We start from the raw sequence: 247,083 nt of genomic DNA, 5'->3' as shown, positions 1-247,083 counted from the left end.
TGTAATGCCACCGGATTATCATTGAAACTGTTTCCTTTATAGCCCATTTTTACATTATATTTTCATGAATGAGGGAGCATATGGATTTATTGTACTTTTTTATACAGGCAGGTTTTTTTTAATGAAAACCCTGCACAATTGTACATGGACATACCTCATAATATTGTTTAATACTGACAGCAATAAAGATGTCATTTCAAAAAAGAAAAAGGTGTCAATTGTGCATCGGACAGCTTTAGCAAAATGGAAGAAGAAAATTCTGTCTCCTAGAGTTCAAAATTTAACAATGTAATAATTTCATATCTAAAGCAGTACAACATTTTGGTAAAAAGTTCCTTTTCCAGCTCACAAAAATGGCAGTAAACTCATTGAGTTATTCCATGAAATCGAATCATACATGAGCTGATAGCTGATGAGGTGCGTAGCACCGAGTTGGCTATAAGTCGTGTATGACGAGATTGAGTGGAATAACTGTTTTATTCTAAACACAATCGCTGGATTTTGAGAATGGAACATTTTTATTTTTTGCAAATTTGATAAATAAAATCTTTATGCAAAACGTCCGACAAAATAATTTCCACTTAGAATGTAAACAAACCGGTGAAATGACAGGAGCAATTTGTGAAAAATGCAATAATAGCAATGCTTGAAGAATAAAATAAAACAGATATGTTCTTACAATCAAATACTTTTATTCCATATTTCTATACGCTCTGCCATTTTGTTTTTCTCTACTCACGGTATACAACCTAATAACCTAGTAGTAGAGTAGCCAATCAGAGTGCACGATTGCTCATATCCAGTGAATGTGGATAGAATAATTACAGTTGTCTAACAACCTTATAACTGCTTTTTTACAGTTCAGACAGAGGCCCTGCTTGGAATAATAATAATCATCATCATCATCATCATCATCATCTACAGTATGAAAACAGATCTGAAGGTACTGTACATTCCCAATGAGGAAAAAGAATTTACAAATTGAATTGATTAATCAAAAATGTCATTACCAACAAAATTAAGAGGCAAAACTTAAAGCTCAAGTTCTATACCTATTTCAAATTTTTCAAGAAAATTTTTTTCTCTCAATTCAAAATGAGAATGAAACCTGTTTGTATTATTTCTAGTCGTCATGCTGGAGCTATGATGCATGAAACATCTTGAAATATGAAATATAAAGCTGATTGAACCATCACTAACATTAACAGTACTGATACCCTTCAGTTCTGATCTTGCGATCATCTTAGGAACACATGAACATGACTTTGGTTCGGATCTCATAAAGAGTATGGGCTCGTGGCTTTTATCGAAACCCAGGTCTCCCCCCGAGTTCATAGCTCCTCCACCAGGCTGTTCTGTAATCAAAAAAGGCACACTGGATTGGTTTGTAATTCTAGTTACTCCCATAACAACATTTACTCTGTAATGTTATTTCTTTCCAAAACTGAACCAGCCACTTTATTAGGAACACCCATCCACAGGCATTTAGCAGACGCTCTTATCAACAAGGGGGTACATGACACACTACTCCTAGAGCAGAGAGAGGGTTAAAAATCTTGCTCAAGGACCCAACAGTGAAAGCTTGTCAGTGCTGGGGCTTGAACCCATGACCTTCAGATCAGTAACCCAGACCCTTAACCATCAAGGCATCAGTGCATGTTTGGTAGGATCAAATGAGAGGACAAACTCTTAACATTCCTACGCTGCCAAGAATAAAGCTGCAAAGAAAATTCAGATAGTTAGCCAGGCTACTCACTAAAGCTAGGAACGTCTGACTTCTGATGATGGAAAAAAACAAAGAAAATATCCCCTCAAATTTGGAATTCCGACTTGGAAATTTAGGAATGTCTCCCCAGCCCTAATTCGACGTGTCAACATGACCAACAGTAAATAAATAAATAAATAAATATCACTTCACTACGGTCAATGAATTTATAGCAGTATTTATATTTAATGTACAGGTCACCATTTTAGGGTGGCATGGTGGTGTAGTGGTTAGCGCTGTCGCCTCACAGCAAGAAGGTCTGGGTTCAAGCCCCGTGGCTGGCGAGGACCTTTCTCTGCGGAGTTTGCATGTTCTCCACATGGGTTTCCTCCGGGTGCTCTGGTTTCCCCCACAGTCCAAAGATGTGCAGGTTAGGTTAACTGGTGACTCTAAATTGACCGTAGGTGTGAGTGTGAATGGTTGTCTGTGTCTATGTGTCAGCCCTATGATGACCTGGTGACTTGTCCAGGGTGTACCCTGCCTTTCGCCCGTAGTCAGCTGGGATAGGCTCCAGCTTGCCTGCGACCCTGTAGAACAGAATAAAGTGGCTAGATATAATGAGATGAGGTCACCATTTTGTTTTGAGAAAGTAAATGCATCAAACTCACGATTAAAATTTTTTCTTTCAAATTTGTAGCTCTGGGCGGCACGGTGGTGTAGTGGTTAACACTGTCGCCTCACAGCAAGAAGGTCCGGGTTTGAGCCCCGTGGCCGGTGAGGGCCTTTCTGTGCGGAGTTTACATGTTCTCCCCGTGTCCGCGTGGGTTTCCTCTGGGTGCTCCGGTTTCCCCCACAGTCCAAAAACATGCAGGTTAGGTTAACTGGTGACTCTAAATTGACCGTAGGTGTGAATGTGAGTGTGAATGGTTGTCTGTGTCTATGTGTCAGCCCTGTGATGACCTGGCGACTTGTCCAGGGTGTACCCCGCCTTTTGCCCGTAGTCAGCTGGGATAGGCTCCAGCTTGCCTGCGACCCTGTAGAACAGGATAAAGCGGCTAGAGATAATGAGATGAGATGAGAAATTTGTAGCTCTCAGAAATGATTCAACGCCGAGTTCAGACTTTCCACTGCCGAGTTAAGTCAAAAACAGCATAATGCAAGAGCCTACATGGTTAGAAATAGTGGTACAGTGGGAGTCCATTTCTGTCCCCCATGGTACAATCTATACTAATATACCCCCCTTAGGGCTCATTATTGGACCTCAAAGTAAACATGTGTACCTTTTTAGGGCTAAAAAGGTACATACAGGTATATGTTCCCAAGCAGTATATAAAGTGTCCAAATAAGTACCTTAGACCAGGGGTTCTCAACCTTTTCTGCTTTGAGGCCCACCTATTCATACTTATCCTGAGTCGAGGCCCATTAAAAAGATCCTGTCATAGTCCGGTCCAGTCCATCCATGCCTTAGATTGTGGGACTTCCACGCCAGCTCCAGGAAACACTACCTGTTTTCTGAGTCTGCTCTTGGGTCCTCACTTCACCTCAGCTCGCCACTCCTAACAGATCCCCAATTATTTTGGCTCATCTATTCTATTAGAATCTAATAATCTATTGTAAAGTGGATTAATGGGATGCGACATCATTCCATGTTACAGATGGGAGCCTAGGAATTAAATACAATAAAAACAAACTTTTTAATTGTAGGTATTGCATTTAAAACTGTATGGATGTGCCAGAAGCCAACATAAAACCATGCATGCAGGTCATTCTCAGTCCAAAGGGATTAATGATCCAAAAGTGGAGTCTGGTCTATTAACACAAGAACTTATTGCCATGTTTGTGTCCAGCAAACAAACAAGTTATTAAAACCAAGAAGTACACTCAAAAGAAGTGGGTATAGAAACCACTCAATGGGATTAGATCCTTACATGCTAACAAAGAAGGATTTTTCCTATGAGTTAGAAAATGATCCATCCGTTGAGTTCCCCAACATCTCAGTATTAAGACGTATGTCATTTATAACTTTAATCAGCGCTGTTTCAGTGCTATGATTGGCACGAAATCCTGACTGAAAGTTAGACAGCTGTTTTGATAACTTTCAGTCAGGATTTCGTGCCAATCATAGCACTGAAACAGCGCTGATTAAAGTTATAAATTACATATGTCTTAATACTGACGCAGGCAAAACATCGGTCCTGGTGTTACTGGACCTCAGTGCAGCTTTTGATACTGTTGATCACAACATACTGCTATATCGACTTGAACACTGGGTTGGGTTGACTGGTAAAGTTATCAATTGGTTAAAATCATACTTAAAAGATAGAAGCTTCTTTGTTACCATGGGAAATTGTACCTCAACATCAATGTCCTTGACCTGTGGTGTCCCCCAGGGGTCGATCCTTGGACCATTACTATTCAACCTTTATATGCTCCCACTTGGACAAATTATCAAGAACTCAATTTTGTATCACTGCTATGCAGATGACACCCAAATTTATTTTGCTCTATCACCTAATGATTATGCCCCCCTTGAATGTCTCTACCAGTGTATCGACCAAATCAACAACTGGATGTCACAAAATTTTCTCCAGCTGAACACAGATAAAACAGAAGTAATTCTATTTGGGAAAAAAGATGAAAGACTCAGGATTACCACTATTCTTGACATAAAGGGGATTAAAACAAAAGATATGGTTAAAAATCTTGGTGTTTTCATTGACAGCGAGCTAAACTTTGACAGTCACATGAAAGCAATCACTAAATCGTCATTTTATCACCTAAAAAACATTTCCAAACTAAGAGGACTTATGTCAAAAAATGATCTGGAAAAACTTATACATGCCTTCATCTCTAGTAGGGTTGATTACTGCAATGGCCTTTTCACAGGCCTGCCAAAAAAGACCATCAAACGACTTCAACTGGTTCAAAATGCAGCGGCTAGGGTTCTCACACGAACACAAAGAACAGAGCACATTACTCCAATTCTAAGGTCCCTTCACTGGCTTCCAGTAAGCTACAGAATTGACTTTAAAGCATTGCTGCTGGTGTATAAATCTCTAAATGGTACAGGGCCCAATTACCTCTCTGATATGTTGCAGCGGCCTAACCCAATCAGATCTACCAGATCGCAGCAGCAAAATTTACTGGTAAAACCTGTTGTTAAAGTGTGGTGAAGCAGCTTTTAGCTACTATGCAGTACAGCTATGGAACCAACTCCCAGAGGACATCAAAAATGCTCCTGCTGTTGGCAACTTCAAATCTAGACTAAAGACCAAGCTGTTCTCAGATGCTTTCTGCTAACTGATAAATGTCATCATCTTTACATGTTTTAAACTTTACTTAACTTTTACAGTCTTTGCATGTCTTAAACTTTACTTAACTTTTATTCCATTTTATTCTGCTGTTTTTACTGAACTTTCTATCTTCTTCCCCCTTTATTTTCTCATCTCATCTCATTATCTCTAGCCGCTTTATCCTTCTACAGGGTCGCAGGCAAGCTGGAGCCTATCCCAGCTGACTACGGGCGAAAGGCGGGGTACACCCTGGACAAGTCGCCAGGTCATCACAGGGCTGACACATAGACACAGACAACCATTCACACTCACATTCACACCTACGGTCAATTTAGAGTCACCAGTTAACCTGACCTGCATGTCTTTGGACTGTGGGGGAAACCGGAGCACCCGGAGGAAACCCACGCGGACACGGGGAGAACATGGAAACTCCACACAGAAAGGCCCTCGCCGGCCCCGGGGCTCGAACCCAGGACCTTCTTGCTGTGAGGCGACAGCGCTAACCACTACACCACCGTGCCGCCCCCCCTTTATTTTATGTAATTTTATTTTCTATTGTTTACTGTTTTGCTTTTACCTCTGTAAAGCACATTGAACTGCCACTGTGTATGAAATGCGCTATATAAATAAACTTGCCTTGCCTCAAACTACCTGGTGCTGCAGACATCATTCTACACGGACACACAGATGAAACCTGGAAGAGCATGGAGGAGAATAACTTTTTATATGTGGCTGGCAGTGGCGGCTCCTGAATTTTTTTTCAAGGGGGGCAATTTTCCCCCGTTATGTCTACACGGACCGTAAATGTCCACAGGACTGAAGTAAATTGACCTAGGTAGCAAATCAATTGGCCGAACTTGTTTTTGCCTGGTAAATTCAGATATCAATATAGACAATATCTCTTCTCTCCACTAGGTGGCAACACTAAACAAGTTAAAGGTGGCAAACTGAGGTACCCTAGTAAACTAGACCCACCCGCCTAGCGGCCAAAAATATTTTTGCCTACAAGTGGCAAATATTCACATTTAGTCTGGCTTGCCAGGCTAAAACTGAGGAAGATTCATTGTGAAGCCTTCAAAGCAAAACATTTGGCATCACAATCAATTAATATTACATTACTCATTTATTTTCTCATATTATTCCAGTATTCTATAATAAGTAGACACAAATTCTTAATTATAAACATATTCTAATTTCTTCAATTCTAAAGAATGCAATTAAAGTGGCAGGATATAAATTCAAAGCAAGTGTTTATTTAAGTTTTGAAAAAGATGAAGAAAAGCATAACCATCAAACAAACATGTGCAGCTTAATTATGTGTTTTTTTTTATATGGAATTGCACCATTTTAACAACAAATAATTCTAAATAAATTCTGCAGTTTTTTTCCCCAAGAATTCCTCCAGAAAGCCATGCCTTAAAAGGAAATTTAAAAGTATTACAAGCATGTCAATGAACACAAAAGGCTTTAGTTATTTAGCTATATACACACAAGGTTACACAAGGTTTTGTAGTCAGTGCAACTTGGCTTAACAAGTTGGAAAAAAGGTAAGGTGCTGCTGGCTCCAATGAACACATATACTGTACAATATATAAAAACTGAAAATATGCTTAATTTACACCAAGTCAGAGAGAACTTGAGGCTACTGAAATATTCCAAGCATGGCAATGTTAAACTGCCATTGGTAAAACACACACACACACACACACACACAAACAACTTTTGCCTAGTAAATTCAAATATCAGATATCACTGTACCATCTGCTGTGCTACTTCCAGGGTGGAAGAGAACGCAAGGGTAGCAAAAAAGAGCATTGACTACATCACAGCCAGCTAGCCAAGTTTTCCGGTGGTACCAGTTCTTGTTAAAACCTCTAGAGTAGGTCTTCTCCCCCTTCGTAGACACTTGCTTGATGTTTAAGTTCGGTCTAGGAGGTCCTAGCTGTTTGATTGCCGTTTTCTCCTCATTGGTACGACGACTAAAGGGAAATTCTTTCAGAGAGGCTATCGTATTGTTGCACTCAACACTCGCCGCCATCTTCATAGAATGTTCACACATTTCCCGCGCAAGTTGCGTTTTCCAGCCCAAAATTATGTTCAAAACCCGCCAAAATGCACTTAAAACCAATCTGGCAACACTTGCGCGGCGCAACAGGCGTATGACGTAAGCACGCTGCTTGTGCGAGCACATAAAACCTAATAGAAAATGCATTGGGAGCATGATTTTCAAAAAAAACGTACGTACCATTAGTGTCAATGGGAGATTTTGGGGCAAATCTGAACCTGACACAAATTGCCCCAAAAGGGCGTGACTACACCAGGCGCAACCTTAGCCTGATTGGACAATGACATTACTATTGGTAGTAGGAGTAGATAAAAAAAAATCTCCCTCCCTGTTTGGGAGTGCGTCGCCCAAATCGCCCCTATTAACGAGTCGCCAGTGGTGGCTGGGTTAAAGATCTGGGGATAAGGACACTACAAGACAGACAGCGGTAGACAGATCTAAGTGCAGGAAAGTGTTTATTAGCAGGCATGGTATTTACAAAACAGAAAACAGAATAATTAAACAGCGTTATAAACATGGCTAGAAACAAACGTGACACTGATAATGATAATGCTTCACAAAGCCTCTGTAAAAACAGTGTCTGCATCTGTGTGTGCTGATTGCACTCAAATCGGTATCAGGGGTTTCCAATAACGACTAGGTCCCAAACACGTGCACAATGCGCTCCGGGAGCGTGCACAGCCGCTCAAGCTGCGCCAGGCTCAAGTGTGCAAAGGCGTGACAGTCAAGTGTTCACCTACTGTGTGACCACAACTTTTAGCTCACATGTACAGTATATCGCCATCAAAATGTCTCATTTTCATTGATAACCCAGCATCGCGAACTGTAGTGTGACCGTAGTTTAATGTGGCGGATGTGACGTCAGATGCAACCCAGCAATTGTACCCAACTCTGAGTAAAAAATTAACTTCAACTTGGAAAAAAGGGTGGCACAGTGGTGTAGTGGTTAGCACTGTCGCCTCACAGCAAGAAGGTTCTGGGTTCGAGCCCAGCGACTGATGGGGGCCTTTCTGTGTTTGCATGTTCTGTCTGTGTGGGTTTCCTCCGGTTTCCCCCACAGTCCAAAGACATGTGGTCAGGTTAATATGAGGCAGCCTTGGGCTGAAGTGCCCTTGAGCAAGGCACCTAACCCCCAACTGCTCCCCGGGCGCTGTAGCATGGCATGTAGTATGTGTGTGTGCTCATTGCTCACTTGTGTGTGTGCATGTGTTCACTGCTTCAGATGGGTTAAATGCAGAGGATGAATTTCACTGTGCTTGAGCATGTAATTAATACAACAATGTACTATACTAATAATGTCCTCAAACATTATAGAGCCGCCTCATTCATTTTGAACATCTACACTTGCCATTTTCTACAGTGCTGGACCACACTTCTCTATATTACTAAGGACTTTGTGTCTGCACTTGAGTACATTTTGAGCAAAGCATCTCCAAGGCTGACTAATGCATAACTTGTGGGTTTAACACACACACACACACACACACACACACACACACACACACACACACACACACACACACATACATATCTCGTGGCTAATCTCAGTGACTGAGTTTAAATATTGATAATAGACATCACAACTGATATAAAGACATTATTCCAAGGGAAATGGTATCCCCTTCCAGCCTGACTTAAACAAATCAGACCCATTATGGAGCTTAATGCAAGATCTGGTCCCTCGGACTGTCTGGTCTCGAGTCTGATTTATATGATCTGTCCAGAGTCAAAGTTACATTTTGAGAATACAAGCAGTTATTTAAAAAAAAAATGTGACAGAGAAAAATTTGGTATATTTACACACCTACAATGATACCGCAACACTCCTCTGCTGAGAAGGATCGGGCGTCAGTTACTCAATCATCAATTCAAGTTTAACATCACACTTTGGATTATTTTTCCACAGTTTGGAACTGTTATATAATTCTAATGGTGGTTACATTAAGCAAACAAACAAACAAACAAACAAACAAACAAACAAACAAACAAACAAAAAAGCAAACAAACAAACCCAAAAGGGCTTAAATAGTTAACATCATGTCTGGCAAAGGCACATTTTTGCCATCAGCCTTTTGTTTGGCTTATTGTAGTATTGCTTTTTATTTTCATTTTCCTAGAGAGGGTCTGACCCTTGAGCCAGAAAACAAGGTAGTATTTCTGCCCTCCCTGGATCTCAAAATATTTGTGAAGAAAGGTAACATTTTGGCATGGGATTGATTGCATTGTGCTCATCTGAGGAGGCCCGTGAGAATCTCGTTTAATGTGATCCCACCAGCGAGGATTAGCATCATCAGGAAAACAGTCAGTCCTCGGCGAACAACCAGCTGCTTGGTGGTCAGAATGTCACCCACAATGACCGTTACTCCAACCTTCGCAGCACTTTCTTCATCATTTTCTCCTTTAGCCTCTACATCAGTCTGGTTTCTTTCACTGGGTTGGGCTTCCTGTTGTATATCTGTGTCTGTAGGTATTGAAATGGTTATAAAAATAAAAAATTTCATCTGAGAATTTTATCAACACACATTTGAGACAAAGGTACATTACATTACCTTGATCAGCACACTTATTTTCTAAAACGTAGGATTCATTTTTGGCCTCGGCTGCCTGTACGCCTGCTCTTTTCTGGGCCTGAAAACCACCACACCACATGTAAGGAATATATAGTGTGTCGCGAGAAAATTTTTCTCTAAAGGAGAAAATGTGTCGCGCCATGGGATTTTTGTGCCAGATGCTCTGTTTACAGAAGGCGTAGAAATGGCGTTGAAAAGCGTACGATATTTTGCACCGTTTTCGCTGGCTGGTTCAGTAACCATCAACAAATTCTTTGTTTGCACGTGACATCATAGGCTTTGAAACAGAAGTGGGCCATGTTGGAGAATATACACAAACTCACGTGGCACATATTTACTAGAGAACATATGCCTGAGAGGTTGTTACGCTCAAGAATTCCTTTTGTTTCTTCACTATGCCGACCCTTTGTGCTGTAACTGGATGCGGGCACAACTCTATTCGAGACAAGAGGTCTTAAGTTCTTTAGAATTCCAGCAATTATAAATAATCAAGGAGAAAACACAAGAGTGTTGTCCACGGACCAGAGATGTCAACGGCTGTCCAACATAAACTGGGCTGATCTGAGCGATGAGAAAGCAAAAACCACACGAGTCTGCAGTGAACATTTTTATCAATGGTTAGTGCTACGAACTAGTAATTAAAGGCCCTGTCACACTTATTCAGAAGTAGCAGGAATCAAGCAGAACCAGCCGGAATGAAAAATTTTTCAAAATTTGTGCCACATTCAGGCGGGAATTTCAAACTGACCAATATTCTTACAGCTTCGTAAGAATGCTGTTTGAATACTTAGAATGTACTTCAAATATCCCGGAATATAAGAATAATTTTCATTCTGATGGCATTCCGGCTCATTCAAGGCACATTCGGGACATTCTGGCATTTGAAGTGGCTTGCAATTTTGATTTTTCCCTCAAACGCGATCAGAATGTTTCAAATGCTGTTGGAATGCCGTAAGAATATTTAGAATGCAGTCAGAATGCAGTTAGAATAGACTTCGAATGCCATTCGATATTTCTCCTCTTCGAATGCACCTCAAATGTTTTGAGTATGAGCAAAACATTCAGGCCAGCCACAAGAATGGGCCCAAATGTTTGGAATGCACTCAGAATGCAGTCAGAATTTTTAGAATGCACTTAGAATATCCCAGAATATACAAAGAATTTTCATTCCGACGGCATTCTGGCTCATTCCGCCTCTAGTGTGATTACCCTATAATGAAAAATCACAATATATAAGAAATATTGAATCGTTTAATAGCCTGGTCATGCAGAAACTTGCTGTGATCATCGAGTGTGTGAGCCGACAATCAAAGGCTTCTATGATTATTTCATTTTAAAAAGAGCTGTATATAATTTTTGATGATGCTGTTTTTATTTAGCTTTTTCTTTCCATTCAGGAAACCAGCTGATCTCTACAATTTTACAGATCCAGACTGGGCTCCGACACAAAATACGGGCCATGACAAAATCAAAGATGGTACTAAAGCAGTAGCTAGAAATGCGAGACTTACAGAGCGCAGAAAGAAACGCAAAATTATTGAAGAATCTTCCCAAACGATCACAAAGTCAATCGAATAAGACTCATGTCAATCCACTACATCGAATACTGCAGCCTCCTCGCCCGCTGAGGGTTCTTTTAGAACTATATACCGTATGTTCTATAGTGTGTTAGATCCCTCTCTTTTGAAGCAGTCAGAATGATTGTTTTTAAAATAGATTTGAGAAACGACTACAATCTTCTAAATGTAACTCTCTTAACGCTGTTTATAGACGCCATATTGTTTGATTGTATATCTTCCAACATGGCGGCGGTCAATAACGCAAGCAGTTTTGGTCATGTGGTTGCAAACAAAGTATACATGTAGATCTTCCTTGTGCCATAAAAAAAACCCCCGAATGACCTTTTGATTTGTCGTGAAAATGCATCGATCATGCAAGCGCAGTTTTCGAGCAATATTCTCTTGGCGGCGCTAATAGTTCACTACGTGTTTTCTTGACCTACCGAGCAGCATTTTGTACCTTGTTGCTCAACAAATCTGAGAAATTCACCAATAATCTACAGTCGAGATTGTCTCCAGATGGATTCACAAGGTTCTGTATCATCTGGAGTTAGTGCCTGGAAAATGGACCATTTTAGGTTGTGTGCACATGATGTGATGTCAGATTTACAGTAACTTCCCTCAGTCCAGTTTCACTTTGGGTTGTATTTCCTGCATATGGGGGCGTGGTAGTGTAATGCAGCAGGTAGAACTCAAAATCCATAATCTGAGCATCTGGTATGAAAATCTGGTGGACTGACACAGACAGACAAGGCATCAGAACTTACCTCTTCAGTTGTATGTTTCCAGTCAAGTTTGAAGATCAGAATGAGGAAGAAAAGAGACTGCAAGAAGATACATACAAAGAACCCACACCACAGACCTGGCCAAAGAGTTTGATGTAAACAGAAATAATTACAACATACAGTAATGACTTGCTGATTATAAAGAGGTTTAGTTTTTGAATATTATTAGTCTCTTGAACATGATGTCATGGTTAATGCATCATTCCACTTCCTGCTTACCAACTATTCCCATGTTGAGTGCAAACATGAGCGACACTCCGATCGGGAAACCCACAAAATAGTAGCCCACTAGAATACACCCAGCACCAAGCAGCTGCTTTCCTGCACCTCGGACAATCCCGCCCGTAATACCCTACAGGCAGAAGAAGAAACATCACCAATGATTCCTTTTTTTTTATCAGCAATGAGAAACCCAAAGATACAACAAGCTGGCATTTGCATTCATTTGAAAAAAAAAAAATAGATGCTTTCATATGTTCATTAATTCACACTATATAGGCAATTCTTCAGCAGAGAGGCCAAAATTATGAAATTATTAACATTGCTTTAAATTGTCAGCTCAGTGATATTGCTAAAGTATGGAATCCAAGACAAAATGTATGAAAAACCAGATTTAACAAGAGTGCTCTGAGAGCACAATATCCTCCGCTGGCAACTATGCCATAACTCTGGTAAAATGTGACTGAACTGAACAAAATTGCAATATGCGTACTACCGACATATAACAAAGAATCCTGTCAAGTTTTGTGAAATTCCTCCAAAAAACTGAGAGAGGAGTTGATTTCAGAAGCTCCGAAAGAAGTTCCGAAAGCACACCTTCATCAAGCACACCTTGATGAAATTGCCAAAGTACAAGTTTGTTAATAATCAAGGGCATAACTCTGGTAAAATTTGCCCAAATTAAATGAAATTTCAATATGTGTATAACTGTCATATAACAAAGCCTTCTGCCAAGTTTGGTGAAATTCCTCCACAAATTGTGAGAGGAGTTGATTTCAGAAGAACGTACACCCTCATGAAATTGTCAGAGTACAAACTATTTAATCAAGGGTCAAAACCCTGGTAAAATTTTCACAAACGAAATTAAATCGCAATATGCGTATTAACGTCATATACCAAGGCCTTTTGCCAAGCTTCAAGAAATTCGTCCAAAAATTGAAAGAGGAGTTGATGTCAGAAGGCGAGCACACCTTCATGAAATTGTGAAAGTACAAGGTTGTTAATCTACTCTGGAACTCTAGTAAAATGCGACCGAATTGAACAAAATAACAATATGCATATTACCGACATATACGTAACAATGCCTTTTGCCAAATTTCATGAAATTCCTCCAGAAATATGTGAGAGGAGTTGATTTCAGAAGGAAAACACACTCATGAAATTGTCAAAATATAATTTTGTTAATCAAGGGCTGTAACTCTGGTAAAATGCGACTGAATTGAACAAAATTACAATATATGTATTAGCGACATATAACAAAGAATCCTGCCAAGTTTCATGAAATTGCTCCAAAAATTGTGTTTCAGAAGGTGAGCACCCTTCCCGGGATGGATGGACGGACAGACATCGCCACGACATAATCCCCCTTCAGGCCTTTCAGCCAGCGGGGGATAAAAATCATCACCACCCCAATTATAGCAATGTCGCTTCAGAGAAATCTTGGTTTGAATTTTAAGAAATGAAAGTTCATTTTTTTCTGATGTAATTCCATTACTGACTTTTCTGAAATATTTTGTGTACAGAGTTAAACATGGCTAATTTTTCGATGCTTTTTTTTTTAGGGTCAGAAGATACCCCATACAGTGTGAAATTTTTATTTAATTCCATTATCTTGTGTACTGCAATTAAAAACAAAAAAAAAAGTTATCACATTTTGCTGTGAATGTAATACTGTTCCTGAAGATTAGATTAGATTCACTTTATTCATCCCACATCGGGGAAATTTACGTGTTACAGTAGCAAGAAAAAGTCAAACAGATAAATAAAACCTGAAATAAAAATTAGACAAACAAAGGATTAAATACAGAGGGCTATTTGCATTATCTACCGTCCCACATCTTAAAAAACAACTAACACTCCGCAGTATTAAAATGACCTCCTTTACTGAATATTAACATTCAGCAAAATAAAACTGATTGATATTTAAGAATTATAAATAAATAAATAAATAAATAAATAAATGGTATGTAAAACTTACTGCAATGGCATCAAGCACATGGAAAATGCCAGACAAAACCATGATTTGTGAAACTTTTTGGACAATTTCTCTGCAAGGAAAAACAACAAAACATAGTAGAGGAGTAAATGGAACCATGATACAAGGTTCTGATTCAGTCTAAATAGCTTTAAAAAAAAAAAAAAGCCATTCTTTTTATGTCCAAACCGTTATCCATGATAATTTCTTATCTCAGGTTTAAGTGCAACAAGAAGAAACCACCATCAACTAGTCAGCTCGAATACGCTTAAAAATATATTTCAACCAGGATGAATGCCATTTCAGATACAGTGGTATGCAAAAGTTTGGGCACCTCTGGTCAAAATTGCTGTTACTGTGAACAGTTAAGAAAGTTGAAGATGAAATGATCTCCAAAAGGCATAAAGTCAAAGATCACTCATTCTCTTTATATTTTAAGCAAAAACAAATTTTTATTTTCATCTTTTACATTTTCAAAATGACAAAAAAGGAAAAGGGCTCAAAGCAAAAGTTTGGGCACCCTGCATGGTCAGTACTTAGTAACACCCCCTTTGGCAAGCATCACAGCTTGTAAACACTTTTTGTAGCCAGCTAATAATCTTTCAGTTCTTACCTGGGGGATTTTCACACATTCGTCCTTGCAAAAGGCTTCCAGTTCTACAAGTTTCTTAGGCTGTCTTGCATGCGCTGCTCTTTTGAGATCTATCCACAGATTTTCAATGATGTTTAGGTCAGGGGACTGTGAAGGCCAGGGCAAAACCTTTAGCTTGTGCCTCTTGAGGTATTCCATTGTAGATTTTGAGGTGTGTTTTGGATCATCGTCTTATTGTAGGACCCATCCTCTTTTTAACTTCGACTTTTTTACAGATGGTGTGATGTTTGCTTCCGGAATTTGCTGGTATTTATTCGAATCCATGCTTCCCTCGACCAATGAAATGTGCCCTGTGCCACTGGCTGCAACACAACCCCAAAGCATGATCGATCCACACCCATGCTTCAGAGTTGGAGAGGTGTTCTTTTCCTGGAATTTGCCACCCTTTTTTCTCCAAACATACCTTTGAACATTGTGGCCAAAAAGTTCTATTTTGATTTCATCAGTCCACAGGACTTGTTTCCAAAATGCATCAGGCTTATTTAGATGTTCATTTGCAAACTTCAGATGCTGAATTTTGTGGCTAGGACGCAGGAAAGGTTTTCTTCTGATGACTCTTCCATGAAGGTCATATTTGTTCAGGTGTCGCTGCATAGTAGAACAGTGCACCACCACTCCAGGGTCTGCTAAATCTTTCTGAAGGTCTTTTGCAGTCAAACAGGGGTTTTTATTTGCCTTTCTAGCAATCTAATGAGCAGTTCTTTCAGAAAGTTTTCTTCATCTTCCAGACCTCACCTTGATCTCCACTGTTTCTGTTAACTGCCATTTCTTAATAACATTACGATCTGAGGAAACGGCGACCTGAAAACACTTTGCTACATTCTTGTAGCCTTCTCCTGCTGTGTGAGCATCAATTATTTTATTATTCAGAATGCAAGGGAGTTGCTTAGAGAAGCCCATGGCTGTTGATTTTAGGGACAAGTTTGAGAAGTCAGAGCTTTGAAATCTGCATCATCTGACCTTTCCTAACAAAGAATTTGAACAAGCCACAGCTCAATAAGCTCATTAAGGTCTGGAACCTTGGTAAAAGTTACCTGAGAACTCAAATGTATTGGGGTGCCCAAACGTTCGCATGGTGTTCCTTTTCTTTTTTCACTCTCCAATTGTACAAAACAAAAATAATACACAAATCTTGCAGAAAACGCTGAAAAGAAATGTCTCGCCTTTACCTTTATGCCTTTTGGTGATCAGTTCATCTTCTGCTTACTTTTTTTTTTCCAAGGTTTCTTTATTGATTTTCCCAAGAGTAAATACAAAGGTATAGGATATGTCCAAAGCACAATAAGTGATGCAATTTGTGGAGCTGACATTAGGAATGATACCACACCTTGATTATAAAGCAGCAGATCAACGATAAAAGAACAAACCCTACCTTCCCCCCCCCCCCCCACCAACCATATATGGTACACAGTTTAACACAAAATAACCAAAACATGACATGAATAAATTAATAATAATAATAAATCTATAATAAAACCTAGATAAAATAAATAATAAAAAAACAAAACAAAACAAACAAAAAAAAACAGCAATAACAAGTACATACACAAAGCCTGCAACCTTGAAAATATATTACCACAGTAGTCTATTGTCTGTAAAGTGTACTCACAGTTCTAGTCTGTCACAGAGGGGAGGTTCAACTCGTCAGTGTAGTCAGACAAATATCCCCACGTTTTAGTGAACTTGCGGGTAGAGCCCTTCATGCTCCATCTTATTTTTTCTATTTTCATAAAATAAAGGATATCTTTAATCAGGGAACTGAATGAAGGGGTGTTAGGAGACTTCCACCTCAGCAGAATTAGACGCCTTGCTACTAGAGTGATAAATGCAACAAAATCAGCTTTATATGAGGATAAGGAGATTGTAGAGGGAAGAACACCAAACAACGCAGTAAATGGAGAAGGAGGAATTGTTTGTTCGAATACGTATGACAGGATATTAAATACCTTGGACCAGTATTCAAATAGTTTGGGACAGAACCAGAGTGTATGTGCCAGTGTCGCAGGTGCTGAGTGACACCGCTCACATGTGGGGTCAACGTCAGGAAAAAAACGGTTCAATTTAACCCTAGTCCAGTGAACCCGGTGGACAATCTTACATTGAATGACGCCATGTTTAGCACATATTGATGATGAATGTACTCGTTGCAAGATTAATTCCCATTCGACATCTGGGATCTCCTCTCCAAGATCCTCCTCCCACTGAGTCTTAATTGGATTGAGAGTGACAGGTCGTAAGGCATACATTCTATTATAAATAGAGGATATCATTCCCCTCACATTAGGAAGAGGTATTACAAGGGAGTCAATGGGGTTAGCAGATGGCACATTAGGGAAATTGGGATATAAGGATTTCACAAAGCTGCGTATCTGTAAATATCTAAAGAAATGTGATGCAAGTAAGGAATATTTTTCAGACAATTGTTGAAATGATGCAAATACCCCATCTATATACAGATCCTTTAAAGATTTGATACTTAACCTAGACCATAAGGACCATGCTCCATCAATCAGTGAAGGTGGAAAAACTAAATTTGAAGTGAGAGGAGAGAGGATGGAAATATCACACAGATTGAAATGCTTTCTGAACTGGTTCCAAATTCTCATTGAGGTTTTAACACAAATATTTTTAGTGTATGGAGGCAGAGAAAATCTGAGAGGGGAGTACAATAAGGCCTTCAAAGAAGTGGGTTTACGTGATAAAGCTTCCATCTGAAGCCAAGTAGGCTGTGGACTGAGAGTGTCTAAATGCAACCAGAAGTGCAAGGTTCTAATATTGGCAGCCCAATAATAGTACTGTAAATTAGGCAATGCCATGCCTCCAAGTCTCTTAGGCCTTTGGAGGAGCGCTTTACGAATTCTGGGTGTTTTTCCGTTCCAGATAAATTCTGTTATTACGTTCTCAATCTTACGAAAAAATGTTTGCGGGAGGAATATGGGGATGGTCTGGAAAAGATAGGAGAACTTAGGTAGGGTGTTCATTTTAACAGAATTAATTCTAGCTGGCAGTGATAGGGGTAAAATTGACCACCTTTCAAAGTCATTTTGTACACGGGATAGCAAACTTGCAAAATTAAACTTAAACAAGTCCTGAAACTTTTCTGTGACCTGCACTCCCAGATAAGTAAATCTGTGATTTGCTATCTTAAATGGAAAAGTGTGAGTAGGATATGCTCGAGCTGCAGCATTTATAGGGAAAAACTCACTCTTACTAAGATTTAATTTGTAGCCTGATATAGAGCCAAATGCTGTGAGGGACTGAAGTGCAGCAGGTATGGATGTGGAGGTGTTTGACACATAAAGCAGAAGATCGTCAGCATAAAGTGACACCTTGTGTTCTATACCTGATCTAGACACGCCCACAATATCTTGGTTGGATCTAAGGAGGATAGCCAGAGGTTCAATTGCTATAGCGAACAAAATTGGGCTTAAAGGGCATCCTTGTCGAGTGGAACGGTGTAGGCGGAAGTATTCAGAGAAGTTATTATTAGTCCTGACAGAGGCCTTTGGAGCAGAGTATAACAACTGAACCCAGGTGGTAAATTTTTGTCCAAGACCAAATTGTTGCAAAGTGTGAAACAGGTACGGCCAGCCCACTCTGTCGAATGCTTTCAGAGCATCAAGAGAAATCAGGGCTTCGGTGGTGGTGGATGAGGGTTGACTATAAATAATATTATAAAGGCGCCTTAGATTGTAAAATGAATGCCTATGTCTAATGAACCCTGTCTGATCTGGGGATATGATGGTCGGCAGTATAGGGTCTAAGCGAAGTGCTAACAGTTTAGAAAGTAGCTTTAGGTCCACATTCAACAAGCTGATGGGCCGATATGAGGCACAGTCCAGTGGGTCTTTGTTTTTTTTAAGAATCAAAAATATAGTGGCATGATTGAGAGTGGGTGGGAGAGTATGGTTTTCAAAAGATTCATTGTACATATCGACAAGCAAAGGGGCCAATAATGGAAAAAATGCTCTATAAAATTCTACTGGGTAGCCGTCAGGCCCTGGACATTTACCGCCCTGCATTGAAGCCATTGCAATCTTAAGTTCTTCCACAGATAGAGGTTGGTCTAAACTACTAACCGCCTCCTCATCCACCTTTGGAATGTCCAAGGAATCAAAAAAGAGATCAAATTCAGAAGAATCTGGTGTGTGCTCTGGAGTGTATAGCAAGCTGTAGTAATCCTTAAAGCAATCATTAATTTCTTTTGGGTCCGTTGTTGGCCCTGTAGGGGTCCTAATTTGGAGTATTTGGTGGGAAGATGCTTCTTTTTTGAGTTGGTGCGCAAGCAGCCGTCCCGCCTTATCACCCTGTTCATAATACTTACATTTAGACCTAAATAGCATTTCTTCCTCCCTCTGTGTAGAACAAATGTCAAAGTTTGCTTGTAAGGTAAGGCGTTCTTTATATAAATCAGGGGAAGGGTTGGCTGCATATAGCCTGTCAGTTTCCCCAATTTTCGCTATCAGCTTAGACAGTTCGTCCTCTCTTGATCTCCTCTCAAATGCAGTATATGAAATAATATTCCCTCTGAGATATGCTTTCAATGTCTCCCAAAGAGTGGAAGCAGAGATATCAGGAGTTTTATTAATTTCTACAAACATTTCAATCTGTGCAGATATAAACTGGAGAAATTTTTCACTAGATAACAAGCGTGTGTTTAATCGCCAAGGAGGACGAGTAGAGTTAAGTCCCTGAAAGGCTATTGTTAAAGAAATTGGTGCATGGTCTGATATTACTATGGGATTGTAGGTTACAGATTTGACAGAGGGCAGTAAATTATTTTGTATTAAAAAGTAGTCAATACGTGTAAATGTCCGGTGGACAGGAGAGAAAAATGAATATTGTTTACTATTTGGATACAGAAAGCGCCATGGATCAGATATGTGAAGTTCCTCCATAATGGATTTAATTAATTGTGCAGATCTGGATGAAGAGTGTGTTTTGGTTGAGGATCTATCAAGGGCTGGGTTGATCCAGCAGTTAAAGTCCCCTCCAAGAATGAGAGAATGTGTTGCAACATCTGTGAGCTTAGAGAAAAAAGTTTTGAAAAAATTATGATCGTCCCAGTTAGGCCCATAAATATTTGCACGGATAAGTGGAGTATTATGTATTTTGCCAGTGACAACAACATACCTCCCATTTGGATCTGCTAGAACATTAGAACAGATAAAAGGGACTGACTTGTGTATGAGAATAGCTGTACCCCTCACCTTGGCCTGAAATTTTGAGTGATATATTTGACCTATCCATTTTTTTCTCAATCTAATATGGTCCACCACTTTTAGATGTGTCTCTTGTAAATAAACTATATGTGCCCCTAATTTACGAAGATGACCCAGAACTTTGTTACGTTTCATTGGTGCATTTAGACCCCTGCAATTCCAGCTGACAAAATTAAGCTCATTCCTATTGAACTGTTGCATATGACATGTTTGATAAGGCATTGAAAAGTAGGCTACTGCAGGTTGTCAACACAAGTGAAAAAATATTTAAGCAGGCATAAAGAAAAACAAAAACACACAAGATTAAAGAATAAAGGAAAACACAAACAAAAAATGTTAAAATACACCCCTCCCTTGCTAAAGCGTCAACTGAACATGACGCGCGCTTACCCCCCCTTAAACTCGACGAACACACTGAAGTAGCACAATTGCTCATGCTCATTCCAGGGCCGCCTACGCGCCGTAGAGGCCAGTGACTTCACTTAAATGGGTAATTCAAACAAGTGGCAAATAAGAACCATAACAGCATTTCAGTATATAGACTGAGTTATGACATAAATCAGATAACTTAAATAAGTTAACCTGTCACATATTTTGGAAGAAGAAAATAGTTCACTCGGTTATTTCCTCACCATCAGCAGTATTATCTGTGTCGGGTAGTCCAAGGGGTTTAATGGACTTGATAAACTCCTCCGCTGTTAGGACTAGGACTGTTTTGGCCTCTAGAGGCCGCTGTTATTTCCTTTTCATGTCGTGTTTATTTTGGCCTCTAGAGGCCGCCACTGTTCCTGTGTTTTGTGTTTGTGTTAATTGCCTAATTATCTTCACCTGTGTCCTTAATTAGTTTGTCTATTTATACCCCTGAGTTCAGTCCTCTTGTCACGGAGTCTTTGTGCTGTTATGTTTATCTCCAGTTTCCTTTGTACTGTGTTTTTTGATCTTCTTAGCTTTTGAATTTTTGCACTTTGCTTTTCTTTTGGATTATACTCTTTGGTTTTTTTTTTTTGTCTTTTGTTTTGCCCTGTATATAGTGTATATAGTTTAAATAAACCTTTTGATTCTTTTTCTACTTCTGCCTCACACCTCTGTATTTGAGTCATCCCCCTGGTGGCCTAGTGGGGGTTTGCTGGATTATCACACCAACAAACCAGGTTCGAATCCCAGCAAAACCCTAACAGAAAGACTCCGTCACGGCACCCATTCTGGTTCTCCCGGACACCTCCCAACCATTCATCGTGGAGGTGGACGCCTCGGACAGTGGTGTCGGCGCGGTGCTCTCTCAACGTTCGGAAGGAAAGCTGCACCCCTGCGCTTACTTCTCCCACCGCCTGAGTCCTGCTGAGTCCCGGTACGATGTGGGGGATCGAGAACTGCTAGCGGTCAAACTGGCCCTTGAGGAGTGGAGGCACTGGCTGGAGGGAGCACAACATCCATTCCTGGTTTGGACTGACCACAAGAACCTGGAGTACCTCCAGCAAGCCAAGAGACTGAACCCTCGACAGGCTAGGTGGGCCCTGTTTTTCAGTCGGTTTGACTTCACCCTCTCATACCGCCCCGGCTCCAAGAACACCAAACCTGACGCACTGTCCAGACTGTTCTCTGCCACTAACAGGGAGAATGAAGTCGGGCCTATTATCCCTGTGTCCCGGATTGTGGCCCCTGTCCGCTGGGGTATTGAGGAGGCTGTCCGACGAGCCCAACGCCAGGACCCCGGTCCTGGGACGGGGCCACCAGGCCTCTTGTACGTCCCACATCAAGCCCGGGCCAAGGTTCTCCAGTGGGGTCACTCTTCCCCTCTCACCGCCCACCCGGGAGCTCGGAGGACCCTGGACTTCCTGAAAAGACGCTTCTGGTGGCCTAACATGGAGAAGGAAGTAAGGTCATTTGTCCTGTCCTGTGAGGTTTGCACCAGAACCAAGAACCCACGACAGCGTCCCCAGGGTCTCCTGCATCCTCTGACCATTCCCCGGCGTCCCTGGTCCCACGTGGCAGTCGACTTTATCACGGGTCTCCCTGAGTCACAAGGTAACACGGTCATTTTGGTCTTAGTTGACAGATTCTCCAAGGCCTGCCGCTTCATACCTCTGTGCAAACTCCCCTCTGCTCTTGAAACTGCGAAACTTTTGTTTAATCATGTCTTCCGAGTCTTTGGTCTTCCACAGGACATCGTCTCAGACCGAGGGCCCCAGTTCTCCTCCCGAGTGTGGCACGGGTTCTGCAAGGTCATCGGAGCCACTGCCAGCCTCTCCTCTGGGTTTCACCCACAGTCCAATGGTCAGACGGAGAGGCTCAACCAGGACCTGGAAACCACCCTGCGAGGCCTGGCTATGGATAACCCGACATCGTGGAGCACCTGGCTGCCATGGGCGGAGTACGCCCACAACACCCTGCAGTCATCGGCCACCAAGCTGTCGCCATTCCAGTGCCAATTCGGGTTCCAGCCACCTCTGTTCCCGGACCAGGAGGAGGACGCGGGGGTGCCCTCGGTCAACCAATATGTGAGACGGTGTCGCAAGACCTGGAGCAAGGTCAGGAAGACCCTCATACAGACCTCCAGAACCAACCAGACTCAGGCCAACCGCCATAGAAGACCTGCACACGCTTTCCGCCCTGGGCAGCGTGTTTGGCTGTCCACTAAGGACCTTCCACTGCGGGTGGAGAACCGCAAGCTTGCTCCTCGCTACATTGGCCCCTTCAAGGTGGTGCGCAGGGTGAACCCTGTCTCCTACCGGCTCCAGTTGCCCCGGACTCTGAGGATCAACCCCACTTTCCATGTTTCCCTGTTACGGCCCGTACTGACGTCTACGTATGCCCCTGCCCCTAGGAACCCCCCACCCCCCCGCATCTTCCAGGGGCAGACTGTGTTCACTGTGAATCGCCTGCTTGACTCCCGCCGGGTCCGCGGCGGGTTGCAATATCTGGTGGACTGGGAGGGCTATGGTCCTGAGGAGCGCTGCTGGGTTCCTACTCGGGATGTCCTTGATAAAGAACTATGTCGGGACTTCCATTCGGCCCATCCGGATCGCCCTGGGAACGTCAGGAGACGCTCCTAGAGGGGGGGGTCCTGTTAGGACTAGGACTGTTTTGGCCTCTAGAGGCCGCTGTTATTTCCTTTTCATGTCGTGTTTATTTTGGCCTCTAGAGGCCGCCACTGTTCCTGTGTTTTGTGTTTGTGTTAATTGCCTAATTATCTTCACCTGTGTCCTTAATTAGTTTGTCTATTTATACCCCTGAGTTCAGTCCTCTTGTCACGGAGTCTTTGTGCTGTTATGTTTATCTCCAGTTTCCTTTGTACTGTGTTTTTTTGATCTTCTTAGCTTTTGAATTTTTGCACTTTGCTTTTCTTTTGGATTATACTCTTTGTTTTTTTTTTTGTCTTTTGTTTTGCCCTGTATATAGTGTATATAGTTTAAATAAACCTTTTGATTCTTTTTCTACTTCTGCCTCACGCCTCTGTATTTGAGTCATCCCCCTGGTGGCCTAGTGGGGGTTTGCTGGATTATCACACCAACGAACCAGGTTCGAATCCCAGCAAAACCCTAACATCCGCGGCCGAGGGGTCGTCGAATTTGTGCAAAGTTCCATCAGGCAACGTTATTTTCAGCAGGGCTGGAAACACCAGCCTGAATTTCACCTCCTTGATGGAACGAAGCAGGCGTTTTGCCTCCCTGAACTCTCCGTGTTTGTTGGCCACAGCAGCTGTGTAGTCAGGGAAAAGCAACACTCTCCTGTCTTGGTAGACGACTGGGGAAAGCTCTATGGCCCTGCGTAGAATCCGGTCCCGATCTTGATAGTAGTGTAGGCGAATGATGAACGGTCTGGGAGGATCATCTTTCTTGGGCTTCTGGCGTAAACTGCGGTGCGCTCTGTCCACGATAGGTTTATGGTCGAGTTTGAAAATATCCTGCAACAGTCCAGAGACAAATTCGGTCGGGTTTGGGCCCTCCACATTCTCCGGTATTCCAACCAGTCTAACATTATTTCTTCTCGAACGCCCCTCCAGATCCTCGCATTTAGCAGTCAGCTGCGACACTTGCGTTTTCAGAGTTTGCACGACATTCTCCAACTCGCTTAAGCGATCACCCTGGTCTGAAGCAGCATGTTCCAACTCCCTGATAGTGCCCTCGTGTGTGTCCACTTTTTGTTGCAATGGTGTTATCGCACTTCTCAGTTCGGTTCTTACTGTTGCAATCTCCGATCTCAGTTCAGTGGACAGCGAGTCGATTTTACCACATATGTCGTCCCTGATCGCATTCATCATCTCCTGTAGCGAGCTAGCATCCGCCTCGCCGACTTGTGAAGGGCTCTTTTTGGATTTCCCCGAATCTTTCTGTCGTGAAGTAGCCATAACTCAGTCGAATGATCTCTAAACTTGTTAATAATACGATAGAAATAGCTGTACAGTCGAATATTCCGCCGAAATAAGTTACAAATAGGTCACATAGCCTCAGAGCACTGAAGCACACGTCCTACATGTTCTGTGTCCACGTGCGCCCCCCCCCCCCCCCCCATCTTCTGCTTACTTAACTATTCACAGTCACAGACATTTTCAGTAAAGGTGCCCAAACTTTTGCATGCCACTGTATTTGACCTTGACGATGTTTGGATCAACTCCTAAATCTAAAATCAGTTGATCTGTTATTCACAATGATAATTCCATCTAAAGCCTAAAAACGTTGATCCACTCGTTCTTAAGATACAAAGGATATTGTGCGAAGATATGAAGTTATTCTCTGAGTGGTGAATGTATATCTCTCTCACGAGTGATATATTTTTCAACATGAGAAGATAAACTTCATATCTTCATACCACCATGTCATGTTCTTTATATTATATGGACACATCCACAAAAAAAAGTAAGTTAATCAATAGAATTTTGAACCGGTTCGCCATTTTGACAATGCATGTCTAGTCAGTGGAAAAACACTGGGAGTGACATCATTGGAGTGAAATATCGGGAAATATTCTCTCCAAATTCACTGGATATAAGCAATTGCACGCTCTGATTGGCTCCTCTACTACTAGGATATCAGCTCATATACCGTGGGTAGAGAAAAACAAAATGACGGAGTGTGTTGCTGAACCAACCAAGGACGAAATAAAAACTCTACTCGAAAACAGAACCCCAAAAAATAAAAAAAGGCAACAAAATATGGGATAAAAGTACTTGATAGTACGGTAGTAACGTATCTTTTTTATTTTTCAAGAATTATTATCATCATCATTGCATTTTTCACAAATTGCTCCTGTCATTTCACCGGTTTGTTTACATTCTAAGCAGAAATGATTTTGTCGGATGGTTTGTATAAAGTTTTTATTTATCAAATATGCAAAACATAAAAATAAAAATGCTCCGTTTCTCAAAATCCAGTGAATGTGGATAGAATAAAACAGTTATTCCACTTAATCTCGTTGAATATGGATTATAGCCGACTTGGTGCTACGCGCCTCGTCGGCCATCAGCTATCAGCTCACGTACGACTCGATTTCGTGGAATAACTGTTAAATATGTCACTCAGATCCGTGATGAATTTCGTCTGAAAAATGCAAGTTTTTCAACATGAGAAGATAAACTTCATATCTTCAAGCCAACGTGATTTTCTTTTTATTATATCGACACATTCACAGACAAAAGGTACCCAAATTTATCAAAACAAAATTTATCGTTGATTTCCTCATGAGTGACATCTACAGATTTGTGTCATGGTTTGGGTTCTCCATGTCCCGGATGGAGCTTGTATGAAAAATACGAGTGGTGTATTTCCCACTAAAACACTCATGTCTGTGTAATATATCATGCTATGGAATCTCAGACAGACAGACAACTTGAAAACAAAGGCATGAACATCTACAAGCTTGTCAAAGCCAATAATACAATGTGTGTACTCATGGTCATTGTTTAAAAAACAAAACAAAACCCAGAGCAGCAGATACTTCAGTCTCCTTACAGTTCAGTGGTAAAGATGTAAGCAATGACGTCCTTGCTTCCAGTTAGTACAGCAGCAAGCAGAAGAGAGACCGAGACTACAAAACAAACCAACAAAAAAAGAGACATGGGTCCATACATGCATGACATGCAACCGCTGTGTGACGATATGACATCACACGGACTGGCCATTTTATTAGGAACCCCTGTACACCTGAGGCATTTGAGGGGACAGTGAGCACCAAAACTGGACCACGAGACATTTTTCCAAACTTCAACTGCCCAGGTTCCGCCTCAGATTCATGTTCTTGACTGACAAAATGAGAACATCAAGGTTCAACTCATTGTGTGTTCTGGTTCTGAGATGCTTTTCTTCTTATCATACTGGTAAAGAATGGTGATTTTAGTTACTGTATCCTTCATGTCAGCTTAAATCAGTCCAGCCTTTCTCCTCGGACCTCTCTCAATCACTGTAGATGTGCTGCTCGCTGAATGTTTGATTTTTTTTTTTCAAAATTCTCTGTAAACACTAGATCTGTAGGCTCATCAGATTTATTGAGAAGTAGTAGTAGTAACGGTGAGGGATTAAGGCTGTAAAAGCCTACGTCCTGCTTTAGAGAGATCCGTAGCTGCTAACTCATGGAGTACCTGCCGTGTCCACTTACTTCCACAGAACAGAGAGACTCTGGAGGAAAGTTTTGCTTGTTGTGTGTTTCCTGCTCCGAGAGCATTTCCAACTCTCACGGTGGCTGCCACGCCAAAGCCGAAAGGAACCTAACAAGGAATCAAAAGAAAGAGTTAGAATAACTGAGACATGCATAGAAAATTACAGTGGCGCTTGAAAGTTTGTGCACCCTTTAAAATTTTCTATATTTCTGCATAAATATGACCTAAAACATCATCAGATTTTCACACAAGTCCTAAAAGTAGATAAAGAGAACCCAGTTAAACAAATAAGACAAAAATATTATACTTGGTCATTTATTTATTGAGGAAAATGATCCAATGTTACATATCTGTGATTGGCAAAAGTATGTGAACCTCGAGGATTAGCAGTTAATTTGAAGGTGAAATTAGAGTCAGGTGTTTTCAATCAATGGGATGACAATCAGGTGTGAGTGGGACCCCTGTTTTATTTAAAGAACAGGGATCTATCAAAGTCTGATCTTCACAACACATGTTTGTGGAAGTGTATCATGGCACAAACAAAGGAGATTTCTGAGGACCTCAGAAAAAGCATTGTTGATGCTCATCAGGCTGGAAAAGGTTACAAAACCATCTCTAAAGAGTTTGGACTCCACCAATCCACAGTCAGACAGATTGTGTACAAATGGAGGAAATTCAAGACCATTTTTACCCTCCCCAGGAGTGGTTGACCAACAAAGATCACTCCAAGAGCAAGGCGTGTAATAGTTGGCGAGGTCACAAAGGACCCCAGGGTAACTTCTGAGCAACTGAAGGCCTCTCTCAAATTGGCTAATGTTAATGTTCATGAGTCCACCATCAGGAGAACACTGAACAACAATGGTGTGCATGGCAGGGTTGCAAGGAGAAAGCCACTGCTCTCCAAAAAGAACATTGCTGCTTGTCTGAAGCTTACTAAAGATTACGTGGATGAGCCAGAAGGCTATTGGAAAAATGTTTTTGTCATGCTCTGCCCCAGACTTCCACTCCGGGGATTTATTATCTCCCAGTTCAGCGCTAATCCGGATCCGGGACGGGACTTTCATCTTGCTGGCATTCACATCCTGGTTTGCTCTGCTGTGTATGAAAAGGCCGTTCTCAGAAGGGGACTATGCCAGAACATCTCGTTGGTTTCTTCACATTGTCTCTGTGCCCTTACTGCTTCTTGGATTTTTGCTTTCTGTTTTGCCTGTTCCTTGTCACAGTTTTTGCACTATGTTTTTTTGTCTTTTCTCATGTTTGTTGTGCTATGTTTTTGTCTGAAGTTTTTTGCTATTTTTTATGCTAGCGTTTTTTGTCCTTGCCTGCCTCGTTTTTTGTCCCTAGTTTTTTTCTGGATTATTTTTGGTTTATTTTTACTCCTATTCAATCTTTTTTATTATTGGATTTACTGGTCTGTATTCTGCTCTTGGTTCCTACTCACCACATCTCACCTCCCATAACAGTTTTGTGGACAGATGAGACCAAAATAGAACTTTTTGGTTTAAATGAAAAGTGTTATGCTTGGAGAAAGGAAAACACTGCATTCCAGCATAAGAACCTTATCCCATCTGTGAAACATGGTGGTGGTAGTATCATGGTTTGGGCCTGTTTTGCTGCATCTGGGCCAGGACGGCTTGCCATCATTGATGGAACAATGAATTCTGAATTATACCAGTGAATCCTAAAGGAAAATGTCAGGACATCTGTCCATGAACTGAATTTCAAGAGAAGGTGGCTCATGCAGCAAGACAATGACCCTAAGCACACAAGTCGTTCTACCAAAGAATGGTTAAAGAAGAATAACGTTAACGTTTTGGAATGGCCAAGTCAAAGTCCTGACCTTAATCCAATCAAAATGTTGTGGAAGGACCTGAAGCGAGCAGTTCATGTGAGGAAACCCACCAACATCCCAGAGTTGAAGCTGTTCTGTATGGAGGAATGGGCTAAAATTCCTCCAAGCCGGTGTGCAGGACTGATCAACAGTTACCGGAAACGTTTAGTTGCAGTTATTGCTGCACAAGGGGGTCACACCAGATACTGAAAGCAAAGGTTCACATACTTTTGCCACTCACAGATATGTAATATTGGATCATTTTCCTCAATAAATAAATGACCAAGTATAATATTTTTGTCTCGTTTGTTTAACTGGGTTCTCTTTATCTACTTTTAGGACTTGTGTGAAAATCTGATGTGTTAGGTCATATTTATGCAGAAATATAGAAAATTCTAAAGAGTTCACAAACTTTCAAGCACCACTGTACATCACGGATCTGAGTGACACATTTAAATAACATACCACTTTCTCTTTCTCTTTCAAAATTCTCTTAAAATCTTCCGTATTTAACAAAGCAAACCTGGCGGCCATGTTTGTTTACAAATTGTCCCAGTCGCTTGCTAGCGTGGAAGTTTTATGTCTCCTACATGTGACATCATGTTGTCTTGACAACCATGCAATATCGTAAACCATATTCAACACTCATTCTCCACTGGGTAGAGTGACGTAATACACGTAGGATAAGTGATATGCTAACAATACTGCATGCTATCGAACCAAATGAATGAAACCTGCTAGAAGGGAATAGAACACATGCTTTTATTCCATCGAAAAAGTGTCCTCAGGGGTGATAGCGTTCCGGCGCTGCGCCGGATTTCCGGCGTACCGTGGCTGGGGAAAAAAAAAAAAAAAATCTAGTTCGCCCATTGTCCTGTGTCATTCTGAGATGCGCAGATAGACAGTAAAGGGAATTCGCAGGCCAGAGAGCAGCTTTAACGCCCAACGACTCCTAGCCGATAAGCCAATCAGAAGTAGGGTAGGGGCGGGCCTTGTGTCTTTGCCAAATAGAGTGATACAAGCATAGACAGTGGATACAAGTCAAGTTATCGGTCCGCGTGCGAATGTGTTTTGAGTTCCCATGCTGTGCTAATTTGTTTCCCATGCTAGCAAACGCAAACCGTAAGTAATGGCTATGTTTATGAAGCCAGGGGAAGATATTAAAGATATCGATAAAGGCATAAAGAATAAATGGCGCTGGGCTTGGATTGAGGATGTGGGTATTGACGGAAAGCCCTATGGAAGCTGGTGTCAAAAGCTCCGGCAACCAGGAGCATGCTACTGCACTGTGTGTGCAAGGAAACCGATGTATGGAAGTAGTGGAAAAAAAGTGCTGCCTGAGGACCAAAAACAATGTTCAACAAAAAAGAAGAAGTAAAGGGTGGGAGAATTTTTTGGTTTACAGTATATTTATTTATTGTGGTTTTTCAGTTCAATGCTGCATATTTTGCACCATGTTCTTATTTTGGACAAAAATATGTTCAGAAAAGAAGCAGTAAAGGGTGGGTGAAATGTTTTTGTTAATCCCATACTGTCTTTTACAGTATATTTATTTATTATGGTTTTCAGTTCAATGCTGCATATTTTGCATATTTTGCACCATTTGCCTATTTTGGACAAAAATATGTTCAGAAAAGAAGCAGTAAAGGGTGGGTGAAATGTTTTTTGTAAGTCCTATACTTTCTTTTACAGTGTATTTATTTATTATGGTTCTCAGTTCAATGCTGCATATTTTGTACCATTTGCATATTTTGGACAAAAAACTATGTTCAGAAAAGAAGCAGTAAAGGGTGGGTGAAATGTTTTTGTTCATCCCATACTGTGTTGTACATCATATTTATTATTGTGACTTTTCAGTTCAGTGGTGCATATTTTGCAATTAAATTTGTTAAAGAAAAATGAACATCTGTCCTTTTCATGTCCTTTAGTTAATGGCTACCAATCAATTCCTAGTGTATAATTCCCTTTGATGTAGTATTATAGCCACTTACTGACCTATCTTGGTATTGCTGTAGAATCTGTATAGCATTTACCTCCAGAGATTGTGCTAAGATGGACTAATGTCAATCTAAACGCTGAACACATTGAAACGAAAATGGTACATGTTTTCTTGAATAGTACTGGGGTCATAATGCATACCATATGAAAATATCTAAAAAGAGCCACTTGGCAATAATGATGGATAAGGATTATACACAGGCTGTTTATATACCTGGGCCAACAAGTTAAGTGTTTAAAGTGTGTCGCGCATATAGGACCCCCACCCCTATTCACCTCTGGGGCAAGGAAAAAAGTTCAGGCTCAGGAATTTTTTCCACTATCAACCCTGTGTCCTGTATGGATAATAATTCCTGATGTTTCACTCTGATGACGTCACTCCCAGTGTTTTCCCACTGACTGAACGTGCGTTGTCAAAATGGCGAACTGGTTCAAAATGAAAATTTTTTTTGATCAACTTGCGTATATTCTTTTGTGGATGTGTCCATGTAATATAAAGAACATTACCCGGTGGTGTGAAGATATGAAGTTTATCTTCTTGTATTGAAAAATATATCACTCATTCACCACTCGAAGATAAACTTCATATCTTCACGCAACCGTGTAATATCCTCTATATACGATAAAATATGAAACAATACAATATGATAAAGACACAGTATAGTAGGATACGATGTGATGCAATACTATTTCATTTAAAGTAGATTATTTAAAGTATTTGAGTTATGGGTAAAATCGATTAACAATTATATAACGATTCATTTCAGTCATTGCCTTTTAAACTGACATCATTCCAAAATCATTTGATTGTTAAAACCCTAATTATTGCCAGTTGGGAAGTCGTTATGACTACTATAAATTATATATAATAAATAATATACAAATATACAGTCATTATTTCCATACAACAAAACTGGATGCTTTAGTGTTGTAAATTAAATAGGCTCTCTTTTTTATTTAATGAATTCTTTTCCACGAGAAAATCTTGACTAATCTTAAATCATGAAATAGAGTGGATGCTGTACACATCAGTGTGTCAAACTTTGTTTTTCTTAAGTAACAGGATCGTCTTATTTGTCGTAACATTGCTTAACTAAACAGAAAAATGATTTCATGGGTGGTGAAGGAAAAACAATAACGCTGCACCTTTGTGTAATGTCAAAGAAAAAAAAGTACTGTATTATATTTCTATTTTTGTGTTTTTACAAAACATGCTCTATGTAATATTTAACCCTTTGACTGGTGGATAGTTCGCACAGGAAGTACAGTCCAACTCGATCACAGAGAGGTGCAAGATCATAATTAACGCAAATAATCCTCAGTTTAATTTTATAGAGTATGCATAGATGAAGTATAGATTAGTATATCATCTATAAGCAAGCTTTTCAAAGTCGCTTGCTCTTTAGCCTCAAGTTTCTTACCATGTACACAACAGTGGCCAGCTCATGCAAAACAGACTGGGCCCCTAACTCAGCTTCGCTGATCAGACCTGTAATGGAAGGCATCAAATGACTCGAAAGCAGATTACAGGGATTTGATTGAGGCGAAAAGAAAGACAATGCTTTCAGACCTGCCAGGAATCCTCCAATCTCACAAGTCCACCACTCCACACACTGCATTAGCATGCTAGGTAAGGCCAAGCGAAAGAAAGGACCCCACTCCTGCAGGCAGTCACAAGACCAGCCTGGTAGAACGACAGTGTGCGAGGAAGAAAGTTTAAAAGAGAGGCAGGACTTGAGAAGGAAGCAAGATCAACTGCTCACTTACATATCCCCTGCTCCCGCTTATATCAGAATGCAAGCAATCAAAGGAATAGGACACTTATTATGAATGTTGACTTCAACAATTAATGAACCCTGAAACAAGTAAATGAAGAGCAGTGTCTCTCCCCAGGGATTTCAAATAGCATCCTGGTAAACTGTCATTTTGAAATCGCATTTTGCTTCTTGAAATAGCATCAAAATCCACGGTACATGTTTCATAAATACATTCAGTTGGTAAACAGGAAGTTGATGTGGGACAGACCTGAAAACGGTAGACATGGTATAGAACCCCAAGCTGAAGCTTGGTTCCAAATATCAAGCAGTTGTGATTTGTAGTTGCTGAGAAAAATGTTACGAAAATTTTGTAAATCCACGCTATATGTTTCGTAAAAACATTCAGCTGGTAAACAGGAAGTTGATGTGCGACAGACCTGAAAATGGTATACACGGTATAGAACCCCAAGCTGAAGTTTGGTACCAAGAACCAAGTGACTATGGTTTGTAATTGCTTAGAAAAAGTGTGTTTCAGACGTACAGAGATACGGATGGACAGAGGTAAAAAAAAAAAAACAGTATCTTTCGGAGCGGGGGTATAATGAGCTTTAGGTTACTGTCAGACACTGGAATTGTTTCATTCATTACTTCAAAGCAACATACAAGTCATAGAAATATTGCCTAACCAGGTGAGGCTTAAATAATGCCATTATATCTTAGTCATGATAAGTCTTGCACAAGCCAAATGAACTCTTCTCTATATTGTGTTAAAAAGTTACAAAATGGATCAACCTGAGGTAAATCTTAAAACTGGACATGTCTAACTGTCTGCCAGAAGAGCGTATCATTACGGATTTGCAGTGTCTTGAAAAAATATTCATACCCCTTGAACTTTTTCACATTTTTCCACCTTACAACCACGAACTTAAAAGTTTTTTATTGAGATTTTATGTGATAGACCAACACAGAGTAGCACATAATTGTGAAGTGAGACGAAAATGATAAATGGTCTTCAAAATTTTAAACAAATAAAAATCTGAAAAATGTGGTGTGCATTAGTATTCAGCCCCCTGTACTCTGATACCTCTAAATACAATCCAGTGCAATCAATTGCCTTCAGAAGTCATCTAATTAGTTAATAGAGTCCTACTGTGTGTAATTTACTCTCAGCATAAATACACTTGTTCTGTGAAGGCCTCAGTGGTTTGTTAGAGAACACTGAAGAACAAACAGCATCATGAAGACCACAGAACTCACCAGACAGGTCAGGGATAAAGTTCTGGAGAAGTTTAAAGCAGGGTTAGGTTATAAAAAAATATCCCAAGCTCTGAACATCTCAAAAAGCACTGTTCAATCCATCATTCAAAAATGGAAAAAGTATGGCACAACTGCAAACCTACCAAGACATGGCCGTCCACCTAAACTGACAGAGCGAGCAAGGAGAGCACTGGTCAGAGAAGCAGCCAAGAGGCCCATGATCACTCTGGAGGAGCTGCAGAAATCCACAGCTCAGGTGGGAGAATCTGTGCACAGGACAACTATAAGTCGTACACTCCACAAATCTGGCCTTTTTGGAAGAGTGGCAAGAAGGAAGCCATTGTTGAAAGACAGGCATAAGAAGCCATGTAGGGGACACAGCAAACATGTGGAAGAAGGTGCTTTGGTCAGATGAGACCAAAGTTGAACTTTTTGGCCTAAATGCAAAGCGCTATGTGTGGCGGAAAACTAACACTGCTCATCACCCTGCACACACCATCCCCACTGTGAAACATGGTGGTGGCAGCATCATGCTATGGGGATGTTTTTCTTCAGCAGGGACAGGGAAGCTGGTCAGAGTTGATGGGAAGGTGGATGGAGCTAAATACAGGGCAATCCTGGAAGAAAACCTGTTGGAGGCTGCAAAAGACTTGAGACTGGGAAGGAGATTCACCTTCCAGCAAGACAATGACCCTAAACATACAGCCAGAGCTACAATGGAATGGTTTAGATCAAAGAATATTTATGTGTTAGAATGACCCAGTCAAAGTCCAGACTAAAATCCCATTGAGCATCTGTGGCAAGACTTGAAAATTGCTGTTCACAGACGCTTTCCATCCAATCTGGCTGAGCTTGAGCTATTTTGCAAAGAAGAATGGGCAAAAATTTCAGTGTCTAGATGTGCAAAGCTGGTAGAGACATACCACAAAAGACTTGCAGCTGTAATTGCAGCAAAAGGTGGCTCTACAAAGTATTGACGCAGGGGGGCTGAATACTAATGCACATCACATTTTTCAGATTTTTATTTGTTTAAAATTTTGAAGACCATTTATCATTTTCATTTCACTTCACAATTATGTGCTACTCTGTGTTGGTCTATCACATAAAATCTCAATAAAAAACTTTTAAGTTCGTGGTTGTAAGGTGGAAAAATGTGAAAAAGTTCAAGGGGTGTGAATACTTTTGCAAGGCACTGTATATAAAGTATTGCAGCATGGTGTTAGAGAGTGATCTTAAGCAAAACATGATCAAACTACTAAACCTAGTAAAGTGGTTGAAGCCAGTCTAACACACTGGTGCAAGGTCTTTAAAGATGGCCTCCACATTGTGATTTATAATTTGCAGCTATGTCCAAGAAGAGAAGGGCGTACGATTTTCCTGACTCACCGTCCCACGTGGCCTTGTGCAGACCTTTCCAACAAATGTAGACATAAAGAAACACGGCCAAGGAGTACTGAGAAATGCAGTTTGCCATCGCAGAACCACTGTACACAAAGTGATGATAACATCACAGAAAGTATAATATCAAAAATTATTATAAATATACTTTGTACTGTTTTATATATATATATATATATATATATATATATATATATATATATATATATATATATATATATTTGTTACTTCCATAACAAAATAAATATAGCATATGTTTCAAATATGCCATCTACAATAGAATACCATAGTTATTAGGATGCATTATGACTTTTTTTAATAAAACCAAACATGGAAATAAGATCAGGAAAATGACTTACGCTACGCCCAGATGAAGCAAATGAAGAAAGATGTAGTTTATTAAAGCGTTCAGGATGTTCCCAGCAGCCCCTGTGATCACCTGAGGCCATATTATACCCTAAAAGAGAACGTCTTTATTATTATCATCCCAAGAACAAAGAGTATTTAACAGTTATTCCACAAAATCGAGTCGTACATGAGCTGAGAGCCGACGAGGCACGTTGCACCGAGTCATTTATCAACTCATGTATGACGAGATTAAGTGGAATAGCTTTTTTATTCTAGTCACATTCACTGGATTTTGAGAAATGGACCATTTTTATCTTTATTTTTTGCAAATTCGATAAACAAAAACTTTATATAAAACGTCCGACAAAATAACTTCTACTTTGAACGTAAACAAGCCAATGAAACGACAGGAGCAATTTGTGAAAAATGCGATAATTCTTCTTGAATTTTTATTTTTTTAAAAAGATATGTTATTACCATTAAATACTTTAATTTCATATTTTGTTGCCTTTTTTTTGTATTTTGGGGGGTTTGTTTTCAAGTACAGTTTTTATTTCGTCCTCGGTTGGTTCAGCAACACGCTCTGCCATTTTGTTTTTCTCTACTCACGGTATATAAGCTGATAGCCTCCTAATAGTACAGTAGCCAGTCAGAGCGCAGGATTGCTCATATCCAGGGAATGTGGATAGAATATCATCTGATATATTTTCTCCAATCTCAAATCTTGTGACTTTTTATTGCATATTCTGTCCAGCTTGGTCATTGAAATCCATTGCACATACTCTTTTAAATATGTTCATTTCTTCTTTAACTGTATATTTTAGATTTCATCATATTGTTATTCTATTTATATTTCTACTTTTGTCTCTTTACTTTTTTTTATCTTAACTGTTCATGCACCAAACACCACAGCAAATTTCTTGTATGTGAGAACATACTTGGGCGGGGGGACGGGACAGGGGGGACTGATTCTGATATAAAAATGAAGTCCTCTCTGAGCCCACTTTAATAGGAACACCTGCCCTCTTGCTCATTCCTGCAATTATCCAATCAGATATGGAAATTTTATTCCTAGCTTTAATTAAGAGTGTGGTCTTACAATTTGAGAGCATCATTTATTCATTTCATGTTCTGATTTTGCAATGTTACCGCCTCCCCCAGTTCTCTCTCAAACAGCCCTTGCTCCTTGCTCGCATGCAAATTTGCTTTGCTGTGTTCTTGTTCAACAAAAGCTGCTTGTGTGTAATTTTGCTCTGTTCACACTTGCACTGCTTTGGTCACTCCTTACGTTCTATTAGTTGGTGAATTTTGATAGGGTCGTATCGCCAAAATCAGAGAAAGAGAGGCCAGAAGTCTCTGAGTAGAAGATTTGCGAGGGCACAGAAGCAGTCCGAGTGAGAGCAGGGGCTATTTGAGAGAGAGAGAGAGAGAGAGAGAGAGAATGGTGGTGGGGGAGATCTCTATGACTTGCCATGGTTGTTGGTGTCAAACGGGCTGGTTTAATAATTTAAAAAAACAGCTGATCACCTGATTTTCATGCACAGTCTCTACAGTTTATGCAGAATCGTGTGGTTGCAGTTTCTGAAATACTTTAAACCGGGCCATCTGGCACAGCACCCATGTCACGGACAAAGTCAATGAGATCACATTTTTTCCCCCATTCTGATATGTGATGTAAACATTGACTGAAACTCTTGCCCTGTTGTCTGCATGATTTTACACATTATGCTCCTGCTACATGATTGGCTGACTGGATAACTGTATGAACGTACAGGGGTTCCTAATAAAGTGGCCAGTCAATGCATAAAATTAAAACCACTGATAGGTGAAGAAGTGAACAGCATTGATTATCTCATTACAGTGGCACCTGTCACGGGGTGGGATATATTAGGCAGCAAGAAAGAGAAAAGTCAGTTCTTGAAGTTGATGTGTTGGAAGCAGGAAAAATGGGCAAGCGCAAGGAGCGACTTTGACAAAGGTCAAATTGTGATGGTGAGATGACTGGGTCTGAGCATCTCCAAAATGGCACATCTTGTGGAGTGTTCCCGGTATGCAGTGGTTAGTACTGAACAAAAGTGGTCCAAGGATCCAAAGGACAACCGGTGAACCGGCGACAGGGTCATGGTGTCAAAGGCTCGTTGACTCACATGAGGCACGAAGGCTAGAACATATGAAACAATCCTACAGAAGAGCTAAAACAAAAAGGTGTCAAGATTAACTTTTTCAGCAGTTTGTGCTACAGTCGCTCTTCTGTTCTTCTGGATTGGACCACATGTTCTAGCTTTCGTGCCCCATGCAAATCAATGAGCCTTCGACACCCATGACCCTATCGCCGGTTCACTGGTTGTCCTTTGGATCCTTGGACCACTTTTGTTCGGTACTAACCACTGCATACCATAAACACCCCACAAGATGTGCCATTTTGGAGATGCTCAGACCTAGTCATCTCACTATCACAGTTTGGCCCTTGTCAAAGTCATTCCTTATGCTTACCCATTTTTCCTGTTTCCAACACATCAACTTTAAGAACTGACTGTTCTCTTTCTTACTGTCTAATATATCCCACCCCATGACAGGTGCCATTGTAATGAGATAATCAATGTTATTCACTTCTTCACCTGTCAGTGGTTTTAATTTTATGGCTGATTGGTGTGAACCAAAATCTTAATAGAATTTTTTTTTTTTACCTGATTCTGCAAATATTTTGATTGCAACTGGTACATAAAAGCAGCCTGAATGAAAGAAGGAAAAAAATCAGGAACATAACATTTAAGAACATTAAAAAAAAAAACAAAGCTCAACCTCATGGGAAAAACACGGAAGTGCACAGATGGGAAAAACTCACAGGCAGAGCAGGCATGTATATCTTTACATACAGCTGTGAGAGACTGCAGAGAAAAAGAAAGTGGTGTATCATCGCATTTGAAAACTACACATCATGTCTTTTAAGTGAAGTTACAGAATCTTAGAGTTTCACTGATTGTTCATATGAACATCAGGTCAAACAGACTGGACATACCTGGCTACTCTGGGGCTTTGTCGAACAGCCAGCAGGATGGACTCGGTGTTGATCAGGATGGCCCAGCAGGGGAAGCAGGCCAGCAGAAGGATGAGGATGCCCCTCTGCAGGATCACTCCAACACGCTTCAGGTTATTGCTCCCAAACGTCTGCAGAGAAAGGTGACAAAGTTAAATTATCATCCCCAAGATTTTCAGTTAATCAGGATGTTCAGTTCTTGAACTTTTTAATAGCGACATGTTACGGGTAAGATGACCAATGTCTACACTGTCAGAAAAAGGGGTACAGTAGGAGTTCATTTCTGTCCCCCAAGGTACAGTCTGCAATAATGTATTCCCTAGGGCTCATTACTGGACCTCAAGGTAACTGTGTACCTTTTTAGGGCCAAAAAGGTACTTATGTTCCCAAGTAGTATATGAAGAGTCTGGTTCTAAAACACTATATATCCAATTCCATTGTTTCAAGAAAAATCACTTTTTCTGGTTACAGGAAGTGATACAAGGAAAACCACTTTATCCTGTTTTAAAATGTATTAACTAACTCCTTAATGATAATAAACTTCAAAAATTAAATCCAGAACTAATTAACAGCTTTTAACTGAACCAAGTAATTATTTTTTTGTCAAGTCGCTACATATCCACGCCATCGCATTTTCCCCCAAAATGCTACATATCCCTTTCTATTTAAAGTGCATTTAACCATGTTCTTTCATGACAGATTATTTTATTTTATAGATTATTTTTTATATTATTTTATCAAAATTATTCATAATTCAGCGTGAAACTGTCCAATAAATGCGAGAAGTGATGAAGTAATTTCCTATTTCATGGGCACAGCCATCTTCGAAGACTTCACGCCAATGGTGGCCTTGTATTGGCCAAATGGATATGTCTGGTTTTGAGAAAAATTGGTGATGGCGCTTGTTGCGTTTTGGAATGAAAGGCTGTAATGCAGTGTGTAAATCAATGGCAGATATCGCATTTTGGTGAAAACTGAATATGGTACGAGTAAGATATGATAATTGCTGATGGTTTGGTGGCGGGAATTTCAGTTTTTCAAATTTGGCGTTTATCGCGTTTTGGAACCAAACTCTTCATATAAAGAGTACATATAAGTACCTTAGAGGGAACTGTCCCAGTGACAAGCCGCTGTACCGCTAAAGATACAATAACATACTTTATTTTCTGAGAGTGTGTACCCATTCGTGTTGACACCTATGTATAACATGACGAAGCAAGACAGCAACTGAGCTCAGGATCAAACCAGGGACCCTGGCGCTATGAGATGGAAGTGTTACCTGCTACACCAGCATGCCACACTTTCTTATTTTACCCTGAGCAAAATTCACCAACTTGGCAACCCTGTTTACTGTGCGTATACACTACTGTACATCATGACCACTGTGACGACAATTTCTTCACATCTGTCCATGACATTTAACATATTATCCCAGACTTTAGTAACACTGGCTGTTGACCAAATGTTATACAAGCCAAGAACAAAAAAAATGGATGACAGATTAACTACATGCTTTTGTATGAAAGAGCAAGTGAATGCTGTGCAGCTTTTATTATTAAACCATATTAGTAATCAAATTGTTGTGGCATAGCGGGTCACACTGCTGCCTTACAGCTCCAGGGTCCTTAGTTTGATCCTGAAATCAGGATCCTTTTGTACAGTATATTCTCTGTGTCCTCGTGTTCTCTGGTTTCCTTCCACTGTCCAAAAAATGTCAGTAGGTAGCCAGTAGGCTATGAGGAATTGCCCCATGGGTGAAAATGTGCGCATTGTACCCTGCACAATAGATAGGCGTTCTATCCAGAGAGTATTCCTGTCTCACACCCAGTGTTCCTGGGATAGGCCCCGGATTCACCGATCAGGAAAAGCATTTACTGAAAGTGAGAAATCTGAGCAAGTATAAATTCATATCAGCTGCATCAGTGGCGAACTGTTACTATTAAACCTGGGACTTGAGCTCAGCCAAAACTTAGCCAGACATCAAAAAAGCAACAGGGCAAAAGATTTTCCAAGGGATTAGTGGCAGGCTGCCAGGTCGCTCCATTGTGTGTAGCCGTCAATGTTGGTTTTAAAAGTAACTAAGTAAATTACTCAGGGAAATGAATACTTAAATCTGAGTGAAAAATACTGTAGTGAGCATGCAGCATGGAAGAAGAGTCTGGAGACAGAAATCTTAGTTTCTCAGTCATTAGTCTGTGCTACTTGCTCTTGATAGATAGCACTGGCTTGACTGCTTTATTAGCATTTGCTAACACTACTGATGAATGCTACACTGGCTGGAAGGTGACTTCACTGCTGCACTGACTCACGATTAAGCTCAGATTGGCCTTTGAGAAGGCCGAGGGTGATAAATTTTTGGTCCCGCCCACTATAAATCAAAATCTGATTGGTTAAATCATCTGTCACTTCCTACATAAACATATACTGCCATGGCCTTCTGTCCCAGCAATGAAGTCCTAACCAATGAGTGAGCAGCTCTAAACTCTTCTTAGCCTAGATACAACAAACAAAAAAAAATCTCACTAGAAAACTCAATTTTAATGTTTTCAGGACAGTAAATGCTCTTTCATTTCTGAAGCACATTTGATAGAAAACAAGGCCAAATTAGAATTAGAAGAGAATAATTACAATGAAATTATGAAAGAAATTAAATATAACATTTGAAACGCTGATATGTTTGGGCTTTCTCTGAAGACCTAGAAGGCCCTGACGGTTCCTCTCCAAGCTGCATTCAATCCCATCATATATTTACTTGCCTTATGTTTCATGCAGAGAGTCAATAGCTTTGCATGATGAACTACAGCTTTGGAAAAACTGAATGTTAATTTCAGACGCCACCAGATGTGTGTACATCTGGCTCTGAGCAGCTTGATAATTAAACTTGGTTGGTTATTATGTTATTCCAGACACCTGAAAGAGTTGTGGGCTCGTTTATGATTTATAGTTGTCTAAGCTGTGAGTTTTACTTATATTCTCTCTCTCTCTCTCTCTCTCTCTCTCTCATTGTGCGCATGCGTGAGTGAGTGGGTGGAGCTGCGGAGCATGTGTGAGTGAATGGTTTGGGTGCTTCGCACCCTTTCTCTCTATTTTCTAACTTTTTCTTGGTATTTTTTCTTTTCTTATGGTTGTTTTTTTGTAGATTGTGGCTAGTATAGTGTAGAGTTTGTTTTTTGAGTTTAGTTTTTCCTCCCAAGCTTGAGCGTCTGCTCCCCTGTGTCGGAAGCATGATGGCTTCAGGCGTGGAGAAGTTTGAAACTTTAACGCGGCAACACGGAATTAGGATCATTTCCTCTGATAGTGTAGAGGATTGCAGTTTGGCAATTGGGAAAATCATTGGGCATGAAAATATAGTGTCTGCCGCACGTATGAATAAAGCAGTTGTTGTGTTCCTTGCAAAGACTGAATTTGTAAACATTTTGGTTGAAAGAGGCATTGGAGTAAATGGTGAATTTATTCCTGTAACTCCGTTGGCAACACCTTCGAAGAAGGTTATTATTTCCAATGTTCCGCCTTTTATAAAAGACGAAGTGTTGCTTGAATCATTATCTAGGCATGGCAAAGTTGTTTCATCAGTAAAAAAGACTGGAATAGCTAGCAAATCGCCACTTTTAAAACATGTCGTGTCCTTTCGGCGCTTTGTTTTTATGATTGTTGAGGGGAACCGTGACTTGGATTTGGCCATCAATATCAAGGTGGATGGTGTCAATTATGGTGTATATGCAACTACCCATATTATGAGATGTTTTGGCTGTGGGGAAACTGGACATGTGGTACGTTCTTGTCCTAAAAAGCGACCAGAAAGTAACAATGATGCTGGACAGGCGTCTCAGAGTGACTTGCAAACCGAAGGAGGTGGTGAGGGGGCAGAAAATCCACCCTTGCCACAAGTGCAAACTGAAGCTGAAACAGCTGATGTCGCACCCACTGATCCGGTAGTTTCAGCTGAATCAGTGAGTGAGCAAGTCAACATTGATGCAGAAATGAGTGAGGTTAATTCGCAAGAGAGTGAAGTTCTTACCCCAGTTGTGGCAGAAGATGGGTCGCTCACCTTTAACGATGAGGAGTTTAAAGTTCCCAATAAAAGGAAGGGGAAGGCGCGTCCCCGACATCAGGCAAAGAAGAATAGTTTAATTGAACTACATTCCAGTACTACTGATGTTGAAAGTGAGGGCGAGGTGTCTGACTGTAGTGTGCACTGCACCTTACGCCAAAGTGGTTATCCAAGTCGTTCCTATGATTTAAATGAAATCAAAATGTTTCTTGCGAAGACGAAGTTTATACGACATGTCCAAATCGATGAGTTTTTCCCTGACGTTGAGCAATTTATGCAGAAAGTGAAAACCTACATGGCAGATGGAGTTTTTGAAAACACTGAGGTCTATCGTTTAAAGAAAATTCTAACTAAGCTTAGAGCTTTGTTAGATCTCAATGATTAAAAACAGTCAAAAATTGCCTCAGCTAACTTACATAATGTTTAAGTTTTTCTTATTTTTCCAATTCATGAGTGAGTTGCATATTGCCTCACTAAATTTAAATGGTGCAAGGGACCGTGCTAAAAGAGCACGTTTTTTTGAATTGTTCAAACAAAAGAAGATTGATGTTGGTTTTGCACAAGAAACCCACACTGATATAGGGAACAGTCTAGACTGGGAAAGAGAGTTTGAAGGTTTTCCCATTTTAAGTCACAATAACTCCACTAGTGGAGGTGTTGCTATTCTTTTTTCAAAAAATTTTATGCCTACCACTTATCAGGTTGAGGAAGTAGTCTGTGGAAGACTTCTAAAAGTAAAAGCTCAGGTAGAGAAAAAATGTTTTGTTTTTATGTGTTTATGCTCCAACCAGGGCCATAGATAGAATGATTTTTTTGCAGACTCTAGAAGGCACCCTTAGAAATTGCGATTCTAATGATATTTTAGTGTTGGGTGGGGATTTTAATTGCACTGCAAGTGGCCTGGACAGAAATCATGTTGAACCTCATATGCCATCTCAAAAAAGACTTGCAGAGCTAATAAGCTCGCATGATTTAGTTGACATATGGCATAATTTCCATCATATGCAAAAACAGTATACATGGGTACATACTTATGGCAACAGAATATCTTTGGGAAGATTAGACAGATTTTATGGTTTTAAACATCAACTGAGCTTTTATAGAGGTTGTTTTATTTTTCCAGTTGGGTTTTCAGATCATTGTATGGTTCCTAGCAAATTATTTATTAATAACATTAAGCCTAAGAGTGCGTACTGGCATTTTAATTCTAGCCTTTTAAATGATGCCCATTTTAGAGAGGTTTTTACATTTTTTTGGAATGATTTTAGTCCTCTGAAGTCTTCTTTTCAATCTGTTCAGCAGTGGTGGGATATGGCCAAAACCAAAATAAAACAACTATGTCAACAGTATACTTCCAATGTGACCAGAGACATAGCTCAAAATATTAAACTCTTGGAAAAGGATATAATGAAGCTCCAAGATTTAGTAGGCCAGTCAAGCGACCAGGATATTATAACAAAGTTGAATTTGAAAAAAAAATAATAATGGCGGACTTACTAGATATCCCTGCTCAAGGTGCTTTGGTCAGATCACGGTTTCAAAATGCTGAACAGATGGATGCCTCGTCTAAGTTCTTTTTCAGTCTAGAGCGGAAGAATGGCCAAAAAAGGCTGCTGCATTCCTTAAAATCAGAGGACGGAGCACTCTTGACTGATAAAAGAGAAATTCGAAAGAGAGCGGTCAATTTTTATAAAGAACTTTTTAGGAGTGAACTACCCAGTGAGCAGGTTTTTAATCATGACTTTCTTGAGAATTTCCCAAAAGTGTCTAGTGAAGCCAATGTGAACCTCTGTAAGGCTTTGACCTTAGAGGAACTGCAGGAGGCTCTCCAAAGCATGGAGAGTGGCAAGACACCAGGCATACTGCCCTGTCACACTACGACGTTCTCACCAGCGTTCGAGTAATGTGTTGCGAAACACAGAGGAACGTCGAGAATGTTAGAAAAAAGTTACAAGAAAGTTAGACGAGCGTCGGCAAACGTTGGGGAACGTCGAGGGACGTCGGCGAACGCTGAGGGTGAAAAATAGTTTTGGGTGTGCACAAAAATTCAGGACGTTCTATCAAAACGCTACTTACACGTTAGAGGAACGTTACACGAAAGTTTGCAGGCGTTACTCGAACGTTACTCGAAAGTCAGGACGTTTCCTGGACGCTAGGCGGACGCCGGCCCATCAGGGTTGAGTGTCCAGCGCGTGCCTAGCGCTTGGGTAACGCTTGCGTAACGCCTGTGTAACATCCATCGAACATCTGTCCAGCATGTCGCCAACGTTTTTCAGCGTTCGTCAGCGTTCGCCGAGCGTTCTTAACGCTCATGTAACGCTCTTTCAACGTCTTTCTAACGTCTGTCAGTGTTCTGAATTATTCCAGCGTCTGTGTAACGTCCATGTAGTGTCCTTGTAACGCGCCTGTAACCTACCGGTAGCGTTCAGGAGCATTTGGCAGGCACTTGCCATATATTAAAGGGGCTTGCAGAGGCCACCGACAGTCCTGTTGGAACTTTCACAGAGTGAAGACTTCAGAATAATGACAGACCAAGAGAAACACCAGTATGCTGTTGCTGCTCTCATGCATCACAACAACCTCCTGCAGTTGGCATTGCACCAGGTTAAGATGTCCAAGGCAGAGTCAAAGAAGAAAAGGAAGAGGAGAGGGAGAAAGAGCTGGGTGAGACCCTGGATAGGAAGGCGACCACAGTTTGGTGTTTATGACAAGCTGATGGCTGAACTCAGAGCTGAAGACCAAGCCTCCTTCCACAACTTCCTGCGCATGCCAGCAGTGATGTTTGATGAGCTGAGACAGAGAGTTGGTCCCAGGATCACCAAGAAGGACACTCGCTTTAGACCGGCCCTCGACCCTGGTATGAAGCTGGCCCTGACTTTGCGACACCTTGCCTCTGGTGACAGCTATGCTTCGCAGAAGTTTGGCTGGAGAGTACCTCACAACACACAGTCACTGGTGGTCAGAGCACTAGATGTCACTGTCCTGGGAGCACTAGATGGCAAGCATGTGGCCATTAGGTGTCCTGCAGAGAGTGGTTCCTTGTACTACAACTACAAGGGGTTCTATTCCATCGTGTTGCTGGCCCTTGTGGATTCTGACTGCAAGTTCCTGTGGGCAGATCTTGGAGGCCTGGGATCAGCATCCGATGCCCAGATCTACAACTCCAGTGAGCTGAAACATGGAGCTGAAGAAGACCTGCTTGGGTTTCCACAGCCTATACCTCTCCCACAAGACACTACAGATGTTCCATACTTCTTCATTGGAGATGACGCCTTTGCCCTGAGAGCTTACATGATGAAGCCCTACAGTCTCCATGGTCTATCACAGGAGGAGCGCATTTTCAACTACAGACTGTCGAGAGCCAGGAGGGTCGTGGAGAACGCCTTTGCCAACAGGTTCCAGGTGATTCTTGGCACTATGCAGCACAAGCCAGAGACTGTGAAGCTGATAGTGAAGACCTGCTTGGTCCTTCACAACTTGATGAGGGTCAGATATCCAACGCTGCAGCACCAACAGCTGGACCAGCCAGAAGGTCCAGAAGAAGACTTTGTGCCTGGTGCCTGGAGAGATGGCTTCAATATGGAAGACACACAGGTTGTTGCAGGCCCCAACACTGCGACCAAGGAAGCCAAGAAGCAGAGGAACCTCATCAAGCACTGGGTCAACTCCTCAGCTGGGGCACTGGACTGGCAGGACAGGATGGTGTAGACCTGGACCCTAGTGTTGCAATGCAGAATGGACTTAATATAGACTATACTTTTTGGTAGACACAACTTTTAGAAACTGAAATATTGTATGTGTAACTTACTTACAATGACTTATTTGTAGATAACAGTAATAATAAAAGTAATTGTGTGTGTCATTTCGAAGTAATTATTTTTACTGATCACCCTACTTTTTCCCCTCCTTGAACTGCCACCTTATTGTGGTGGAGGGGTTTGTGTGCTTGAATGATCCTAGGAGCTATGTTGTCGGGGGCATTATGCCCCTGTCAGGGTTTCCCAAGGCAGACAGGTCCTAGGTGACAGGCCAGACTAAGAGCAGTTCACCAAAACCCCTATGGAGAAAAATCCGAGGACCGTGACGTCGCCCGGGATGACGCAGCCGGGGCCCCACCCTGGAGCCAGGCCCGGGGTTGGGGCTCGTATGCGAGCGCTTGGTGGCCGGGCCTTTGCCCATGGGGCCCGGCCGGGCTCAGCCCGAAGAGCTGACGTGGGCCCGACCTCCTGTGGGTTCACCACCCACAGAGGTAGCAGTAGGGGACTGGTGCAATGTGGATTGGGTGGCAGTCGAAGGCAGGGGCCTCGACGACCTGATCCCCGGACACAGCGGCTGGCTGTTGGGACATGGAATGTCACTTCGCTGGGGGGGAAAGAGCCTGAGCTTGTGCGGGAGGTTGAGAGGTACCGGCTAGAGATAGTCGGGCTCACCTCCACGCACAGCTTGGGCTCTGGAACCCAGCTCCTCGAGAGGGGCTGGACTCTCCACTTCTCTGGAGTCGCCCGTGGTGAGCGGCGGCGGGCTGGTGTGGGCTTGCTTATAGCTCCCCAGCTCAGCCGCCATGTGTTGGAGTTTACCCCAGTGAACGAGAGGGTCGCCTCGCTGCGCCTTCGGATTGGGGAGAGGGCTCTTGCTGTTGTTTGTGCCTATGGCCCAAATAGCAGTATAGAGTATCCGGCCTTCTTGGAGTCCCTGGGAGAGGTACTGAGGAGTGCTCAGACTGGGGACTCCATTGTGTTACTGGGGGACTTCAATGCTCACGTGGGAGATGACAGTGACACCTGGAGGGGCGTGGTTGGGAGGAACGGCCTCCCCGATCTGAACCCGAGTGGTGTTTTGTTATTGGACTTCTGTGCTAGTCACGGTTTGTCCATAACGAACACCATGTTCGAGCATAGGGGTGTCCATAAGTGCACGTGGCACCAGGACACCTTAGGTCGGAGGTCAATGATAGACTTTGTAGTCGTTTCATCTGATCTCCGGCCCTATGTCTTGGACACTCGGGTGAAGAGAGGGGCTGAGCTGTCAACTGATCACCACCTGGTGGTGAGTTGGATCCGCTGGCGGAGGAGGAAGCTGGACAGACCTGGCAGGCCCAAACGTATGGTGAGGGTCTGCTGGGAACGTCTGGCCGAGCACTCTGTCGGGGAGGTCTTTAACTCCCACCTCCGGGAGAGCTTTTCCCAGCTTCCGAGGGAGGCGGGGGACATTGAGTCTGAGTGGACCATGTTCTCTACCTCCATTGTGGACGCAGCTGTTCAGAGCTGTGGCCGCAAGGTCTCCGGTGCCTGTCGTGGCGGCAATCCCCGAACCCGGTGGTGGACACCGGAAGTAAGGGATGCCGTCAAGCTGAAGAAGGAGTCCTATCGGGCCATGTTAACCTCCAGGACTCCCGAGGCAGCTGACGGGTATCGGCAGGCCAGGCGTGCTGCAGCTCGGGCAGTTGCGGAGGCAAAAACTCGGAACTGGGAGGAGTTCGGGGAGGCCATGGAGAAGGACTATCGGTCGGCCTCGAAGAAATTCTGGCAAACCGTCCGGCGCCTCAGGAGGGGGAAGCAGTACTCTGCCAACACTGTTTACAGTGCGGGTGGGGAGCTGTTGACCTCGACTGGGGACATTGTCGGGCGGTGGAAGGAATACTTTGAGGATCTCCTCAATCCCACCGTCATGTCTTCCACTGAGGAGACTGAGGCTGATGACTCAGAGGTGGACTCGTCCATTACCCAAGCCGAAGTCACTGAGGTGGTTTGCAAGCTCCTCGGTGGCAAGGCACCGGGGGTGGATGAGATCCGCCCTGAGTATCTCAAGTCTCTGGATGTTGTGGGGCTGTCTTGGTTGACACGCCTCTGCAACATCGCGTGGCAGTCAGGGACAGTGCCTCTGGAGTGGCAGACTGGGGTGGTGGTCCCTCTTTTTAAGAAAGGGGACCGGAGAGTGTGCCCCAATTATAGGGGAATCACACTTCTCAGCCTCCCAGGGAAGGTTTACTCCAGGGTACTGGAGAGGAGAATTCGACCAAAAGTCGAACCTTGGATCCAGGAGGAACAATGCGGTTTTCGTCCTGGTCGCGGAACACTGGACCAGCTCTATACCCTTCATAGGGTGCTCGAGGGTTCATGGGAGTTTGCCCAACCAGTCCACATGTGCTTTGTGGATCTGGAGAAGGCATTCGACCGTGTCCCCCGTAGTATTCTGTGGGGGGTGCTTCGGGAGTATGGGGTTCGGGGCTCTTTGCTAAGGGCTGTCCGGTCCCTGTACGAACGGAGCAGGAGTCTGGTTCGCATTGCCGGCAGTAAGTCAGACCTGTTCCCAGTGCATGTTGGACTCCGGCAGGGCTGCCCTTTGTCACCGGTTCTGTTCATAATTTTTATGGACAGAATTTCTAGGCGCAGCCAGGGGCCAGAAGGAATCCTGTTTGGGAACCACAGGATTTCATCTCTGCTTTTTGCGGATGATGTTGTCCTGTTGGCTTCTTCAAACCAGGACCTTCAGCATGCACTGGGGCGGTTTGCAGTCGAGTGTGAAGCGGCTGGGATGAGAATCAGCACCTCCAAGTCCGAGGCCATGGTTCTCGACCGGAAAAGGGTGGCTTGCCCTCTCCAGGTTGGTGGAGAAGTTCTGCCTCAAGTGGAGGAGTTTAAGTATCTCGGGATCTTGTTCACGAGTGAGGGAAGGATGGAGCGTGAGATCGACAGGCGGATCGGTGCAGCCTCCGCAGTGATGCGGTCGCTTTACCGGTCCGTTGTGGTGAAGAAGGAGCTGAGCCAAAAGGCGAAGCTCTCAATTTACCGGTCGATCTACGTTCCGACTCTCACCTATGGTCATGAGCTTTGGGTAATGACCGAAAGGACAAGATCGCGGATACAAGCGGCCGAAATGAGTTTCCTTCGCAGGGTGGCTGGGCGCTCCCTTAGAGATAGGGTGAGAAGCACAGTCACTCGGGAGGAGCTCGGAGTAGAGCCGCTGCTGCTCCACATCGAGAGGAATCAGCTGAGGTGGCTCGGGCATCTTTTTCGGATGCCTCCTGGACGCCTCCCTGGGGAGGTGTTCCAGGCATGTCCCCCCGGGAGGAGGCCCCGGGGAAGACCCAGGACACGCTGGAGGGACTATGTCTCTCGGCTGGCCTGGGAACGCCTCGGTGTTCTTCCCGAGGAGCTGGCCGAGGTGTCTGGGGAAAGGGAAGTTTGGGCTTCCCTGCTTAGACTGCTGCCTCCGCGACCCGGTCCCGGATAAAGCGGAAGAAGACGAGACGAGACCCTACTTTTTTAGCCAATCTGTTCTAGGCACAATCTCTTTTTCAATTATTTATTTTACTGAGTTCCCGGTCGACCCCTTTTCACGTAACCAAACGTATAAAACAGTATTAATAAATGTCATAGTTTTATTTGTTTTGTTTTTTTTCATTTTTTTATCTTTATTTTTTTATTTTGTTTTTTTTATTTTATTTTTTATTTTATTTTTTATTTTGTATTTTGTATTTTTATTTTTTTTCATTATTTTTTTGGGGGGGTACAATATTAAAAACAAGAAATGGATCGTTTCATGCAAGTAGCAAGCAAAGTTCAAAATATGTACAACATTTATTTACAGATTCCTAACAAAAAGTTCTAAGAGTCAGTCTCTGGGTCCACTGGTGGCTGTGGAGTGTTCAGCGTGTCATTCAGAGAGGTAGCCATGGACGGGGTGGCAACTGGAACTGGACTGTCCAGGGTGCTGAACAAGTCGCTGACACTGGCTGCTGTAGACACTCCGGTGGGGAACACGGTAACGTCCATGGTGGCACAAGTGACAACCAGGGCTGGAGAGCTGCTGCCTTGGTTGCTCTGGTCCATGGCGTGTCTTGCAGAGCTGATGGCCGTAGAGACGGAGGCATGGGTGGTGGCTGGTGCTGTCAGCATGTGGAAGATGGGAGAGTTCCTACTCTGTTGCTGGAAGAACCTTTGCGGCTGGTAGTAGGAGTGTGGCTGCTGGAAGGACGAGTGAGGCTGCTGGAAGGATGAGTGAGGCTGCTGCTGGTGGTATCTGGCCATCCACTCCCTGTTCTGTGACTGCCAAGGAGTGCCAGTGGGCGGGTTTGTCATGCCACTGGCTAGGGTCCGGCTGAAACATGTCGCTCTGGGCTTGCCTGGTGGTTGTGATGCCAGGAGGGGGGGGCGGACCGACATCTAGCTGAGAAGGTAGGCAGGTCCTCCTCTTCCTCTTTAGTGTCTTCATCCATCAGCTGCGTGAGGATCATGTTGATGCTGGCCCTGGCCTTCTTGAACTTCCGGCTCGACATTGTGAGAAGGCTGTCCCTCACGTAGTTGGCAAAGGTCGACTCAGGGGTCACTGCTGGAGGCTGGAACAAACCCTTAAGTATAGCCTCTGACTCCTTGACCTTCTCCTGCAGGGTACCCAACACGTCATCCTCGGTGGTGGTATCCTCATCCTGTCCAGATCTTCTGGGCCTCTTGGAACTGCTGCTGCTGGAGGCTGCTGTGGCAGGTGTGGCAGGTCTGGAAGGTATGGCAGTAGACTCCGTGATAGAAGGTCCAGATACTGGTAAATCCTCCTCCTGGACAGTTGCTGCAGCTGAGGCTCTGCTGGATAGGATGGGCTTGGCTGGCTCCGGTCTGTGTCGCACTACCTCCTGCAGGAATCTGAAGTTGCTGAGCACCCACTCATCCCTCTCTGTTCTTCTTGGGGCACCGTCACCGCTCTTGTGCTTCATGAGTCTGGCATTCTTATCCCGCAGTGACCGGAACCAGCCCTTCAAGTGCTTCACTGTCTTATGCATCTTCTCTGCCTGGGCCTCCCACAACTTCTCCTTGTTGGTAATCTTGTGGTAAGCCTGGAGCTTAGAGTCCCACAATGTCCTGTTCTCTTGTAACCACTCGACCATGATGGCCTCATCAGATTCAGAGAGGCTGTAGTTTATCCTGTCGCTCTTCTTCCTCTTGCCTCTGTCCTGTGAGGAGGCTGCTGACAAGCTTCTGGAGGAGGAGGAGCTAGACACTGGAGACCCTGGAGAGGCTGGAGATGGTGACTGGGACCTGGAGGGGGTGATTGTTGCCCTCTTGTTCTTCGGCTGCTTCTGCTGCTGGCTGCCTGCTGGCTGGCTGTCAGCCTCGCTTTCAACAGGAGGGGGATGGACCTCTGCAGTGATGGAAACAATCTCCTGGCTGGGAGATGATGCTGCTCATTGGCCCCTGCTGTTGCCCCGACCTCTGCTGCTGGCCCTCTTGCTCTTGGGAGGCATACTTCTGCGATGTTGACTGCGCGGTGGTTGAAATGGAAGTGATGCACTCTGGCCAAAAGCCCCCCTTTTATACTGTGTGTCCAGCCGCAGGTTGGCGAAACGTAACAGGAACGTTACACAAACGCTCCACGCGTTACTCGAACGCTACAGGAATGCTAGGCAGACGCTGTGGAAACGTCGAGAACGTCAGCTAGACGCTGGACAAACATCGAGAACGTTACCTGGACGCAAGGCAGACGCTACCCAAACGCTATGAGAACGCTATCAAAGCGCTGTGGATGCTATGAGAACGCTAGGTTTTGCTGCTATTTTCGACCACAAACGTTGCCTGACGCTGAGGGAACGTTGGCTGAGCGTTACCCAAGCGTTACAAGAACGTTACAACATCGTTGACCTAGAAACTTAATTTGAAGAACGTCGACGTTCCCCGGCGTTTCTCAAATTTTTAAAAACGCAACCAAACGTCGAACAAAACGCTATAGTGTGACAGGGCCCATAGATGGGTTGCCCATTGAATTCTACAAGTGTTTCTGGCCAGTCATTGGTGCAGATTTGCTGCTTGTATTGAATGATAGCTTGACTAGGGGAAAGTTGCCTCTAAGCTGTCGACGGGCAGTGATTACCCTGTTGCCAAAGAAAGGGGATCTCAGCGATATAAGATCATGGAGACCTGTCTCAGTCCTCTGTGCAGAGTATCGTCTGCTATCTAAATTGTTGGCCGGTAGACTGTCTAAGGTTTTGGGGGAGGTAATTCATCCTGACCAAACCTACTGTGTGCTAGGGAGGGTGATACATGACAATATTGCTTTTATAAGAGATATTTTAGAAATTGGGAATAACCAAAAGTTGGATTTTGGCCTTATATTAGTTGACCAAGAAAAGGCCTTTGATTGCATTGAGCATGATTATTTAATTTGTGTTTTAGAAGCCTTTGGTTTTAGCCCTGGTTTTATTCACAAAATTAGAGCTTTGTACAGTGACATTGAAAGTATACTGAAAATAAATGGTGACTTGTGCGTTCCTTTTAAAGTAGGTAGGGGTATTGGACAAGGTTGTCCCTTGTCAGGTATGCTTTACTCCTTGGCCATTGAACCGCTTCTGATTAAATTAAGGAGTAGTATCAATGGGCTTAAGTTTCCTAATTATGACTACAGTTTTAAGTTATCTGCTTATGCAGATGATGTGGCCATACTTATAAGTAGCCAGGGGGAAGTTGATACCATGTTGCAAATTTTTAATAATTTTCAAGTATGTTCCTCTGCTAAGGTCAACTGGGGAAAAAGTGTAGCTCTGCAAATTGGCAAGTGGCCTAATGGTGCACCATTTCTTCCTGGCGGGTTATTATGGACAAAAGATGGTTTTAAGTACCTGGGTGTGTATTTGGGGAATGGATCTTTTGTGTAAAAAATATTTGATGGAATTGTTGAAAAGGTTTAAAGGCCGCCTTGAAAAATGGAATTTTTTGGTGAAAAATATGTCCTACAGAGGGCGTGTACTTGTTATCAATAACCTGGTAGCTTCCTCCCTCTGGCATCGCCTTGCGTGTATTGACCCTCCTGTCCAGGTTTTATCAAAGATCCAGTCCATCTTATTAAATTTTTTTTGGGATAAGCTACATTGGGTTCCACAAAGTGTTATATACCTTCCAAAGGAGGAAGGGGGACATGGTCTGATACATCTACCGAGTCGGATGGCAGCCTTTCGCCTATGCTTTTTGCAGAGGTTTTTAAATGGGACGGTAAATACCAGCTGGAAAGCAGCAGCATCCATCATCCTTCAGTCTTTTGAGGGGCTGGGATTGGATAAGACTTTGTTCTGGATGAATCCTAAGTTAATGAACCTAAAAAACTTGCCTGTGTTTTATCGGAAACTTTTTAAGGTGTGGTCCTTATTTACAGTGATCAAGGATCAAAGCAACTGCTCTCTACACTGGACACTTCTGGAACCTTTGGTATATGGGTCTAGGATGGAGCTGTCTTCAGAAGGATGTCCCATCCGTAGGGAGATGCTCCTCAAGGCCAAGGTGACCACTCTTGGGGATTTAATCAGAGTTGCTGGACCCACTCTTTCCAATGCTGGGATGCTAGCTGCGCATTTAGGGGTGAAATCAGTTCGTCTCACTAACCAAGCTCTGGTGAAATGGAAATATTTGCTGTCTGAGAATATAACAGAAATGTTGGCTGATTACAGTATGGGGGTTGTGGTTCCAAGTAATGATGACCAATTCCCAAATTGTTGTATTTCTGTAAATGGGTATGAATGTCCAGATGTGTTATATAAACCTGTGCTTTTTTGGGGGACAAGGTTACCTTCTTCCAAGATGATGTACAGGCTGTGTGTTTTAGCTTTGAATGTAAAGTCTCTTCAAACGAGGGTCGACACACCTTGGCGCAGTGTTCTTCAGGTTGAAGACAAGGTCAAACCAAATTGGAGGGCATTATACAAGTCACCATTAATTAAAAAGTGTGGGGATTTGCAGTGGCGTATATTGCATGGTGCAATAGCAGTCAATGCTTTTATTTCAATTTTAAACCCCAATGTCAGTCATGATTGTCCATTCTGTGCAATGAGGGAAACTGTTTTTCATGCATTCATGCAGTGTGGGAGGCTGGGTGTTTTATTCTCAGTCTTAAAGACTTTGTTTGCTGCTTTTAATGAAGATTTTTCAATGACTACTTTTATTTTTGGTTTTAAATATTTTAAGAAGCATCGTCAGAAGTGTCAAGTACTGAATTTTCTAATTGGGCAGGCTAAGTTAGCCATATATGTCAGCAGAAAGAACAAGGTGGAATTGAGTCTGGATGATAATTTGGTATTGAGATTTGCAATTCTTGTGAAGTCCAGGATTTTAATTGATTTTCATTTTTATAGGGAGATTGAGATTTGCAATTCTCGTGAAGTCCAGGATTTTAATTGATTTTCATTTTTATAGGGAGATGAAAGATCTTGTTTCCTTTGAAAATGTATGGTGTCAGAACAGTGCCTTGTGTAAAATCAATGGGCAAGTTCTTTTATTTAGTGATATTTTTGAGGGACCAGTACGTCCCACTTGAGCGTTACTACCTCATCTGATTAAGTTATTTTAATTTGTTTAAAAAGTGGGGGTGTAAAGACATCTGTTTTTGATTAAGAGATTTTGTAATAAAAAGCTTTTTAAAAGTCAAGTCTCTCTCTCTCTCTCTCTCTCTCTCTCTCTCTCTCTCTGATTTTGACAAGGATGATTGGTATAGATTTTATTTATTGGTATAGAATTTTTTTTTTTAGATTTTTTGGATTATTTGCTTTATTACATTATTTCAGGATTAGGGATAGTTTTAGGATATTTCAGATTTTTAGGATTGTTCATTTGCACTAGCAGTGGTAGCGCAAATTGTTACTCTCACTCATGACCTTTCTACTTTATTATTATTATTATTATTATTATTATTATTATTATTATTATTATTATTATTATCGTAATGCTTTTTAGGATGCTATTTCTCCCTCAGTTTTCAACCAATAATCACCACATTTCACATGAAGAATACCTCTGGGCTGAATTATGTTGCTATGACTTTTGGTGCTGATCTGGATCACTGAACTGCAATGAACCATGAAAAATGAGCTTTTTATCCCTCATTAAGCATCATTCTCTATCTCTTACCGTTCCAGATCTATAGGGTACAGTGACCAGACGTCCCGGTTTGTAAGAGCTAGTGCAAACCACCATGATTTTAGTCACAGTGTCTGTCTAGTTTTATTTGGATTTTGAACTATTATTTGAATTAGGATTAGTATATTAGTATTATTTGATTATCAGGAGTATCATGAGATTATTATTGGAACAGGTTTATTATGTTAATGCAATTTTTCTCTTGTAAACAGTTGTTTGTTTTTTACTGCATTGTAAATTGGCATTGAAAGTCCCTTTTGGGAAATACTAATAAAGTTGTACTGATAAAAAAAAAAAAAGACAGACTTCCAATGGCAAAAGAAAATCATTTAGGTTTTTTTCTTTTTATAATTCAAATGACTCTTATTTTAAACAAACAAACAAACAAACAAACAAACAAACAAACAAACAAACAAACAAACAAACAAACAGTAAAACGTTCTGTCTCCATGACAGAATTCAGACAGAAAATGACAGAAAGCTCACCTGAGAGATAAGTGTGTCACATGCCGATGCCAAACCTATCCCAACACACAGGCCTGTGACATTAATAACCTGACAAAAGAAACACACACACACACACACACATCATTAACTGAACAGTTTCAATACGACATACAGAACATTCTGTACGACACCTTGGTGGATTTCATGTGCATTCACTTACAGCTGTAGCCAGACCAACACTGGCTAACTCGGTTTTCCCCAGGTGTCCACAAAACATGGTGCTGATGAAACTGATCATGAAGATCATCAACTGTGAAACAAACTGTGCATGGAGAGAAACACGGATATCACGGTCCCTAATGATACAATTTTGGGGTTTATCAGTAGCAAACAACTTGATACAAACTTATGTTCTGTGTCCATGACAGAATTCAGACAGAAAATGACAGAAAGCTCACCTCTATCTCTTACATTATCTTGAAGTACAGTGGCATGCAAAAGTTTGGGCACCCTTGCTGAAAATGTCTGTTACTGTGAATAGTTAAGTAAGCAGAAGATGAACTCATCACCAAAAGGCATAAAGGTAAAGATGACACATTTCTTTAATATTTTCCTCAATATTACATTTTTATTTCCATCATTTACAGGCGTAAAATACCAAAAAATGAAAAGGACCTGAAGCAAAAGTTTGGGCACCTGACATGGTCAGTACTTAGTAACACCCCCTTTGGCAAGTATCACAGCTTGTAAACACTTTTTGTAGCCAGCTAATAAGCTTTCAGTTCTTACCTGGGGGATTTTCATGCATTTGACCTTGCAAAAGGCTTCCAGTTCTACAAGTTTCCTGGGCTGTCTTGCATGCACTGCTCTTTTGAGATCTATCCACAGATTTTTAATGATGTTTAGGTCAGGGGACTGTGAGGGCCAGGGCAAAACCTTCAGCTTATGCCTCTTAAGGTATTCCATTGTAGATATTGAGGTGTGTTTTGAATCATCGTTTTATTGTAGGACCCATCCTCTTTTTAACTTCAACTTTTTTACAGATGGTGTGATGTTTGTGTCCAGAGTTTGCTGGCATTTATTCGAATCCATGCTTCCCTCGACCAATGAAATGTGCCCTGTGCCACTGGCTGCAACACAACCCCAAAGCATAATCAATCCACACCCATGCTTCAGAGTTGGAGAGGTGTTCTTTTCCTGGAATTTGGCACCCTTTTTGCCTTTCTAGCAATCCAACAAGCAGTTCTTTCAGAAAGTTTTCTTCATCTTCCAGACCTCACCTTGATTTCCACTGTTTCTGTTAACTGCCATTTCTTAATAACATTACAATCTGAGGAAGCAGCTACCTGAAAACACTTTGCTATGTTCTTGTAGCCTTGATGCTTTGTGAGCATCAATTATTTTATTTTCAGAATACTGGGGAGTTGCTTAGAGGAGCCCATGGCTGTTGATTTTAGGGACAAGTTTGAGGAGTCAGAGAATTTATACAGCTTTGAAATCTGCATCATCTGACCTTTCTGAACGAAGAATTTGAACAAGCCACAGCTCAATAAGCTCATTAAGGTCTGGAACCTTGGTAAAAGTTACCTGAGAACTCAAATGTTTTGGGGTGCCCAAACTTTTGCATGATGTTCCTTTTCTTTTTTCACTCTCCAATTGTACAAAACAAAAATAATACACAAATCTTACATAAAACGCTGAAAAGAAATGTGTCGTCTTTACCTTTATGCCTTTTGGTGATCAGTTCATCTTCTGCTCACTTAACTATTCACAGTAACAGACATTTTCAGCAAGGGTGCCCAAACTTTTGCATGCCACTGTAGGTCTGGAAGTAATGTGCAAGATGTCTCAAAAAATCTCCATACACAGGACACAATTTCATACTGTACTTTTTTCAAGCAACTTTTAAAAATGCCTGAGAAAAGAACGTCATACTGATATCATCTCATGGCTACAGCAGAAATATCAGTGGATTTTAAAGGAATGCATTATAAAGGAAGTGCGACTGCATGCACAACACAAGACGTGTTAACACCAATATGGAGACGACTCCGTGTGTGTGTGTTTGTAAAGAAATGTGAAGTTACATTTTGCTTAAAAAAAAGTGTTAATTTCCTCTATGTATGCACCGTCAGAAATAGGGGTACAGTAGGAGTCCATTTCTGTCCCAGGCTACACTAATGTACCTCCTAGAGCTCATTATTGGACCTCAAAGTAACCATGTGGACCTTTTAAGGGCCAAAAAGGTGCATACATGTTCCCTAGCAGTATTTAAAGGGTACAAATAAGTACCTTAGAAGGTCCTGCATCAGTGACAAACCACTGTAGCAGTAAAGGTACAATAATGTAATAGACTTTATTTTCTGAGAGTGTAGAGAGTTTTGGGACATCCTGTATATACGGTATGTAGGAACATGCAATAATTTTGATTGTTATTGATATAGAAATAAGAGTTAATATATGAATGTATATAGATAGATAGATAGATAGATAGATAGATAGATAGATAGATAGATAGATAGATAGATAGATAGATAGATAGATAGAATTTATTCAGGTAAAAATCCCATGCAAATCAGAAATAGAGTAAACAAATACAATACAACTGATAAACATGAAACTAAGGATGACAAAATAAAGGGTAAAAACACTTATTTTCATTGTGGTCCCAATTAAATGAATTGGGAAACAACAACAAGGATAATAATGATAAAACTACTACTACTACTACTACTAACAATAATAATAATAATATTCATGCTTTGACTTAACCCTAGGTTACTCATGGTGAAACAGAACAGGTGGCAAAGCAGAGCCAAAAAAAAAACTAAGCTATAATTATTAACCCTACTTACATGCAAATTATCAAATACAAAATACAGAAAAACTATAAGCTCTTTATTCCCAGTTGCCGTCTTTATAACAACACAGCAAACTCTCCAATGTTAAATTAACCCTTTCAGTGTCCATATGCACATCCAGTTGGAGACAAAAACACTGTAGGTCTTAATTTAACACTGTTTGGTTTTGCTGTGAAGGGAAACTTATTCATGAATTCATTTATTATGAGCAATTTATACATTTATGTTAATAATAAAGCATGCATTTATATCATATGCTGTACATCTCTGACTAAATTCATCACTGCAGCCATTCGACTGGAATCTCAGTAGTTACTGTCAGTAGTTCACTGAACATGGCATGTAGTGGTCTTTGCTTGCTCTTACCACAGGTCCAGCTAATTTCAGTATCTCTATGATCTCCGTTTTGAAGTTGCCAGGGATGCAGCTCCTCATTTTTCTCCCAAATCCTCCACACACAGAGCTGGAGTCTGATGGAGCATCTGATGTTTCACAAGTTGGACCTCCATTCAGCTGTGAGTTACCTTCTCTATTCATTGTCCAAGCTAATAATAATAATAATAATAATAATAATAATAATAATACTCTGTGACAGTGCACTTGGTTGAGCTCGGAAATGATCAGTGCACAGAAACTTACCTTCCAGCCTCAATTCAGATCCACAGAACTGATCCAGTGGAAGGGGGAAACCTTCAGGTGGAGGAAAAAAATGAAACAGGAGAAGAGAAACAGCTATAAATAAAACCCCACCGCTCAGACACGCTCTCTGATCAGTGGCCAAACTCTGAAAAGTTCAACTTGACTTAATAAGCTGCTCTTTCTCCTGGTGGACCTGAGTTCTGCCCCAGAGCACCAGGATCCGACAGTCCACACACAGCTTTTCTACAAGAAACAGTTGCATGTGACACGATTAGATCAGGTTACATTAACCCTTTGATGCAAAACATGGGTCAAAAGTGACCCGGCTGAGTTTTTATCTTCTATATCTTTGCAATAAATTAATTCCATCATTCAGTATTCAAGGTATTCCTCAATTAACTTGTTTTTGATCATCATACATCCTTATTTTATTTTTTCCTTTCTTACTTTTTGAATAAAAACCCTTTTTGTATCACTACCCTTCTAATGCACAACATGGGTCAAAAACGACCTGCATTCATTTTCCAGGTTATTTCATGTATGGCTGAGTGTTTCCATGATATACTTTTGAAATAAATTCATTTTGTCATTTACTTTTCCAAATATGCAGTAAATATCTTGTTTTTGTTTAACACAAATCATCATTTTTATTTTTCCTTTCTTAAGTTATGAACAAGCACAGCTTTTGTAATTCTACATCAAGTTTAAACACATGGGTCAGAACCGACCCGCATGCATTTACTCCAGCGTTTGGTGGGAACTGTGAATTGTGCTTGTGTCAGACATTTCACAGCTCAGCACAGCACCCTTTGCCCATCTAATACATGTAAGTAATGTTTTTCAATTGTTCTAATATTACCTTAGAAAAAAATTGATTATGTTTAGGTTACCTTGAGAGTGAGTAGATTACTTGTCAGAAAGTTACAAAACCAGTCTCCCGTACCAAGTACTCCACACTACGGGGGATGGTGTCATTGGAAGCATGGCTCACAGCAAGCTGCAGAGAGTGACATACACAGCGAATAAGAACCAGATCTTTAAGGCCATACTCCTCCTTCAGCACTTTATGAACCCCATTGTTAATCCCCGTCATAACGGAGGCATTGTCAGTCCCTATCCCCAGGAGTTTCTCTTTTTTAAGACAAGACTTCTCCAGGAAAGCCACAACAGCTCAGGCTATAGATCTGACATCTCCTCCCTCCAACTCAACTAGCCCCAGAAATGTTGAGACAATTGTGTGTTTGGTGTCACTGAAGTACCTTATCACAACCCCCAAGTACTTAGAAACACTTACATCCGTGGACTCATCGAGGAGGAGGCTGAAACGCTAGTCACCCACATCTGCAATCAACTTTTTTAGAAAGTATGGTGCTAGAACACCATTAATCATTTCTGTGCACTTTGTCCTGTGCATTTTGAAGTAAGCAGCAGCAGTGGAGTCTGAGAAAGCAGCTTTACATGCTTCCCCAATGTGATCACATGCCAGCAGGGAAAAGTGTTCAGCAAGAGCTAATGCCATGGTGGCTTCAGCCTTTTTTGCAGAGTCAATTTTTTTACACATTAATGGCAGCTTGCTTTGGGTGGAACTGTTATAAGGCTTTGCCTTTTGAGTATGTTTTTGAGTTGCCATGTGTTTTTTTTATGTCACAAAGTTTGGCGTAGAAATCAGCCTTACAATACAGGCAGTGTGCCTGTGTATCATCCCCAATAAACTGTTTCAACCAGCCTTTGAATTCAGGGTTTGATTCTCACTCCTTTCTGTATTTCTGAGTGTACAGTTTAGACTGAGACATGATGAGCTAGCTAGCTAGATGTTTAGCTTATGTCAGAGGCACACACACAGTGGACGAGGTAAGTGACTGAGACTGTGTGAGTAAAATGCAGTGATTTATTTTAGTGTGACAGTGAAGAAACATTTACATTTACATCCTGCTCTGTAAGCCAGGGCAGGAATAGCGGCGGCTTTGCACATGATGCGCGATTCATTAGAAGTTTGGAGCGGAGAGGAGTGCCCCCACCACTCCTCTCTGCTCTGACTGCAGCTGGGACTGCTGCGCGGGGCCGCTGTGACACTGACTGCCTGTGAGTGCTGTGGGACGGCAAAGGGGCTCACGGCAGCACCTGCTGCTTGTTGAGGACAGTACCTGCAGAAATATACGTGCCTTCACGTCAGAGTCTCCAAAACACCAGAAAAGTCGCTAGATTTGTCACTAGTCACTTTTGACAAAGAAAGTCGCCAAGAGGCTTTGTAAAGTCGCCAGATTTAGCGAGAAAGTCGCCAAGTTGGCAACACTGGTGCTGCGTGAACGATGAATGCATGTAATTAGCCCATGTAACGTGGTGCAATTCTGTTATTTTGTTTGCGCAGATGCTGTACATTCAATGTACACCGGAGCCTGAAGGCTTATTTGTTTTATTTTTCTAAAGGTATGCTGCTCCAGTCAAAATGTGAATGTATATAGTATGTGAATGTGTAAAATTAATAAGTTTTGGTATTGCAGTTACAATGCATTCCTTATGGAAACAATATTTTCATTCTTTTATATGAATATAGTTTTGTTATTATGAAAAAGAGAGGAAAAGCTTTGCACTGCATCAGATGCTGCACGTTCAATGTACACCAGAGCCTGAAGGCTTATTTGTTTTATTTTTCTAAAGGGAAATAAATGTACAAAAAAACCCAGTCCATCTCGTGTCCCCTGACTGCCTGACCTCCGTTACACTTGCTTGAAGATTCTTGAAGACGTTTCACCTCTCATCCGAAAGGCTTCTTCAGTTCTGTCTGACTAATAGGGAGTATCAGGTATTTATCCTCTCATGGATGAAAAGCAAACCTAAGGTGTCATTGAGTCATCCTGTTTGTGTGGGTCACTGGGGGCTGGGTGTTAACGGCCAAGAGAGTCATTGGGGTGATCAATGGATTGTTGGTTCTCTCTGTCCTCCTGTGAGTCACTGAAAACAGCTGGGTTTTGGTGTGCATTCAGTTGTCTGGGAAGTGCGCCAAGGACTGCATTGTAGGTGGCTGATAAATGATGTCTTAGACCACCACCTCTGTTCAGTGATGGCCATTCCAGGTTGACAAAAATGGCTTCTTTAACTCCTCGCTCATACCAACGATCCTCTCTGGCTAAAATGCGTACGTTGCAATCCTAAAATGAGTGTCCTTTGTTGTTAAGATGAAGATAGACAGCAGAGTCCTGGCCTGAGGAACTGGCTCTCCTGTGTTGAGCCAAGCACCTGTGAAGCGGTTGTTTTGTTTTCCCAATATATGAGTCCGTGCATTCCTCACTGCACTGAATTGCATACACTACGTTGTCCTGTTTGTGTCTGGCTATTCTGTCCTTAGGGTGGACCAGTTTCTGCTTCAGGGTGTTACTGGGTCTGAAATGTACCGGAATGTTGTGTTTATAGAAGATCCTCCTGGGTTTCTCAGATAGACCAGAAATGCAGGGAATGACAATGTTCTTGCATTTGTTCCTGTTATCCTCCTTGTCCATTATGTTGCTTTTTCTGTTCTTGAAGAAAGCCCAGTTGGGATACCCGCAGTTCTGAAGTGCTTTCTTGATGTGATTCTGCTCCTTTTTTCCCTCTACCACTGTAGGAATGTTCTGAGCCCTGTGTTGCAAGGTCCTAATGACCCCCAATTTGTGTTCTAGTGGGTGGTATGAGTCGAAGAGTAGGTACTGGTCTGTGTGTGTGGGTTTCCAGTAGACCTCGATGCTAAGGCTTCTGTCTTGTCTAATGTGTACATCACAATCCAAGAAGGCTAGATTATTCCCACTGATGTCCTCCCAGGTGAAATTGATGAGATCCACTGCATTGATGTACTTAGAGAAGCAGTCCTAACACGCATGCCCAATATTTTCGATTTATGGACCATTTTTCGGAGCTAGCAAAAAAATGTTTCCCAATTCAAAGACTGCACAGGTAAGCATTTGTGGGTTTTTTAAATTTATTTTTTATTTTTAAAAAGTTTTACTGTTTGCATGTAGGAAAGATTCCTCCATTATCATGATAATTTAGGGAGGCGATACTGGTAGGCACCATTTATACAACGGCAACTGTAGTTACCCGGCGATTTCGCTTCCCTAAACATTTTAATTGCTGATAGATATTTTATCCTCCTGAGAACCAACCCATAGACTTGCGTCCTCTGTAGTTGACATTTGTTTTACGTGCACACCCTCTTACTCTTTCTTTCAAGCTGTTCACTTGAATCCTGGTACATGGGCGTTGCCACCATTGAATGTGATGGGGACGTGTTCTTCGTTTGGACCCCCCCCCCCACAGTTAACATAAAATATTAGTTCACCCAGCGCTGTTTCTATTGTTTCGTGAAAGAATCCATTCCACTTGATTGACAAGGGAATACACATACCACTGAAAATCCACTCCGGGTTTTCCGGGCATTACCTACAACCATGGATGTCACCACCATTGAATGTGAAGGGGATGTGTCCCCTTCACATTTCATAATTCTTCATTTGGACCCCCCCACATTTAACATAAAATATTAGTTCACCCAGTGCCATTTCTATTGCTTCGTGAAAGAATCCATTCCACTTGATCGATAAGAGAATACACATACCACTGAAAATCCACTCCGGGTTTTCTGGGCGTTACCTGCAACAACTCACTGCACGCAAGCGAAGTGAAAGTGCAAGCAGAGAAATTTTGGTGCAAGGTGCAGGCTGCTCGAAAGTGGAGGAGGTGATGTCAGCTCCATTCCCACCTCACAATGTCTAGCTTTTGCTAAAACCTTATTCTTTTGTTATATGCCCTCAAAATTAACCCTAGGCCACATTAAATTAATGTTCAACTAAACAATGAAACAAGCTTAGCCTAATGGGGTATTCTTGGTTGATGATGAATTGTTTGCAATATTTGCTCCCTCCCCAGACACAATGAATGTATGAGCCATAATTCATTGAGTGTCATGAAATGTAACTGTTTGTCATGTCCTGTAATTTTGCTCCATGCCACCAGGGGGTTGTCTATTTGTTTTGTGTATACCGGGTCATTGCAGTCCACGCTAGGCCTTTATTATGAAGGGAAAAATTGAATGCAGGTGTTGCTGACTGGGGAAGCAAACAGTTTTTCGACTGTGCCTGTGTGTGCCTTAAGTATGTTGTAAGTGAATTGTTTGTTTTGTTATTTTGATACATTTATTATGAGTTAATGTTTGTCACTGCAACTGGTAAGAAAATAAATGTGCAAGAAGATCATTTTAACTGATGCTTCCGTTTGGTATCTTTGAGCGCACGTCTTAACTAGGCTATCTTCCATCGGCAACCAGTGCTAGACTATGTAAAGGGACTTAGTCTGCACATTTACGTCGAAAAACTGCTTCCATTGGATTGTACGGTTCAGCAAGAAGACGCCGACTTGTTCGTTTGTGGATCCGGATGTGAGGAGGGCAAATGTTTGGCATTGCCGAAGACAGTTTCTAATTGGATCCGCACCGGAGCTCGCTACAGGAGACGCGGCATTACCAGAGTCATCACACAACGGCACCACTCATCAAAGCTGGCCAACACACGATTGGGGGTATGTTTTGAATGGCCATGGTAATTTTGTGTGCACACATTCTCTCGTAAATCCAATGCATTGGTAATTGACTGTCTCGTAATCGTCTGAAAGGAACTTTGCTCGCCGTAGCACAAACTTTTTACAAACTCGCGTCTAAAAATAACTTTGCTCGTAGCTTCGAGTTGTCGCGCGTCATAAACCTTTGCAGACTTGATTAATAAGCCAACTCGTTCGTGGTCATTATGGCCAAAGAGGGAAAAGGCCCACTTGGCACAGAGACTGAACTTTGTGTGGGTGCACAGGTAAATTCTGTTACTGAAAAACGTGTGGTTAAATTAACACCTAAAGCTTTATTAGACAAAATAAGCATGTTAGAAAAGCAAAGAATCTGAATTTGGGAAACTAACTAAAGTAAGAGAATTCATTGCTAAACTGATGTGACAAAAAACACAAATGAGGTTGAGAATGAATTTTACAAGTTTCATGGTTTGTGTGAAAATGTACATCATGTGCAAACGTCTTTATTGGGTTTACTGCCTGCTGATGAGGCAAGCAAACATGAAATTTGGTATCAAGCAAAAATGTTGAGTGTCAATGAATTCACTGCCTGTGTAAATCAATGGTTGTTTGATGCAAAAACAAGTTTGGCTGTGAAAGTGAGCGGTGGTTATGATCATGATGATGATGATTTGCTGGGTCAAATTGGAACTCAAGCTGAGCAAATTCAAACTGCTGTTTTCAATGATGAAACTGGAAAGGAGGCTCATGTAAGCAATGGAACTGGAGCTGCTGGTGGAAAGGATGAGGAAGAGGAAAATGAGATCCGACCTGAAGACAGCATTTCAAATGTGCAGTCAAGGCACCATGGCTCAAGTAGTAGCTCAAGTAGCAGATCCTCAACTTCTTCAGCCAGACGTAAGGCAGAGGCGGAACAGGCCGCGCTCATGGCTCAAGCTGCTGCGTTAAAGGACAAACACGCACTGGAGGATATGGAGCTCACTGTGAAGAGGAAAAAGGAGCAACTTGAGCTTGACATGGAGATGGCGGAAATTGCAGCTAAGCTAGTAGTGCTACAGGCCGATAGCAGCATCCACTCAAGGAAATCTAATGGGAAGGCTTCATACATCAGGAAGGGGACTAAACCTAAGCTCACCTCTCTCAATCCACAGGCCCCAACATATGTGCCTCCATCATCACAGCAGCATGTATCTTTACCACAGCAAAATGTGACATCATTTGCAAGGCCACTAGGGGGGCCACCACCCACTCGTCTTGCAGCACAGCCAAAGCCAATTATCAATCAGGGCTCTCAACAGCCCCAGTTACAGTCTAACCTCAACTTCAGTCAAGACTTTCAACCTGCTCTGGGTCAGCAAGCGTTTCAACCCCTGCAAGGCCAAAATCAAACAGCTGATCTCTATAATCTGCTGCAACAACAGAATGACATAACAGCTCTTCTGGTTCAAATGCAAACTTCGCAACAGCTGCCACGCAGAGAAATTCCAATTTATGATGGAGATCCTCTGCAGTTCAACACATTTATGAAGGCGTTCGAGCACTGTGTGGAAGTAAAGACAACCTCTAAAGGAGACTGTTTGTACAATCTCGAACAATTCACTAGAGGGCAGCCAAGGGAAATTGTACGCAGCTGCCTTCATATGATTGCCGACACTGGATTTGCTGTTGCCAAGACATTGCTGAAAGAGCACTTTGGGAATGAGTTTAAGATAACTGCTGCCTATATGGAGAAAGTCATAGGATGGACAAGTATCAAAGCTGAGGACACCAAAGCGCTCAAGGCTTATGGGCTTTTCCTCTGCGAGTGTTGCAATGCTATGGTTGATCTTCAGTACTTGGAGGAACTGAACATGCCAGCAAATATCAAGATACTGAGTCAGAAGCTTCCATACAAACTCAGACAAGTGGAGAACAAAGGCATGTGAGATACTGGAGAAAACCAAATGAAGAGCACAGTTTTTAGACATTGTGACGTTTATTGAGCAACAGGTCAGAATCACTTCAGATCCAGTCTTCGGTGACATACAAGACACCGCACCTGCTAGCAAAGGAGCTACCAAGACAACTAAGTCACACATGAAACTACACCTGAGAGGAAACAGCTTTGCTATACAGGTGGCCATTGAGGATGGCTCTAGCACACAAGATGGTGATGAGAAGAAGGCACAGAACAAAGTGACATCTACCAAGAACAATTCAATCTCCTGGCAGTATTGCAATATTAGTGGTCATAAATTGCAACAGTGTTTTAAGCTGGGAAGAAAGGCACGCAGGGAGAAACTGGACTTTCTAAAGGAGAAAGGCCTGTGTTTCAGTTGCTTATGCACAGGACACTTGAGCAAGAACTGTGACAGGCGCATCACTTGCAAAAAGTGTAACTGAATGCATTCCAGCATATTGGAGAGAAGGAAAGAGTCACTCAAAAGGATCAGAAGGATGGTGAGCAGATGGATACAGAGCAGTCGAAGACCTCTGACAGCTGTTCAACATCCTCAGCTTTTGGCCTTACAGGGGCTGGCCACTGCAATGGAATTCTTCCCATCTTGCCTGTTAAGGTGAAGTGCTCAAAAGGAAACAAGATTATTGAAACCCATGCTTTCCTAGACCCAGGAAGTACAGGAACTTTCTGCACCAGGAAGCTCATTGAAAAATTGAATGTGGAGGGATGCAAATTCAAGCTTCACATCCACACCTTGGGCCATGATAATGTGGTTGAAAGCTCTGTTGTCAACAGCCTGGAGATTTCAGGACTTTCTGAGAAGTGCTTCTCTCCACTTCCCAAAGTGTGCACACAGGAAGAAATGCCCGTCTCCACAGCCAACATAATCAGTGAAAGGGGGCTGAGAAAATGGCTGTATTTAGAGAATGTGAAAATCCCCCACATAAATGCTGGTGTTGACTTGTTAATCGGCACAAAATGCCTCCAGGTTGATGGAGCCATGGGAGGTGATTAACAGTCGTGAAGATGGACCCTACGCGATCAGAACCCTATTGGGGTGGGTAATAAATGGTCCGTTACAGGGCAGTAGCAATTGTGAAAGTGACCACCCTTCAGTTAATGCCAACAGAATTGCCATTGACAGAATTGAAGAACTGTTAACAAGTCAGTACAACTATAACTTCAATGAGCGAGCTTCTGTAGAACAGGAAGAAATGTCAAGGGAAGATAAGAAGTTTGTGGAGATAATGGAAAACTCTGCCCAGCTTCAGAATGGACACTACTCCTTCCAACTGCCTTTCAAAGGGAAAGATGTTTTGATGCCGAACAACCTCAGTGTTGCTATGCAATGTGTTCGTGGTCTGAAAAGGAGACTGCAGAAAGATGCAAGCTTTCATGAGGAGTACAAGAACTTTCTTTCTGACGTCATAAGCAATGGCTATGCTGAAGAAGTGCCTCAACATCAGTGTAAAACGCCAACAGGGAAGGTGTGGTACATCCCGCACCATGGCGTGTACCATCCGCGCAAAGGAAAGCTGCGGGTGGTGTTTGACTGTGGTGCAGAATTCAAAGGAGTCTCGCTAAACAGTCAACTGTTGCAAGGACCGAACCTCACCAGCTCATTGGTCGGAGTTCTAATGAGGTTCAGACAGGAACAGGTAGCCATCATGGCAGACATAAAAGCTATGTTCCACCAGGTGAAGGTGGCAGAAGAGCACCGGGACTACTTACGATTCTTGTGGTGGCCTCAAGATAACCTGGAACAAGATCTTGTGGAGCATCGCATGACTGTCCATTTATTTGGAGCAGTTTCATCTCCCAGTGTTGCCTGCCTTGCTCTTAGAAAGATTGCAGAAGACAACCAGGCTAACTTTCCAATAGAAGTGATTGAAACGGTCAACCGCAACTTCTATATGGATGATCTGTTGAAGAGTCTGCCATCTGAGGAGGAAGCAGTCACCATGGTTAAGAACCTTACAGCCATTTGCAGCAAAGGAGGTTTCACCCTCACTCAATGGATCAGTAACAGCCAAAAAGTGTTTCAAAGCCTCCCAGAGAATCTCAAGTCCAAGAACCTGCATGAGCTTGATCTGGATAGGGATAAGCTGCCATTAGATAGAGCTTTGGGCTTGCAGTGGAGACAGATACTTTCAAATTCAAGCTGAAAGTCAAGGAGAAGCCGCCAACCAAGCGAGGCATGTTATCCATTACCAGTTCCATCTACGATCCACTAGGATTCCTGGCACCTCTAGTATTACCCACCAAGCTGCTGTTGCAGGAGTTATGCAGGATGAAATGTGATTGGGACGCTCCAATACCTCCAGCTTTTCAGCAGAAGTGGAATAAATGGTTGACAGATCTTGAGAAGGTGGCACATTTCAAGATCCACAGATGTTTGAAGCCTGAAGGTTTTGGGAGGATGGTCAGTGCCCAATTACATCACTTTTCTGATGCAAGCCAGAATGGATATGGCATGGCTACTTACCTGAGGATGCAAAACATGGAAGAGAGGGTTCATGTTGCTTTCCTATTTGGCAAAGCCAGAGTGGCTCCCTTGAAGCCTGTTAGCATTCCCCATTTGGAGCTCACTGCTGCCATTGTTGCAGTATGAGTGGACAAGGTGTTTAAATCAGAGCTCGAGTTGCCGCTGAAAGACCTGCTTTTGGACTGACAGCACATCAGTTCTCAAGTATATAAAGAATGAGGACCGCAGATTTCAAACATTTGTTGCCAACAGGGTAACCACCATCAGGGACAACTCGGAAATTGAGCAGTGGTGGTACATTCCCATGTCCTTGAATCCTGCTGAAGATGCTTCACATGGGTTTAGTGCAGAAGATCTTGTGAAGAGTAGATGGATGAAAGGCACAGAATTTCTATGGGAACCTGAAGACATGTGGCCGACATTTCCTGTGGATACAAGTGTCACTGTCTGACCCAGAAGTAAAGAAAAGTCTGTCGGTCAATGCAATAGTTGTTGACACCAATGCCACATCGCAACTGATAACTTACTTCTCTGATTGGCAAAGATTGAAGGTTGCTGTTGCATGGCTCATGAAATTGAAAGGAACTCTGCTCAAACTGAGTAAGAAAATAAAAGAGATTGAACTTGCAAACAACAGTGCTATTGGAGCAGCAAAGCTGGATATGCAAAAGGAAATGCAAACATTCTCATCACTTGGGAATCAGAAACTGACTTTGGAAGATCTCTTGGAAGCTGAGACCTCCATAATTGCTTTTTACCAGCAAGAGAGATTCCCAACTGAATTCGCTGCACTGACCCAGGGCAAACCACAAGTGCCGAGAAGTTGCAGCATCTTCAAATTGAATCCAGTTTTAGACAAAGGACTTCTATGAGTCGGGGGATGGCTGAATAAGGCAGCAATTCCTGATGACATTAAAAATCCCTTCATCTTGTCAAAGGATCAGCACATCTCTGACCTTATCCTCCGTCACCTCCATCTACAGTTTGGACATGGAGGCAGAAATCATGTTCTTTCCTTGGCAAGGAGAAAATACTGGATCACAAATGGATCTACTGCAGTGAGGAAGATCATATCCAGATGCTTCACCTGTAAACTCCATGGTGCAAAACCTGGTCAACAAAAAATGGCAGACCTGCCGGAAGAGAGAGTGGTTCCAGATCTACCGCCATTCACCAACGTGGGCATAGATTATTTTGGGCCTGTTGACATGAAAAGAGGGTGCAGCATTGTGAAGAGATATGGCGTAGTGTTCACTTGTATGACAAGCAGGGCTGTGCACCTGGAAGTGGCCTACTCCCTTGACACAGACTCATGCATCAATGCACTGCGAAGGTTCATCTGTTGTAGAGGACAAGTAGTGCATTTGAGATCAGACAATGGCACTAACTTTTTGTGGGTGCGGAAAGAGAGCTGCGAGAGGCCTTATCTGCCTTGAATCATGATCGCATTGAAAGAGCCTTGTCCGAGAAAGAGCCGTCTACGTCATCTCCGCGTCAGGGTGAGGAGCCGCCAGCTCCTCCTCTCTCTATTGGGGAATCCCTCATGGATCTCCCATTAGAGCAGTCGTGAGACGAGACTCTGCGGCATGCGTTTGACCAAGTGAGAGTAATCGATGGTCAAACACTCCAGCCATACGCCACCCCATCCTTCCCCTACTTCGCAATTATGAAGGATAGATTATACCGAGTGATGCAGGACACTCAGACTAAGGAGCGAGTCACGCAGCTTTTGATTCCGAAGAGCCGCCGGGAATTGGTATTCCAGGCGGCTCACTTTAATCCCATGGCTGGACACTTAGGGCAGGATAAAACACTAGCCCGAATAATGGCCCAATTCTATTGGCCAGGGATTCGCGGCGATGTCCGTAGGTGGTGTAGGGTGTGCCGCGAATGCCAGTTAGTAAATCCAGCGGCCATCCCAAAAGTGCCTTTGCATCCTCTCCCATTAATCGAGACCCCGTTTGAAAGAATTGGGATGGATCTCGTCGGGCCATTAGATCGGTCAACACAAGGGTACCGCTTTATATTATTTCTAGTGGACTATGCAACACGATACCTGGAAGCAGTGCCTCTTCGCAATATCTCAGCACGCAGTATTGCGGAAGCGCTCTTCCGCGTCATCTCCGAAGTTGGAATCCCGAAAGAGATTCTGACTGATCAAGGCACCTTGTTTATGTCACGAACACCAAACGAACTTTATGGGTTATAAGGTATTAAGCTGATCCGCACCAGCGTTTATCACCCACAAATGGACGGTTTAGTCGAACGATTCAATCGCACCCTCAGAAATATAATTAAGAAATTTGTAAGCGAGGATGCAAGTAATTGGGGATAAATGGCTTGAACCCTTGTTGTTTTCAGTGCGAGAGGTCCCCCAAGCCTCCACGGGGTTCTCCCCATTTGAATTGTTATATGGGCGTAAGCCGCGCAGCATCCTAGATATGCTGCAGGAAAATTGGGAGGAGGGACCTTCACCAAGTAAAAATGAAATCCAATACATTATTGACCTGCGCGCAAAACTCCACACACTCACCCACCTAACCCAGGAGAATTTGCGGCAGGCCCAAGAATGACAAACCCGCCTGTACGACAAGGGTACACGCCTTAGAGAGTTCGCACTGGGAGATAAAGTACTCGTACTGTTGCCCACATCGAGCTCCAAATTAGTCGCCAAGTGGCAAGGACCCTTTGAGGTCACACGGCGCGTCAGGGATGTCGACTATGAGGTGAGGCGAACGGACAGAGGTGGGGCGCTACAGATTTACCACCTCAATCTGCTCAAACTCTGGAACGAGGAGGTCCCCGTGGCATTGGTTCCGACATGGTGGTTCCGGAGAAGGCAGAGCTGGGGCTGGAGGTTCAAAAAGGAATATTGGCATCACGTACCTCTCTGGTCCCCTGTGGAGACCACCTCTCCCCAACCCAATTCGCGGAGGTTGCCCAGTTGCAGACTGAGTTTTCGGACGTGTTCTCGCCCCTGCCCGGCCGCACTAACCTCATAGAGCACCACATTGAGATGCCCCCGGGGGTGGTAGTGCATAGTCACCCTTACAGGTTACCCGAACACAAGAAAAAAGTGGTTCGGGACGAACTCGAGGCCATGCTCGAAATGGGCATCATCGAGGAGTCCCACAGTCACTGGAGCAGCCCAGTGGTCTTGGTACCCAAGGCTGATGGGTTGGTCCGGTTCTGTGTAGACTATAGAAAAGTCAACGTGGTGTCTAAATTCAATGCGTACCCAATGCCCCGTGTTGATGAGTTGCTCGATCGACTAGGCACGGCTTGCTTTTACTTGACACTGGATTTAACAAAGGGGTATTGGCAGATCCTCTTGACTCTATTATCCCGGGAAAAAACAGCTTTTTCCACACCGTTCAGCTTACACCAATTTGTCACACTTCCTTTTGGGCTGTTTGGGGCGCCCGCTACGTTTCAGCGGCTGATGGATAGGGTCCTCCGCCTCCACGCCACCTATGCGGCCGCCTACATCTGCGGGCCGTCCTTAGGTCTCTGAGGTGAGCAGGTCTCACAGCCAACCCGAAGAAGTGTGCGATTGGGCGGGTGGAAGTACGGTATCTGGGCTTCCACTTGGGCAACGGGCAGGTGCGTCCCCAAATTAACAAGACAGCAGCAATTGCGGCCTGCCCAAGGCCCAAGACCAAAAAGGGGTTGAAACAGTTCCTGGGGCTGGCTGGCTATTATCGTAGGTTTATACCTAATTATTCGGACGTCACCAGCCCGCTGACTGATCTGACTAAAAAGGGGGCACCAGATCCGGTCCAGTGGACGGAGCAAAGCCAGCGGGCTTTTTCTGAGGTAAAGGCTGCACTGTGTGGGGGGCCACTTTTACACTCCCCTGACTTTTCTCTCCCCTTTATGTTACAGACGGATGCGTCGGACAGAGGGCTGTTCTGTCCCAGGAGGTGGAGGGGGAGGACCGCCCAGTGTTGTACATCAGCAGAAAGCTGTCGGTGCATGAGGGGCGCTACAGCACCATTGAAAAAGAGTGCTTAGCAATTAAGTGGGTGGTCCTCACCCTCCGTTACTACCTGCTGGGATGCCCTTTCACCCTCTGTTCAGACCACGTGCCCCTCCAGTGGCTCCACCGCATGAAGGATGCCAACGCATGGATCACCCGTTGGTATCTGGCACTCCAACCCTTTAACTTCAAGGTGAGCCACAGGCCGGGGGCGCAGATGGTTGTGGCGGACTTCCTCTCCCATCAAGGGGGGGGGGAGTCGGCTGCAGGCCGGATGGCCGCCCGGCCTGAGTCAGTTGGTGGGGGTATATGGCAGCGGGGGCATGGTCAAGCATCAGTCTGTGACCGGAGGGTGGAGTCAAGGAAGGTAAGTGGCAGAATCACTGCACCTGATGTCAGTTAACCTGTGTTTGTGTGTCTCCCCCAGTGACCGCGCCCTATTTAAGGAGAGAGAGCGAGAGCAGAGGGAGCGCTCTCCTGCACCAGATGACTTGTGTGTGTGTATATGTGTGGCTGGGAGAGTGTATTAGTACTGGAAAGTGCAAATAAAAAGAGTTTTTTGGAACTCAGTTCTGGCCTGCAGTCCTTCTGTGCTCCACCCACCCATACAAACTGTCACAGTGTAGTAATACGGTATGTATAATATTATAAATACCTTTGTAATTTTTATAATTACAAAATGAGCACTAATGCGTAATGCATATTTTCAGTGAAAATGACATCCCCTGGGCCAACATGGTTGGGTTTGCAAGTGACAATTGCAACACCATGATTGGCAGGAAAGATTCTGTTTTGACCAGGCTCCAAGCAAAAAGTCCCAAGATTTTTAGGCATGTTTCATGTGTCATAAGTTGATATATAATGTGTATATATAATAATATGCACCAAAATTTTATCAGAATAGTACTCCCATACTATACTTATTCTACTGTTATTTCAGTTTCAGCATTGGCTGCATTTGTCACTTGGCAAATCTTTGTGTGAAGGCCGGTGTGAAGGCGCTGCCATTTAAAGTAAATGACCTTCTGGTGGATGTGTTCTACTTTTTCCACCACAGCTCAAAGCACATTCAGGACTTCAAAGAATTTCAGCAGTTTACAGAGGTTAGCTAACAGACCTATCGTATCACTAAAACATAAGGAGTCTTTGAGATTCTCTTCTGGTAGTCTTCCAGCTTTTCCTCAAATAATTGTTCTACATTAAATTCTAGGTAGAGGAGCAGCAGATCTTGAAGCACTGTCCTACCCACTGGCTGTCCCTAGAGAAATTCTGCAACTGCCTGCTGAACCAACTGCCGGCCTTGCGAAACTACTTTGTCAGTCATAAAGATGTTGAGAAACCGGGCAAAGTCAAGTTGATAAATGACAGGCTACAGGAACCCCTGACTGAGCTGATACTGTTGTTCCTGCAGTACATTATGCCAATGCTCAATCAGTTTAACATCCTTTTTCAAGGGAAGGATTGCATGGTTGGCAGTCTCCTCCCCGAGATGGACAGGCTCCTACGGAAGTTTGCTGTGAAGTTCTTGGAGCTGAAGCATGTCAAGTCCTGCAGGAACCTTAGGGAATTTGATGTGGGCAACCAGGAGCTGCAGCAGTCCGATGACAAGCTTGCAGTGGGGCCTGCAGTCAGATCTTACCTGGTGGAGCTAGAGGAAGACCTGGATGCAAAAACTGTCCAGGTCGTCTTCTCCTCTGTCAGAGGATTTTATGAGGCTGCTGCCAGGAAGATCTCATCTCATCTCATTATCTCTAGCCGCTTTATCCTTCTACAGGGTCGCAGGCAAGCTGGAGCCTATCCCAGCTGACTACGGGCGAAAGGCGGGGTACACCCTGGACAAGTCGCCAGGTCATCACAGGGCTGACACATAGACACAGACAACCATTCACACTCACATTCACACCTACGCTCAATTTAGAGTCACCAGTTAACCTAACCTGCATGTCTTTGGACTGTGGGGGAAACTGGAGCACCCGGAGGAAACCCACGCGGACACGGGGAGAACATGTAAACTCCACACAGAAAGGCCCTCGCCGGCCCCGGGGCTCGAACCCAGGACCTTCTTGCTGTGAGGTGACAGCGCTAACCACTACACCACCGTGCCGCCCTGCCAGGAAGATGATGGATAAATTTCCATTTGACAATGAAGTGTTGGTCAATCTTGCAGTGTTAGATCCATCTGAAAAGGATGACCTGGACTATAGTGGTGTTGTCAATTTAACTTCCTCATTTGGCTTTTACCTGGCCCTGGAGCAGTTGAAGGAGGAGTGGGAGGACTTTCAGCTTATGCCAGATGATGTTATGCCATGCAGGGCAAATAATGGCAAAAAAGTACAGGTAGTCGTCGACTTATGACTGCGTTTGGTTACGACTGACCGGTCGTAAACCCATCTGGTCATAAGTCGGCCTATGTTAAATGAATGTAAGTATATTGTGATGTGTAATGATATTGTAATAATCTTAAAGTCTTGTTTTATCAACATTTTCTTATTTCATTACCTTGGCTCATTATTTGATTTAAGTCAAACACTGCATACTACACTGCGTACAGTACAATTCATTTAATATGTACAAAACAAAAAATATGAAATACAGGTGTGAAAAATAGAAAACACTTTAGTTTGAAACATACCAAAATACAAATGTAAAACATAGCAAAATACAAAACTTGGTGACCGCTGGCATCACTGGTGCTTGGCTGTGGGTCGTCTACATCATCATCAGCTGTTGCAGCGCTCAGGCTGGCGGGAGGATTTGCTCGTTTCATAAACCAGGAGCTGGGGCGGAAACTGTATGACGGAGTTATTTTTTTCTACAAATAGTTTTCCAGTATCCTCGTTATTTTTAAATTGTACTTTCACTTTCCTTTTTGTACTTTCCACTTTTTTGCTTTCCTTTTCCATTTTTTTCCTCCCTTTTTGTCAGAAGAATGCCAAGACTGGAAGGTTTCTTTTTTCTCCTCCTGCGTAAAGACCACAAGCAGAGGCCATCCACATTGGATCTGCTTTAATATCAACAGATCTTTGATTAAGGTACGTAAATCTTTTCATCATGGCACACCTTCAGCCTGTTCAGTGTGCTGAGTGCAGGATGTTTAGTCATTCTTCCTCCGTCGCTAGTGATGGCTTTATTTATGATAAGTGCAGATTAGTTAGCTCTCTGATGGAGAAGACTGCAGTTCTAGAAGTGTGTATCCAGGCTTTAGAGAAGGCCAGTGAGAATGAGAACAGTGTAGTTTCTGTAGGGGAAAGTCTGGATGCCCTAGGTGGAGTTAGTAATCCAACTCCGGCATTAGAGTCCTTACTATGGGTGACAACTCGGCGTGCTAAGCGTAGAGCCAAAGCTACCGCTGAGGCTCACCCATGGGAGCACTACTCCTCTCTGCGTCACGTGTCGAACAGGTTTGCCCTCCTTAGTGATGCACCGGCTGAGAAACCTGAAAGAGCTCTGGTTATAGGGGACTCTATCATATGGCATGTGAAATTAGCTCAGCCTTTAGGGGCAGCAGCAGCTTTGGTCAGGTGTATACCGGGAGCCAGGGTGCCATACATAACAGGTAATCTTAGGTTCTTAGAAAAGCACAGGTTCTCAAAGATAGTTATCCATGCAGGAGCTAATGATATACGCCTTTGTCAGTCTGAGGTTACTAAGAGTAACTTTGTAGAGGTGTTTAAATTAACGAAGGTGATGTCCGATGCTGTAGTATGCTCTGGCTCCATCCCAATGCAGCATGGCGATGTAGCTTACAGCAGGTTATGGTCGCTGATCTGCTGGTTGTCCAGGTGGTGCTCTGAAAACAGTGTGGGTTTTATAGATAATTGGGCTAATTTTGAGGGCATTGCTGGCCTGTTAGGGCGGGACGGTATCCATCCCACTGGGGAAGGTGCTGCTCTCATTTCCTGCAGCATAAGCCATAGTCTCAGAACAGGCCTAGTTAATTTCTGACAATCCAGAGCCAAGGCCAGGGAGCAGACGAACAGGCTAAACCGACTGTCTGCTAGCTGCACAGAGTCGTCACTCAGGGTCCACTACATCGAGACTGTGTCTGTTCCCCGAGCTAAACAAAAAAGTAAAAATACTCAGAGTTTGTTCCAGTAACCTAATCAATATAAAATTAGATCATACTGACTGTACAGCCACTGCCAGCACCTTTGATCTAAAGGTGGGGCTATTAAATATTAGATCTATTACATCTAAAGTGCTAATGGTTAATGAACTTATTACTGATCAGGAGTTTAATGTATTGTGTTTAACAGAAACATGGATTAAATCAAATGAATATATAGCATTAAATGAAGCTAGTCCTCCTGGATACAGTTACATACACCAGCCTCATCTAACTGGCAGAGGAGGAGGCATCGCGGTTATTTATAATAATTATCTAGGTGTAACACAAACCTGGTTATAAGTCAAGTCAACTTTATTGTCAAATATGCCATACATGCTCGACATACAGCACAGATGAAATTTCAGTACTCTCGACAAAACATTCACGTGTGTGTGTGTGTGTATATATATATATATATATATCTATATATATATATATATATATATATAAAAATTGGAGCAAAAGGACATAAATAAACAGTCAAGGGCACTTGAGGTATAGACCCCTTTCACATGACATCACCGCGCCGCGAGATTTTGTTAGGCGCCATATTGGAAGACCAAGTACATGCACTCACAATATAAAACAAAGCACGAGCGAGAGTAAAGTGACACGATGGATGATAATTCGGATTATGTGAGTACATTACCAGTTGCAGAAAGGCACGGTATGTGGAGAAACTGGCTGTGATTGATGGGTTTGACCCATATGATAAGACTCAGAAAAAATTATGTGAATCCAAGCACACAGTTTAACGCAAAAGTTCGTTTATATCCCAACCTTGTCAGCTGTCAGATTTATGTTAATGGACCCGGTAAGCTGGTAAATAATATATTTTTTTTCTTTACCAAATTCTAACAGAAAACGAGAGCGCCCGAAAGGGAAAACTGAGCCGAGCCGCCTCATGGCTGTAATGCAAATTGCTTTCCTCCAAAGTTATACAGTATTATGAGCTTTAAATTGCATAAATAAAACCATTTGGTGAAACTTTGAAGAAGAGATTGTACTGGTTTAAAGTTTTTACCTAACGTTTTCATGTCGACTCCAATTAATACACTAGTAGAATCGATGACTAGTTTAGTAGGCCAAAACTTTTTTCAATTTTTGACTGTACCAGCCTGAAAAAAACTTGCGACAGTCAAATGGGAAAAAAGCAAGCTGGTCATGTTGTACTGGACTAATCTATGACTGAGTATAGTAAGTGATACTAGTACTGATACAATAAAACAGACGACTGTAATCTGGTAGGCAGCACGGTTTATATTATTTCTCCGTGTCAGATACATAAGGAGGACCGGACACCAATTCTGCCATCTGTTTGCTACCCAGACATTGTAAACTATTTGTTGTTTACACCCAGTGCCTACACTGCTGATGACTTGAAAGCCTACAAAGGGCTACAGGCTTACAATTATGTTGTTAGTGGCTTGGTTCGTGATATTACAGCTGTTATTAAGAATAACCTACACATAGTTATTATTATTAAATTGTAGAAGTCTGGGAGGCTTGCTCCTCATACAGTTATCAACTTGAGGCCAATTTAGCATGTTTTAAATCTGAATTTCTTGCATTTGCTTACCTCAAAGTGTCCGCCGATCATGCACAGACTTATCCATTATATCCACAGTTTTTTGCCAAGTCTCACACAGGTTTCTTTCAAGTCTACTGTTGGGCCAATAAATCATAAATAAAACAGCTCAGATTTGTTTGTTTAAGTCGTTTGCCACTCCACTTTATTCTCGTGGGTTCACATACCGCTGCCGTTATCACGAGTTTGTTGGTCTTCCAAAATGGCGCAGGGTCTGTTTACTTCCGGTTTCGGGTGACATCAGTGAAAGGGGTCTATAGCAGGTAAACATGAAACAAGCAGTATAAACAAGAAACTAATAGCTGTTAAGGCAGGGGTGAGCAATTATTTTTTTCATGGGGCCACATTCACCCCAAAACACAATAAAGACATCACAATATTGTCTTTCTACTCCAGATATCAAGCACCAAGTCCACCAAGCACTCTTTCACAAATTCCCCCTCTGAGAATGGCTTACTGTTTTTAGCTATTTTGTGGGAAAGCACAAAGCTGGTCTTGGTTGCTGCATCCCTGGATGTGTGACACTTGGTAAAAAAGCCTTGCTGCTTTTCTAGCTTAGCCAGCAAAGCTTCCAATGTCCGCGCTATTTCAGCATCAGTCAAGTTTTGGTATTTCTCAGCGTGCTTCGTCTGGTAATGCCGACTCAAATTGTAGTCTTTGAACACGGCAATCTGCTCTCCGCAAACTAAACACGTGGCTTTATCTCTGACTTCAGTAAATAAATACTTAGCAGTCCATGTTTTGTTGAAAGCCCTGCATTCGGCATCTACCTTTCTTCTTTTTGCGGACATTTTGGGGGCTAAAGTCTTCTTGTGATCTGCTCCCAACAACGTCGATTTGGTGTAGGTATCAGATCTACAGATCGGCTCGGGCTCCGGCGCCTGCTGGTGATGTCACACTATGTGATTGGCTGGACCGTTTGAAGGATGACGTACGGTACAAGTTTGTGGTTGGTCTGGACAAATTACGGAAGTAGTTATCGCGGGATTAGGTTTCGTGGGATTTCATGTCATATTCATGTCACGCGCATTGTGTTTTTGTTGAACACAACTTCAAAATAAAAGCAATGCACATTCAGTCCATGCATGAGGTAAAATTAGAAAATACGTTTATTTTGTAATTTCTAATTAACCTTATGCAGGCCGGTCAGAATGAACCAAAGGGCCACATGTGGCCCGCGGGCCGTAAAATGCCCAGGTCTGTGTTAAGGTGAGGTAGTGCGGAATAGTGCAAATGAGCGAGGTAAAGTGAAATGTGCAGTCCCTGAGTTCAGTGTGCGAATGAATGTTGAGAGTATGTGTGTGTGTGTGTGTGTGTGTGTGTGTGTGTGTGTGTGTGTGTGTGTGTGTGTGTTGGGGGGGTACTGCGAGGGTGGCATGATGTCAGATGCTGAAGGGGGGGCAGGGGGGTGTATGGGCAGAATCTGTGGCAGGGCGCAGAGGGGGGAGGAGGGGCAGAACAGGGAGAAAGTTGAGCCTCCTGACCACCTGGTGAAAGAAACTGTCCTTGAGACTGCTGGTTTTGGCCCGGAGACTCCGCAGTCTCTGCCCCAACGGCAGCAGGCTGAAGAGGCTGTGAGATGGGTGGGTGGGGTCACCTGCAATCCTGATGGCTTTGCGGGTGAGGCGGGAGTTATAGATATCCATAAGAGAAGGGAGACACCAGTGATCCTCTCAGCTGCTCTCATGATGCGCTGCATAGTCTTGCAGCAGGACACGGTGCAGGCGCCGTACCACACGGTGATGCAGCTGGTCAGGATGTTCTTGATGGTGCCCCTGTAGAATATGTGGATGATGGAGGCCGGGGCTCTTGCTCTCCTCAGTTTGCGGAGGAAGTACAGATGCTGTTGGGCTTTTTTGGCCAGTGATGCGGTGCTGTTGCTCCAGGACAGGTCTTCAGAGATGTGCACACCCAGAAACTTGGTGCTGCTCACCCTCTCCACTGCAGCACTGTCAATAGTTAGTGGAGCATGCTGGGTGTGTGCTCTTCTGAAGTCCACAACAATCTCCTTCGTCTTCTCCACATTCAGGCGGAGATTGTTGTCCTTGCATCACATGGCCAAGTGGCTTACCTCACTCCTGTAGATTGTCTCATCGCCATTGTTGATGAGACCCACCACAGTTGTGTTGTCCGCAAACTTAATGAAGAGATTGGAGCTGGATGTTGGTGTGCAGTCATGGGTCAGCAGAGTGAAGAGGAGGGGCCTCAGCACACATCCTTGGGGAGCCCCCGTGTTCAATGTGATGGTGCTGGAGGAGTTGCTGCCGACCCGTACAGCCTGTGGTCTCCCCATCAGGAAGTCCAGCAGCCAGTTGCACAGGGAGGTGTTGAGTCCCAGCTGGTCCAGTTTTACTAACTGGCATTCGTGGCACGCCGTACACCACTTACGGACGTCGCCGCGAATCCCCGGCCAATAGAATCGGGCCATTATCCGGGCGAGTGTCTTATCCTGCCCGAGGTGTCCAGCCATGGGATTAAAGTGAGCCGCCTGGAATACCAATACCCGGCGGCTCTTTGGAATTAACAATTGGGTGACTCCCTCTTTCGTCTGAGTGTCCTGCGTCACTCGGTATAACCTATCCTTCAAAATGGAAAAATAGGGGAAGGACGGGGTGGCGTTCGGCTGGAGCGTTTGACCATCGATTACTCTCACTTGGTCAAACGCTTGTCGCAGAGTCTCGTCTCGCGATTGTTCCAGTGGAAAATCCACGAGAGATTCCCCAATAGAAAGAGGAGGGGCCGGCGGCTCCTCACTCTGTCGCGGAGATGACGTAGACGGCTCTGCGACCGCAGCTCCAGCCAAAGCGACACCGGGACCTTCCCCTGTCAACCGGCAGGACCCACTCTTTACTAGGCGTGCCATTAAACCCCGAAATCCCGGCCAATCAGTCCCCAAGATCAAAGAGTGGGTAAGGCGAGGATTAACCGCCGCCTTCACTATCGATTTTTCCCCTCTGAAATGTATGTGGACCGACACCAATGGGTAGCTGTGAATATCCCCGTGCACACACAACACCTTCACCCTTTGTGCTTCCCCCAATACCTTGTCTTGAATCAGGCTTTGGCGAATTGAGGTCTGATTGCAACCTGAATCCACCAACGCCTGATATGTAGCCCCTTGTACACTCCGGCCCGATCGAGGGCAGCTTCTGGCGCGTCGGGGATCCGCACCACCGCCCCCACCTCCATCGCTGCACACTGTTGCTGCAGGTGGCCCGGTTCCCTGCAGCGCCAGCAAACCGGCCCGGGCCTTCCCTCTGCAGCTGTGTTCTGGGGCTCACTCACCTGAGGGGGGGGAGAGACAGACACAGAAGGGAGAAACGGGAGGGCACCACGGGTGCGGCAGGCCGGCTGGGGTGGAGCCGGCCCCCGCCTCCGTGGTGGGGGAATGGGGCGAGGACGGGACACGGGAGGAGGGGGGGAGAAAGAGAGAGAGAAGAGGAGAGAGATGATGTTGTCCGCTGTCCTGCTGCCAGAACAGCCGCCAGATGATCCTCCGCCAGTCCTACGGCCTGATCCAGCGACGCCGGGCGGTGGCACTGGACCCACTCCGCGGTTCCGTCTGGTAAGCGGGCGATGAACTGTTCCAGCGCCACCTGGTCGATGATTCCCTCGGCGTCGCGATCTTCAGCCCTCAGCCACCGCCAGCAGGCATCCCGGAGCTGCTGGCCGAACGCGAACGGGCTGCCGACTTCCTCCATCCGCAGCACGCGGAAGCACTGGCGCTGCTGCTCCGGCATGCGCCCCACGCGCTGGAGGACGGCCCGGCGAAGGTCGGCGTAGGCCAGCCGGCGGTCGGCGGGGAGCTGTAGTGCGGCCAGCTGCGCCTCTCCCGTCAGGAGGGGGAGGAGGCGCGCCGTATGCTGCTCCATCGGCCAACCCGAGGCTTCGGCGACCTGCTCGAACAAGGTGATGAAAGCCTCGGGGTCGTCCTGCGGGCCCATCTTGGTCAAGGTGAGGGGAGACGGGCCTGCGGCCGGGGCGCTGGTGGACCCCGCCGACGCGATGAGACGCCGGAACGCCTCTCGATCTTCCTGCTGGGCCAGCACCAGGGCTTCGAAGCGGCGCTCCTGCTCCTTTCGGAGCGTGACGAGTGCCTGGTGCTGGCTCTGCTGAGCCGTGGCGAGGGCATGGACCAAGTCCGCGAATGGGGAGGATTCCACAGGGCTGCAGGACTGGTGCTCCACCTTCCCGGGTTCCGGCACCACTGTAGCGCCGATAATGTGTGGGTGGAGCACAGAGGATGGCAGGACAACGTTTGCAGGTAGAGAAGGCTTATTTATTTTTCCAACTTTTCAGTCGAAGCAGCGTAAGCACACGCACACCCATACACACACACTCTGCCTCCAATCCCAGGTCGCGCTCCTTCTGCTCTCTCTCAGCCTCCTTAAATAGGGAGCGGTTTACTGGGAAAACACACACAAAACACAGGTTAATTACCGTCAGGTGTAGCGATTCTGCCACTCACCTTCCCTGGCTCCACCCTCCTGTCACAGACCGGCGCTTGACCACGCCCCCGCTGCCACAGTCACCTACCCTTTTAATTTCCGCATGGTAGTGAAACGTGATGTCATCGGCAGGTTCCCCTTCTTGTGTACCACGTGTCGGTCTATTTTTAGACCAGGAAACTCCCAAAGTGAGAGTCATTTCTCCTCGTATATGGGGGCCAAAAAAATTGCGAAAAATTGAGTTAATCTTTCAGTTAGCTAGATTTATTGGTGTTAGCTAGATTTATTGGTATTATTTTTATCGCGTTCTATCCGCCATTGCTGATATGTGCCACGTCACACGTCACGTGGTACACAAGAAGGGGAACCTGCTGATGACATCACGCGCGGAAATTAAAAGGGTAGGTGACTTTGGTCGCAAAATTAATATCCTTGTCGTTGTCAAAAAATTATGTTTGATCTATCATTTTGAAGCTAAAAGATTTCTCTATCTAGTGATACCATTTATATATGTTGTCAAAATATATTGTATTTTATGCCAAAGAATACATCCAATGGTGGAATGGCACTTTAAGGCAATCTTAATCATTTCATAATTTTTGGCCTCTCTGCTGAAGAGTTGCCCTTTTCTCCGCACACAATAACCGAAAGTGGAATTATTCATCGCTAAAGAAGGTTAACAGGGAAGAAATTTGATTCCAGATCCAATAAAAAACTCTCGATTTGAACAGATTTGCTGCTGTGGTATCTGAATTTGTCTCAGTTATGGCTCGCCAGGTGATGCAGAGGAGGTTTCAAAGCAGAACGTCCAATCTGTCAAACCAACGCTGCTCTGGACAAGACCGTGATACAGAGGTGGAACTGCAAATAAATAAATACAATTGTATTTATATATATATATATATATATATATATATATATATATATATATATATATATAGTGTGTGTGTGTGTGTATATATATATACACACAATTTCAAGGCCATTTTATGAAAGGCAGCACTCTGTGCCAGACGTAGTTCTCTGCTGTGGGTTTTTTTTGGGGTCTTTTTTTTTTTAATTGAAATTAAGTTAAAGATGATTTGTTTATTATTATTGTAATGGTGTGCTGTGATAATGCCGAGATCCTCGTTTGTGCTCCACAGTGTCCGCATATAGTCATAGTAAGTTAAGCCAGCAGTTCTAGTCATTTATTTATGATGCAGTTGTTATAAATTACCCTTGGTGCTTTATTAAAGCATGCAGAGTCAACAAACACTGGACACATGAGCGGCTTCATCGAACACAGCACACCTATAAATGCTGAATTATATGCAGTCAGGAATATAAGTGCTGAATCGTAGCAGGAAGCGTAAATGTTTAATCCCAGCGAACGCTGACTCCTTTCCAGGTTGCTGATCTACGGTCAGTACTGCAGTCACATGGAGCACGCTCAGAAGACGCTGGATGACCTGATTGTGACGTGGGAGGAGGTGAAGTGTAAAGTAGAGGTAAATTCGCTCACCTTGCCGTGTCCTCTTTCTACACCGATCGAACTCATTAGCGTTATCAGCTCACCGAGGCGACACACAAAGATCTTACCTGTAAATCAGTGGTGCTGATCAAGTGCACAAGCAGCATGTTGATGTCATCTTGTCCTCATCAGCTTCAGAGACGTGTTATTATAACATTAGAGTGATGAGTCTGATCGCTGGAACTGATCCAGGTTCATGTGCTGTCTGAATTTTTTTTTTTTTGCCTCATTATTCTCAGGATTAACTGATGAAGGTAAACATGGTAGCTAATGAGAGATACTCACTCACCGCCCGAATCTGGAGTCATTCAGGACGTGATGTGATTTGAAAATGAAATTGCACACAGTCTCCTCCACGTCTACTTTTAAGAACGAATCCAGATGCTTTTTGCAGCACCTCCAAGTTCTTTGTTTGCAGTCACGTGACATTTTGCCTCCTGGTTCACTTTGGGTTTCCAATCAAAGATGGTGTCCAAAACAAGTACACATCCGTCGTCGTCTTGGGGAAAACATTCTACGTCTGATTAGATATAGGAAAGGAATCATGACACTGCTTCACTTTTGTATTTTTCTGAACTTGCCTTGTAGTGGAGAAAGTTCTGGAAAACGAGTGTGTTTCAGTTACGTATTCAAAAGGTTGTCTCTAAAAACAGAATGCAGTGACTTGTTAAAAGCGCTTTACCCAGCTGAAACACACTTACATTTCTTGATTTAACCTCCTAGGGCTTAGCGGTCACATGCGTGGACAGCACTTTATGGAAATTCGGAACAAGAATCCACATATGTGGACATACTTTTTCTCTAAAAGTACATCTTATCAAAAGATGATGCTTAGTTTTTATTCTAATCAGGTTCTAATAAGCCCAAATAGCAAAGAGAAATAAAAAATGCATGTAAAAAAACAGCTTGGGCCTTAGGAGGTTAAAGCTAGACTGCCTTTCAGATTTTTCAACTGTACGGTAGGTCATAAAAAGAATTTTCCCCGACACCCAGTTGTTTTTGTTTAGTGGACCGAAAGCTACTGAATTTGAATCACAGACTTTCAATTTTATTATTATTTTTTAAATAGAACCATTAATGAATTTATCTCCACGTGGCCCTAAATTCTCCACTATTTTTTCCTGCTTCACCATGACCCAATACAAGATACGACGTCATGCATCACATCACGTGGTGGGCTTTCCCCGTTCGCGCAAGGCATTGTGGGATACAAATTTGAAACCGGAGAGAAAAATGGAGGACGCGAGTGTGCAAATGAAACGTGAAAGACCGACTATAGTAACAGAAAGAAAGCGAGAAGAAAAGGCGTTATGTTATATATGAAAGAAAGGAAACGCAGGACCAAATTAATAAATATCGGCGCTCAGTGAGCACCTCGGTGTGATCAGCTGTTCGTTTAGCGACAGAATGATGGAACTGTCAGTGCACGCTCAAAGGTAAACCTGTAGATGGCAGAAACGCGACACTGGATGCCAGCTGCCGTAAAACGCACACACACACACGGACTTCTTCTGTCTGCTTGACTACACGAAGCAAGCGATTTCATGCACATTATTTGTTTTAATCCCCTCAAATTAAATAACTTCCCAGCCACAGAACAGAATGGCCTGATATTTTGTAAGATATTACAGAAATAAACATACATCACAATGGCCAAATTTCAGACAGAACTAAATTTCACCGATTTTGTGAAATCGAAAGGCCGCCTAGCTTTAATGAGTCGGTCACTGAAAGAAATTGTTGTCTAAAGGGTTATAAGGTTTATGACGTTAATCTAAGGTGCTGGACTGTACGATCCTGAGCCTCCACACAACACGACACCACTCCCTTTTAGTGCTGCTAACTAGTTTCCTTCATTCAGGAAACACGGACTAGATTACTGCGGAGTGTTTCATAGATGCATCCCGAGATAAAGGCCGGATCAGAGGATATGAAGTGGCCATTAGGTCTGGGCAGCATTACAGGTGGCTCGTGTAGAGGAAATGAAACTGTTGATGTATGTGTATACAGTAGTTAACAAATACAGAGAGAGGGTTTGGTAATTGAGCAGATGTTTACGCTGCTGTAAAGAGTCAGTTCAGTGAGATGTTAATCGTTAGGCAAAAATCCTTACTGCCATAGCTGCAAAATTATATAACTCCTTCATGCTAAATCGTATACAACATGAAATAGAAAAAAATATTACACAAAAACCAAAATGGCTTGAGGAAAAGCAGATCAACCGTTGGCCAGATTTTCACTGTCAGAAGAATCATAGAAGGTTTTAGAGCAAAAAATCTTCCGGCTGTATTAGTTTTTGTAGATTTCACCAAAGCCTTCGACTCCATCCATTGAGGCAAAATGGAGAAAATACTAAGAGCATATGGTATTCCATTTGAAACTGTTGCAGCCATCATAATACTCTATAAGAATACAAAATCACTTGTAAGATTACCAGATGGGGATACCGATTTCTTCAACATACAAGCTGGCATACTACAAGGAGACATCTTAGCTCCTTTCCTTTTCATCATCATCTTAGATTATGTATTAAGAACATCTTTAGACAAACACAATAGCTTGAACACTCACTAGAAGACAATCACGCAGATTTCCAGCAAAAACACTTACTGATGTAGATTATGCTGACGATTTAGCCCTCATGGCAGGTGTCATGGCCAATGCTACCATGCTCTTACACCAACTAGAAACCGCCACCCAAGATGTTGGTCTATACAGTTAGGTCCATATATATTTGGACACTGACACAAATTTTCTTTTTTTACCTGTTTACTGAAACATATTCAAGTTATAGTTATATAATGGACATGGACATAAAGTCCAGACTTTCACCTTTCATTTGAGGGTATCCACATTAAAATTGGATGAAGGGTTTAGGAGTTTCAGCTCCTTAACATGTGCCACCCTGTTTTTAAAGGGACCAAAAGTAATTGGACAATTGACTCAAAGGCTATTTCATGGGCAGGTGTGGGCAATTCCTTCGTTATGTCATTCTCAATTAAGCAGATAAAAGGCCTGGAGTTGATTTGAGGTGTGGTGCTTGCATTTGAAAGATTTTGCTGTGAAGAAAACATGCGGTCAAAGGAGCTCTCCATGCAGGTGAAACAAGCCATCCTTAAGCTGCGAAAACAGAAAAAACCCATCCGAGAAATTGCTACAATACTAGGAGTGGCAAAATCTACAGTTTGGTACATCCTGAGAAAGAAAGAGAACACTGGTGAACTCATCAATGCAAAAAGACCTGGATGCCCAGAGAAGACAACAGTGGTGGATGATCGCAGAATAATTTCCATGGTGAAGAGAAACCCCTTCACAACAGCCAACCAAGTGAACAACACTCTCCAGGAAGTAGGTGTATCAATATCCAAATCTACCATAAAGAGAAGACTGCATGAAAGTAAATACAGAGGGTTCACTGCACGGTGCAAGCCACTCATAAGCCTCAAGAATAAAAAGGCTAGATTGGACTTTGCTAAAAAACATCTAAAAAAGCCAGCACAGTTCTGGAAGAACATTCTTTGGACAGATGAAACCAAGCTCAACCTCTACCAGAATGATGGAAAGAAAAAAGTATGGCAAAGGCGTGGTACAGCTCATGATCCAAAGCATACCACATCATCTGTAAAACATGGCGGAGGCAGTGTGATGGCTTGGGCATGCATGGCTGCCAGTGGCACTGGGTCACTAGTGTTTATTGATGTGACACAGGACAGAAGCAGCCGGATGAATTCTGAGGTATTCAGAGACATACTGTGCGCTCAAATCCAGCCAAATGCAGCCAAACTGATTGGTCGGCATTTCATAATACAGATGGGCAGTGACCCAAAACATAAAGCCAAAGCAACCCAGGAGTTTATTAAAGCAAAGAAGTGGAATATTCTTGAATGGCCAAGTCAGTCACCTGATCTCAACCCAATTGAGCATGCATTTCACTTGTTAAAGACTAAACTTCAGACAGAAAGGCCCACAAACAAACAGCAACTGAAAACCGCTGCAGTAAAGGCGTGGCAGAGTATTAAAAAGGAGGAAACACAGCGTCTGGTGATGTCCATGAGTTCAAGACTTCAGGCAGTCATTACCAACAAAGGGTTTTCAACCAAGTATTAGAAATGAACATTTTATTTACAATTATTTAATTTGTCCAATTACTTTTGAGCCCCTGAAATGAAGGGATTGTGTTTAAAAAATGCTTTAGTTCCTCACATTTTTATGCAATCATTTTGTTCAACCCACTGAATTAAAGCTGAAAGTCTGAACTTCAACTACCGTATTTTTCAGACTATAAGTCGCACTTTTTTTCATGGTTCGGCTGGCCATGCGACTTATACTCCGGTGCGACGTATATATGTTTGTTTTTTTTTCACCGCGGAATAACTGGAGCTGATGCTGAGTCTGACGACAGCCACGCAGAAGAAGAGGAAACGGCGCTTCATCTGCCGCTGGAGGCAGAGTTGTTCAGAAGTGACACCGAGGATGAGGAATTCAATGGATTTGCTGATTTGGAGTGAAATCATCAGCTTGATAAACTTGATTGACCTGTGTTTTATTATTAATGACAGGCCTATAGTTATTTAAATAAGTTATGTAGTGATTTTAGGCAGTGCTTAATTTGTGAAGTGGGAGGTCCCGGAACGCAGGAGGTGGGTGGGTCCGGCGACTCAAAAAAAAAAAGGCGGGGGATGGTTTACTATAACTTTACGCACATGCGCTTATTGTGTGTGTAAAATAATAATAATAATAATAATAATAATAATAATAATATCAGACATTATGATCTTAGAAAACGCTTTACTGACAAACAGTTACAGACAGTAATATGTCGTGATATTATATTATAAAATATTAATTTTTATTAGTCTATATATTAAATTATATATTACATTTATCTTCTAAAATAACAGACTGTACTCATCACAACCGGTTTATTTCACCATTGGAGATCAGATCACACAAGACATGAGTTAAATGACTCATTTTAAGGATTTAAGTAGGGGATTTAAAAGCGTTTTTTTTTTTTTTTTTTTTCACTAGACGGTTGTTTTTACTACCGTACCTGTCTTTGGAGATGATATACCTATAGCCTACTTGACCTCTGATTTGATGAAATAAAATTCGACAAAAATGAAGAATGACACTCCTCGATGATGACTACAGCTTTAATAACACAGATGAAAGAGCCATGGGGCGATAATAAGCCCTACCGGTAAAAATATTCTAAAAGCAAACTGATTAATGCATCAGTAATAGGCTACTAATATTAGTTATAATAATAATAATAATAATAATAATATAGGCTAATAGTAATAACGATAGTGATAGTATTAAAGATAGTAGTAGATATTTAAAATAATCAGACTAGGCTACTTACAGGGCAAAGGGCGCGTTATCACTGCTCAGCTGTTCGTTTATTAAATAAACAATGCAGTCGCGCAATAACCACGCGCCGCTTATCAGATACAATCACAGATTCTATGGATAGAATAACCCTTCAAAAAAGTGCGACTTATAGTCCGGTGCGACGTATATATGTTTTTTTCGTCTTCATAATGCATTTTTTGGCTGATGCGACTTAAACTCCGGAGCGACGTATAGTCCGGAAAATACGGTACATCTGAATTGTTTTGTTCAAAATTCATCGTGGTAATGTACAGAACCAAAATTAGAAAAATGTTCTCTCTGTCCAAATATTTATGGACCTAACTGTATGTCAAGTCAAGCCAAGTTTATTTTTATAGCGCTTTTAAAAATAGACATTGTTGCAAAGCATCTTTACAGAATTTTAATGACTTTAACATGAGCTAATTTTATCCCTAATCTATCCCCAATGAGCAAGCCTGTGGCGATGGTGGCAAGGAAAAACTCCCTCAGACGACATGAGGAAGAAACCTTGAGAGGAACCAGACTCAAAAGGGAACCCATCCTCATTTGGGTGATAACAGACAACGTGATTATAACAGTTTTAACATGAAATCTGTTTTGTTGAAGTTATAACTCTTCATTGATGGAGACTTGAGTGCAAAACTGTTCATGACAAATGCAGTCCTCAAGTTAGCAAGTCAACTGTAGTCCTCAGGCATAAAAGCATTACTGTAAGTGTCCAGAGCGTCTTCCAAGTGTGACTTTCAACTGTCCATATGGGGCCGTCCTCTACAGGAGTGATGAGATGAAACTCCAACCAGACATAGGGCGTCAGGATGGATCAGGCAGGTCCGAGGAGCAGAAGAGGTCAGCATCTCGATCTTAGGATTGACATGTAACTCAGAGGCACAGGTTGTTAGGTATGCCCAGTGTCACCGGATGAGTAGGAACAGTATACATTTTGCGATGAGTGCAAGCAGGGACTCCAGCAAAACTAACTATGACAGTGTAACTAAAAGGGGAGAGCCAGAAGGTAACACAGGCATGAGGGAGCCCCGGGACATAAAGCAGCAGCCACTACACCATCAACAAACTCGAGTGAGCAAGTGAGTGGAGGACTGACAGCATCCATACATCCCTGTTTACCAAAACACTCTCTGCCTGAGGACCCTCCAGATCTACTCTTTTACCTCATAAACACTATTAACAAAAGGCTTGACTAAACAGATATGTTTTCAGCCTAGACTTAAACCCTGAGACTGTCAATGCCTCAAAAATGAAATACATGTGTTTCAATCAACAAGGCTTAATGCAAACGCTAGCAGGTGAATCCATTGAACACGTCAAATCTTTCTTTTACCTTGGCAGTGAAACAGAATCCAGTAAAAAAGATCTCAGCATTTGTATGGCTAAAGCCTGGACTGCCATCAACAAAATGAATACTGTGTGGAAATCCAATCTTCTTCTAAAACATAGCTTCTTCAGAGCAACCGTTGAATCTGTATTGATGTACGGCGCCACAACCTGGACTCTAAGAAAATCACTTGAGTCAAAGCTCGATGGTACATACAGTACATACGCATGCTGCGAGCCATATTAAACTTCTCATGGCATGACCACCCCACCAAAGCGCAGCTATATGGAGATTTACCCCCAATATCAGAGACTCTGAGAGAGCGCAGATTGCGGTTCACTGGGCATTGCTTCAGAGCTAAACAAGAACTTGTGAGTGAATTGCTTCTTTGGACCCCCCAACATGGCCATTTTCATGTGGGTTGTCCCGCGACAAGGTATATTGATCGACTCTGTTCAGACACTGGGTGCCAACCAACCCACCAATCTCCCAGCAATGATGATGGATCGTAATGAACTGGTTAAGTTTATCTGAGTTCGCTCAACCAATGATGATGATGAGGCAAAAATCTGATGGAAAAATCCAGGCTGTAACTGAACTTCCAAGGAGTGTGATTCATGGTTAATTAAACAGTAGAGGAATGCATCGGTTAGATACAGTAAATTATTTTCGATATAATAGTAAAAAAAACCAGGATGTTTTAGACAGAAATCCTTTATTCAGCTGTTTATTTGGCAACTGATGTGCTTCATGCAAATGATTAACACCCAGGTGCAAAGTGACAGGTTTATACATCACTGCAGAAGGTTGTAATTTCTCCTGCAAGAGATTCATCAAGTGTGAAAACAAGAGACAACTGACTGGTCATTTTGTTCAGTAATGTAACGTCAAAATGGAGGATTTCTCACAGGAAAATTACATCACATTAATGTCTAACAGTGAGCAAAGCTAGTGGCTGCTCGGGCAGGAAACAACAAAAAAAAACAAAAACAAAACTTGTCAATGCTTTCAGATCCTGTTCCTCTGGTATCTTCATGTTCAATGTGGCATCTTTATAACATCTAAATGTTACTCCCTGGATAGTTACTCACTCTCTCTCTCTCTCTCTCTCTCTCTCTCTCTCTCTCTTCATTCTCTCTTCCTCAGAATTGCACAGTTGTATTTGACTGCATTCCTGCCTGCAGTTCCTGTAAGTCATCTCATTTATCATTAATTCTGAATTATTTCTCATCTCATCTTGTCTCATTATCTCTAGCCGCTTTATCCTGTTCTACAGGGTCGCAGGCAAGCTGGAGCCTATCCCAGCTGACTACGGGCGAAAGGCGGGGTACACTCTGGACAAGTCGCCAGTTCATCACAGTCTGAATTATTTATATTTCACAAATAATTAAACAACCAAACAGCAAAAATTTAGCTACATAAATGTAAGAAATTGTATGAAATTTACATATACACTCCGAGGCGCCATTTTGAATCCTCATTCAAGGCTGTAATGCAAATTGCTCCCTCTTCAGTATACAAGTGCACTTCCATGGCAGGGAAAAACACTACATTTCGCCGCCTATGTATACAATCATCGGCCACTTTAATAGGAACTTGTTCTTGATTCTAAGACTCCTGTTCTTTGCAGGAGTGGAACCCAATATGTTCTTCTGTTTTCTTTTGCATGCTGAGATGCTTTTCTGCTCACCATGGTTGTAAAGAGTGATTATATGAGTTACTATATCCTTCTTGGCAAAAAAGCTCGAACCACCTCAAATCTGTCTATTTTCCCCGAGGTCTCTTATCAACAAGGCTTTTGTTTCCACCCACAGAACTGACGCCCACTCAGTGTTTTTTGTTTTTTTGCACCATTCTGTGTAACAGTCTAGAGACTGTTGTGTGTGAAAACAGAAAGAAAGAAAGTGAATAGTGTATTATGCAAGTGTTGTAAAACAAACAATGAAAAGAGAAAAGAGTGGAATATAAAAACAAAGTTGTTGCAATATAACAGAAAGAAAGAAAGAAAGAAAGAAAGAAAAAGAAAGAAAGAAAGAAAGAAAGAAATGACAAGGAAAGAAGGAGGAAGTAATGACAAAGAAAGAAAGAAATCAGTTTATTATGCAAGTGTTGTAAAACCAACAATGAAAAGAAAAGAAGAAAAAAGTGGAATATAAAAACAATGTTGTTGCAATATAACAAATAAAGCTAAAAGAAAGAAAGAAAGAAAGTAATCAGTTTATTATATCAAGTGTTTTAAAACAACCAATGAAAAGAAAAGAAAAGTGGAATATAAAATAGAAAGTTGTTGCAGTGTAACAAACAAACCTAAAGAAAGAAAGAAAGAAAGAAAGAAAGAAAGAAAGAAAGAAAGAAAGATCAACTCTACTCTTGAATTCGACCAATCAGAACCATTCTGTGTAAACTCTAGAGACTGTTGTGTGTGAAAACCCCAGGAAGGAGATCAGCAGTTTCTGAAACTATATCCTTCCTGGCAAAACAGTTCTAACCACCTCAAATCTGTCCATTTTCCTCTGATCTCTCTTATCAACTAGGTGTTTGTTTTCATCCACAGAACCGTCGCTCACTCAACTCAAAGTTTTTTGTTATTTTCTATCTTTTACCGTTCCGGATCTATAGGGTACGGTAACCAGACGTCCTGGTTTGTAAGAGCTAGTGCAAATCACTGTGACTGTAATCACAGTCTCTATCTAGTTATTTTTATTTTTTGCAAATTCGATAAATAAAAACTTTATACCAAATGTCAGACAAAAACATTTCCGCTTAGAACGTAAACAAACCAGCGAAATAATAATAATAATAATAATAATAATAATAATAATAATTCTTCAAAAATAAAAAAAGATATGTTCTTACCATCAAATACTTTTATTCCATATTTTGTTGCTTTTTTGTACTTTTTAGGGCTTTGTTTTCAAGTAGAGTTTTTATTTCATCCTCAGTTAGTTCAGCAACACGCTTCGCCATTTTGTTTTTTTCTACTCTTGGTATATAAGCTGATATCCTAGTAGTAGAGTAGCCAATAAGAGCACGTGATTGCTCATATCCAGTGAATGTGGATAGAATAATGCTGATTATTCACTTCAATGATTTGAGAATGTAAAACATCATCAAATATGATCATGAATGCTAGGTGGTTAGTTTGTTAAGAACAAAACATGCTTTCTTGGAGGCGTCCAAGATTTTTTCGCCATTTTGTAGCTTGAAGTTCAGACGTCTCACATCCAAGCGATGAATTCAGTTTTATAGCAGCTGCTTCTGATGACAGCAGACTAACACATGCGTATCCTGAGTATCTACGTTCAAATGATTTTCTTTCCAATGCAATGGCGATTGATGATTACAGATTGTTAGGAATGTATTATTGCTTGTGAGCAGAATCATTTCTTATCCCTCTCTCACTCTTTTTCATTTCCTCAGGCCTTTTTCCTGCACCAACTACAGGTTACTTATCTTCAGAACCAGGTACAGAGCCTCCTTTAGCTTTGTGTGTGTGTGTGTATGAATGAATGATAATCAGTCCGTCATGTTGTTGTATTTCAGGGGATTATTTTGCCTCAGATGTACACAGCAGTTGTATCCAATGTATTAAACTTAGCCTTCAACTACATCCTCATTTCCTGGATGGGTCTCGGAGTGATGTAAGTGTATCTTGAACTAAACTGCTCATTCTCTGCCTCTGTGACGTACAGTCCTGTGCAAAAGTCTTATGCACATGTAAAGAAATGCTGTTGACCAAAAAATGACTTAAAAATAATGAAATGAAATTTTTCAATATTAAAAAAATACTATAAACAGTAAGCAGTAAGCTATAATAAATGAAACAAAGTCAATATTTGGTGTGAGAACAATTTTGCTTTGCTTTAAAAAAAAAATAGTAGTCTGAGGTCCAGTGAGTGCAGTTTTATAAAGAAATGAGCTGTAGGTTTTACTGAGCATCTTGCAGAACCAGCCACAGTTCTTCTGGACACTTTGACTGTCACACTCGCGTCTTCATTTTGCACCAAAACCCAGTAGCCTTCATTATGTTTTCTTTTTTAATCTGAAAAGTGCTCTCTTATGGAATATACTGCTCAGAAATATTACAACCCTTTTTTCTGTAACATTTAATTTTGTGCTGGAAAAAAATACGAACGTTTGGAACTCTAAAATGTTTTTGTACTGACTCGATAATCTATAGCAAAGTTTGTATGGAAAAAAATAGGGGGGCTATGACTTTTGCACAGTACTGTATATTATGGTAAAACTCTGCGTAGTCGTAATTTACTGTATGTGACATCTTTGTTTCTTTGTGCCTAATATGTCGTACATCTTGTGTTCTCGAATTAAGGAGTTTTAGCACTATTACAGGGGATTGTCCTCGGTTCTACAAAATCAGTCTTGGGCTTCATCTTTACCAGTGATAAGTAAGTCTGATTTGTCATTTAAGAAACACAACAGCATTGGACGATTCTCATACACTCTCATTCTCACAATGCTGTTCTCCTGCTTTTGTTCTCCAGAGCCATTGCTAAGATTGTGTCCGAAAATTTGACCGTCTATACTTTCTTACAGTTTGTCGATGGCCTTGTGGTGAGTTTTCATTTGCATGTGTAACTTCAAAATGAACAAGATCAACAGTGAGCTACTGCTCACTTACGTATCCCCTGCACTCACTTATATCAGAATGCAAGCAATCGAAGGAACAGGACACTTATTATGAATGTTGACGTCAACAAATAATTAACCTTGAGACGAGTCAGTAAAGAGCAGTGTCTCTCCCCAGGGATTTCAAACAGCATCCTGGTCAACTGTCATTTTGAAATAGCATTTTGCTTCTTGAAACAGCGTCAAAATCCACGCTATGTTTCGTAAATACATTCAGTTGGTAAACAGGAAAATGGTATACACGGTATAGAACCCCAAGCTGAAGCTCGGTATCAAATATCAAGCAGTTGTGATTTGTAGTTGCTGAGAAAAGTGTCATGAAAATTTTGTAAATCCACGTGTGGCAGCGGGGGCGTGGTCAAGTGCCGGTCTGTGACAGGAGGGTGGAGCCAGGGAAGGTGAGTGGCAGAATCGCTACACCTGACTGTAATTAACGTGTTTGTGTGTGTTCCCAGTAACCGCTCCCTATTTAAGGAGGCAGAGAGAGAGGAGAGGGAGCGCAACCCGGGACCAGACGAAGAGTGTGTGTGTGTGTATATGGGATTACGTCGACTGAAAAGTTGTGAAAATAAAAGAGCCTTATCTGCCTCAAAGCATTGTCCTGCCGTCCTCTGTGCTCCACCCACACTCGATACGCACTACAGTGGTGCTGAAACCCGGGATTAAGGTGGAGCACCAACGCAGCAGCCCCATGGAATCCTCCCCGTTCGCGGACTCGGTCCACGCCCTCGCCACGGCTCAGCAGAGCCAGCACCAGGCACTTGTCACGCTCCAAAAGGAGCAGGAGCGCCGCTTCGAAGCCCTGGTGCTGGCCCAGCAGGAAGATCGAGAAGCGTTCCGGCGTCTCCTCGCGTCGGCGGGGTCCACCAGCGCCCCGGCCGCGGGCCCGTCTCCCCTCACCTTGACCAAGATGGGCCCGCAGGACGACCCCGAGGCTTTCATCACATTGTTCGAGCAGGTCGCCGAAGCCTCGGGGTGGCCGATGGAGCAGCGCGCGGCGTGCCTCCTCCCCCTCCTGACGGGAGAGGAGCAGCTGGCCGCACTACAGCTCCCCGCCGACCGCAGGCTGGCCTACGCCGACCTTCGCCGGGCTGTCCTCCAGCGCGTGGGGCGCACGCCAGAGCAGCAGCGCCAGCGCTTCCGCGCGCTGCGGATGGAGGAAGTCGGCAGCCTGTTCGCGTTTGGCCAGCAGCTCCGGGACGCCTGCTGGCGGTGGCTGAGGGCCGAAGATCGTGACGCCGAGGGAATCATCGACCAGGTGGCGCTGTAACAGTTCATCACCCGCTTACCAGCTGGAACCCTGGAGTGGGCCCAGTGCCACTGCCCGGCGTCACTGGATCAGGCCGTGGGACTGGCGGAGGATCATCTGGCGGCAGGACAGCGGACGACATCATCTTCTCTCTCCTCTTCTCTCTCTCTTTCTCCCCCCTCCTACCGTGTCCCGTCCTCGCCCCATTCCCCCACCGCGGAGGAGGGGGCCGGCTCCACCCCAGCCAGCCTGCCGCACCCGTGGTGCCCTCCCATTTCTCCCTTCTGTGTCTGTCTCTCCCCCCCCTCAGGTGAGTGAGCCCCAGAACACAGCTGCAGAGGGAAGGCCCAGGCCGGTTTGCTGGCGCTGCGGGGAACCGGGCCACCTGCAGCAACAGTGTGCAGCGATGGAGGTGGGGGCGGTGGTGCGGATCCCCGACGTGCCAGAGGCTGCCCTCGATCGGGCCAGAGCGTATCGCATACCGGTAAGTGTACAAGGGGCTACATATCAGGCGTTGGTGGATTCGGGTTGCAATCAGACCTCGATCCGCCAAAGCCTGGTGCAAGACGAGGCATTGGGGGGAGCACAAGGGGTGAAGGTGTTGTGTGTGTGCACGGGGATATTCACAGCTACCCGTTGGTGTCGGTCCACATACATTTCAGAGGGGAAAAATCGATAGTGAAGGCAGCGGTTAATCCTCGCCTTACCCACTCTTTGATCTGGGGGACTGATTGGCCGGGATTTCGGGGTTTAATGGCATGCCTAGTAAAGAGTGGGTCCTGCCGGTTAACAGGGGAAGGTCCCGGTGTTGCTTTGGCTGGAGCTGCGGTCGCAGAGCCGTCTACGTCATCTCCGCGACAGAGTGAGGAGCCACCGGCCCCTCCTCTTTCTATTGGGGAATCCCTCGCGGATTTCCCACTGGAACAATCGCGAGACGAGACTCTGCGACACGCGTTTGACCAAGTGAGAGTAATCGATGGTCAGACGCTCCAGCCGAACGCCACCCCGTCCTTCCCCATTTTTCCATTTTGAAGGATAGGTTATACCGAGTGACGCAGGACACTCAGACGAAAGAGCGAGTCACCCAATTGTTAATTCCAAAGAGCCGCCGGGAATTGGTATTTCAGGCGGCTCACTTTAATCCCATGGCTGGACACCTCGGGCAGGATAAGACACTTGCCCGGATAATGGCCCGATTCTATTGGCCGGGGATTCGCGGCGACGTCCGTAAGTGGTGTACGGCGTGCCGCGAATGCCAGTTAGTAAATCCAGCGGCCATTCCAAAAGCGCCCTTGCGCCCCCTACCATTAATCGGGACCCCATTCAAAAGAATTGGGATGGATCTCGTCGGGCCATTAGATCGGTCAACACGAGGGTACCGCTTTATATTGGTTCTGGTGGACTATGCAACACGATACCCGGAAGCGGTGCCTCTTCGCAATATCTCAGCACGCAGTATTGCGGAGGCCCTCTTCCACGTCATCTCCCGGGTTGGAATCCCGAAAGAGATTCTGACTGACCAAGGCACCTCGTTTATGTCACGAACACTGAGCGAACTGTATGGGCTACTGGGTATTAAGCCGATCCGCACCAGCGTTTATCACCCACAGACGGATGGTTTAGTTGAACGGTTCAATCGCACCCTCAAGAATATTATCAAAAAATTCGTAAGTGAGGACGCACATAACTGGGATAAGTGGCTCGAACCCTTGTTGTTTGCAGTGCAAGAGGTCCCCCAAGCCTCCACGGGGTTCTCCCCGTTTGAATTATTATATGGGCGTAAGCCGCACGGCATCTTAGATGTACTGCGGGAAAATTGGGAGGAGGGACCTTCACAGAGCAAAAACGAAATTCAGTACGTTATGGATCTGCGTGCAAAACTCCACACGCTCACCCACCTAACTCAGGAGAATTTGCGGCAGGCCCAGGAATGGCAAGCCCGCCTGTACAACAAGGGCACGCGCCTTAGAGAGTTCACTCCGGGAGATAAGGTACTCGTCCTGTTGCCTACGTCGAGCTCCAAATTAATCGCCAAGTGGCAAGGACCCTTTGAGGTCACACGGCGAGTCGGGGACGTCGACTATGAGGTTAGGCGAACGGACAGGGAGGGGGCACTACAGATCTACCACCTCAATCTGCTGAAACTCTGGAACGAGGAGGTCCCCGTGGCGTTGGTGTCGGTAGTTCCGGAGAAGGCGGAGCTGGGGCCGGAGGTCCAAAAAGGGTCATTGGCATCACGTACCTCTCCGGTCCCCTGTGGAGACCACCTCTCCCCGACCCAACTCACGGAGTTTGCCCAGTTGCAGGCCGAGTTTTCGGATGTGTTCTCGCCCCTGCCCGGTCGCACTAACCTCACAGAACACCACATAGAGACGCCCCCGGGGGTGGTAGTGCGTAGCTGTCCTTATAGATTACCCGAACACAAAAAAAGGTGGTTCGGGAAGAACTTCAGGCCATGCTCGAAATGGGCATCGTCGAGGAGTCCCACAGTGACTGGAGCAGCCCGGTGGTCTTGGTTCCCAAGGCCGACGGCTCGGTCCGGTTCTGTGTGGACTATAGAAAAGTCAACGCGGTGTCTAAAGTCGACTCGTACCCAATGCCTCGTATTGATGAGCTGCTCGATCGACTAGGCACGGCTTGCTTTTACTCGACACTGGATTTGACGAAGGGATATTGGCAGATCCCCTTGACTCCATTATCCCGGGAAAAAACGGCCTTTTCCACACCGTTCGGCTTACACCAGTTCGTCACACTTCCATTTGGGCTGTTTGGGGCGCCCACTACGTTTCAGCGGCTGATGGACCGGGTCCTCCGGCCCCACGCCACCTATGCGGCCGCTTACCTAGACGATATCATCATCATTTATAGTAATGATTGGCAGCGGCACCTACAACACCTGAGGGCCGTCCTTAGGTCGCTGAAGCAGGCGGGACTCACTGCCAACCCGAAGAAGTGTGCGATTGGGCAGGTGGAAGTACGGTATCTGGGCTTCCACTTGGGCAACGGGCAGGTGTGTCCCCAAATTAATAAGACAGCAGCGATTGCGGTCTGCCCGAGGCCCAAAACCAAAAAGGGGGTGAGACAGTTCCTGGAGCTGGCTGGCTACTATCGTAGGTTCATACCTAATTATTCGGACGTCACCAGCCCGCTGACTGACCTCACTAAAAAGGGGGCGCCAGATCCGGTCCAGTGGACGGAGCAGTGCCAGCAGGCTTTCTCTGAGGTAAAGGCTGCACTGTGTGGGGGGCCACTTTTACACTCCCCTGACTTCTCTCTCCCTTTTTTGTTGCAGACCGATGCGTCGGACAGAGGGCTGGGGGCCGTTTTGTCCCAGCAGGTGGAGGGGGAGGACCGCCCAGTCCTATACATCAGCCGGAAGCTGTCAGTGCATGAGGGGCGCTACAGCACAATTGAGAAGGAGTGCCTGGCGATCAAGTGGGCGGTCCTCGCCCTCCGTTACTACCTGCTGGGGTGCTCTTTCACCCTCTGTTCGGACCACGCTCCCCTCCAGTGTCTCCACCGCATGAAGGATGCCAACGCGCGGATCACCCGTTGGTATCTGGCACTCCAACCCTTCAACTTCAAGGTGGTCCACAGGCCGGGGGCGCACATGGTCGTGGCAGACTTCCTCTCCCGTCAAGGGGGGGGGGGGGGGAGTCGGCTGCGGGCCGGACGGGCGCCCGGCCTGAGTCAGGTGGTGGGGGTATGTGGCAGCGGGGGCGTGGTCAAGTGCCGGTCTGTGACAGGAGGGTGGAGCCAGGGAAGGTGAGTGGCAGAATCGCTACACCTGACTGTAATTAACCTGTGTTTGTGTGTGTTCCCAGTAACCGCTCCCTATTTAAGGAGGCAGAGAGAGAGGAGAGGGAGCGCAACCCGGGACCAGACGAAGAGTGTGTGTGTGTGTGTGTGTGTGTGTATATGGGATTACGTCGACTGAAAAGTTGTGAAAATAAAAGAGCCTTATCTGCCTCAAAGCATTGTCCTGCCGTCCTCTGTGCTCCACCCACACTCGATACGCGCTACACCACGCTATATGTTTTGTAAATGCATTCAGTCGGTAAACAGGAAGTCGATGTGCGACAGGCCTGAAAACGGTATACACGGTACAGAACCCCAAGCTGAAGTTTGGTACAAGTACCAAGTGGCTATTATTTGTGGTTGCTGAGAAAAAGGGTGTTCTAGACAGATGGAGATACAGAGATACAGACAGACAGACAGAGGTAAACCAGTATACCCCCCCTCCTTTGGAGTGGGGGTATAAAAATGAAAAAGTACAGTGTCATATGATATACAGTATGCCATTTGCAATTAAATATAAAGATATCATAAATACAGTATCTTGCTTGATTTGTACTACATTATACTTTGAGCTTATAGTTGAAAAAGTTTTACAACCCCGATTCCAAAAAAGTTGGGACAAAGTACAAATTGTAAATAAAAACGGAATGCAATGATGTGGAAGTTTCAAAATTCCATATTTTATTCAGAATAGAACATAGATGACATATCAAATGTTTAAACTGAGAAAATGTATCATTTAAAGAGAAAAATTAGGTGATTTTAAGTTTCATGACAACAACACATCTCAAAATAGTTGGGACAAGGCCATGTTTACCACTGTGAGACATCCCCTTTTCTCTTTACAACAGTCTGTAAACGTCTGGGGACTGAGGAGACAAGTTGCTCAAGTTTAGGGATAGGAATGTTCACCCATTCTTGTCTAATGTCGGATTCTAGTTGCTCAACTGTCTTAGGTCTTTTTTTGTCGTATCTTCCGTTTTATGATGCGCCAAATGTTTTCTATGGGTGAAAGATCTGGACTGCAGGCTGGCCAGTTCAGTACCCGGACCCTTCTTCTACGCAGCCATGATGCTGTAATTGATGCACTATGTGGTTTGGCATTGTCATGTTGGAAAATACAAGGTCTTCCCTGAAAGAGACGTCGTCTGGACGGGAGCATATGTTGCTCTAGAACCTGGATATACCTTTCAGCATTGATGGTGTCTTTCCAGATGTGTAAGCTGCCCATGCCACACGCACTAATGCAACCCCATACCATCAGAGATGCAGGCTTCTGAGCTGAGCGCTGATAACAACTTGGGTCGTCCTTCTCCTCTTTAGTCCGAATGACACGGCGTCCCTGATTTCCATAAAGAACTTCAAATTTTGATTCGTCTGACCACAGAACAGTTTTCCACTTTGCCCCAGTCCATTTTAAATGAGCCTTGGCCCAGAGAAGACGTCTGCGCTTCTGGATCATGTTTAGATACGGCTTCTTCTTTGAACTATAGAGTTTTAGTTGGCAACGGTGGATGGCACGGTGAATTGTGTTCACAGATAATGTTCTCTGGAAATATTCCTGAGCCCATTTTGTGATTTCCAATACAGAAGCATGCCTGTATGTGATGCAGTGCCGTCTAAGGGCCCGAAGATCACGGGCACCCAGTATGGTTTTCTGGCCTTGACCCTTACGCACAGAGATTCTTCCAGATTCTCTGAATCTTTTGATGATATTATGCACTGTAGATGATGATGATATGTTCAAACTCTTTGCAATTTTACACTGTCAAACTTGCTCCACTATTTGTCGGCACAGGATTAGGGGGATTGGTGATCCTCTTCCCATCTTTACTTCTGAGAGCCGCTGCCACTCCAAGATGCTCTTTTTATACCCAGTCATGTTAATGACCTATTGCCAATTGACCTAATGAGTTGCAATTTGGTCCTCCAGCTGTTCCTTTTTTGTACCTTTAACTTTTCCAGCCTCTTATTGCCCCTGTCCCAACTTTTTTGAGATGTGTTGCTGTCATGAAATTTCAAATGAGCCAATATTTGGCATGAAATTTCAAAATGTCTCACTTTCGACATTTGATATGTTGTCTATGTTCTATTGTGAATACAATATCAGTTTTTGAGATTTGTAAATTATTCCATTCCATTTTTATTTACAATTTGTACTTTGTCCCAACTTTTTTGGAATCGGGGTTGTAATTAGTTTTGAGATGTTCCTGATGTATGAAGAGTACAAAACACAAGGAAGTATCATTCCAGTACACTACAACCCTGCTATAACAAATTATTTTACTACGAACTTTTGCATATAACAAACTTAGTTCATGTCCCCCACCTTTAATAATAATGAGTTGGCGTCTTCAAAAAAAAAAATCACTGAGCCATGTGCTTCTCTTCCCCCCAGAGATAAACAACCAGAGTGCCAGTGATGCAGTAGCTCACACGGCCGTACCATAAGAAACCAGACACGTTTATAATTAGCTAAGTTGTTCTTCATGAGTACAATTAGGAGAATTTGATCTTCCAAACAAAACAATCAGAATCAAAATCCATTGAAAACTCAGGGAGGAGGAGGAGCGATTTTTATGAATTGTGGACAGATGGATGACGGACGCCACGTGATGGCAATACAGCCGGTGAGCTAATAAGTAATCAAGTCTGCAGTCAAGTTAAATACATGTTAATGCCATAGGCTATTTGTTGTCAATCACTAACAATTATCGAAACCGGAGATCACTGACTTCAAACAGGGATATGATTTGGGGCTGGTGAAATTATCTGAAAATTTTAGCCGGGGGGCTGGGGGCCGCAGGCCCCCAGCTGGTCCAGGGCAGCGGCCTGGTGGGGGGACAAGGGGGGAAGCCCCCCGAAGCTCCTGGGTTCTGGGGTTTTCTGACTTAAAAATTGTACTAAAATGGCAAGCAAACACAAGAAAAAACTTGTCATGATTAACAAATTCAAGCCAATATAATGGTCAACATGCAACTCTGACACACACACGCTCGCTCGCTCACTCTCACGCGCGCGCACACACACACTCGCTCACTCACACACTCTCTCACTCACACACTCTCTCACTCACACACACACTCTCACTCACTCACTCTCTCGCTCACACACACACACACCCCAAAGAACCAGCGCGAGCAGGGCCCGCTAGCCCCGCGCCTTGTGACGTAATTCGCCCCGAGGCGAGCCGCGGTTTTTCTCCAACCATTCCCAGCGGAACTTTTTTTTTTTCACTATTCTGTCGATTTCTTTAACTCGATTTGCATCTTTAGGCTCGATCACGGAGGCTGCCATCTTTCAACTCTTCTTCTTCTTCTTCTTCTTTTAATTGGCGGTTGGCAAACAACTTTTTGGAAGCATTACCGCCACCTACCGAAATGGAGTGTGAGTCTGGGTGTAAACTATCTCTACTATAAACAAAATAATAATTAAATAAAAATATATATATTATTATAATAATAAAGAAAATTAAAAAAAAAGTAAAGAAAGAGTGAAAGAAATGAAAGAGAGAATCCATTATATTCTTCTAATCAGTCCAGTGACTTCCATAAAGTGAAATAAATGCTTAAAGCACTTCTCGCTTGAGTTCCTCTGCAAAATTGCTTTTACATTAAAAGGCACACTTTCTGACTGTAATCCAAGGATGAGGTGCTGCCTCTCCTGCTCAAACTTGACACAATGTTCAATTGCATGCTCCACAGTCTCAATAGAACCACATACACCACACTTTCCATCCACATGCTTTTTAAAGAGAAATAGAGTACTGTTCAGACCAGAATGCCCAAACCTCATTCTAGATATAATATCCTCCTCTTTGGTGGATCTTGCTGTTGGCCTTGCATGACCTACCACCCTTTGAATTGCATAATATTTCCTCCCAGTAGCTGCACCATTCCACTCACTCTGCCATAACTCTCTGGACTTTGACTTAATTAGTGACTGTAGGTATCATGCCGCCATCTTGTGTCAGAACTACAATTCCCAGGCAACTTCCGTGTGACCTACGTCACGCGTGGGCGGGATCACCTACGTCAGTCTGCCATGCACGCATAAATCCAAGCGGAAGCTCCACCATCTTGGTCTCTCACGTCTGGCTTCCGATGAATCTGGACGTATAAAGAGGCGCTCTCCACCCAGAAAGACGTCTTCTTTCTTGCAAGATCCATCACTCAGCGCGATTTTCTTTCTTACCCTTGGCAAAGGTAAACTCTAGAGTCGCGCGATCTTTAAACTCAACCTGAGTTACAACCGGTTTACTTGCATTAGAAGTGACGTCACGACTGCGGCCCAGGCAGTTAAAAGTTAAGAAGCGATTGAATCCTTTTTAACTCAAAAGCGCTGTGCATCTTATTCTGATCAGAGACTTTTCCTCACGAACGCTGAGGTTCGGACCAAGAATCCTCTGCTTTCACGGGAACCACCCAAGTGCTCCGCTGGACCCGAAAGTTTCTACGCCTCCATCACGAGCGGCTCACGTGCTCCCATGGCGAGGCCCGAAACTACACCGGCGAATAGTTCTTCATATCTTGCTAAAGGCAGGATTAAGTAAGATTTTGGCATTTGGGCATAATTAGGATAGTCTTAGGAATTTGCTTTTATTTGAAATAGTGTGAATTTAAACCCAGGTTTATCTGTTACACTGTTAGACACGCAGCGTGTTGATTTATTTTGGTTCTATGTTCTCTCAATTGTTTAATAGATAGGCTGCGCATGCTTCTCTCTTTTGTTCTTACTAACATTATAATTTCATTATTATACATCTTGATCTCAAGATTTCAGTGGATTCAGTATGGTTATGAGCTAGTGGGTTAGCTACAGCTTCCCTTTTGTCTGCTTAGCAACACAAAGCTAATCAAGGCCTACCATGTGCTCAGCAGGCCATCAGGCCTGATAAACCACACCTCAGCTAGAAATCCACAAGCTAGCTTTTAGTTAGCTACGGCTAATACCCTTGTCTTTAGCAACACGTGCTCAGTAGGCCTCACCAGGCCTAACAAACACACTTTAGCTAGGCCATAGGGCCTTTCACAAACCCATACTAGCAACACAAGGCTAAACACAGAGCTAATCCTTTGTTCTGTTTAGATAACATTCTTTTGTTTAGCTACCAACAAGCTAGGCCTCCACCACGTGTAGTTAGCTACACGAGGCTAAACACATGGTCAAGTCCTACACACACACACACACACACACACACACACACACCTCACTGCTTGTATATATTGATTTATTATTTTTATCTTTTTTATCTTTGTATAATAAATTCATTTATTAAACAAACTGTGTTTATTTGTGTGAACAATATCTGAAGTCCCCAATCTTCTCAAAGAATTCAAAAAGGGTGCATATGTTATGTAATATGGTAAGTGATCATAATAATTTGGAAATATACCATAATCTAGCTGTTTGGTAATTTATCCAGGATTAATGGTATGATTCATTGAACGATTCCTAAATGATTCACTAAACGATTCATTGAACGATTCACTAAATGATTCACTGAATGAGACTGATTCTATGGTATGATTCACTTCAAGTGAGTCAAAGTAAATGATTCAATGGGATTGATTCATTTTAATTATTAACCTTCAAAATTTAATGAGACTGATTTAACGAGATTGATATCACTTAATTTCAATAATTAACTGATTGCACCCACAGTGACTTTACCTCAGTCTTACTATAGGCAATTTCTAAGGTGACCTCAGGGGTCACACATGCTTTTTTGGCGTTCATGTCTGCCAACTCATTCCCTCTTATCCCAATATGTGCTGGGATCCATAAGAAAGTTACATCTGTACCTGAGTTTATAATTCCACTAACCAATTGTGCAATTTCCAACACTAAGTCTTGTCTGGACTCTGACATAGTATTCTGAATACTCATCAGCGCAGAAGCAGAATCTGAAGCAATAAGCACTCCACCCTTAGGACTATATCCCTCTATCCAGGATAATGCAGTGAGGATGGCTATTAGTTCTGCTGTGTGTACTGCAAGATCATTGGTTAACCTTTCTGTTTTGCAAAATTTGAGCTCTGGAACTACAAATGCAATGCCAACTTTACCGCCTGCAGACTTTGATGCATCAGTATAGACCCTAAGTTTGTCCTTGTACTGTACACTAATATGGCACTCGACCATATCTTTGCTGAAGTCTTCGCTCTTCTTCAACTCCAGAAGTACTAAATCTATTACTGGCTTCTTTAACAACCATGGCGGCACAACTGGATGTGAAACAGCTGGGCACAGAGCTAGCGCCTGCAAGCCCAACACCTCTACTTTTTGTGGAACCACCCACCCAAAGCTTTTACCTGGTTTATCTCTCTCCTGGCAATGTATTAACGTAGACTTACTAATATGATCATTTCTTTGCCCTCTGAGGTTAGCCCAATAGACCAAGGCCAGCTGGTCCCTCCTTATATATAGTGGCATTTCCCCCATCTCTACCTGTATAGCATTAACAGGAGTAGATTTCATGGCCCCACAACATAATCTTAATGCCTTATGCTGGATGACATCTAGTTTCCTCAACAGCGTCTTAGATGCAGATCTGTATGCCACACACCCGTAGTCAAATACGGATCTTATAAGGCTGACATATATAGTCCTCAAAGCTGACCTTTTGGCTCCCCAATCCACTCCACGCAGGCAGCGCATTACATTTAGTACCTTTTTACACTTGTCTAGCATGCTCTGTATATGCGCAGACCAGGTTAACCTCTTATCAAACCATAGGCCCAAGTATTTAAAACACTCAACTCTTTCTAACTCACATCCAAATAAGTTCAACTTCAACTCCATAGGAATATTTCTTCTGGTAAAAAAAACAGTTTTAGTTTTATCTATAGAAATTCTAAATCCCCACTGCAGAGCCCAGTTTTGGACCTTATCAATTGACTGCTGCATTTTGTGGACAATGAAATCAACATTTCTCCCCCTTTTCCACATAGCACCATCATCTGCAAACAAAGCAACATTAACTGATCCCTGCACTTCCTTAAAAACATCATTAATCATGATCAGGAACAATATCGGACTGATGATGCTTCCTTGAGGTGTGCCATTTTCCACTGTATGTTCACTGCTTAGCTCTTCATTAATTTTGACCATGATTCTTCTACCTGTTAGGAAGTCTCTAACCCACTGAAACATTCTACCCATTATGCCCATCTGTCTCAGTTTAATTAGAAGTCCCTCTCTCCAGACCATATCATATGCTTTTTCTACGTCAAAAAACACTGCCTTCACTGTTTCCTTGTTAACCTGAGCTTTCCTTATAGAATCTTCTAAGGCCACCATAGGATCCATAGTACCCCTTCCCTGCCTAAATCCACTCTGGTAGCTGTGCAGAATATTTTGCGTTTCTAACCAGTAGACCATTCTGTCATTCACCATTCTCTCCATTATTTTACCCAACTGCGATGTCAGCGCTATGGGTCTATAGTTTGTTGGAATCTTTGGATCTTTCCCAGGCTTCCTTATTGGGATTATTACTGCCTGTTTCCATTCAGTTGGAATGACTCCTTCCACCCATACCTTATTAATTAAACCCAGCACCACCTCCTTCCCTTTATCTGTCAGCTTCTCCAACATAATATAGCAAATCCCATCTCTTCCAGGGGTAGACCTTCCCACTTTCTTTATTGCCCTATTAAATTCACTCAAATCAAAGAGCATATTTAAAACATTCTCATCGCCCATTTCCTCTTCTAAAACATGCCTGTATTTTCCTATTGTCATTTCTCTTCCCCTTGCTTCAGCAGGAGTGAGGTTTCCTGAGCTATGTACCTTTACAAGTGCCTTAGCAATGGCTTCTGCCTTGCCCTTACTACTTATAATAGCTCTGCCTTCTTCCATCATTACTGGATACTCAAAGTGTCTCCTATTACCTCTCATTTTTTTAATCATTCCCCATACTCTTTCTAATGGGGTAGTTCTATCCAAAGTGTCACAAAATGCTTTCCAATATTCCCTTTTTGTTTTTTTAATTGTAAACCTCACTATCGCTTGACTCTGTTTGTACTTAATCAGATTCTCAAAATTCAAACTTTTCCTTAAAACTCTAAATGCTTTATTACGCTCTTTAATAGCCTTCCTACACTCCTTGGACCACCAAGGCACTATTCTTCCTTTACTACCTGGCTCAGATTTAGGGATAGCAATCTCAGCTGCCCTTATAACACTGTTGGTAACAGCCCAGCACATGCTTTCAATGCTATCATTGGACCCAATATGCATTAGATTGCCCTCACTTAACTCTGAGTAGCTTTCCCAGTCCGCTTCCCCTAGAATCCATTTCCCTTTTCTCACCACCAACTCTCTAACTAGCTCTATCTCAAGCTGAACTACTACAGGAAAGTGATCGCTGCCCAATGTGTTGTTTAGTACCTGCCAACTGCACCTGGTGGCTAAAGGTTGAGACACTATTGTGAGATCGATGGCTGAGCCAGTTCCTTTTGTCACATCTATTCGTGTGTATGAACCATCATTTAAACAAACAAGCCCCTTCTCATCTAAAAACTCTTCCACAATACTTCCATTTACATCATCTTTATCCCCCCACAGTGTGCTGTGTGCATTAAAATCCCCACACCATATAACCTTTTCACCCAGCCCCTCCCAGATCACCTCTAACTGTTCCATCTCAATTAGTTTACATGGATTGTAGAAGTTAACTATACTCACACTACCTTCCTTAGTCCATACTTCAACACATAAAACCTCCAGCTCGCCCCCTTTCTTTAGTTCTCTAAATTGCATTCCACTCTTTACACAGATGACGCAACCGCCACCACCAGAACCCCCCACCCTGTCTCTCCTAATGCACGTATACCCTTTGATTGCAAAGTCTAATGAGCTCTTTAGCCAGGATTCCTGAATACAGATAACATCTGGTTCATCACGTAGCTCTTGAACAAACCCTTTGAATTCCTGCCCATTAGCTATAAGACTTCTTGCATTCCATTGCAGGACCACTAAGCTAGACTTATTAATACTGGTGGAGAAGATGTTGACTCTGGGGACTCGCTCAGCCTACTCAGGTCAGAACTTATCTTTTCAGGGGACAACTCGGGTACATTCAGGAACTTCCCTGCAGCCTTGGATATTATCTTAATTTTCTCGGACTTAGATTTTACCCCCTCTGAACAATTTATCACATATGCTATGAACAGCACTAGCCACTCTGAGCTAACCATCACCTCACTCTGCTTTTGTCCCTTGTTAATATTTCCATGCTCCCTTTTATCCTTGTCCACCTCCTTCACAGCTTCAGCGTAGGACAAATTTTTTGTAGCTCTGATCTGTTGTACACTCGCGGCCCTTTTCCTCACTGGGCAACCCCCATAAGCGGCTGTGTGATCCCCACCACAGTTACAGCATTTCCTCGCTACCCCCTCACCACACTGTCCATATTCATGGCTCCCCCCACATTTTCCACATCTCTGACTCCCTTTACAAACAGCAGCTACATGGCCATAGCGCTGGCATTTAAAGCACCTAATCGGGGGAGGAATGTATTCCCTCACACTAAAGCTCATATAACCGATCATCACTCGCTCCGGAAGGCGTTGCTCTTTAAACCCCAATAGCAGGGATGTACTTTCAACTATTTCTCCATTTCGCTTAGCCACCAGTCTCTTGACAGTTACCACTGTTCCTCCTTTAATATTCTTTTTAATTTCCTCCAAGTTTTCACCAAGCGGCACTCCTGAGATCTTTCAACTCTTTGTTTGAAGCGAGCTTACGTACAGCTATCTAACAAGCGCGTTCATTGGTTGTTACAGAGCGATGAGCCAATCACGTACCTCGTTTCATCTCATTGACGTAATTACGTAATTTACGCAATTACGTCATTGAGATGAAACGAGGTACGTGATTGGCTCATCGCTCTGTAACAACCAATGAACGCGCTTGTTAGATAGCTGTACGTAAGCTCGCTTCAAACAAAGAGTTGAAAGATGGCAGCCTCCGTGATCGAGGCGTAAAGATGCAAATCCGAGGCTGCCATCTTTCAAACAAAGTCGGAACGAATAGGATACGAATGTGGATGAGGGAAAAATCGGAAAAAAATTTTCTTCAAGTTTTGAGGTGAAAAAAGCGGAATTCTGCGAATTCGCGGAAAAATCACATCCCTGCTTCAAAAGAGCCCTTAAAAGGACTTTATTTTATGAGCTAAAAACAGTTTTACCCGAGTCTTTATAAGTATTGTTCTGACCGTTGCCAGGATGCGCGCGCAGCCTGGACACACAAACAATGGCGCTGCCCATAGACCGGCAGTATGAGCTGTCAGATTATGCAAAACAATTGTCGTTACAAGATCGAGAATGCTACATAAATAAGTTAACTCTAACAAGTGGACATCGCCTACCGGATCCGTATTTAATTAAAGAGTGGACGGATGACGTTAGTAAGTTTTACTCTGATACCTGAAGGCAGTCATACTATTTACAAAAAAATGTCAAACTCAAAAAAAAAAAAAAACTATTTACAAAAGTAGCCTGCCATCAACATTCTGGTTACAGCGAGACTACAACTTGATTAACAATGGGACATTCATATTCATTTTGTTTTAATCAAATTATGCCAGTGATGTGATGGCAATGTGGCTTTAGCTACAACAGCAAATACCAACACTAAACAGCAATTTGCAGGAGGTAATGGCATGAAAGGAATGATGGTGTAAAGAGTGCAGCTAAGAGAAATCAGAGTTGCGTAAAAAGCGAGAGGCAAAGACCAGAAATGAAACTGAATGGGGCGGGAGCTAGGTTAGAGCAGTCAACGTAAGTTGGCATTTAGAATGAGGGCACACAATTTTACCTTTCCATCCTTGCTTTAAAATTGTGATTTTCGGCATACACAAATAATGATGGCACAAAATCTGGACTGCTTGAGTCAAGCGAGACCTCTCCTACAAACAAAATTGCATGCAAAGCTAAGTTAACATGCTAACAATATTCATTACATTGTGTAACTATGACCCAGCTAATCAGACAAACGTTACCAAAGTATTTTGCTACATCAATAAACGAAGACTAGAAAGAATAAAAAAAGAAAGATTTAATAAATAGCCTGATCTTACCTGTGATGAAGTGGGCGCTGCAAACCCATGCATTTTTGATAGTGCTTTCATCCCAGTCTACACGTTTGATGGCTTGTAGCCATAGACGTCGGCGATTTTTTTGGAATGGGTGAGATCCTGCTGGAATTCTGTACATTTTAACCCCATCACTGCTACGATTCTGACACCCGACCACACAACAACTAGGCATTTCTTCCAAATATTTCTTCTCGTCACTACCGTCGCTGAGTCTTTTTTGGGTCCAGGCTGTGCGCGCAATTTCCTCTTACGTATGAATGACGTTTACTGCGAAGGGGTCTATAGATGGATGGAATCGCTGGGAGAGTTTTATTTAAAAACACGCAAGCAAACAGATCCAATTCACTGATCAAATATCAGAGTTGAGAAACGGGGAATGGTCAAGTGAGGCATGGATGGGATATCAAAGGCAGAGATAAAGGGCAAAATACAAAACCAGAATATTAGCACAGTGGTACAAAAGGCTTGGTAATGTGAGACAAGCTACAGCATGTATACTTTACAAAGTCTGTGTGTATTGAGAGTCGTTATAAGCATGTGCTGTGATTGCACTCTAATCCGGAACAGGTGCATGGTAATTAGTCCTAATGGTGCTGTGTGCATGTACATGAGTAGCAGTTTGGTGCACTGCTGCACACATACAGACATGACCCCATTGAAGACAAGCTTCATATTCTGGAGCGTCTGAAGTGTGATGAGAAAGCAATGAATTAGTCTAAAGATTACGGTATCCCGAAAAATTCAATTTCAACTTTTAAAGAAAAAGAGAAAGACCTCCGAGACTTCATTCATAACTGCAATCAACGTGATGGGCTGAAAAGAAAGAAGATGCAGCAAGCAAATGACGGCGAGCGTGACTTATTTCCTTTACTTCGTAAATATGTAAGTGAATTAAGAGTAAATATAAATTAAACACACTCGGTTTTGTTTGATATAAGAGTGAGTGTTTGGTGTGAGAAGTGGCTCCATTTCAGTATTACAAACTTTTTGGTTTAATGAACTATTTGGATGTCCCTAAGGAGTTCATTATCACGGAGTTGAAGTGTATTTGACACCGTATTTGGCTTGAGGACTTTCTCAGACGTTGCTGCTATTGGTAGCATTATACATCCCTCCCGGCTCCAATAACAACAGGAGTGAAGCACTGAATGAACTCTATCAGCACATCAGTGAGCAGCAGACAGCCCACCCAGATGCCTTCCTCATCCTGGCTGGGGATTTCAATCATGCAAACCCCAAGAGCGTGTTTCCAAAACTCTATGGACATATCAACTTTCCCACATGTGGAAACAATACTCTGGACAATGTTTACACCATGCATAATGACGCCTGCAAAGCCCTACCCCTCCCCCACCTTGGGGCCTCAGATTACTCCACTGTTATGCTAATGCCAGCATACAGGCCACTGGTTAAAGTCACCAAACCAGCTACAAAGCAGGTACATGTGTGGCCAGAGGGGTCCTCAGAGTCACTTCAGGACTGTTTTTCCACCACTGACTGGAGCATGTTCAGACAGGCGGCCACCTACAACAACATCACAGGTCTACAGGAGTACACGGAGACCGTCACTGCCTATCAGAAGCCATGGCTGACAGGGGAAGTCCACAGGCTCCTGTGGGCTCGGAACGCTGCCTTCAGAGCTGGGGACGAGGTGGGCCTGAGGACAGCTAGGGCCAACCTGTCACGAGGCATCATGGTGGCTAAGAGAGTGTATTCCAGGTACATTGCTGACTATTTCAATGACAGCAGAGACACCAGGAACCTGTGGCGGGGGATTCAGACCATCACAGACTACAAGCCCTCGCTGCAGACCTGTGACAACTCCACGTCTCTGCTGAATCAGTTGAACGACTTCTTCGCTCGCTTTGAGGCAGACAACAGCACCACGGCACAGAAGACCCCACCACCTCCTGGCGACCAGGTGTTGACGCTGTCCCCAAACAGCGTGAGGAGAGCTCTCAGGACGACAAATGCATGAAAAGCCCCGGGTCCTGATAACATTCCTGGTCGTGTCCTGAGAGACTGTGCCGAGGAGCTCACAGATGTCTTTACAGACATCTTCAACATCTCGTTGAGCCAGGCTGTTGTCCCCACATGCCTCAAAGCCACCACCATCATCCCGGTCCCGAAGAAGCCGTCTCCCTCCTGCTTCAATGACTACCGCTCTGTCGCACTCACTCCCATCCTCATGAAGTGCTTCAGGTGGCGAGTCATGCGGCATATCAAGTCTGCCCTCCCCCCCGCCCTGGACCCTTTCCAGTTTGCATATCAGTCCAACCGTTCGACCAATGACGCCATCTCCACTGCCCTCCACTCAGCCCTCACCCACCTGGAGACAAAAGACTCATATGTCAGAATGCTATTCATAGACTTTAGCTCAGCATTCAACACAATCATTCCTCAGCAGCTCATTCATAAACTGGACCAGCTGGGACTCAACACCTCCCTGTGCAACTGGCTGCTGGACTTCCTGACGGGGAGACCACAGGCTGTACGGGTCGGCAGCAACTCCTCCAGCACCATCACATTGAACACGGGGGCTCCCCAAGGATGTGTGCTGAGGCCCCTCCATTTCACTCTGCTGACCCACGACTGCACACCAACATCCAGCTCCAATCTCTTCATTAAGTTTGCAGACGACACGACTGTGGTGGGTCTCATCAACAATAGCGATGAGACAATCTACAGGAGTGAGGTGAGCCACTTGGCCATGTGGTGCAAGGACGACAATCTCCGCCTGAACATGGAGAAGACGAAGGAGATTGTTGTGAACTTCAGGAGAGCACACACCCAGCGTGCTCCACTATCTATTGACGGTGCTGCAGTGGAGAGGGTGAGCAGCACCAAGTTTCTGGGTGTGCACATCTCTAAAGACCTGTCCTGGAGCAACAACACCGCATCACTGGCCAAAAAAGCCCAACAGCGTCTGTACTTCCTCCGCAAACTGAGGAGAGCAAGAGTCCCGGCCCCCATCATGCACACATTCTACAGAGGCACCATCAAGAACATCCTGACCAGCTGCATCACTGTGTGGTATGGCACCTGCACCGTGTCCTGCTGCAAGACTCTGCAGCGCATCGTGAGAGCAGCTGAGAGGATCATTGGTGTCTCTTTCCCTTCTCTAATGGATATTTATAACTCCCGCCTCACCCGCAAAGCCATCAGGATTGCAGGTGACCCCACCCACCCATCTCACAGCCTCTTCAGTCTGCTGCCGTTGGGGAGGAAACTGCGGAGTCTCCAGGCCAAAACCAACAGGCTCAAGAACAGTTTCTTTCACCAGGCGGTCAGGAGGCTCAACTCCCTCCCTGTTCTGCCACTCCTCCCCCCTCTGGCTTCTGCCACAGATTCTGCTCGCACACACCCCTGCCCCCCCTTCAGCATCTGACATGTCACCCTCACAGTCCCCCCCCAACACACACACACACACACACACACACACACACACACACACACACACACTCTCTCAATGTTCATTAACACACTGAACTCAGGGACTGCATATTTCACTTTACCTCGCTCATTTGCACTATTCTGGACTACCTCACCTTAACAGCCATTAGTTTATTGTTTATACTGCTTATTTCATGTTTACCTGCTATACCTCAAGTGCCCTTGTCTGTTTATTTGCACCAATTTACGTGTGTGTGTGCGCGCGAGTGTTTAGTCTATGTCTAGTTCTTATCTAGAGTGTTTATACTGTTTATATCATTTGTTTGAGTGTTTAGTCTGTCTAGTTCCTTTCTAGAGTGTTTATACTGTTTATATTGTTTGTTTTTTCATTTATTCTATTTTTATTTATTGCATTGCATGTTTGCACCGTGGGTCAGAGAGGACTGAAATTTCATCTCTGCTGTATGTCGAGCATGTATAGCATATTTGACAATAAAGTTGATTTGACTTGAGTTGCTAAGCATTTGGAGTTTGACTTTCAACATTCAACATTAAAAACTTTCTTCCACCTGTAATTTGAACATCCTGATTTTATGGTAATTTTGAGCTCATCTGGATGAGCTTATGCGATCATGCGTTGTTCATCCGTTGTTGTCCATCATTGTCTGTCCACAATTTACAAAAAGCGCTACTCCTCCTGCTGGATTGATCAGATTTCTATCAAACTCACACACAATGTTTTCCAGGTGGGTGTGCATAAAAGTTGTCAAGATGGTGGTGCCATCTGTCATATTTACGATTTTTTGGGTGTCTGAAATTTTTGGGTGACTCGTCAGATTAAACATTACTCTTCGTAAACTGCTGGGACATTTTCACTGAAACTCACCCAGAAGACTCTAAAGACATATTCCAACAAGATTTTTTCACCAGGTGGCGCCACCTGCCATTGATGAGGCTACACAGGGGTCATATGCAGTTTCACAAAAACCGCTACTCCTCCTACAGGATTGATCAGATTTTGATCAAACTCATATGGAATGTTCCCCAGGTTGATATGTGTAAAAGTTCTCAAGACGGTGGCGCCACCTGTTATATTTATGATTTTATGGGCGTTTGAAAAATTTGGGTGACTCGTCACTCGCACCAAACACTACTGTTCATAAGCTGCTGGGACGTTTTCACTAAAACTCACCCAGAAGACTCTAAAGACATATTCCAACAAGAATTGTTCACCAGGTGGCGCTACCTGTCATGGATGCGGCTACACAGGGGTCATATGCAATTTCACAAAAATCACTCCTCCTCCTACAGGATTGATCAGATTTGAAACTCATACTCAACAACAGTGGCCGGTATGAGCTCCAGCCTCATTGAGGCAATTTTTGAAGCAATGCCACAATGTATAATACTTTCATAGCATCTCATTCCTTTAAGAATGATTAGACTTTAATATCCCTTTATTATATGCCTGAATTCTTTCTTTAACTAAGTATTTACGATCTTGTAAATGTAAAATGTATGATGTTTGTCTTTGTAAATATTTACCACTAGAATTTTCTGGTGCTTTATTCGATCTAGTGTGTGAGCTCTGGGATCCTTCTGGGTTCAGGGAATCAGAAGATAGCAGCCATAGCCAACCTGGTCTCTTACTACTGTATCGGACTTCCTTTGGGAATATTACTCATGTTTGCTGCCAAGCTGAGGATTCTCGGTAATCATATTTCCATCCTACGCTACGATGTTCTCCCAGGTTCTCTTTCCAATCCCAAAAGAAGTATCATGTTAATTAAAATGAGTTCAGATCAGATATTAAAAAGAATTCTAAACCAGTGCTTCACATGTTTGTCAAAGTCGTACTTCCTGAAGAAACTTTTTGTTTTTGTTTTCCTCGACTTCTCAGGTCTGACACTTAGTCTCTTGGTCTGCGTCGTCATCCAAGCTTGCTTTTTCATCACTGTCATCTTTAAACTCGATTGGCAAAAACTGACAGTGAAGGTAAGGCTCTAATGCACGGAGCTGAAGAGATAAAGCGGTATAGACTGTTGACTGTAATGCTGGAGCTCCATTTATCACTGTTATCCTTCATGCCCAGCAGCTTTATTCTGATATAGAGCTCAAACTTGCCATTAGCTGCTTTCTATGCTTTACCTTCAGGCCCAGAGACATGCTGGAAAAACTGGGAAAGTGGACTGTGTAGGACAGGAGACACATCTTGGCGTCCCAATCATGGACAACATGATTCCTGAAGGACCAGATACCCGTGAGCAAATACCTGCTGGAGGAACTTCGGTGAGACGCTCCTGATCATTTACACTCCAATAATAATAAGAAGAAGACATGGTCATCACTATCCTCTGCCACAAGCATTTTTTGAAGACCTCTGAACACTTATGACCTTATACGACCATTGCTTTAATATTGACTTATGATGTTGTAAGCGCTGTGACACATTCATAAAACGCTACCCAGCTTTTTTCAGTAGTATGAGCACGCAAAGTTTCATTGATGTAGCTTATATAGTTTCTGAGAAAACTTGTCCAGATTGAAACGGACGGATGGATGGACAGACTCCATTCCTATATCCCCCTTTGCACTTCGTGGCAGAGGATTATTATCTCATCTCATCTCATCATCTCTAGCCGCTTTATCCTTCTACAGGGTCGCAGGCAAGCTGGAGCCTATCCCAGCTGACTATGGGCGAAAGGCGGGGTACACCCTGGACAAGTCGCCAGGTCATCACAGGGCTGACACATAGACACAGACAACCATTCACACTCACATTCACACCTACGGTCAATTTAGAGTCACCAGTTAACCTAACCTGCATGTCTTTGGACTGTGGAGGAAACCGGAGCACCCGGAGGAAACCCACGCGGACATGGGGAGAACATGCAAACTCCACACAGAAAGGCCCTCGCCGGCCCCGGGGCTCGAACGCAGGACCTTCTTGCTGTGAGGCGACAGCACTAACCACTACACCACCGTGCCGCCGGGACTATTATTATTATTATTATTATTATTATTATTATTATTATTATTATTACATGAAGCAGAGGAAGAGGAGAATGTTATTCTTAAGCTCCTTTCAGGGTATATCAGGATACTGACACTGTACACAGATATCACACAAGTCATAAAAAGCATTTAATAATATTCAGAAAATGAAAATAAAGGACAAATAAGACAGACAGTAAACAGATAAGAAAATTAAGAAGTAAAAGGTACAATAAGGTGACACCAAGAGTCTGAGACCATCATGAAAATCTGCTTTTTTTCTTTTTTTTTTTTTTTTAGAATTTTATAAATTAAAAAATAAATTATCAATATCTTGCATATTCAATATTCAGCACTATTTCTAGGTCATTATTTAAATTTAAGCAATTTTTTTAAAAAACTGATTTTTTTTCTCAAGTCGTTTCTCTTCCACTGAAGCACATGTTCAGATGAGACTCTAATAGATTTGATCCAACATGGATCATTAGGTTTTACACAAACTTAGAGTCCATACAGAGCTCAACTGTGTTCTGTCATTAAAGCAAAAGCAGGATGTTCCTAAATAATAAGAAATTGAATGATACTTGAATAACAAGACCATCAATAATAGCGTAGCTCACTCTGACCCAAATCTGGGTAGAAGTTATATGCACCCTAGGACCCCTACCTTCATGCCAGAAAGAATCAAAATCGGTGAAGAATTGAGGGAGAAGAAGTGATTTGTGTGGAAACTGCTCGTTAGGGATTGATTAATTACTCCATATCTTCATTATTAATTGCAATTATGCAAATTTGGGTAGAAGCTATATGCACCCCAGGCAGACCTACCTTCCTGCCAAAAAGAATAAAAATCAGTGAAGAATTGAGAGAGAAGAAGTGATTTTCGTGAAATGTGAACGATGCCGGACAGACACCAGATGATGGCATAAACTCATTGCCCATCAGCCGAATGAGATAATAATGGAGGCACAGGCTTGGAAATGCAAAGGAGAGTGTTGCATACAGTGGTGTTTGAAAGTTTGTGGACCCTTTACCGGAAATGTTTAGTTGCAGTTATTGCTGCACAAGGGGGTCACACCAGATACTGAAAGCAAAGGTTAACATACTTTTGCCACTCACAGATATATAATATTGGATCATTTTCCTCAATAAATAAATGACCAAGTATAATATTTTTGTCTCATTTGTTTAACTGGGTTCTCTTTATCTACTTTTCAGACTTGTATGAAAATCTGATGATGTTTTAGGTCATATTTATGCAGAAATATAGAAAATTCTAAAGGGTTCACAAACTTTCAAGCACTCCTGGCGTTTTGGGTTCATCTCTACCCATCCATCCATTATCTGTAACCACTTATATTGTGCAGGGTTGCGGGCGAGCTGGAGCCCATCCCAGCTGACTATGGGTGAGAGGCGGGGTACACCCTGAACAAGTCACCAGATCATCGCAGGGCTGACACATAGAGACAAACAACCATTCACACCTACAGTCAATTATGAGCCACCAATTAGCCTAACCTGCATGTCTTTGGACTGTGGGGGAAACCGAAACACCCGGAGGAAACCCACGCAGACACAGGGAGAACATGCAAACTCCACATAGAAAGGCCCCCGTCGGCCACTGGGCTTGAACCCAGAACCTTCTTGCAGTGAGGTGACAGTGCTAACCACTACACTATCGTGGCGCCTCATCTCTATCCAAAAGCTCTATTTCCTATGATGTGGTGTGGTGTTTTAGAGCTGTAGACAACACTGACATTGCCAAATCCAAGACAAGTCCAAGACCTGGACTAGCTGAGATCGACTCAAGACTGAGTTTTAAGGCTTTTAATTAAGGTCAAGTCAAGATCAAGTCCAAATAAAAGCAAAGCAGAGTCAAGACTGAGGTTTACTTTAGCCAAACTAATAGATTTAATGATATGTGACCACGACAAGACAAAACAAACATCGTTTTTATAATTCTTGGTCAAGACCAAGACCACACTCTCAGAAAACAAAGTACATTGTTGGATTTTTAGCAGTACAGCGGCTTGTCCTGGGGCAGTACCCTCTAAAGTACTTATTTGTGCTATTTATATACTGATTGAGAACATATATGTACCTTTTTGACCCTATAAATGTCCACATAGTTACCTTGAAGCCCAATAATGAGCCCTAGGGTGTACATCAGTGTAGACTGGACCTTGGGGGACAGAAATGGACTCCTACTGTACCCCAATTTTTTACAGTGCATATTTAGAGAAACCACCACCAAAGACTGAGTCAAATCCAAATCAATACAGAAAATGAATCAAGACCATACTTGAATCTTACAGCCCCAGCACAGAGATTGGAAGAAGAACAGAGAGCATAACTGACATCAATGACTGTTCTTTAAAGTTTAATAGTTTGACAGGTGGGGTGGCACGGTGGTGCAGTGGTTAGCACTGTCACCTCACAACAAGAAGGTTCTGGGTTTGAGTCCAGCGGTGACAGGGGCCTTTCTTTGTGGAGTTTGCATGTTCTCCCCGTGTCTGTGTGGGTTTCCTCCGGGTGCTCCGAAAGACATGCAGGTTAGGTTAAATGGTGGCTCTAAATTGACTGTAGGTGTGAATGTGAATGGTTGTTTGTCTCTGTGTCAGCCCTGTGATGACCTGGCGACTTGTCCAGGGTGTACCCTGCCTCTTGCCCATAGTCAGCTGAGATAGGCTCCAGCTTGCCTGCCACCCTGTACAGGATAAGTGGTTATGGATAATGAACGGATGGAGTTTGAGAGGGAAAAATTAAACACTGAACGCTACTGCAGTTTCTGTCTTGCTATTATTTTGCAAAGCCAAAACATTATAACTGATCCATTTCCTTCATTCTCCTTTAGGTATCCTCAGTAAACATTTGCTTTAAACCAGTGAACACCAAAGAACTGACAAAGAGTGCGAATGCTCAGGATGAAGTGGAGGACCGTGAAGCAGGAGAAGTCCAACACAAAGCCCTGCTCTCGGTCCCACAGTTAGTGCTGAGGAGAGGATTGGCTGTCCTGGCTGCAGTTCTGCTGTTGGCCGCCAGTGTTGTGGTTCACCTCACATGCCCACTACCACAGCCATTTGTCCAATTTAAGAGCAACCTCACCACGGACTGGGGGAACCACACCAACCCTACTGCCTTCCCCAACTCTACAACTACTAACTACCCAACAGTGAGACCAATCTAAATCCCAATGCTTCAGATGCATGAGACACCAAAACAAGCAGTGTGCACAGGTATCGCTGTGGGATTAGTCCAGCTGCCAAACACCAAATTAGCATTGAACCACTTCCTAACCTCAACATTACTGTACAAATGCAGGTTAAGAAACTGTTCAGAGGAATGGATTAACCCTTAAACATGAATTGAAAGCATTTCACACTTCATTTTCATTCTTTTTTTTTGGGGGGGGGGAATAAATGCTTTATTTCAGTCAAGATTGCAGTGGATCCCATCCAAGATGGGATTATTTACACTGTGGGGCAATTTTGCATAGCAAGTCCACATACAGGCATGGTTTTTGAGGGTTGGGACCTATGTCTTGGGCAGAACATGTAAAAATCCACTCAGGATTGAACCAGGTACCCTGGAGTTGTTAGGCAGGACTGCTCCCTACTGCATCAGTGTGTTGCCCCAGTACAGTTTCATATGCTGTGAAACGATTGCAGATCTAATTTTATAGTATTAATGTAAAAGTTGGGTGGTGGAGTGGTTAGCACTGTTACCTCACAGCAAGAAAGGTCTGGGTTTGAGCCCCATGGCCGACTGGGGCCTTTCTGTTTGGAGTTTCTACATTCTCGTCGTGCCTGTGTGGGTTTCCTCTGGGAGCTCTGGTTTCCCCCACAGTCCAAAGACATGCAGTTCAATTAGCTACCCTAAATTGCCCATAGGTGTGTGAGTGAGTGTGAATGGCTGTCTGTCTCGCTGTGTTGGCCCTGTAATGGATTGGCGACCTGTCCAGGGTGAGCCCCGCCTCTTACCCGATGTCAGCCGGGATTGGCTCCAGCTTCCCCATGTACAGAAAATGAGTGAATGTAAAAGTTGCAAATTACACGTGAGGTTATGCTTGAGGTAGTTGTATTCTCATAGCGTGACACAGCTATATATGTGTGTGTTTGTAAATGTTTCCAATAAGACAGTCTCAAGTGTAATGCCACCGGATTATCATTGAAACTGTTTCCTTTATAGCCCATTTTTACATTATATTTTCATGAATGAGGGAGCATATGGATTTATTGTACTTTTTTATACAGGCAGGTTTTTTTTAAATGAAAACCCTGCACAATTGTACATGGACATACCTCATAATATTGTTTAATACTGACAGCAATAAAGATGTCATTTCAAAAAAGAAAAAGGTGTCAATTGTGCATCGGACAGCTTTAGCAAAATGGAAGAAGAAAATTCTGTCTCCTAGAGTTCAAAATTTAACAATGTAATAATTTCATATCTAAAGCAGTACAACATTTTGGTAAAAAGTTCCTTTTCCAGCTCACAAAAATGGCAGTAAACTCATTGAGTTATTCCATGAAATCGAGTCGTACATGAGCTGATAGCCAATGAGGCGCGTAGCACCGAGTTGGCTATAAGTCGTGTATGACGAGATTGAGTGGAATAACTGTTTTATTCTAAACACAATCGCTGGATTTTGAGAATGGAACATTTTTATTTTTTGCAAATTTGATAAAATCTTTATGCAAAACGTCCGACAAAATAATTTCCACTTAGAATGTAAACAAACCGGTGAAATGACAGGAGCAATTTGTGAAAAATGCAATAATAGCAATGCTTGAAGAATAAAATAAAACAGATATGTTCTTACAATCAAATACTTTTATTCCATATTTCTATACGCTCTGCCATTTTGTTTTTCTCTACTCACGGTATATAACCTAATAACCTAGTAGTAGAGTAGCCAATCAGAGTGCACGATTGCTCATATCCAGTGAATGTGGATAGAATAATTACAGTTGTCTAACAACCTTATAACTGCTTTTTTACAGTTCAGACAGAGGCCCTGCTTGGAATAATAATAATAATAATAATAATAATAATCTACAGTATGAAAACAGATCTGAAGGTACTGTACATTCCCAATGAGGAAACAGAATTTACAAATTGAATTGATTAATCAAAAATGTCATTACCAACAAAATTAAGAGGCAAAACTTAAAGCTCAAGTTCTATACCTATTTCAAATTTTTCAAGAAATTTTTTTTCTCTCAATTCAAAATGAGAATGAAACCTGTTTGTATTATTTCTAGTCGTCATGCTGGAGCTATGATGCATGAAACATCTTGAAATATGAAATATAAAGCTGATTGAACCATCACTAACATTAACAGTACTGATACCCTTCAGTTCTGATCTTGCGATCATCTTAGGAACACATGAACATGACTTTGGTTCGGATCTCATAAAGAGTATGGGCTCATGGCTTTTATCAAAACCCAGGTCTCCCCCCGAGTTCATAGCTCCTCCACCAGGCTGTGCTGTAATCAAAAAAGGCACACTGGATTGGTTTGTAATTCTAGTTACTTCCATAACAACATTTACTCTGTAATGTTATTTCTTTCCAAAACTGAACCAGCCACTTTATTAGGAACACCCATCCACAGGCATTTAGCAGACGCTCTTATCAACAAGGGGGTACATGACACACTACTCCTAGAGCAGAGAGAGGGTTAAAAATCTTGCTCAAGGACCCAACAGTGAAAGCTTGTCAGTGCTGGGGCTTGAACCCATGACCTTCAGATCAGTAACCCAGACCCTTAACCATCAAGGCATCAGTGCATGTTTGGTAGGATCAAATGAGAGGACAAACTCTTAACATTCCTACGCTGCCAAGAATAAAGTTGCAAAGAAAATTCAGATAGTTAGCCAGGCTACTCACTAAAGCTAGGAACGTCTGACTTCTGATGATGGAAAAAAACAAAGAAAATATCCCCTCAAATTTGGAATTCCGACTTGGAAATTTAGGAATGTCTCCCCAGCCCTAATTCGATGTGTCAACATGACCAACAGTAAATAAATAAATAAATAAATATCACTTCACTACGTTCAATGAATTTATAGCAGTATTTATATTTAATGTACAGGTCACCATTTTAGGGTGGCATGGTGGTGTAGTGGTTAGCGCTGTCGCCTCACAGCAAGAAGGTCTGGGTTCAAGCCGCGTGACTGGCGAGGATCTTTCTGTGCGGAGTTTGCATGTTCTCCACGTGGGTTTCCTCCAGGTGCTCCGGTTTCCCCCACAGTCCAAAGACGTGCAGGTTAGGTTAACTGGTGACTCTAAATTGACTGTAGGTGTGAATGGTTGTCTGTGTCTATGTGTCAGCCCTGTGATGACCTGGTGACTTGTCCAGGGTGTACCCTGCCTTTCGCCTGTAGTCAGCTGGGATAGGCTCCAGCTTGCCTGCGACCCTGTAGAACAGAATAAAGTGGCTAGATATAATGAGATGAGGTCACCATTTTGTTTTGAGTAAGTAAATGCATCAAACTCACGATTAAAATTTTTTCTTTCAAATTTGTAGCTCTGGGCAGCACGGTGGTGTAGTGGTTAGCGCTGTCGCCTCACAGCAAGAAGGTCCGGGTTTGAGCCCCGTGGCCGGTGAGGGCCTTTCTGTGCGGAGTTTGCACGTTCTCCCCGTGTCCGCGTGGGTTTCCTCTGGGTGCTCCGGTTTCCCCCACAGTCCAAAGACATGCAGGTTAGGTTAACTGGTGACTCTAAATTGACCGTAGGTGTGAATGTGAGTGTGAATGGTTGTCTGTGTCTATGTGTCAGCCCTGTGATGACCTGGCAACTTGTCCAGGGTGTACCCCGCCTTTCGCCCGTAGTCAGCTGGGATAGGCTCCAGCTCGCCTGCGACCCTGTAGAACAGGATAAAGCGGCTAGAGATAATGAGATGAGATGAGAAATTTGTAGCTCTCGGAAATGATTCAATGCCGAGTTCAGACTTTCCACTGCCGAGTTAAGTCAAACACAGCATAATGCAAAAGCCTACACGGTTAGAAATAGTGGTACAGTGGGAGTCCATTTCTGTCCCCCATGGTACAATCTACACTAATATACACCCCTTAGGGCTCGTTATTGGACCTCAAAGAAAGCATGTGTACCTTTTTAGGGCTAAAAAGGTACATACAGGTATATGTTCCCAAGCAGTATATAAAGTGTCCAAATAAATACCTTAGACCAGGGGTTCTCAACCTTTTCTGCTTTGAGGGCCACCTATTCATACTTATCATGAGTCGAGGCCCATTAAAAAGATCCTGTCATAGTCCGGTCCAGTCCATCCATGCCTTAGATTGTGGGACTTCCACACCGGCTCCAGGCTGGCTCCAGGAAACACTGCCTGTTTTCTGAGTCTGCTCTTGGGTCCTCACTTCACCTCAGCTCGCCACTCCTAACAGATCCCCAATTATTTTGACTCATCTATTCTATTAGAATCTAATAATCTATTGTAAAGTGGATTAATGGGATGCGACATCATTCCATGTTACAGATGGGAGCCTTGGAATTAAATACAATAAAAACAAACTTTTTAATTGTAGGTATTGCATTTAAAACTGTATGGATGTGACAGAAGCCAACATAAAACCATGCATGCAGGTCATTCTCAGTCCAAAGGGATTAATGATCCAAAAGTGGAGTCTGGTCTATTAACATAAGAACTTATTGCCATGTTTGTGTCCAGCAAACAAACAAATTATTAAAACCAAGAAGTACACTCAAAAGAAGCGGATATAGAAACCACTCAATGGGATTAGATCCTTACATGCTAACAAAGAAGGATTTTTCCTATGAGTTAGAAAATGATCCATCCGTTGAGTTCCCCAACACCTCAGTATTAAGACGTATGTCATTTATAACTTTAATCAGCGCTGTTTCAGTGCTATGATTGGCACGAAATCCTGACTGAAAGTTAGACAGCTGTTTTGATAACTTTCAGTCAGGATTTCGTGCCAAACATAGCACTGAAACAGCGCTGATTAAAGTTATAAATTACATATGTCTTAATACTGACGCAGGCAAAACATCGGTCCTGGTGTTACTGGACCTCAGTGCAGCTTTTGATACTGTTGATCACAACATACTGCTATATCGACTTGAACACTGGGTTGGATTGACTGGTAAAGTTATCAATTGGTTAAAATCATACTTAAAAGATAGAAGCTTCTTTGTTACCATGGGAAATTGTACCTCAACATCAATGTCCTTGACCTGTGGTGTCCCCCAGGGGTCGATCCTTGGACCATTACTATTCAACCTTTATATGCTCCCACTTGGACAAATTATCAAGAACAACTCAATTTTGTATCACTGCTATGCAGATGACACCCAAATTTATCTTGCTCTATCACCTAATGATTATGCCAACCTTGAATGTCTCTACCAGTGTATCGACCAAATCAACAACTGGATGTCACAAAATTTTCTCCAGCTGAACACAGATAAAACAGAAGTAATTCTCATCTCATCTCATCTCATCTCATTATCTCTAGCCGCTTTATCCTTCTACAGGGTCGCAGGCAAGCTGGAGCCTATCCCAGCTGACTACGGGCGAAAGGCGGGGTACACCCTGGACAAGTCACCAGGTCATCACAGGGCTGACACATAGACACAGACAACCATTCACACTCACACCTACGGTCAATTTAGAGTCACCGGTTAACCTAACCTGCATGTCTTTGGACTGTGGGGGAAACCGGAGCACCCGGAGGAAACCCACGCAGACACGGGGAGAACATGCAAACTCCACACAGAAAGGCCCTCGCCGGCCCCGGGGCTCGAACCCAGGACCCTCTTGCTGTGAGGCGACAGCGCTAACCACTACACCACCGTGCCACCCCTAAATCGTCATTTTATCACCTAAAAAACATTTCCAAACTAAGAGGACTTATGTCAAAAAATGATCTGGAAAAACTTATACATGCCTTCATCTCTAGTAGGGTTGATTACTGCAATGGCCTTTTCACAGGCCTGCCAAAAAAGACCATCAAACGACTTCAGCTGGTTCAAAATGCAGCAGCTAGGGTTCTCACACGAACACAAAGAACAGAGCACATTACTCCAATTCTAAGGTCCCTTCACTGGCTTCCAGTAAGCTACAGAATTGACTTTAAAGCATTGCTGCTGGTGTACAAATCTCTAAATGGTACAGGGCCCAATTACCTTTCTGATATGTTGCAGCGGCCTAACCCAATCAGATCTACCAGATCGCAGCAGCAAAATTTACTGGTAAAACCTGTTGTTAAAACAAAGTGTGGTGAAGCAGCTTTTAGCTACTATGCAGTACAGCTATGGAACCAACTCCCAGAGGACATCAAAAATGCTCTTGCTGTTGGCCACTTCAAATCTAGATTAAAGACCAAGCTGTTCTCAGATGCTTTCTGCTAACTGATAAATATCATCATCTTTACATGTTTTAAACTTTACTTAACTTTTACAGTCTTTGCATGTCTTAAACTTTACTTAACTTTTATTCCATTTTATTCTGCTGTTTTTACTGAACTTTCTATCTTCTTCCCCCTTTATTTTATGTAATTTTATTTTCTATTGTTTACTGTTTTGCTTTTACCTCTGTAAAGCACATTGAACTGCCACTGTGTATGAAATGCGCTATATAAATAAACTTGCCTTGCCTTGCCTCAAACTACCTGGTGCTGCAGACATCATTCTACACGGACACACAGATGAAACCTGGAAGAGCATGGAGGAGAACAACTTTTTATATGTGACTGGGTTAAAGATCTGGGGATCAGGACACTACAAGACAGACAGTGGTAGACAGATCTAAGTGCAGGAAAGTGTTTATTAGCAGGCATGATATTTACAAAACAGAAAACAGAATAATTAAACAGCGTTATAAACATGGCTAGAAACAAACATGACACTGATAATGATAATGCTTCACAAATCCTCTGTAAAAACAGTGTCTGCATCTGTGTGTGCTGATTGCACTCAAATCGGTATCAGGGGTTTCCAATAACGACTAGGTCCCAAACACGTGCACAATGCGCTCTGGGAGCGTGCGCAGCCGCTGAAGCTGCGCCAGGCTCAAGTGTGCAAAGACGTGACAGTCAAGTGTTCACCTACTGTATGACCACAACTTTTAGCTCACATGTACAGTATATCGCCATCAAAATGTCTCATTTTCATTGATAACCCATCGCAAAGCATCGCGAGCTGTAGTGTGACCGTAGTTTAATGTGGCGGATGTGACGTCAGATGCAACCCAGCAATTGTACCCAACTCTGAGTAAAAAATTAACTTCAACTTGGAAAAAAGGGTGGCACAGTGGTGTAGTGGTATAGCACTGTCGCCTCACAGCAAGAAGGTTCTGGGTTCAAGCCCAGCGACTGATGGGGGCCTTTCTGTGTTTGCATGTTCTGTCTGTGTGGGTTTCCTCCGGTTTCCCCCACAGTCCAAAGACATGTGGTCAGATTAATATGAGGCAGCCTTGGGCTGAAGTGCCCTTGAGCAAGGCACCTAACCCCCAACTGCTCCCCGGGCGCTGTAGCATGGCATGTAATATGTGTGTGTGCTCATTGCTCACTTGTGTGTGTGCATGTGTTCACTGCTTCAGATGGGTTAAATGCAGAGAATGAATTTCACTGTGCTTGAGTGTGCATGTGACAAAATAAAGGCTTCTTCAAAAAAAATAATAAAATTGCAGTCCACTAGATGGTGCTTCTGGGCCACGGCCCAGTGGTTGAGAAACTGCCTTAGAGGTTCCTGCCCCAGTGACAAGCCGCTGTACCCCTAAAGGTACAATAATATACTTTATTTACTGAGCATGTAATTAATACAACAATGTACTATACTAATAATGTCCTCAAACGTTATAGAGCCGCCTCATTCATTTTGAACATCTACACTTGCCATTTTCTACAGTGCTGGACCACACTTCTCTATATTACTAAGGACTTTGTGTCTGCACTTGAGTACATTTTGAGCAAAGCATCTCCAAGGCTGACTAATGCATAACTTGTGGGTTTAACACACACACACACACACACACACACACACACACACACACACACACACACACACACACACATATCTCATGTGGCTAATCTCAGTGACTGAGTTTAAATATTGATAATGGACATCACAACTGATATAAAGACATTATTCCAAGGGAAATGGTATCCCCTTCCAGCCTGACTTAAACAAATCAGACCCATTATGGAGCTTAATGCAAGATCTGGTCCCTCGGACTGTCTGGTCTCGAGTCTGATTTATATGATCTGTCCAGAGTCAAAGTTACATTTTGAGAATACAAGCAGTTATTTAAAAAAAAAATGTGACAGAGAAAAATTTGGTATATTTACACACCTACAATGATACCGCAACACTCCTCTGCTGAGAAGGATCGGGCGTCGGTTACTCAATCATCAATTCAAGTTTAACATCACACTTTGGATTATTTTTCCACAGTTTGGAACTGTTATATAATTCTAATGGTGGTTACATTAAGCAAACAAACAAACAAACAAACAAACAAACCAACCCAAAAGGGCTTAAATAGTTAACATCATGTCTGGCAAAGGCACATTTTTGCCATCAGCCTTTTGTTTGGCTTATTGTAGTATTGCTTTTTATTTTCATTTTCCTAGAGAGGGTCTGACCCTTGAGCCAGAAAACAAGGTAGTATTTCTGCCCTCCCTGGATCTCAAAATATTTGTGAAGAAAGGTAACATTTTGGCATGGGATTGATTGCATTGTGCTCATCTGAGGAGGCCCGTGAGAATCTCGTTTAATGTGATCCCACCGGCGAGGATTAGCATCATCAGGAAAACAGTCAGTCCTCGGCGAACAACCAGCTGCTTGGTGGTCAGAATGTCACCCACAATGACCGTTACTCCAACCTTCGCAGCACTTTCTTCATCATTTTCTCCTTTAGCCTCCACATCAGTCTGGTTTCTTTCACTGGGTTGGGCTTCCTGTTGTATATCTGTGTCTGTAGGTATTGAAATGGTTATAAAAATAAAAAATTTCATCTGAGAATTTTATCAACGCACATTTGAGACAAAGGTACATTACATTACCTTGATCAGCACACTTATTTTCTAAAACGTAGGATTCATTTTTGGCCTCGGCTGCCTGTACGCCTGCTCTTTTCTGGGCCTGAAAACCACCACACCACATGTAAGGAATATATAGTGTGTCGCAAGAAAATTTTTCTCTAAAGGAGAAAATGTGTCGCGCCATGGGATTTTTGTACCAGATGCTCTGTTTACAGAAGGCGTAGAAATGGCATTGAAAAGCGTACGATATTTTGCACCGTTTTCGCTGGCTGGTTCAGTAACCATCAACAAATTCTTTGTTTGCACGTGACATCATAGGCTTTGAAACAGAAGTGGGCCATGTTGGAGAATATACACAAACTCACGTGGCACATATTTACTAGAGAACATATGCCTGAGAGGTTGTTACACTCAAGAATTCCTTTTGTTTCTTCACTATGCCGACTCTTTGTGCTGTAACTGGATGCGGGCACAACTCTATTCGAGACAAGAGGTCTTAAGTTCTTTAGAATTCCAGCAATTATAAATAATCAAGGAGAAAACACAAGAGTGTTGTCCACGGACCAGAGATGTCAACGGCTGTCCAACATAAACTGGGCTGATCTGAGCGATGAGAAAGCAAAAACCACACGAGTCTGCAGTGAACATTTTTATCAATGGTTAGTGCTACGAACTAGTTATTAAAGGCCCTGTCACACTTATTCAGAATTAGCAGGAATCAAGCAGAACCAGCCGGAATGAAAAATTTTTCAAAATTCGTGCCACATTCAGGCGGAATTTCAAACTGACCAACATTCTTACAGCTTTGTAAGAATGCTGTTCGAATACTTAGAATGTACTTCGAATATCCCGGAATATAAGAATAATTTTCATTCTGATGGCATTCCGGCTCATTCGAGGCACATTCGGGACATTCTGGCATTTGAAGTGGCTTGCCATTTTGATTTTTCCCTCAAACGCGATCAGAATGTTTCAAATGCTGTTGGAATGCCGTAAGAATATTTAGAATGCAGTCAGAATGCAGTTAGAATAGACTTCGAATGCCATTCGATATTTCTCCTCTTCGAATGCACCTCGAATGTTTTGAGTATGAGCAAAACATTCAGGCCGGCCACAAGAATGGGCCCAAATGTTTGGAATGCACTCAGAATGCAGTCAGAATTTTTAGAATGCACTTAGAATATCCCGGAATATACAAGGAATTTTCATTCCGACGGCATTCCGGCTCATTCCGCCTCTAGTGTGACTACCCTATAATGAAAAGTCACAATATATAAGAAATATTGAATCGTTTAATAGCCTGGTCGTGCAGAAACTTGCTGTGATCATCGAGTGTGTGAGCCAACAATCAAAGGCTTCTATGATTATTTCATTTTAAAAAGAGCTGTATATAATTTTTGAGCTTTTTCTTTCCATTCAGGAAACCAGCTGATCTCTACAATTTTACAGATTCAGACTGGGCTCCAACACAAAATACGGGCCATGACAAAATCAAAGATGGTACTAAAGCAGTAGCTAGAAATGCAAGACTTACAGAGCGCAGAAAGAAACGCAAAATTATTGAATAATCTTCCCAAACGATCACAAAGTCAATTGAATAAGACTCATGTCAATCCACTACGTCGAATACTGCAGCCTCCTCGCCCGCTGAGGGTTCTTTTAGAACTATATACCATATGTTCTATAGTGTGTTAGATCCCTCTCTTTTGAAGCAGTCAGAATGATTGTTTTTAAAATAGATTTGAGAAACAACTACAATCTTCTAAATGTAACTCTCTTAACGCTGTTTATAGACGCCATATTATTTGATTGTATATCCTCCAACATGGCAGTGGTCAACAACGCAAGCAGTTTTGGTCATGTGGTTGCAAACAAAGTATACATGTAGATCTTCCTTCTGCCGTAAAAAAAAAAACTCGAATGACATTTTGATTTGTCGTGAAAATGCATCGATCATGCGAGTGCAGTTTTCGAGCAATATTCTCTTGGCGGCGCTAATAGTTCACTACGTGTTTTCTTGACCTTCCGAGCAGCATTTTGTACCCTGTTGCTCAACAAATCTGAGAAATTCACCAATAATCTACAGTCGAGATTGTCTCCAGATGGATTCACAAGGTTCTGTATCATCTGGAGTTAGTGCCTGGAAAATGGACCATTTTAGGTTGTGTGCACATGATGTGATGTCAGATTTACAGTCACTTCCCTCAGTCCAGTTTCACTTTGGGTTGTATTTCCTGCATATGGGGGCGTGGTAGTGTAATGCAGCAGGTAGAACTCAAAATCCATAATCTGAGCATCTGGTATGAAAATCTGGTGGACTGATACAGACAGACAAGGCATCAGAACTTACCTCTTCAGTTGTATGTTTCCAGTCAAGTTTGAAGATCAGAATGAGGAAGAAAAGAGACTGCAAGAAGACACATACAAAGAACCCACACCACAGACCTGGCCAAAGAGTTTGATGTAAACAGAAATAATTACAACATACAGTAATGACTTGCTGATTATAAAGAGGTTTAGTTTTTGAATATTATTAGTCTCTTGAACATGATGTCATGGTTAATGCATCATTCCACTTCCTGCTTACCAACTATTCCCATGTTGAGTGCAAACATGAGTGACACTCCGATCGGGAGACCCACAAAATAGTAGCCCACTAGAATACACCCAGCACCAAGCAGCTGCTTTCCTGCACCTCGGACAATCCCACTCGTAATACCCTACAGGCAGAAGAAGAAACATCACCAATGATTCCTTTTTTATCAGCAATGAGAAACCCAAAGATACAACAAGCTGGCATTTGCATTCATTTGAAAAAAAAAAAAATAGATGCTTTCATATGTTCATTAATTCACACTATATAGGCAATTCTTCAGCAGAGAGGCCAAAATTATGAAATTATTAACATTGCTTTAAATTGTCAGCTCAGTGATATTGCTAAAGTATGGAATCCAAGACAAAATGTATGAAAAACCAGATTTAACAAGAGTGCTCTGAGAGCACAATATCCTCCGTTGGCAACTATGCCATAACTCTGGCAAAGTGTGACTGAACTGAACAAAATTGCAATATGCGTACTACCGACATATAACAAAGAATCCTGTCAAGTTTTGTGAAATTCCTCCAAAAAACTGAGAGAGGAGTTGATTTCAGAAGCTCCGAAAGAAGTTCCGAAAGCACACCTTCATCAAGCACACCTTGATGAAATTGCCAAAGTACAAGTTTGTTAATAATCAAGGGCATAACTCTGGTAAAACTTGCCCAAATTAAATGAAATTTCAATATGTGTATAACTGTCATATAACAAAGCCTTCTGCCAAGTTTGGTGAAATTCCTCCACAAATTGTGAGAGGAGTTGATTTCAGAAGAACGGACACCCTCATGAAATTGTCAGAGTACAAACTATTTAATCAAGGGTCAAAACCCTGGTAAAATTTTCACAAACGAAATTAAATCGCAATATGCGTATTAACGTCATATACCAAGGCCTTTTGCCAAGCTTCAAGAAATTCGTCCAAAAATTGCAAGAGGAGTTGATGTCAGAAGGCAAGCACACCTTCATGAAATTGTGAAAGTACAAGGTTGTTAATCTACTCTGGAACTCTAGTAAAATGCGACCGAATTGAACAAAATAACAATATGCATATTACCGACATATAACAATGCCTTTTGCCAAATTTCATGAAATTCCTCCAGAAATATGTGAGAGGAGTTGATTTCAGAAGGAAAACACACTCATGAAATTGTCAAAATATAATTTTGTTAATCAAGGGCTGTAACTCTGGTAAAATGCGACTGAATTGAACAAAATTACAATATATACGTATTAGCGACATATAACAAAGAATCCTGGCAAGTTTCGTGAAATTGCTCCAAAAACTGTGTTTCAGAAGGTGAGCACCCTTCCCAGGATGGATGGACGGACGGACAGACATCGCCACGACATAATCCCCCTTCAGGCCTTTCAGCCAGCGGGGGATAAAAATCATCACCACCCCAATTATAGCAATGTCGCTTCAGAGAAATCTTGGTTTGAATTTTAAGAAATGAAAGTTCATTTTTTTTCTGATGTAATTCCATTACTGACTTTTCTTTCCTCATGAAATATTTTGTGTACAGAGTTAAACATGGCTAATTTTTCGATGCTTTTTTTTAGGGTCAGAAGATACCCCATACAGTGTGAAATTTTTATTTAATTCCATTATCTTGTGTACTGCAACTAAAAACAAAACAAAAAGTTATCATATTTTGCTGTGAATGTAATACTGTTACTGAAGATTAGATTAGATTCACTTTATTCATCCCACATCAGGGAAATTTACGTGTTACAGTAGCAAGAAAAAGTCAAACAGATAAATAAAACTGAAATAAAAATTAGACAAACGAAGGATTAAATACAGAGGGCTATTTGCATTATCTACCGTCCCACATCTTAAAAAACAACTAACACTCCGCAGTATTAAAATGACCTCCTTTACTGAATATTAACATTCAGCAAAATAAAACTGATTGATATTTAAGAATTATAAATAAATAAATAAATAAATGGTATGTAAAACTTACTGCAGTGGCATCAAGCAGATGGAAAATGCCATACAAAACCATGATTTGTGAAACTTTTTGGACAATTTCTCTGCAAGGAAAAACAACAAAACATAGTAGAGGAGTAAATGGAACCATGATACAAGGTTCTGATTCAGTCTAAATAGCTTTAAAAAAAAAAAGCCATTCTTTTTATGTCCAAACCGTTATCCATGATAATTTCTTATCTCAGATTTAAGTGCAACAAGAAGAAACCACCATCAACTAGTCAGCTCGAATACGCTTAAAAGTATATTTCAACCAGGATGAATGCCATTTCAGATACAGTGGTATGCAAAAGTTTGGGCACCCCTGGTCAAAATTGCTGTTACTGTGAACAGTTAAGAAAGTTGAAGATGAAATGATCTCCAAAAGGCATAAAGTCAAAGATCACTCATTCTCTTTATATTTTAAGCAAAAACAAATTTTTATTTTCATCTTTTACATTTTCAAAATGACAAAAAAGGAAAAGGGCCCAAAGCAAAAGTTTGGGCACCCTGCATGGTCAGTACTTAGTAACACCCCCTTTGGCAAGCATCACAGCTTGTAAACACTTTTTGTAGCCAGCTAATAATCTTTCAGTTCTTACCTGGGGGATTTTCACACATTCGTCCTTGCAAAAGGCTTCCAGTTCTACAAGTTTCCTGGGCTGTCTTGCATGCGCTGCTCTTTTGAGATCTATCCACAGACTTTCAATGATGTTTAGGTCAGGGGACTGTGAAGGCCAGGGCAAAACCTTCAGCTTGTGCCTCTTGAGGTATTCCATTGTAGATTTTGAGGTGTGTTTTGGATCATCATCTTATTGTAGGACCCATCCTCTTTTTATCTTCGACTTTTTTTACAGATGGTGTGATGTTTGCTTCCGGAATTTGCTGGTATTTATTTGAATCCATGCTTCCCTCGACCAATGAAATGTGCCCTGTGCCACTGGCTGCAACACAACCCCAAAGCATGATCGATCCACAGCCATGCTTCAGAGTTGGAGAGGTGTTCTTTTCCTGGAATTTGGCACCCTTTTTTCTCCAAACATACCTTTGAACATTGTGGCCAAAAAGTTCTATTTTGATTTCATCAGTCCACAGGACTTGTTTCCAAAATGCATCAGGCTTATTTAGATGTTCATTTGCAAACTTCAGATGCTGAATTTTGTGGCTAGGACGCAGGAAAGGTTTTCTTCTGATGACTCTTCCATGAAGGTCATATTTGTTCAGGTGTCGCTGCATAGTAGAACAGTGCACCACCACTCCAGGGTCTGCTAAATCTTTCTGAAGGTCTTTTGCAGTCAAACAGGGGTTTTTATTTGCCTTTCTAGCAATCCAATGAGCAGTACTTTCAGAAAGTTTTCTTCATCTTTCAGACCTCACCTTGATCTCCACTGTTTCTGTTAACTGCCATTTCTTAATAACATTACAATCTGAGGAAGCAGCTACCTGAAAACACTTTGCTACGTTCTTGTAGCCTTCTCCTGCTGTGTGAGCATCAATTATTTTATTATTCAGAATGCAAGGGAGTTGCTTAGAGAAGCCCATGGCTGTTGATTTTAGGGACAAGTTTGAGAAGTCAGAGAATTTATACAGCTTTGAAATCTGCATCATCTGACCTTTCCTAACAAATAATTTGAACAAGCCACGGCTCAATAAGTTCATTAAGGTCTGGAACCTTGGTAAAAGTTACCTGAGAACTCAAATGTTTTGGGGTGCCCAAACTTTCGCATGGTGTTCCTTTTCTTTTTTCACTCTCCAATTGTACAAAACAAAAATAATACACAAATCTTTCAGAAAACGCTGAAAAGAAATGTCTCGTCTTTACCTTTATGCCTTTTGGTGATCAGTTCATCTTCTGCTTAATTAACTACTCACAGTCACAGACATTTTCAGTAAGGGTGCCCAAACTTTTGCATGCCACTGTATTTGACCTTGACGATGTTTGGATCAACTCCTAAATCTAAAATCAGTTGATCTGTTAGTCACAATGATAATTCCATCTAAAGCCTAAAAACGTTCATCCACTCGTTCTTAAGACACAGAGGATATTGAGCGAAGATATGAAGTTATTCTCTGAGTGGTGAATGTATATCTCTCTCACGAGTGATATATTTTTCAACATGAGAAGATAAACTTCATATCTTCATACCACCATGTCATGTTCTTTATATTATATGGATACATCCACAAAAAAAAGTAAGTTAATCAATAGAATTTTGAACCGGTTCGCCATTTTGACAATGCATGTCTAGTCAGTGGAAAAACACTGGGAGTGACATCACTGGAGTGAAATATCAGGAAATATTCTCTCCACATTCACTGGATATAAGCAACCACACGCTCTGATTGGCTCCTCTACTACTAGGATATCAGCTCATATACCGTGGGTAGAGAAAAACAAAATGACGGAGTGTGTTGCTGAACCAACCAAGGATGAAATAAAAACTCTACTCGAAAACAGAACCCCCAAAAATAAAAAAGGCAACAAAATATGGGATAAAAGTACTTGATAGTACGGTAGTAACGTATCTTTTTTATTTTTCAAGAATTATTATCATCATCATTGCATTTTTCACAAATTGCTCCTGTCATTTCACCGGTTTGTTTACATTCTAAGCCGAAATGATTTTGTCGGATGGTTTGTATAAAGTTTTTATTTATCAAATATGCAAAACATAAAAATAAAAATGCTCCGTTTCTCAAAATCCAGTGAATGTGGATAGAATAAAACAGTTATTCCACTTAATCTCGTTGAATATGGATTATAGCCGACTTGGTGCTATGCGCCTCGTCGGCCATCAGCTATCAGCTCACATACGACTCGATTTCGTGGAATAACTGTTAAATATGTCACTCAGATCCGTGATGAATTTCGTCTGAAAAATGCAAGTTTTTCAACATGAGAAGATAAACTTCATATCTTCAAGCCAATGTGATTTTCTTTTTTATTATATCGACACATTCACAGACAAAAGGTACCCAAATTTATCAAAACAAAATTTATCGTTGATTTCCTCATGAGTGACATCTACAGATTTGTGTCATGGTTTGGGTTCTCCATGTCCCGGATGGAGCTTGTATGAAAAATACGAGTGGTGTATTTCCCACTAAAACACTCATGTCTGTGTAATATATCATGCTATGGAATCTCAGACAGACAGACAGACAGACAACTTGAAAACAAAGGCATGAACATCTACAAGCTTGTCAAAGCAAATAATACAATGTGTGTACTCATGGTCATTGTTTAAAAAAAAAACAAAAAAAACCCAGAGCAGCAGATACTTCAGTCTCCTTACAGTTCAGTGGTAAAGATGTAAGCAATGACGTCCTTGCTTCCAGTTAGTACAGCAGCAAGCAGAAGAGAGACCGAGACTACAAAACAAACAAACAAAAAAAGAGACATGGGTCCATACATGCATGACATGCAACCGCTGTGTGACAATGTGACATCACACTGACTGGCCATTTTATTACGAATCCCTGTACACCTGAGGAATTTGAGGGGACAGTGAGCACCAAAACTGGACCACGAGACATTTTTCCAAACTTCAACTGCCCAGGTTCCGCCTCAGATTCATGTTCTTGACTGACAAAATGAGAACATCAAGGTTCAACTCATTGTGTGTTCTGGTTCTGAGATGCTTTTCTTCTTATCATACTGGTAAAGAGTGGTGATTTTAGTTACTGTATCCTTCATGTCAGCTTAAATCAGTCCAGCCTTTCTCCTCGGACCTCTCTCAATCACTGTAGATGTGCTGCTCACTGAATGTTTGATTTTTTTTTTCAAAATTCTCTGTAAACACTAGATCTGTAGGCTCATCAGATTTATTGAGAAGTAGTAGTAGTAACGGTGAGGGATTAAGGCTGTAAGCGTACGTCCTGCTTTAGAGAGATCCGTAGCTGCTAACTCATGGAGTACCTGCCGTGTCCACTTACTTCCACAGAACAGAGAGACTCTGGAGGAAAGTTTTGCTTGTTGTGTGTTTCCTGCTCCAAGAGCATTTCCAACTCTCACGGTGGCTGCCACGCCAAAGCCGAAAGGAACCTAACAAGGAATCAAAAGAAAGAGTTAGAATAACTGAGACATGCTTAGAAAATTACAGTGGCACTTGAAAGTTTGTGAACCCTTTAAAATTTTCTATATTTCTGCATAAATATGACCTAAAACATCATCAGATTTCCACACAAGTCCTAAAAGTAGATAAAAAGAACCCAGTTAAACAAATAAGACAAAAATATTATACTTGGTCATTTATTTATTGAGGAAAATGATCCAATGTTACATATCTGTGATTGGCAAAAGTATGTGAACCTCGAGGATTAGCAGTTAATTTGAAGGTGAAATTAGAGTCAGGTGTTTTCAATCAATGGGATGACAATCAGGTGTGAGTGGGCACCCTGTTTTATTTAAAGAACAGGGATCTATCAAAGTCTGATCTTCACAACACATGTTTGTGGAAGTGTATCATGGCACAAACAAAGGAGATTTCTGAGGACCTCAGAAAAAGCATTGTTGATGCTCATCAGGCTGGAAAAGGTTACAAAACCATCTCTAAAGAGTTTGGACTCCACCAATCCACAGTCAGACAGATTGTGTACAAATGGAGGAAATTCAAGACCATTGTTACCCTCCCCAGGAGTGGTTGACCAACAAATATCACTCCAAGAGCAAGGCGTGTAATAGTTGGCGAGGTCACAAAGGACCCCAGGGTAACTTCTGAGCAACTGAAGGCCTCTCTCAAATTGGCTAATGTTAATGTTCATGAGTCCACCATCAGGAGAACACTGAACAACAATGGTGTGCATGGCAGGGTTGCAAGGAGAAAGCCACTGCTCTCCAAAAAGAACATTGCTGCTTGTCTGAAGCTTACTAAAGATTACGTGGATGAGCCAGAAGGCTATTGGAAAAATGTTTTTGTCATGCTCTGCCCCAGACTTCCACTCCGGGGATTTATTATCTCCCAGTTCAGTGCTAATCCGGATCCAGGACGGGACTTTCATCTTGCTGGCATTCACATCCTGGTTTGCTCTGCTGTGTATAAAAAGGCCATTCTCAGAAGGGGACTATGCCAGAACATCTCGTTGGTTTCTTCACATTGTCTCTGTGCCCTTATTGCTTCTTGGATTTTTGCTCTCTGTTTTGCCTGTTCCTTGTCACAGTTTTTGCACTACGTTTTTTGTCTTTTCTCATGTTTGTTGTGCTACGTTTTTGTCTGAAGTTTTTTGCCCAGGCTATTTTTTATGCTAGCGTTTTTTGTCCTTGCCTGCCTCGTTTTTTGTTCCTAGTTTTTTTCTGGATTATTTTTGGTTTATTTTTACTCCTATTCAATCTTTTTTATTATTGGATTTACTGGTCTGTATTCTGTTCTTGGTTCCTACTCACCACATCTCACCTCCCATAACAGTTTTGTGGACAGATGAGACCAAAATAGAACTTTTTGGTTTAAATGAAAAATGTTATGCTTGGAGAAAGGAAAACACTGCATTCCAGCATAAGAACCTTATCCCATCTGTGAAACATGGTGGTGGTAGTATCATGGTTTGGGCCTGTTTTGCTGCATCTGGGCCAGGACGGCTTGCCATCATTGATGGAACAATGAATTCTGAATTATACCAGTGAATCCTAAAGGAAAATGTCAGGACATCTGTCCATGAACTGAATTTCAAGAGAAGGTGGCTCATGCAGCAAGACAATGACCCTAAGCACACAAGTCGTTCTACCAAAGAATGGTTAAAGAAGAATAAAGTTAACGTTTTGGAATGGCCAAGTCAAAGTCCTGACCTTAATCCAATCAAAATGTTGTGGAAGGACCTGAAGCGAGCAGTTCATGTGAGGAAACCCACCAACATCCCAGAGTTGAAGCTGTTCTGTATGGAGGAATGGGCTAAAATTCCTCCAAGCCGGTGTGCAGGACAGATCAACAGTTACCGGAAACGTTTAGTTGCAGTTATTGCTGCACAAGGGGGTCACACCAGATACTGAAAGCAAAGGTTCACATACTTTTGCCACTCACAGATATGTAATATTGGATCATTTTCCTCAATAAATAAATGACCAAGTATAATATTTTTGTCTCGTTTGTTTAACTGGGTTCTCTTTATCTACTTTTAGGACTTGTGTGAAAATCTGATGTTTTAGGTCATATTTATGCAGAAATATAGAAAATTCTAAAGAGTTCACAAACTTTCAAGCACCACTGTACATCAGGGATCTGAGTGACACATTTAAATAACATACCACTTTCTTTTTCTCTTTCAAAATTCTCTTAAAATCTTCCGTATTTAACAAAGCAAACCTGGCGGCCATGTTTGTTTACAAATTGTCCCAGTCACTTGCTAGCGTGGAAGTTTTATGTCTCCTACATGTGACATCATGTTGTCTTGACAACCATGCAATATCATAAACCATATTCAACACTCATTCTCCACTGGGTAGAGTGACGTAATACAGGTAGGATAAGCGATATGCTAACAATACTGCATGCTATTGAACCAAATGAATGAAACCTGCTAGAAGGGAATAGAACACATGCTTTTATTCCATCGAAAAAGTGTCCTGTATGGATAATAATTCCTGATATTTCACTCTGATGACGTCACTCCCAGTGTTTTCCCACTGACTGAATGTGCATTGTCAAAATGGCGAACTGGTTCAAAATGAAATTTTTTTTTGATCAACTTGCATATATTCTTTTGTGGATGTGTCCGTGTAATATAAAGAACATTACCCGGTGGTGTGAAGATATGAAGTTTATCTTCTTGTATTGAAAAATATATCACTCATTCACCACTCGAAGATAAACTTTATATCTTCACACAACCGTGTAATATCCTCTATATACGATAAAATATGAAACAATACAATATGATAAAGACACAGTATAGTAGGATACGATGTGATGCAATACTATTTCATTTAAATTAGATTATTTAAAGTATTTGAGTTATGGGTAAAATCGATTAACAATTATATAACGATTCATTTCAGTCATTGCCTTTTAAACTGACATCATTCCAAAATCATTTGATTGTTAAAACCCTAATTATTGCCAGTTGGGAAGTCGTTATGACTACTATAAATTATATATAATAAATAATATACAAATATACAGTCATTATTTCCATACAACAAAACTGGATGCTTTAGTGTTGTAAATTAAATAGGCTCTCTTTTTTATTTAATGAATTCTTTTCCACGAGAAAATCTTGACTAATCTTAAATCATGAAATAGAGTGGATGCTGTACACATCAGTGTGTCAAACTTTGTTTTTCTTAAGTAACAGGATCGTCTTATTTGTCATAACATTGCTTAACTAAACAGAAAAATGATTTCATGGGTGGTGAAGGAAAAACAATAACGCTGCACCTTTGTGTCCTAATGTCAAAGAAAAAAAAGTACTGTATTATATTTCTATTTTTGTGTTTTTACAAAACATGCTCTATGTAATATTTAACCCTTTGACTGGTGGATAGTTCGCACAGGAAGTACAGTCCAACTCGATCACAGAGAGGTGCAAGATCATAATTAACACAAATAACCCTCAGTTTAATTTTATAAAGTATGTATAGATGAAGTATAGATTAGTATATCATCTATAAGCAAGCTTTTGAAAGTCGCTTGCTCTTTAGCCTTAAGTTTCTTACCATGTACGCAACAGTGGCCAGCTCATACAAAACAGACTGGGCCCCTAACTCAGCTTCGCTGATCAGACCTGTAATGGAAGGCATCAAATGACTCGAAAGCAGATTACAGGGATTTGATTTAGGCGAAAAGAAAGACAATGGTTTCAGACCTGCCAGGAATCCTCCAACCTCATAAGTCCACCACTCCACACACTGCATTAGCATGCTAGGTAAGGCCAAGCGAAAGAAAGGACCCCACTCCTGCAGGCAGTCACAAGACCAACCTGGTAGAACGACAGTGTGCGAGGAAGAAAGTTTAAAAGAGAGGCAGGACTTGAGAAGGAAGCAAGATCAACTGCTCACTTACATATCCCCTGCTCCCGCTTATATCAGAATGCAAGCAATCAAAGGAATAGGACACTTATTAGGGATGTTGACTTCAACAATTAATGAACCCTGAAACAAGTAAATAAAGAGCAGTGTCTCTCCCCAGGGATTTCAAATAGCATCCTGGTAAACTGTCATTTTGAAATCGCATTTTGCTTCTTGAAATAGCATCAAAATCCACGGTACATGTTTCATAAATACATTCAGTTGGTAAACAGGAAGTTGATGTGGGACAGACCTGAAAACGGTACACATGGTATAGAACCCCAAGCTGAAGCTCGGTTCCAAATATCAAGCAGTTGTGATTTGTAGTTGCTGAGAAAAATGTTACAAAAATTTTGTAAATCCACGCTATATGTTTCGTAAAAACATTCAGCTGGTAAACAGGAAGTTGATGTGCGACAGACCTGAAAATGGTATACATGGTATAGAACCCCAAGCTGAAGTTTGGTACCAAGAACCAAGTGATTATAGTTTGTAATTGCTTAGAAAAAGCGTGTTTCAGACGTACGGAGATACGGATGGACAGAGGTTAAAAAAAAACAGTATCTTTCGGAGCGGGGGTATAATGAGCTTTAGGTTACTGTCAGACACTGGAATTGTCTCATTCATTACTTCAAAGCAACATACAAGTCATAGAAATATTGCCTAACCAGGTGAGGCTTAAATAATGCCATTATATCTTAGTCATGATAAGTCTTACACAAGCCAAATGAACTCTTCTCTATATTGTGTTAAAAAGTTACAAAATGGATCAACCTGAGGTAAATCTTAAAACTGGACATGTCTAACTGTCTGCCAGAAGAGCATATCATTATGGATTTGCAGTGTCTTGAAAAAATATTCATACCCCTTGAACTTTTTCACATTTTTCCACCTTACAACCACGAACTTAAAAGTTTTTTATTGAGATTTTATGTGATAGACCAACACAGAGTAGCACATAATTGTGAAGTGAAACGAAAATGATAAATGGTCTTCAAAATTTTAAACAAATAAAAATCTGAAAAATGTGGTGTGCGTTAGTATTCAGCCCCCTGTACTCTGATACCTCTAAATACAATCCAGTGCAATCAATTGCCTTCAGAAGTCATCTAATCAGTTAATGGAGTCCTACTGTGTGTAATTTACTCTCAGCATAAATACACTTGTTCTGTGAAGGCCTCAGTGGTTTGTTAGAGAACACTGAAGAACAAACAGCATCATGAAGACCACAGAACTCACCAGACAGGTCAGGGATAAAGTTCTGGAGAAGTTTAAAGCAGGGTTAGATTATAAAAAAATATCCCAAGCTCTGAACATCTCAAGAAGCACTGTTCAATCCATCATTCAAAAATGGAAAAAGTATGGCACAACTGCAAACCTACCAAGACATGGCCGTCCACCTAAACTGACAGAGCGAGCAAGGAGAGCACTGGTCAGAGAAGCAGCCAAGAGGCCCATGATCACTCTGGAGGATCTGCAGAAATCCACAGCTCAGGTGGGAGAATCTGTGCACAGGACAACTATAAGTCGTACACTCCACAAATCTGGCCTTTTTGGAAGAGTGGCAAGAAGAAAGCCATTGTTGAAAGACAGGCATAAGAAGCCATGTAGGGGACACAGCAAACATGTGGAAGAAGGTGCTTTGGTCAGATGAGACCAAAGTTGAACTTTTTGGCCTAAATGCAAAGCGCTATGTGTGGCGGAAAACTAACACTGCTCATCACCCTGCACACACCATCCCCACTGTGAAACATGGTGGTGGCAGCATCATGCTATGGGGATGCTTTTCTTCAGCAGGGACAGGGAAGCTGGTCAGAGTTGATGGGAAGATGGATGGAGCTAAATACAGGGCAATCCTGGAAGAAAACCTGTTGGAGGCTGCAAAAGACTTGAGACTGGGAAGGAGATTCACCTTCCAGCAAGACAATGACCCTAAACATACAGCCAGAGCTACAATGGAATGGTTTAGATCAAAGAATATTCATGTGTTAGAATGACCCAGTCAAAGTCCAGACCTAAATCCCATTGAGCATCTGTGGCAAGACTTGAAAATTGCTGTTCACAGACGCTCTCCATCCAATCTGGCTGAGCTTGAGCTATTTTGCAAAGAAGAATGGGCAAAAATTTCAGTGTCTAGATGTGCAAAGCTGGTAGAGACATACCACAAAAGACTTGCAGCTGTAATTGCAGCAAAAGGTGGCTCTACAAAGTATTGACGCAGGGGGGCTGAATACTAATGCACATCACATTTTTCAGATTTTTATTTGTTTAAAATTTTGAAGACCATTTATCATTTTCATTTCACTTCACAATTATGTGCTACTCTGTGTTGGTCTATCGCATAAAATCTCAATAAAAAACTTTTAAGTTCGTGGTTGTAAGGTGGAAAAATGTGAAAAAGTTCAAGGGGTGTGAATACTTTTGCAAGGCACTGTATATAAAGTATTGCAGCATGGCGTTAGAGAGTGATCTTAAGCCAAACATGATCAAACTACTAAACCTAGTAAAGTGGTTGAAGCCAGTCTAACACACTGGTGCAAGGTCTTTAAAGATGGCCTCCACATTGTGATTTATAATTTGCAGCTATGTCCAAGAAGAGAAGGGCGTACGATTTTCCTGACTCACCATCCCACGTGGCCTTGTGCAGACCTTTCCAACAAATGTAGACATAAAGAAACACGGCCAAGGAGTACTGAGAAATGGAGTTTGCCATCGCAGAACCACTGTACACAAAGTGATGATAACATCACAGAAAGTATAATATCAAAAATTATTATAAATATACTTTGTACTGTAATATATATATATATATATATATATATATATATATATATATATATATATATATGTGTGTGTGTATATATATATATATATATATATATATATATATATATATATATATATATATATTTGTTACTTCCATAACAAAATAAATATAGCATATGTTTCAAATATGCCGTCTACAATAGAATACCATAGTTATTAGGATGCATTATGACTTTTTTTAATAAAACCAAACATGGAAATAAGATCAGGAAAATGACTTACGCTACGCCCAGATGAAGCAAATGAAGAAAGATGTAGTTTATTAAAGCGTTCAGGATGTTCCCAGCAGCCCCTGTGATCACCTGAGGCCATATTATACCCTAAAAGAGAACGTCTTTATTATTATCATCCCAAGAACAAAGAATATTTAACAGTTATTCCACAAAATCGAGTCGTACATGAGCTGAGAGCCGACGAGGCACGTTGCACTGAGTCATTTATCAACTCATGTACGACGAGATTAAGTGGAATAGCTGTTTTATTCTAGTCACATTCACTGGATTTTGAGAAATGGACCATTTTTATCTTTATTTTTTGCAAATTCGATAAACAAAAACTTTATACAAAACGTCCGACACAATAACTTCTACTTTGAACGTAAACAAGCCAGTGAAACGACAGGAGCAATTTGTGAAAAATGCGATAATTCTTCTTGAATTTTTATTTTTTAAAAAAGATACGTTATTACCATTAAATACTTTAATTTCATATTTTGTTGCCTTTTTTTTTTGTATTTTGGGGGGTTTTGTTTTCAAGTACAGTTTTTATTTCGTCCTCGGTTGGTTCAGCAACACGCTCTGCCATTTTGTTTTTCTCTACTCACGGTATATAAGCTGATAGCCTCCTAATAGTACAGTAGCCAGTCAGAGCGCAGGATTGCTCATATCCAGGGAATGTGGATAGAATATCATCTGATATATTTTCTCCAATCTCAAATCTTGTGACTTTTTATTGCATATTCTGTCCAGCTTGGTCATTGAAATCCATTGCACATACTCTTTTAAATATGTTCATTTCTTCTTTAACTGTATATTTTAGATTTCATCATATTGTTATTCTATTTATATTTCTACTTTTGTCTCTTTACTTTTTTTTTTATCTTAATTGTTCATGCACCAAACACCACAGCAAATTTCTTGTATGTGAGAACATACTTGGGCGGGGGGATGAGACAGGGGGGACTGATTCTGATATAAAAATGAAGTCCTCTCTGAGGCCACTTTAATAGGAACACCTGCCCTCTTGCTCATTCCTGCAATTATCCAATCAGATATGGAAATTTTATTCCTAGCTTTAATTAAGAGTGTGGTCTTACAATTTGAGAGCATCATTTATTCATTTCATGTTCTGACTTTGCAATGTGACCACCTCCCCCGGTTCTCTCTCAAACAGCCCTGCTCCTTGCTCGCATGCAAATTTGCTTTGCTGTGTTCTTGTTCAAAAAAAGCTGCTTGTGTGTAATTTTGCTCTGTTCACACTCGCACTGCTTTGGTCACTCCTTACGTTCTATTAGTTGGTGAATTTTGATAGGGTCGTATCGCCAAAATCAGAGAAAGAGAGGCCAGAAGTCTCTGAGTAGAAGATTTGCGAGGGCACAGAAGCAGTCCGAGTGAGAGCAGGGGCTATTTGAGAGAGAGAGAGAGAATGGTGGGGGGGGAGATCTCTATGACTTGCCATGGTTGTTGGTGTCAAACGGGCTGGCTTAATGATTTTAAAAAACAGCTGATCACCTGATTTTCATGCACAGTCTCTACAGTTTATGCAGAATTGTGTGGTTGCAGTTTCTGAAATACTTTAAACCGGGCCATCTGGCACAGCACCCATGTCACGGACAAAGTCAATGAGATCACATTTTTTCCCCCATTCTGATATGTGATGTAAACATTGACTGAAACTCTTGCCCTGTTGTCTGCATGATTTTACACATTATGCTCCTGCTACATGATTGGCTGACTGGATAACTGTATGAACGTACAGGGGTTCCTAATAAAGTGGCCAGTCAATGCATAAAATTAAAACCACTGATAGGTGAAGAAGTGAACAACATTGATTATCTCATTACAGTGGCACCTGTCACGGGGTGGGATATATTAGGCAGCAAGAAAGAGAAAAGTCAGTTCTTGAAGTTGATGTGTTGGAAGCAGGAAAAATGGGCAAGCGCAAGGAGCGACTTTGACAAAGGTCAAATTGTGATGGTGAGATGACTGGGTCTGAGCATCTCCAAAATGGCACATCTTGTGGAGTGTTCCCGGTATGCAGTGGTTAGTACTGAACAAAAGTGGTCCAAGGATCCAAAGGACAACCGGTGAACCGGCGACAGGGTCATGGTGTCAAAGGCTCGTTGATTCACATGAGGCACGAAGGCTAGAACATATGAAACAATCCTACAGAAGAGCTAAAACAAAAAGGTGTCAAGATTAACTTTTTCAGCAGTTTGTGCTACAGTCGCTCTTCTGTTCTTCTGGATTGGACCACATGTTCTAGCTTTCGTGCCCCATGCAAATCAATGAGCCTTCGACACCCATGACCCTATCGCCGGTTCACCGGTTGTCCTTTTGATCCTTGGACCACTTTTGTTCGGTACTAACCACTGCATACCATAAACACCCCACAAGATGTGCCATTTTGGAGATGCTCAGACCTAGTCATCTCACTATCACAGTTTGGCCCTTGTCAAAGTCATTCCTTACGCTTGCCCATTTTTCCTGTTTCCAACACATCAACTTTAAGAACTGACTGTTCTCTTTCTTACTGTCTAATATATCCCACCCCATGACAGGTGCCATTGTAATGAGATAATCAATGTTATTCACTTCTTCACCTGTCAGTGGTTTTAATTTTATGGCTGATTGGTGTGAACCAAAATCTTAATAGAATTTTTTTTTTTTACCTGATTCTGCAAATATTTTGATTGCAACTGGTACATAAAAGCAGCCTGAATGAAAGAAGAAAAAAAATCAGGAACATAACATTTAAGAACATTAAAAAAAAAAACAAAGCTCAACCTCATGGGAAAAACACGGAAGTGCACAGATGGGAAAAACTCACAGGCAGAGCAGGCATGTATATCTTTACATACAGCTGTGAGAGACTGCAGAGAAAAAGAAAGCGGTGTATCATCGCATTTGAAAACTGCACATCATGTCTTTTAAGTGAAGTTACAGAATCTTAGAGTTTCACTGATTGTTCATATGAACATCAGGTCAAACAGACTGGACATACCTGGCTACTCTGGGGCTTTGTCGAACAGCCAGCAGGATGGACTCGGTGTTGATCAGGATGGCCCAGCAGGGGAAGCAGGCCAGCAGAAGGATGAGGATGCCCCTCTGCAGGATCACTCCAACACGCTTCAGGTTATTGCTCCCAAACGTCTGCAGAGAAAGGTGACAAAGTTAAATTATCATCCCCAAGATTTTCAGTTAATCAGGATGTTCAGTTCTTGAACTTTTTAATAGCGACATGTTACGGGTAAGATGACCAATGTCTACACTGTCAGAAAAAGGGGTACAGTAGGAGTTCATTTCTGTCCCCCAAGGTACAGTCTGCAATAATGTATCCCCTAGGGCTCATTACTGGACCTCAAGGTAACTGTGTACCTTTTTAGGGCCAAAAAGGTACTTATGTTCCCAAGTAGTATATGAAGAGTCTGGTTCTAAAACACTATATATCCAATTCCATTGTTTCAAGAAAAATCACTTTTTCTGATTACAGGAAGTGATAAAAGGAAAACCACTGTATCCTGTTTTAAAATGTATTAACTAACTCCTTAATGATAATAAACTTCAAAAATTAAATCCAGAACTAATTAACAGCTTTTAACTGAACCAAGTAATTATTTTTTTGTCAAGTCGCTACATATCCACGCCATGGCATTTCCCCCCAAAATGCTACATATCCCTTTCTATTTAAAGTGCATTTAACCATGTTCTTTCATGACAGATTATTTTATTTTATAGATTATTTTTTATATTATTTTATCAAAATTATTCATAATTCAGCGTGAAATTGTCCAATAAATGCGAGAAGTGATGAAGTAATTTCCTATTTCATGGGCACAGCCGTCTTCGAAGACTTCACGCCAATGGTGGCCTTGTATTGGCCAAATGGATATGTCTGGTTTTGAGAAAAATTGGTGATGGCGCTTGTTGCGTTTTGGAATGAAAGGCTGTAATGCAGTGTGTAAATCAATGGCAGATATAGCATTTTGGTGAAAACTGAATATGGTACGAGTAAGATATGATAATTGCTGATGGTTTGGTGGCGGGAATTTCAGTTTTTCAAATTTGGCGTTTATCGCATTTTGGAACCAAACTCTTCATATAAAGAGTACATATAAGTACCTTAGAGGGAACTGTCCCAGTGACAAGCCGCTGTACCGCTAAAGATACAATAACGTACTTTATTTTCTGAGAGTGTGTACCCATTCGTGTTGACACCTATGTATAACATGACGAAGCAAGACAGCAACTGAGCTCAGGATCAAACCAGGGACCCTGGAGCTATGAGATGGAAGTGTTACCTGCTACACCAGCATGCCACACTTTCTTATTTTACCCTGAGCAAAATTCACCAACTTGGCAACCCTGTTTACTGTGCGTATACACTACTGTACATCATGACCACTGTGACGACAATTTCTTCACATCTGTCCATGACATTTAACATATTATCCCAGACTTTAGTAACACTGGCTGTTGACCAAATGTTATACAAGCCAAGAACAAAAAAAATGGATGACAGATTAACTACATGCTTTTGTATGAAAGAGCAAGTGAATGCTGTGCAGCTTTTATTATTAAACCATATTAGTAATCAAATTGTTGTGGCATAGCAGGTCACACTGCTGCCTTACAGCTCCAGGGTCCTTAGTTTGATCCTGAAATCAGGATCCTTTTGTACAGTATATTCTCTGTGTCCTCGTGTTCTCTGGTTTCCTTCCACTGTCCAAAAAATGTCAGTAGGTAGCCAGTAGGCTATGAGGAATTGCCCCATGGGTGAAAATGTGCGCATTGTACCCTGCACAATAGATAGGCGTTCTATCCAGAGAGTATTCCTGTCTCACACCCAGTGTTCCTGGGATAGGCCCCGGATTCACCGATCAGGAAAAGCATTTACTGAAAGTGAGAAATCTGAGCAAGTATAAATTCATATCAGCTGCATCAGTGGCGAACTGTTACTATTAAACCTGGGACTTGAGCTCAGCCAAAACTTAGCCAGACATCAAAAAAGCAACAGGGCAAAAGATTTTCCAAGGGATTAGTGGCAGGCTGCCAGGTCGCTCCATTGTGTGTAGCCATCAATGTTGGTTTTAGAAGTAACTAAGTAAATTACTCAGGGAAATGAATACTTAAATCTGAGTGAAAAATACTGTAGTGAGTGTGCAGCATGGAAGAAGAGTCTGGAGACAGAAATCTTAGTTTCTCAGTCATTAGTCTGTGCTATTTGCTCTTGATAGATAGCACTGGCTTGACTGCTTTATTAGCATTTGCTAACACTACTGATGAACGCTACACTGGCTGGAAGGTGACTTCACTGCTGCACTGACTCACGATTAAGCTCACATTGGCCTTTGAGAAGGCTGAGGGTGATAAATTTTTGGCCCCTCCCACTATAAATCAAAATCTGATTGGTTAAATCATCTGTCACTTCCTACATAAACATATACTGCCATGGCCTTCTGTCCCAACAATGAAGTCCTAACCAATGAGTGAGCAGTTCTAAACTCTTCTTAGCCTAGATACAACAAACAAAAAAAATCTCACTAGAAAACTCAATTTTAATGTTTTCAGGACAGTAAATGCTCTTTCATTTCTGAAGCACATTTGATAGAAAACAAGGCCAAATTAGAATTAGAAGAGAATAATTACAATGAAATTATGAAAGAAATTAAATATAACATTTGAAACGCTGATATGTTTGGGCTTTCTCTGAAGACCTAGAAGGCCCTGACGGTTCCTCTCCAAGCTGCATTCAATCCCATCATATATTTACTTGCCTTATGTTTCATGCAGAGAGTCGACAGCTTTGCATGATGAACTACAGCTTTGGAAAAACTGAATGTTAATTTCAGACGCCACCAGATGTGTGTACATCTGGCTCTGAGCAGCTTGATAATTAAACTTGGTTGGTTATTATGTTATTCCAGACACCTGAAAGAGTTGTGGGCTCGTTTATGATTTATAGTTGTCTAAGCTGTGAGTTTTACTTATATTCTCTCTCTCTCTCTCTCTCTCTCTCTCTCTCTCTGATTTTGACAAGGATCATTGATATAGATTTTATTTATTGGTATAGAATTTTTTTTTTTTCTGAGATTTTTTGGATTATTTGCTTTATTACATTATTTCAGGATTAGGGATAGTTTTAGGATAGTTCAGATTTTTAGGATTATTCATTTGCACTAGCAGTGGTAGCGCAAATTGTTACTCTCACTCATGACCTTTCTACTTTATTATTATTATTATTATTATTATTATTATTATTATTATTATCGTAATGCTTTTTAGGATGCTGTTTCTCCCTCAGTTTTCAACCAATCATCACCAAATTTCACATGAAGAATACCTCTGGGCTGAATTATGTTGCTATGACTTTTGGTGCTGATCTGGATCACTGAACTGCAATGAACCATGAAAAATGAGCTTTTTATCCCTCACTAAGCATCATTCTCTATCTCTTACCGTTCCAGATCTATAGGGTACAGTGACCAGACGTCCCAGTTTGTAAGAGCTAGCGCAAACCACCATGATTTTAGTCACAGTGTCTGTCTAGTTTTATTTGGATTTTGAACTATTATTTGAATTAGGATTAGTATGTTAGTATTATTTGATTATCAGGAGTATCATGAGATTATTATTGGAACAGGTTTATTATGTTAATGCAATTTTTCTCTTGTAAATAGTTGTTTGTTTTTTACTGCATTGTAAATTGGCATTGAAAGTCCCTTTTGGGAAATACTAATAAAGTTGTACTGATAAAAAAAAAAAAAAAGACAGACTTCCAATGGCAAAAGAAAATCATTTAGGTTTTTTTCTTTTTATAATTCAAATGACTCTTATTTTAAACAAACAAACAAACAAACAAACAAACAAACAAACAAACAAACAGTAAAATGTTCTGTCTCCATGACAGAATTCAGACAGAAAATGACAGAAAGCTCACCTGAGAGATAAGTGTGTCACATGCCGATGCCAAACCTATCCCAACACACAGGCCTGTGACATTAATAACCTGACAAAAGAAACACACACACACACACACACACACACACACACACACACATCATTAACTGAACAGTTTCAATACGACATACAGAACATTCTGTACGACACCTTGGTGGATTTCATGTGCATTCACTTACAGCTATAGCCAGAGCAACACTGGCTAACTCGGTTTTCCCCAGGTGTCCACAAAACACGGTGCTGATGAAACTGATCATGAAGATCATCAACTGTGAAACAAACTGTGCATGGAAAGAAACACGGATATCACGGTCCCTAATGATACAATTTTGGGGTTTATCAGTAGCAAACAACTTGATACAAACTTATGTTCTGTGTCCATGACAGAATTTAGACAGAAAATGACAGAAAGCTCACCTCTATCTCTTACATTATCTTGAAGTACAGTGGCATGCAAAAGTTTGGGCACCCTTGCTGAAAATGTCTGTTACTGTGAATAGTTAAGTAAGCAGAAGATGAACTCATCACCAAAAGGCATAAAGGTAAAGATGACACATTTCTTTAATATTTTCCACAATATTACATTTTTATTTCCATCATTTACAGGCGTAAAATACCAAAAAATGAAAAGGACCTGAAGCAAAAGTTTGGGCACCTGACATGGTCAGTACTTAGTAACAACCCCTTTGGCAAGTATCACAGCTTGTAAACACTTTTTGTAGCCAGCTAATAAGCTTTCAGTTCTTACCTGGGGGATTTTCATGCATTCGACCTTGCAAAAGGCTTCCAGTTCTACAAGTTTCCTGGGCTGTCTTGCATGCACTGCTCTTTTGAGATCTATCCACAGATTTTTAATGATGTTTAGGTCAGGGGACTGTGAGGGCCAGGGCAAAACCTTCAGCTTATGCCTCTTAAGGTATTCCATTGTAGATTTTGAGGTGTGTTTTGGATCATCGTCTTATTGTAGGACCCATCCTCTTTTTAACTTCAACTTTTTTACAGATGGTGTGATGTTTGTGTCCAGAGTTTGCTGGTATTTATTCGAATCCATGCTTCCCTCGACCAATGAAATGTGCCCTGTGCCACTGGCTGCAACACAACCCGAAAGCATAATCAATCCACACCCATGCTTCAGAGTTGGAGAGGTGTTCTTTTCCTGGAATTTGGCACCCTTTTTGCCTTTCTAGCAATCCAACAAGCAGTTCTTTCAGAAAGTTTTCTTCATCTTCCAGACCTCACCTTGATTTCCACTGTTTCTGTTAACTGCCATTTCTTAATAACATTACAATCTGAGGAAGCAGCTACCTGAAAACACTTTGCTATGTTCTTGTAGCCTTGATGCTTTGTGAGCATCAATTATTTTATTTTCAGAATACTAGGGAGTTGCTTAGAGGAGCCCATGGCTGTTGATTTTAGGGACAAGTTTGAGGAGTCAGAGAATCTATACAGCTTTGAAATCTGCATCATCTGACCTTTCCTAACGAAGAATTTGAACAAGCCACAGCTCAATAAGCTCATTAAGGTCTGGAACCTTGGTAAAAGTTACCTGAGAACTCAAATGTTTTGGGGTGCCCAAACTTTCGCATGATGTTCCTTTTCTTTTTTCACTCTCCAATTGTACAAAACAAAAATAATACACAAATCTTACATAAAACGCTGAAAAGAAATGTCTCGTCTTTACCTTTATGCCTTTTGGTGATCAGTTCATCTTCTGCTCACTTAACTATTCACAGTAACAGACATTTTCAGCAAGGGTGCCCAAACTTTTGCATGCCACTGTAGGTCTGGAAGTAATGTGCAAGATGTCTCAAAAAATCTCCATACACAGGGCACAATTTCATACTGTACTTTTTTCAAGCAACTTTTAAAAATGCCTGAGAAAAGAACGTCATACTGATATCATCTCATGGCTACAGCAGAAATTTCAGTGGATTTTAAAGGAACGCATTTCAAGTGCGACTGCATGCACAACACAAGACGTGTTAACACCAATATGGAGACGACTCCGTGTGTGTGTTTGTAAAGAAATGTGAAGTTACATTTTGCTTAAAAAAAAGTGTTAATTTCCTCTATGTATGCACCGTCAGAAATAGGGGTACAGTAGGAGTCCATTTCTGTCCCAGGCTACACTAATGTACCTCCTAGAGCTCATTATTGGACCTCAAAGTAACCATGTGGACCTTTTAAGGGCCAAAAAGGTGCATACATGTTCCCTAGCAGTATTTAAAGGGTACAAATAAGTACCTTAGAAGGTCCTGCATCAGTGACAAACCACTGTAGCAGTAAAGGTACAATAATGTAATAGACTTTATTTTCTGAGAGTGTAGAGAGTTTTGGGACATCCTGTATATACGGTATGTAGGAACATGCAATAATTTTGATTGTTATTGATATAGAAATAAGAGTTAATATATGAATGTATATAGATAGATAGATAGATAGATAGATAGATAGATAGATAGATAGATAGATAGATAGATAGATAGATAGATAGATAGATATAATTTATTCAGGTAAAAATCCCATGCAAATCAGAAATAGAGTAAACAAATACAATACAACTGATAAACATGAAACTAAACTAAGGATGACAAAATAAAGTGTAAAAACACTTATTTCCATTGTGGTCCCAATTAAATGAATTGGGAAACAACAACAAGGATAATAATGATAAAACTACTACTACTACTACTAACAATAATAATAATAATATTCATGCTTTGACTTAACCCTAGGCGACTCATGGTGAAACAGAACAGGTGGCAAAGCAGAGCCAAAAAAAAACTAAGCTATAATTATTAACCCTACTTACATGCAAATTATCAAATACAAAATACAGAAAAACTATAAGCTCTTTATTCCCAGTTGCTGTCTTTATAACAACACAGCAAACTCTCCAATGTTAAATTAACCCTTTCAGTATCCATATGCACATCCAGTTGGAGACAAAAATACTGTAGGTCTTAATTTAACACTGTTTGGTTTTGCTGTGAAGGGAAACTTATTCATGAATTCATTTATTATGAGCAATTTATACATTTATGTTAATAATAAAGCATGCATTTATATCATATGCTGTACATCTCTGACTAAATTCATCACTGCAGCCATTCGACTGGAATCTCAGTAGTTAATGTCAGTAGTTCACTGAACATGGCATGTAGTGGTCTTTGCTTGCTCTTACCACAGGTCCAGCTAATTTCAGTATCTCTATGATCTCCGTTTTGAAGTTGCCAGGGATGCAGCTCCTCATTTTCCTCCCAAATCCTCCACACACAGAGCTGGAGTCTGATGGAGCATCTGATGTTTCACAAGTTGGACCTCCATTCAGCTGTGAGTTACCTTCTCTATTCATTGTCCAAGCTAATAATAATAACAATAATAATAATAATAATAATAATAATAATAATAATAATACTCTGTGACAGTGCACTTGGTTGAGCTCAGAAATGATCAGTGCACAGAAACTTACCTTCCAGCCTCAATTCAGATCCACAGAACTGATCCAGTGGAAGGGGGAAACCTTCAGGTGGAGGAAAAAATGAAACAGGAGAAGAGAAACAGCTATAAATAAAACCTCACCGCTCAGACACGCTCTCTGATCAGTGACCAAACTCTGAAAAGTTCAACTTGAATTAACAAGCTGCTCTTTCTCCTGGTGGACCTGAGTTCTGCCCCAGAGCACCAGGATCCGACACTCTACACACAGCTTTTCTACAAGAAACAGTTGCATGTGACATGATTAGATCAGGTTGCATTAACCCTTTGATGCAAAACATGGGTCAAAAGTGACCCGGCTGAGTTTTTATCTTCTATATCTTTGCAATAAATTAATTCCATCATTCAGTATTCAAGGTATTCCTCAATTAACTTGTTTTTGATCATCATACATCCTTATTTTATTTTTTCCTTTCTTACTTTTTGAATAAAAACCCTTTTTGTATCACTACCCTTCTAATGCACAACATGGGTCAAAAACGACCTGCATTCATTTTCCAGGTTATTTCATGTATGGCTGAGTGTTTCCATGATATACTTTTGAAATAAATTCATTTTGTCATTTACTTTTCCAAATATGCAGTAAATATCTTGTTTTTGTTTAACACAAATAATCATTTTTATTTTTCCTTTCTTAAGTTATGAACAAGCACAGCTTTTGTAATTCTACATCAAGTTTAAACACATGGGTCAGAACCGACCCGCATGCATTTACTCCAGCGTTTGGTGGGAACTGTGAATTGTGCTTGTGTCAGACATTTCACAGCTCAGCACAGTACCCTTTGCCCATCTAATACATGTAAGTAATGTTTTTCAATTGTTCTAATATTACCTTAGAAAAAAATTGATTATGTTTAGGTTACCTTGAGAGTGAGTAGATTACTTGTCAGAAAGTTACAAAACCAGTCTCCCGTACCAAGTACTCCACACTATGGGGGATGGTGTCATTGGAAGCATGGCTCACAGCAAGCTGCAGAGAGTGACATACACAGCGAATAAGAACCAGATCTTTAAGGCCATACTCCTCCTTCAGCACTTTATGAACCCCATTGTTAATCCCCGTCATAACGGAGGCATTGTCAGTCCCTATCCCCAGGAGTTTCTCTTTTTTAAGACAAGACTTCTCCAGGAAAGCCACAACAGCTCAGGCTATAGATCTGACATCTCCTCCCTCCAACTCAACTAGCCCCAGAAATGTTGAGACAATTGTGTGTTTGGTGTCACTGAAGTACCTTATCACAACCCCCAAGTACTTAGAAACACTTACATCCATGGACTCATCGAGGAGGAGGCTGAAACGCTAGTCACCCACATCTGCAACCAACTTTTTTAGAAAGTATGGTGCTAGAACACCATTAATCATTTCTGTGCACTTTGTCCTGTGCATTTTGAAGTAAGTAGCAGCAGTGGAGTCTGAGAAAGCAGCTTTACATGCTTCCCCAATGTGATCACATGCCAGCAGGGAAAAGTGTTCAGCAAGAGCTAATGCCATGGTGGCTTCAGCCTTTTTGCAGAGTCACTTTTTTTACACATTAATGGCAGCTTGCTTTGGGTGGAACTGCTATAAGGCTTTGCCTTTTGAGTATGTTTTTGAGTTGCCATGTGTTTTTTTTATGTCACAAAGTTTGGCATAGAAATCAGCCTTACAATACAGGCAGTATGCCCGTGTATCATCCCCAATAAACTGTTTCAACCAGCCTTTGAATTCAGGGTTTGATTCTCACTCCTTTCTGTATTTCTGAGTGTACAGTTTAGACTGAGACATGATGAGCTAGCTAGCTAGATGTTTAGCTTATGTCAGAGGCACACACACAGTGGACGAGGTAAGTGACTGAGGCTGTGTGAGTAAAATGCAGTGATTTATTTTAGTGTGACAGTGAAGAAACATTTACATTTACATCCCGCTCTGTAAGCCAGGGCAGGAATAGCGGCGGCTTTGCACATGATGCGCGATTCATTAGAAGTCTGGAGCGGAGAGGAGTGCCCCCACCACTCCTCTCCGCTCTGACTGTAGCTGGGACTGCTGCACGGGGCCGCTGTGACACTGACTGCCTGTGAGTGCTGTGGGACGGCAAAGGGGCTCACGGCAGCACCTGCTGCTTGTTGAGGACAGTACCTGCAGAAATATACGTGCCTTCACGTCAGAGTCTCCAAAACACCAGAAAAGTCGCTAGATTTGTCACTAGTCACTTTTGACAAAGAAAGTCGGCAGATTTAGCGAGAAAGTCGCCAAGTTGGCAACACTGGTGCTGCGTGAACGATGAATGCATGTAATTAGCCCATGTAACGTGGTGCAATTCTGTTATTTTGTTTGTGCAGATGCTGTACATTCAATGTACACCGGAGCCTGAAGGCTTATTTGTTTTATTTTTCTAAAGGTATGCTGCTCCAGTCCAAATGTGAATGTATATAGTATGTGAATGTGTAAAATGAATAAGTTTTGGTATTGCAGTTACAATGCATTCCTTATGGAAACAATATTTTCATTCTTTTATATGAATATAGTTTTGTCATTATGAAAAAGAGAGGAAAAGCTTTGCACTGCATCGGATGCTGCACGTTCAATGTACACCAGAGCCTGAAGGCTTATTTGTTTTATTTTTCTAAAGGGAAATAAATGTACAAAAAACCCCAGTCCATCTTGTGTCCCCTGACTGCCTGACCTCCGTTACACTTGCTTGAAGATTCTTGAAGACGTTTCACCTCTCATCCGAAAGGCTTCTTCAGTTCTGTCTGACTAATAGGGAGTATCAGGTATTTATCCTCTCATGGATGAAAAGCAAACCTAAGGTGTCATTGAGTCATCCAGTTGGTGTGGGTCACTGGGGGCTGGGTGTGAATGGCCAAAAGAGTCATTGGGGTGATCAATGGATTGTTGGTTCTCTCTGTCCTCCTGTGAGTCACTGAAAACAGCTGGGTTTTGGTGTGCATTCAGTTGTCTGGGAAGTGCGCCAAGGACTGCATTGTAGGTGGCTGATAAATGATGTCTTAGACCACCACCTCTGTTCAGTGATGGCCATTCCAGGTTGACAAAAATGGCTTCTTTAGCTCCTCGCTCATACCAACGATCCTCTCTGGCTAAAATGCGTACGTTGCAATCCTAAAATGAGTGTCCTTTGTTGTTAAGATGAAGATAGACAGCAGAGTCCTGGCCTGAGGAACTGGCTCTCCTGTGTTGAGCCAAGCACCTGTGAAGCGGTTGTTTTGTTTTCCCAATATATGAGTCCGTGCATTCCTCACTGCACTGAATTGCATACACTACGTTGTCCTGTTTGTGTCTGGCTATTCTGTCCTTAGGGTGGACCAGTTTCTGCTTCAGGGTGTTACTGGGTCTGAAATGTACCGGAATGTTGTGTTTATAGAAGATCCTCCTGGGTTTCTCAGATAGACCAGAAATGCAGGGAATGACAATGTTCTTGCATTTGTTCCTGTTATCCTCCTTGTCCATTATGTTGCTTTTCTGTTCTTGAAGAAAGCCCAGTTGGGATACCCGCAGTTCTGAAGTGCTTTCTTGATGTGATTCTGCTCCTTTTTTCCCTCTACCACTGTAGGAATGTTCTGAGCCCTGTGTTGCAAGGTCCTAATGACCCCCAATTTGTGTTCCAGTTGGTGGTATGAGTCGAAGAGTAGGTACTGGTCTGTGTGTGTGGGTTTCCAGTAGACCTCGATGCTAAGGCTTCTGTCTTGTCTAATGTGTACATCACAATCCAAGAAGGCTAGATTATTCCCACTGATGTCCTCCCAGGTGAAATTGATGAGATCCACTGCATTGATGTACTTAGAGAAGCAGTCCTAACACGCATGCCCAATATTTTCGATTTGTGGACCATTTTTCGGAGCTAGCAAAAAAAAAAAGTTTCCCAATTCAAAGACTGCACAGGTAAGCATTTGTGGGTTTTTTAAATTTATTTTTTATTTTTAAAATGTTTTACTGTTTGCATGTAGGAAAGATTCCTCCATTATCATGATAATTTAGGGAGGCGATACTGGGAGGCACCATTTATACAACGGCAACTGTAGTTACCCGGCAATTTCACTTCCCTAAACATTTTAATTGCTGATAGATATTTTATCCTCCTGAGAACCAACCCATAGACTTGTGTCCTCTGTAGTTGACATTTGTTTTACGTGCACACCCTCTTACTCTTTCTTTCAAGCTGTTCACTTGAATCCTGGTACATGGATGTTGCCACCATTGAATGTGAAGGGGACATGTTCTTTGTTTGGACCCCCCCCCCCCCCCCCACAGTTAACATAAAATATTAGTTCACCCAGCGCTGTTTCTATTGTTTCGTGAAAGAATTCATTCCACTTGATCGACAAGGGAATACACATACCACTGAAAATCCACTCCGGGTTTTCCGGGCATTACCTACAACCATGGACGTCACCACCATTGAATGTGAAGGGGATGTGTCCCCTTCACATTTCATAATTCTTCATTTGGACCCCCCCACATTTAACATAAAATATTAGTTCACCCAGTGCCATTTCTATTGCTTCGTGAAAGAATCCATTCCACTTGATCGATAAGAGAATACACATACCACTGAAAATCCACTCCGGGTTTTCTGGGCATTACCTGCAACAACTCACTGCACGCAAGCGAAGTGAAAGTGCAAGCAGAGAAATTTTGGTGCAAGGTGCAGGCTACTCGAAAGTGGAGGAGGTGATGTCAACTCCATTGCCACCTCACAATGTCTAGCTTTTGCTAAAACCCTATTCTTTTGTTATATGCCCTCAAAATTAACCCAAGGCCACAATGAAATAAGCTTAGCCTAATGGGGTATTCTTGGTTGATGATGAATTGTTTGCAATATTTGCTCCCTCCCCAGACACAATGGATGTATGAGCCATAATTCATTGAGTGTCATGAAATGTAACTCTTTGTCATGTCCTGTAATTTTGCTCCATGCCACCAGGGGGTTGTCTATTTGTTTTGTGTATACCGGGTCATTGCAGTCCACACTAGGCCTTTATTATGAAGGGAAAAATTGAATGCAGGTGTTGCTGACTGGGGAAGCAAACAGTTTTTCGACTGTGCCTGTGTGTGCCTTAAGTATGTTGTAAGTGAATGGTTTTTGTTATTTTGATACATTTATTATGAGTTAATGTTTGTCACTGCAACTGGTAAGAAAATAAATGTGCAAGAAGATCATTTTAACTGATGCTTCCATTTGGTATCTTTGAGCGCACTGGGCACACGTCTTAACTAGGCTATCTTCCATCGGCAACCAGTGCTAGACTATGTAAAGGGACTTAGTCTGCACATTTACGTCGAAAAACTGCTTCCATTGGATTGTACGGTTCAGCAAGAAGACGCCGACTTGTTCGTTTGTGGATCCGGATGTGAGGAGGGCAAATGTTTGGCGTTGCCGAAGACAGTTTCTAATTGGATCCGCACTGGAGCTCGCTACAGGAGACGCGGCATTACCAGAGTCATCACACCACGGCACCACTCATCAAAGCTGGCCAACACACGATTGGGGGTATGTTTTGAATGGCCATGGTAATTTTGTGCGCACACATTCTCTCGTAAATCCAATGCATTGGTAATTGACTGTCTCGTAATCGTCTGAAAGGAACTTTGCTCGCCGTAGCACAAACTTTTTACAAACACTCTTCTGATGATGATGATGATTTGCTGGGTCAAACTGGAACTCAAGCTGAGCAAATTCAAACTGCTGTTTTCAATGATGAAACTGGAAAGGAGGCTCATGTAAGAAATGGAACTGGAGCTGCTGGTGGAAAAGATGAGGAAGAGGAAGATGAGATCCGACCTGAAGACAGCATTTCAAATGTGCAGTCAAGGCACCATGGCTCAAGTAGTAGCTCAAGTAGCAGATCCTCAACTTCTTCAGCCAGACGTAAGGCAGAGGCGGAACAGGCCGCGCTCATGGCTCGAGCTGCTGCGTTAAAGGACAAACACGCACTGGAGGATATGGAGCTCACTGTGAAGAGGAAAAAGGAGCAACTTGAGCTTGACATGGAGATGGCAGAAATTGCAGCTAAGCTAGTAGTGCTACAGGCCGATAGCAGCATCCACTCAAGGAAATCTAATGGGAAGGCTTCATACATCAGGAAGGGGACTAAACCTAAGCTCACCTCTCTCAATCCACAGGCCCCAACATATGTGCCTCCGTCATCACAGCAGCATGTATCTTTACCACAGCAAAATGTGACATCATTTGCAAGGCCACTAGGGGGGCCACCACCCACTCGTCTTGCAGCACAGCCAAAGCCAATTATCAATCAGGGCTCTCAACAGCCCCAGTTACAGTCTAACCTCAACTTCAGTCAAGACTTTCAACCTGCTCTGGGTCAGCAAGCGTTTCAACCCCTGCAAGGCCAAAATCAAACAGCTGATCTCTATAATCTGCTGCAACAACAGAATGACATAACAGCTCTTCTGGTTCAAATGCAAACTTCACAACAGCTGCCACGCAGAGAAATTCCAATTTATGATGGAGATCCTCTGCAGTTCAACACATTTATGAAGGCGTTCAAGCACTGTGTGGAAGTAAAGACAACCTCTAAAGGAGACTGTTTGTACAATCTCAAACAATTCACTAGAGGGCAGCCAAGGGAAATTGTATGCAGCTGCCTTCATATGACTGCCGACACTGGATTTGCTGTTGCCAAGACATTGCTGAAAGAGCACTTTGGGAATGAGTTTAAGATAACTGCTGCCTACATGGAGAAAGTCATAGGATGGACAAGTATCAAAGCTGAGGACACCAAAGCACTCAAGGCTTATGGGCTTTTCCTCTGCGAGTGTTGCAATGCTATGGTTGATCTTCAGTACTTGGAGGAACTGAACATGCCAGCAAATATCAAGATACTGAGTCAGAAGCTCCCATACAAACTCAGACAAGTGGAGAACAAAGGCATGTGAGATACTGGAGAAAACCAAACGAAGAGCACAGTTTTTAGACATTGTGAAGTTTATTGAGCAACAGGTCGGAATCACTTCAGATCCAGTCTTCGGTGACATACAAGACACTGCACCTGCTAGCAAAGGAGCTACCAAGACAACTAAGTCACACATGAAACTACACCTGAGAGGAAACAGCTTTGCTATACAGGTGGCCATTGAGGATGGCTCTAGCACACAAGATGGTGATGAGAAGAAGGCACAGAACAAAGTGACATCTACCAAGAACAATTCAATCTCCTGCCAGTATTGCAATATTAGTGGTCATAAATTGCAACAGTGTTTTAAGCTGGGAAGAAAGGCATGCAGGGAGAAACTGGACTTTCTAAAGGAGAAAGGCCTGTGTTTCAGTTGCTTATGCACAGGACACTTGAGCAAGAACTGTGACAGGTGCATCACTTGCAAAAAGTGTAACTGAACGCATTCCAGCATATTGGAGAGAAGGAAAGAGTCACTCAAAAGGATCAGAAGGATGGTGAGCAGATGGATACAGAGCAGTCGAAGACCTCCGACAGCTGTTCAACATCCTCAGCTTTTGGCCTTACAGGGGCTGGCCACTGCAATGGAATTCTTCCCATCTTGCCTGTTAAGGTGAAGTGCTCAAAAGGAAACAAGATTATTGAAACCCATGCTTTCCTAGACCCAGGAAGTACAGAAGTACAGGAACGTTCTGCACCAGGAAGCTCATTGAAAAATTGAATGTGGAGGGACGCAAATTCAAGCTTCACATCCACACCTTGGGCCATGATAATGTGGTTGAAAGCTCTGTTGTCGACAGCCTGGAGATTTCAGGACTTTCTGAGAAGTGCTTCTCTCCACTTCCCAAAGTGTGCACACAGGAAGAAATGCCCGTCTCCACAGCCAACATAATCAGCGAAAGGGGGCTGAGAAAATGGCTGTATTTAGAGAATGTGAAAATCCCCCACATAAATGCTGGTGTTGACTTGTTAATCGGCACAAAATGCCTCCAGGTTGATGGAGCCATGGGAGGTGATTAACAGTCGTGAAGATGGACCCTACGCGATCAGAACCCTATTGGGGTGGGTAATAAATGGTCCGTTACAGGGCAGTAGCAATTGTGAAAGTGACCACCCTTCAGTTAATGCCAACAGAATTGCCATTGACAGAATTGAAGAACTGTTAACAAGTCAGTACAACTATGACTTCAATGAGCGAGCTTCTGTAGAACAGGAAGAAATGTCAAGGGAAGATAAGAAGTTTGTGGAGATAATGGAAAACTCTGCCCAGCTTCAGAATGGACACTACTCCTTCCAACTGCCTTTCAAAGGGAAAGATGTTTTGATGCCGAACAACCTCAGTGTTGCTATGCAATGTGTTCGTGGTCTGAAAAGGAGACTGCAGAAAGATGCAAGCTTTCATGAGGAGTACAAGAACTTTCTTTCTGACGTCATAAGCAATGGCTATACCGAAGAAGTGCTTCAACATCAGTGTAAAACGCCAACAGGGAAGGTGTGGTACAACCCACACCATGGCATGTACCATCCGCGCAAAGGAAAGCTGCGGGTGGTGTTTGACTGTGGTGCAGAATTCAAAGGAGCCTCGCTAAACAGTCAACTGTTGCAAGGACCGAACCTCACCAGCTCATTGGTCGGAGTTCTAATGAGGTTCAGACAGGAACAGGTAGCCATCATGGCAGACATAAAAGCTATGTTCCACCAGGTGAAGGTGGCAGAAGAGCACCGGGACTACTTACGATTCTTGTGGTGGCCTCAAGATAACCTGGAACAAGATCTTGTGGAGCATCACATGACTGTCCATTTATTTGGAGCAGTTTCATCTCCCAGTGTTGCCTGCCTTGCTCTTAGAAAGATCGCAGAAGACAACCAGGCTAACTTTCCAATAGAAGTGATTGAAACGGTCAACCGCAACTTCTATATGGATAATCTGTTGAGTCTGCCATCTGAGGAGGAAGCAGTCACCATGGTTAAGAACCTCACAGCCATTTGCAGCAAAGGAGGTTTCACCCTCACTCAATGGATCAGTAACAGCCGAAAAGTGTTTCAAAGCCTCCCACAGAATCTCAAGTCCAAGAACCTGCATGAGCTTGATCTGGATAGGGATAAGCTGCCATTAGATAGAGCTTTGGGCTTGCAGTGGAGACAGATACTTTCAAATTCAAGCTGAAAGTCAAGGAGAAGCCGCCAACCAAGCGAGGCATGTTATCCATTACCAGTTCCATCTACGATCCACTAGGATTCCTGGCACCTCTAGTATTACCCGCCAAGCTGCTGTTGCAGGAGTTATGCAGGATGAAATGTGATTGGGACGCTCCAATACCTCCAGCTTTTCAGCAGAAGTGGAATAAATGGTTGACAGATCTTGAGAAGGTGGCACATTTCAAGATCCACAGATGTTTGAAGCCTGAAGGTTTTGGGAGGATGGTCAGTGCCCAATTACATCACTTTTCTGATGCAAGCCAGAATGGATATGGCATGGCTACTTACCTGAGGATGCAAAACATGGAAGAGAGGGTTCATGTTGCTTTCCTATTTGGCAAAGCCAGAGTGGCTCCCTTGAAGCCTGTCACCATTCCCCATTTGGAGCTCACTGCTGCCATTGTTGCAGTACGAGTGGACAAGATGTTTAAATCAGAGCTTGAGTTGCCACTGAAAAACCTGCTTTTGGACTGACAGCACATCAGTTCTCAAGTATATAAAGAATGAGGACCGCAGATTTCAAACATTTGTTGCCAACAGGGTAACCACCATCAGGGACAACTCCGAAATTGAGCAGTGGCGGTACATTCCCACGTCCTTGAATCCTGCTGACAATGCTTCACATGGGTTTAGTGCAGAAGATCTTGTGAAGAGTAGATGGATGAAAGGCACAGAATTTCTATGGGAACCTGAAAACATGTAGCCGACATTTCCTGTGGATACAAGTGTCACTGTCAATGACCCAGAAGTAAAGAAAAGTTTGTCGGTCAATGCAATAGTTGTTGACACCAATGCCACATCGCAACTGATAACTTATTTCTCTGATTGGCAAAGATTGAAGGTTGCTGTTGCATGGCTCATGAAATTGAAAGGAACTCTGCTCAAACTGAGCAAGAAAATAAGAGATTGAACTTGCAAACAACAGTGCTATTGGAGCAGCAAAGCTGGATATGCAAAAGGAAATGCAAACATTCTCATTACTTGGGAATCAGAAAGTGACTTTGGAAGATCTCTTGGAAGCTGAGACCTCCATAATTGCTTTTTGCCAGCAAGAGACATTCCCAACTGAATTCGCTGCACTGACCCAGGGCAAACCACAAGTGCCGAGAAGTAGCAGCATCTTCAAATTGAATCCAGTTTTAGACAAAGGACTTCTATGAGTCGGGGGATGGCTGAATAAGGCAGCAATTCCTGACGACATTAAAAATCCCTTCATCTTGTCAAAGGATCAGCACATCTCTGACCTTATCCTCTGTCACCTCCATCTACAGTTTGGACATGGAGGCAGAAATCATGTTCTTTCCTTGGCAAGGAGAAAATACTGGATCACAAATGGATCTACTGCAGTGAGGAAGATCATATCCAGATGCTTCACCTGTAAACTCCATGGTGCAAAACCTGGTCAACAAAAAATGGCAGACCTGCCGGAAGAGAGAGTGGTTCCAGATCTACCGCCATTCACCAACGTGGGCATAGATTATTTTGGGCCTGTTGACATGAAAAGAGGGTGCAGCATTGTGAAGAGATATGGCGTAGTGTTCACTTGTATGACAAGCAGGGCTGTGCACCTGGAAGTGGCCTACTCCCTTGACACAGACTCATGCATCAATGCACTGCAAAGGTTCATCTGTTGTAGAGGACAAGTAGTGCATTTGAGATCAGACAATGGCACTAACTTTGTGGGTGCGGAAAGAGAGCTGCGAGAGGCCTTATCCGCCTTGAATCACGATCGCATTGAAAGAGCCTTGTCCGAGAGAGGAATCAAGTGGAGCTTCAACCCTCCAGCCGGGTCCCATCATGGTGGCGCTTGGGAGTGCATGATACGGATGATCAGAAGGGTTTTGCACTCTGTGCTCCATCAGCAAACCCCAGATGATGAAATGTTCTATACTGTGCTCTGCGAAGTTGAAGCCATGCTCAACGATCGCCCCATCACAAGGCTGTCAGAAGACCCCAACGACCTTGAGGCATTGACGCCCAACCATCTGCTGCTCCTCAAAGGAAAACCAGTGCTCCCACCAGGGCTGTTCGATAAGACTGATCTTTATGCAAGGAGAAGGTGGAAACAAACCCAGTACATCTCAGATCTCTTTTGGAAAAGGTGGATCCGTGAATACTTACTTCTGCTACAGGAGCGTCAAAAATGCAACCAGGAGAAGAGAAGTTTTGTTCCTGGAGACCTCATCTTGGTTGCAAACTCCACAGCACCACATGGGTCATGGATGCTAGGAAGAGTTTTGCAAACCTTCCATGATAAGAGGGGTCTGGTATGTGTGGTTCATTTGAAAACCAAAACAAACATCATTGAACGACCCATAACAAAAATATGTTTGCTTAATGAAGCTTAAGACTAGCTGAACACCTGTTTTCCCTATCTATATTTTCTTTCTTTTTTCTTTTGGTATTTATGTCTCATTTCAATGTGGTGTAATTGCTCTGGCAGATGCAATTAGGGGTGGGTGTGTATGAGCCACAATTCATTGAGTGTCATGAAATATAACTCTTTGTCATGTCCTGTAATTTTGCTCCATGCCACCAGGGGGTTGTCTATTTGTTTTGTGTATACCGGGTCATTGCAGTCCACACTAGGCCTTTATTATGAAGGGAAAAATTGAATGCAGGTGTTGCTGACTAGGGAAGCAAACAGTTTTTCGACTGTGCCCGTGTGTGCCTTAAGTATGTTGTAAGTGAATGGTTCGTTTTGTTATTTTGATACGTTTATTATGAGTTAATGTTTGTCACTGCAACTGGTAAGAAAATGTGCAAGAAGATCATTTTAACCAATGTTTCCATTTGGTATCTTTGAGCGCACTGGGCACACGTCTTAACTAGGCTATCTTCCATCGGCAACCAGTGCTAGACTATGTAAAGGCTGGGCTGCCAACTCTCATGCAATGAGCGCGAGACACAAGCATTTGATTGTCTTCACACGCCATACCTCCAATTTCTCACGCTAGAAAAAAATCTAGGCTACCCATTGCGTCGCGCCAACCACTTGCGATCGATCAATTATGCCTTACGCATGGCTAAACAGGCAGAGAGGCAAGGCAAGTTTATTTATATAGCACATTTCATACATGGCGGCACGGTGGTGTAGTGGTTAGCGCTGTCGCCTCACAGCAAGAAGGTCCTGGGTTCGAGCCCCGGGGCCGGCGAGGGCCTTTCTGTGTGGAGTTTGCATGTTCTCCCCGTGTCCGCGTGGGTTTCCTCTGGGTGCTCCGGTTTCCCCCACAGTCCAAAGACATGCAGGTTAGGTTAACTGGTGACTCTAAATTGACCGTAGGTGTGAATGTGAGTGTGAATGGTTGTCTGTGTCTATGTGTCAGCCCTGTGATGACCTGGCGACTTGTCCAGGGTGTACCCCGCCTTTCGCCCGTAGTCAGCTGGGATAGGCTCCAGCTTGCCTGCGACCCTGTAGAAGGATAAAGCGGCTAGAGATGATGAGATGAGACATTTCATACACAGTGGCAGTTCAATGTGCTTTACAGAAGTAAAAACAAAAACAGTAAACAATAGAGAAATAAAATTACATAAAATTTTATTTTTATTCTAAAACAATTAATTAAAAGAAAATAATAAGAATTAAACAATAGTAGAAATAAAATAATAAAATTAAGTAGAAATAGGAGAAAAAAAGAAACCAGCAGAATAGAATAAAGAATAAAATAGAATAAAGTTAAAATTAAAGTAAATTTAAAACATGCAGAGAAAGTAAAAATTATTAAAAAAAGAAGACAATATTAATTATTTAACAGAAAGCATCTGAAAATAGCTTGGTCTTTAACCTAGATTTAAAACTGCCAACAGCAGGAGCATTTTTAATGTCCTCTGGCAGTTGGTTCCATAGCTGTACTGCATAGTAGCTAAAAGCTGCTTCACCATACTTTGTTTTAACAACTGGTTTTAATAGTAAATTTTTCTGTTTTGATCTGGTAGATCTGATTGGGTTAGGCTGCTGCAACATATCAGAGAGGTAATTGGGCCCTGTACCATTTAGAGATTTGTATACCAGCAGCAATGCTTTAAAGTCAATTCTGTAGCTTACTGGAAGCCAGTGAAGGGACCTTAGAATTGGAGTAATGTGCTCTGTTCTTTTTGTTCGTGTGAGAACCCTAGCCGCTGCATTTTGAACCAGCTGAAGTTGTTTGATGGTCTTTTTTGGCAGGCCTGTGAAAAGGCCATTGCAGTAATCAACCCTACTAGAGATGAAGGCATGTATAAGTTTTTCCAGATCATTTTTTGACATAAGTCCTCTTAGTTTGGAAATGTTTTTTAGGTGACTCTTGCTCCTCCTACTCAAGCGAGTAGGACGCTTCTTTGCTTTGCTCCTGCTTTCTTAATCTTTATTTCTATACTTTACTTTCTCATTGAATTTCCACTTTTTTTCTCTCTTTTCATCTTTATAAGCTTTTAATTTAATTTTAATTTCCACTTTTTTTTTTTTTTTAAATGCCAGGAAGCAAAAAATCCTGCAGAAAATGCATGGAATTAGAACAGAGGATTTCTATTCTGGAATCAAAGATTAATGCTCTGCCAAAGACGGACGAATTAAAAGCGATATCTCAGGAAAGGAGTACAGAAACAGTGGCTGAGAATGCAGAGATTGCGCTCCGACAGACTGAGGACATTGCAGACCAAGTGGAAGAATTCATAACTCAAGCTGTACAAAATGTGAGTACTGAAAACTGGCAAATGATGGGTGCTAAGCCCAAAAACAAAAACAGAAGAGTAATTACTTCAACACCAGCTCGTTCTACAAATTACAATAGGATCTACAATCCTATGGAAAATCCACAGCCCATAAAGCTTCAGAACAAATTTGAATGCCTCAGGGATGTGGAAGAGGATTTGTCAAGTGGACAAACACATAGTAAAAAGAGATCGCACCAAGATCGAAGAGCTGTGAGAAGAGGCAAAAAGCAGCTCGTAACACCACCTGATCCCACAACCCTTGTTCTTGGTGATTCCACTGTAAGACAATTAAAAGGTTATGAGATGATTATTTGTTGTCTTCCAAATGCATCCATCTCTGACACCAAAGACAGCATTTTGAAACTCATGTCCGAGCATAAAACGATTAAGCGTATTGTTGTACATGTGGGAGCAAACGATGTTTTCAGAGAACAGCTGTTTGTCCAAGATGATTTCAGAAAACTTTTTTCTGAGCTCTATAAGACTGGAATTCAATCTTTTATCAGTGGCCCACTCCCAGCGAGAAGAAGTTTTGCTTTTTCTCGACTCTTCAGTCTTAACACCTGGCTTGGAAAAACTTGTTCTTCATTTGGTATGAATTTCATAGACAATTTTAATCTTTTTTGGAATCGCAAAGAATTCTACAAGCCAAATAGCACTGAACTCAGCTGGATTGGAGCCAAAGTCTTAGCAGACCACTATAAACTTGCAATCTTTTCTCAGCCAGCACTGAGGAAAACAGTTGATAAGATGTCGCAGACTAACATAGTTACAAAGCCTAAACAATCATCTTTGCAAGTCGTCATCAAGGACACACAAACATCTGACTTGCAGGCCTCCCAACATTCAAGGACAGACGACTCCACTTCTCCTCGGATGGATTTCCCAAATAGCATGAAAAAATTGCTTCCTATGGCTACACTCTCTTTTTCCAGCCCAAATTTGTCACGACAAGCAGTGTACCCAGTTCATCAAAATTGTGTTCGTCCAGGACTTTCAGCTGGCTACAAATCTTTTTCACCATCCAAAAGATACATGTCATCTCCAGTCCTTTCACCCTCAAACCAAATGGAACATTTAGAAAGTCTTGTTTGATGTACTCTGGGTCCCTGCAAATGGATGTAGAAAAAAGCAGGGATCCAATGTTGACACTATTCCTGTGTTGATAAGAAACAGAAAACATAGAGCACATTTAACCCTGGGGGTGAACCAATCTAATCTCCTTCCTGTTTTAAAACAGCATCAGAGTGCACAACCAAATATTACTGTAAAACTAGCCCTTCTGAACATTAGATCACTTTTAAACAAGTCATTTTTAATTAATGATCTTATTTGCAAACACAATCTTGATTTTTTGCTTCTAACTGAAACCTGGCTGGATCAAGCAAATAGTGCTACCACCCTTATCGAAGCAGCTCCCCCAAATTTTAATTTTTTGAATGTTACCCGACAAGGGAAAGGTGGAGGGATCGCAAATATATTCAAAGTCTCTTTTCAATGTAAACAATCCTCACTTGGTGATTTTATGTCCTTTGAACACTTATGTGCACTTGTTACATGCTCTCCTAACATTATTATTATTATTATTATTATTATTATTAACTATTTACAGGCCTCCGAGACATTCAGCCAAAGTCTTTCTTGAAGAGTTTGGTGAATTGTTATCAGTCATTTGCTTAGAGTTTGATTGTCTTATTATATCTGGGGATTTTAACTTGCATGTAGATAATACTGATAACATTTATGCCAAAGAACTATTTGCAATTATTGTTAACTTTAACCTAGTACAACATGTACAGGGACCGACCCACTCTCGTGGTCATACTCTTGACCTCGTCATCACAAAGGGTCTTACTGTTTCTTATACTGTTGTTGACCTGGCCTTATCTGATCATTTCTGTGTTTTCTTTGAAGTTTCTATGTCTCCTCACATTCAGAATAGCTCAACGACTATAGGCAGGAGAGTCATAAACGACAACACATGTGCTCTTTTTAAGCAAGCTCTCTCTCAGAACTCAACCAAAATGTCAGACTCTGTAGATGATTTACTGGAATTTTTTAATTTAAATATGACCCAAATTATGGATGATATTGCTCCATTCAAAATAAAAAGAGTCAATGATAAGCAGAAAGCACCATGGAAGCAGTACCCGGCTGTTAAACTGCTAAAGAGAGAATGTAGAAAGACGTCTGTGAAGATTCTCAATCATCCAGGTCATACATACTGCCTGACTACCACTTATTTCCAGTTTAATGAAAGTTTCTACAGACAGAAGCATGGATGCGCCATGGGATCACCAGTGTCCCCTATTGTGGCTAATTTATACATGGAGGAAGTGGAACATATAGCTTTGACCACTTTTGCAGGAGTTGCTCCCAGCCATTGGTTTAGATACGTGGATGATACTTGGGTTAAAATCAAAATCCAGGAGGTGGAAGCTTTCTCGAAACACATCAATGCAGTGGATAGCAACATCAACTTCACTCGGGAGGATGTCAGTGGGAATAATCTAGCCTTCTTGGATTGTGATGTACACATTAGACAAGACAGAAGCCTTAGTATCGAGGTCTACCGGAAACCCACACACACAGACCAGTACCTACTTTTCGACTCTCACCACCCACTGGAACATAAATTGGGGGTCATTAGAACCTTGCAACACAGGGCTCAGAACATTCCTACAACATTAGAGGGAAAAGAGAAGGAGCAGAACCATATCAAGAAAGCACTTCAGAATTGCGGTTATCCCAACTGGGCTTTCCTAAAGAGCATAAAAAGGAACATAACTGACAAGGATGATAACAGGAACAAACGCAAGAACATTGTCATTCCCTACATTTCTGGTCTATCTGAGAAACTCAGGAGGATCTTCTACAAACACAACATTCCAGTACATTTCAGACCCAATAACACCCTGAAGCAGAAACTGGTCCACCCTAAGGACAGAATACCCAGACACAAACAGGACAACGTAGTGTATGCAATTCAGTGCAGTGAGAATTGCACAAATTCGTATATTGGGGAGACGAAGCAACCGCTATACAGGCACTTGGCCCAACACAGGAGAGCCAGCTCCTCAGGCCAGGACTTGGCTGTCTACATTCATCTTAACAATGAAGGACACTCATTTCGGGATTGTGACGTACGCATTTTAGCCAGAGAGGATCGTTGGTATGAGCGAGGAGTCAAAGAAGCCATTTTTGTAAACCTGGAACGGCCATCACTGAACAGAGGTGGGGGTCTAAGACATCATTTGTCAACCATCTACAAGGTGGTCTTGGACACTCTTCCCAGACGGCTGGGTGTACGCCAGAACCCAGCTGTTTTCGGGGACTCACAGGAGGACAGAGAGAGTCAGATTGCCATTGATCACCCTAACGGGCAATCCTTTGATCACCCTAATGACTCGCCATTCACACCCAGCCTCCAGCGACCCACACCAACATGATGCCTCAGTGACACCTTAGATGAGCTGGTCATCAGAATTCTGATTCTGATTCTGAGCCAGGAGAGGATAAATATCTGATACTCCCTATTAGTCAGACAGAACTGAGGAAGCCTTTTGGACGAGAGGCGAAACGTTTTCAAGAATCTTCAAGCAAGTCCAGTTGCCCTTTTTCTACCACCCACAGTTTAATGTAGAAAGACTGAAAGAAAATGGCGCAAATCTAAACTTCACATTCATTATCAAATCCATAAAGAGATGCTTTGTAATTATAATTATGAAATTCGTAAAGCAAGACAGTCTTTCTTCTCCAATATCATCAGCAGGAATATGAACAATGCCCGTGTGCTATTTTCAACAGTAGAGAAGCTAACTAATCCCCCACCACAATTAGCACCTGAACTTCTCTCAGTTAATAAATGCAATGAGTTTGCAACCTTCTTCAAAGGTAAAATTGATAAAATACGGCAGAATATTTCTCATAATATATCTCAGTTGCAAAAAATTGAAAAACTGCAATCACCAATGACACAGATAGATAACTTCAACACAATGTCAGAATTTTGTTTAATTGATTATGAGACTCTTGAAAAAACTGTACAAAATCTCAGTTCCTCAACATCTGAACTGGACATTCTGCCCACCAACTTTTTTAAGTCTGTTCTTCATCTTATAATTACAGATGTGCTTCAAATTATAAATACATCCTTGGAGACTGGTGTTGTTCCTGTGTCCCTAAAAAAAGCTGTTGTAAAGCCCCTTCTTAAAAAAAATAATCTGGATCCTTCAGTGTTAAATAATTACAGGCCATCCCATCTGCATCTCATCATTGCTGAGGAGTGTGCTCCCATCACCCAATCAAGCATCCAGCCAGAGCAGGTCATGATATATTTTTTACCATATTAACATGCCATTGTGTGTTATGCCTGATGTAAAGACTCTCGTCTCTGCGAGCCTACCACACAGATTTAATACTTGTCATTTTTAGGGCATACCTAACAACGTGTTTTCTTTCTCTCTCTCTCTTTCCCCCCCCCCATCTGTCCCTCTGAGTTACATGTTGATCCTGGGATTGAGATGCTGGCCTCTTCTGCCCCTCGGACCTGCTTGATCCATCCTGGTGCCCTGTGTCTGGTCGGAGTTTTATCGCCCCACTCCTGTGAAGGACGGCCCCATGAGGACAGTTGAGGGTTATACCTGTTAAAACTGTTAATATTATAGTCAGGCTGTCTGTTGTTGCCCAAATGAGGATGGGTTCCCTTTTGAGTCTGGTTCCTCTCGAGGTTTCTTCCTCATGTCGTCTGAGGGAGTTTTTCCTTGCCACCGTCGCCACAGGCTTGCTCATTGGGGATAGATTAGGGATAAAATTAGCTCATGTTTTAAGTCATTCAAATTCTGTAAAGCTGCTTTGCGACAATGTTTATTGTTAAAAGCGCTGTACAAATAAACTTGATTTGATTTGATTAGTACAGCTATGGAACCAACTGCCAGAGGACATTAAAAATGCTCCTGCTGTTGGCAGCTTCAAATCTAGGTTAAAGACCAAGCTGTTTTCAGATGCTTTCTGTTAAATAATTAATATTTTTACATTTTTTATAATCTTTACTTTCTCTGCATGTTTTAAATTTACTTTAACTTTATTCTATTTTATTCTGCTAGTTTTTTTCCCTTTCTCCTTCTTTTTCTCCTTTTTCTTTTTGGCATTTTAATATTTTATTTCTACTATTGTTTAATTCTTATTATTTTCTTTTAATTCTTTTAATTAATTATTTTAGAATAAAGATAAAATTATTTTATGTAATTTTATTTCTCTATTGTTTACTGTTTTTGTTTTTACTTCTGTAAAGCACATTGAACTGCCATTGTGTATGAAATGTGCTATATAAATAAACTTGCCTTGCCTTGATAAAATGCCGTTTTAGTGATTGCTTTCATGTGACTGTCAAAGTTTAGCTCGCTGTCAATGAAAACACCAAGATTTTTAACCATTTCTTTAGTTTTCATCCCTTTTGTGTCAAGAATAGTGGTAATCCTGAGTCTTTCATCTTTTTTTCCAAATAGAATTACTTCTGTTTTATCTGTGTTCAGCTGAAGAAAATTTTGTGACATCCAGCTATTGATTTGATCGATACACTGGTAGAAACATTCAAGGGGGGCATAATCATTAGGTGATAGAGCAAAATAAATTTGGGTGTCATCTGCATAGCAGTGATACAAAATTGAATTTTTATTGATAATTTGCCCAAGTGGGAGCATATAAAGGTTGAAAAGTAATGGTCCAAGAATCGACCCCTGGGGGACACCACAGGTCAAGGACATTGACGTTGAGGAACAATTTCCCAGGGTAACAGAGAAGCTTCTAAGTATGAATTTAACCAATTGATAACTTTACCAGTCAATCCAACCCAGTGTTCAAGTCGATATAGCAGTATGTTGTGATCAATAGTATCAAAAGCTGCACTGAGGTCCAGTAATACCAGGACCGATGTTTTGCCTGCATCAGTATTAAGACGTATGTCATTTATAACTTTAATCAGCGCTGTTTCAGTGCTATGATTGGCATGAAATCCTGACTGAAAATTATCAAAACGGCTGTTTGCTATCAAGAAGGCAGTTAATTGATTGAAGACAATTTTTTCTTTCCCAATGAATGGTAAATTTTGATATTGGCCTGTAGTTATTTAATACTGAAGGATCCAGATTATTTTTTTTAGAAGGGGCTTTACAACGGCTTTTTTTTAGGGACACAGGAACAACACCAGTCTCCAGGGATGTATTTATAATTTGAAGCACATCTGTAATTATAAGATGAAGAACAGACTTAAAAAAGTTGGTGGGCAGAATGTCCAATTCAGATGTTGAGGAACTGAGATTTTGTACAGTTTTTTTCAAGAGTCTCATAATCAATTAAACAAAATTCTGACATTGTGTTGAAGTTATCTATCTGTGTCATTGGTGATTTCAATTTTTTGCAATTGAGATATATTATGAGAAATATTCTGCCATATTTTATCAATTTTACCTTTGAAAAAGGATGCAAACTCATTGCATTTATGAATTGAGAGAAGTTCAGGTGCTAATTGTGGTGGGGGATTAGTTAGCTTCTCTACTGTTGAAAATAGCACATGGGCATTGTTCATATTCCTGCTGATGATGTTGGAGAAGAAAGACTGTCTTGCTTTATGAATTTCATAATTATAATTACAAAGCATCTCCTTATGGATTTGATAATGAATGTGAAGTTTAGATTTGCGCCATTTTCTTTCAGTCTTTCTACATTCTCTCTTTAGCAGTTTAACAGCCGGGTACTGCTTCCATGGTGCTTTCTGCTTATCATTGACTGACTCTTTTGATTTTGAATGGAGCAATATCATCCATAATTTGGGTCATATTTAAATTAAAAAATTCCAGTAAATCATCTACAGAGTCTGACATTTTGGTTGATTTCTGAGAGAGCTTGCTCAAAGAGAGCACATGTGTTGTCTTTTTTATGACTCTCCTACCTATAGTCGTTGAGCTATTCTGAATGTGAGGAGACATAGAAACATCAAAGAAAGCACAGAAATGATCAGATAAGGCCAGGTCAGCAACAGTATTAGAAACAGTAAGACCCTTTGTGATGACGAGGTCAAGAGTATGACCACGAGAGTGGGTCGGCCCCTGTACATGTTGTACTAGGTTGAAGTTGTCAATAATTGCAAGTAGTTCTTTGGCATAAATGTTATCAGTATTATCTACATGCAAATTAAAATCCCCAGATATAATAAGACAATCAAACTCTAAGCAAATGACTGATAACAGTTCACCAAACTCTTCAAGAAAGACTTTGGCTGAATGTCTCGGAGGCCTATAAATAGTTAATAATAATATGTTAGGAGAGCATGTAACAAGTGCACATAAGTGTTCAGAGGACATAAAATCACCAAGTGAGGATTGTTTACATTGAAAAGAGACTTTGAATATATTTGCGATCCCTCCACCTTTCCCTTGTCGGGTAACATTCAAAAAATTAAAATTTGGGGGAGCTACTTCAATAAGGGTGGAAACACTATTTGCTTGATCCAGCCAGGTTTCAGTTAGAAGCAAAAAATCAAGATTGTGTTTGCAAATAAGATCATTAATTAAAAATGACTTGTTTAAAAGTGATCTAACATTCAGAAGAGCTAGCTTTACAGAAAGTCTAGAAGTAGTATCTGCTTTTGCATTCTGATGTTTTAAAACAGGAAGGAGATTAGATTGGTTCACCCCCAGGGTTAAATGTGCTCTGTGTTCTGTTTCTTATCAACACAGGAATAGAGCTGGATGGCATAGGCACATTGGGTCCCAGCTGGTTTTCAACACTACACCCATTTGCAGGGACCCAGAGTACATCAAACAAGACTTTCTAAATGTTCCATTTGGTTTGAGGGTGAAAGGATTGGAGATGCCATGTATCTTTTGGATGGTGAAAAAGATTTGTAGCCAGCTGAAAGTCCTGGGCGAACTGGGTACACTGCTTGTCGCGACAGATTTGGGCTGGAAAAAGAGAGGGTAGCCAATGGGAGCAATTTTTTCATGCTATTTGGGAAATCCATCCGAGGGGAAGTGGAGTCGTCTATCCTTGAATGTTGGGAGTCTTGCAAGTCAGATGTTTGTGTGTCCTTGATGACGACTTGCAAAGATGATTGTTTAGGCTTTGTAACTATGTTAGTCTGCGACATCTTATCAACTGTTTTCCTCAGTGCTGGCTGAGAAAAGATTGCAAGTTTGTAATGGTCTACTAAGACTTTGGCTCCAATCCAGCTGAGTTCAGTGCTATTTGGCTTGTAAAATTCTCTGCGATTCCAGAAAAGGTTAAAATTGTCTATGAAGTTCATACCAAATGAAGAACAAGTTTTTCCAAGCCAGGTGTTAAGACTGAAGAGTCGAGAAAAAGCAAAACTTCCTCTCGCTGGGAGTGGGCCACTGATAAAAGATTGAATTCCAGTCTTATAGAGCTCAGAAAAAAGTTTTCTGAAATCATCTTGGACAAACAGCTGTTCTCTGTAAACATCATTTGCTCCCACATGCACAACAATACATTTAATAGTTTTATGCTCGGACATGAGCTTCAAAATGCTGTCTTTGGTGTCAGAGATGGATGCATTTGGAAGACAACAAATAAACATCCCATAACCTTTTAATTGTCTTACAGTGGAATCACCAAGAACAAGGGTTGTGGGATCAGGTGGTGTTATGAGCTGCTTTTTGCCTCTTCTCACAGCTCTTCGATCTTGGTGCGATCTCTTTTTACTATGTGTTTGTCCACTTGAAAAATCCTCTTCCACATCCCTGAGGCATTCAGATTTGTTCTGAATCCTTATGGGGTGTGGACAGAGAGGTGTTTCCTTCTGTACACACTCCCCTATGGTAGGTGGCACATCTAATGATGCTGCACTCGCCGGAAGTTGGATAATTGCCTACCGTCAATTTAGAGGAAGAAGAGAGAGAAGAAGGTATCCGAGTTGAAGACGGGTGTCTCAGACAGGTTTGTACATATGCACGCCAATGTGTGGTGTTACTGGCGTAATTATGAACTTGTATAAAGTTTCTTAATTGTTTTAGCCTATAAGTGTTGTGAAAATATTTAATGCCATATCGAGAGCTGTGTACTAGGCATGCTAAATCATTATAGGCCTACTGCCGTGCCACAGCCTCTATCTTCCCCAACAAGCAGCACGGGAGAGCACCTCCTTAGCACACATTTATTAAGTGCATTTTTAGTTTGTTTACTGTATGTTATCATACTTCATGACTTTTATTTGAAGCCATACTAGAAATGTTGTAAAATAAAGCAAGAGGTAATATTACAAATGCAAGAAGAGCCATTAGCCACCATACCTATTGTTTATTTACAGGGTATTTATTTTTAATTATTTATGATGCATGTAATTGCTCAGTTAAAGTAAATAAAGCATGGTCACCTGTAATATCAAAGAACTTGAACTTGTGAATAATTAAAAAAAAAGACAGAGAACAATATACTGAGGAGACAGGGTTTCAAAGAGGGCAAGACAGGTAGAGAATATTTGTCAGATAACAGGCCCTGATGAATGCTCTATTACTAATAAGAAACATAGATAAGAAATAAATTAATAAGAAATATATTAATATAGCTTATTTAAGTATGACCAAAAATTTTAAGCCCAACTTTGTGTGCACATTCCCACCTATGGCCAAGGTTCAGCTTTTTGTGTTTCAATACTGTTCGAACTTAATCATTTTAATGTTTCTTCTAGCACATGCACATTTTGCTTACTGTTTTAAGCATTTTATTTGTTCTTTTGCTGTTGATATTTTTCCCCATGCCAATCTTCTGCTGAACCCAATGGTGGGGAAAGCCCTTAAATGCATAATGAATAGTCAGTGAGGGACAATCTTATTTTTGCAACAGTTATTAAAAACTTAACATTTAGTTTCAATTCAGAAGGTGTTTAGGCTTAGCTGATGAAATATTTTCAAACATGAACTTGCCTTTAAATCTGAAACACAGGTCTAGAGGGCTACAGGAACATTGGCAGTCATCTGTAGTTTTCTAGTGTGGGGGCTTTTAAGCCAAAACTTGGTGCTTTTGTTGGCCACAAGCTGAAGGCCTGGCAAGTCAGGGTGTGTAAGAATGTAGGTATGGCACAGCAGGCCACTCCAAAAATCCACCAGAATGCAGGAACATCTACTAAATCCAAAATCTCAAACCCCCCCCCCCCCCCCCCCCCCCATCATTGTCCATCTCCAGCTGGACGACCCACAAACAAAACACCAGAATGCAGGGGGACAAGTGAATATCAAACTGAATACAAAATTCCCACTTACTGCGTGGTGTGCGGAAAAATTTTGCCATCGACCCCCCCCCCAAAAAAAAAAAAAAAATCTCACTTCAAGGAATTTTGAAAAGTTGGTAGCCGTGGTAAAGGGGCTTAGTCTGCACAATGGATATAAGGAAATTCTTTACAAAGAAGCGGAAAGTCAGTCTAAATTTCCCCACAGGACAGGTTTTTTTTTTTGTCCCAATGGAAATGTTAAGCTGGGCATACACTGTGCGATTTTTGGCCCGATTTTGACACGATTTTCACTCGTGCAACTATTTTGGAGATCGGGCTGAGTTTTTGCTCAATCGTGCATCTCGGATCGTGCAGTATACATGGGGTAACGACAAGCGATTAACACCTCGCGACCTCCTCCCGATCGATCGGATGAAAATCAAACCTGTTTGAAATCCTGGTCACCCATCGTGAGGCTATCGCACTGTTGAAGCAGTGTCATGAGCCGATTTACCTCAACCGGTCACACTACACATGCGCGAACACAGATACGGAAGAGAAAACAAACACTGAGCAGCACTTCCGGTCTCCTCTTCTTCTTTTTCATGTTGCAGTTCCGGATACAAGAATCCGACGAGTCGTGTATAGAAGTACAGTGTGAGCAGTCAGATCGCATCCGAGCATAGGATCGTATAGTGTGAGAACAGGAATCGTAAGCTGCGTGCTGTTTACCCCTGCGATTCACTCGTACAGTGTGAGCAGCAGCTGAATACCGCGATTGAAAAAATCGCACAGTGTATGCCCAGCTTTAGTGCAGTTAGCTGGCTAGTCAATGTTAGATGTATCAGCTAGCTTAATGTTAGCTATCATTTAATTCAAACCCAGTAGGCCTGCCTTATTGTAATGCCAAGAATGAGGTCAAGTCTACTCTGATGATATTTATTGATTCCCTGTTGTGATTTGAAGAACTTGTTTTGTCTGGTCTTTGCCAGTTTTCTGGAAAGTAACATGGGAAATCAGTGTATGGGGAAGGAATAGTAGAAAGGAAAGCAATGGCGAGAGATGGATTTTATTCCAGGTAGATTGTGAAGGAAAGGGGGATAAAAGTTATGAAGTGGTAGAAATTGTGGTGGCACCAATGTAAGAAGGAGCTATATCTATAAATCTATTTGTTATACTAATCTGTAAATGTTACTGTAGTACCACCATTGCATGTAGGTTAACAAAACTTCACTTGTTCACTGTGTGAAGTTCTCTTTTATGTGTCTGTGGCAGCGGGGGCGTGGTCAAGCATCGGTCTGTGACCGGAGGGCGGAGTCAGGGAAGGTAAGTGGCAGAATCACTGCACCTGATGTTAATGTGTTTGTGTGTCTTCCTCAGTGACCGCACCCTATTTAAGGAGAGAGAGCGAGAGCAGAGGGAGCTCTCTCCCCAACCAGATGACTGATGTGTGTGTTTGAGTGTCTGGGAGAGTGTAACGCTGAAAAGTGTCACAATAAAAAGAGTTTTGTGAACTCAGTTCTGGCCTGCCATCCTTCTGTGCTCCACCCACCCATACGAACTGTCACAGTGATGCTGAAACCCGGGAACGAGCACAGAAGAGAACAGCCCCATGGAGTCCTCCCCCTTCGCAGACCTGATCCACGCCCTCACCACAGACCAACAGAGCCAGCACCAGGCGCTGCTCGCCCTCCGAAAGGAGCAAGAACAACAGTTCGAGGCCTTGGTGCTGGCCCAATAGGAAGATCGTCGGGCGTTCTGGCACCTCCTCGCGTCAGCGGGGTCCACCAACTCTGCTGCCGCGGGCCCTTCCCCCTCACCCTAACGAAGATGGGCCCGCAGGATGACCCCAAGGCCTTCCTCACGCTCTTTGAGCAGGTAGCAGAGACCTCGGGGTGGCCGGTGGAACAGCGCGCGGCGCGCCTCCTCCCCCTGCTAACGGGAGAGGTGCAGCTGGCCACGCTACAGCTCCCCGCGGACCGCCGGCTGGCCTACGCGGACCTTCGCTGGGCTGTCCTCCAGCATGTGGGGCACACCCCCAAGCAACAACGTCAGCGCTTCTGCTTGGAGGAAGTCTGCCGGCCGTTCGCGTTTGGCCAGCAACTCTGGGAAGCCTGCTGGCAGTGGTTGAGGGCCGACAACCGCGACGCTGAGGGACTCATCGACCAGGTGGTACTGGAGCAGGTCATTGCGCGTTTACCAGCAGGAACCGCAGAGTGGGTCCAGTGCCACCACCCGGTGTTGCTGGATCAGGCAATCGAGCTGGCGGAGGACCATTTGGCGGCTGTCCCAACGGCAGGACAGCAGACAACCTCTTCTCTCCTCTCCTCTCTCTCTCTCTCTCTCTCTCTCCTCCTCGCCTAATTCCCCCACCACGGAGGCGGGGGCCGGCGCCACCCCAGCCGGCCCGCCACACCCGCAGTGCCCTCCCATTTCTCCCTTCTGTGTCTGTCTCTCCCCCCCCTTAGGTGAGTGAGCTCCAGAGCACTAGTGCAGAGAGGAAGCCCGGGCTGGTTTGCTGGCGCTGCGGGGAGCCGGGCCACCTCCATCAGCAGTGCTCAGTAATGGAGGTGGGCGCGGTGGTTCGGATCCCCGACGCGCCAGGAGCCGCCCTCGATCGGGCTGGAGCATATCGCATACCAGTGAGTGTCCTAGGGAATACATACATATCAGGCGTTGGTGGATTCTGGTTGTAATCAGACCTCAATCCACCAAAACCTGGTGCAAGACGAGGCATTGGGGGGAGCACAATTGGTGAAGGTGTTGTGTGTGCATGGGGATGTTTACAACTACCCTCTAGTGTCGGTCCACATTCTTTTTCGAGGGGAAAAATTTATAGTAAAGGCGGCGGTTAATCCTCGCCTAACCCACTCGATAATTTTGGGGACTGATTGGCCGGGATTTGGGGAGTTTGAGTCATCTAGTGAAGAGTGGGTCCTGCCATAGTTTAACAGGGGGAGGACCCGGTGTCGCGTTGGCGGGAGCAGCTGTCACAGAGCCATCTACGTCATCTCCATGTCAGGGTGAGGAGCTGCTGGCTCCTCCTCTCTCAATTGGGGAATCCCTCGCGGATTTCCCATTAGAGCAGTCGCGAGACGAGACTCTGCGGCATGCGTTTGACCAAGTGAGAGTAATCGATGGTCAAATGCTCCAGCCAAACGCCACCCCGTCCTTCCCCTACTTCGCAATTATGAAGGATAGATTATACCGAGTGACGCAGGACACTCAGACTAAGGAGCGAGTCACGCAGCTTTTGATTCCGAAGAGCTGCCGGGAATTGGTATTCCAGGCGGCTCACTTTAATCCCATGGCTGGACACTTAGGGCAGGATAAAACACTAGCCAGAATAATGGCACGGTTCTATTGGCCAGGGATTCGCGGCGATGTCCGTAGGTGGTATAGGGCGTGCCGCGAATGCCAGTTAGTAAATCCAGCGGCCATCCCAAAAGTGCCTTTGCACCCTCTCCCATTAATCGAGACCCCGTTGGAAAGAATTGGGATGGATCTCGTCGGGCCATTAGATCGGTCAACACGAGGGTACCGCTTTATATTAGTTCTAGTGGACTATGCAACATGATACCCGGAAGCAGTGCCCCTTTGCAATATCTCAGCACGCAGTATTGCGGAAGTGCTCTTCCGCGTCATCTCCGAAGTTGGAATCCCGAAAGAGATTCTGACTGATCAAGGCACCTCATTTATGTCACGAACACCGAATGAACTTTATGGGTTATTAGGTATTAAGCCGATCCGCACCAGCGTTTATCACCCACAAACGGACGGTTTAGTCGAACGATTCAGTCGCACCCTCAAAAATATAATTAAGAAATTCGTAAGCGAGGATGCAAGTAATTGGGGATAAATGGCTCGAACCCTTGTTGTTTTCAGTGCGAGAGGTCCCCCAAGCCTCCACGGGGTTCTCCCCATTCGAATTGTTATATGGGCGTAAGCCGCGCGGCATCCTAGATGTGCTGCAGGAAAATTGGGAGGAGGGACCTTCACCAAGTAAAAATGAAATCCAATACATTATTGACCTGTGCGCAAAACTCCACACACTCACTCACCTTACCCAGGAGTGTGGCAGGCCCAAGAATGACAAACCCGCCCGTACGACAAGGGTACGCGCCTTAGAGAGTTCGCACCGGGAGATAAAGTACTCATACTGTTGCCCACATCAAGCTCCAAATTAGTCGGCAAGTGGCAAGGACCCTTTGAGGTCACACGGCGCGTCAGGGATGTCGACTATGAGGTGAGGTGAACGGACAGGGGTGGGGCGCTACAGATTTACCACCTCAATCTGCTCAAACTCTGGAAAGAGGAGGTCCCCGTGGCATTGGTTCCGACATGGTGGTTCCGGAGAAGGCAGAGCTGGGGCCGGAGGTTCAAAAAGGAACATTGGCATCACGTACCTCTCTGGTCCCCTGTGGAGACCACCTCTCCCCAACCCAACTCGCGGAGGTTGCCCAGTTGCAGACTGAGTTTTCAGACGTGTTCTCGCCCCTGCCCGGCCACACTAACCTCATAGAGCACCACATTGAGATGCCCCCGGGGGTGGTAGTGCATAGCCACCCTTACAGGTTACCCGAACACAAGAAAAAAGTGGTTCGGGAAGAACTCGAGGCCATGCTCGAAATGGGCATCATCGAGGAGTCCCACAGTCACTGGAGCAGCCCGGTGGTCTTGGTACCCAAGGCTGACGGGTCAGTCCGGTTCTGTGTAGACTATAGAAAAGTCAACGTGGTGTCTAAATTCAGTGCGTACCCAATGCCCCGTGTTGATGAGTTGCTCGATCGACTAGGCACGGCTTGCTTTTACTTGACACTGGATTTAACAAAGGGGTATTGGCAGATCCCCTTGACTCCATTATCCCAGGAAAAAACGGCTTTTTCCACACTGTTCGGCTTACACCAATTTGTCACACTTCCTTGTGGGCTGTTTCGGGCGCCCGCTACGTTTCAGTGGCTGATGGATGGGGTCCTCCACCCCCACGCCACCTGTGCGGCCGCCTACATCTGAGGGCCGTCCTTAGGTCTCTGAGGCGAGCAGGTCTCACAGCCAACCCAAAGAAGTGTGCGATTGGGCGGGTGGAAGTACGGTATCTGGGCTTCCACTTGGGCAACGGGCAGATGCGTCCCCAAATTAACAAAACAGCAGCAATTTTGGCCTGCCCGAGGCCCAAGACCAAAAAGGGGGTGAGACAGTTCCTGGGGCTGGCTGGCTATTATCGTAGGTTTATACCTAATTATTCGGACGTCACCAGCCCGCTGACTGATCTGACTAAAAAGGGGGCACCAGATCCAGTCCAGTGGACGGAGCAAAGCCAGCAGGCTTTTTCTGAGGTAAAGGCTGCACTGTGTGGGGGGCCACTTTTACACTCCCCTGACTTTTCTCTCCTCTTTGTTACAGACGGATGCGTCGGACAGAGGGCTGTTTTGTCCCAGGAGGTGGAGGGGGAGGACCGCCCAGTGTTGTACATCAGTAGAAAGCTGTCGGTGCGTGAGGGGCGCTACAGCACCATTGAAAGAGAGTGCTTAGCAATTAAGTGGGCGGTCCTCACCCTCCGTTACTACCTGCTGGGATGCCCTTTCACCCTCTGTTCAGACCACGCGCCCCTCCAGTGGCTCCACCGCATGAAGGATGCCAATGCATGGATCACCCGTTGGTATCTGGCACTCCAACCCTTTAACTTCAAGGTGAGCCACAGGCCGGGGGCGCAGATGGTCGTGGTGGACTTCCTCTCCCATCAAGGGGGGGGGGAGTCGGCTGCAGGCCGGACGGCCACCCGGCCTGAGTCAGGTGGTTGGGGTATGTGGCAGCGGGAGCATGGTCAAGTGTCAGTCTGTGACCGGAGGGTGGAGTCAGGGAAGGTAAGTGGCAGAATCACTGCACCTGATGTCAGTTAACCTGTGTTTGTGTGTCTCCCCCAGTGACCGCGCCCTATTTAAGGAGAGAGAGCGAGAGCAGAGGGAGCGCTCTCCTGCACCAGATGACTTGTGTGTGTATATGTATGGCTGGGAGAGTGTATTCGTACTGGAAAGTGCAAATAAAAAGAGTTTTTTGGAACTCAGTTCTGGCCTGCAGTCCTTCTGTGCTCCACCCACCCATACAAACTGTCACAGTGTAGTAATACGGTATGTATAATATTATAAATACCTTTGTAATTTTTATAAATACAAAATGAGCACTAATGCGTAATGCATATTTTCAGTGAAAATGACATCCCCTGGGCCAACATGGTTGGGTTTGCAAGTGACAATTGCAACACCATGATTGGCAGAAAAGATTCTGTTTTGACCAGGCTCCAAGCAAAAAGTCCCAAGATTTTTAGGCATGTTTCATGTGTCATAAGTTGATATATAATGTGTATATATAATATGCACCAAAATTTTATCAGAATAGTACTCCAGTACTATACTTATTCTACTGTTATTTCAGTTTCAGCATTGGCTGCATTTGTCACTTGGCAAATCTTTGTGTGAAGGCCGGTGTGAAGGCGCTGCCATTTAAAGTAAATGACCTTCTGGTGGATGTGTTCTACTTTTTCCACCACAGCTCAAAGTGCATTCAGGACTTCAAAGAATTTCAGCAGTTTACAGAGGTTAGCTAACAGACCTATCGTATCACTAAAACATAAGGAGTCTTTGAGATTCTCTTCTGGTAGTCTTCCAGCTTTTCCTCAAATAATTGTTCTACATTAAATTCTAGGTAGAGGAGCAGCAGATCTTGAAGCACTGTCCTACCCATTGGCTGTCCCTAGAGAAATTCTGCAACTGCCTGCTGAGCCAACTGCCGGCCTTGCGAAACTACTTTGTCAGTCATAAAGATGTTGAGAAACCGGGCAAAGTCAAGTTGATAAATGACAGGCTACAGGAACCCCTGACTGAGCTGATACTGTTGTTCCTGCAGTACATTATGCCAATGCTCAATCAGTTTAACATCCTTTTTCAAGGGAAGGATTGCATGGTTGGCAGTCTCCTCCCCGAGATGGACAGGCTCCTACGGAAGTTTGCTGTGAAGTTCTTGGAGCTGAAGCATGTCAAGTCCTGCAGGAACCTTAGGGAATTTGATGTGGGCAACCAGGAGCTGCAGCAGTCCGATGACAAGCTTGCAGTGGGGCCTGCAGTCAGATCTCACCTGGTGGAGCTAGAGGAAGACCTGGATGCAAAAACTGTCCAGGTCGTCTTCTCCTCTGTCAGAGGATTTTATGAGGCTGCTGCCAAGAAGATGATGGATAAATTTCCATTTGACAATGAAGTGTTGGTCAATCTTGCAGTGTTAGATCCATCTGAAAAGGATGACCTGGACTATAGTGGTGTTGTCAATTTAACTTCCTCATTTGGCTTTTACCTGGCCCTGGAGCAGCTGAAGGAGGAGTGGGAGGACTTTCAGCTTATGCCAGATGATGTTATGCCATGCAGGGCAAATGATGGCAAAAAAGTACCAATAGATGTACAGGTAGTCGTCGACTTATGACTGTGTTTGGTTACGACTGACCGGTCGTAAACTGATCTGGTCATAAGTCGGCCTATGTTAAATGAACGTAAGTATGTTGTGATGTGTAATGATATTGTAATAATCTTAAAGTCTTGTTTTATCAACATTTTCTTATTTCATTACCTTGGCTCGTTATTTGATTTAAGTCAAACACTGCATACTACACTGCGTACAGTACAATTCGTTTAATATGTACAAAACAAAAAATACGAAATACAGTTGTGAAAAATAGAAAACACTTTAGTTTGAAACATACCAAAATACAAATGTAAAACCATAGTAAAATACAAAACTTGGTGACCGCTGGCATCACTGGTGCTTGGCTGTGGGTCATCTATGTCATCATCAGCTGTTGCAGCGCTCAGGCTGGCAGGAGGATTTGCTCGTTTCATAAACCAGAAGCTGGGGCAGAAACTGTATTATGGAGTTATTTTTTTCTACAAATAGTTTTCCAGTATCCTCGTCATTTTTAAATTGTACTTTCACTTTCCTTTTTGTACTTTCCACTTTTTTGCTTTCCTTTTCCATTTTTTTCCTCCCTTTTTGTCGGAAGAATGCCAAGACTGGAAGCTTTCTTTTTTCTCCTCCTGCGTAAAGACCACAAGCAGAGGCCATCCACGTTGGATCTGCTTTAATATCAACAGATCTTTGATTAAGGTACGTAAATCTTTTCATCATGGCACACCTTCAGCCTGTTCTGTGTGCTGAGTGCAGGATGTTTAGTCATTCTTCCTCTGTCGCTAGTGATAGCTTTATTTATGATAAGTGCAGATTAGTTAGCTCTCTGATGGAGAAGACTGCAGTTCTAGAAGTGTGTATCCAGGCTTTAGAGAAGGCCAGTGAGAATGAGAACAGTGTAGTTTCTGTAGGGGAAAGTCTGGATGCCCTAGGTGGAGTTAGTAATCCAACTCCGGCATTAAAGCCCTTACTATGGGTGACAACTCGGCGTGCTAAGCGTAGAGCCAAAGCTACCACTGAGGCTCACCCATGGGAGCACTACTCCTCTCTGCGTCACGTGTCGAACAGGTTTGCCCTCCTTAGTGATGCACCGGCTGAGAAACCTGAAAGAGCTCTGGTTATAGGGGACTCTATCATACGCCATGTGAAATTAGCTCAGCCTTTAGGGACACCAGCAGCTTTGGTCAGGTGTATACCGGGAGCCAGGGTGCCATACATAACAGGTAATCTTAGGTTCTTAGAAAAGCACAGGTTCTCAAAGATAGTTATCCATGCAGGAGCTAATGATATACGCCTTTGTCAGTCTGAGGTTACTAAGAGTAACTTTGTAGAGGTGTTTAAATTAACAAAGGTGATGTCCGATGCTGTAGTATGCTCTGGCTCCATCCCAATGCAGCATGGCGATGTAGCTTACAGCAGGTTATGGTCACTGATCTGCTGGTTGTCCAGGTGGTGCTCTGAAAACAGTGTGGGTTTTATAGATAATTGAGCTAATTTTGAGGGCACTGCTGGCCTGTTAGGGCGGGACGGTATCCATCCCACTGGGGAAGGTGCTGCTCTCATTTCCTGCAGCATAAGCCATAGTCTCAGAACAGGCCTAGTTAATTTCTGACAATCCAGAGCCAAGGCCAGGGAGCAGACGAACAGGCTAAACCAACTGTCTGCTAGCTGCACAGAGTCGTCACTCAGGGTCCACTACATTGAGACTGTGTCTGTTCCCCGAGCTAAACAAAAAAGTAAAAATACTCAGAGTTTGTTCCAGTAACCTAATCAATATAAAATTAGATCATACTGACTGTACAGCCACTGCCAGCACCTTTGATCTAAAGGTGGGGCTATTAAATATTAGATCTATTACATCTAAAGCGCTAATGGTGAACTTATTACTGATCAGGAGTTTAATGTATTGTGTTTAACAGAAACATGGATTAAATCAAATGAATATATAGCATTAAATGAAGCTAGTCCTCCTGGATACAGTTACATACACCAGCCTCATCTAACTGGCAGAGGAGGAGGCATCGTGGTTATTTATAATAATTATCTAGGTGTAACACACAAACCTGGTTATAGGTCAAGTCAACTTTGTCAAATATGCCATACATGCTCAACATACAGCACAGATGAAATTTCAGTCCTCTCGACAAAACATTCACGTGTGTGTGTGTGTGTGTGTATGTATGTATGTATGTGTGTGTGTATATATATATATATATATATATATATATATATATATATATATATATATATATAATATGTATGTGTGTGTGTGTGTATATATATATATATATATATATGTGTGTGTATATGTGTGTGTATATATATATATATATATATATATATATATATATATATATATATATATATATAAAATTGGAGCAAAAGGACATAAATTAACAGACAAGGGCACTTGAGGTATAGCAGGTAAACATGAAACAAGCAGTATAAACAATAAACTAATAGCTGTTAAGGCAGGGGTGGGCAATTATTTTTTCCATGGGGCCACATGAGAAACAGAAAATTTTGTGGAGGGCCGGACCAAAAGGCTGAACTAAATTCTGCATAATATTAATTGTATTTCTTTATATAAAGCAGTAAATAACATTGTTTTTACAAGCTGCTAAGACTGGTAAGAGCATGGAAAAAACGAGGTTGCCTTACAAAAAATGTCATTTATTCAATCAAATTTCCCAAAAAATGGTTAACAAAATGTGAACGTTTGTACCTTTTTTTTTCAGTCACATTCACCCCAAAACACAATAAAGACATCACAATATTGTCTTTCTACTCCAAATATCAAGCACCAAGTCCACCAAGCACTCTTTCACAAATTCCCCCTCCGAGAATGGCTTACTGTTTTTAGCTATTTTGTGGGAAAGCACAAAGCTGGTCTTGGTTGCTGCATCCCTGGATGTGTGACACTTGGTAAAAAAGCCTTGCTGCTTTTCTAGCTTAGCCAGCAAAGCTTCTGATGTCCGCGCTATTTCAGCATCAGTCAAGTTTCGGTATTTCTCAGCGTGCTTCGTCTGGTAATGCCAACTCAAATTGTAGTCTTTGAACACGGCGATCTGCTCTCCGCAAACTAAACACGCGGCTTTATCTCTGACTTCAGTAAATAAATTCTTAGCAGTCCATGTTTTGTTGAAAACCCTGCATTCGGCATCTACCTTTCTTCTTTTTGCGGACATTTTGGGGGCTAAAGTCTTCTTGTGATCTGCTCCCAACAACGTCGATTTGGTGTAGGTATCAGATCTACAGATCGGCTCGGGCTCCGGCGCCTGCTGGTGATGTCACACTATGTGATTGGCTGGACCGTTTGAAGGATGACGTACGATACAAGTTTGTGGTTGGTCTGGACAAATTACAGAAGTAGTTATCACGGGATTAGGTTTCGTGGGATTTCATGTCATATTCATGTCACACGCATTGTGTTTTTGTTGAACACAACTTCAAAATAAAAGCAATGCACATTCAGTCCATGCATGAGGTAAAATTAGAAAATACGTTTATTTTGTAATTTCTAATTAACCTTATGCAGGCCGGTCAGAATGAACCAAAGGGCCACATGCGGCCCGCGGGCCGTAAAATGCCCAGGTCTGTGTTAAGGTGAGGTAGTGCGGAATAGTGCAAATGAGCGAGGTAAAGTGAAATGTGCAGTCCCTGAGTTCAGTGTGCGAATGAATGTTGAGAGTGTGTGTGTGTGTGTGTGTGTGTGTGTGTGTGTGTGTTGGGGGGGTACTGCAAGGGTGGCATGATGTCAGATGCTGAAGGGGGGGGGCAGGGGGGTGTACGGGCAGAATCTGTGGCAGGGCGCAGAGAGGGGAGGAGGGGCAGAACGGAGAAGGTTGAGCCTCCTGACCACCTGGTGAAAGAAACTGTCCTTGAGACTGCTGGTTTTGGCCCGGAGACTCTGCAGTCTCTGCCCCAACGGCAGCAGGCTGAAGAGGCTGTGAGATGGGTGGGTGGGGTCACCTGCAATCCTGTTGGCTTTGCGGGTGAGGCGGGAGTTATAGATATCCATAAGAGAAGGGAAAGAGACACCAATGATCCTCTCAGCCGCTCTCATGATGCGCTGCATAGTCTTGCAGCAGGACACGGTGCAGGCGCCGTACCACATGGTGACGCAGCTGGTCAGGATGTTCTCGATGGTGCCCCTGTAGAATATGTGCATGATGGGGGCCGGGGCTCTTGCTCTCCTCAGTTTGCGGAGGAAGTACAGATGCTGTTGGGCTTTTTTGGCCAGTGATGCGGTGTTGTTGCTCCAGGACAGGTCTTCAGAGATGTGCACACCCAGAAACTTGGTGCTGCTCACCCTCTCCACTGCAGCACCGTCAATAGTTAGTGGAGCATGCTGGGTGTGTGCTCTCCTGAAGTCCACAACAGTCTCCTTCGTCTTCTCCACATTCAGGCGGAGATTGTTGTCCTTGCATCACATGGCCAAGTGGCTTACCTCACTCCTGTAGATTGTCTCATCGCCATTGTTGATGAGACCCACCACAGTCGTGTCGTCCGCAAACTTAATGAAAAGATTGGAGCTGGATGTTGGTGTGCAGTAGTGGGTCAGCAGAGTGAAGTGGAGGGGCCTCAGCACACATCCTTGGGGGGGCCCCCGTGTTCAATGTGATGGTGCTGGAGGAGTTGCTGCCGACCCGTACAGCCTGTGGTCTCCCCATCAGGAAGTCCAGCAGCCAGTTGCACAGGGAGGTGTTGAGTCCCAGCTGGTCCAGTTTATGAATGAGCTGCTGAGGAATGATTGTATTGAATGCTGAGCTAAAGTCTATGAACAGCATTCTGATGTACTAGTCTTTTGTCTCCAGGTGGGTGAGGGCTAAGTGGAGGGCAGTGGAGATGGCATCATTGGTCGAACGGTTGGACTGATATGCAAACTGGAAAGGGTCCAGGGCGGGGGAGAGGGCAGACTTGATATGCTGCATGACTAGCCGCTTGAAGCACTTCATGAGGATGGGAGTGAGTGCGACCGAGCAGTAGTCATTGAAGCAGGAGGGAGACAGCTTCTTCGGGACCGGGATGATGGTGATGGCTTTGAGACACGTGGGGACAACAGCCTGGCTCAACAAGATGTTGAAGATGTCTGTAAAGACATCTGTGAGCTCCTCGGCACAGTCTCTCAGGACACGACCAAGAATGTTATCAGGACCCGGGGCTTTCCGTGCATTTGTCATCCTGAGAGCTCTCCTCACGCTGTCTGGGGACAGCGTCAACACCTGGTCGCTGGGAGGTGGTGGGGTCTTCTGTGCTGTTGTCTGCCTCAAAGCGAGTGAAGAAGTTGTTCAACTGATTCAGCAGAGACGTGGAGTTATCACAGGTCTGCAGCGAGGGCTTGTAGTCTGTGATGGTCTGAATCCCCCGCCACAGGTTCCTGGTGTCTCTGCTGTCGTTGAAGTAGTCAGCAATGTTCCTAGAATACTGTCTCTTGGCCACCCTGATGCCTCGTGACAGGTTGGCCCTAGCTGTCCTCAGGCCCACCTCGTCCCCAGCTCTGAAGGCAGTGTTCCAAGCCCTCAGGAGCCTGTGGACTTCTCCTGTCAGCCATGGCTTCTGATTTGCCCGAATGGAGATGGTTCTGGTGACTGTAACGTCGTCCATACACTTCCTCATGTAGGCAGTGACGGTCTCCATGTACTCCTGGAGATCTGTAGTGTTGTAGGTGGTCACCTGTCTGAACATGCTCCAGTCAGTGGTGGAAAAACAGTCCTGGAGTGCCTCTGAGGACCCCTCTGGCCACACACGTACCTGCTTTGTAGCTGGTTTGGTGACTTTAACCAGCGGCCTGTATGCTGGCATGAGTATAACAGTGGAGTGATCTGAGGCCCCAAGGTGGGGGAAGTTTAGGGCTTTGTAGACGCCTCTATGCATGGTGTAAACATTATCCAGAGTATTGTTTCCACGTGTGGGAAAGTTGATATGTCCATAGAGTTTTGGAAACATGCTCTTGGGGTTTGCATGGTTGAAATCCCCAGCCAGGATGAGGAAAGCATCTGGGTGGAATCTGCTGCTCACTGATGTGCTGATAGAGTTCATTCAGTGCTTCACTCCTCTTGCTATTGGAGCCGGGAGGGATGTATATTGCTACCAGCAATATGGCTGTAAATTCCCTCGTCAAATAGAATTGCCGGCACTTAATAATTATAAACTCCACCAGTGGTGAGCAGTGTTTGCAGACCACAACAGCATCGTGGCACCAGGCATCACTGATGTAAACACAGAGTCCTCCACTGCGAGTCTTCCCCCCCCCCAAACTAGCACTCTGTCTGACCAGTAGCATGTTAGCTGGGCTAGCTGAATGGCACAGTCCAGGACGCTGTCGTTAAGCCATGTTTCCACAAACACAAGGACACTACACTCACTCACAGACTTAGAAGATGAGCAAAGTAGGTGGACATAATCCAGCTTGTTGTCCAGCGAGCATATGTTGGCCAGAGTGATGGCAGGGATAGCCGGCCGGCCGGTGAGGGCTAGCCGCTAGCCTAGCCTGGATACCTCCATGCTTGCCCCTCTTCTGCTTCCGCATGTTCCGCCTGTGGCGCCTCCACTGTGGGCTGGATACAGGAGTGGGGGTCGGTGGTTGAGCAGGCCTCCAGAGCAAACCGTAGTCACATAGCACTTCCGCGTCCGCTGGATTTATATCCGTGAATATAATTCTGCGGATGTCGAGCAGAAACTTCATACTAATATAATGTATGTAGCCTTGAAAAATAAGTCTACCCAGTTAATTCTGTTACTTATTATTTACAGGCCCCCAGGGCCATATTCTGAGTTTCTTTTTGAATTTGTAAATTTTATCTCAGACCTGGTTATTTCCTTAGACAAAGTTTTAGTTGTTGGAGATTTTAATATTCACTTCGATAACCCAGAAGACCCTATGAAAACAGTGTTTGGGTCCATTTTAGATTCAGTAGGGGTTAATCAGAATGTCACAGGACCGACCCATAATGGTGGTTACACCCTCGATCTAATACTAACATTCGGGTTAAACGTAGAAAATATAGTCACACTTCCACAGTCAGACGTTATCTCAGATTATTATCTCATCACATTCAAAATATGTCTGAGTAATAATATATGCACCTCACCACGCTACTGTATTAAACATACATTCATGTCACCTATTGCACAGAGCTTTATAAATGATCTCCCAGAGTTATCAACTTTGACTGGGTCACTGTCTATCATGCTCCGCCCCAAACATCCACTCCGGAGATTACGGATCTCCCACGCCAGCGCCGATCCAGATCCAGGACGGGAATTCCATCTCACCTGAACTCATTTCCTGGTGTTCACTGCTGCTTATATAAACACCGTTCTCAGGCTCTGACTTTGCCAGAATGTCTCGTTTTGCTACTCTAGCCGGTTCTGTGCTTTATTGCATTTCGTGGTTTTTCTCTCTAGCTTATTTTTTTCTAGTTCATAGTTTTTTGCACTAAGGTTTTTTTTTTCTTATTCATGTTTTTTTTTTGCACTAGCACTTTTTCTTCATGTTTTTTTGCTCTAACGTTTTTGTCCTTACCTGTCTCATGTTTTTGTCAAGTTTTTCGTTTCTTCTTACCTGGACTATTTTTGCCATTTGTGTTTTTTGTCCTGTTTGTTTACCTTTTTCCATGCCCTTTTTTCCCTGGATTAAATCACCTTATTTATTGGATGTGTTCTGCTTTTGGATCCTTATCTCACCACACCTCCACACACACACACACCCAACACTGTCAGCCCCTGCAGAACTTGATCAGGCAACCGAATGCTTAGTCAACATTCCGCTATACTTTAGATAATGTAGCACCTCTTAAATGATCAGAAAGAAAAAAAATTAGCACCTTTGGTATAATGATGAGACTGGCACTTTAAAACAAGCCACTTGAAAATCTGAATGTAAATGGCATCAAACAAAATTGGTAGCGTTCAAATTAGCGTGGAAGGAGAGTTTCCTGAAGTATAGAAAAGCTCTTAGTGCTGCTAGATCAACATATCTCTCCTCCCTAATAGAAGATAACAAAAATGATCCTAGATTCCTATTTAATATTGCAGCAAAACTAACCAGGAATAAGTCCACTATAGACACATGCACACCTGTAGTATGTAGTAGCAACGACTTCATGAATTTTTTTTTTTAATGACAAAATTGAGACTATCCAACAAAAAAAATCAAACTACTAATTTAAGGTCAGACAATGTAAGTGACCTTGTAGTTAACAATATAACTGTATCAGATCAGCAATTTAGAATGTTTTACTCCCCTTAGAGAAACTGAATTACTCTCATTAATCTCTGCATCAAAAGCCTCAACTTATGTACTAGATCCCTTACCTACACGTCTATTCAAACAGATAATACCTGAAGTAATTGAACCGCTTCTAAAAATAATAAATTCTTCTCTTAGGATTGGCTATGTACCTAAATCCTTTAAACTAGCAGTTATCAAACCCCTAATTAAAAAACCTGACCTTGATCCCTGTCAGCTATCCAATTATCGGCCAATATCAAACCTCCCCTTTATCTCTAAGATCCTTGAAAAAGCTGTGGCACAGCAGTTATGCTCATATTTACATAGGAATAACATCCATGAAATGCATCAGTCAGGATTTAGACCTCATCATAGCACAGAGACAGCTATGGTTAAAGTAGTAAATGACCTACTGTTGGCGTCTGATCAGGGCTGTGTCTCACTGCTTGTGTTGCTTGACCTTAGTGCAGCATTTGATACCATTGATCATTCCATTCTTCTGGATAGACTAGAAAATGTTGTGGGAATTGAGGGAACAGCCCTCTCCTGGCTCAGGTCTTATTTAACTGATCATCACTATAAGTATGTTGATGTAAATGGTGATTTTTCTAGACATACTGAGGTAAAATTTGGTGTTCCACAAGGTTCTGTCTTGGGTCCACTGCTTTTTTCTTTATATATGCTACCTCTGGGTGATATTATTCGTAAACATTGTAATAGTTTCCACTGTTATGCTGATGATGACACACAGTTGTATGTTTCTGCAAAACCTGATGAGAGACACCAGCTTAATAGAATTGAGGACTGTGTAAAGGATATTAGACACTGGATGCTTATTAACTTCCTTCTGCTTAACTCTGACAAGACAGAAGTACTTGTACTAGGACCACATGCAGCAAGAAGCAAGTTTTCTGATTACATAGTAACTCTGGATGGCCTTTCTGTTTCTTCATGTGCAGCAGTAAAAGACCTCGGAGTGATTATTGACCCCAGTCTTTCATTTGAAACTCACATTGATAACATTACCCGGATAGCTTTCTTTCATCTCAGAAATATTGCTAAGATAAGAAATTTAATGTCACTACATGACGCAGAAAAACTAGTTCATGCTTTCGTTACCTCCAGGTTGAATTATTGTAATGCCTTACTGTCTGGATGTTCCAATAAGTGCATAAACAAGCTCCAGTTGGTTCAAAATGCAGCAGCAAGAGTCCTTACTAGAACTAGAAAATATGACCACATCACCCCTGTCTTATCCACACTGCATTGGCTCCCAATCAAATTTCGTATTGATTATAAAATACTACTATTGACCTTCAAAGCACTGAATGCTCTCGCACCACAGTACCTGAGCGAACTTCTGGTCCTTTATGACCCACCACACCTACTTGGATCAAAAGGTGCAGGCCATCTGCTGGTACCTTGTATAGTGAAGACTACATCAGGGGGCAGAGCCTTTTCTTACAAAGCCCTACAGTTATGGAACAGCCTTCCAAGTAGTGTTCAGGAATCAGACATGGTCTCAGCATTTAAGTCTAGGCTGAAAACATATCTGTTTAGTCAAGTTTAGTTAATGGTACTTATGAGGTAAAGGTGTTGATCTGGAGGGTCCTCAGACATACTGTTTTGGTAAACTGGGATGTATGGATGCTGTCAGTCCCCCACTCGCTTGCTCACTCGAGTTTGTTGACAGTGTAGTGGCTGGCTGCTTTATGTCCCGGGGCTCCCTCATGCCTGTGTTACCTTCTGGCTCTCTCCTTTTAGTTATGCTGTCATAGTTTTGCCGGAGTCCCTGCTTGTACTCCGCGCAAAATGTATACTGTACCTACTTATTCAGGTGACATTGGGCATACCTAACAACCTGTGTTTTTCTCTCTCTTCTCCCCCCCAATCTGTCCCTCTGAGTGACATGTCAATCCTGGGATCGAGGAGCTGACCTATTCTGCTCCTCAGACCTGCCTGATCCATCCTGATGCCCTATGTCTGGTTGGAGTCTTATCACATTGCTCCTATGGAGGACGACCCCATATGGACAGTTGAAAGTCACACTTGGAAGACACTCTGGACACTTACAGTAATGCTTTTGTTGCTGAGGACTACAGTTGGCTTGCTAACTTTGGGACTGCGGTTGTCATGAACAGTTTTGCACTCAAGTTTCCATTAATGAAGAGTTATAACATCAACGAAGCTGACTTCATGTTAAAACTGTTAATGTTATAGTCATGTTGTCTGTTGTTGTCCAGGTGAGGATGGATTCCCTTTTGAGTCTGGTTCCTCTTGAGGTTTCTTTCTCATGTTGTCTGGGAGAGTTTTTCCTTGCCACCATTGCCATGGGCTTGCTCATTGGGGATAGATTAGGGATAAAATTGGCTCATGTCTTGGGTCATTCAGATTCTGTAAAGCTGCTTTGGGACAATGTCTATTGTTAAAAGTGCTATACAAACAAACTTGATTTAATAACAATACTACTACTACTACTACTACTCTCTTGGTTGTCCATTGTTTTCGATAATGACGCTTTGTGTTTGTACAGTTCATCTGTTGTGGATTCTCATGTGGCTGTGGAGTCCAATTCTTGAGCGGCATGAATGTTCAGTGTGGGCAAGTGAACTGCCCTGGCTCAGCTGGCGTGGCAGCAGCAGCCTTCTGTCGTGCTCGAGCATCAACAAGGCTTGTTCGCCGGGCTTCCTCAAGGCTGTCATGGGCTTGTCTTGTCAGTGCACACCAACCAACTCTGTCTTGTGCACACTGCTCCAGTTGCTTACTACTACTACTTTATTATTATTATTATAACACTGGGCGGCACGGTGGTGTAGTGGTTAGCGCTGTCGCCTCACAGCAAGAAGGTCCGGGTTCGAGCCCCGTGGCCGACGAGGGCCTTTCTGTGCGGAGTTTGCATGTTCTCCCCGTATCCGCGTGGGTGTGCTCCGGTTTCCCCCACAGTCCAAAGACATGCAGGTTAGGTTAACTGGTGACTCTAAATTGACCGTAGGTGTGAGTGTGAATGGTTGTCTGTGTCTATGTGTCAGCCCTGTGATGACCTGGCGACTTGTCCAGGGTGTACCCCGCCTTTCGCCCATAGCCAGCTGGGATAGGCTCCAGCTTGCCTGCAACCCTGTAGAACAGGATAAAATGGCTAGAGATAATGAGATGAGATTATAACACCACCACCACTACTACTACCTAGGTATCCTTCAGTCTCGAGTTGCGCTCTGGGCGTTGATTCTGGTACAGCGCTGGGTGTGGCTGGACTGACCAATGCGGGAGTGACAGTCTCTCCCACACAGAGCACACATGAAGTCTGACTCTGATCTGTCAGACTGGGCTCTGGCTTTCCTTCTCTTTGTCTCTGATTCTTGGGCAAGCGTCTTTTCGAATGTGGAGAGGCCTTTCTGGACAGTCTGTCTCCAGACTTCCGTCGTGCTTGAGCATCAGCAAGGCTTGTTCACCAGGCTTCCTCAAAGCTATCGTGGGCTTGTCTTGTCAGTGCTGAGGCTGCCGCTTCCCAGGTGTTTAGATCGATGCCCAAGGCCTTGATGTCCCTCTTGCAGGTGTCCTTGTAACACAGTTGTGGTCTGTCTGTGAGGCATTTTCCCTGCACTAACTCACCGTACAGGAGATCCTTGGGGATCCGACCATCGTCCATATGCACAACGTGGCCGAGCCAGCACATGCGTCTCTGCTTCAGCAGTGTGAACATGCTGGGGATTCCAGCTCTCTCTAGTACAGCATTGTTTGTGACTTTGTCCTGCCAGGTGATCTTCAAGATGCGTCATAAGCAGTGCATGTGGAAGGTGTTGAGTTTTTGCTCCTGCTATACGTGCAGAGTCCAGGACTTGCTGCCATAAAGGAGGGCGCTCACAACGCATGCACTGTAAGTATGGATCTTGGTGTGCTCGGTCATCTTGTTGTTGTTCCATGCTCTCTTTGTCAGTCTGAACATAGTGGTAGCTGCCTTGCCAATCCTCTTGTTGAGCTCACTGTTAAGCAAGAGGGAGTCTGAGATCGTGGAGCCAAGGTAAGTAAAGTCATGGACAACTTCCAGTTCATGATCAGAGATACTGATGGTGGGTGGCAATTCAGCATCCTGAGCCATGACCTGAGTTTTCTTCAGGCTAATGATGAGCCTGAAGTCTCGACAAGCTTTGCCAAGGCGGTTCATGAACTGCTGAAGGTCATCAGTTGAGTGGACAGTGACTGCTGCATCATCTGCAAAGAGGAAGTCATGTAAGCATTTCAGCTGGGCTTTGGTCTGGGCTCTTGGTCAGGGTTGTGTGCAAACACACAGCCCTGTTTCACTCAGCTCAGGATGTTAAAGGTGTCCAAAGTTGAGCTGTCAAAGACCACTGTACCCTTCATGTCTTCATGGAAAGACTTGATGATGCTAAGCAGCCTGGGTGGACATCCAATCTTGGGGAGGATCTTGAAGAGGCCATCCCTGCTGACTAGGTCAAAAGCCTTTGTGAGATCAATAAAGGCTATGAAGAGTGGCTGCCTTTGCTGTCTGCATTTCTCCTGCAAGTGTCTGATGGAGATGATCATGTCAATGGTGGATCTGTTGGCTTGGAAACCGCACTGTGATTCTGGGTAGACTCTTTCTGCAAGAACTTGGAGCCTCTTCAATACAACCTGAGCAAAGACCTTCCTGACAATGTTGAGAAGGGAGATACCGCAGTAGTTATTGCAGTCACTCCTGTCACCTTTGTTTTTGTACAATGTGACAATGTTGGCATACCCCGTGTCTTGTGAAACAGCACCTTCTCTCCAACAAAGGTAGAGGATTTTGTGCAGCTCACTAATGAGGGTTCCTTTGCAGCATTTCAAGATGTCAGCTGGTAGTCCATCTTTCCCAGAAGCTTTGCCAGAGGCAGTGGAGTCCAGGGCTTCGCTGAGTTCTTCAAGAGTTGGTTCTCTGTCGAGCTCTTCCAACTCGGGGAGGCACTCAATGGCATTCAGGGCATCTTCAGCAACTATGTTTTTTCTGGCATACAGCTTGAAATAATGCTGTACCCAATGCTCCATCTGTTTTGCCCGGTCCTCGATTATGTCACCCTTTGCGGACTTGAGAGGTGCAATTTTCTTCTGTGTTGGTCCCAGTGCTTGTTTGATGCCATCATCTGTATCTGGTCTGCGATCTGTATCTGGGTCCACAGCTGAAGTCAATAGTCGTTGGCACAATGCCTGGCGCTCTGCTGGACTTTGCTGTGTGCGGCCTGGAGGATCTGCAGGTTACGTTCACTAGGACAGGCTTGTATGCTGCCAGGGCATTTCTCTTCTCCTCGATGACTGGTGTCATTTCTATGGAGTGAGCCTCAAACCAATCAGTTGACTTGCTGGTCTTCTTGCCAAAGGTGGACATGGTGGCATTGTACACAGCATCTTGGAAGTGCTCTCATCTTTCTCATGCAGTTGCACTGGTTGGGCCAGGGAGAGATTCTTCTAGAGTGCCTACAAACTCCTCCACTTTCCCCTTGTCTCGCATCTTGGTGGTGTCAATCCTAGGTCTGCCCTCCTTTTGTGTGTGGTACAATTTATTTGCATGCAGTTTCACCTTGCTACACACTAGGGAGTGGTCAGTGTCGCAGTCAGCGCTCTGGTAGCTTCGTGTCCGCTTGACACTCGGTAAACTGGAACATCTTGTGAAGATCAGGTTAAGTTGGTGCCAGCGTTTGGACTGCAGGTGTCTCCAGGAAACTCAGTGTTGGGACTTGGTGTTGAAGAACATGTTGCTGACACACAGACCATGATGACAGCATAGCTCCAGCACTCATTGTTGGGGTTTAACCCAGTCTGAAACGGTCAATCGGTCAACTTATTTCTCGGGACCCCCGCCCTCGTACCACCCAGACGTCTGGGACGGAACACCGCAAAAAAACAGAGAACCAGAGATCGGTTTCACTGCTGTTTAATCACAGTATTCTCGCCAAAGATCAAAGATTACAAAAACCTTTTATAACAAATCATAATCTCTCCAAATGGCTATTGTGTCTGTATGTGACCTCAGAGAAGTGTGTGTGTGTGTCTATGGGAGGGTGTGAGTAAGTGACATCATTTTGATCTTGGGGCAGGTCAAATAATCATAACATAATAACATATCTGATCATATGACATGATAGCAAGGTACAAACATTGCTTACGCACATACGGAATCTTTCAACAAAGATATCTCATCTCATCTCATTATCTCTAGCCGCTTTATCCTTCTACAGGGTCGCAGGCAAGCTGGAGCCTATCCCAGCTGACTACGGGCGAAAGGCGGGGTACACCCTGGACAAGTCGCCAGGTCATCACAGGGCTGACACATAGACACAGACAACCATTCACACTCACATTCATACCTACGGTCAATTTAGAGTCACCAGTTAACCTAACCTGCATGTCTTTGGACTGTGGGGGAAACCGAAGCACCCGGAGGAAACCCACGCGGACACGGGGAGAACATGCAAACTCCACACAGAAAGGCCCTCGCCGGACCCGGGGTTCGAACCCAGGACCTTCTTGCTGCGAGGCGACAGCGCTAACCACTACACCACCGTGCCGCCCCTTGAACAAAGATATGTTATAAGTAAATAAGAACAAACCTAAACAAAGACAATTATACAAAAAACATCTCACATCAAAATAAACAAAATGTTCCCAAACAATGTCCAGCCGAGACAGAAGGTCATTTTAACTGAACCGAAGTTAATCCTTAATTTTGTCACCATTTTAATAAATTACTGCCTTCTTGGTCAAGAATAATACTTATATAAACCTAACAATCCCCCCCTTTGATAATAGTATCACTATTATCAAATCCTAGGACCATATATTATCACCTCATGATCATATATGTGATTACATTGAGAATTAATCTTGAGTTAATCTTTGCCCTTCTTGACGTATATTGGTGCTCAGAGGGCGGGCATGCCCGATCAGCCCTCGTCCCACCTCACCGGAGCTTAGAGAAACTCAAAACTTCTTAATTCATCCCAAATACACGCTACTTCCTTCAGAGTAATTTGTTCTAAAACAGTGAGGGGGAAAAATGAAATTAGAAGGCATATCGACCTATAGTGAGAAAAGAGTCCTGTAAGAATAGAGTTTCAGAGCATAGAGATGTGTAATAATAGTAGAAGACGGCATCAGATGACAGACATAACACATTCGTGTGGTGTGCGCTTGTTCAGTCCAGTTAGCGAATTGCCAAAAGATGTCTCGAAGTCCAGCTCGAGCGGGTAACTCTGCTCCGAGCAATGATGTCCAGCTCGAGCGGGTAACCCTGCCCCAAGCAATGAAGTGGTCCAGAAGGCTCGGGCGGGTAACCCTGCCCCGAGCGAAGATGAAGCAGTCACGAAGGCTCGGGCGGGTAGCCCTGCCCCGAGCAACAATGAAGTCACGAAACCCGTGATGAGGACTGTCATGGTTGTAGTGAGGATGATTGGTTCCAAACGGGGCACAAGATCTCTTCCCCTCTTTGCTCACAACGTCTTGAGGATTCTCAGTCGAATCTGTGTAGAGCTCAGAAATAGAAAGACAGAGAGAGAGAACAGAGATTCTCGGGACACAGAGAAAACATTAGTAGCAAACTTGTCATTGTAACACAACTTTGTTATGGAGCCTTCTTCAATCGCGTGGCATGGATCCACTGTGGAAAAAGATCAGTTAAAACAGCAGTAGAAGTAATGGCGACTATGTCTGCAGGCCAATTATATTGTTTTCCCAATTGTCCAAATCATTACTTTAAAAAGTCACACCAGCACTTGTCTCCAACTTGGAAGGGGTGTGTGGTGGAGATAATATTGTATTATTGACCTTGGTACAAATTTTATGCAACTTATCTACAAGGGCTGCAGAATACTCATCCATATGCATTTTCAAATCAGAGGTACCCGGAGCCGGAGTTCCCTTCTTCCAAGGGAGAGGGAAAGGTCTTCCAAAAATAATTTCTTGGTGTCACACGAATTTCAGCCAGAATGAATTATGGATTACAGAACCAAACCTGTGTCCTGCATGACCTTAATTAATTTGTCTTTCAATGTTCGATTAGTACGTTCTATGATACCAGAGGATTGAGGAATGTGAAAACACCAGTTTAGTTTAGAGATACTTACAAAGGTTTTGAGGTAAAACGGGTACCCTTGTCTGAGTCTATGGCATTTGAAACCCCATAACTATAACAATAATTATTACTGATTTCTTATTATTTTGTTATTTTATTGTTCTGCTTTTATTGTTTGTTTTTCTTATTTTACTGTCCAGTGTCCTTAGGTACCTTGAAAGGCACTTATAAATAAAATGTATCATTATTATTATTATTATTATTATAACTAGGTATTAAAACGAGTAACTACCTTCGTGTTCTCTCGAAAACATGGAAAAACTTCTACCCATTTAGAGAATTTGTCCACAATCAAGATGACAACAATCAAATGAGAAAGGAAGAGCGTATGTCTCATGCAGAATATCAGGCTGATATTGATTGAACACACAGAATAACCACAGACGTATGATAAATATCATAAATTATAAAACAAGAACCGTTTAGAACAAGAACCATCAACAAAGAGTACTTCCCCCATCCCTGGAGGGCTGGAGATCATACCTGATACTAGTAGTATGTACGATTTTTAGACAGCCAATATCAATGTCATCCCAAGTATCATCCCGAGAATAACACTCGTTGACAATTTTCATTTGTCTTCCTGGTGCCGAACCTTCCCAAACATGTGGGCCAGGAGTTGTGGTCAGCACCCACTCTGGTGTTGAAGTCACCTAGGATGAACAGTAGCTCTCTTTCAGGGATTCTGCTAATGGTGGTACTAGGATCGTTGTAGAACCTGTCATTATCTTCTGCTGAGGATATCAAAGTTGGAGCACAGACACTGATTAGTCTGGCTGGTCCAGCTGGGGTGTTGAACTACAATGACAAGATTTGCTCTGTTGGTGGGACGATGGCTCCTAACAGGTTGTTTCTAATGGCGAACTCAACTCCGTGCTCCCTGGTCTCATCTGCTGGTTTCCCCTGCCAGAAAAAGGTAAAGTCTCTCTCCCTCACTGATCCTGACCCTGAAAGCCTGGTCTCTTGCAGGGCTACAATGTCCATCTGCAGTCTGCTCAGTTCCATGTCGATGACTGGTGTCTTGCGATCATCACTTATTTCCTCCAGGTCATCAGAGAAACTTGGTGTCATTGTTTGCACATTCCAGGTGCCCAATTTAAGGGCAGGTGTTTTCTTCTTTTTGTTGTTGCCTGGTGCACTGTTGTTGATCTGCTTGTCGGTTTTCACCCTAGACCCCACACACCCAGTGAGGTTAACGGACCATGGCGGGGCAGCACCCTATTGGCTGGGGATTGCCCAGCTTGAGGTGGGTGGTAGCTGCCCAATGAGGCACAATGACCTCTCCGACCATTGGAAGCAGCCCCTGGTACCTAGCTCTACGCCAATCGAGCTGCGAGACTTCTAACCGGTAGACTGCTGCTTCCCATGTTTTGTTGACGCTGCATAGCGAAACTGGAGTGTCCTCTCCAGTGTGCAAAGCCTGGGTAGGTTGATATGGAGGGCAAGCTGTTACCCATGCAGCAGGTCCCCCCTCTCCATGTCACTGAAATACTCCAATGGAAAGGTGAACACCAATACACATGGTTCCAGTGCCGTCACAGGAGTTGCTAGAACGTTACTGTACACAGCCACGGACTGCCTTAGGGACTCCGGCTCCAGATTTTTCCTCAGGGTTGATTCCCAAAGCTTTTCCCATGAGAGAGTATGGCCACAAGGCAGTGGAGATTTGGGATCAGGGTTTTCCTTCCCCTAGATGGATTGCCTTCCAAGGCTGACAAGCCCCATCTACTTTACTACTACTACTACTACTAATAATAATAATAATAATAAAAAAACAACAACTACTACTAATAATAATAATAATAATAATAATAATTTTCTTGCTTTGACTTAAAGTGCACTGCTCATCTGTCAGGAATGCAGGTGACAGATGAATATAAAAGCTCAAAGAGAGTTTATTCAGGCAAACTGACCTTTGTAGAGGAAAATCTAATTTTTTTTATTTATTCTTATGCTTTTAGTGATCTTTAGGAAGGCAAGTTTTGAAAGACACTGTGTAGGGGAAGAACATAATTTTTTAGAGAACTTGTGTCTCTTAGATACTTAGAAGGTCAGACACTGTGTCTCTTGTTTAAGAATGTTGTTAATGTTCTATTTTCAAGGTTAGTAACTGTCCATGCAGAGACAGTGTTTTGTGATAGAGAGGGTGCCGAGGCTGGACACCCTGACATTAAGAAGATATCAGTTGTACTGTTATTTTGACAAGTGTATATAGATTTAGGCACTGCCTAAAAGCGGAGCTCCCATCTGTTTCTGGGTTGTAGAATTTTCTTGCATCATAGCCAGTCTCTTTTGTTTTATTTCTTTACTGGCAAGCACTGGCCACTAGGCGGTGTGTATGACTGGTAATTACTAACACTGGCCACTAGGCGGTCTCATCTCATCTCATCTCTAGCCGCTTTATCCTGTCCTACAGGGTCGCACGCAAGCTGGACTGGTAATTACTAACACTGGGCGGTGTGTATGACTGGTAATTACTAACACTGGCCACTAGGCAGTGTGTCATCTCATCTCATCTCATTATCTCTAGCCGCTTTATCCTGTTCTACAGGGTCGCAGGCAACCTGGAGCCTATCCGAGCTAACTACAGGTGAAAGGCAGGGTACACCCTTGACAAGTTGCCAGGTCATTCACAGGCCTAGGCGGTGTGTATGACTGGTAATTACTAACACTGGCCACGAGGCTGTGTGCATGACTGGTAATTACTAACACTGACCACTAGGTGGTGTGTATGACTGGTAATTACGAACACTGGCCACTCGGCGGTGTGTCTCATCTCATCTCATTATCCTGTTCTACAGGGTCGCAGGCAACCTGGAGCCTATCTGAGCTGACTACAGGTGAAAGGCGGGGTACACCCTTGACAAGTCGCCAGGTCATCACAGGGCTAGGCGGTGTGTATGACTGGTAATTACTAACACTGGCCACTAGGTGGTGTGTATGACTGGTAATTACTAACACTGGCCACTAGGCAGTGTGTATGACTGGTAATTACTAACACTGGCCACTAGGCGGTGTGTATGACTGGTAATTACTAACACTGGCCGCTAGACGGTGTGTCTCATCTCATCTCATTATCTCTAGCTGCTTTATCCTGTTCTACAGGGTCGCAGGCAAGCTGGAGCCTATCCCAGCTGACTACGGGTGAAAGGCGGGGTACACGCTGGACAAGTCACCAGGTCATCACAGGGCTGACCCATAGACAAAGACAACCATTCACACTCTCATTCACACCTACGGTCAATTTAGAGTCACCAGTTAACCTAACCTGCATGTCTTTGGACTGTGGGGGAAACCAGAGCACCCGGAGGAAACCCACACGGACATGGGGAGAACATGCAAACTCCGCACAGAAAGGCCCTCGCTGGCCACGGGGCTCGAACCCGGACCTTCTTGCTGTGAGGCGACAGCGCTAACCACTACATAGGTGGTGTGTATGACTGGTAATTACTAACACTGGCCACTAGGCGGTGTGTATGACTGGTAATTTACATCCTTTGAACACTTATGTGCACTTGTTACATGCTCTCCTAACATATTGTTATTAACTATTTACAGGCCTCCGAGACATTCAGCCAAAGTTTTTCTGGAAGAGTTTGGTGAACTGTTGTCAGTCATTTGCTTAGAGTTTGACTGTCTTATTATATCTGGGGATTTTAACTTGCATGTAGATAATCCTGAAAACACTTATGCCAGAGAACTACTTGTACTTATTGACAACTTCAACCTAGTACAACATGTACAGGGGCCGACCCACTCTCGTGGTCATACCCTTGACCTCGTTATCACAAAGGGTCTTACTGTTTCTACTACTGTTGTTGACCTGGCCTTATCTGATCATTTCTGTGTTTTCTCTGATGTTTCTATGTCCCCTCACATTCAGAACAGCTCAACGACTATGGATAGGAGAGTCATAAATGACAACAGGTGTTCTCTTTGAGCAAGATCTCTCTCGGATCTCAACCAAAATGTCAGACTCTGTAGATGACTTACTGGAAATTTTTAATTTAAATATGACCCAAATTATGGATGATATTGCTCCATTCAAAATCAACAGAGTCAATGATAAGCAGAAAGCACCATGGAAGCAATACCCAGCTGTTAAATTGCTAAAGAGAGAATGTAGAAAGACTGAAAGAAAATGGCGCAAATCTAAACTTCACATCCATTATCAAATCCATAAAGAGATGCTTTGTAAATATAATTATGAAATTCGTAAAGCAAGACAGTCTTTCTTCTCCAACATCATCAACAGGAATATGAACAATACCCGTGTGCTATTTTCAACAGTAGAGAAGCTAACTAATCCCCCACCACAATTAGCACCTGAACTTCTCTCAGTTAATAAATGCAATGAGTTTGCATCCTTCTTCAAAGGTAAAATTGATCAAATACGGCAGAATATTTCTCATGTCTCAATTGCAAAAAATTGAAAAACTGCAATCACCAATGACACAGATAGATAACTTCAACACAATGTCAGAATTTTGTTTAATTGATTATGAGACTCTTGAAAAAAACTGTACAAAATCTCAGTTCCTCAACATCTGAATTGGACATTCTGCCCACCAACTTTTCAAAGTCTGTTCTTCACCTCATAATTACAGATGTGCTTCAGATCATAAATACATCCCTAGAGACTGGCATTGTTCCTGTGTCCCTGAAAAAAGCCGTTGTAAAGCTCCTACTTAAAAAGAATAATCTGGATGCTTCAGTATTGAACAACTACAGGCCAATATCAAATCTACCATTCATCGGGAAAATTCTTGAAAAAATTGTCTTCAATCGATTAACTGCCTTCTTGATATCAAACAGCTGTTTTGATAACTTTCAGTCAGGATTTCGTGCCAATCATAGCACTGAAACAGCGCTGATTAAAGTTATAAATGACATACGTCTTAATACTGATGCAGGCAAAACATTGGTCCTGGTGTTACTGGACCTCAGTGCAGCTTTTGATACTGTTGATCACAACATACTGCTATATCGACTTGAACACTGGGTTGGGTTGACTGGTAAAGTTATCAATTGGTTAAAATCATACTTAGAAGCTTCTTTGTTACCATGGGAAATTGTACCTCAACATCAATGTCCTTGACCTGTGGTGTCCCCCAGGGGTCGATCCTTGGACCATTACTATTCAATCTTTATATGCTCCCACTTGGACAAATTATCAAGAACAATTTAATTTTATATCACTGCTATGCAGATGACACCCAAATTTATCTTGCTCTATCACCTAATGATTATACCCCCCTTGAATGTCTCTATCAGTGTATCGATCAAATCAATAGCTGGATGTCACAAAATTTTCTTCAGCTGAACACAGATAAAATATAAGTAATTCTATTGGGAAAAAAAGATGAAAGACTCAGGATTAGCACTATTCTTGACACAAAGGGGATTAAAACAAAAGAAATGGTTAAAAATTTGTGTTTTCATTGACAGCGAGCTAAACTTTGACAGTCACATGAAAGCAATCACTAAAACGGCATTTTATCACCTAAAAAACATTTCCAAACTAAGAGGACTTATGTCAAAAAATGATCTGGAAAAACTTATACATGCCTTCATCTCTAGTAGGGTTGATTTACTGCAATGGCCTTTTCACAGGCCTGCCAAAAAAGACCATCAAACGACTTCAGCTGGTTCAAAATGCAGCAGCTAGGGTTCTCACACGAACACAAAGAACAGAGCACATTACTCCAATTCTAAGGTCCCTTCACTGGCTTCCAGTAAGCTACAGAATTGACTTTAAAGCATTGCTGCTGGTGTACAAATCTCTAAATGGTACAGGGCCCAATTACCTCTCTGATATGTTGCAGCAGCCTAACCCAATCAGATCTACCAGATCGCAGCAGAAAAATTTACTGTTAAAACCTGTTCTTAAAACAAAGTGTGGTGAAGCAGCTTTTAGCTACTATGCAGTACAGCTATAGAACCAACTGCCAGAGGATATCAAAAATGCTCCTGCTGTTGGCAGCTTCAAATCTAGGTTAAAGACCAAGCTGTTTTCAGATGCTTTCTGCTAAATTATTAATATTGTCATCTCTACATGTTTTAAACTCTTTACTTTTACAGTCTCTCCATGTTTTAAATTTTACTTAACTTTTATTTTATTTTATTCTGCTGGTTTTTTTATAATTGAACTTTTATTTCATTTTATTTTATTTCTACTATTGTTTAATTTTTATTTTTCTTCCCCATTTATTTTATGTAATTTTATTTTCTATTGCTTACTCTTTTGCTTTTACTTCTGTAAAGCACATTGAACTGCCACTGTGTATGAAATGTGCTATATAAATAAACTTGCCTTGCCTTCTGCAGGTTGGATGGCAAACAAAGCAAACATTTAAAACGAAACAAATATTTAATCTTTTCAGAAAACTGAAACATGGGTTTGAGGCCATGGGTGTGTGTGCATTCCCCAGAAGAACCGCCTCCTTCCATTCTGCCATCAACTGATCGTGGGCGCTGTGTGGGGCTGCCCACTGCTCTGGGTGTGTGTGCATGTGTTCACTGCTTCAGATGGGTTAAATGCAGAGGATGAATTTCACTGTGCTTGAAGTGTGCATGTGACAAATAAAGGTTTCTTCTTAAATAAAGCTGCTGAGAAATCACTGAACTTGATTTTATACAGTCTATGAATGTGATGCCAATCCTTTTTGATGCTCAAACTTGGCCACACCTACTTCAATTCAATAAAATAACGTTCTCATTTGTGTTTTAATCTCTTATTTCATATAACATCTTGCATCCTAATACATTATTAAATATTTATTTATTATGGATTGTTTTATTCAGTGCTGAATTTTATTTTGAGTATTATTTTTTACCAAAAAATATTTTTAATTTAAAATGAAAGCTAGTATTATATAAAGAAGTTACAAATAAAGGCAAAATACAGCAGTGGTGTAAACCTCAACCCAGTTGAGTGCAGGAGCTTTCTGGTTATTTGTGTTCATGCAACATCATGCTTTTAACCATTAACTAATCTAACGGATCATGAATTTGTTGAATTTTACTGAAAATGAGTCATGGTTTAGGTAAGAGGTTGTTGAGTTACTCGCTCACTCGCAGTCAGGGACACCGTGGATCCGGAGCTGATTCCAGGAACAGGGTGTGGAGGTGAGACAGAGCGAGAATTTCAATCAGTCACTTTTTGTCATTGTCATAAATAACAATGAAATTCCATTGGAGCAACCCAGCCATACATAGTAGGTGTAAAAGTGCATAATGTAAAAAGTGCATAGTAGTGCAAAGTCCCATAATACCCATTATAAATAAAGTCCAGTGCAGGCACGAAATGTAAACCATCATAGTCATAGCAGCAAGAGGTATATCAGAAAACAGATCAAGAACAGGGGCACCAGAAACAGAGAGCATGGTCAGATGTGGAGTTAATGTAATGTTGCAGCAATGCAGAGTCCAGTTCACAGTTATTGTAGGGTGAGGTGTGGTTTACTGTCCATGGGAGGAGGGGAGAGGGGCACTGTTCAGCAGCCTCACTGCCTGAGGGTACAGGCTTTGGGCCATTCTGGTTGTTCTGACTGGTAAGGCCCTGTACCTTCTGCCTGAGGGCAGCAGGTGGAACAGGTGATGGGCCGGGTGGTGTTGGTCACGCAGGATGTTACACACTCTCTTCAGACAGCGGGAGGTGTAGATGGTACTGATCTCTGGTAGAGTGGTCCCCATGATTTTCCCTGCTGTTTTTACCACCTGCTGGAGCGCCTGCTGTTCGGCCTTAGTGCAGCTAGAGAACCACACAAGGAAACCATACGTCAGAACACTGCTGATGGCACAGTTGTAGAAGTTCACCATCAGCTGTTTCTGGATCCTGGCATTCTTCAGTTGCCTCAGGTAGAAGAGCTGTTGCTGGGCCTTTCCTACCGCTGAGGTGGTGTTGATACCTCAGGACAGGTCCTCAATGATAGTCACTCCCAAGAATTTGAAGTACATCACCCTCTCCACCGCCTCATTACCGATAGAGAGTGGAGGGTGGTTGTTTTGTCTTTTCTTGTGGGGGTCCACAATCATCTCCTTGGTCTTCTTGATGTTCAGTATGAGATTATTACCCACACACCATGACGCTAGATGTTGCACTTCAGCCCTGTAATCCGTCTCATTATTGTTGTTGATAAGTCCGAGCACTGTGGTGTCGTCAGCGAATTTAACAATGAGATTGGAAAGAGAAGAAGCAGAGCAGTCATGTGTGAACAGGGTGTAGAGCAGAGGTCTAAGCACACACCCGTGGGGGGGCCTCAATATTGATTGACAGGGTGGAGGAAGTGTGCTTGTCTACTCTCACACTCTGTGTTCGGTTTGTCAGAAAGTCCACAATCCAATTGCACATTGTGCGTTTACATGCACATAGAGAAAATCGAATTTCTGCTGTTGCTCGACTGAAATCGAAGTTCTAAATGGCATGGAAACACCTTAGCTAGGCTGAAATTGAACCGAACTTGATTTCTCATAATCAAGCAACACGACCTAGATTATGCGATTTTTGCCGAGCTACTTAGTGCATGTATACCCTATCGAGCTACGTAGTCGAGCTACTTACTTCAGCATTGCCCCTTCCGGAAGTGACGAGTGACGAGACCACAAGCGGGAAACACAACAGCCTCGGTCGGCATGACAACAGCAGTAGTAGCGAGCAGCAGAAGAGGTCAGGAGGAAGAGAAAATGGCGAGCAGAAGCGTGCACTTCTGGAGCAATGAGGAGACAGAGTTCATGCTCATTCAGCTTCATGCTCATCAGCTCGTTCTTCTTGTGAACACGGAACTGATAACTTTGTTTATACTCTTGAATAGCTCTTCTTCATGACGACAACCGGAAGTGTACCAACACGATGGGGCGTGTAGTGCCACCTGTGGCTCGGGTGCACAATGTACCTCACACAATAGCTCGATTTCTGTGTGTGCATGTAGGATTGGATTTCTCTGGCACCCCTGCTGGGACCCTTTGCTCGATTACTGACAGCAGCTCGATTTGGATGTGCATGTAAACGTACTGACTGAGATGTTCAATCCAAGATGGAGTAGTTTGCCTTGGAGCTTGAAGGGCCGGATTGTATTAAAGGCCAAGCTAAAATCGACAAAGAGGAGCCTCACATAGGTGTTCTTCTGCTCGAGATGCTCCAATAGTGAATGGAGCACGATGGCAATAGCATCCTCAGTCGACCTGTTCTGTTTGTACGCAAATTGGTATGGGTCAAGTGTTGGTGGTATTGCACCTTTAATGTGTTTGATGACCAGTCTCTCAAGGCATTTGGCAGGAATGGAGGTGAGTGCCATAGGTCTGTAGTCATTCAGACATGTGACATTTGACTGCTTGGGGATGGGAACTATTGTGGCTGCCTTAAAGCAGGTGGGGACCCATGATGTGGACAGCAATGTATTGTAAATGGAGGTGAAGACATCCGTTAGCTCCGCAGCACAATCTTTCAGCACGTGGCCCAGCGCACAGTCCGGTCTGGCTGCTTTTCTGGTGTTGATGCTGCGGAGGACATGTCTCACCTCATGAGAGCTCAAGACTGGAGCAGGGTCAGAGGAAGGGAGGGGGGGCAGCACCGGGTCTGTGTTTTCCCTGTCAATGCGGGCATAAAAATAGTTTAAACACTCAGCAAAGGTGGCATCAGCTGAGGAAGATGTTACTGTTGCTTTGCTCTTGTAATCCGTGATGGCCCTGATGCTCTCCCATACCTGCCTGGGGTTTATAGAGTTGTTGAAACAGGCTTCAATACGCCTCCTATGTTGTTGTTTGGCAGTATTGATACCTTTCCTCAGTGCAGCCCTGGCTCTGCTGTATGCCCCAGGGTCCCCAGAGCTAAGTGCCAAGTTCGGATCAGCTGTTCTGCACTGCGTGTCATCCAAGGTTTCCTGTTCAGATACATACGAAAATGTTTCCAAGATGTAACGTTATCCACACAGAAGTTGATGTAACATAGGACAGTGGAGGTGTATTCATCCATGGATTCATGAGTGTCCGTGCCCTGCCCTTTGAATACATCCCAATCCGTGTGATGGAAACAGTCCTGCAGCATTGGGATGGCGCCCTCTGGCCATGTTCTCATAGCTTTGGTTATAGACCCAGCACTTTTGATCTTAGGTGTGGTACCATGGATGTAACAGCAGAGAAAGGTGGTCCGACAGACCCAGGTGGGGGCAGGCCTGAGCCCTGTATGCATCTGCTGTATTAGTATACACTTGGTCCAGCATTTTATTTCCCCTAGTAGCATGTTTCACATTACGATGGAACTTGTGAAGAACTGTTTTCAAGTCAGCATGGTTAAAGTCCCCAGCTGCTATAAAAACACTGTCCGGACGAGCTACTAAACTGTTGTTTATGCTGTCGTGAACCTGTGCTAGCACTAGCTTAGCATTAGCATCTGGTGGAATGTAAACAGCACAGATGTGAACAGCAGTGAACTCCCTCAGTAAGTAAAATGGTCTGCACTTTAGCAACATGAGTTCTACCTCTGGACTGCACAGTTTACTCACTACGGTTACGTTGGTGCACCAAGAGTTGTTAATATAGATGCATAGTCCCCCGCCGGTCTTTTTGCCAGAGTCCGCAGTCCTGTCGGCTCTGTAGGTGGTATGTCCCACTAGCTCGATAGCAGCATCTGGAGTGCTGCTGTCCAGCCAGGTTTCAGTGAAAATCATACAGCAACAGTTATAAATAGTCCTTTTTGCTGCCATATGTAGCCGTATCTCATCCATCTTGCCACGGATCAACTGGGCATTAGAGAGAAAGACGGTAGGAAGCGGTGGTTTGAATGGATTAGCCTTTAGCGTGGCCCATACGCCAGCCCACTTACCCCTCTTCTGCTGCCGCTCACAGCGTCTCCTTTGCTGGCCTGCCACTGCAGGGTCCCCGGGAGATGGTCTGGTGATCTCAGGAGGATAATACTCGGCTAACAGGTGGTGTGCTCCAGTGTTTAATTGAAGGAGTTCAGAGCGGCTGTATCGGAGTGCCACTGCCCCGAAAACTTGTAGAGTAATACACAGTAGGGCTGAATGATTTTAAGAAAAAATTGAATTGCGATTTTTCTGGCAGATATAGCGATTTCGATTTCAACCACGATTTTTTTTTCTTTAAATCGAGTTTCAGTGCAAATTAATTAATACAATTAATTCCATAAAACTAATGCAAGAATGAAAACTGAGGTCAACAGATTTCAAATGTAGGCCTGTTTATTAACATTGAGTGCCTGAGGAACAAGTTATAATAACTTAAAATAAAAAGAGAGCCATCTTTCTTAAGTAAACTTTTGCTTCTTTTACTTTTCCCATCTACAACATATCAGACATAAAAAAGGTTGATCAATGGCTCAGCAGCATCAAAATATTGCACTTTTGTAAAAGAATGTACATAAGCATTATAAATTATAACTAGAGCCAACAATTCCCCTGTGGGAAATTGTGAGAGTGATGCAGTGCGCGTAGCAGTCGCTATTGCAGGAGCTGGGCTGCACTGTGTGAATGTATGATTTGCCATGAGGCTACAAGCCTGTGTCTCTCTGAGAGCGAGCAGCCCCTCCCTCCTGTGTGTGTGTGTGTGTGTGTGTGTGTGAGAGTGAGCAGTCCCTCCCCCACCCACGCGCTGAGCACAGAGACACAGAAAGTGAAGGATTTTCTCAGAGTGCTCCCTCCAAACAACGGGGATTTACACGAAAACGGAAGGAGATATTCACAAAATTCTTTCACACTGAGTGCCACAAGGCTTTCCTGAACACATAGATGTAATTTTTTTGTCTGTAGTGTAAAAAACGAGAACAGTTTATTGACGAAACAAAACATGGGTCATATTAGGAGCACTGAGAAAAAACGCGGCTTTGACGATCCCAAAATCGTGTTGTCTGAGATCACGATTTTTAGTTGAAAACGATAGATCGTTCAGCCCTAATACACAGTACCACCAATAAAGTGCAAAAACTATGCCAGCTGTATTAGCTCCTAGCCGCTGCGTCTGTGCGCGCCGTCATTTGTCCTGGATGTGAAGCGAATCCATCACAGAGGGTTGCTGAATCCCAGTTCACAAGGGCACAAATGGATCACACTTACCTTGTTTGAGTTATTAATTAAAAGGTGCCATGTGTAATTTTTAGAGCCAGAGAGGTGAAAGGCAAATATCCTTAAATTGTTATAAAATCATTTTAAAGTCTTCCCTTTTCAACCCAACCAGCTTGATTCCATCCACTGAAACATGAAATCCTTGCAAGGTGCTTTGAATGAGTAGAGCAGAGCTGAGCTGTGAGGTGACGAAGCCAATTCAGGGCCTGAAAAGCATACCAAAAAAAAAAAAAAAATTTGGGGGGAGAAGAAAAAAGCCAAATCTACTCGACTGGTCCATTTCAAATCAGTGTTCCAGGTCGTCTTTGTTATTATAGGCTTGGAAACACCGTCAGAAACTACACATCGCACCTTTAAATTCCTTTCTGAAATTAATATACTCACCAGCCACTTTATTAGGAACACCCATCCACCTGTTGTTAATGGAGTAACTACAGATACATTTTGAAATACATAGCTGCGTTTGAGTTGCTAGCGGACTAGCACATCTTTTCATAAATATTACACCCCACGTCCACGTGCTGTTTTGTTTTATGGAGTTATCTAATCAGCCGATTCCCTGACAGCAGCAGCACAATGTGTTTTTTAAAAAAAAATCATGCAGATACAAATCAAGAGCTTCAGTTAATTAATGTTCACAGTATCCAAACATCAGCAAGGGAAAAATTGTGATCTGAAAGTGTGACTTACTTTCACTGTAGCATGGGTGCTGGTTTGAGTATTTCAGAAACTGCTGATCTCCTTCCTGGGGTTTTCACACACAACAGTCTGTAGGGTTTACACAGACAGAATGGTGCCAAAACAAAAACACACTGAGTGAGTGAGTGAGTGGGCATCAGTTCTGTGGATGGAAACAAACACCTTGTTGATAAGGGAGCTCAGACAAAAATGGACAAATTTGAGGTGGCTCGAGCTTTCTTGCCAGGAAGGATATAGCATACCTGCCAACCTTGAAAAAATTTTATGAGTACAATTTCATGAGTACCCCCCCCGCGTCAACCTCACCCCAACCTGGCGCGCATGCACCCCCACAGACCATAATCAGCAGACCAAAAACACACTTTCAATTCAGTTTTATTGATTGACCTTGGGAACATAGTCCAGTTTTGTAAAACATTCCTATTGATAGACTTTGGGAAACTGTTATTGATGGCTCTTGGGAACTTCCTTCCGTTTTGAAAAGCACAACAAACATTACAGACCCAGGCTTTTGTAAGGCCCTTATGGGAAAAAAATGCAGTGTATAAATGGGAAACTGACTTTTTTTTCCTGCACTGTGCAGACCCCCCACACACACATGTCCAAAATATTGCATTATACAGTACACTGCAGTATTTTGTAGTATGCCTTTTTCATGTGCAAACTATTGCATTTGCATTTGAAATATTGCATTTACTGCAGTAATACTGTAGAAAAAAGCATTTGATACTGCAATACCACGCAGGTTTTTTCATAAGAGGGATGACCAATTTTCGACTTCACATCATCTGCAAACATTCCTAGACTACCATTGACAGAAGTTACCAACTGCCCTTAAGATATACAACACGCTACGTTTTGTTGAGCACATCAATAAAGTGGTACTTATCATAGTGATTCAATGAGAGCATGAGAGGAATTGTAATCAGGTTTCGTTGGTTACCGCATCGAATATGCAACCTCGAGTGACGGCTTCGAAGTTAAATGAAGAACTAGCCTGTACTGTTGGTGTTGTAAATGCACAAAATAACGGCTAGGAAGCTCTTGAGTACACGTGAAACACAACCGTTTCTGTTACAAATATAGGAAGGCCGTGCATAACAGTAAAAGTGTTACGCACTGCCTTCCACTTAGCTAAAACTTCTTATTAACGGGCGTGTGTGGGACGGCATTAGCATACCTGTTGCTTCTTGGTGACTGATCTCATCTCATCTCATCTCATTATCTCTAGCCGCTTTATCCTTCTACAGGGTCGCAGGCAAGCTGGAGCCTATCCCAGCTGACTACGGGCGAAAGGCAGGGTACACCCTGGACAAGTCGCCAGGTCATCACAGGGCCTTGGTGACTGATGTCTATATCAATCTTGCACACCGTGCAGAATGCGTGGCTGGGTAACTGCGACCGTGTGAGACAAGGCCACCTCTCCCGATAGCTTTCCAGAAATCTTTGGGGTTTCTGAACAAGTTTGGCGCTCGGTTCGGGCTCCATATGTTCAGTTTTTGTCTGAAATATGCATGTGGGAAAGCCTGAAGTATTGCAGCATATTGAGTTGGTGAACGAGTATAACCAGGGCTTTCCACAAGCGCCGCCTGCCGGCCATACAGCCGACTACACAATTAAGTCCAGCCGGCTACTTTAATGACTATTATTTTTGTAGCCCACAGGCTCTAAATATTAATTTTCGATTTTAATAAAATTAAATGTTTATCTAACAGACTGACAATAAATGTCAAACTGAACCGCACTCATTTAAGTTGTGATTCGCGCTGTTTGTACCAATAATAACCACAAATTCCCCGCCGACTTCGTTGATCAGGGGAGAGTAACTCATCTGCGGCCCCAACATGCGGTGTGTGCGTGCGCACTCGGCAGAGGCAGTAGTGTGCCAGGGCCGTCGGAGGAGACATCGGAGGGAACAGAAGCAGAGAGAACGCTTATTTTGTCTTTCACCTAGAGACATGATTAAAACTTTAAAACGGAGACAAAATTCTCCTGTGTGCATCAGTCACAGATCAAACACCATGAGCAATTCTGGAGAAATTCAGACTTTATAATGGGTGTCTATGGCGTTACACACCAGTGGGGCTCATTAAGTTAGAGTGTAGAGAGCTTGAAAAAAAAAAGCTCAAACTTTCTCATTTAAACTGTGTTTTCAGCCACAAATTTCACTCTAAAGACATAATTTTCTCAAAAGTTGTAGTCACACTTGTCTTGATTCACACAATGTGTCTACCTGAGCGATAGGATTTACAGTTTTTGAATGAGAAGCCTGAAAGTAAGGAGAGGACAGGCGCTGCCCCATAGACTCCCATTATAAACGTGGCAGCGCTTTTACTGCAAAATCAGAAATGTCACTTGTTTTTAACTCACTCTAGTGGCCACATTTTTTACACTAGGGACAAAAAAACTTACATCAATGTGTTCATAAGAGCCTTGTAGCACTCAATGTGAAAGAATTTTGTGAATAGCTCCTTTCATTTCCGTGTAAATCAGCGTTGTTCGAGGAGAGGAAACTCTGAGAAAAAGCGCTCTTTGCTTGTCATATTGTGTCTCTTCCCTGCACCTGCACCGTTACCAAGGCGACGAGCTCCACTCAGGGAGCAGAGAGGGGAGGGGCTGCTCTCTCTCCCTCACACACACTCCCCCGGCTGGCTACTTATTTGTCATGGATGGCTAGTATGAGCCTTAAGCTAGCCGCACACTACGCCGATTTTCAGCGTACCGAGCCAACTGAAGTCGCGAGTCAGGCGTAAAGACTAGTTTTCGATGGTACCGACTCATCTCACAGCCGATTCGAAAAACTAATCGGGAGCCAGACTGATCGGCGAGAGTTGCTAGCAATAGTCAATCATATCTTTCGCATATAACACGTGACATCATTAAACACAATTTCTAGCGCGAGAAATACGTGTTGGTAGCACCTAATGCAGGTATATACTGCAATTCCATAGACTGAAGCTTTATGCATAGATACAGTGGGCTGGAAAGCCACTCTGCTCAAGTTGTGTGGCTGAATTCCAAATCGCTTTAACTCCCCTATATAAGTGCACTATTTAAGGTTGGAAATAATAGCTCATGCAGCCTAGATAGTGCGCTACATATTCCATGTTGTGTCATTTGTAATTCAGTCTGTAGCATCTTCAAGTGTTGGATTTAACAGTAACTATATCCAATAGCCAATCACAAAGCTATTAAGTTGTCACGTGATATTTAGCGGAATGTTTATGATGCTTAGTTCGCATAATCTTGTTTGGTGTCGCTTCAATCGCGACTGCACTCGTCAACAGTCATGAGTTAGTCAGGGATATGTGCGTGCCCTGTCGGGAGTCGGCTCTGAAATGGGTCGGTTCGGTACCGCGTGGATCGGCGTAGTGTGCGGCTAGCTTTAGTGGAAAGCCCTGGTATAACGTTCACGAGGGGTTAACAATGTCGGTTTATTGGGCTGACCTAATGTTTTTATTTTACCTTTCCAGTGATCTTTGCAGAATGGATTGTTGACCACCATTGATGAAATCTCTCTTCTCTAACCGATGTTTCAATCCCCGACTTGCTCTAGCCACCTGACCTCTGGCTGCACCGCTGCACTCAAGTCAGCGACGCGAAGGAGGAAGGGGAGGGGTGAAGAGGGCGGAGCCACACGCTCTGGAAGAGGGGCGGGGGGATTGGGCAAAGCGTTCCATTCTGGCTTTGAGTTTTCTCACAGATCAGCGGTATCAACTTCAGCGAGAACTTGACTGAAATGCAAGTTCGGACGATATGCGTACTTTTTAATGTGAAAACGTACAGTCGTACAATGAGGTAAAAATTCGTAGCGGCTACGCAATATGCGTACAGGTTGGCAGGTATGATATAGTAACTCAAAGTTACTCTTTACAACCATGGTGAGCGGAAAAGCATCTCAACATGCAACAGAAAATAGAAGACCACATTGGGTTCCACTCCTGCAAAGAACAGGAGTCTTAGAATCAAGAACAAGTTCCTATTAAAGTGGCCAGCAGTGAGTGTAAAAAGACCCGAATTTAAGACGAAACATCATACGAAAGTCTTTATTTTATAAAACGAATAAGATAAACAGAAATAATGACACCTACACTTTCATGTCCATTACCAAATCTGACATCAGTTATAAACTTCACATTAGATGATTAAAGAAGTGACTCGAGTGATAATATCTGAGCTGATCTTAATTGATGTAAAAAAAAAAAAAAAAAAGGGGGGGAGGAAAAAACAAAACAAACAGAAGTTTCACCAGAATTTGGTGTCATGTCATCAGACTTTCTGGCACTGATGAAATATTCATTCGTGACCACAGTGGGGTTAGAAAATAATTAATTCAACGAAAACTCAACATGTATCAGCGTTTAACTTTTCTCATCGTCATCATGATGTCACTGGATTACTCTGAGTTTTGTTATTAAGAGTATCACGCTGGAACACTGTAATCCCATGACGTCGTGATGACAATGAGAAAAGTTAAACGCTTATACATTACATTGTTAACTTTTCATTGAAAGAAAACTAAGTGGATGAAATTGTCAGTGTGTTCCAGTCTGATTTTCTTAATTACAAAACTCAACAGTCCAACTTTCAGTGTTACCACACAGGGGGGATTGTACAATATTTACACTCGTTTCTTGATACTGTGACTTGAGGTATCGTGCACATGCTGTACGCCTCACTAGCTGGTGTGTATCAGCTCGGGCTTCATTTTGTGGCAGTGTTGTTGCCGTGTGGCGCCGTCTGCTGCTGCTGCTGTTGCTGCTCAGCGAGGGCCTGCTGAAGACGTGTGCGCTTGCGTGAGTAATGCTGCCAGTGCAGGATCTGCTGCTCGTCTATGAATTTGGCACACTGGGCGTTCACCAGCTCCTTCCGGAAATGCTCGTACTGTAACAGCTCCAACATGTGCAGGCAATGAGGATATCTATGTGTAAAAGACAGCAGATTGGGATACTTTCATACTAGTTTCACAGAGAAAAAAGTTTGCTGGAAATGACACACTAAATGTTATTTTCATTACAAAAAAAATGAAACACATATGATAAGCAGCTAGTGTAAGCAATGTGACACTTACTTGAGGAATTTGGCATATTCTGGTTCTTTCCAGTAAAGCAAATACTTCAGGTAATTTACAAAATGTTTTTCGCGCAGGTAGCCTCTTTGAGCCAAAACTACAAGGAGAAGGAAAAGTTTGGAGGTTGGCAGGGTGATACAGAGAGATCAAAATTGTGAGATACACTTTTCAGAGCATACAGTTATCAGTTCTTTACACCTCCATTGTTACAAAGCCCTGAAAGCACCTGAGAGACAGAGAGAGAGAGGGGAGGGGGAGGTAAAATCTAAATATCAGGCTCCATGCTGACATGGAGCATCACATAAGTGCTGTAGGTTTGTCATCTGTAACTTCTGAACATGCTGCAAATCTTCTGTTCAACTAAATCCCCAAACATGTCCTACTGGATTCAGGTCTGGTGACTGTAGAGGTCACTGACTGACACACACACACGGGGAAACCATGGCCTAATGGTTAGAGAAAAAGCTTTGAGACCAAAAGATCACCGGTTCGATTCCCTGGACCAGCAGGAATCAGCAGCTGAAGTGTCCTTGAGTAAAGCAACTAACCTCCAACTGCTCCCCGGGCTGCTCTGGGTGTGCTATACGCTCTGGATAAGAGCAAAACATCTGCTAAATATAATGTAATGCTTGGTGTGGCAGCAGGGGCGTGGCCAAGCGTCGGTCTGTGACCGGAGGGCGGAGTCGGGGAAGGTAAGGGGCAGAATCACTGCACCTGAGGTTGAGTAATGTGTTTGTGTCTTCCCCAGTGACTGCACCCTATTTAAGAAAGAGAGCGAGAGCAGAGCGGGCTCTCTCCCCAACCTGACCACAACAGATGTGTGTGAGTGAAAGAAAGCTGAAAAGCAAGTTGAAAAGCTATAATAAACAGGTTTTGTGAACTCAGTTCTGGCCTGCCGTCCCTCTGTGCTCCACCCACTCATCCGAACTGCTACAGTGGTGCCGAAACCCAGGATTTGGAGCGCCGAAGCAGAACAGCCCCATGGAGTCCTCCCCTTTCGCCGAGCTGGTCCATGCCCTCGCCACGGCCCAGCAAAGCCAGCACCAGGCACTAGTCACCCTCCGGAAGGAACAGGAACAGCGGTTCGAGGCCCTGGTGCTGGCTCAGCAGGAAGAGCGACAGGCGTTCTGGCACCTCCTCGCGTCAGCGGGGTCCACTGCCGCAGGGCCATCCCCCTTCACCCTGATGAAGATGGGCCCGCAGGATGACCCCAAGGCCTTCCTCACGCTCTTTGAGCAGGTAGCAGAGACCTTGGGGTGGCCGGTGGAACAGCGCGCGGTGCGCCTCCTCCCCCTGCTAACGGGAGAGGCGCAGCTGGCCGTGCTACAGCTCCCCGCCGACCGCCAGCTGGCCTACGCGGACCTTTGCCGGGCCGTCCTCCAGCGTGTGGGGCGCACCCCCCGAGCAACAACGGCAGCGCTTCCGCACTTTGCGCTTGGAGGAAGTCGGTCGGCCGGCCGTTCGCGTTTGGCCAGCAACTCCGGGATGCCTGCGGGCGGTGGTTGAGGGCCGACAACTGCGACGCCGAGGGGATCATCAACCAGGTGGCGCTGGAGCAGTTCATCACGCGTCTACCAGCCGGTGCTGCAGAGTGGGTCCGGTGCCACCGCCTGGCCTCGCTGGATCAGGCAATCAAGCTGGCGGAGGACCATTTGGCGGCCGTCCCGACGGCAGGACAGCAGACAACCTCTTCTCCCCTCTCTCTCCTCCTGTGTCTCATCCTCGCCCCGTTCCCCCACCGTGGAGGCGGGGGCCGGCCCCACCCCAGCCCGCCCGCTGCACCCTCCCGTTTCTCCCTTCTGTGTCTGTCTTTTCCCCCCCTCAGGTGAGTGAGCCCCAGAGCACCAGTGCAGAGAGGAAGCCCGGGCCGGTTTGCTGGCGCTGCGGGGAGCCGGGCCACCTCCAACAGCAGTGCTTGGTAATAGAGGTGGGCACAGTGGTTCGGATCCCCAACGCGCCAGGAGCCGCCCTTGATTGGGCCGGAGCGTATCGCATACCGGTGAGTATCCAAGGGGATACACATCAGGCATTGGTGGATTCTGGTTGTAATCAGACCTCAATCCACCAAAACCTGGTGCAAGACGAAGCATTGGGGGGAGCACAATTGGTGAAGGTGTTGCGTGTGCACGGGGATGTTCACAACTACCCTTTAGTGTCCGTCCACATTCTTTTTCGAGGGGAAAAATTTATAGTGAAGGCGGCGGTTAATCCTCGCCTTACCCACTCGATAATTTTGGGGACTGATTGGCCGGGATTTGGGGAATTAATGAGTCACCTAGTGAAGAATGGGTCCTGCTGTAGTTTAATAAGGGGAGGTCCTGGTGTCGCGTTGGCGGGAGCAGCTGTCACAGAGCCGTCTACGTCAGCTCCGCGTCAGAGTGAGGAACCGCCGGCTCCTCCTCTCTCTATTGGGGAATCCCTCGCGGATTTTCCATTAGAGCAGTCGCGAGACGAGACTCCACGGCATGCGTTTGACCAAGTGAGAGTAATCGATGGTCAAATGCTCCAGCCAAACGCCACCCCGTCCTTCCCCTACTTCACAATTATGAAGGATAGATTATACCGAGTGACGCAGGACACTCAAACTAAAGAGCAAGTCACGCAGCTTTTGATTCCGAAGAGCCGCCGGGAATTGGTATTCCAGGTGGCTCACTTTAATCCCATGGCTGGACACTTAGGGCAGGATAAAACACTAGCCCGAATAATGGCACGGTTCTATTGGCCAGGGATTCATATCGATGTCCGTAGGTGGTGTACGGCGTGCCGCGAATGCCAGTTAGTAAATCCAGCGGCCATTCCAAAAGCGCCTTTGCGCCCTCTCCCATTAATCGAGACCCCGTTCAAAAGAATTGGGATGGATCTCGTCGGGCCATTAGATCGGTCAACACGAGGGTACCGCTTTATATTAGTTCTAGTGGACTATGCAACGCGATACCCGGAAACGGTGCCTCTTCGCAATATCTCAGCACGCAGTATTGCAGAAGTGCTCTTCCGCGTTATCTCCCGAGTTGGAATCCCAAAAGAGATCCTGACTGACCAAGACACCTTGTTTATGTCACGTACACTAAATGAACCGTATAGGTTGTTGGGTATTAAGCCGATCCGCACCAGCGTGTATCACCCACAAACGGACGGTTTAGTTGAACGGTTCAATCGCACCCTCAAGAATATAATTAAATTTCTAAATGAGGACGCACGTAATTGGGATAAGTGGCTCGAACCCTTGTTGTTTTCAGTGCGAGAGGTCCCCCAAGCCTCCACGGGGTTCTCCCTGTTTGAATTGTTATACGGGTGTAAGCCGTGCGGCATTCTCGATGTGCTGCAGGAAAATTGGGAGGAGGGACCTTCACCAAGTAAAAATGAAATCCAATACGTTATTGGCCTGCATGCAAAACTCCACACACTCACCCACCTAACCCAGGAGAATTTGCGGCAGGCCCAAGAACGACAAACCCGCCTGTACAACAAGGGTACGCGCCTCAGGGAGTTCGCACCAGGAGATAAAGTACTCGTACTGTTGCCCACATCGAGCTCCAAATTAGTCGCCAAGTGGCAAGGACCCTTTGAGGTCACACGGCGAGTCGGGGACGTTGACTATGAGGTGAGGCGAACGGATAGGGGTGGGGCGCTACAGGTTTACCACCTCAATCTGCTCAAACTCTAGAATGAGGAGGTCCCAGTGGTGTTGGTGTCGGTGGTTCCGGAGAAGGCGGAGCTGGGGCCGGAGTTTCAAAAGGGAACATTGGCATCACGTACCTCTCCGGTCCCCTGTGGAGACCACCTCTCCCCGACCCAACTCGCGGAGGCTGCCCAGTTGCAGACCGAGTTTTCGGACGTATTCTCGCCCCTGCCTGGCCGCACCAACTCATAGAGCACCACATAGAGACGCCCCCGGGGTGGTAGTGCGTAGCGGCCCTTACAGGCTACCCAAAGACAAGAAAAAAGTGGCTCGGGAAGAACTCGAGGCCATGCTCGACATGGGCATCGTCAAGGAGTCCCACAGTGACTGGAGCAGCCCGGTGGTCTTGGTTCCCAAGGCCGACGGATCGGTCTGGTTCTGTGTAGACTATAGAAAAGTCAACGCGGTGTCTAAATTTGACGCGTACCCAATGCCTCATATTGATGAGTTGCTCGATCGACTAGGCACGGCTCGCTTTTACTCGACACTGGATTTAACAAAGGGTTATTGGCAGATCCCCTTGACTCCATTATCCTGAGAAAAAACTGCCTTTTCCACACCGTTCGGCTTACACCAGTTTGTCACACTTCCTTTTGGGCTGTTTGGGGCGCCCGCTACGTTTCAGCGGCTGATGGATAGGGTCCTCCACCCCCACGCCACCTATGCGGCCGCCTATCTCGACGATATCATTATCTATAGCAGTGGTTCTCAAACTTTTTATACTCTGTACCACCTGAGAAAATATTGAGCTCTCTGAGTACCACCATGATGACCAACATTATAATACAGCAGCATAGGCCTTCCCTATTAGCTTCAGCCACACAGGAGAGATGTTTATTCCTTATTATGGTTATTTATTGATCGCTGTTAACACCGAATCAGACATTTACAACTCTGTCCAACAATTCTCACATACTCCTACATACACAGCACAATACACACTCAAATTGCAACTGAATGAAAATGGCACAGAACCATACAGTACATATTCGACCTCTACAAAATTATGCTCCTAATCTGGCCCACAAATAACACAAACATCAAGTCTTTTTTTCTCAGCAGAAGATATGTGAAACATCAAACATCTCAGCACAAAAAAGGAAAAAAAAAAAAAGAATCCAATGTCAAGACACTTGCACACATGAGATCAAAAGCAACCTGTTTAGAGTTTGAGTAATAGTCCTCCTTAAACCAGGTTTATTGTTAACACCCTCCAACATCTATATCAGAATAACAGAAACAATGAACCACTCAGGAATAACCAGCATGTCGCTGAATGAAGAACTTACATAGCCTACCTAATGAGAGGGATGTGCCTGTCTCTCTGTGCACAGTCCTTTGATGTCTGGCTCAATCGAGCACAGCTTCAGTCTTAGGTCTGGCTCAGCATCCAACCTGGACCTGTATTTTGTTTTTATGACAGCCAGTGAAGAGAAACCTTTCTCACAAAGATAGGTCGTTGCAAAAGGCATGAGAACGCGCACGGCCTTGTCCAACAGCGCTGGATATTCCGTGTTGCTGTATCCAAAAGTCCAGCAGCGACTGTTTTTTAAAATTACATCTCAGTGTTTCATCACAAGACAGTTCAATTAAACTCTCCTGCTCACCGACAGTTAAGTCAGTGGGCATGTCCGAGGTTTCGATCTTGAATGGGTTTCTCATCCAGTTCTTTTCTTTGGGTGTCACTGGGAAATATTCCCTGAGCTGCTGCCTGAGGGAGATGAGGTGCGCAATGATGTTATCTCTGATGCTGTCATCAAGTTGCAAGTCGTTGTTGGACAAAAAAACTCTCCAAAGAAGGGAAAGCTGAAACATCTCCTGCATTGGCTCTGATTTCGAACAACTCCATCTTTTTCATCACTGCGCTGATTTTGTCCTGCACGTCAAAAACGTTGACAGAGAGTCCCTGCAATCCCAAATTTAAGTCGTTCAAACGTGAGAATATATCTGACAAATACGCAAGCTCACTCAGCCATACAGTGTCTTCAAAAAGGTGTGACAAGGGGAAGTTTGTGTCCTGTAAAAACACATGGACCTCTTTGTGCAGCTCGTAAAGTCTTCAGAGCACTTTGCCTCTTGATAACCACCTGACTTCAGTGTGCAGTAGGAGCTGGACGTGTTCACTGCCCATTTCATCACACAGTACGTGAAACAGACGAGAGTGCATCGGTCGGGTCTTAATAAAGTTCACAGTTTTTACAGCGGAGTCTAGAACAGACTTCAACTCATCGGGCATCTTTTTCACAGCAAGCGCCTCGCAATGTATGCTGCAGTGTGTCCATTGCATCTCAGGTGCTACGTCGCGAATCCGGGCTGTTACTCCACTGTGACGTCCAGTCATTGCTCTTGCACCGTCTGTGCAGACACCGATACACTTTTTCCAATCAATCCCATTTTCTTTGATAAATGTGTTCAGTAGCTGAAATATGTGCTCAGCTGTAGTTCTAGTCTCCAGGGGCTTACAGAACAGAAAATCTTCATGAGCTGCACCTTCATACTCGTATCTCACATACACAAGCAAATTTGCCAAATCTGCAACATCAGTCGTCTCATCTAATTGAAGGGAATAAAATCGACTTCTTTTAATTCGTTCAATTAGTGTCTTCAGAACGTCATCGGACATTGACCGTATTCTCCGAGAGACAGTATCATTCGAAAGTGGCACTAAGTCTAACTTTTTGGCAGCCTTCTCCCCACACGTGATATGTGTTATTTTTTTAGCTAGCGGCAGACACAGTTGCGAACAGATTGTGTGTGGCTGACCAGATTTAGCTACGAGCAGGCTAGCACTGTACGACGCCTCCTGTGCTTTGACTGAGGGCGCGGTACAGGAGTGAATCGTGGACTTGGACTGCTTCAGTTCTTCCCGTTTTCTTAGAAAAAAATCCACAGGCTTATCTTTCAAGGCTGAGTGTTTGGTATAGAGGTGCCGTTTGAGATGCGCTGGTTTCATGGAGTCATTACTGAGGACTTCGGCACACACCACACATTGTGGCCTTGGCTCTTCCTCGGTCCCGCTCCAAAAGAACCCAAGCTTGAGATAATTTGGGTCATATTTTCGCACTGGTTTGCGGCGATTTGTGTTCGCAGAGGCTGTGGACATTTCAGGGGCAGCGCTGCCTCTTGCGTTTTCATTAGCACTTGTGCTAGGTTCTGCTTCCTTTTCAACACTGCTCGAAACATTATCCTCTGCGTCCTGATCGACAATCTTCCTTTTCTCCGTCTTTTTAAATGTTCCACTTTGTAGCCACGCTTTTAGTGATCCCGAAACACTCATTTTGAAGTTATATGATAATTTTAATGCAAACATATGACTTTCCCCCGCGTACCACCACAGAGCGCTCGCGTACCACTGGTGGTACGCGTACCACAGTTTGAGAACCACTAATCTATAGTAATGACTGGCCGAGGCACCTCCAACATCTGAGGGCCGTCCTTAGGTCGCTGAGGCAAGCAGGTCGAACAGTCAACCCGAAGAAGTGTGCGATTGGGTGGGTGGAAGTATGGTATCTGGGCTTCCACTTGGGCAATGGGCAGGTGTGTCCCCAAATTAACAAGACAGCGGCAATTGCGGCCTGCCCGAGGCTCAAGACCAAAAAGGGGGTGAGACAGTTCCTGGGGCTGGCTGGCTATTATTGTAGGTTTATACCTAACTATTCGGACATCACCAGCCAGCTGACTGATCTGACTAAAAAGGGGGCACCAGATCCGGTCCAGTGGACAGAGCAATGCCAGCGGGCTTTTTCTGAGGTAAAGGCTGCACTGTGTGGGGGGCCACTTTTACACTCCCCTGACTTTTCTCTCGCCTTTATGTTACAGACGGATGCGTCGGACAGAGGGCTGTTTTGTCCCAGGAGGTGGAGGACCGCCCAGTGTTGTATATCAGTAGGAAGCTGTCGGTGCGTGAGGGGCGCTACAGCACCATTGAAAAGGAGTGCCTAGCGATCAAGTGGGCGGTCCTCGCCCTCCGTTACTACCTGCTGGGACGCCCTTTCACCCTCTGTTCGGACCACGCACCCCTCCAGTGGCTCCACCGCATGAAGGATGCCAACGCGCGGATCACCCGTTGGTATCTAGCACTCCAACCCTTCAACTTCAAAGTGATCCACAGGCCGGGGGCGCAGATGGGCATGGCGGACTTCCTCTCCCATCGGGGGGGGGGGGGGGGGGGGGGGGGGAGTCGGCTGCAGGCCGGACTGCCGCCCGGCCTGAGTTGGGCGGTGGGGGTATGTGGCAGCGGGGGCGTGGCCAAGTGTCGGTCTGTGACCGGAGGGCGGAGTTGGGGAAGGTAAGTGGCAGAATCACTGCACCTGAGGTTGATTAATGTGTATGTGTCTTCTCCAGTGACTGCGCCCTATTTAAGGAAGAGAGCGAGAGCAGAGCGGGCTCTCTCCCCAACCTGACCACAACAGATGTGTGTGAGTGAGTGAGTGAAAGTGTGAGTGAAAGAAAGCTGAAAAGCTATAATAAACAGGTTTTTTCAACTCGGTTCTGGCCTGCCGTCCTTCTATGCTCCACCCACCCATCTGAACTGCTACACTTGGTAAATTCAGTAAGGCTGTGGCATTTAAAAAGTGCTCTATCAGATATTTAGAGGGCCAGTCTGTGTTACAAAATACATTTAAAAAAAAAAAGAAAGTTTTTATTGAGCTTATATAGACCCACTGGCGGCTCGTTAATAGGGGCGATTTGGGCGACGCACTCCCAAACAGGGAGGGAGATTTTTTTTTTTTTACTACTCCTACTATCAACAGTAATGTCATTGTCCAATCAGGCTAAGGTCGCGCCTGGTGTAGCCACGCCCTTTTGGGGTGATTTCTGTCAGGTTCAGATTTGCCCCAAAATCTCCCATTGACACTAATGGTACGTACGTTTTTTTCGAAAATCATGCTCCCAATGCATTTTCTATTAGGTTTTATGTGCTCGCACAAGCAGCGTGCTTACGTCATACGCCTGTTGCGCCGCGCAAGTGTTGCCAGATTGGTTTTAAGTGCATTTTGGCGGGTTTTGAACATAATTTTGGGCTGGAAAACGCAACTTGCGCGGGAAATGTGTGAACATTCTATGAAGATGGTGGCGAGTGTTGAGTGCAACAATACGATAGCGTCTCTGAAAGAAGTTCCCTTTAGTCGTCGTACCAATGAGGAGAAAACGGCAATCAAACAGCTAGGACCTCCTAGACCGAACTTAAACATCAAGCAAGTGTCTACGAAGGGGGAGAAGACCTACTCAAGAGATTTTAACAAGAACTGGTACCACCGGAAAACTTGGCTAGCTGGCTGTGATGTAGTCAATGCTCTTTTTTGCTACCCTTGCGTCCTCTTCCACCCTGGAAGTAGCACAGCAGACGGTACAGTGATATCTGATATTTGAATTTACTAGGCAAAAGTTGTTTTTGTGTGTGTGTGTGTGTTTTTTACCAATGGCAGTTTAACATTGCCATGCTTGGAATATTTCAGTAGCCTCAAGTTCTCTCTGACTTGGTGTAAATTAAGCATATTTTCAGTTTTTATATATTGTACAGTATGTGTGTTCATTGGAGCCAGCAGCACCTTACCTTTTTTCCAACTTGTTAAGCCAAGTTGCACTGACTACAAAACCTTGTGTGTATATAGCTAAATAACTAAAGCCTTTTGTGTTCATTGACATGCTTGTAATACTTTTAAATTTCCTTTTAAGGCATGGCTTTCTGGAGGAATTCTTGGGGGAAAAAAACTGCAGAATTTAATTAGAATTATTTGTTGTTAAAATGGTGCAATTCCATATTAAAAAAAACCCCACATAATTAAGCTGCACATGTTTGTTTGATGGTTATGCTTTTCTTCATCTTTTTCAAAACTTAAATAAACACTTGTTTTGGATTTATATCCTGCCACTTTAATTGCATTCTTTAGAATTGAAGAAATTAGAATATGTTTATAATTAAGAATTTGTGTCTACTTATTATAGAATACTGGAATAATATGAGAAAATAAATGAGTAATGTAATATTAATTGATTGTGATGCCAAATGTTTTGCTTTGAAGGCTTCACAATGAATCTTCCTTAGCTTTAGCCTGGCAAGCCAGACTAAATGCGAATATTTGCCACTCGTAGGCAAAAATATTTTTGGCCGCTAGGCGGGTGGGTCTAGTTTACTAGGCTACCTTAGTTTGCCACCTTTAACTTGTTTAGTGTTGCCACCTAGTGGAGAGAAGAGATATTGTCTATATTGATATCTGAATTTACCAGGCAAAAACAAGTTCGGCCAATTGATTTGCTACCGAGGTCAATTTACTTCAGTCCTGTGGACATTTACGGTCCGTGTAGACATAACGGGGGGAAATTGCCCCCCCTGAAAAAAAATTCAGGAGCCGCCACTGTATAGACCACATACATTGAAATATACACTCAGTGTTCTTTTTTTACATTACAAAACAACATTGCAGAGTGCCTAAGGCACAAGATTCCTTATATAAAAATAATAAATAAGGCACACTGGTAATGCCAAACAAGACACAAAGGAAAAGGAACCAAACAAACAACAGGAGGACAACGTATAAACATAAAATGGGTTGACCAGTGTCAAGGTCCCACCCCTCCCACTCCACCCTAAGAGACCATCTACTCTGCAGTCACCTCTGTATTGGTTTAGTGTATGCTAGGGTTTTCTTGTTGTGCTGGGGTTGTGGCTGCAAGATAATGATATGAGGGGTTTCCAAATTTTATTAAATTGTTGGAGCTTGTCTTTCAAGGCATATCTTAGGCCGAATCCCATTTCACCCCTTGGACCAACCCCTTGGCCCTTCCCCTCCATTTTGCGCGTTCATGTGAAGGGGTAGGGGTATCCCAATCCCAGTTAACGCGGAGGGGTAGGGGAAGGCGTAGGGCTTCTGTACCCCTCCAAATGGAGATTTTCCTGGAGCAGACTCCGAACGAAGGGGTTTGAGTGATTTCCCACAATGCCATGCGGATTTCAGCGAGATTTCATGCGGATTTCAGAAAGATGGCGGTTCCCGCGGCGAAAGATTGTCATAAATGTATTTTCTCCATTATTTACGTGTTTTAAGTTGTTATCCAGAGGAAACACGCCGCTTGATTCGCTTTCGAGCTGAGAATGAGCAGTGATTTCTGAAATCCAAGCTGCTGCTAAAAAGCTTTGGGAGTGAGTATTGTTTTCGGTTGCTTTACTGCGTACGTTTTGTTCTGTTATTCTCGCTTTTATTGTTTACATGAGTGTTCTGACACCTCATTCTGTCGGATGTGGTGCACGAAGCGCCAAAGATATCCCATTCAGTGGTGTTAGTTAACAAATCACACCCTGCCAGCAGAGATTTCTGCCTCTGACTGTAGTGGCTGGTCGCAGCCAATGACGCGTCGCATTTTGCTAACGTAAACGCTGACGGAGGTACGCGATGACGTATGCGATCGTTGAAGGGCTATCCCAATACGTAAGGGTTGAATTTCAAGCCCTATCCCTTGTAGCTCAGTTTCAAGGGGAAGGGCCAAGGGGAAGGCGGAGGGGAAGGCGGAGGGGAAGGGGTAGAAATTAGAATTGGGATTGGGCCTTATTCTCTCCAAATGAAGCATGTTAGTTAAATCCTTGAGCCACATTCCAGAGGTAGGAACAGTTGTATTCTTCTGTAATGTAAGGATTTTTTTCCCCCGTTATGAAGCCATAAGGAAGGAAGTATTTTTGTGTCTTATTTAGTTGCTTGGAGCGCTCTGATATGCTGAGGATGATGAGCAGAGGCTCAGGTTTAATAAGAACCTTCATAACCTTGGACATGATGTTACAGCTATCAAACCAAAAAGGTTTACGTTTCGGGCACAAAGCAAAGCTATGCAGAAGGGATGCGACCGAGGACTCACATTTGTCACATAGAGAGGACACCTCTGGATATATGGTATACAGTTTCTCATTAGAATAATGGAGCCTATGATTAATTTTGAATTGAATAAGACAGTGTTTTGTATTACCTGAACAATTATGAATATTTTCCAGACTTTCTTCCCACAGGTCGTCTGGAATCAATTCACCAAGCTCCTCCTCCCACTTGCAGGGATTCATTTTTGTTCATTTATCTTCATCTACCCAATTTTGGTAACTCCGTTCCCACTGTAGCCTCTACAGTTCCTGGCTGAAAAGTGGAATCCAGTATGTTTTTTTTGTTTTTGTAGCCCATCCACCTCAAGTTCTGACGTGGTCAGTGTTGCTTGTCTGCTCACCATGGTTGTAACAAGTAATTTTCCTCTGCCCTCTTTCATCAACAAAGCGATTTTGATACAGAACTGCCACATACTGGGTTTTCTGGTTTGTTATACCAGTCTGTATAAAAGCTAGAGTCTGCTTTGTGTGAAATCCAAAGACGACATCAGTTTCTGAAATACTCAAATCAGCCTGTTGGGCAATAACAACTATGCCATGGTCAAAATCACTGAGATTATGTTCTCCTTTCTGATGTTTGACGTAAATATTAGCTGAAGCTCTTGACGTGCATCTGCAGAATTTTATGCATTGTGGTGCTGCTGCCGCTGCACATAAAAGGGTTGCACGGTGGTGCAGTGATTAGCACTATTGTATCACGGCAAGAAGGATCCAGGTTCAAACCTCATGGCTGACAGGAGCCTTTCTGTGCTGGTCCCAAGCCCAGATACACTGGGGAGGGTTGCATCAGGAATGGCATCCGGCCTAAAAACCTATGCTAAATATGCATTATCATCATCCATCAGCATCAAATATGCGGAACAGAGCTGCTGTGGCGACCCCTGACGGGAGCAGCTGGAAGTGCAGGTGTAGAGGTATTCCTAATAAAGTGGACAGTGAGGGTATATACAGGTAGTTGTCGACTTACGACCTATGCGACTTACGACCGATCGAGTTTACGACCATCTGGTTATGACTGGCAAGTGTTTCCCAGCTGAGTTAGCCAAGTGTACGACAGTTTCCGCCCCAGCTCCCGGCAGCGCCCAGCATCCAGCCAGTGTTGCCAGATACTGCTGACGGTTTCCAGCCCAAAATATGTTCAAAACCCGCCAAAATGCACTTAAAACCGCCCAATCTGGCAACACTGCATCCAGCCTCTTCTATTATGTGTGCAGTGTTCTGCTGGACAAACAACGAGCGAGCTACAGCACGAGTACGGCTTAACCAGATCTTGGGCTATAACGTGCACAGCTGGTAATCAAAGTAACTTTCACTTTTCTGTTATGTTACACTGTTCTGTGTCCAATAGGCCTGGCACGGTATATGTATTCATACCGAACCGTCATGGTACGGGGGTCACGGTTCGGTGCGTGCATTTTCACGGAGAATACACACGGTACAGAAGTTTAATATTGCTCTGAACGCGGATCTGTTATTTCGCAAGAGTTTCCTTCAGGACACATTTAACCAGTGCCACCTGCAAGCTCTGATTGGTCCATAGACATGTCCATAGACATGGATTGGTCTAGGTAGCAAACTCCACCTTCAGATACAAACTCTGCTCTGTGGGAAGGTACCGCTGTTAGGTTGTTGTTGCGAGAGAGGGCTAACAATGGCGAGTGGCGAAGAGCTAGAAGACCCACCATCATTGAAGTCAGTGGTGTGGGATAACTTCGGGTTCCCCGTGAGTTATAACAGCAATGGAGAGCGAGTGGTTGACAAAACAAAGACGGTCTGCCGCTGTTGTTCGACATCTGTTCATTACGTGAGTGGGAACACTTCAAACATGTTAACACATATCCGGCGACACCACCCAGACATCCCCATCACCGGGACGAGACGGAAGAAAAGTGTCCAATTACGTCTCCCAAATGTCTTACAACAGCCCCTTGACACAAATACATGCAGAGCAAAAAAAATTACCGAAGCAATTGGAATTTACATCGCATCCGCTATGCGCCCATATTCCACTGTAGAAGAGGCGGGATTCAAATATTTATTACATGTGCTCGAACCTCGCTACACTCCTCCATCCCGCAGCCATGTAAGAGAATCAGTAGTGCCAGCCTTATACAACAGAACGAGACAAATTGTGGAACAGGGGTTAAAAGCTGCGCATTCTATTGCGCTCACCACGGATTCATGGACTTCTCGGGCATCCGAAAGTTTCCTGACCATCACTGCTCATTTCATCAGCTCTGAGTGGGACATGAGGACCGTAGTCCTGCAAACGCGCCCCTTACACGAACAACACACAAGCACCCATCTGGCTGAAAAGCTGAACGAAGTCGTGACCGAATGGAAGTTAGAAAGACCTGGGATGCCCATAGCCGTCACTACAGACAATGCGAGGAACATTGTTAATGCCGTCAGTGAAGCAGGGCTCGGTCCGCATATCGCGTGCTTTGCACACACCCTCAACCTGGCCGCAAAAAAAGCCCTCGAGATCAAGCAGGTGTCGCATGTGCTTGCAAAAATGAGATCTACCGTCGCATTTTTCCACCGCAGCACCACCGCAGCCTACATTTTGGAGCACAAGCAAGAAATGCTGGGCTTGCCAAAACACTGCCTCATTAATGATGTTGCAACTCGGTGGAATTCGAGCTTCGAGATGGTGGAGCGGTATCTCGAGCAGCAAGCTGCTGTTTATTCTGCCTTAGCAGAGAGGAATGTGAGAAGCAAAGACATCGTGAATCTTTCCGATCTGGAGCTGTCCCACGCAGAGGCCATAGTTGACGTGATGAAGCCTCTGAAGACCATCACGGCAGTAATCAGCACAGAAACCACCCCATCCCTTTCCATGATCCTGCCACTGCAAACTACACTTCTGAAATCAACAGAAACAAATACAGCTGATTCTCCAATTGCAAGAGACATGAAAAATGCCATTAGGGACAACTTTCAAGGCTGATATGATGACCCAGACCTCCGGGACTTCTTAAATAAATGTACAGCACTGGACCCCAGGTTCAAAACACTCAATCACTTGGATCCAGCCTGTCAGCAGAAAGTTCATGAAGATCTTATCAGAGAAGTTCTGGGCAGAGCAGAAAAGATATGCATATAAGAAAATTATTATTATTATTATTATTAACCTGCTTCCCCAGATGGGGTTTGACCAGGTATTGCAATGACTGTTTACCTGCAATACTAAAAAACGCCTGTAGGTGGCCGTCTCAAAATCTGGCTCTTTAGACGCTGTCTTCTTAAAACTGAATAAATATTTAAAAAGAGCCAAATGAGCCAGTCTTTTGAACGGCTCTTTTCAAAGAACGGATCACAAAGATGCGGATCCCATCAAAGAGCCATAAATCCCATCTCTACTAGCGCGCCCTGCCCGCGCTGGTTCTTTGGAGGGAGGAGGGCAAAGGACTCTGGCTGTGTGGGGCGTGGCATTACAGTCTAGCTGCTATCGGTTTTCTGTTCCAAGTTCCTGGCAGTTTCAAAAGCTTATGAAAAACCTACATCATGTCACAGGGCGTTAATCTCGCGATAAAAAAATTATCTATTTTAGTGAACTTTCAAAAACTCCTGGCCACTTCATTGATAGAGATGAGGAATGTGAACACCATGGCAACAATCTGGAGCAATGCCGGTTTATTTCTTAGTGCTCCTTAAGGGAATAATTCCTTAAGGGAATAATCTGCTCTAACTCCATAATTCTTTTTTAATATTATTGTCTTTGTCATTTGATTTTGCAGAATGACACCCCCCTGTCTGCAGAAGAGGACAGTCCATCTACTTCACAGGCCCAGGCCACTGCTTTGCCAGGGATGGCAGAAGAGTCAGAGGTATCCTCCTCCCAACGTCCTTCAAAGAGGTCAGCCATGGCAGAACTTTTTGGCTCACTGTTCAAAGTTGACCAAAGGAACCAGCCTAATTTGCAACAGCAGTTGAAGGAAGAAGTCAGTGGTTACATGGCAAAGGACTGCACCTCAGTTGACTCTGACCCGCTTTCCTGGTGGAAAAGGCATGAGTCTGTTTATCCTAATCTAGCCGTATTGGCAAAAAGTTACCTGGCCATACCTGCCACTTCAGTACCCAGTGAAGGGGTTTTTTCAACAGCAGGTGACAGTCAGTGCCACCAGATCAGCACTCAGCCCTGAGAGTGTAGACAAACTTGTTTTTTTGAAGAAAAACCTTAAAGTTGAATGAAGGTGGACAGTACACAGCTGTACACAGTTGATTATTGTGAAATGCAAATGTTTTAAACAGTGTTATGTTGTGATCTGTGAGGCCTATAGCTCATGTTCACTGAGATACGTGAATGTAAAAAAGTGTTTAGGCACTCGTGCATATTGTATGTTAAAGTACCCAAAAAGGTCATGTGTTGCACTGATGCACCTATCAATATATGACTATTCATGTATATCAATATATGACAATTCAATGTGGTGCTTGCTCACTTGTTTTACTTACAGAAAGTTGCAGCTATCTCAGCTGGGGATTTAAACAATAAAAAGCTGCCTTTGAGGATAGCCTTTTGGTTGGTTTTTTTTTCCTGCACTGTACCGAAAATGTACCGAACCGTAGGGTCAGAACCGAGGTACGTACCGAACCATGAGTTTTGTGTACCGTGCCACCCCTAGTGTCCAATGTCCAAAATGAAAAGTTAGTTTTCAACTGTTCAGCTAAAAAAAAGTAATTAAAACGATTGTGTTGTTGAAATGATGTGTTTGCAATTTATTTATAATCAAAAACTGATACAGGTGGATGAAAGAGTGATAGTGTGATAAAAAAGTACTATACTAGTACTACCGAGTGATAAGAAGTCCTAGTGAATGCTTGATAAGTAGACAATAATAAATAATTAGGTGTATTTTTCGGCGCGCGCACTATGGCTCAAAATAATATACCAGCAAGAAATAAGTTACTTTCACCCCAGAGTATGCAGTGTTTGACTTAAACCAAATAATGAGCCAAGGTAATGAAATAAGAAAATGTTGATAAAATAAGACTTTAAGATGATTACAATATCATTACACATCACAATATACTTACGTTCATTTAACATAGGCTGACTTACGACCAGATCGGTTTACGACCGGTCAGTCGTAACCAAACGCAGTCGTAAATCGATGACTGCCTGTACACTCTCACAGGCAATAACTAAGCTATGAATGCATAAATACTTCTCCCAGTGACAACTCTAGTGGAATTATATATTCAGCAAGCATTAAAAATACACTCCTGCTGGACCCCGTGCAGTTTGCCTACCGGGCAAACAGGTCAGTGGATGATGCAATCAATATGGGACTGCACTACATCCTGCAACACCTTGACTCTGCAGGGACGTACGCCAGGATCCTGTTCGTGGACTTCAGTTTGGCGTTCAACACCATCGTTCCAGATATCCTTCACACCAAGCTCATCCAGCTCACTGTGCCCTCCTCCACCTGTCAGTTGATTATAAACTTCCTGATTGACAGGAAGCAGCAGGTGAGGCTGGGGAGCGTCACATCCAGCACCCAGACTATCAGCACTGGCGCCCCCCAGGGGTGTGTACTCTCCCCATTGCTATTCTCCCTTTACACCAACGACTGCACCTCAAGAGACCCGTCTGTTAAACTCCTGAAATTTGCAGACGACTCATGGGTCTCATCCGAGACGGTGACGAGTCTGCATACAGACGGGAGGTTGAACGGCTGGTTTGTTGGTGCTGTCAGAACAACCTGGAGCTGAACACGCTCAAAACTGTGATGATGACAGTGGACTTTAGGAGGAGCCCCCATCCTGCCACCCATCACCATCAACACTGTGACTGCTGTTGAAACCTTCAGGTTTCTGAGCTCCACAATCTCCCGGGACCTGAAGTGGGAGACCAACACAGTCACCATCATCAAAAAGGCCCAGCAGAGGTTGTACTTTCTGCACCAGCTCAGGAAGCTCAACCTGTCTAAGGAGCTGCTGACACAATTCTACTCTGCCATCATTCAGTCTGTTCTCCGCTCTTCCATCACTGTTTGGTTTGGTCACCAACCAGGACAAGAACAGACTGCAACAGACAATAAGGTCTGCAGAGAAAATTATTGGTGTCAGCCTACCCTCCATCCAAGACCTGTACCTGTCCAGAGTCAAGAAACGGGCAGGTAACATCTCTGCAGACCCATCACACCCTGGTCACAAATTGTTTAAACTTGTCTCTGTGATGAACAGCTAAAACCGGACTCAAATATCAGCAACATCAACTGTGAAATATCTGCACACTCATACAGTCATTCTGTACACACTGTATATTTATATTTACTAATTCATCCTTGCACTATGCTGTCTATATTTACCCTTCTACATGTATATAGCTTTTTGTTTTTTTCTATGTATTTTATGTTTATACTAAGAGAGCTAAGTGAAACCGGAGTCAAATTCCTCGTGTGTTCACATACCTGACAAATAAAGTTTATTATTATTATTATTATAAGCTGCCCAAAGGGTCACAATTGCGAACATACAACATTGTGACACAATATCGTCGTCGTTGTTGTTACCAAGATTGTAATAAGCTATATTGATCATACAGACACATTAGCAGTGAAAGGGGAATATTTAGGTAAAGAGGTGTAACTGGTTCTATACTTACAGTTCAGATAATTCGGGTTAGCCAGACACTGAACAAACTCCAGTTCCGACTGGAAACGATTCCTCGCCTGCTCCTCTGTGTAAACAAGAACAAAATAAAATGTAAGGATCAATACGGTTGCTTAAAAAATAAAATAAACATTAGGCATCTAGCTATCAGCCTGTTCCAAAGCAACATTAAACAGCACTGTGTTAGTTTAGCTTAGCTGCTGCCAGAAAATATAAACAACTTTTATAAATGTTACAAACCCGTTTCCATGACGCCCGCCATTGTACACAACTGGATATGAAGAATATCAATCGAACCGAGTTTTAAAATGTGTTATACAACGCGTATTTTATTTATATTTTTTATTATAACAGCGTTGTTTTGTTCAAGTAGTACACTGTTGTCGATACCGGCGCCATCTTTGTCGCCAACCCATTTTCACTGACGTAAATGACAACTACCAACAACCAACGTCGTACGTTTTTACGACAGTTTACTGTTAGTCGAGTACGAAGGACAACTTTAAAAAAAGTAGTTCAGTAATGTTTCGTTGCTTGATGTGAAAATATCATCTTGTTTATCTGTGTTTGTACATAATAATCAAAGCTGAGTGCATGAACATCTCCACAAATCGTCATTTCCGGCTGAATGTTCTGGTTCAGCAATAAAATGTCCCTTATCTGTTTTATTTGGTTCAAACTGATTCTTCTTTTCTGTTCTGTTCTGTTCTCTCCCCTCCTTTTTCATCCCAAAGGTGTTCAGTGGGGTGAAGTCATGTCCCTGTGCAGCACCCACGTGTAATGAACCGGTGCTACAGGTGCTCTAGCCCCTGCCCCTTTTCTGTTTGCTGTCCAAAGAGCCCTTTTCATAGGGACTGTTTTTTTTTTTTTAATATTTGTAAAAGATAAGTTAGCTCCAACATCAATATTCTCTACAATTTGACAATAATATATGAAATTATAGATTTATAAAATAACGTTTTTCTACGTAAATGCGGGCATCAATCCGTGACGTCATGCATTCGGGGGGGGGATGTCGTGGCTCAGATGGCTAAGGCACCATACCATAAATCCGGGACCCGGGTTCGATTCCGGCCCGAGGTCATTTCCCGATCCCTCCCCGTCTCTCTCTCTACACTGTCCTATCCAAAAAAAAAAAAGCGCATGCAGGCGGGAGACAGTGCGAGGAACGGCATGGTAAGGTCACACTGAAAGTCTCCTTTCATTTCTTATCTGAACATGCAATATTGTGCAGCTTAGAACACAACAGTAAATGCGTAGGGTTGTTTATCATTTAATGAAGCCGCCTAGGCTATATTTAAACCGTTTGCTCCATCCATTTCATTAACGTGGCAGATTCGGAAACTTTAGTTTGAACGACGGCATTAATAACATATTCTAGCAGCTTCGAAAACTTAAGGCTGAATGACGCCGTCCACAACATATTCTATCAAGACTATTATGTTATAGTAGCTTACACACACACACACAGAATGTTCAGTTGCAATTGAAATTTAGTTTTGAATAAAGTTAACTTATGTGAAATTTGTTCCAAGTGCCCTTTTTTGAATGTTGAGCCCCTGCCCCTCCAAAGGTCTTTGCATGGCCCTGCTGTGCAGGACACTCGAGACCTTCCACGATAAACTTGCAAATCATGGAGCTCACATAACCACGTGTTAGTCCACATACTTATGGCCTTATAATGTAGTTTGTAATTAAACACATGCTTTAAAATATAGAATGGACTCTTCCCAGAGGTTTTAACACTCAGTCATCATGTGGATCATCTTGCTAATTATACATAACCTTCTCCCTGTCTTTTGGTGCAGATATAAATATATTACACAGCTCAGTAATGACTGTTTTATTGTTTTAGGTGGTTTATCTCAGTTACACTAGACTTTAGCTTTACTCTGAAAACAAGCGCACATAGAAAAGTGTTTTCTCTGGAGTACATTGCATGTCTTTCCTGCTCTTAAAGTATTAATGGATCTAGTTTACAGCGTCATCCAGATGGTATTCTTACAAACTGGACCACAGGGACAACAGGGTTAACACGGTGCTGTTGGAAAAGAGGTTTCGAACCCATATACTACAAGTGAAATGGCTTTGAAGTATACAACTCCAACTGTCCAGCTTCTGTGAGCCTGTACTGAGTATAGCGTCAGATTCCTGTTCTTGGTTTACAGGAGTGGAAACTGATGTGGTCTTCTGCTGTTGTAGCCCATCGGCCTTAAAGGTTGATATGTGTTCCGAGATGCTTTTCCGCTCTCCACGGTCGTAAAGAGTGGCTGACCGCTCTCATCCCTCATGTAAACTCTAATCTTGTTACTGTCCCTTGTTCTTAGACTAATCCATTACATGCAGCACTCACTACTGATTGTATTTTGATTATGGTCACTGACTTGCTGTGGATAAAACCCTGGCTCGGTTTGTCTTGTCTTGTCAATCCAGATGGTTTTCATTCCTCTGCCACATCCAAAATACTTTAATTTGGAGAAAGGTGAGGAATTTTGTTGTAAAAATTGTTGCATATACAGTTGTGGCAGTGGGGGCGTGGTCAAGCGTCGGTCTGTGACAGGAGGGCGGAGTCAGGGAAGGTAAGTGGCAGAATCACTACACCTGATGTTAGTTAACCTGTGTTTGTGTGTCTTCCCCAGTGACCGCGCCCTATATAAGGAGAGAGACAGCAGAGCAAGAGAGCTCTCTCCCCAATCAGATGACTTATGTGTGTTTGCAACTGAAAAGTGCAAATAAAAAGAGTTTTTGGAACTCAGTTCTGGCCTGCTGTACTTCTGTGCTCCACCCACCCACTCTGATTGCCACAACAGTACTCGCCAAAAGTTTGCACACCCCTACACTACTCATTCATAGGTTTTTCTGTACTTTGACTATTCTCTACATTGTAGAACATTACTGAAAACATCAAAACTATGAAATAACATCTGGAACATATATGGAATTATGTGGTAAACAAACAAACCACGTTTTATATTTTAGAGTCTTTGAAGTGTCCAGCATTTACCTTGATGATGCTTTGCACACTATTGGCATTATCTTACCAGCTTCATGAGGTAGTCACCTGGAATGCTTTCCAATTAACAGGTGTGCCTCGTCAAAAAGTTAATTAGTGGATTAATTTCTTGCCTTCTTATTGTGTTTGAGATCAAACAGTAAATAGTAAATAATAATACAGTAAATAGCCCTATTCCACACCACAACTGTAGTAATTCATACTCAGAAGTGCTCAACTAAGTAACAAGAAATGACATCAATCATTACTTTAAGACATGAAGTGACTTTTAATTCATAAAAATAAACAAAAAACATTTAATTAGAAGGTGTGTCCAAACGGGCGGCACGGTGGTGTAGTGGTTAGCGCTGTCGCCTCACAGCAAGAAGGTCCTGGGTTCGAGCCCCGGGGCCGGCGAGGGCCTTTCTGTGCGGCGTTTGCATGTTCTCCCTGTGTCCGCGTGGGTTTCCTCCGGGTGCTCCGGTTTCCCCCAAAGACATGCAGGTTAGGTTAACTGGTGACTCTAAATTGACCGTAGGTGTGAGTGTGAATGGTTGTCTGTGTCTATGTGTCAGCCCTGTGATGACCTGGCGACTTGTCCAGGGTGTACCCCGCCTTTCGCCTGTAGTCAGCTGGGATAGGCTCCAGCTTGCCTGCGACCCTGTAGAAGGATAAAGCGGCTAGAGATGATGAGGTGTGTCCAAACTTTTGACTGGTGCTGTACAATCAGGAAAGATAACACAAATATGTAGCATCACTCCTCAACTGTTGCGTCCGATATGCCATTAATTACGACAATTTAATTGAATTTGTTTGAGGTATGTTTTATGTTTCACAAAGCCAGAATGTTCAACTGTTAAACCAACATAGTGTTGTGTCATATTTTTTATTTTTTCTACAAAGTAAAAAAAAATTGAATGAACATCCTCCAAGAGGAGCAAGTTCATATTTGTTGCCAGGGGTTATATACAGTCTATAACTTGATATAATGGTAATGTTTTTATTAAAACAGGATATACAACATATAAGAACATTCTGGTTCATAAAGGGATTAAAGGTAGACTGCCTTTCAGATTTTTCACATTTAGGTCATAAAAAAAGAAATTTCCCCGACACCCAATTATTTTTGTTTAGTGGACTGAAAGCTACTGAATTTGAATCACAGACTTCTGATTTTATTACTTTTTCCCCCTAAAAGAACAATTAATGACTTTAGGGTCACGTGGCCGTAAATTCTCCACTATTTTTTCCTGCTTCACCATGACCTCATTCAAGATACTACGTCATACATTACGTGGTGGGCTTTCTCCGTTCACACAAGGCATTGTGGGATACAAATTTGAAACAGGAGAGAAAAATGGAGGACGTGAGTGTGTGAATGAAACGTGAAAGACTGACAACAGTAATGGAAAGAAAGCGAGAAGAAAAGACGTTATGTTCTATACGAAGGAAAGGAAATGCAGGACCAAACTAATAAATATTGGTGGTCAGCAAGCACCTCGGTGTGATCAGCTGTTCTTTTAGCAACAGAATAATGGAACTGTCAGTGCATGGTCAAAGGTAAACCTGTGTACATGCGCACACACACGGACTTCCTCGGTCTGCTTGACTGCGCGAAGCGAGTGATTTCATGCACATTATTTGCTTTAATCCCCTCAAATTAAATAACTTCCCAGCAACAGAATGGACTGATATTTTGTGAGATATTACAGAAATAAAACATGTATCACAATGACCACATTTCAGAGGGAACTAAATTTCACTGATTTTATGAAATCGAAAGGCCATCTACACTTAAGTTATTGTATAAGAAACATTTCCATATACAGTCTGTGCCTATGCTGGCTCTATGAGTTCCTATAAGTGCTTGCATGAACAATAAAACAAGAATGTAGTAGTACACACATTCATTATGAAACATAATCATTTTCACAGTCACTGAAAAAATGTTTTGATTTTACTATACATGTTCAAATACTACAAAAATGATCACTACAAAAATGATGTCTTAGCAAGTGAAAATAGCTTGAATATCAGCAAATTTATTTATGATGATGATGAATCAAATATAATATTAAAATCAGCCTGTTTTTGGATGCTTTTACCCATCTCTTGTTCTACTACCCAATAATTACCTCGCCCGGGACAGAGTCCGCCAGGGAGCGAGGTATTGTTTTTGGTGGGGTGTCTTTTTTTTTTTAGCAACATTATGGGAAAACAGCTGGACCAATCTTCATGAAACTTTCAGGATAGATGGGCACTGGTCTCAAACAGAACCTCCAACATTTTGAGGGTCATCTGGTCAAAGTCACCAAAAAGGTCAAAATCTGTTTTTTTTTCATGATATCGTCCTTCATATTCATCATATTTACTTCAAACCAATTCCGAAATGTTCATATTTCAATTCTTCTTCCATTAATATGCTACATGATGGGGTATCTTTCATAGTTTTCTTTGAAAGTTTTCAACTTTCATTTGTTTGTTTGTGTGTCTGTTAACAATCTAGCATCTAGATTGTTGCATTGATTGACTTCAAATTTTTAGGGTAGGTGGGGAATGGTCCGTAGATTACCTGATTAAATTTGGGGGGTAATCGGGTCAAAGTGAAGGTCAGGGTCACCAGAAAGGTCAACCTTTCGGTTAAAACATTTTCCATTGTAGGTGCAATTAGTCTTAAGTGATCAATCTAATTAAATCAGTCTCATTAATAAGCTCATTAAATCAGTCTCATTGAATCAGTCTCATTAATTAATACCATTAATTTTGGTGCTTAATAATAAATTACCAAACAGCTAAATTATGGTATATATGACCGCTCACCGAATCCAGGGACACATGTCGGCCGAAACGAATCCGAGATAATCGCAAAAGAAGCATTTTTTTTTCGAAATTTGTGATTTTTGTTTTTTTCCATCATGTGCAAGTTGAGATCTTGAAGAATGCAATCAGTATTTCAGATAATAGATTGTTTTGTTGGAAAAGCATACATTTTTTGTTGCAAATTGTCTCGTTTTTGTCAGGACTGTAGCCTGCTGGGGTGTGTGGGTAAATTACCATATGGGCCATTCACATGAAGATTTAAGTCATTTTTTTTTCCGCGAATCAGCTGTATGATGCGGGCTGAGCGCATGGCTACTTAACCTGCATACAGGCGTGTGATTTCACTATGGAATGAGTTACTAAACAGAGCGCAGAGGAGCAAACACCGCGAAGCAAACAGACACTCGGTATTTACATCGGAGATCACCATTTCTAGCAAAAAAAACCGCAACCTCGTTTTCCAGATTGAATGGAATACTTGAATGATCGGATGATACACGGACCGTTCTAGGATTACATTCCATCGGAGGCATTGGTGTGTGCAAGGCGCCGTTTCTCTTTCTGATGGGGTAAGTTTATTAATCTAAGGCTGTGTGGTTATTTTTGCATGTAACGGAGAGTGTTGTGGTTTGGTTAAGCCTAGGTCACAACCGGACGTACGATTTTTTGGCCGTGCGATTTTTGGCGTTTCCCAA

The 247,083-nt window shown here is 43.0% G+C and overlaps 3 protein-coding genes across 4 annotated transcripts; 1 reads left to right on the top strand and 2 right to left on the bottom strand.

Annotated features, from left to right (window-relative positions):
- Nucleotides 1-9,291: 9,291 nt before the first annotated feature.
- On the bottom strand, nt 9,292-60,244 carry LOC132894817 (multidrug and toxin extrusion protein 1-like). The gene is made up of 19 exons (XM_060934930.1): nt 60,082-60,244; nt 59,152-59,202; nt 58,879-58,994; nt 55,872-55,973; nt 55,691-55,759; nt 38,246-38,394; nt 38,072-38,114; nt 37,914-37,958; nt 35,238-35,335; nt 34,867-34,964; nt 32,037-32,150; nt 31,888-31,955; nt 26,637-26,745; nt 25,994-26,069; nt 14,175-14,244; nt 12,197-12,329; nt 11,960-12,054; nt 9,613-9,691; nt 9,292-9,524 (listed from the first exon to the last, which is right to left on the bottom strand). The coding sequence occupies exons 1-19, from the start codon at nt 60,242-60,244 to the stop codon at nt 9,292-9,294; spliced, it is 1,911 nt and encodes a 636-aa protein (XP_060790913.1).
- An 8,590-nt stretch (nt 60,245-68,834) lies between these two features.
- On the top strand, nt 68,835-121,839 carry LOC132894816 (uncharacterized). The gene is made up of 10 exons (XM_060934929.1): nt 68,835-69,059; nt 74,312-74,797; nt 94,891-94,935; nt 95,014-95,098; nt 95,801-95,876; nt 95,973-96,042; nt 117,237-117,369; nt 117,559-117,653; nt 117,813-117,947; nt 121,507-121,839. Exons 1-10 carry the CDS (start codon nt 68,835-68,837, stop codon nt 121,837-121,839), a joined length of 1,683 nt encoding a protein of 560 aa, XP_060790912.1.
- Nucleotides 121,840-130,382: 8,543 nt separating this feature from the next.
- LOC132895634 (mediator of RNA polymerase II transcription subunit 31-like) lies at nt 130,383-241,049 on the bottom strand. Of its 2 annotated transcripts, XM_060936415.1 has the most exons (20): nt 240,817-241,049; nt 240,569-240,643; nt 156,723-156,773; nt 156,435-156,613; nt 153,430-153,531; nt 153,231-153,299; nt 149,295-149,443; nt 149,121-149,163; nt 148,963-149,007; nt 146,295-146,392; nt 145,872-145,969; nt 143,045-143,158; nt 142,896-142,963; nt 139,187-139,295; nt 138,547-138,622; nt 135,246-135,315; nt 133,270-133,402; nt 133,033-133,127; nt 130,704-130,782; nt 130,383-130,609 (listed from the first exon to the last, which is right to left on the bottom strand). In XM_060936415.1, exons 1-20 carry the CDS (start codon nt 240,836-240,838, stop codon nt 130,383-130,385), a joined length of 1,902 nt encoding a protein of 633 aa, XP_060792398.1. In that variant the 5' UTR covers nt 240,839-241,049. The 2 variants fall into 2 exon arrangements, with proteins under 2 accessions (XP_060792398.1, XP_060792399.1); XM_060936416.1 differs by lacking the exons at nt 130,383-130,609; nt 130,704-130,782; nt 133,033-133,127; ... (13 more) ...; nt 156,435-156,613; nt 156,723-156,773 and adding exons at nt 217,698-222,256; nt 222,407-222,503 and having other exon boundaries at nt 240,817-241,012.
- Between the last annotated feature and the right edge of the window lie 6,034 nt (nt 241,050-247,083).

The sequence above is a fragment of the Neoarius graeffei genome, chromosome 12 (assembly GCF_027579695.1).
Source record: "Neoarius graeffei isolate fNeoGra1 chromosome 12, fNeoGra1.pri, whole genome shotgun sequence".
Lineage (NCBI taxonomy): Eukaryota > Metazoa > Chordata > Actinopteri > Siluriformes > Ariidae > Neoarius > Neoarius graeffei.
This window is presented reverse-complemented; position numbering and strand designations above follow the sequence as displayed.

Excerpts from the sequence above, each read along its gene's own strand:
- LOC132894817 (XM_060934930.1), bottom strand. The coding sequence starts at position 60,244 with ATGACGGGGATTAACAATGGGGTTCATAAAGTGCTGAAGGAGGAGTAT. Across the intron at positions 55,974-58,878 it reads TGAAATTAGCTGGACCTGTG|TTTGTTTCACAGTTGATGAT; the intron begins GTAAGAGCAAGC and ends CTCCATGCACAG. Across the intron at positions 9,692-11,959 it reads GGAAACATACAACTGAAGAG|GCCCAGAAAAGAGCAGGCGT; the intron begins GTAAGTTCTGAT and ends GGTGGTTTTCAG.
- LOC132894816 (XM_060934929.1), top strand. The coding sequence starts at position 68,835 with ATGTTATCCATTACCAGTTCCATCTACGATCCACTAGGATTCCTGGCA. Across the intron at positions 95,099-95,800 it reads CATCCTCATTTCCTGGATGG|GAGTTTTAGCACTATTACAG; the intron begins GTCTCGGAGTGA and ends TCTCGAATTAAG. Across the intron at positions 117,948-121,506 it reads TACCTGCTGGAGGAACTTCG|GTATCCTCAGTAAACATTTG; the intron begins GTGAGACGCTCC and ends ATTCTCCTTTAG.
- LOC132895634 (XM_060936415.1), bottom strand. The coding sequence starts at position 240,838 with ATGGCGGGCGTCATGGAAACGG. Across the intron at positions 146,393-148,962 it reads CAAAATATTTGCAGAATCAG|GGTATAATATGGCCTCAGGT; the intron begins GTAAAAAAAAAA and ends GTTCTCTTTTAG. Across the intron at positions 145,970-146,294 it reads TTGCTTCATCTGGGCGTAGC|TGGTTCTGCGATGGCAAACT; the intron begins GTAAGTCATTTT and ends CTTTGTGTACAG.